This window comes from Sturnira hondurensis, unplaced genomic scaffold, assembly GCF_014824575.4.
Source record: "Sturnira hondurensis isolate 20B ecotype Veracruz unplaced genomic scaffold, ASM1482457v3 Scaffold0008640, whole genome shotgun sequence".
NCBI classification, from domain to species: Eukaryota; Metazoa; Chordata; class Mammalia; order Chiroptera; family Phyllostomidae; genus Sturnira; species Sturnira hondurensis.
Genome location: NW_028081271.1, coordinates 22,220,228 through 22,468,735, shown reverse-complemented (window position 1 = coordinate 22,468,735; position 248,508 = coordinate 22,220,228). Strand labels below are relative to the sequence as shown.

The 248,508-nt window shown below is 40.6% G+C and overlaps 3 protein-coding genes across 7 annotated transcripts; 2 read left to right on the top strand and 1 right to left on the bottom strand.

Moving 5' to 3' along the window:
* Nucleotides 1-34,598: 34,598 nt before the first annotated feature.
* PLAT (plasminogen activator, tissue type) lies at nucleotides 34,599-58,168 on the top strand. 4 transcript variants are annotated; one of them, XM_037055459.1, is made up of 15 exons: nucleotides 34,599-34,766; nucleotides 45,289-45,384; nucleotides 46,299-46,353; nucleotides 47,466-47,519; nucleotides 47,823-47,960; nucleotides 48,333-48,443; nucleotides 48,793-48,967; nucleotides 49,574-49,665; nucleotides 50,834-51,008; nucleotides 51,530-51,615; nucleotides 52,434-52,629; nucleotides 52,735-52,871; nucleotides 53,046-53,186; nucleotides 55,853-56,019; nucleotides 57,268-58,168. In XM_037055459.1, exons 2-15 carry the CDS (start codon nucleotides 45,310-45,312, stop codon nucleotides 57,424-57,426), a joined length of 1,761 nt encoding a protein of 586 aa, XP_036911354.1. In that variant the 5' UTR covers nucleotides 34,599-34,766; nucleotides 45,289-45,309; the 3' UTR covers nucleotides 57,427-58,168. The 4 variants fall into 4 exon arrangements, with proteins under 4 accessions (XP_036911354.1, XP_036911355.1, XP_036911356.1 ...); XM_037055460.1 differs by having other exon boundaries at nucleotides 34,601-34,766; nucleotides 46,311-46,353; XM_037055461.1 differs by lacking the exon at nucleotides 47,466-47,519 and having other exon boundaries at nucleotides 34,601-34,766.
* A 2,919-nt stretch (nucleotides 58,169-61,087) lies between these two features.
* AP3M2 (adaptor related protein complex 3 subunit mu 2) lies at nucleotides 61,088-84,394 on the bottom strand. Its single transcript, XM_037055457.1, has 9 exons — nucleotides 84,335-84,394; nucleotides 82,333-82,676; nucleotides 78,471-78,642; nucleotides 74,574-74,711; nucleotides 68,296-68,381; nucleotides 67,460-67,593; nucleotides 65,735-65,942; nucleotides 65,323-65,467; nucleotides 61,088-63,327 (listed from the first exon to the last, which is right to left on the bottom strand). Exons 2-9 carry the CDS (start codon nucleotides 82,603-82,605, stop codon nucleotides 63,227-63,229), a joined length of 1,257 nt encoding a protein of 418 aa, XP_036911352.1. The 5' UTR covers nucleotides 82,606-82,676; nucleotides 84,335-84,394; the 3' UTR covers nucleotides 61,088-63,226.
* A 39,999-nt stretch (nucleotides 84,395-124,393) lies between these two features.
* KAT6A (lysine acetyltransferase 6A) lies at nucleotides 124,394-247,161 on the top strand. Of its 2 annotated transcripts, none has more exons than XM_037055456.1 (17): nucleotides 124,394-124,488; nucleotides 127,279-128,193; nucleotides 193,637-193,745; nucleotides 197,659-197,774; nucleotides 198,377-198,458; nucleotides 201,357-201,471; nucleotides 203,074-203,390; nucleotides 206,658-206,776; nucleotides 218,958-219,073; nucleotides 223,425-223,566; nucleotides 225,175-225,336; nucleotides 226,441-226,534; nucleotides 228,297-228,528; nucleotides 229,653-229,860; nucleotides 230,999-231,601; nucleotides 234,561-234,879; nucleotides 243,029-247,161. In XM_037055456.1, exons 2-17 carry the CDS (start codon nucleotides 127,594-127,596, stop codon nucleotides 245,719-245,721), a joined length of 6,027 nt encoding a protein of 2,008 aa, XP_036911351.1. In that variant the 5' UTR covers nucleotides 124,394-124,488; nucleotides 127,279-127,593; the 3' UTR covers nucleotides 245,722-247,161. The 2 variants fall into 2 exon arrangements, with proteins under 2 accessions (XP_036911351.1, XP_036911350.1); XM_037055455.1 differs by having other exon boundaries at nucleotides 201,357-201,492.
* Nucleotides 247,162-248,508: the final 1,347 nt, after the last annotated feature.

Genomic DNA, 248,508 nt, shown 5'->3' with positions numbered 1-248,508 from the left:
GATAAGCTATATATTACTAAGTTCTTTTTTAAAACTTAGTGATGGCCCAGGAAGCTGTCTCGGGGTTTTATCATGTCCCAAGACATTTATCTGCTTACTCCCTGTTTTCCCTCCAGATAAGACATGTCCGCTGTCTACAGCTGGTCTCTATCCTGCTCTAGAGATGTGAGCAGACTGTTTACCAAAAATATATTTTCAAATGGAGCAGAGAAATAGGTCTCTTCCCTGTTCTGAGGCTGAGTGTGCTAGTCAGCAGCGACTACAGGATACGGGAGAAATACTGAGCACCCGGAGTGCCTCCCACGCCCTGGGCCCTGCTCACCCAGGGGATCTAGCAATGCAACTCTTCTCCAGGGACCCGTAGAATCTTCCTGGGGACATAAGACTCACAGAGAGCCGCCAAAGAATGCAAGAAAAGGATGAGGCAATTAAAAAGAACGGCGCTAATTAGTTCTGCAATTGAGGCAGTGAGGTATTTGTGATAAGGATAAAGTTTTGAAGTATTCATTTCAAAGTGAAATCTTCTTCCCAGGGTAAATCAAAAATATCTATCCGCTTACTTGGTCTTTTTTGCGTCATTATTTGAAAAAACCCTGCTCCCTCACCTAACAACATCCAGGCAAATCAACACCGAGCTCCTATGAGTGAGGAAAGGATTGTTTTCTGAAGAATCTGCAAGGTGAGTCATAGTGAGAGAAGCCAGCTTAAAAGATAGAAAGGCAATAAAACAGACCACTCAGATCAGGGAGGATGTCTCCCCAGCCCCCAGAGGCAGCTCTGATTCAGTCATTTCAGCAACTCGTTCATTATCCTTCCAAGTTTTTTCTTAATCCCAGCCCTGCAGAGAAGACTTTGCAAGTCAGATTGCTCCTTCAAAGAAAAACAAAATTTCTTTTGCCAGAAAAGTTAGTAAGCTCGTTTAGTTGGAAGACACACAAAAAAACCCACCTTTCCTCTAGGGAGCCTGGTGGGAGATGGGAGTGGACTGATGGAGGCTGATGGTGGGAATCAACTTTGGTCCAGACCCTTCACGACTCAGCGTATCATTGACTGAAGAAGAGGAAGGGAAGAAAATGTGGCTAGTTTTTGTCTCTGTGAATGAGACCTGGGCCAATGGTGAAACTTTACAGGAACCAGGAAACTTTAGAGGACCGGCCAGGTCATCATGCCTCAAACCTTGAGTGAAACACTGAAAGCTGAGGATTTGGGGTGCTTTAGTAACCCTCCCTGGAGAAATAATAGATTGGGGGGAAAATGATAGCTTACATTCTCCCCTCTATTTATGTACACACACTTTTATTCCAGTAAATTCAAATTAAAAAGGAAGAAGTTACTAAAGGGCAGCCGCCCATCCTTTGTGGAGGTGGGAGGGAGCCCGCGCATGTGCCCTGGGTAATCTAGTGCATATCAGGTATTAGGTGCGTATTAGGTATCACCAATTTCTTTGAAAGTTCAGCTTTTTACTGAACATGTTCCAAAGAGATTTAGCCAGAAAAACCCAAAGCCCACATCATCATCAAACCCCTCAGATTCGTCTTTCTGTGCTTCCACTCTTTTCTCCCTCTCCTCCTGCCCCCTCCCCACTAGGGACCACTGTGCTGGTGCTAGAGAGGGCAGGATCTCTTGCTGGGCAGGGCCACCAGCCCTTAACTTGTAGATGAGGCTCCTCCCAATGTTGACATAGACCAGGGCATCTACAAAGGTTCCACATTCACACCAGCTGCTGTAAAGAGGGCGTTGAGCTTATCTTTTGTGACTGTCACCTCGTTGTCTGCAGTCTGAGGACCAGAAGATACAGGCTGCTCCCTCTGGAGACAGATGCCCAGGTGCAGGCAAATGCTGGGCCGGTGGTTCTCAGGCCTGGCACTGGTTGCTGAATAAAGAGGGTCTCTCCCCAAAGCAGCCATAACTTCCTCGGAAGGACCCAACACATTAATGGCAGCTGTGGAAAGGGGGCCATTGTGGATTTTAATACAATATTAGTTTATTGTTTATTGGTTGCCTCTCCCACTACCATTAGGTTCCCATCTGCCTATTCTGTCTCCCTCTGTCCTTCCATCACTTACTCGGCTGCAGGCCACAACATCACCATCACCATCATCACCATCATCACCATCATCATCACCATCATCACCATCATCACCATCATCATCACCATCATCATCATCATCATCATCGCCATCATCATCACCATCATCATCATCATCATCGCAACAAACATTTATGGCCACACAGTAGGAGCTTTATAATTATTTGAGAAATTTGGTTAGTTGATGGGTTATTTTGCCATCCTGGGCTTGTGGATCTGGTTCTTTGCCCCGCATGGAAGTCACCCCTTTCCCTCAAATTCATCCAAAAGATCATTCACAGAAGGACTTGGTATTTCACAGAATTCACCAAAGATTTGCAGAGATGGAGGGATTCACATCACAGTGCTGTAGGCAATTTAAAGTTAAACATCAGAGAACTGCTCTTCAGAAGTTTCCATTTCTACCACCTGGGTCCAAAATCCCACCCGGTCCTCCCCCCGCCCCGCCCCCCGCTGCACAGTTCTTGGGGCTTCTGCTCTTAGCAAAGAACTAAATGCCTCCCGATTCCTCATGCAGAAAAGCCAGCTCTCCTTGGCCACAAGCCCCAACTTCTGGTCCCAAAGGACCCGTGCAGCCAGGGGCTTTGAGGTAGCATCGCAGCCTCTCTCCCACTCTGATTCCTGAAGCCTTCAGCTGAGTCCCAACGCCTGTCCTTTTGCCTTCTGATGGCCCACCCACCGTTCACAAGCTATGGCTTCTCAGGCTGACAAGACCTCCTCCAGACCATGTGACCCTTGAGGGTCAACCCTGTGGGTAAGCAAGCTCTGAGTTGAACGGACCATCTACACCATGTCTAATTTCTTTCTCTGTCCCTGTCCAGCCACCACCCTCTGTAAGAAAAAGGGACCTGTAGTGACTTCACACAAAGCATGCTTCCCTTTAGAAGGTAGAAAAATGGACAGACCATATATGTTCCTAAAAACATTATTGTTCCTCTCTGCTGCTTCTGTTACTACTACTAACTGTCAATACGAGTCCGTTTACACTGGTCGAGTGGATAGTCTGCAAAGTGGGCAAAAGTGGCAAAAGGGGGGATTTCTTGCAGGGGATAAAACTGTAGACCCCTACTCATTTAATTACCAGAGGGTGTCAGGTGATTTACATACATAGATAATGTCTCTACTCCATTTTGGTCATTTAAAAAAATCAGGTTTATATAGGTACAACTTCAATAAATTTTAACAGAATAAAATTTGCCAATTCTAAATGTACAATTTAATGAGTTATTTTACAATTGCATATAGGTTCTATCCCTCCAACCAGTTCCCTGGTGTCCTCTTGCCATCAGCTCCCTCCCCCAGCTACTGACACCCCACCCCCAAGTTCCTAGCAACCACTGATCCACACTCACTTTTGTCCTGTAGTTTTGCTATTTTAATTTGACTTCTTAGCCGTCATTTCTAGAAAACTGCTAAGGTGTGGCCAGACGGCTGGGCTGGCCTGGATTTTTCATGCTGAAGAGTCAGAGGTCGGAAATGACCAACTGACTGCCAAACTGGGACTGCGGGGCGGGGGGGGGGGGGAGCTGCNGGGGGGGGGGGGGGGGGGGGGGGGGGGGGGGGGGCGTCAGCAGCTCTAGAATAACTCGGGCTGAGCTAGCCAAGGCGGGAAGGACTGCTAATCATGAGATTTCAGAGGCGTTGCCAAGAATGAGGAACAGAGAGAAAGAGGAAAAACCAGTGCACAGTCGAGAGAGAGGAGGGGTGGAAGAGGCCCCGTAGCCAGTGGAGTTGGCAACTTGATGCAAAAGCCTTGACCTCTGCTGCAATTCAAGGTCAGACCCAACCTATCCTGAGCCCAGGCTGCTTGCTGTCAGCGCTCTCCCTTGTCAGGGGCGTTTGTCCCACCTACCTGCCAGTTCCAACTTCACCTTTCCGCAAGAGGCTGTGGATGACTCTCGGAGCTGCCAGATCACCAAAATTGGGTCCTGGTGTCTGGACCACGCTCTTCTCTCCTCAGGGGGTGGGGGGGGTGGGGGGTGGGGGGGCATCACACTCAGCTCCTCTCTCCCTTGGGCCTCAGTCTCCATATTCATGCCTCTTTCTATGGGACCCCTTGCAGGGGCATTTGACTTTTATTAGGAATAAGAGAAAGGAGAAACTAAATCAACATATATTGAACATCTTCTACCAGAGGGGAGGGAAAAAGTCACAAAGTTAAGAATGACAAGATGAAAAGTAACATCTCCTTCTGTCTTGATTCCTAGTCTGTCCCCGGAGAACCAATATTGTCAAACACTTCCTGTATGCCCTTTGAAGGGGCAAAGAAGGAATAATGGTTTAAAGCAACACAATTGACACGTGGCTTTGCACCCTCTCTTTATCACGGCATAATCCATTTTGGAGCCCTTTCCATGCCAGCACACATATTAATTATGATAAAACTTCAAACCTACAGAAAACTTGCAAGAACAATAAAAGGAGCTCTTGTACAACCATGACCCAAGTTCACTGATTATTTACATTTCGCCCCTTTTGCTTTATTATTTTCTCTGTTTCTGTGTATCTATCTGTGTATTGTTTCTTCTGAACCATTTTAGAGTGCGTTAGAGACATTGTACTCCTCACCCCTAATTACCACAGTGTTCATTTGCTAAGAATAATACTTTCTTTTACATAGTATGAAAATCAGGAGATGTAACACTGATACAAAACTATCACCTGATTTATAGTCCATGCTTAAATCTCGTCAGTCATTCCAGTAATATCCTTTGTAGCCATTTTCTCCCAGTCCAGCGTCCAATCCAGGATCACCTAAAGCATTGCTTTTATTTTCTTACCTCTTTAGTCTCCTTTAATCTGGAAAAAATGTCTCAGCCTTTCTTTGTCTTCCTTGACATTAACATTTTTAAAGGGCACACACCAGCTATCAGACGGGATGTTGTATCCTTCCCAGCACATCATCTCAGGAAGCACATATTTATTCTCTCTCACCCATTACCGGTGCCATAAACTTTGATCACCCAGTTAGGGTGAGGCCTGCCAGATTTCTCCACTTGTGTAATTACTATATTTCCTTTGTAATCATGGTGAATCACGTGAACATCCAATTCCTCATCGGATTTTTATCTATTTTTTTCTGCATCCATTGACGATGTTCTAACTCTATCATTTCTCATAGTTGGTATTCTACTCTAAAGAAGTTGATGCTTTTTAAGCTAGTATTCTGCTGTGAAGGATGGCTTTCCCTTCTCTGCTATTTATTTATATGTTTGTTTGTTATAGTAGTATAAACTCTTAGATTCTTATTTTATTCAATGAGTTGTAATCCAATGCTGGTTTTTTACATATATTTTCTCATGCTCAATTTAATTCAGAGGGCCAAGGAAAGTCACCTCAAGCTGGCACCTGTGTCCCTTTGACATGTCCTCATGGTTCTTTGAGTGCTACCTTACATTCTGGTACGAGATGTTCCATGATCATTTTACACATTCTATGTTATAGCCCTGGAATCAGCCTTTCCTTGAAGGAGTCCTGGTTCTTTTTAATGGAGAATGGTATTTGGAAACCAAGCACACACATTTTCACCGGACTGATTTATCCACTGAGTACTATTCTATGATATGTATGTAACATGATCTATATAACCACCAGTTAGTGGACGTTTAGAATGTTATCAGATTTTTGCTCTTATGAAATCTCGCTGCTGTAAATAGTCCTGCACATATATCCTAGCTCACACTGGAATGATGTCCGTAGAGCAAATTTCTAGCAGGGAAACAAATGCTGGATCAGGTTTGTGCATTTAAAAATGCGATAAATGTTGCCAATTATCCTTTGGAAAGATTAGGAGATTGTCCTGATTCACGTATATTCCCGTTAGGGGTGTACAAGAGTATCTTTAAACCCAAATCTTGCTAACTCTAAATATTACCAGAACTTTAAATTTTTGTCAACTTAATTATGTTTTTAAATGCATTTCTTGTGTTACAAGTGATGTTGAATCTCTTTCATTGGTTTATGACCATTTGTATTTCACACTGCCTGGTCAAATCTTTTTGTCATAAATATACATTCTCTTTATCCTTATCAATATATACCTCCCTCGTTAATTAAGAACATTAGCCTTTATGACAAAAAGCTTCCCAATTTATTTCCTGACACTGCTTAGTGTGGATTTTTTTTCTTTTGCCATGAAAAAGTTTTAAACATTTGTTTGATATTTTGTGGCTTCCAGGCTTTATATTCTGATTAGACAAGGCTTTGCTAGTATAACATTATATAAATTTCACTCACATTTTCTCTTTGTAGTTATATATATATATATATATATATATATATATATATATATATATATAAGGTTTAATGATCCATTTAGCATTGGTCTTGTATGAGTAATGAGATAGGAACTCAGCACTGTCCCCCCCACACCCACCTAGGGGCTACCTCCTTGTTAAAACCATTTATTTAAAAATTCATCTGATTTCTCACTGCATAGATATGCCACCTTTATCAGAAAATTAATTCTTATTTGTTTTGAATCTATGCCATCATTCTATTTTGTTTAATTCAGCTTTCTTCTTTCTCCATGAAAAAATTATTTTAACTATTGTAGTTTCATAATATATTTTTTTAAGATCTGGAAGGTGATACATGATCTCATTTGAACCTCAAATATAACTCAGGGAGAAAAATATTTCTCCATCACTGCTAACAAGGAAATGGAAAAGAAGTGAAGCAACTCACAGCAGGCTGCAGAGAAGTTGGTACAATGCCGAGACCAGTACCAACCTCTCCATCACTCTAGGGCCCCACAGCAGGGCTTAGGAATTTCCCACATCTTATCAGGACTTGGAAGATTCGTATGTTTCTCCTGCAACAACTGAAGGTCTTGCTGTTTATTAGCCTTGTTAATCTTAGATAGTCCCAGTTAATAGAAATATTATCTTCTCTATGTGATAAATGTTTCTGAGAAGTTGAGCATATTTGGCCTTATTGTCAATTTTTCAATTTTTATGAAGTGAATCCTTTCTCAAATGAACCGGAGGGCCTCTGCTGAAGGGAACTCCAGAGATCTAGTAAAGCAGAATCCTTTTGCAATTGTAAAATATGGTCCTTCGCTTACCTGTCTTGTGACTCATATTTGGAGAGGAGATCTGAGTTCCTTAAAAAGAGGCCTACCCACCCTACTAGAGTCTCATCACATTATGGCAGATGGGCACGAAGACCCCGAGGTATCTGAGAAAGGGGCAGTAAGGCGGGACTCTGTGTAAGATCAGTGCTTCCCGGAGAACATCCTTCATCTTCCTTCACCAGCATCTGATATTCACTGATCAGCTGTCTGGCAAAGATGACCAGCAACACTAATGATGGTATCAGCAGTTCATCTTCCTTAAACAGGAAACTTGAAATTACTATGTAGGGACAGTCAGAGAGCGGAAAAGCTGCTGAAGAAACTTTTCCACTGGCCCTCCTCACTGAGGCCCTGTGGTTTTCTGCAAGAAGCTCAAGAAGTTATCTTGTGGCTCCTAGATGTTTACTGATACTGCAGAGCTTACATTTAGTGAGCATCACACCATGGCTGATCTGTGCTAGGGGTTATGTAAATCTCATTGGCTCCTCATACATACTTTTTATTATGTGTACATTTCCTATTTAAATACATTTTAAATGCAAAACAAAGTGTCTCAGAAGAAAAAAACAGAGCAATACAGAAATTGATAATATAGAAAGTGAAATCTTCCACAAGGCCACTCACAGAGCTAAACTCTTCTGAAATTTTTCCACTTAATACTGTGTCTTGAAACTATATCGGTGTCAGTTCTTATTCTTTTTCATAGCAGTTTCAAATCCCGTTGGATGGATGTATCATTTCTTAATCATTTCTCCATTGATGATTGTTCCCAAGTTTGGCTATTCCAGCAGTGGTTCAATAAACATCCCTGTATGTGTCTCTCGCACACATGTCTAGAATTTCATAGAAATTTCTAGAAGTGGAATTGCGAGTTCAAAAAGCATGCAGATGTAAATATTGTAATAGTTGTTGCAAAATAGCTCTCCAGAATGTATATGTTTTATAGGCATTTTCCAGATAAAGGCTCTTGTATCTGAGAACTAAGGGCCACCTTCCTCTGAGTCTGAGCGTCCTTGACTTTATGATTACAGTAAGATGCAACTATGGGTTCCTAGAGACAGGGTCTCACTCTTTCTTGATTTTGCTGTCAAATGCATGCCAAGTGGTATCCAGATAAAGCCCACACTACTCTCTGCCTGCCTGTGTGATTCTCAGTCAGCCCAAGGCTTCTGCCCCGCAGGGTGGTTCCCTGGACACTGCTGACAGATGGCCAGTGACCTGTCACTGAGCCTTTGTGAACATAATCAGTCAGCGGTACTGTGGTGTCTTAACCTCCCATGTGGCTTTCTGCAGATCAGAAGGTGTAGACCCAATGTGTCATCCAATCACAATGCTCCCACTTCTTTGTGGGTACGGAAGGGAAATTGGACAGGTAATCCTAACATGTAGAGGATCATAGAAAGTGTGATTTCTAAACAAAGGGCCTAAAAACCCCTTTCGGCCAGGGCTTTCCAGATGCCCGGTAATTGGATACCACTACCTTCCAATTCCTGGTCCAATGACAGAAGCGCCCCGGTATGACTGGATAATTAATTCACTGATAGCTGACCATGTAACATACAAAATTAATTACAAATTATTTTTTGAGCACTGTTAATCCAACACAGGAATACAGCAGAGAAGATGGGGAGTAAGAGGAACGTTAACGTTAACACACCACACTTAAGTCAAGCTTGTCTGCTCAAAACACAATTGGTGGCATTGCGTGTGTTATAGGCACTACCTGTCTCGTCTCAAGTGCAACTGCAAGGACACAGCCCCCTTATTTTCTAAATGGGAAACAGAATAGACCCTGTTTTACTATGTTCTTCTCCTAATCAGCATAACTGACTAGCCTGTCTTGAGTAGAGTCAGATTGGAAGACTCTGAAGCTTTAAGCAACTAATCCATTCAAATAAAATTACCCCACTGATGCGACAAATGCGTAGGCCTGGACTCCCGCATTTTGGCTGGGTGACCTCAAAGCATGAAAAACTCCCAAATAAAACAATGAAGACATTTTATGGCGAATGTCCATGTACCATCAAGGCAATCTAAATCTGATTACAAGAAATAGCCCCCAAATAGCAGGAAATTTGTTTGGGAATTTATATGGACAAAAGGGTATAAGGCTGTTTATTCTTGTTTTTCAATTCTTATTTACTAATTTTTAGAGGGTAGGGAGAGAGAGAGAGAGACGTTGATTTGTTGTTCTGCTTATTTGTGCATTCATTCACTGATTCTTGTACATGCCCTGATTAGGGATCAAACCCACAACCCAGAATATATCAGATTAATGCTCTAACCAGCTGAGCTACCTGGCCGGGGATATGTATTCTTGTTTTAATGTTCTGAATGCCGGTGCACACCATAATCACTTGGGGTTACAAACTTCAGGTTCCTGTCTGAACTGCCTGTCTCACTTAAACTCAATCCTATGATCTGACTCCACTTCCAGCCCAAGTAGCCTCGTGCAGCGCTACGAGCAGTAGCCCGCGTTCATATGAAATTACGCTGGTGGCCATTCTGCTGTTCATACATTAATTAGTAGTTATTATGATTTCTCACCACAGTTCAGAGGAATAGCGGGATGTATAAACCTCAGAGACATTTCGGGACTCAGAACAGAGGAGATCTGTGCCTGCGTTCTGAGTGACTTGCTTGTTGTCAGCAAGCTCACAGTAGTCATGAGGACGTGGCGACCAGGGTGTCCAGTCTGCAATACGCCTAGCCCTCCTGGAGAACCTCAAAAGTGACTGGTGGAGGCTCTGAGAACCAGGAGGAACCTCTCAGCAATGATGAAGGGACACCATCAGCAAAAGCAGCACTGGCATCATAAGCCAGAGGCCATGAAAGGCTGAGCAGCAGCAGCAAATGCTGCAGGGAGTGAGGCTAGTGACCAATGGCTGGGCAGGATGGGTTGACGTCTTTGTGGAAGGTGGCAGAAAACAGCACGGATCAGAGTGCCCCCCTACCCCCTGCAGAACTTAGCCATAATTAACTTACCAACCACCGAGATACAGAGTGGTCATTATACCTTTATTATTTCTTAAAGGGGCCCTACTTCTTTTCTATACCTACTTGACAATATCTACCTTAGTATCATAACTTTTCTATTATTTTTGGTACACAATGCTGCTATAAGATGAGGCTTGCTAGTAATAGCATCTAACACCTGCAAAACCTGCCTCCTCAAAAACTTAATCACTGTCAATGCTGGAATCTTGATCCCAACCCCAGGGATGGTGCTCTGCGCTGTCTTTACTTTAAACTGGTGCTCTCTGTTTTGTCATTAATGCCTCTCTACCCCGATACAAGCAAATCAGTTATCTAATTTAAGCTCAAGCTCCACCATTCTCTTTCTCCTCTCCATGGCTTTTATCACAACTCCTTGTAAGCAGAGGAGCTGAGATTTCCATATTAACTCATTTTACTACTAATGGTTGAGACTTTCTGTTTTGTGTGTATGTGTTTCAAGGGTGTCCCTAATCATTCACTGAAGCATTTTTGTGTTGGCTGCTTTAAAATCTCTGCCAGTTAATTCTAACAGCCCTGTCATCTCAGTCTTGGTGTCTGTCCATTGTCTTTTTTCACTCAATCTGGGATCTTCCTGGTTCTTGGTATGATAAGGGATTTTTTAATTAAAATCCAGATTTTTTTAAGCCTTGTGTGATTTTTTTAGAGAGGGGAAAGGGGGGAGAAAGACAGGGGGAGAAACGCCAATGTGTGGTTGCCTCTCATGCACCCCCCTCCAAGGACCTGGCCCAAAACCCAGGCATGTGCCCTGACTGGGAACCGAACCAGTGATCCTTCGGTTTGCAGTCCGGTGCTCTATCCACTGAGCCACACCAGCCAGGCAAGCCTTGTGTTTTAACTTACCCCCTCTGACATCACTCCTGGAGGGGAAGGTGGAAGAAGGGTTACTTCATCACAGCCAAGAAGAGTAGAAATCTAGATTCCCTTCTCAGTCAGCCATTTTTATGTGTGTGTGTGTATGTAAAACAAAAGTGTTTTACAGTAATTTTCAAACGTACACGAAAATGGAGTAAGCAATACAGTGTATGCACATGTAAGTGCACATATCACCTATCAACTTCAGCTCTATCAACTGCTGGTCATTTTTCTTTTATCTACTCTCTACCCCTCTCTGTTTTTATTTTTAAACTGGGTTATTTTAAAGCCAATCCAAAATTTGGCTATAGTACAATTTCATATAATTTCACCCACAAATACATCAGAATGTGTCTCCGAAGATAAAGCTTTAAAAGACATAATTGCAACACCATTATAACACAGATAATGAAATTAACAATAATCTCTTAATATTTCCTGAAACCCAGTCTGTGTTCAATATTGCTCATTTGTCCCTGAAATTATTTTCCACAGTTAATTTGTTTGAAACAAGATCCAAATAAGTTTCACATATTGAATCTGGGTAATAGGTCTCTTACGTCTTTTTAAAATTTATAATATTTTCCTATTTCCATGTTTTACCCCAGGCCGTGTGTTTATTGAATAAAACCTGTCATCTGAATATAGATTTTCTTATTTTATGGACTTGATTGATTGACTCTTTGGGTCATTTAGCATGTTTCTCTATCTCCTGCATTCTTGTAAATTGTGATGGAATTGGCATATAATACCGTTAGTTTAAGGCCTATGACATAATTATTTGATATATGTATATATTAAGAAATAATCACTACACTAAGTTTACTTAACATTTCATTCAAGTCCAGGGGCATATGGTGGGGGAGTGGCCTAGGCTGTCCCCTGGGCCTTTGCTGGTATGGGTAGGTGTGGGGCCACAGTTTTTCTGTGAAGTTTGTCCAGAAGTTTTCTCTCTTGCTAGGCTACCACTTCCCTGGTCCTTTGCCTAGAAACAGCAGGCTTTTCTTCAAGGTTTTTTATTTTGTTCTTTTTTGTCTCCATCCATTAGCATTTCCAGGTGGCTCACATCTTCAGCTGCAAGTCTGGAATACATGAGGCCAAAAGAAAACCCAGAGAACTCACCACCATGCAGTTCCCTGGGTCTTGGGGTCCACAGCCAGTCTATCTTGTTAGATTTGTTTTATATATAATGTCCGGGATTTCTAGCTGTAGTTAGTGCAGGAGGAATAGGGAGAAGCAAATCTGCTCCATCTTCCCAGAAGCGAAGAATTTATCTACTTTTACTACTGTGTATAAAGGATATTTTATAACAAGACAAAAAAGAAAACATTGCAAATGGCTTCTTTAGCAGCAATAGTTGCAACAGCGCTAATGCAGCATGGGAAGATTTTTAGGGACAAAAGCTATTCTAATCTCTCATATTTCATTTCTGTATTATTTAGTAATTCAAATCAGAAGGCAATTCATGGTAGTACTACCCATTTGTGTGAGGGGTTATGAACATCACCACTAGCTAACTTAACAAAATTAGCTTTTTTCCTCTTGTTAGTCTAATTGGAACCAACTTATAACTAATGCTTCTTTTCTTTAATCAAGCATTAATGTTTTACTGATAGGTCCAAATTTAGTAATTACATATCTCTCTAATTATACAGTCATTATAATAAAATGCAGCATATATATATATATATATATGCCAGTTTAATTACATTAAGCCATCTTTTATATATAAACATATTCATGTAAATTTACATGTAATCTCTCTTCTACTCCTTAGCCTAACCTTAAAATTATCCTTGTTTTTAAGTACTGTAAATATAATTTAAATTAAATTTAAATGAAATTGGACTATGATCTTATTAAGAGAAGCTCATCACTTCATATTTACTAAGCATGATTTTAGCCCTGGTTGGTGTAGCTCAGTGGATTCAGCTCAGGCTGCAAACCAAAGGGTCACTAGTTTGTTTCCCAGTCAGGGCACATGCCTGGGTTGTGGGCCAGGTCCCCAGTGGGGGACCATGTGAGAGGCAGCCACACACTGATGTTTCTCACTCTCTTTTTCTCCCTCCTTTCCACTCTCTAAATAAATAAAATTTTTTTAAAAAGAATGATTTTAAGAATTTCTAATTCCTATTGCTTCGTGTAACTTTTTTTTAAGATTTTTTATAATGGTATTGATCTTGTTTTTAGAAGCCAAAAACTTGGTGATGTTCCAAATTAAAGAATATTAATATATTGAATACTCTGATAGCAATAAGTCTGATCACTTCTCCTACATTATCCACACATTCACATAAATCACACATCAATATTGAAATGATCTTAAAATAGCTATCTCATATGCCTGTATAACCAGGTTTGTCTACACCCTTGAATTTACTAATGCCGATCCGATGACTAGCATTTCAAACCTGCAAAAAGCAATAATCAATATAATAATAACAATAATAATTAATATTTAGGCTAACAAAAAAGGTTAAATTTGATTTTTTTTGAAAGACTGATTATTTTTTAGTAATCTTTATTTCTATTGCCCTTTCCATAACATGGTCAGTTTTGAAACCTTCAAAAATGAGGACATATTTACTCACATATTAATCAATTACTTTAAAAATTTACCCTCATTTATGATCACTGTATCAAATCACTCCTAACAATATTTTCGAGCTTGTTATGGGCTAATAAAACAGAAGTCATGTCACGATACAATCAAACAGATGTGACACCATGTCCCCTCCCAGCAGCTCTCTAGCTACGAATGGGTTGGAAAAGTCAGCTTTGAGCCAGGTTTTGAAAAACTTAGAACTGACTCGACTTTTAAGCTTTTAGCTAATTTTTATAATCAACCCTACCTGGCTACTGATTTGGGGATCACTAGGCCCGGGTTGACCTCCGGTCACGGCTGCCTTCTACCGTAGTCATCTGCCACCATTAGCAGCCTTCCCCTGTTCCAGGACGAGAGGAAGAACACGGTTGGTTTCTGTTGATCTGAATCTGACATCTCCCAGAGAAAATAAAGCAAAACAAATCACCGAAAGCCTAAAACCTGTTAACGAGCCCAGACAACACTATTTATGGCAATCTAAAGAATAAACAATTACATTTTAAAAATAGTTGCTCTTTCAACTTTCGACCTACTAGGATTAATAGTAATATTAATTGGAATTCATCAAACCTGGTTAAAAAGAAGATGTAAATAAGCACATAAAAAGATGCTCCACGTCATGTCATTAAGGAATTGCAAACTGAAACAACGAGATGCCACTATACATCTCTTAGAATGGCTCCGATCCAAAACACTGACAACACCAGTGGCGGCAAAGATGTGGAGCAACAGGAAATCTCATTCGTTGCTGGTGGGAATACAAAATGGCACAGCCACTTTAGAAGGCAGTTTGGCAGTTTCTTACACAATGAAGCATATTCTTACCATATGACTCAGCAATTGTGCTCCTTGGTACTTACCCAAATGAGCTGAAATCTTATGTACACAAGAAAACCTGCGTCTGGGTGTTTATAGCAGTTTTATTCACAATTTCACAAACCTGGAGGCAACCAAGATGTCCTTCAGTAGGCAAATGTATAAACTGCGATAAACCCAAACAATGGAAATCTATTCAGCGCTTAAAAGAAATGTGCTATTAGGGCGTGAAAAGACACGGAGGAACATTAAAGGCATATTACCAAGTGAAAGAAGTTAATCTGAAAGTACTACATACTGGAGGGTTCAACTGTATGATATTCTAGAAAAGGTAAAACTATAGAGACAGTGAAAGGATCATTGGTTGCCAGGGGTTGGGGGTAGGGAGTGATAAACAGGAACACAGAATATTTTTAGGGGAATGAAACTATTCTGAATGATAACACATATCCACCACTAATTTAAAAATAGATGTGAATACACTTCCATATTTGCTTCATTAGCATTTTAAGTATACTTTATTGATTATGCTATTACAGTTGTCCCATTTTTTTCTCCCCTTTATCCCCCTCCACTCTGCACCCCACTCCCTCTAGAATCTTCCCTCCCTTAGTTCATGTCTTTGGGTCGTACATGTAAGTGTTTTGGCTTCTCCATTTCCTATGCTATTCTTAACCTCCCCCTGTCTATTTTGTACCACCCAATTATGCTTCTTATTCTCTATACCTTTTCCGCCATTCTCCCCACTCCTACTCCCCAACTGACAACACTCCACGTGATTGGTCTCCATTTCTGTGATTCTTTTCCTGTTCTAATTGTTTGCTTGGTGTTAGTTTTTGGTTTTTTACGTTCATAGGTATTGATAGTTGTAAGTTTGTTGTTATTTTACTGTTCATAGTTTTTTAAAAAAAATTTTTATTTTAATTGTTCAAGTGCAGTTTTTCATCTTTTACCCCCATCCCAGCCCACCCCCTCAGCCCTCCCCACCTCCCTCCTGTTTCTACCCCCACCTTGTTTTTGTCCAGGTGTCCTTTATACTTGTTCCTGCAAACCCTTCCCCTTTTCCCCTTAGATTCCCTCCCCTCTCCTTTCGGGTCATAGTTTTCATCATCATCTTTATTTTAGATATATTCCTTGAGTATTTCATATAACAAGGGCTTGGTAATGATGAACTCCTTTAACTCGACCTTATCTGGAAAGCACTTTATCTGCCCTTCCATTCTAAATGAAAACTTTGCTAGATAGAGTAATCTTGGATGTGGGTTCTTGCCTTTCATGACTTTGAATACTTCTTTCCAGACCCTTCTTGCCTGCAAGGTTTCTTTTGAGAAGTCAGCTGATAGCCTTATGGGAACTCCTATGCAGGTAACTCTTTTCTCTTCTCTTGCTGCTTTTAAGATTCTCTTCTTTTTAATCTTGGGTAATCTTTTTCATCTTGGGTAATAATTAATGATGTGTCTTGGTGTGTTCCTCCTTGGGTTTAATTTCTTTGGGACTCTCTCAGCTTCCTGGACTTGCAAGTTTATTTCCCTTGCTAGAATGGGGAATTTTCCCTTCATTATTTTTTCAAATAAGTTTTCAATTTCTTGCTCTTCTTCTTCTCCTTCTGACACCTCTATGATTCAGATGTTGGAATGTTTAAAGTTTTCCCAGAGGTTCCTAAGCCTCTCCTCATTTTTCTGAATTCTTGTTTCTTTACTCTGTTCTGGTTGAATGTTTATTTCTTCCTTCTGTTCCAACTCATTGATTTGAGTCCCGGTTTCCTTCCCTTCACTGTTGGTTCCCTGTATATTTTTCTTTATTTCACTTTGCATAACCTTCACTTTTCCCCATATTTGGTGACCATACTGAACCATTTCTGTTAGCATCTCGATTACCAGTGTTTTGAACTCTGCATCTGATAGGCTGTCTATCTCTTCAGTGCTTAGTTCTTTTCCTGGAATTTTGATCTGTTCTTTCATTTGGGCCATAGTTTTCTGTCTCAGCACACTGTTATGTTGTTGTAAGGGCAGAGCCTTACGTACTCACCAGGGTGGAGCAATCCACATTGCTGCATTGTGATGCTATATGTGGGGGAGGGGTCAGAGAGGGAACAATGCTGCTTGCTTGGCTCTTGCCCCACTTTCAATCACTTCCCCCACTACCCACAAGCAAATTGGACTCTTCTGGTGCTGATTCTTGGGTGGGTGGGTTTGTGTATGTTCTAGGACCCCATGGGTCTCTCCAACGAACTCTCCTGTGAGACTTGGAGTTCCTCCCACTGCTGGAACACCCATGCGTTTTTACAGTCAGAGGTTTGGAGGCTTTAGTTTCCCACATTGAAACCCTGGGTCGTGCGTTCTATCTCTTTCCCCTCTTGTTCCTCTGCTTTATCAGCACTCAAATGTAGGACTGCCTGGTCTGCTGGCTGCTGCCCCACCTGCCCAGTCCACAGCTTGCTGCCCGTCTTCTCCACCCTGGCTGCCCGTCTCTGCCCCTTCTTCCTGTCTGGACGGACGTTTCTTCTTTAACTTCTTGATTGTCAAACTTCCATACTGTTTGATTTTTCTGGAAGTTTTGGTTGATTTTTGTTTTTAAATTTGTTGTTGTCCTTCTTTTGGTTGTGCGAGGAAGCAAAGCATATCTACCTACGCATCCATCTTGGCCAGAAAGCCTCATTAGCATTTTTAAAGACAAGGTATGTTACATTTTTGATGGGACAAAAACTGCACTATTTGTAAGCCTTATCGCCGTGCATACAATCTCTACATTTTTTCTTGATCAGGTTTTTCTTGTGAAAAACCAGCGGCGTTGCTTGTAAATATCCTTCATTCTGGCCCTGACCCATTGTCCAAAGCAGTTTCTAAGTTGAACTACAGACATTTGATATACAGTTATTACTTCAAAATTATGTAACCTGAAATTACTCTTTATTACTCTTAAAGCATCATGACAATGTGTACATGACTAACTGACCCATGGTCATACATAACTGTGGTTAGTAGGATATCTTTTGTTTTATCTTTTAAAAGATTTTATTTATTTATGTTTAGAGATAGGGAAAGGAGGGAAAAAGAGAGAGAGAGGAACATTAATGTGTGGTCACCTCTCATGCACCCCCTTCTTGGGACCAGGTTCGCAACTCAGGCACGTGCCCTGACTAGGAATCGAACCAGTGACCTTTTGGTTCACAGGCCGGCACTCAATCCAATGAGCCACAGCAGCCAGGGCTGTTTTATTTATTAATTGTTTAATGTCACCTTAGTGCACACACAGACAAGCACACAAATTATAAGGGTGAAGTTTGACAGCACTCAGATCACATGGAATCTCAGTAAATGAGGGAGATGCTGTAATCCAGACATGGCGATAAAAGACTGAAGGCAGTCTCAGAGCTTACGGCATGTAACCTAGCAATGTTATTTACTTAATGTCTGTGAGATATAAAATAAAATACATTTCTATTTTATCAAAAATAATGTGTAATAAATAAATACACATGGGCACAAATGCACATGCATTAGTTAAGTGTTAACTACAAATAAATACGAAGTTAAACTAGCTTACCTCGGACCTTCCTGACTTTCTGAATAGCCTAGCTCTATTACTTTAAATATCTTATTAAACCTCTAAAGTAAGATTAGTATGTACAATAGCAATAGCTATCATCGTGTATTAAAAGACAAAATTTTGGGTATAAATAATGTTAAAATGACCGATATCCCTGTAGAATTTTTACCTTGGCTTTACACTCATGTGAAGGACTTACTGTCATGCTTCAGTACAGACACAGCACACGGATGTTTCCCTGGTTAATGTAAAGCATTAACATTCCGTCTTAAAACCGGACAGTGGAAATGCCCAGATGAGCTTTTATAAGCCCATAAACATAAAGGTAGGCCTGGCCTTATTGTCAGTTGTCAGCAGAGTTACGTATGCAAGCATCAGCATGCCGGTGAGAAGGGCCCCTGGCTCACTGAAAACGGAAAGCCTCTAGCACCAATACCATAAGGCAGCTCGCCATATCTCGTTTGACCATGTCCCAATGGAATCATCAGCAATTTCTCAAAACTCAAGCAATGAATGAAAGTTTGACTAAGCTAGCCTTAGAAGGTAAATTTCATTAGTAATTGAGTTCATGTAATAGACCATAAGCAATACTTTCCAGTGTAAAGCATATCTAAGATTTCAACGTGAAGATAAAATTTAACTAAATTGTGGATACCTTTGGTTGAAATTACAATGGAGATACTTTATTTTTGTCTTTTTTGGAGGGGTGTATTTCAAACAAACAAAAAGCTGAAAGAATGGTACAAAGAAAATCTGTATACCTTCCACCCAGATTAAACGATTGCTAACGTGCTGCCATAGGTATACATTCTCAATTTCTCTCTCTCTCTGAGTAGGAAGTTAGATGATAGATAGATGACAGATAGATAGATAGATAGATAGATAGAGAAATATAAATAGATAGATGTACAATTACATAATTTATTATGTTTTTGATATGTCATTTGAAAGTAAGTTGTAAGCATAATGACAGAATGACAGGCCATCCCTAAATATTCTAGCAGGACAATCTATGAATATGGACAATGCATGAATATGGACAATCTCCTACAGAACAGCAGTGCTATTACCACACCTAAAAACTAACAGTCGTTCTGTAATAGCATCTGTATGCAATCCATATTCAAATTTCCTAAATTGTCTCAAGAACGTTTTTATAGCCCTGTAATCTCTTGTTATGTTCTTCAGCCTCTGTCTACAAGTATTTCTACCTATTTTTTCTCCTCATCGATCTTGACTTTTGCTGAGTCCAGAATAACTGTCTTGTGGAATGTTCCATAATCTAAATTTGTCTAATCGGTCTCCTGTTGCCATTTAAGCCTTCTCCCTCTGCAGTGCTTCCTGAGAACTGGAAGTTAAGTAGACAGGCTTGATTAAACACAGATTAAACATTTTGAACGAGAAATACTTCCTGGGTGATATTGTATGTTTTTGCATCATGTCAGAAGACACATGTGGTCAGATGTGGCACTATTTGTGGGGCTAATTTGATCACTCGAAGTGCTAGCCACCAGATCACTCCATCATAAACGTACATTTTCTCTTTGCAATTCATAATTACTCTGTGGATGGTACTTCGTTGCCATGAAAACAGTCTTCACTAACAATCTTCCACCTATTCAATGGATTTTAGCATCCACCGATGGTCCTTGATTGACTAAATTATTACATTTACAAAGTCTATTTACAGTTGCAAATTGGTGATTTTTAAGAAATTACTTTAACATTAGAGAATACATAAGTCAAGCTCCTGGCAAGAATTAAGTACTTTATTATGCTTTATCCTAAAACTAACACAGACAAAGCACATAAGCATGTTTTTATTTGTTCATTTGTTTTGCCAGAGAATTGCTAGTAATAGCTTAAAATGCAAGTAATGTGTGGTTCTTGTATCTCTCTGAGAGTCTGTTTTATAATTAATAATCTCCCATAAGCCTCAGCTTACTTATATGAATGAAACCTTAGTTGAGTAGAAGTACAGACACAAATACAGTCATAAAATCATGAAGAAAAGGTGCAGCATTTGTGCTAACAATAAATGATCTATATTTTCTAGTTTAGAGTACAGTATTTATGAAAGTCTCCATGTTTAAATAGTCCAAAGGAATACTTAATAATTAATAAAAACTATTCATAAGGCATTCACACACCACCTCTCTCTATCCTCAATGAAAAATCTGTAACTCATGATACGATGGATTTTTTTGGAGACGCACAGAGATGAGTCAGAACGGAGTAAGCAGACTGAAAGGTACAGTGGTTGACTCCAGTCATAACTCCAGCCAAGAACTCAATTTACTCGGGAAGGTTTGGGGAACACCTAGTTACTGTGAACTCACCCTAGTCCTTTTCTAAATTTGGTTAAACTGTGCTTAACATTTCCTAAAGCATTTGTGTTCACTCACAGAAGTGAAGAACACTGGGGATGTTTAAAAAGTATTTTAAAAAATGACAATCAACGTAATTGTAAAAGTTAGTAAATTATAAAAGTTACGTCTTTGGCATAGAAAATTAACCAGAACTATACACCCCAAAAACTTATCAGTTTAAAATCCCGTAACTAAATGAAGAATTCATGAACAATGAACAGAGTGAAGTCATCTACGTTGCAAAATAGTGAGGGAATTTATTAGAACAGGGGAGAGGCCACCTCTGCCTGGAGACAGTTGTCTAAAATGAAATTAAGGTTTAACATTAAACATATGTTTTAGCAACAATAACCACAAGGTCATTTTAACAGAAAAAAAAGGTACAGGTCTTTTGAAATAGAAAATGCTCTTTGTTAAAAAACAAAAATGTCAAAACTAATAGGAAAGGCATCAATTAAGTAGCTTAATTCTAATAATCAACCAGTATGCTTAACAAACTATTGGATGTATTGGTAGAAGAATGATGCTTATATAACTTAGAAATAAGAAAATCCGATTTTTTAGCACACCTTCACTTAAAGGAGAAGTAAGATAGAGGGGTGGGAAGGTGGGGACCAGACAGGGCAGGGGAGGAGGCACATTTCCCCCACACGTAGCAGGGAGCCACTGGGTGTTCTTGAGCCCAGCGACAATGTGAAGAAGAAGGCGTTGTTGGGAGATGACTGGGGACAAGCCTCTGACAAAACAGTGATGCTAATCTGGTGACAGTCAGTATGTGCCAGGCTCAGTGTAGGCTCAGCGGATAGTTTTTCTCTAAGCCTCGGAGCCACCCTGGGAAGTGGACATTGTCCCTGGTTTACAAATGAGGAACAGGCTCCGAGAACATGCCTTTCACCCAAGACCACGCTGCTGGCACATTATGGAACTAAGATTCAGAACAAGCGGGTTGACTCTGCGGCTGGTGTTCTTTTCTCCACTCCAGGCAGTGGCCGTGAAGAAAACACCTGCCGTAGTGAGCAATTGAAGAAGCCCTGCCTTCTGTGCAGAGGAGAGCGCTGGCAGAGCCCGGACCGGGGACCAGAGGGCTCCTGACTGTCCAGGGACAGTGGCGCAACTAGGGGATCCTCCACCCCTTGCCCCATCCCTTACCACTGTACTAGCTGTGTCACCTGAGAAAAGTCACCTTACCTTCACTCTAAACCTCTAAAAGTCTTGGCAAAAGAATAAAGAAATAGGACACAGGATATGAGTAGCCTATGTAAGATGGGACTTTCACGGTGACATATTTGGCTCTGATCCTCAAATGCGTCATTTAAAACTTTCTCTACTCTCATTTCCTTCTTGCCTGGCCAATTACCATCATCGCCATTGGAAGCCTATCAGACAACGACCATTGTCACTAGAAGCAGGGATGGGGCAGATACACAAAAGGGAAAGAATTGGGAAGGGGCACAGATTGGTGGGGGGAGGGTCAATAATGTCTTCTGGATTCAGAATATATAAAGAATATCATTTTAGAGGTTATTTCGGGCATGGAATTAGGGTTAGTGACCATTTGGGGGTTCAGTTGCAAAATCATGTCTCTGGCATTTCTCAAACTCAACTTGCACATACGAATCACCTGGAGATCTTATTTTTAAAAGATTCTGATCTTGTAGGTCTGAGGAAGGGCCTGAGATACTCCTAGCTGGGGCCGATGCTGCTGGTGCAAGTACGTACTTGGAGTAGCAACAAGTCAGACTTCTGTGAAAGACATATCTCTGTAAACGGCTTCAGGAAGTATTGGTGTGGAGCTAAAGAACGAAATAAAAGGCATTTGGATAAATGATATACTTCAATATATTTTTAAAAGATTGTATTAATTTATTTTGGGGGTGGGAAGAAGCCCCCTTCTGGAGACCTGGCCTGCAACTCAAGCATGTGCCCTGATTGGGAATCGAACTAGTAACCCTTTGGTTTGCAGGCCAGCACTCAGTCCACTGAGCCACACTAATCAGGGCTACTTCAATATTAATTAATTAAATTAATTAACTTATTCAACACCTACCAAACACCTGACATACAAGAGAGAGGAAAAAGAAACTTGTCCTGAGAATCAGCCTAAATTTCAGAGGGTAGAATAAAAAAACCCAAAATGTTCAGCTACCAAGCAACAAAGTAAACTAGGCACAGGGAGGAGGAGAGCCAGGAGTGAGTCCTCCTCTGGAATCTCTGGAATTCCTTTCACTTCATGACCTCAGGCATGAAGAACAGTGGAGCTGCTGCCCCTGCCAGGGATCCACATGGACCTCAGCCAGGATGACGGGAACAGAGCAGGCAAACCCTCTGCCACAGAGGCACTCCCTTGTCCCCTCAGTGAACCAGCCCCTCCCTGGCTCCCAGCCAGCCACATGGGCACACTCCAGTACCCAGAGGGGCCTGCTACTTTCCCTGCCTGACTAATGGGGTGATTAGCCAATAACCCTTCACCTTGAGATTCCCCTCCCCACCCACCCAGGATTTAACCTTCTTCCCCATAACCACTGAAGTCTCCATCCAACTCTGAGAAACCATGGCAGTCTCAAAACTTTCCTGCTGGCAGCGGGAGGCCACTGGTGGTGGGACAAAGGAGGAAGGAAAGATTCCTCCAAGCTCAGCACTGCAAGGGGTAGCAGTGTGGACAGAGCCAAGGGTGGGACACTGAACACACATGGGTTTGACCCCTGACAAATGTTCCCATTACAAAATGAGACTAATAACACCCACCATCCCGCTGTGTTTTGTGAGAATAAAAATGAGATTATGAAAACTATCTGGAATTGGCCGTGTTTGCTCTTTTGCTCCGCTGCCCTGACAAAGACAAAAGTCTTCATCACGGCCCAAGTGGCCTCTCTGAGCTGCCTGCCTTTTTCTCCACATCTGTGGCACCCCACTTGCCCCTAGTCTCATCACACTAACTGTCTGTAGTCACCTAAACCCTGTGCAAGGCTCGCATCACCGGGCCTCTGCTCCACGATGTACCTCCCCGTCCAGCAAAACTGCCCCTGGCCTCAGCCTATGTGGCAAATTCATATGTCTCTTGTTCGGTTCAGCACAGCAATGCCTTTTTCACGAAGCCTGTTCCATCCTAATGTGTCCTTAGAAAAGTGCCAACTCCCTCCTTCCCGTCTGGCTGTACCAGGTTCTCACGTCTGTCCTGTACACCCACACTCTTGGGCAGGAGTCAGCAAACTGCAGCCCCCGCGGCCACATCTAAGTGGCCACCTGATTTTGTAAATAAAGTTTTCTCAGATCTCAGCCAGACACATTTGCTATTATACTGTCTTGGCTGTTTTCACGCTACAGTGACAGAGCTGTATAGTTATGACAGAGATCGTGTGGCTCATAAAGCCCAGAATACTTACCGTCTGGCCCTTTACCAAAAAAAAAATTGCCAGCTGCCTTCTCTAGTACATACTTGTCTCTCCTCAATAGACTATTACCTGCCTCTATATTCCTAGCAGGTAGCACACCACCTGGAACAAAGCAGAAATCCAGTAAAAGTTTGAGGAGTGAAAGACCTGACATGTAAATAAGTGAAGGCGTGTCTCTTCTGCCCTCCTCATCTGTAAGAGGAGTGAGGACCCTCTGTGAGGCCTGATTTTAGAGGCCCAGGGTTTGTTTTGATTGAGATGAGGTTTCCTGGATCCCAATGAATGTATCAGAATCAAATGGTGAAATAAAATAGCTTATCTGGATCATGAAAAGCTCAGCTGCATACCAGAGATTCCCTATCTCTACACGGTGCTTCTGAGGGTGACTCCTAGAACACCCCAGAACTGTGATACCTACGCCATGGGCAGGAGAACTAGGAAACCGAGCAGAAGTTGTGCGCATCTGCTTCTGTCTAAGGAAGAGCTCTGTAGTCCGATTTTGTAAGGAAGGAAAACAAGAGCCCAGATTAGTCTCTCGTGAAGTGAGAAAGGCTTCATTCCTTAAATTGGCTGGGGCTTTTGAATATCTGTTTTTGTGGAGGGTCATGACTGAGCCTTTCTTCTAGTAGAGAGCATCTCTTACCCTCTAGCCACCTAACTTCGTCAGACTTCATTTTTCTGGAGCAGTGAGGTTTGTTCCATGGTGCTCTAGAGAGCGCCCTGGGCTGGGCCGAGGACCCCGGGGTTCCCAGTTCTACCACTAACTGACGAGTACCCATGGGTCCAGAGAAGTGGAAATGTGGGCTAAACCAAGTGAAATCTAAGCCTTCTGCTAGTTCAGATTTCTGCCAGTCTGATTCGTTCTACTTCTGTCTTTGCAAGTGGAAGATTTCCTTCTCATGTATGGAACGAAGGTTCCAGGATCCCAGTGCAGAGACTAGTATGCCGTGTCTGCTGTTTGTGTCTTCCTTGCACCCCATCCTGCTCCTGGTAACAGACCCCAATACCCAAGCCCTACAGATAGATACATGACCCAGGCCGGGCAGGCCAGCGGGATCTCTCTGTGGGTACAGGCTGTAAGAACTTGAGCCTGAAGCTATAATGGCCATGTGCCCCAAAGGCACGGAGCACCAGTCTGAGAGGGACTGTCAGGCCGACAGAAGGAGAGAGATGGCAAGCAAAGACCCAAGGTCTGCTGCCCTCAGGCCAGCTTAGTGGTTGCCTCAGCCAATGAACCCCCCTCTCTGCTCAGGACAGCACACGGGGTGACTTCAGCAGCACCTGGAAGAGACCGACTTTTTCACACCACTTCAAGCATTTGTCCGCTGCTTGGGTCTACAATGGCACCCTCCCCATAGCCACCCTGTTTGTTCCCTCTGGGAGAATCTTGTCTGGGAGCTCACGTCTTTACCAGGCCGTGTTGCACTGTGGTTACTCAGGCCAACCCTGAATCAGATGGGAGTGAATCCTGTTTCTGTCATTTACTAGTTATACAACACTGAGCAAGGGACTCCAGCTCTCAGTGCCTCTATTTTCTCATCTGCAAAATGGGTACAATCACAGCACCTACCTCACAGGATTGAACATACATGAAGTCCTGACCTATGGAATGTGCTATGTAAGTTGTGGTTGTTAAAAAAACTATAAAAATTGTTTTTTTAAATTATAAGAGCCAGAGGTGGTTTGACATGTTTGAAACCTTGACATCGGGAATGTCAGTCAGTCACTCTGTTGGTTGTACCCAGAGACAGCCATTCCGCACCATGTCATCACGTGAGGTCGCAAACGACCTGGACGGAATCACAGAACTGTGAGTCTGCAGGTGGCACAGCCACTCTGGGGCCTAGGACTGCTGGGAAGTAGAAATATACGTTCCTAGGTTCCTGAAATATTCGCTGTGGTGGGTAAGCTGATGCGTGCTGAGGGGGTGTCATGGCCTTTGACCCCCTGCCCCAGTGGAGAAAGTTTAGGCCACTGACTGAAACACGGCCTCCTTCCGTGACAGGTGGGTGGGAGTGCATTCATAGTAAACAGCTGTGTTTAACGTTTTTGTCCCAGCTCCCAGCCGGATAGAACCACTTCACATATATTTTTGTTTATTGCTTTACCTTGAGTCATTTATAGGAATGTATCACACAGGCACCATTTCCTGTTCAGACCGGGCGGATGTGCTTAAGGGAAGTGGTGCAGGTTAGCCTTTCTAGCCCCTGCTGCCCTCCCTGTCGACCCCCCAGGTGGTCACCCAGGCCTGGGTGATCCCAACGTGGTCTGAATGCATCCCATGAAGCTGTGTGACCAGGTGGAGTGGGCAGGGGCAGCTGCCGCGCTTCCTTCCCCACCCTCCCTGCCCCCACCTTCCTTTCTGGTCTGTGCTTCTATGATGGTACCTCACAGAGAATAATTTAACTATGTTTGCACAGAAATGTCTCACCGATTATCGCTGATCCTCCCAACCTGCTCTGAAAGTAAGCAGTGTCAGATTTCATTTACATTTTACAGAGGAGAAAACTGGCTCTGAGGAGTTAGGAGGCATGCCCTCTGGCCCGCATCTGTGCTAACACAGGCTGTCAGAGTCCTTGGGCAGATGTGTTCCAGATGTGGGCCTGATGATCCCCCCTGCCTCCTCCGGGCACCTCTCCCAGCTGGAAATTGGCTTCCCCAGCCTGGCTCCGGGTGGGTCCCAGCATCCTCCGGCCCCCACATCCCAGCTGCTCACTGAGCACAGGCCAGAAGGACCTGCCTGCCACCACCACACGGCTTGTGGCACAGTGGGAGGTCACATCTACGGGGACAACTTTAGTGACTCTGGCAAGGGCACGCCTTTGGCATCTCTGGGGATGGAAAAAGAGTGATCTGTCTCAAGCCCGACGGGGTGGAGGGAAGTAGGGCTGGCAAACCTCCGCTGCAGCTGCAGCGTCCTGGTGGTGATGACCTCCCCCTGACCAGAGAGCTGTGGCCATTTCAAACCAACAGTTTCTGGGGGGTCCCCACTGGGATGTGGGAGCTGAGAAGCCCAGGAGGAGATGTGGGGGCAGTCATAAGACTCCAGAAAGGGTCTTCTAGTTCCATTAGAGGGAAGACAAGCGAGAGGAAATAAGATACACAGTCTCAGGAACATTCTGTGGAGACGAGAGCCCAGCTTGACAGCTCTGCCTTGAGGACACGAAGAACACAAGGGTGGTGTGTGCTACAGGAAGCCACTTGGCATGTGAACCTGCCACAACAGAACCCTCCTGGCCACCACGCTGTGAGAGTCTGTCTCAGATGTGCTGTGGGTGCTGCTGGCAGCAGATTGGACAAAAACATCAACAAACTTAATCCTCACTTGAGTTGCCCCTATGACAGCTGATGTTAGGTTGTCTAATGCCCCCCGACAGGTGGTCAAAAGGAGGAGAGCATCTCTAGTGGGTAGTGTCCTAGAGCCCAGATTTTATTTCTGTTGACCTTTTTGTCCTCATGTATCGATACTAGTAAGCAGTTCTGTGGCCACAGGCAAGTCCTCTCTGGGCCTCAGTTTCCTGCTCTGTAAACTGGGTACCACGCCTTCTCCATCCCTCTCACAGGATATCACATTTGTGGAGAACAAATGTGATCGTGTATGAGAAAAAGCTTTGGACAAGGGCAAACACTACATAAAATTAGTTATTAGCCACAACCACATGGTATCTGCAAGGCAGGCTCACACTGGAAGCCTTCGGCCGCCTCTGGTTTGAAGTCTCCCTCCTCTGTCTTCTGTCCAAATAGTCACTGTCCTCTAGGCACCCGCAGTGGTGAGGTCACACCATCAGCATCATCCTCAGGAATACTTTCCACCTTCCTCGGTCACTCAGACCCCTTTCACCTCCCCAGTGAGCCGCCTTCCTTCCCAGCTTCATGCTGCCCCCTTAGTCTTCCCAACCGCCCTCCTCCTGACCCTCATGTCTCCTGTGCTCTTCAGCGAGGTCCCTCCCTATCCCCGACCCCTTTGCCCCCCATCAGACTGGACTCAACAACCTGTTACCACAGTGCCTACTAACAGGCTATAACCTCCCTTATTCCAAAGCCAAGGTTCAAACCTGGCTTTCTCAGCACTCGCTGCTGGGGGGTTCACCTACTCCCTTGGTTCCAAATATTATTTCAGAGCAACTGTTTTTCAAATCTTCAGCTACAACCTACGTTCTGCTGTTAACGTTTGGGGAGTATGTGTGTTTTTTAAAAGTTGGCTCCATAGTGTTTCATAACCGGATGCATTTCTTCACATCCCAAAGTCATTTCCATTTTAGCCCAAACGCATAGCATAGAAATCTGAGAATGAGTGTGTCTGTGCCCTTGATGTGCTACAGGTGTGATGGTCACTGACTGGCAGGTAAGTCAGGGCTCACCAAGGTCCTTCTGTTTAATCGGAGGACAGGTCAACAAGGGCTCAGATCACCAAGGGCTCGTTCGGTGCCCTGCGTTGCAGCAGCTGTGCCAGTTTCTAAAAAAGCTGTGGACTGAGCCACCCTGAACCAACACAGTGAGACAGAACAAGTAACATTTAGAATGTGATTCAAGTCATCAATCTAAAATCAAACAGGAAACCCTGTGCCCCACAGATAAAGGAAGGCCAAGGGGGGAAAAAATCATCTCAGGTTCGTTTGGATTGGAGCAAACCCCACACAGGGGAAAACGTGTGTAATTCAGTGAGGATGGGGTAAAAGAGCATCTCCTAAAATATGCATCACTTCCCTGAGGTGGAGGAGAGGGGCCTGGGGAAAGCCACCTCCAAACTGTGTTCACTGGACAAGAATGCTGGACTCAGGAAGAAGGCCTCCGCGCAGGGTGTCCTGTGACCCTGACGCGGGAAGGTGGGTCCAACGTAAACAGTATGTTCCTGCCGCCCGAACGCGCAGTTCCCCGGCTGACGACCAGAACTGATGCGAGGCCTCGTTGTCGTAAGCCACCACGCACCCGGAGTCCCCCTCCCATATCAGGGTGATCTCAGCTAAGCCACCATACTCTCAGAGTCTGCCTGCTCTATCAGGATGATCTCACTGCTGAGATGACAAGCACTTTGGTGGCTCTGTTCTGGACATGGTGAGGACCTGACGCTTTGGGGTCAGCGTGAGGACAGAACTCACTGGGTAGTTTGTGTCCACTTGGTTTTGGTTATTGCCGCTGTCATTATTTTGAAAAAAAAAGGAAAGACCAAAAAGGCTGAAAATCAATCAATCAAGCATTTCACCTGAAGCTACCAGGTGTGGATGCCCTGGGTACGACAGGACAAGGGCTGAGAGAAGCAGAGGACACCAGAGTGGTGTCCTAGCAGGACCTACACTGTGACTTGGAGCAGTCACTTCTCAGTGTCCTCAAGTTCAAAGTCAAGGGACTAGAAGAGCTCAGTTTTCCTAAACTTAACTGACCACCGACACCCTTAAAATCACAAGATGCTGAGAGAGTACCTGCAGATATTGATTAGAATGGATGCACCGAATATTGGCAGATAACAGCGGATGGTTTCACAGACCAACTAATCGCTGCAAAAAAACTCCATACAGGTTAGATTTCAATGTGTACTATGTATGCACAAATATGTTATAATTTTATATCAGAAATGGCTATATTTTGCATTTTCAAGTAAATACTGTTTAATTGATAGACATTACTTTTTCGAGAAGTTTTAGGTTTACAGAAAATTGAGCCACAAACACAGCTTCCCAGATACTTACCCTGCCCTCCCCTGTCAGTTTCCCCCATAACTATTTTGCATTTAATGTGGTAATGTTTTTAAAAGAAAAAGTATTATTAGCATTGATATTTTTTCCCAAATGTGTGACACTAATGCTTCTTGGAAGACAGTTTGAGAAAAATCTGGGGTAGATGCGCTTCAAGGTTCCTTTTGGCAGCTCTCAAAAAAGAGTTGAGAGCTTTTCCACGGCCAAGGGCTTTCCCTTTGAGAATAGATATAGAAAAGGAAGAAAGCTAAAAAAAAAAGCAAACCCCAAAACAAACCTTATGAAACAGCTCATTAAATGACCAATAACATGTCATTTGTTTCAGAGCGCTTTCTTTCCCTTTTAAGCCAAATAATAATCCTCTGAAACACAAGGAAGCCAAAGCACAAGGCAACCTGGCCCATACTGTAGTCCTGCAACTAATTTCGGAGAAACAAGTGCAGACTTCCTGATTTACAGCCGCAGGCTCTCTCCACCAGCCGCACAGCTTGCCAGGGAGTGAGCGCAGGTGGATTGAGTTTATTCTCTGCTAGAAGATTGAAACCAGGCGTCTGGCCTCAAAGCTCGAAGGGGTAACCTTAGGACCAAGAGAGGGAAGTTCTGCTTAAGAGAACTAGGAGGCCACCCTGATAAATTCAGTTCCCTCCATGAAGGAACTGATTGAAAATGAGATGTATTCCAGAAGAGCTTGAATAAATTCAGGAAAATTTACGAAAGGTGACGGAAAATCCCCAACCTTCTGATACGCTGTCATGGACAAGCTTGCCTTTTCAGAGCCTGTGTCAAAGAGAAACTGCTGGAGATGCTTAGAGTAGCCTGGAGTACGTAAGTCTCTTTTTATTAAAGCAATTTAAAGGTGTTAAGAAAGGGCCCTGGCTGGTGTGGCTCAGTTGATTGAGTGTCAGCCTGCAAACCAGAGAGTCACTGGTTCAATTCCCAGTCAGGGCACATGTCTGGGTTGCACACCAAGTCCCTGGTAGGAGACGTGTGAGAGGCAACCACACATTGATGTTTCTCTCCCTCTCTTTCTCCCTCCCATCTGCCGGGGTCCAGTCTCAGGGTCCCCAGAGGATGGACGGCGCAGGTGATGAATGAAGAGTCAGACACCGGATTGGATGCTGGAGAGCAGCCAGCCTCTGTGGGCCTGGCCGAACTGTCAGAGTTTGATTTAAGCTTTATTTTTATAGAGATTGCATCATAGTAGGTATATGGCATGATCAGTTAAGCAGAAAAAAATCAATACAGAGGTAACTAGGAAAAGTACAAGAAATTCCATAGATTCATTTAAGTTAAACAAACATTATTTTGACCAGAAGAGTCATTAATCAGACAATTAGAACTAGCTCTATGTATAGAGCTTTAAATGTCTTATTATTTATTAAAGTTCTTAGAATTTGGCATGGGTCAAAAGGATGCACTAGACTGAACAGTGGTTATAGGAAATTTATTATAAGGCCTTTGTGATGTCTAACTTAACTATCTATCTTTCTGTCTAAAATGTTTCTTTATGTACTTAGGACTCCTTAGCAATTGTTCCTACGTGCTCAGTTTATAATAGTTAACTAGCTTCTCCTGTTTCTTTGCCTGTCTAATTCTAATTAATATATATTCCTGTCCAAGGTAGAGGAGGGGCTGTTACTCCACCAACTTTTAGATATACAGGGGCTACTTCATTAGGGGGAAACTTTGTTCTCTGGCCAAGAAATTATTTTGTACAACTTCATTGGAATTATGCGGATCACTGGGCTTGAAATACAGGTGTCTAAAAAATCCCACCACCTGTTAATCGTAAAAACAAACATGCAAGGAGAGATAGACAGGAAATCCAGCCACGCTGCCTCTGCTGTGCAGAGGCATCTCAAGGGATAACTGTGTCAAGGGACGGGTGTTGGTAGGCTCCCAACACCCTTCCCCTCTCTAAAAATAAATAAATAAAATCTAAAAAAAAGAAGTATCAATAAAGGAATTGAAAAAAATGCACCCAAAATTATAGCACTCCAACACTTGATTTTCTCTTTCAATTATATATATAAACTTTATATAGTTTATAGTTTATAAACTATGTATTGTTTATATACAGTGAATATACGAATTTTTTTCTTTGGGTAAGGGAATTTATGATCGATTGTGATTCTATAATTTATTATCAATCATCAGAACCATACAATATTGCATTATGTACTACTATACCTCTATTTTGGGATACATGTCATTTTCAGTTTTTAGGTAGTCAAAATAATGTTTTAGATATATTTTTTCCTTGTGTGAGAATTTAAATTTTTATGTCATTGGGCTAAATATTCAGAAGTAGGATTACTACTCCATGAGAACAACCCAGTTTTTACCTTTTATTTTGAAGTCATTTCAAATTTACAGAAGAGCTGCAAGAATAGTACAAAGAGCTCCCATATAACCTGGTGAATGACTCTTAACAAGAACAACCGTATTTTAGGGCACTTCCCAGGCATTTGACCTAAAACCCCCAAGAAATGAAGTTCCTTGGTGTTTGTGCAGAATTTGGGTCACTGGTGCAGCTGACCCACCGGACAGTCTCCAGTCCAGATGAAGGCCTAGCGAGTGCATGTTGCAATAACACCATTCCAAATCCACTGTGCTCTTTACCCCAGCCTCTGAAAAACCGGATGGCTACCAAAATTAAACCTTCCTCTATCACACACAGAACATCTGTCTTCCTCTCCCAAATTGCTTTGTCATAGCCTTTCATCTGTCTCTCTTTGCTTGGATTTCCACAGACATCACATCATTTCTTACTCAGCTGACGGGGTCTCAGTGTGGTCCTCCTTCTCCTGACCCATCCCCATGCCCACTCTGGTTATAAGGTGCCCCCGCTGGTGACTCACACATTCTGCCCACCCTGTCGGGAAGAGGCCCCTGCCTCAGCAACAGTGGCAGCCTGGGAAAGCTCTGCAAGAATGCTTTCATCCAGTGTCCCTCTGCCCACTTTGTCTCTGTGTTATCTGGGCCTGGGTTTTATTTCTCTTCCTTGAAGGCAAAGGACTTTGATACAATTTTCTCAGGATGTGATTTCACCAAGATTTATTTTCATTCCCCTCCATCCCCCCCACCCACAGCAATCCCTTGACTAAAATCAAAACTCCCATTGTGTCCTATTAACCTCCCTACACCTACCTCCTCCTTCTCAGGCTTCCCCAGAATCCCCAGAGTCCATGAAAGGAAAACAATTTCATATTTAGTAGGAACACAGAGGCTCCAGTGCGTAGAACCAGGGTGTTATCTGGGGTGAGTCATCTGGGAGTATTTCAGCAGAGCTCAGGGGCACCTGTTGGTGACCTGCAAACTCTTCTCAATCTCCTGCTCTAGGTCCATCCCTCTTTTTTTTTTTCAAGATCCCAGGCCTTCCCCGACCCAATACAAACCGTGGGGGAGGGGGCAACAGACAGCCCCTCTCCACTGGAGACTACTTTGAAGGTTAACTGATCAAATTTGCATTTTAACTGGAGGCTTGAGATCTAAGGGAATGAGTTGCTGAAGGTGGAATTGTAGGCAACCAAGCAAGTTACCTCCTCATCCCTCTCCCCTTAATCATGTCTGTTTCTGTCTCCACCCCCCGCCCCCCCGCCCCACCACCACTGCCACCAGGCTTTAGAGTCAATACCCAGACTGTACTCTCTGTGTGATCTGAGGATTTAAATGTGACCATTCAGAAGCAAATCATCCTCTCCAGGAGTTCAAGTTGAAATCTCATTACCACCACCCCTTCACTCCTGCTGAACCAAAATGCCAGAAAAATTCCCTGCCCTTTATCACGGCAGACCATGTCACGGGAAAATAGACATGTTTCCATGAGACAGGGCCACCCTCTGCTGTGCCTTATCTGACGTCTTATCTCCAATGCTCTGTAGCTAACTGATCCTTTATTTCCTTCTCCCTAATAATGACCATTGGCAGAATTACATCTTCATAAAAATATGGAAAAACAGCTTGACTTTGGCTACAGCTGCCTTATGTTCCAACCTCAAAATCAGCTCTTGCTATTTAACAAACACAAACATATTTAGGATCAGAATGTATGAAATACGTCCTCCCTAGACCAGCGGGTCATCCCAGTTTCCTCTGCCATCCACCTGTGCCTTCTCCTGGCATTCTCTCTCTTACTTCTCTCTGCTTTTCAAAATGCCTGGTCTCAGCTAGACGTCAACCAATAGTAACACACACCACTTGGTGAGCCCTGTGATGAGCCAAAGATCTCATCCACATTCTTTCCAATTTGCACATATCTTGCAAATTCGGAGGCTCAGCGTAACTGAAAAACTTGACTGAGGTCACCTCCCTCCTTACTGGTAGTGCTGATTCAAGCCTAAGCCTTTCCCCTACATGGTGCTGTTTTCATCAGTCATCTGTAAGGTGTTAACAAGTCAAACAGGTTGTCCATTTCCAGGAGCATGTACGTGTAAGAGCAAACTCTGGCACACTGAAAAGCTCCCATTGACTTAAGGGAGGGATGGTAGTGATATAGTTTCGAGCTCAGCCGGCTCACTCCCTTTATTCCACAGTGCCACTCAGGGAGTGCAGAAGCTGAGCAGACTCCAGTGAGCCCTGCTTCACTTTACAGAGAGATGGAATGATTTGCTCTGTGATCGCAGAGCTGGGGAGTGGCAGGGTGCTTGCCCGACGAAGCGGATTCCCAGCGGGGATACCTTCCACTGCAGGTGCGCATGTGAGCCCCGCCTGGCCCTGAATGCCCCACCCTTCCCCCAAATGCTCCAGCCCTGGCCTTTTCTCCACCTGGAGGGCAGCTGGTCCATCTGTCCAGTCCTTCCAATCTGGGTCCAGAGGGACAGAGCTGCTGCTGGAGATTCCACAAGAACCCCTCCATCTCCTCAGTGTGTGCTTGTTTAGGATTGTAAAGACCTCTTTTCCTAGTAGAGGCTTACAGCCATCTGATCCTGAGGGTCCCTTGTACGTCACTGAGATTAGGATTCTAAAGAAAGATGACTCTTAATGTCCTGAATTCTTGTGATTCTATGACATCAGGACTGGGAATGATCGGGATGGCCCAAAGCCAAGATGGGCTGTGCAGCTTCCATGGTGAACTTCCTCCCCCTCTTTACAAAAACAGGCCCGCCCCGGGTTGGCTCCCTCAGAGCTCCGTCCACCGGGCATCCTTTTGCTGCAGAGAAACCCGCCCACTTGGGGCCACCGACCCCACCCCCTGCTTTGAAATATAAAGGAGGCTGGAGCTGTGAAGAGAGATTGGCGCTGAAATCCCGCAGGAGCTGAGCTGACGGGAAATCCTCTCCAGGAGGGAAGGAAGGCGAGGAGTGGCGGTAGGTTGAATTGTGTGCCTCTCTGTCCAGCCGGCTCCTTTTCTCTGTCTTAAAGGTCTTTCTGGCTAGTGAAGGAATGGCCAAATGAGGGACAGCCTTTGTACTCCAGGCAAAAAGAGGATCAGCTAGAGTCGCACCCAAAGGGAGAGTTCTTTTTGAATCTGCATTTCATTGGAAGAGGCTGCAGTGTTTTGGACAGGCGAGTTGGGCAGGGAAAGAAAGAGAAGAGAGGGGTTACTTCTTGGATAAGAAATCTCTGCTTGCAGAGTAGAGGGGAAAGTGAAAAAAAATTATACAGAAATGCTCTGAATAGACAATATGAACACTTCATGACTAACGGGCAAGAAATGCAAACTCAGCTGCCAGGAGGACTCTTGTGAGGGGGTGCTGGTGTCGGACTAGGCGGCCTTCCTCAGTGAGCCCACGGAGAAACTGAGGCTGGGGATGGGCTGCGGTTTGGGGGGAGAGTCAGTTATTTCCAGAGCATGATTAGGTAGGAAGCGCTGGGAAAGAGAAGGAGGGGACTTTCAGAGAAAAGCCTCTGATCCTTCTTTCCTCCCACCATCTCCCCTTTGTCTTCTGGCTTTTTGCCCAGTGTGCAAATGTGAGGTCCTCCTTAAGGAGTTTTCAATTACAGAGAAAAAAATAATATCAATGTCTTTTGTTCCTAAAGCACTCTGCAGGAAGCATATTGAGTCTCTCTAGATTTTCACTATTAATTATTATCTTTATTTTCTTAAGCTCATAGGGAGGGAGGGAGGGAGGGAGGAAGGGAGGGAGGGAGGGAAGAAAGAAAATGGGCTGAGCTCCCAGGTAACTAGTGACAATCTCAAGGGCAATAAAGTGTGGTAATGATGATTTATTTGGTGACCAAGTTAGAATAACAACGGTGGTCTCTTACGGCTGCTTGATGACAGAACAAAATTACATGTGTGTGTACATTTGCAATCCCATGAAGAAGTTCTACAAATATAGCTGTTAAGTGGAGTTCCCTTGAGAGGACTTCCTAGCCATTTTTCCCTGTAAGCAGGAAGACCGATGCTTGGATCTGGACACGGACTTGTCCAGAATCAATACATGACGATCGGGGTGAGCTGCTGGGTGCAAGCTTCCTGTTAGAGCAGAGTCAGACTTGGGGCACCAGCAGGGATGCAGTAAATACTGAAATAGAAAGAGCTCCATCCTATCCATCAATCTCTTCTACCTAAAATGTTCTGAGATACCAGCCTCAAATCTCTAGATCTTGTCGAGGGTAAATGATAGCTACCCACTGTCCGAATGCCTCCATCTCTGTCCAGACTCTCTAAGGCCATTTCGTTGATTCTGTAAAGCCTTGTATCAGATTCTCCCAGAGTCTTCTAGTCTCAGTTGCTTCATCATAGGCCAGGACAGTCCGTGCAGCCAGGGAGTAGCTGAAGGACCAGCAATGCCGCTGTTACTCTTTTGTGCTCATTGAGGCAGACCTCTAGGATGGTGTTTCCTCGGGGCCTTGAACACCCCAGTGAGCGGAGCTGACGGTCAGTGCATTTCAAACCATTGTAACAGTGGTTGGTGGCAGCTTTGGTGGTGTGACCTGAAGCGACCATAACTATAAGGCTTTTTGTAAATGAGTGGTAGGGGCCACAGAAAAATTGGAGGAACTTAACTATCCAGGTGAGGCCCATTACTAATCTATAGCAGGAGTTTCTCCGATCATGGGATTTTATAGCAATTTAAGGGGCCCTTTGGCTAGGCACATCGTTTGGAAGGAGCAGTGCTAGCTTCAGGACTTCCAAAGCTTCCAGGGTGTGTGCAGATTATTTTTGACCAGGCAGCTGCGGTGGCAATGATGGTGGACTTAGCTCCAGTCGGAATTCTAAATCCACGTACTGCTCTGAGATACGGAGTGTGTAGTTGCAAGGAAAAATTTGGGTATTGAGTTGAAATGTTTCACTTGATTATTTGGCATCATGCATCTGTAATCTCAGAATAAAATTTCTATTTTCTGTGATTTTCAGCTCTGTCTGATAAGATGACTAGTATGAATAATGAGTGAGCAAAGAATACTCTGCGTATTCCTTCTTTGGACCATTTGCTTCCCATGGAGAAAAATTCCATTTATAGATTCAGGTTGTAAGTCTCAGCCTAGCCAACCAGCTCATGAAACCATGTTCAATCAAATCGGAGTAAAAAACCAAAAAAGTGAGGATGATTCAGACTCAGAGAAAGTTACAGCTTGAAAGAATCTTAGAGATCACCCACCCTGGTCCACCCCCGAGTCCCACCACACAGTCTTCTAACTTTGGCTTGGTCATCTACTTACACACAAGAACAGCATATTACCTTAGTGATATTTTATACATTTTATGTTCTACTCTCCTGCCTGAGAAATAGACTTCTGTAGGAGAGGGTAGCAAAACAGATAAACTTCTTGATCAACTGAAAGTTAAGCCCTATGGTAGCAGGCAAAATAAACCAGGTGTTGGGCATACAGCCGGCATTTCGTAAATATTTTTTGAAGGGATAACTTGGGTAAGTTCTGGTACTGATCATGATTCCCCAGGAAATGCTAACCAGCTGTCCTTCCTATAGAACGAACACAGTCAGTTCTCCCAGCAGCTGACCAGCACCATCCATGCCAATGGCCTTGGTCCAGAAAGTAACTCTTGGCTAACAGGCCCTGCTGAGGTGCACAGGATGGTTATGTGATGCTGTTGACCTATACACCAGTGGCTCAGAGAGGTCTGTTTGGGATCGTTCAAGGTCAGGTTGAACCCAGATACTAGAAGACCTTTGCATTAAGAGCCTTTTCTGTTTATATAATAAACAGAACTATTAAATAAACACATTAAATAAACACAGAACTATATAATAAACACAACTATTCTATCAGCTTATAACTAGGCATTAGGGAATACAAATTGAGCTTTTTTCCCCCAAAGCCCCAACATCCTTAGTTCTCTTAGGCCTTCCAAACCACCCTTCTTTCTAGAGACACCCTGGAAGGGAGACCCAGGGTTGTGTGAATTATACTCCTTTGCCCAAAAAAGGTGTTTGTACTGAAGAGTAAGGGGCTCTGGGTGCTATTACCCTGGGCCCCAAGCTGTGGGCCCATCTTGAAGATATGCTCTCCAAGGAACGCCTTCACTATTGCCTGGCTTACTCCTATTTTTGTTCAATAAACAGCTTATATAGCCTCCTTTCCAGAAAACCTACCTTGACCAGCCCTGCCCTCTGCCTCAACAAAAGTGAGATAGATCCCTCTCCTCTACATCCAGTTGGATCTCTTCTTCTTTACTCTCACCTTCTAGCCTCACCCCTGCCCTGCATATCACAGTGCTGACCTCAGTCTACTATGATTGCCTAGTTACTTGTCTGTCCCTTTCTAAACAATGAGTTTTTGAGGACAGGGCATGTGTGTCTTTATACCACAAGGCTGTGCCTAGTGCTTGGCTGGTGCTCAATCAATATTTGATAGTGAATACAAAGAGTGAGTAAGTCATCACCTATGAATTTTAAAAAAGGAGAAAATTAGACTCAGTTTGCTCAAGGTGGATGGGATAGGGATTTGACAGACACTGGGAGGATGGCCCCCAAAATGTTCACAAGCCCCTTTGTTAGAGATCTGTGCCTATCAGCCGGGTTCCTTGAATGTAGTGGACAGGGTGCTAGTTAGGGGAGCTAACCAGTAACCTACTGTGGATAATCCAAAAGAGAAAAGCCTACCAGTCAACTCCTTGATGGCTATTCACGTTCTGTCATGTTCACAAGAAAAGAGAAACTTGGTTTATTTTGCCTCCTAGTAGCAAGAGCCAGTGTCTGCCACCTGGGCTACAGAGAGAAAGGGAAGGCTTTTTTGTGTAGTTGTTTTTCTGGGAAGCTCTGGTTTCCTTATTTTCTTCACCTATTGTCTCTGGTGTCAAACATTCGTGTGTTCTGTATCAGATGGGTCTTATCAGCAGCGTGAGCCCAGTGTCTCAGCTGTTTTAGCCACTGATTCCGGCTTGTCTGAGTCCCTGGCAGTTCAGAGAAGTGTGGTGTAAATAGGCCTGGGAAAGACAAACAAAAACATAGATTAAAGACAGGATAAAGGACTCCACCCCGTATTCAGGAAATAAAGGCTCCCGCTAGTTCTGATACAGATCACAGAGAGGAAAGGCTTGCGCCTCTTCATTGTGAAGGATCTGGTTACAGGTCCTCACCAGGTGTCCAAATGATCTAGGGAAAGGTATTGGTATTGGCACTTGAACATGATGAGGACCCCATAGAGCTTGGTGTCCCTTCTGCCTTGGCAGCTTCTGGTTTCTGCTCCAGGGGGAAGCTATAAACTGTGGTGCTCCCATTTCTGAAGGACACCCATGACAATAAGTATAGTTAACCCTACTGTGCACCAGCCATTGAGTAGGGGCTTTGCCTGCTCCTTCTCTGTCACTGTAACAGCTCAGCAAGGTGGAAATGAGCAGCCCTTTGGAAAAACCAGGCAGCCACACACAGCCTCCAAGTGGTAAGCAGAGTGTGAAGCGAAGACTCCAGAGGCCGTGCTCCTCACATAGGGACATGCTGCTCCTCTCAGATGTCAACTCTGACCACATTGAAAACATTACAATCCAGCGTCAGGACACAGTAAGGAGTAGTGGAAAGGGTGTCAGGTTTTGGATATTAGAACCGGGTAGCCAGTATGGTATTTGAGTCTCGATGCCACCTCTAACAAGGCGGGTCATCTTAGGGCCAAGTCCCGCCTACTGTTGAACTTCAATTCTCTCCTCCATAGAAACAAGACGATATGGCCTTAAATGACTCAGTGGATGTAAAAGGGTTTGGTAAACTCTGTGTGTCGCCAGCATTATTTACTCAAAGATGTGGAGTGAGTAGCATTAATTCACTCATTTCTCAAAAATATACTCTAATGTTACTTTCATGTGAGTCCGGTAAAATGCTGACAAGTTTCTGTGATGATGCAGTGAAAAAGCTCCTCACTATTTTGCTTGATTCCATGTGTTGAAATGTGGACATTACCTGAAGAATGATCAGATTATTCGTATTTAATTACCATGCAGTGATGTTTGCTGTGGGACCCGCAAGGAACCAGCAGAACTCCCGTCCTTGCTGAACAAGAAGCTTTCTCAGATTAACATTAGATTGGAGAGTTTATTTAGATGCTGACTTTGGGGTTCACGTTTTATTGCACTGACTAATTGAGTTACCTTTTGCCAGCTGACTCTTGTTTTTTCTTTACAAGGACCTAAGTTTATTAGAAAAGAGTTTCTTTTTCTTTTTACCTGTGAAGAGGCAGAATGGACTTCTATTTTCCTAGACCCACTAACAATACTCCCTTGGTTCCCCCAAATAACTAGGGTTACCTGGCACAGGGTGGAATGTTAAGGAGGTGACAATGCTCAGTGCCCAGCACAGATTTTTCTGAGTGGCCAGGGAAGTGTCATCTAATCTAGACACAGGTCACATGTCTATATTTTGAAAATGCTTTAGAGGGAATGCTGCCCCGATGGAGTGGTGATGGAGTGGAGATGGGCAGGGAGCAGGAGGGGATTCTGTTCTACTCACGTCACTGGAATTGACCAAAATGAACTAATAAACAGACTCTTCCTCCTCTGTCCCCTAGTCATAAAGAGTTCTGTTCAAGAAGAGAGAAAATTACCTGTTTTCAAGGTTAAGAAATGCTTATGTGATGGCTGTTTTTGAAATTGACTTTATTCTGAGATCACAGCCTCTATAAAAAGCATGGTCTGTGTAATTGGGGCCAGAGCTACCAGGCCGGTTGTCCCCGTCCCAGCCTCTGACTCTGGTTCAGACAAAAGTGAGCTTTCCTGCGAGCTCACTGCCTTCTCTGAGGCCTGGATCCTCCCGTTGCACCTTGTCTCTTGTCCTTACTCTAGAGGCGTGCCTTTGCCTTTCCAAGGAGTTCTGACCATTTCTTTTCTAATTTCTTGGCATCCATTCTGGGCCATCGTGGTTGGAGGGTGGAGGGATGCTGTTGCTGGTTTTAAAGGCATGAGTCATTTTAGGGTATTTGGTAGTCTTACAGACTGACCTTCTCATACTCAGATTTCCAGAGAGAAACACAGTAATAACCCAAGAGTCTCCTTCACCAAAGATTCAGTTTGCAAACATTGCACACGGTGTTAAATTTGATCATAGTATCAGTTTACTTTTGTCCTTCCCTTGCAATTTCCCTCCTCTACCTTGCCCACGTGTCTACCTCTTTCTTAAAGGCAAAAATGGAAACTAAAATCTTCCAGTTCTATAACATCTGAGGCAATTGCATTTTTTTACCTAGCATCATATTATTTGACTGATTGAGTGACTGCATTTGTACGGTTCCGTTATTGCAAATCACCTCATAGCAGGTGGCTATTTAAGTAAAAGTACTTGTACCCATTTATAAATGTTTTACAGTGTACACAGTCGTGTGTACACTCATTATAGCATTTCTCCTCACAGTGGAAACCGCAGAATGTTAGCCCTGGAGGAAAACCTGGGAGTCCTGCTCACGTGGTTTTACATCCCTGGGAATAGATTTTTATGTGTCAAAATACAGATGCTCTGGAAGGGCATCCTATTAACTTTTATTCAGTACCTTTAACCTTAGGGGAAGGGGTGTATCAGTTCTTTTTTCTGAAAGCAGATTTCTCTGGGGGCAAACGGAGAAGGTAGGACGACAACGAAGGGAAAAGGTAAAGCAAAGGGAATGTAAAAAGGACTGAGGACAAGTGCTGCCCCCCAGCCCCATCCTCTAGCTGCCCTGCTTCCATCTCAGTGACTTCACCCAGCCCACCAATCCTCGTGCCCCCGTTGTTACCCCTGCAGGAGTGAACACTGAGTTTCTGTTTGGCGTGATCATTGTTTTCTCAGCCAGAACGGCACATATCCTGGGCTTGAAGACAGTAACCCCCTTGTTACCAGACCACTGTCCCCATTGTTCCCCAGAGTAGTCACCATTCGCACTTGTTTAGAGGGACCAGAGAACAGAGTCGCTCAGTTGCTGCAGTCAGCAGGACCCAACAGGGCTTCCAGGCCAGAAGGTCAGAGATGCTGTGGAGGAAGACGACGCGAGTTCGCTGGGTGGAGCCGTGCAGGTCGTGGCCTGTGCAAGGGTGCCTGCCCTTGCGTCCTTGGAATCCAGGCCTCACTTAATTTGCCAAGTCATGTGCCCTATTTTTTCTAATTTGCATGGAGTTTTTGCCAACTTGCCAAGCCCTGTGTCTGCTGAACTCCATCCACCAGAGAGGGTGCTTCTTGTAGATGTGCAAAAATCAACTTTGTGTGGTAGGATGGGGCTGCCGGGGCTGGAGCCTTGGGACCTTGGGGGTGGCCGGCTTTACGGCCCTCCCGTAGCTCACGTCACACAGCGATTCTTCCCGTGATTCCGAGGATTCTTCCCGTGATTCCGAGGATTCTTCCCGTGATTCCAAGTCCAGTCTAACAAGAGTGAGACTCCTCAGGGGTTTTCTTTTTTCTCTTCTCTTTCTTTCCTTTCTCCTTTCTTCCTTCCTTCCTCCCCCTGCTTCCTTGCCTTTTTAGTTCTTTGTGTCTGGGAAACCATCAAACATAGCAAAAGGAAGAGAACTCGTATTTTTAAAATTATAAGTCTTTTTATTTATAAAGTGAGCCTCAGAAGGACTTCTTACACTTCTTCCTCAAATCTCGCCTCCCACCTTGGCCTCACCGCCACTCCTGGCCCCTCTTCCTTTTGTGGGAGCCTGTGCCCTCTGCGTGGAAGTCTGCCCCGAGTCTCAGTCCATGTTTCTGGCATTTACTTCCTTCGTCCCCGCACTGCCCACACCTCTACACCCACCCCTGTAACAAAGGCAAAACGGGGACACATCCTCCCTTTTCTTTCTCCCATGTCTTCACACTGCACTGCTTGTCTGCTGGCGGGGTGACTAATTCCTTCGTCATCCTCTTACCCCTTCAGCCTGTCCAGCTGCTCTCATTGCCTCTGTGCAGTGAGGATGGAGATACCACATTGTTTTTCTGTGCGAGACACATTTGTGTTGGATCAGCTCAAAACCCAGCAAGTCCAGAGAGACAGACAAAGAGAAGGACCGATGGGGGAGAGACAGTCTCCAACTCTCCCAGGAGCAGAAGACAAAAATGTACTCCCTTCCCTGTTGTGCAGAGTCTTTAGCTGCAAACGGATTTCACATTTCACGTGACGCAGTGGTTGGAGACCGTACATGCAGCCCTAAGTCAGGCCCCTGCTTAGGGGGCCTCGTCTCTCTGTTTGTCCAGGGAATGCAAATATGTAATACTTCGCTTTGCAATTTCCAACATCTAGAATTGTGTTCCACTTAAGAAGACGGCGAGTTCTTGAAACAAAACAGTAACTTGGCAGGCATCCAGAGAAAAGATTATGCTGATCCCTGGACTTGGGTGAATGAGAATATTAAAAAGACAGGTTGCTTTGGCAAGCAGGTTAACTTCCTTGTTTGGCTGGTGGTGCATTTACTCATTCATTCGCTTCTTCATTTGGAATTTCTTCATAAAGTCCTAGAGTTCAGAGGTCTCCCTCTCCTCCAGGCTTCACATCTATAAACATGTGAAAATGATTAAAATCAGAAAGAAAGGGGAAGTGCATTTAGGAACATCGGTTTTTAAAAGTTGTAAGTAATGAGATAAAATTAAGAAAGGGAATTTAAGAGGAATTTTGGGAAATTCGGAGAAAGGGGAAGTTTAAGGACAGCTGAGAAAGAAAATCCAGAGCAATCAATCCCCTGTGTTCAGAAGACTTTGTCTCGGGCTCCTATTTCAAATGGTTACTTCTTTCTTCTGAAACTGGCTGAAATCAGTCAATATTAGCTAGCTTCCTGCTCTAAGCAAAGGTCCCCTAAGAGTGCACCCCACCCTGCCGGGAGAAGGGGGCCTTGGCCATGCCAAATCTGAGCAGAAGCCCAGACCCCAAGCTTCTTTCTGTTTCCTTCACAATGGACAAGGGGAGGTGCGGGGGAAGGGTGAGCGGGTTGGCAAGACTCCCTCTGAGCCTGCAGCCTTGGCTTCCTTCAGTTGGATTTATCATTGACCAGGCCCTGCTGCACTCTCCCCTTTCCCCCAGCTCTGGTTTCCCTCCTCTGCCTGTCACTGCACCCAGAAGGAGTCACTGGAGCTTACACAGTCTCCCATCACCCCTCCCACCCTTTATTTTTTATCTGTGTTCTCGAGAAAGCCTGGGGCCATGTGAGGGAGGGGAATGGCACTTCCAACAGCAGGCAGTTCTTTGCAAATAAAGAGGAAACCGGGAGTCAGAGCTGGGCCACAACAATGAAAGTCCTAGAAGCCTCTAAAAGGACTGGATGCTTTGGATCCTTGGGATAAGGGGGAGGGACAGGACCAAAAGTTGTTGTTGTGACTGCAGGGAAATGAGTCAAGGGAAGAAATGCCCTGATTTAATTCTTAGGGACAGAGGAATGGGGGTGATGCCAGACCACAGAAGAACAAACACCCCGACCAACTAACCTACTTTAAGCTGCTGAGAGCAAGAACGCTGGGGAAAGGCACAGGAAAGCTGGGAATTTGGGGTCCGGGAGTATCTGAGTTGAATGACTGATAATACCAGACACCTCTGCTTCTTTCTGCACATCTGCACTTTATCAGGTCTGTTTAGACAGAGACAGACAGGCCCACGGCGCTGTGGGGGAGGGGAGGGTGGCCTGCAGGAGTGCTGTTGCTGTTGGACCAAGAGGCATGGAGGTCGTGAGGCAGTCCAGGGCGGGCTGGCTCTGTGACATGCCAGCAATAGAATCCCTCTGGTTTCCTCTAAAAAGTCAGTGAGGGGACGTTTCTGTGGCTCTGTCTAGTCAACCCCAGGAATTCCCTTCAAGGGAAACCAAGCCAGCTTACCACGGTTCCTGGGCTGCCAAGAAGTGCCAGAGATGGCCTCAGCCTTCAGCCCATAGGAATCTCTGAACAAAATCACCTTCCAGCAGCCTATAGCTTCCCGTGGGTGAATGGATACACAGAATGCGCTCCACTCAGACAAATACCATTCAGCATAAAAACGAAGGTTTGGCTGACATGCTGCCCCGTGGATGAACCCTGAGGAGGTTATGCTAAGTGAAATAAGCCAGACATGAGAGGACAAATAAATTGTATGATTCCAGTTATATAAGATGCCCAGAGTAGTCAAAGTTGTAGAAACAGAATGTGGAATGCTGGCTGCCAGGAGAGCGGGCATTAGCGTTTATTGGGCCTGGAGTTTCAGTGCGGGAAGGTGACAGTTTGGAAGCAGCAGTGACGGCTGCACAGCAACGTGAGTGTGCGTAACGCCACCGAACTGTTCTCTCAAAAATTGTTGAAGTGCTAAATTTTATGTTACATGTATTTAGCACAATAAAAAATACAGGTACTATTATTTACACACACACACACACACACACACACACACATACCCATCTCCCAGACGCTTGCGGTTGCATTTCCTGCTGCGGGAACTGATTCTGCAGGGCCCGGCCATGGTAACAGTACAGGGTCTTGAACTTTGTTGTACCTTTCCTACCACACGATTAAGCTTCTTCCCCTATGCTTCCAGAATTCAAGGGACACCGCGGAGATGATGAACACAATGAAGACAAGGCTGCTGGGTGTACTGCTGCTTTGTGGAGCAGTCTTCACGTTGCCCAGGCAGGTGGGTGTGCAGCTCCCATCTGTGTGCCTTGCCCCTCCAGGCTGCAGTCCTTTCAGGAGCTTGTCAGTGTACCCAGGACCCCTAAGGCAGGGATGGTGTCAGAGTGGAGAGACACAGGGACAGAGCGTCAGCAGAGCTGCCAAACACACATACACAATCCCCTCTGTGTGGGATGCTTGGGATTCAGCTCCCGGGAGCAGACCTAGGCCCATATTGTGACTTGAAGGAACAGTTCCTAATTCCACTCTGCTGCCCCTGAACACCTTCTTCGGAGCTATTTTTTTAAAGAACACATTAGAATTAATTCATAAAGTATCTATAAAAGACTGTAAGCTCTGACAGCCATCAAAGCAGGCAAGCTATCCTCAAGCCGCTTACTATCTAATAGGACAGAAGCTGTACAGTATACATGCTCTCTGAAAATGCCCAGCAGCAGAGGGCATTCTGGGAGGCCAAATGAGCAATACCTGAGCAGCAGGACTGTAGAGGGGTGGTGGGGATGGCTACATGGAGGAGAAGGGGACCACAGCTTCACTGCTCAATGTAGTAGCCACTAACTATTTATGGCTATGTAAATTTAGAATTAATTAAAATTAAATAAAACATAAGATTCAGTTCACTCACATGAGCCATATTTTAAGTGCTCAGTTGCCATGTAGACTAGTAGCTACGTATTGGACAGCACAGCTATTAAATGTGTCCATCGTTCAGAAAGATCTTTTAGACAGCACCGGTCTGAAAGTGGAGGAAGAATTAGACAAGAGGGCGGAAATGCACATTCCCCATGGGGCCAGTTAACATGAGGGGACTCTCTGGGCAGGTGGCATCTGATTGGCAGCTGATGGGTGGTCTTCTGGATTGGCTACCTTTCTTCTTAAGATGCGCAGCATGTGCTGATCATTTCTCCACCCCAGGTTTCTTTGCAGGAAACCTACAGGCGATTGACAAGGGGAGCCAGACCATACAGAGGTAAGATGAAGCTGAGGTGGAGAAGGGTTGATGGAGGGTAGGAGGAAGGTTAGGGCTCAGGGACTCAGGATGCTTTAGGCTCTGTCAGGGGATTTATCTTCTGCCCACCACCTAAAAACTTAAGCTATGTGGAGGTGAAATTGTACAGGGAAATTCTGCAAAGATGCCTGTGTCCCCCAGTCACTCACTCACCATGCACTCAGGTAGCCGAAGTGAGTGAGCCAGGATCTGAGAAGACAGGGACAGATGTGCCCTCAAAGAGTTAGGCTGTCAGAGAGCCACAAAGCTGGTGGGAACCTGCAAGCTCAGTGGCCCTAAGTCCTGTTACATAGATGAGAAAATGCCCCGGAGATTCAGTGACTGGCCCCAGCTTACGCTGCTGCCAGGTGGTGCTGTCCTGGTCCTCCAGGCTCTTATCAGGGCTGAGATCCCCATCCCGCCGGAGTCCACTCGGCAGCCTTGTTGACTAACATCTCTGTGCATCCAGTTCTTTCAGTAGAGGGTGACCCCTCTAGCCTGGGTCACCTCACAGAGGTGGTGAGGAAAGACTTCTGTCCTTAAGACCAAGTCTAGATCCAATTCTAGAAACCTGGGGAACATTCCTGTTAGGAGTCTACTCATAAAAAATGCTAACAGCCAGACTGATTGTCTTGACTCTAATTTTGAAGAACTCTTAGGCCCAGGTTCAAGTCCAAAACTGCCAACCTGGGGCCCTCATCTCTTCTCCTTCACGAGCTAGCTCCTTTGACGCTGGAAGACTTTGCAATGCCCCTTTTAAAGTGGAAGTTTCCCCAGAGTGAGTCACCCCGTAACTCCCATTGCCATCGCTGTTGGAGAGCCCGGCATTTCTGACGAGGGTATCCTGGCCCTGATGGACCCTCAGAAAGACCCAACAGCTTAGCACTATTGACCATGAACATATGTTACTTTCTAATTAATTAAAAGTTAAAGATTTTTTAAGTTGGCATTCTGGTTTGCACACAGAGAGAGGGAAAGAATATTAGTGGGAATACTTCAACTATTTTCATTACACTTTCATCATATTTTCAAAAATACGAATGGAAACAGCACATTTTTCTGCACAGACCAAAATGCCAGTTTTCTTTGTTTAGGGCCAGAAATGCATCATGGCAGTGTGGTATTACACATGTGGCTCAAAAACTCTGGTAGGTAATCACATATGTGTGTATGGCTTTGATGAGTTAAAATGAAAAAATGGAGTACTACTTCATAAATGTACTTTGATAGATAAATTCCCTTGAAATGAGGGCCCATCACAGAAAAAACAACAAAAGGGGTCTTTAGAGGCAAAATATTAGGTATTTTGCCATCTTCCAGTAGACAGCAAGAAAGGAGTAAAGGAGGGAACATATAGAAAGTGAGACGGGCGTTTTCTCAGCCAGACTGGGGGCGGGGCATCCGTTCTTGGTGAGTTGAGCCCTAAGAGACCAGCCTGTCTTTCGCTCTAGTGACCTGCAGAGACGAGAAAACCCAGATGATACACCGGCAGCACGAGTCGTGGCTGCGCCCCATGCTCAGGAGCAACCGGGTGGAACACTGCTGGTGCAACAGTGGCCGGGCCCAGTGCCACTCCGTGCCCATCAGAAGTACGTGAGAACTTCAGGCCGAGGCAGCACGCCTCAGGGTCCAGTCTCTTGGTCCTCTCGTGTTCAGGTCTCCAAACAGAGATTCCAGGCATGACCTGCCTTAGACAGATGTGAAGGTGCTGAGCAGAAAAGGAGCAAAGTTGTGTGACCTGCGGGAAATGCCTTCACTTGGCGAGCCTCAGTTTCCCTTTCTGTAAAATGGGGAGAACAATAGTGCATATGGTTCATGGTTTGCTGTGAGAATTAAATGAATTAATCTTGTAAGCAGCTTAGAATAGTGCCTGACATGTAGAGAGCACTGTTAATATTTTAACTTACATTCTTAAAGCCACTTTGAAAGTAATGAGGGGTTTCCTTATTTCTATTTAACAGGTTGCAATGAACCGAGGTGCTTCAATGGGGGGACATGCTGGCAGGCTCTGTATTTCTCAGATTTTGTCTGTCAGTGCCCTGAAGGATATACTGGGAAACTCTGTGAAGTAGGTGAGTGGTAGGAGGTGGGTATGAGAGAGGAACTGAAATCCCAATTGCCGAATCTACCCAGAAAAGAAATCTACTCTGGTGACAGGGGCATGGGTGGGGGTTGGGGACAGGAAGGGTCACCCAAGGGTTGGTTAGAACACCGGAGTGCTGGGCCCAGTGGGAGTCATTCTGCCACCAGTCAGCTGGGTGACCCTAGCCACCCACTTACCTCCTGTGTACCAGTAGCTTCAGCAGCCAGCCTGCCCCATTGGTTTGGGGTGATGGCAGCAGCAGATGGGAGACCCCTCTGAGAAACTAAAGGGAACGGGGCATTCACATGTGAGATGTTGTGTTTCCTGCTTTCAATCAGATGCCAGTGCCACCTGCTACAAGGACCAGGGTGTCACCTACAGGGGCACGTGGAGCACAGCGGAAAGTGGGGCTGACTGTGTCAACTGGAACAGCAGCATTCTGGCCTGGAAGCCCTACAATGGGCGGAGGCCAGACGCCATCAAGCTGGGCCTCGGGAATCACAATTACTGCAGGTGAGAGGGCTGCCTTCCCTACCGAGTAGTTTTTCCTCTGGTGAGAAGCTTTATGTATATACAAAGTGACTTATTCTAAGGAATGGGCTCATGCAATTGTGGGGCTGGCAAGTCTGAAATCTGTAGGCTGGCCAGCAAGCTGAAAACTCAGACCAGAGTTGATAGTCTCAAAACAGAATTTTTCAGCTTTTGCTCCTAAGGCCTACAACCGATTGGATGAGGCCCACGCACGTTATCGAAGATAATCTTTACTTAAAGTCAACTGTTTGTAGGTGTTAACCACATCTACAAACTCCCTTCACAACAACACCTAGATTGGTACTTGATTAAAGAACGATGCATAATAGCCTAGCCAAGTAAACACACAAAACTAATCCTCACAGTCCACCCTTTGTCAACTTGGCACACATACGCATCTCCTTAAACCACACTTAATCTCCAGTGAGGACAACATCCAAGTCAGCCTTCTACCTAACATGATACAACCATCCTGTGTACAACCAAAAACACACTAACCCTTTCCCCAGAAGCGCATGCAAAGTCCTTGGGTTGGAGCCGGAAGTTCCACTTTTAATGACCCTTGGCTTTCCCTGGCTGATTTTTCAGAAACCCAGATGGAGACTCGAAACCTTGGTGCTATGTCTTCAAGGCAGGGAAGTACAGCTCAGAGTTCTGTAGCACGCCTGTCTGCTCCAAGGGTGAGTGCGGCCTCCCCACCTTCCCCTGTGGTGTCGCAGGGAGAAAAGTTAGAAGGACAAGCTGAGGATCCTGCTACAACTGGGGGGACAAACGAGTGGGATGCTAGTTAATCATTTGGGTTGCAGGGGGGAGAAAGTCATGAGACTCAGTTCCCTGCCCAGGCTTGGCCTCTAAGCCGTTTGTTTGACCTTGAGGTGATCTCTTCACTCCTCTGACCCTCAGTTTCCTCAACTTCGGAGGGGAAGGTGGGGCTGTATCTGTGGTTTCCAGCCCTTTTGAGAATGAATGGGGCATCTCCCCTTTTTGATGGTTGGGCCTATTTCTTTCTTTCTCTCTCTTTCAACTTCTAATGTGAGAAAATTTCTCTGATTGAAAAATACTATCCTAGGAAAGGTGCTATGAATTCAGCAGTGCTTTCACAAATAATTATGTTACTTATTACAGTAGTATGAAAAACATGCTTTCAATTCTATATATACATATATAAAATAGCATGCATTCAGTCTACAAGCAATGCTGATATGCCTGTGAATTTGCGGACTCTTTACAGCACTGCGAAAGCATCCTCCCCATCTCCCAGGATCTGATCTAAGTTAGGACTCACTGGTCTACATGATCTTAAAGATCCCTTCTAATATACTATTTATTGTACTGGTATATTTTGTCCCAAAGAGGGACAAATATGTGAAAAGAGAGCACTCCTTCCAAGCCCAACAAGTCCCTCAGAGCAGGCAAAATCTGAGAAGTAACGGTCTGTGCACATGTCCCTGCATGAAGTACCTTGGTTCCTTGTCCACTATAAACAAGGAAACCCATAACTACTTTTTGAGCAGCTCCAGGAGTAATCATCACTAACTGAACACAACAACCTTCCCTGCTGAACCTGAATATACCCGCAGAATCTCTTTCAACACAGTAACCTAGGAAGCCATAGCCAGTTGAGGGAGCTGACATGCCCAAACAAAGCCATTTGCCATTGCTAGGTGAAAGGGCTTGAAGCAGAAGAAAAAGGAGAGATGGGATGGTGTCATACTCTTCTCACTGGGAGGCTGCCAGCCTTCAGCTCCCCAGGCCAGCAGCCCCACAGCACGTCCTGTCGCATACTCCAGCTTGCCTGTTTTGGCATGTTATTGGTTTTGTTTCAGTGTGAGATTTCTTCTGTTCCAGAAAAAAATGAGGACTGCTACTTTGGAAAAGGGTTAACGTACCGTGGTACCCACAGCCTCACCACGTCTGGTGCCTCCTGCCTCCCATGGAATTCCATGGCCTTGATAGGCAAGATTTACACGGCACGGAAGACCAACGCCCAGGCACTGGGCCTGGGCAAACACAACTATTGCCGGTATGCAGCACAGGGTTCAGGGGGCTCAGTCTGCACAAAGGGCAAGATTGGGGCGTGGGATGGGAGAAGAGTTAATGCCCGAAGTTACATGGAAGACCCAGAAAGTGGAAAGAAACCATGGCTATTACATAGTCCAACCTGCTCATTTGCTATAATAACACCTATTATGAAAAGCAAAGTCCACAGTTTTCCAACCCAAATCCCAAGTTAGAGGTCCTGTCCCATAGCCATTTTTCCTCATCTGTTCTGCTCTCACATGGAACTGTTATTCCAAATAATTGCAAGGGTTTCCTCACAGCACAGCTCACAGCCCCTCCCAACCACCCTGTGAGATGAGAAGGCTACATTGCTAAAGTCAAAGCTGTTTTTCTGTGGTGGGGTCTGTGACAGAGCCAGAACTCAGGACCCTCACTCCCAGCTCAGGGTTTTTCCATTGGTTCTCTGAGTCCCCTTCCTCTCTTCCATGGCTTGAGATGTGTTTGAAAATGTGATTTAAAGCCTAAACTCTCTTTACCGTCTAGGAATCCAGATGGGGATGCCAGGCCTTGGTGTCACGTGCAGAAGGACCGCGAGTTGAAGTGGGAATACTGCGACGTTCCCCAGTGCTGTAAGGACCAGCCCTGGGCCACCTCCCTGTGCCCAGCCTCACTGCCCTGCTCCTCCTGACCATTTCCTTTGCCATGCCATTCATTTCCTGGGTCTTCTCAGCTTTCTGGTTCCAACTGTGTAGCTGCCAGATTTTCAGGAAGGTCAGGCCTTGTTGGGGAGGCGCTTCCATGACTGAAGCAAGGGTCGGGTGACAACATTCTTAGGCAGACTTTCTCTTCCCGTGCCTGGGAAATGACCTGAGAAGGGATCATTATTACGCAGTTCCTGTGAACACACAGATTAGCCAGAATGTTCCTTAAGAAACGTAGCATCTAACTGGGCAGGTAAGACACAAACTATCAGTTAACCCACCACCAAGGTGTGTGTAGCAAGCAGGTGGAAAAGAAACGGGGTAGACATTCCCAGGAGAAAATTGAAATGTTTCATTATTTCTTAAACCAGGAAGTAGAGGCAGAGAAAAACTAGAGGTCATGAAGTATAGCAGAAAGATGCCTAGTTTCGGATTTTGACAGATCTGGGTTCTAATGCTGATTCCATTGTGACCTTGGGCAAAAATGTCTCGGCGTCTCTGAAGTTTAGCGTTGTGAGGGTTAAAGGTAGCGTATATACAGTGATTGGCCTGTACTATGTACTCAACAATGAAAGTTGTGGTTTTTGTCACTATGGAGACTGTTACACCACTCTGCACCAACCTGTAGAGATGCAGTAAACCTGTAGACTCTTGGGGTTCCAAGAGAAGAAATCAACGTGGGTGCCCAAGGACTTCACCTCAAGGCCACAGATCTGATCCCCCTTCTCTGCCCTCTCCTCACCCAGCTACCTGTGGCCTGAGACAGTACAAGCGGCCTCAGTTTCGCATCAAAGGAGGACTCTTTGCAGACATCACCTCTCATCCATGGCAGGCTGCCATCTTTGTCCAGAACAGGAGGTCGCCAGGAGAAAGGTTCTTTTGTGGGGGAATGTTGATCAGTTCCTGCTGGGTCCTGTCTGCTGCCCACTGCTTCCAGGAGAGGTAAGGACTTAGAAAACCCAGTAGGTCTTCTACTCTCTCCGGCCTTGAAAGCAGGCTGGTCAGAGGACACCTCCCAGCAAAAACGTGCTACTGTTTCTCCATTAGGTATCCTCCCCACCAGCTTAGGGTGGTTTTGGGCAGAACATACCGGCTGGAACCTGGAAAGGAAGAGCAGAAATTTGAAGTAGAAAAATACATCGTCCATAAGGAATTTGATGCTGACACTTACGACAATGACATTGGTGAGATGTCATCATTCTCCCTATCCAGTTCAAACTCCGGATTGCTCAACACACATCCACATGTGCACTCACACCCCTCTTTCCAAACCCTCGCCCTGTCCTTCATCTTCCTCCCCTAAAATGAGAAGCAGCTCTTCACACAGGGCTTTTTCTCTGTCTCGCTCTCCCTCCCAGCCCTGTTGCAGCTGAAGTCGGACTCACTGCAGTGTGCCCGAGAGAGCGACAGTGTCCGCACCATCTGTCTCCCGGAAGCCAACCTGCAGCTGCCCGAGTGGACAGAATGTGAGCTGTCTGGCTACGGCAAGCACGAGGCGTGTAAGTGGAGGGAAGTCATGGCCCATCCTGTCTGTCTGCAGGACGGCAGGGGATGCAGTTGTTGACCAGACAGAGGAAAAGTGGCCCTGAGAGTGGTTCTAGCTCCGGGTCAGGCACTGACACTGTGTCTTTGTGGGCAGGTTCCCTTTTTGGTGAGAACCCATCGTCCCCTTCCTTACCTCATGGGCTCACTGTGCAGGAGCTGAAAGGACTGAATAGCGCCAGTGCTTTGAAGAGTTTAAGATTTTCAAGAAGGTTCTGATCAGAGTGAAGATGGTGATTAGGGGTGGGATACTTGGGCTACAATCCTGTGGACCTGAGTTCGAATCTTTTTGCTCTGCTTCTTGCTAGCAGTGTGACCTTGGCTTGAATCCTTATTTATTTATTTTTTTAATATATTTTATTGATTATACCATTACAGTTGTTCTATTCCACCCCCTTCATCCCCCTCCATCCACACACTCCTTCCCCCACCATTCTCCACCCCCCCCTTAGTTTATAACCACGTGTCTCAAGTTCTTTAGATTCTATATTTTCCCCACTATTCTTGCCCTCCCCCTTATCTATTTTCTACCTACCTTCTATGCTACTTTCTGTACCTTCTCCCCCCTTCTCCTCCTCCCACTCCCCAGTTGCTAACCCTCCATGTGATCTTCATTTCTATGGTTCCACTCCTGATCTAGCTGTCCTCTAGGTTTGCTTTTGTTTTAGGTGTGGTTGTTAATAACTGTGAGATTGCTGTCCTTTCACTGTTCATATTTTTCATCTTCTTTTTTCTTATATAAGTCCCTTTAGCATTTCATATAATAAGGGCTTGGTGATGATGAACTCCTTGAACTTGACCTTATCTGAGAAGCACTTTATCTGTCCTTCCATTCTAAATGAAAGTTTTGCTGGATAAAGCAATCTTGGCTGTAGGTCTTTGGATTTCATGACTTGGAATACTTCTTTCCAGCCCCTTCTTGCCTGTAAGATCTCTTTTGAGACATCCGCTGACAGTCTGATGGGTACTCCTTTGTAGGTGACTGTCCCCTTATCCCTTGATGCTTCTAGGATTCTCACCTTCATTTTAGTCTTGGCTAATGTAATAATGATGTGCCTTGGCGTGTTCCTTCTTGGGTCCAACTTCTTTGGCACTCTCTGAGCTTCCTGGAGTTCCTGGAAGTCTATTTCCTTTGCCAGACCTGGGAAGTTCTCCTTTATTATTTGTTCAAATAAGTGTTCCACTCGTGGCTGTTTCTTCCCCCTTCTGGTACCCCTATAATCTGGATGTTGGAACGTTTAAAGATGTCCTGGAGGTTCCTAAGCCTCTCCTCATTTCTTTGAATTCTCATTTCTTCATTCCTTTCTGGTGGGATGTTTTGTTCTTCCTTCTGGTCCATTCCATTGATTTGAGTCCCAGTTTCCTTTCCATCGCTATTGGTTTCCTGTGCATCTCCCTTCATTTCAATTAGTTTAGCCTTCATATGTTCCTCTAATTTGTGACTATAATCAACCAGTTCTGTGAGCATCTTGAGCACCAGTTTTTGAACTGTGCATCTGAGAGGTTCGCTATTTCCTGGTCGCTTAGAGTGATTGGTTCTGGGACTTTGAGTTCTTCTTGCGCCATCTTTTGGGCTGTTTGTGCCTGTTACGTAGCAGGATCGGATCCCTAGGTGTTCACCAGAGCAGGGTAACTAAGTTGCTGGGTTGTGACGCTGAATGTGGGGGCAAGGTCAACGAGGAGCAATGGTGTCTCGTCTGCCGTCTCCTGCCAAGGCCCCCACAGGTGTGGCAGCTGCCACCGTCACCGGGCCCACCCACGCGAGTGTGCCACCACCATCAGCCCTTGCCCCCTGGGGCCTGCGTGGTCCGTCTCACTGTGCGCGAATGTGCGACCGTGGTCAGTCTGCCCCACACCCTGACTGGGTCCGGGCCACTTGCGGGCCTAGGTCTGGGGACTTTTCCTGCCCGACCCTGCTCCGCTGCTGGCTCCACCCCTCTTACCGTCCCGTGGAACGATTAGTCGTAGTCGGACTTCTGTATAATTCAATTTTCTGTTTTTTGGCTATGTCTTTGTTCTCCAAACCCTTGTTGTATTCAAACTTGGTTGTGGGAGAAGGCACAGTGTTTCCACCTATGCCTCCATCTTGGCGGAAGTCGGATTTTTATTTTACACTGCTCCAAGCCTCAGTTTCCCCAGTGGCGAGATGGGGACGGAACTAGCTACCTCCTTAGGTCATGAGGATTAAATGAGATATTAGGTTAAACCAGCGGTTCTCACCTGAGGGTGGTTTTATGCCCCAGGAGACCTTTGGCAAAGTCTGGTGGCAACGTTGAGCGTTACAACTCAGATGGAGGTTTATCCTGGCCCTTGGTGAGGAGAAGCCAGGGATGCTGCCTCACATCTAGCATGCACAGGGCAGCCCCTTCCAAAAATTATCTGGTTAAAAAAAAAACTGGTCTAAAATGTCACTCGTGCTGTTATGGAGAAAACCTGGTTCCGGTCTATAAAATTGTTGTCTTTATAGGGCAAAGTAATAAAATATTGGCAATTTCATAGGTTTCAATTAATATGTGTAACATCTTGATACTTGTTAGCTATTATTAGAAAATTTGGCCTTCTCCTTCCAAAGGGTTGAAAACTTTCCCTAAAACCACAAGGTGCTTTCTCTCCTGTCTTCTAGCTTCTCCTTTCTATTCTGAGCGCCTGAAGGAAGCACATGTCAGGCTGTACCCCTCCAGCCGCTGCACGTCCCAGTCCGTGTTCAACAAGACCATCACGGACAACATGCTGTGTGCCGGGGACACACGCAGTGGAGGGAACCAACCGAACCTGCACGATGCCTGCCAGGTAAATATGGGCTTTCTCCAAGGGTAAAAATGCCCCTTGGCCAGCAGGTTCTTAACCAAGGGGAAAATCTCTAGCCAGAATGGAGTGACTGCATCTCGATGAGGCACGGGGATGTTTATATGCAGGCCTCAGAGAGTGAAGCAACTGGAGAATGATCAAAGGTACCCAGACTTAAGAAATCTGAACTGGGGGAAATTTCCCCAGTGTCTGCACAGGAAACCCCACCTGGTACAGGATTTCCTGTAAGCCCAAGCAATTAACTGACTACTGAAGTGGTGGATAAGGCAACACGAAGGAAGACATTCTTGACTTCTGTAGGCGCTGGAGAATTGCCGTCTGCCTTGTAGCAGGGAAAAGAGGGATGGAAACTTGCTGGGAAGTAGGGTAGAGGTGATTTGTGAGGAATGAGGTTGAAAAACTTACACTCAGCCCTAATAACCTGGGAAAGCAAATCATCTCAGGTTCTCCATGTTAGCATCCTTCCTGAAGTTGGTATTGCACTTCTATTTCATGATAACAGGACACTGGTCTGTGGGACACAGAACAGCCATGAGGTAGGGCCTGGATGTAGCCAAGGATGCCTTGTTGACGAGGATGTTCGTGCCTACAGTGTGCAGGCTGTTCCCTGAGGGGCTGGGGTGGGGGGTAAGGGCACAAAAAGAAGGGGGCCAGCCAGGCTCCTGCGCTGAAGACTTTGTGGACTTTGTTCTTAGAAAGTGATCATAGCAACCCCCAGCCCTTGGTTCCTGGACCGCCTGTGGTCTCTTTGAAGAATTTCTTCAGAAACTTCCATTGTCAAGAGTCCTGTAAAGGTTGCATGCAAAGTAAAACCGTGATTATTTGCAAGCTTCAAGTTAGAAAGAAAAATCAGTTCGAGTCAGCAAGACAATAACAGCTAACAAGTACCAAGAGTTTACTAAATGTCTTGCATACATTAATCTCAGAGGTTTTTAAGCTTTTTCCAAATTCCCATAAGAACCTCATCGAGTAGGTAATATCTCTCTTTTCAGATAAGCACAGTTAGCCCCAGGTCACCCAGCCTCCACTGCCTGAGCAATTACCTCATTTCTACTTTACAACAGAGAGACAGCCCAAATCTCTTGGGGATCAAGATCATTGAGATAAAATTTCCCTCTGTGAACCAAGTACCACAAACAGTACAATAGTAACGCTACAAACATTAACCCTGATTTCTACCTAGAGAGTCTGCAATTTTTACAAACAACTAACCTGTTCTCTCTTTTGCAGGGTGACTCAGGAGGCCCCTTGGTGTGTATGACGGGCAACCGCATGACTTTGGTTGGCATCATCAGTTGGGGTGTTGGCTGTGGGCAGAAAGACGTTCCAGGTGTATACACCAAGGTCACCAATTACCTACACTGGATTCAAGACAATACGCGCCCGTGACCAAGAACCCGCAGGTCCCTGAAATCATGGCAGACCTTGCCTCCTTCCACGTCAGAAGACACACCAAGGCAGAATGCTTCTTGACAGATTTCTCCACGAGCCTGCACACAGTACTAGTCGGGGGAGAACCGATAGGCGAGGGGAGAGGGTATATTTTCACAGGTACTTCCCACTTCGAAGGTTTTCAGGGGTTAAGGTCTGATTTAGAATGTATTTCTGTCAGACAAAAAGGCAGATAGATGCCAACCCCTCCCAGAACTCCACCATCTAGGGCAGACGAGGTTGAACAAAAGCCTGACCCCCTAATCTGTCAACATGCGTAGCTTTGGAAATGGGACCACAAAGATGAAAGCTTGTTTCTAGTAAAAAATAGCTAGGTCCTTCCGGAAAGAAGTATTGCATTAGAACTAGAATGTCCACGTATAATCACAAGGAAGCCCAACAGGGACCAGGGCCTCCTGAAAAGGAATGGGCTGGCTGGCCAGGTCGCGTTCCGCAGGCCATCCTTTAAGTTAAGTATTTGACTATCCCCTTTCTCTGGGCTATCGCTCTTAGAAGGAATTCCTTTTATGTACAGTGTAAATCTTTTTTTCTTTGTAAACTTTATAATAGAAGAATTGTGTCATTTTGATAACTGGTAAACGAGGCTTTAGCATTTCGATCAATCCATTGCAGTGTTTACTTTGTGTTGCCACTGTTCTGTATACTGGAAAAATAAATTCAGGTATATTTTTCACATGTTTTCTCGGAGTGGAGTAGTTGTTCCATATACAGTATCCCACAGCTGATTTAGTCACATTCACATTTTAACATCATTTGCAATACTTCCTTTCAACAAACCCAGAACATGTGCTGCATACAAGGCAACGTGCTAGGTGCTTTGGGCAGTAAAAAGGGAACAATAAAGTACTGAGAGAAATGATGAGGTAGAACAGAGATGGACCACAAAATGGCAGAGAGAAACTTTTCCTGAAATTCAGTTGCAAGAGGGATTAGGGATTCATGGAACAAATAGGTAGGTAGGGCTTTCAAAAATTGGGCAGGGTCTGCACTGGTGGAGAGGTGTGGGAAAGGCATTTTTGAGGCAGGGAGTACCACTGCATGAAACTCTATGGCAGGGGCGGGGGTATGGGGAGGCATTGAGTAACACAGTTTGAAGTGAAGTTCCTGAACAATGTAGGTGGGAATTGATTTCTTTATTATTCAAAACATATGTTTTTTGATTTTAGATTGACAGGGAGTGAAAGAAACATCAGTTGGTTACTGCCCAACTGGGGACTGACCCCTTAACCTATGTATGTGCCCTGACTGGGAATTGAACCCACAACCTTTTGGTGTGCAAGATGACTCTCCAACCAACTGAGCCACCCAGCTAGGGCTGTAGGTTGGAATTTAGATTACGAGGACTTTAAATGCCAAAGTGAGTCTGGATTTAACTTTGTAGGCAATGGAGAGGCACTGAGGTTTTTGCTCCAGGTGAGGGATGAATTGAGCATGCCTTAGGGAGGCATATGAAGCAAGTGCTCCCTGGGGAGAGAGCAGCCCAGGGAGCTGCGAAGGCTCCCAGAGCAGCCACCACAGTGCTATAAAGGAGAAATGAAGGGAGGAGAAGAACGCACCTGCGCACGACCTGCTAACACAGCAACCTGCCAACTGCTGGTTCAGACTAGAAACCAGTTTTTGAGCCATTTTCCCCTATTTTGCTTTCCTGTTCATCAGAAAGAATAAACACCCAGACCAGTCCACACAAATTATGTTATCTAAGGAATGCTGCTTTCTGCTTCTCTTAGACGACTTTCCCAACCGATGTGGAGATACAACCCATACACCTGGCTGCTGCCCAACAGTCATTGCTAGCAGCCCAGATCTGAGAATAAATCTGCTGATGCAATGCTTGCTGTTGCATCCGCTGACAGTTTCTTGGAGACGAAAAATGTGGTTGTAGGTCTCTCTCAGCTGTTGTAAGTCTGCTCCCTTAAAGAGGTTTTTAGAAGAAAAGGAGGTTCAACACTTGAAAGGAAGACACTCTAAGGCCCCAGAGCTGGATTCAGTGGCAGGGTGTGGGTGGGGGGACCCACTTCCCTTGAATGCTGAAGTCCCAGGAGTAGTTAAATAAATGTAGTTCATAGAAACCAAGTCACAGATTTCTTAACTTCTGACAGCTTACACGTTTCCCTGCGCAAGCAACAGATTTTATTTTAGATAGATGTGTCTTTCATTCAGCCATTTCAGAAAATCAGGGCTAGGGGACACCAGTAAATAGGACTCCCAGCTCCTGAATCACCAGGCAGGAATCCAGCTGGTTTCATCCCCTCCCCCTTGTGTGAGGAGCTTTTCTGCAGAGTCGGGTTAATGAAATGAACCGAGGCAGTCAAGCCTCCTGGGATAGAAATGCAAAGTTAACATTCCTCTGAGTGAAGTCCTGGAAACGAACCGTACACTGGATAAAGACAATTGCTCAGAAGAGGCCACCAACTGAGCTACAGGGTGAACTTCCCGCCTTGCAAGACAGACTCATTTAAATTCTACTGAAATACACTCAAAGAACAGCACATCATTAACCAGGGTGGGTTAGGAAATTCAGGATAAAATGTCTGGAACTTGCCCGGAGAAGGAAATGGACACAAGGCAAAATCAAATAGGATTGTCGTGTAATATTCCCCTTACTATCCCCAGGCAGTTAACAAAAGAAATAGACACTAACAGACTGGAAGAACAAGACAGACTCTCAGGTAACTGAGTAATGAGTCTAAATGGGTCAAAACTCAGAACTGCTGTCCTCCTAGGGCCCCACCCTTAAGTCTAGTTATCAAAAAGTGTCAGAAATGCTTGGTTCTATGTTTACCTAGAAAGCCAGACACTCACACAATCTCCAGTACTTGGGATCCTGTAAGAAAAGTCCTTGGGAGATTTTTAGTTTCATATTCAATTACCCTTTTAAAATTCTAACAAGAAATTAATCTCATTGTTGACACAGAGTCACCACCTGCTGGTCAAAAAGCAAAGTACAAGTATAAAATATACCTGGTCACACCCCAAAGCTAGGAAAAGAGCCAGGCCAAGGGAAGAGATACTAATGACTAAGATAGCTAGAATGGAAATTAAACACTGTGCTAAGTGCACAGGAAGAAGTATTAAAATCTCTGTATGACCACGAGGGACTTACCAAAGGAAATGAGCACAGCTATGGGATAACCACCAGTGTCTACACTTCATCAAAATTCTCAATGTCTTTCTTACCTTCCAAGGAATCTCTACGGCAAGTTAAGATGTTTAGAGCTTGAAGCCCTGTTTCATGTCAGAATTAATCAATAAAGATCAAGAGAAAGCATTAGAACAGACATCAGCAGTTTTAATGGTTTTGTCTTTTACACACTGGGGAAAAATAATTTAATCTGGACCTTTGTTCTCACAAGCTTAAAAATGTTGTATATATGGTCCTTTCTGGGTAGCTCGGTTGGTTGAAGCGTCGTCCCATGCACCAAAAGTTTGCAGGTTCAATCCCTGGTCAGGGCATATATGGGAAGCAAACTATGTGTATGGCTTTCGGTCTGTTGGCTGAAAAGCTCCTGCTCCTGAATTATTTCCTACTGCTTCTATGGAGGCATTCCTGGCCCAGCACCATCGTTAGTCCTAATAACAAAACACTTAGTACACGGAGGACTGGTAAAACTCAACTTTATTAAGACTTAAACAGAGAAGATGGTTCTGCACACGTTAAACACATGCAACTCCACAGCTTGATCGAGACGCCCTGCACTGTCACACTAACACGTGGTGGTGGTAGGGATGAGGCTGCGCTGCTCTGCACAGGTGTGCTACGCAGGCACTGCGATCGTTACTTCTGTGCTAAGGTCTGCAGGTCCCAGAGCCCTAGATACATTTTTTTTCTCCTTAACCTTGCTTGAGATTAGGATGACCTGCCCCGAAGGAACTAAAACTGCTGGGCTCAAAACACTAAAAATATTCAGGGACCAACTTGGTTGTTTTCTGTGCAAGTTTAAAATCCTCCAGGGCCCTCGGGAGAAGTAATGCTAAGTGTTCTACAACCTGCAGACAGAGATGTTTCCCTACCACAGTAGGTGTGTATGTGGGGCATAGTAATCTCGACAAGTTCTGGAGTGATGAAATCTGAAACAGTGTATCCCAGAGGAAAACCATGAAGCAACATGACCCTGCAACAAAAAAAAGTCCAGCAAGTAGGAAGTTCAAACCAGAAAAACAAATCACTTAACTATTTTGGAAATAAGTCTTTGGAGAAAAATCATAGGGTTTGCAGACTACAGGTCTTCATTTTCCTCCATGCACGAAGTAGAGCACACTATCACTACTTAAGCTACAATTTTTAGAAAACTGCCTTTTATATAAATGTGTAAATGGGCAGCAGAGCCACCAAACTAGAATAAAAATCCCCCACTGGGAAGCCCGAGGTAACCCTCCCGTTGCCATGTTTCTGAAGTTGGGTTACGCATTACTGACACTGCTCCTCTTCCTACAACGTTAGTTTTATTCAAAGATTTGAGGGACTTGCTGGGGGCTGGCCTTAGAAGAAAAATGGAGTGCTAGATATCTATTGTTAATAAATATATTACAGAGAACAAAAGACTGAGGAAATAACTTTACTGAGCAGCTTCAAGGATGAACCAACCACACCCTCAATGGTAGGCATTCTGTTTAATTCTGGTTACAGATGGAAAAGTCTCAGACCAGCTGGCTCGGGACCCTGGAGCAGCCCAGCACTGACTGAGGAAAATAAGGAATCACTGGGTTACAGTTGGGCTACACCTTTGTGAGGAATGAGCTGACCGCCTACGCTCCGATACTATGAAATACAAAATACAGCTGCCTTGGCCTGGCTTTTCTGAAATTCCTCAGGGTAACAGGAAAAGGCTGGTGCATTCTGTAAAGTGAGTAGAACTGTTCTGGGTTAGGAAAAGAGGTGTTCCTGGCAGTCACCACCGGGAAAACGGCAAGTCACCTCCCTGAAGATGACAGACCAAGTCCTAAAGGCAAGCGGCGGCTAGTATCTGAAACCGGTCAGAAAGCCACGGTCTTCAAGGGAAGATCGGATTCTACTGGGGCTTTCCATATCAACAGTGGACTTGAGTTGAGAAGTTTCTAGTTCATTTCTAGAAGCACAAAAATTTTTTTTTGATATATGAAAGTAGAGGGATCAGAAATAAACGAACTCAGCTGTATTCTTTTCAACCTTCCTCAATGTGGAGATTTGCTTTTCTCGCCACTTTCACTTTGGGTCCTCATACTTCTTTCACACTATCTCTACTTCCTTCCCTCACAGATCAGACCTATACCTGGCCTTTGCTATACTAACATTCATTCTCTTCCAAACTTTCTTTCCCTCCTTCTTCCTTTTTTCCTTCCTTCCTCCCTCCCTTTCTTCCCTCTTCCTTCCTTCCTACCTACCTACCCACCTTAAAAATGATAACAAAGAAGTCTTTCATTGGCTTTAGATAATAAAGCCAAACAAGTAACAGATGCTAGCGTTTTCCTAGGGTGACCATGGTAAAAATAGTTATATATGATATCAGGTATCTCTGGCCTCCATCGCACAGCTCCTCTTTGAGAACTGAGTTGGTGCTGACTGCGTTTCAGTCCTGTCCCATCCTCCCTGGCGACCCTTTTCTCCCTTGATTAGTTCCAGGCACTGAAGGCTAAGAAAAAAGGGAGTGGGTGGGTCCAGAAGGGAACTGACCTAGGAGACAGGCTGATATTTTTTTACTTTTAGACAAGTAAGAAAGGAAAAAGTGTACGTGACTGTTCCCTTCACAAAACTCTCCCTTCAGGTTCGAACTTGGAACTTTCCAGCTTTGGTCATGTATTTTATTCCCTTAAAGGGTTTGTACTTCTCTCCATACATGTCCAGACGGTTCACTTTGAGTCCTGGAAGGAAGGGAGAAAGAATATGACATAAGCATAATTCACGGAAGCAGGTAGCATAACTGTTCAAATTCATTTCCATGCAAAGAGATCAGTGGGATAAAGACAGTAGTAGCAGTGAACCAGAAAAAGTTTCAATTTATTACATCACTTACATGAAATTGATAGATTCTTCATTATTAGTATACACACTGATAATAAAAAATTTCTGCAACCAAAAGCTATCCTATTAGAAGACCTGTTTCTAAGTGGAAAGGGTAGAAACTTGTTGGGAACTACCCTGCCTATTTTCAGAAACTGTAACCCCCCCTTGGCTAAGGCTGAGTGAGAGACCTGGAGACCCTAAGCCACTAAGGAGACAAAGCTTATCCCCCTGGCAGGAGCACGGCCTCTGCCCACTTTACTTCATCCTGCCTGGCCCCCAGTGTATGACTGGTTAGCCAATAATGGGTAAGATTCCTCAAGGGAGGGACAACCTAAGACAGGCATGGTCATGAGGGGGCCCTCGGGGAAGGACTTGGGGGGCTATGGAAAAAGGGGTGGTGAACCCTTACTACTGGGCTTTGACATAGCCTGAGTCCTCATTCTGGCTGCAAGAAGTCTCCTGATCTCTTGGCTACCTTAATTCCCCTACCCAACTTAAGCCTGAAACAATGCTGGAGGTGGGTGCAGCCTTGTGCTAGAAAAGGCAGGTTCCCCTGGGCAATCAGGCCTAAGAAAGAATACATAAAATCCTGTGAAACCTGCTTTGCTAATACCCTCAATTTAAATAAGGGTCCAAGCCTGAAATGAGTTTGTATCCCCAAAGTTCTACGGCCCTTTAGCTATTTGACCCTGACTCAAAATAGGCCCTCAGAGTTCTTTGAATGTTATCTGTTTGAGCATTACTGCCTGACAATGATTGATGAGCTTTCCATATATGCCCTGTATTCCTATGCAAATTAAAGCCAATAGAAGCCTGTCAAGGCAAGGGTCGGGGTGGGGCACTCTCCCCTTGACAGAGTGGTTGTGCTACCCCTTTTCCTCCATAGGACTTTGGTGGTTCATGTGAATTTGTCTCATCTCATTCATAATGGTGCAGACACTGGGGGCCGGTGCCTGCATCAGAAAGTTATACACAGACTGAAATGTGGGTAAAGAAAAAGACCACTGTATGTTTTTCTCTAGTCATTATACTGAGTACATGAATTAATAATGATACCAAATCAAGAAATTAATAATGAAATAAATTATAGTCAAATGAATGAATAAGGGAAAATAATAAATTAATAAATGAATGCTTTCTAACTATTCTCACTATACTAAGCTAAATATTTTATATCACATAAAATTTTAAGCTTATTAAATATTTTCAGATGAAAGTTTATAACTTAAGTGAATTCTAATCACGTAATTTAGACAAGGCCTGTTGGTAAAGACAAACAGGAACTTCACATAATGTCCTTTCTATCTTACAGAATTGTTCAAATGGTTCGATAAGATATGAAATGAGCTTAAAACAGTGCCCAGTACCCAGTAAATGCCCCATAAGTGGTAACCATTATTATTACTACCATCCTATGGTATATGTAGACTGCAGCAACCAACTGGGGTAGGCCCCAGGGTTCTTTCTACAAGATAATAAAAGCAAATGTGAAAGTGTCCTGAAGTTGGGGGAAAAGAGGGGAAATTATCCTTTTTAGTCACCAGATGAAAGAGCAGAAACATTTCCACACTGAAGACCTACGAAACCTCAATGCGACAAGCCTCGGAGACTCAACAACTGCCCGGGAACACCTCTGCCTACCGATAGTGTTTCTTTCTCATCTGTGTCTTAGACAACTTTTATTCAGGCCACTGAAGCCAACTTTAAAGCAAGGATTGTAAACTTTCCCCAGAAATGGATTTCACGGCTAGAAAGGATTTCACTGAGGATTACAGGTCAGGCCATGAAACTAAATTAGATAAGCAGGAAGTCTTTCTGTTCTCTTCAGAGCCACCTCTGCTGTGGGCACTTACCAGAAATGGCCAGCTGCTGGATCTTAAACTGCAGGTTAATTGTGGGGTTCTCATCTGGCTTGGAAGCTCCAGCCTGAAGACTCATGGTCCCCTTCAAACTTGGTAGCTTTTGGGGATTTATTTTTCCGACATCCCAAGACAGCATCTTCAAAGAAAGAAGAGTTACAGTGGAACCTTTCATGTGAGGGTGCTGAGCTCTAACCTCAGGCCATCGGTTGGCATATTACAACTTGCCTCTAGGGTGTTTCTCAACGGAGAATCCTATTTGTTACCCTAAATTGTCTCAAGGGAAAAACAATGTCCCTTTGACTGATTACCTCTTTCAACAAGGTATAAAGTCTATGTGGAGAGCTCCGGCAGGGTTACTTCTATTTGAGATCAGCAATTCAAAACCTCCTGCTTATTCTCCTACCTTGGTAACTGGGTCAAACGTATGTGTTCCCTGAGATGGAGTAAGGCTCATATTCAGGACCCCTCTGGGCATCTGGCTGGTGACGATCACTCCCTCGATGGTCTTCCCCATAGTCTGCTTAGGTCCCACTGTTATTTCAAAGCGTCCAAGTGAACTACTGTCCCGGAAATTGATGCTATGTTTGACATACACTGGAATTGCCACCAGGCTGGAAAAGAGATAGACAAAAGCCCATTTCATTAATGTGTTGCCAAAATGGCACCCTTTCCTCCTTGTCTGCCCTGCTGGCAACTCTTCCTCCCCTGTCTACTTCCTTACTCATCTTAAAAATGAAGCACAGGTAAAAGCCCCTAGTAATCTTTTATTTGTTTCTTTATGTAAAGCTAAGATGCTGTCCAGTAAGTAAACTAACTCTTCCAATGACTCTTTGAATAATACTCACAAAATTAAAGCGTATACTAAGCCTACTATGAGAAAGGCATTATAAACAAAAATTAGGAGTCACCATATTTCTGTTTTATTTTGTGACATGCAGCTGATAATTATCTGTACTTGGGAGAGTAATATTCATACATTATACACATTAACTAATTTCTTTTTTTAAAGATTTTATTTATTTTTAGAGAAAGGGGAAGGAGAAAGAGAGGGATAGAAACATCAATGTGTGGTTGCCTCTCACATGCGCCACCCCCCCCCGGAACTGGCCTGCAACCCAGGCATGTACCCTGACTGGGAATCAAACCAGCGACCCTTCTATTTGCAGGCCCGCGCTCAATCCACTGAGCTACACCAGCCAGGGCGTATCATTTCTTGAGAGAGACCTTTCACCTGACCTTGTCTGATCCTTAATAAAAGCCCTGTGAAGTAGGGTAAACTGTCCTGACTTGACAGAAGAGGAAACAGAGAAGTCAGAGAACAGTAACAGTTCCTAATACACATTAAGCACTTCCTGAGTGCCACTATGCCACATGCTTTATCTATTACCTCATTTAACCTTCCAATCGGTATGAAGTAGGTACTGAGTGGATACTGTCCTGATATCACACATGAATACTGATACATTTAACCTCATTAAGTAACTTGCCCAAGGTCATATATCATAAATACTGAGGATGTGAATTAAGTCTAGGCAGTCTGATTCCAGAGCCTCTGCTCTCAAGCACTCAAGACAGTTTTATAAACTATTTATTCCAAATCACAAAGAGCAGTACTGGCGGCTCTGAGGTCTTGTAGCTCTCCTCAGTCCACACACCTTCTACCATATGCCTGATGCTTATAAAAACCCTTAGACTCATATTGCAGAGAATGTCCAAGACCAAAAATCGCTGCATTTAGTGGTTTTCATTGCATAATTTAATGCTTCTTTTGGGTTGGGGGGTTGAATACAGGTGTACTCAGATTCCAATTTGAGGAAAAAACAATGTTCTTTAGACATATAGTAATGACAACAAAAATAACAGCATCAAACTTAATGAGCACCAACTTTCTGATAAGAACTATTTAGATTCTCTTATTTAACATTTATAACAAGGCACTTTTATTATTTCAACTTACAGATAAGAAAACAGACCCAGAAAGGGTAAGCAACTCAGTTGAGGTCACCCAATTAATAAGTGTAGAAGCTGGAATTTGAACCTGGGTAACTCCAGAGCCAGAGTCCTATCACTATGGATACGAATCACATACGTGTGCACACATACATACTTAATCGTAAGGGCTGCTTACTTCTGGGCACTGACATGGTAAGAGAGCAGGCGAAAGTTTCCATCAGGAGGGATGAAGGAGAGAATACGCTCAGATTCCCAGCGCTTGAAACGAACACAAGGATGGAAGCTGACATCATCCAGCAACCTGGGGTTCTATAGTTACCAGTCAAGGAAAAGCAAAAAGTAGGAATTAAACACCCGTCTTTCTTTCAGGAGTAATTTAGATGTTGTTTTTACTAAAACACATACACACACACAAATTCTGTAGTTACTTATAGAAAAGTCAAGCCTGACAGAGCTGTGAGGATGTCCTTAATCATTTTTTTAAAGATTTTCTTTATTTTTATTTTTTTTTAAAGATTACTTATTTGTTTTCAGAGACAAAAGGGAAGGAGAAAGGGACAGAAACATCAAAGGGTTGCCTGGCCCACAAACCAAGCATGTGCCCTGACTGGGAATCAAACAGGAGATCTTTTGGTTCACAGGCTAGAACTCAACCCACTGAGCCGTACCAGTCAGGGCATGATTTTATTTATTGATTTTTAAAGAGAAAGAAAGGGAGGGAGAAAAACAGGGAGAGAAACATCTCCCTGTTTTTCTCATTTAGATGAGAAACATCTAAATGAGAAACATGGACCAAATAGCCTCTAGCACACCTCTCACTGGGGACCTGGCCCACAACCCAGGGACGGAAATCGAACTGGTGTACCTTCACAGGTTGGTGCTCAACCCAATGAACCATACCAGCCAAGGCCTTAATTATACCTTTTGTTCCATTTCATTCTCACAACTCTGTCTTTCCAAAAGCATTTAATTTCCCCTCCAGAGGGCTATAACTGTGGTCCAGACTTTTACCATGAAGGACAGTGTAAGGTCCGGCATTCCAGTCAGCTTGACACAGGCATCAATCACCCCCTGGATCTCAGCGGTAACGGTGGAACCTGAGACGGCAGCAAGACAAGAGGAAGGCAGGAGGTTACTGAACTCTCCTCTGTTCTTCCCAACTCATTTCCCTCTTCCTGCCCTCCTTCCATTTCTTCCTTCCTCTAGCCCTCCCTCATTCTCTTCCTTCTTTCCATCCGTCCAATTCATCTACCCAACACTGTCCATCCTTCCAAACATTTATCAACTATGTATCAAGTATGAGATACTTAGATGAAGTAATGGGAATAAAGAAAATTAATGAGATACTTAGCCTAAAGGAGTAGTCAATCTAGTACCAGAATCACATAGAATATCATAATCTTAACCAATGGTTCAGAAAATTCCATATCAGAATTGCTTTCCCTGAGGCCACCGGCGAGCTGTGCAGCTATACTGAATGGACATGCTGGGCCTTTATCTCCCAGGATCCCTCTGTAGCATTCGTCATTGTTGACCCCCTTCTTCCTTTTCCGAATCCTCCCCTCTCCCAGTTTCCTACTTGTCTCCCTCAGTGCCTTCTGCAGACTGATTTCTTGTCACATCCTCTAAATGTCTCTGACTTTTCAGTTCCAAATTTCTCCTCTTTCACTCAGCACTCCCCCCTTGGGGTATTTCATCTACTGTTCCAGGCTTCAATTTCTACTGATGGCTAATTATTTCCTAATCTTTGTTTCCAGTTCAGCCAGATGGACAGCTCCATTTAGATGTCCTGGAGGCACTTCACACTCTACACCTGACAGTGAACTCACTGTCTTCATTCCTGGACCTGCTCTTTCTATTTTCTGTATCTTCATGATGATACCACCTATTCTGTTGCTAAACCAGAATATCCTTGACCACTTCTAATTGTCCATTGCCCATAATCAATCAATGATCATTTCTTCTATGTGACCCCTATCTTAGAACTCATCTGTTTGTTCCTCTCCACCCTCACTACTGTTGAGGATACCTGTATTTTGTGACTTTGGTAATAGCGTTCTGCCTCCCCTACCTTCGGTCTTACCCCATTCCAAGCCCTTCACACTGCAGCTGGACTGATAGTTTCAAACTACAAATCTGTTCAAGTTACACCCCAGCTTAGAATTTTTTAATTGCTCCAAATAACCCTCCTTAAAAAAGCATACAAGCCTCTTCATGATCTAGCCATCTAATTGTTGTTTTGTTTTTTTTAATTGAGGCAAAACTTACAGTAAAATGCCAAAATCTTAAATGTACAGCTGAATGAATTTTTAAATATGTATATGCCTATGCAAATATCACCCACATCAAGATGTGAAACCTTTTTAGCATTCTACTATGTTCCTCTTGCCCAACCTAATTAGTCCAAGTCCTTAAAATTCTGACTTCTATTACCTTAGATTAAGTTGCACCTGTTTTCAAACTTCATATAAATGTACATAACCTACGCATCCAAGTTTCTTGCTCAACACTGTGAGACTCATTCATGTTGTTGGCTGTATAAATAGTTATTCTTTTTCATCGTTGTATAGTATTCCATTGTTGGGCCATATCAAAATCTATTTATCCTTTCTATTACTAATGAATATGTGCAGTTTTTTTCAGTTATGAACTAATATGAAAAGCTGCTATGCCTAGTTTTAAAGCCTCAATACTTACTTTCCTTTTTTATTCTTCTCAATCCAGTCATACTAAACAACTTTATTTCTCAACAATATTTTACTTGTCTTTAAGTGTTTGCACATACTTAACTCCAAAATAGATGAATGTCTTAAAAAATTCTATTCATTCCACCAATAAAGCATAAACATTCACTGACACAGGCACCAGTAAGCACTGTCCATGGTGTTATGGCTGAGACAAGACAAATTCACACAGACTACCGAGTCCTCTGGAGGAAAATGGATGGTACAGCCACTCTCTCAAGGAGAGAGGGCCCCACCCCGACCCCTGCCTTGACAGGCTTCTATTGGCTTTAATTTGCATAGGAATACAGGGCATATATGGAAAGCTCATCAATCATTGTCAGGCAGTAATGCTCAAACAGATAACATTCAAAGAACTCTGAGGGCCTATTTTGAGTCAGGGTCAAATAGCTAAAGGGCCATAGAACTTTGGGGATACAAACTCATTTCAGGCTTGGACCCTTATTTAAATTGAGGGTATTAGCAAAGCAGGTTTCACAGGATTTTATGTATTCTTTCTTAGGCCTGATTGCCCAGGGGAACCTGCCTTTTCTAGCACAGGGCTGCACCCACCTCCAGAATTGTTTCAGGCTTAAGTTGGGTAGGGGAATTAAGGCAGCCAAGAGATTATGGGACTTCTTGCAGCCAGAATGAGGACTCAGGTTATGTCAAAGCCGAGGGGCAGGGGTTCATCACCCCCTTTTTCCATAGCCCCCCAAGTCCTTCCCTGAGGGCCCCCTCATGACCATGCCTGTCTTAGGTTGTCCCTCCCTTGAGGAATCTTACCCATTATTGGCTAACCAGTCATGCACTGGGGGCCAGGTAGGGTGAAGTAAAGTGGACAGAGGTGTTGCTCCTGCCAGGGTGATAAGCTTTGTCTCCTTAGTGGCTTAGGGTCTCCAGGTCTCTCACTCAGCCTTAGCCAAGGGGGGGTTACAGTTTCTGAAAATAGGCAGGGTGGTTCCCAATAATTCACCTCTTTAGATTTTGTTCTGTATGAGTGGGATACCTCTCTTATCCTCTACCCTTTTAACTTTCCCTCCCCTACTAGACTTTAAGCAAGCTTATGTAGCCATAGCCTGTCTTTCTTTCTCTTTCTCTTTGTAACCCCTCTTGATTCCTATATTTGTATAACCTCACTGTCAACAATAAAATAACATTATAATCATTATCAACAACAGCAGCAGCTACAGCAAAGGTATTTCATAAAAAGGTCCAGAAGTTTGTATATGGAACACAATTCAGGACACAATTAGGGCTTCAAAAATATTTAGTGGCATAACTCAGAAATTATTAGTAAAAAAATGCTGAATATACCATCACTGAACCAAAAGCCAGCTGCCACTCACCCACATTTACTGACAAGAATCTCTGAAGGCTCGTCATGGGGAAGATGAGATTCCCACCACTATGCTGAGTGACAGCACATAATGACTAATTGTCCCTCTGAATGACATTCCTCTCTTAATTATTTGCAAAAAATTGTTGTTTTCCTATATTATTCAGAATGGGAATATTATAGGTATTCAATGACTTAGTTACTGGGCTTACTTTTCTCTTTGAGAGCTTGTTTATCTCATCTTTTTAAAAATTTTTATTAAATTTACTGAGATGGCATTGGTTAACTGTGCAGGCAACAAGGAACTGGCAAGAAATATTCAAAGTCATGAAAAGCAGGGACCTACAGCCAAGACTGCTCTACTCAGCAAAGCTATCATTCAGAATCAAAGGGCAGATAAAGTACTTCCCAGATATACAAAAATTAAAAGAGTTCATCCTCACCAAAGCATTATTACATGAGATGTTAAAGGCACTTAATAAAAAGATCAAAACTATGAATAAAATGGCAAAAATTCAAATCTATGACTAATTGACTCTAAAAAACAAGCTAAGCAAACAAGAGGAACTGAGACAGAATCATGAATACAGAGACCATTTTGATGGTTGCCAGATAGAAGGGGGTTGTGGGGAAATGCGTGAAAAAATAAAGGGATTAAGAGGTATTAATAGGTAGTTACAGAGTAGCCATGAGGATGTAATGTACAGTGTAGGAAATGGAGTAGCCTAAGGACTGGTATGCATGACCCATGGACATGAACAAAGGTGGGGGGATTGCCTGAGGGAGTGAGGGATGCTGGGTGGAGGTGGGGCAAAGGGGAGAAAATCAGGACAACTTTAATAACATAATCAATAAAATGTAATTTGAAAAATAAAGTACTTAGGAAAAAAGTAAATAAGAAATAAAATAAATAAAAGTGTGACACAAGCATTGGTCTGCATTGTCAGGTTTTTATTGCCTTTTTCAGCTCTACTGAGGTGTACTTAACTAATAAAAATTGTATATAAGCTGCACAACTTTATATTTTGATATACATGAACATTGTAAAATGATCACCAAAATCAAGCAGATTAACATATCCATCATCCCAGTTATTTGTATTTGTGTGTGTGTGTGTGTGGTGAGAGCACTAGCAATCTCCCCTCTCTGCAGATTTCAAATATATAAAACATATGTGAAGTGAGGATGTGTTGATTGAACTAGATGGGGTGAGGGGACTCCTTTAACAATGCCACTGTAGTCACTGCTGTCCATTAAATCTCCAGAACCCACTCACCTCACATAACTGAAACTCTGTACGCTTTGGCCGACATCTCCTCACTTGCCCCTCCTCCTAACCCCCGATAACCACTCTTCTGGTCTCTCTGCTCTCGTAAGTGAGGCCATGGGGTACTTGTCTTTCTGTATCTGGTTTATCTCAGTTAAGTGTAATGCCCTCCAGGTTCACCCATGTTGTTGAAAATGGCAAGATTTCCTTCCTTTTTTATGGCTGAATAATCTTCCACTGTATGTATAGATCTAGCTCACATTTTCTTTACCCATTTGTCTGTCAACAGACATTTAGGTTGTTTCCAGGTCTAGGCTACTGTGAATAATGCCACAATGAACATGGAAGTGCAGATACCTCCTCGAGATACTTATTTCGTTGCCTTTGGATATAACCAGAAGTGGGATTTCTGGATCATACGGTAGTTCTATTTTTAAGATTTTGAGTAACCTCCACACTGTTTTCCATGATGGTTGTGCCAATTTACATTCCCACCAACAGTGCACAAGGGTTCCCTTTCCTCCACATCCTTTCAACATTTATCTTTTGTCTTCTTATAATGGCCATTCTAACTGGTATGATGCAATATCTCATACCTTTTATTTGCGTTTCCCTGATGATTAGGAATTGTTGAGCACATTTTCAAATACCCTCTGGCCATTTTTATGTCTTCTTTTAAAAAATGTCTAGTCGTGTCCTGTGCTGATTTTTTAATCAGGTTATTTGGTTTTTTGTGCTGTTTTGCTCGAGTTGCATGAATTCCTTATGTTTTAGATATTAATCCCTCTTCAGACGCATGGTTTACAAGTGTTTTCTCCATTTACAGGTTGCCTTTTCATTCTGTGGATTGTTTCTTTGTTGTGAAGCAGCTTTTTAGCTTGATGCAATCCCTTTTGTCTATTTTTGCATTTGTTGCCTTTGCTTTTGGTGTCATATCTGAAGAAAATCATTGCCTAGACATATCAAAAAGTTTTCTCCCTATCTTTTCTTCTAGTGGTTTTATGATGTCATGTCCTATGTTTACATCTTTAATCCATTTTGCACTGATTTCTGTATATGGTGAGGTAAGGGTTCAATTTGATTGGTCTGTAAGTGGATATTCAGTTTCCCCAACACATTTAATGAGGAGACTATCCTTTCCCCATTGTATATGCGTGACACTCTTGTTGAAGATCAGTTGATTATAAATGTGTGGTTTTATTTGTTAGCTCTGTATTTTGCTTCATGTGTCTCTATATCTGTCTTTATTTCAATTCCATACTGTCTTATTTAATGTAGTTTTGTCATATATTTTGAAATCAGGAAATGTGAAGTTCCCAGCTTGATTCTTTCTGCTAAAGGCTGCTTTGGCTGCTTGGGGTCTTTATTGGTTCAATATGAATTTTTTTTCCCTATTTCTACCAAGAATGCCACTGGGATTTTGATGGGGACAGCACTGAATCTGTAGAACACTTTGGGTATTATCAACATTATAATAATATTAATTCTTCCAATCCATGAATACAGGTGTCTCTCCATTTATCTGCTGTTTAATTTTCTTCATCAATATTTTATAGTTTTCAATGCATGAATCTTTCATCTCTTTGGTTAAGTTTATTTCTTATTTTTGTTGCTATCATAAATGGCACTGTTTTCTTCATTCCCTTTTAGGATAGTTTGTTGTTTGCATATAGAAATGCCACTGATTCTTGTATGTTGGTTGTTTATACTAGAACTTTATTGAATGTATTAGTTCTAAGAGTTTTTTGTTGAATCTTTAGGGATTTCTACATATATGATTATGTCAACTGCATCATTATATTGAAGTCCACTTCTAGTACCTAGCACAGTGCTTGACACAAAATAGGCACCAGATTAAAATAAATGATTTTGAATTGGGGGATAAGTCTAATAGCAAGCACTGCATGAAAGGGGCTTCTTTGTATTTTCATAGTTCAGAGAACAGGCTAAAGGCACCTACCTGATTTATCAATGATGGCATCAATCTCTTCAATCACATCGAAATAGGCCTCGTTATTGGTATATTTCACCCCAGTCCGTCGCCATGGCACCACTGACAGCTGCCCAGTGGGAAGCTGGTCACCCACATTGGTGCTTCCTGAGATAATGAATATTACTGTAATTTACTTTCAATTTTATAACTGGATATAATCAATTATCTCATAACCATATAATACTTCCCTAGATGTTTCTATGCTCCCACTATTCATTTAGTCAATTAAAGATTTTTTTGAAAAAACAGACAAGAGTTTTCCCAAGTTCTATATGGGCAACCTAGTTTACTTTAAAAATTTGTCGCCATCTGGTCTGCCTTCTCAAGCAGAATAAAGGTTAAAATAGTTACCTGAGAAACAGATATCATATTTTGGTTTTGAAAGTAACTTGAACTTGGTCTCTCAAATTTCACAATAGCTTGCAGCTTAAATAATGTATTGGCTTTCAGTAGAGATGGTAATCTACATATTGATATAAAATTTTCATGGGTAAAAACAGTATTCTAGTTTGAGATAGATTCTTAGTACATTTATGCTAGGTATTAAAATGTACACATCAACATAATCTTTCTCATACCACTACTGAAACTTAGAAAAAGAATACAAATTACATCTTCCTCTATCTCTAAGAGTTATACATCAATTCCTCAATTTGTTTTTCCCTCACAAGCATCAAAAATATTTTTAATTCAAAGGTTCTATACTAAAATTATGAAATATTATAAATAATTCAAAATTTTGTTCTCCTGGATCTTTTTAACCTAAAGAAAAAAAACATTAAACACACACATATTCATCATGTTTACAAAACATTTAAGCTTTTCAAAATGGTTCTCAGATACCTTTTTCTAGATTTAAGTGAGATTCTGGAAAATGTTTTAACAATATTCATAAATGATCAGGTGCTAACTAGGCTTTTTAAGGTTTAAAATGAGCCCCCAAATTTTGAAAAACCCAACAAATGTTTTCTTAAAAAGTGTGCTATATATTAAAGTATGTCATCAAGCTTTAATAATTAAGTGAGTACGATAGTAAGGCAGAAAAGCCCCCCCAAAAAAGATCAAGAATCCACAGTGATTTAAGTACAAGATAAGAATATCACTTGAAAGCAGAGGAGAAAAGATAAATTATTCAAGGAATAGTGCTAGGAAAAGTGACTGAAAATTTGGAGAAATAAACATAGAGCTTTACTTTATATTGATTACCAAAATAATTTCCAAATAGACTAAGTAATTCAATCCAAAAATAAAACTGTAAAAGAATTAGAAGAAAACACACTTTTTATTTTTCTTAAGATTTTATTTATTTATCTTTAGAGGGGAACAGAAGGAGAGAGGGAGAAATATCAATGTATAGTTGCCTCTCGTGCACCCCCTGCCAGGAACTGCATCCCCTGCTGGGAACTGGCCTGCAACCCAGGCATGTGCCCTGACTGGGAATCGAACCGAAATCGTTTGGTTCGCAGGCCCGTGCTCAATCCACTGAGCTACACCAGTCAGGGCGAAAATACATTTTTTAAAAAAGACTTTCCCTTGTCCAAGATCCAAAAGACATTCTCTTAGTATTGGTGAAGGGAAGTGCAAAAAAAAAAAGAAGAAGACATTCTTATGTTTTCTTCTAACTGTTACAGAGTTTGTTTGTGTTTATATCTAGCTGGACCTTATTTCATATATAGAATATGTAGGAAGACTTAATTTCTTTTCTGTATCAAAGCTGATTCCCCTAGTACAATACATTTAACAACTGGCCCCAGGCCCACTGATTTGATATATGACCACATCTATTTATACCAAATTTCTATAAATACAAGCATCTGTTTTTGGACTTTCTATTTTATCCCAATCATACTTGCCTACTACTGGGCCAATACTATATTTTTTAAATTACCAAAACTTCATTATATATCTTGTACCTAATAGGACACACTCTCTTGTTCTTCTTTTAATGTTTATTTTCAAAACTGTCTTGGTTTTTATAACTTGGTTTTTATAACCTATTCTATGAATTTTTGTCTCATGTACCATATGAACTTAGTATATCTTGATACTATGTGACAGGGTAATCCTTCCAACCCCTTTCTAATTCTTTTTCAAAATCATCCTGGCTACTGTGCATATTTATTCCTTTTAAAATGTATTTTTCAATTGGTCTGTCAAATTCCTTGTAAGCCCTATTTATATACTTAGCAATTTACATCCAAAATGCAAAACCTTAATGAAGAATGATTATCTTCATTAAATCAAAAAATTTTAAATGTGGCTACACAAACAATGCCATGTAAAATGTCAAATGACAAGACAGATTGTGAGAAAATACCTGTAACAGAGTATTCAAAATATATAAAGAGCTCCCACAAACCAACATGTGCATTCCCAGTACACAGGGTCCAGTAGAAGGAAGGCCTGCTCGAGTGTGGTTAGTAGGTGCATGAATGTCTCACACGAGATGGACAGCAATTTGAACATTTCTCCTAAAGTGTCATATGGTGTGCTTGAGTGTGATGTTGTTATATTACAGAATTACATGCTTACGATTTTGTAATAAAAAAGGGGTGTTATTTGTGCTGGACCCTATATATCATAGTCCAATACCCTTAAATGAAAAAATTATTTTAAATTGCAGTAAAAAGGAAAAGCATTTCAACATAAAAAAATGGGCAAAGGACACAGAAGAGTAGTTCACTATAGAGGAAAAACAGTCAATAAACTCTCGAACAGCTTTTACATTCTTAGTAATATAAAAATGAGTGTAAATTACAAGATATCACTAAGCTATCTAATATCCACAGTTTTTAAAATTAATACTAATAATAATGATAATAGGGTTGGCTAGGGTTCATAGACACTGCTAAGGAAAGTGTAAATTGGTATAACTTTTCTGGAGGGCAGGTTGGCATAATGCATTCAAGTCTGTAAAATGCGCACACCGTTTGGCCCAGCCCTTCTATTTCTAGTACTGAAATGAAATCATCCTAGATGTGCACAAAGATTTAAGTATAAGAATGCTGATTTCTTGTAATTTAAAAGAACAAAAAATCAGAAACATTAACATAGATTGAGTAAATAATTTAGGGTCTATTCTATATGGCAGGAAATTGTAAAGTCACTAAAAATTATGTAGAAGGATAGTTATTATAATGAAATATGATATCATATTCATTATGATAGTTATCGTAATGAAATATTTGGTGAATAGTATTCACAAAATATTGATAAAAGGTTAAGTTTTAGTCTATGTACAAGAGTAGTTAAAAAATTCTATCTATTCATCTACAATCTATCTGTCTAGAAAAGATAAAAAATATATATACAAGTATGTTAAAAGTGCAGTGGGCCCTGGCTGGTGTAGCTCAGTGGATTGAATGCGGGCCTGTGAACCAGAGAATCACGGTTCGATTCCCAGCCAGGGCACATGCCTGGGTTGCAGGCCAGTTCTCAGCAGGGGAACTGGTTGTTCCAATGAGAGGCAACCATACATTGATGTTTCTTTCCCTCTCTCCTTCTCTTCCCCTCTAAAGATAAATTTTTTTAAATCTTTTTTAAAAAGTGTGTGGGATTAAGAATTAATTTCATGTTCTTTGTACTCTTCTCTATTTCCAACATTTCTACAATAATCATATGTTTCTTTTGAAATCAGAAAAAAATTGTTTTTCAATTGTTTTACTTCATTCTGTCTTTGAAATCAGCGTATTTTCTACATAATTAAACTCTCTTTCAGGTCACACTTCAAAACTATAAAGAACAAAATTAAAGTGCCTGGACACTTGAGATCCCCACAGACAGGCATTCACAGCAATGCGAGGACCAGACTAAGCCACACCCTCGCTGGCCACAGCTTTCTGTGGGTTTGCCCTTTGTCCATACCTGTTATGGTGTTGACAACCGTTCGAAGAATGGTGGGAGGCTTTATCAGTTCTTTGAGGATGTTTGACTCAGTAGCTAATGGAAACCCATTATCAAGCATCTCTTCCAAAACCTCATAAACCACAACCACGTTGTCTTTGATCACGGGCTCTGAACAGACTCCAAAATAATCCTGATGAAAAGACAGTGTATACATTTAGCACTCAGAGACTGTCATGAAGTGAGAGAATGTTCCCAGAGAATAAGGATCTGGTTCTGCCCATATGTATTTACTCAATGTCTAGGATATTCTTCTACAACAAGGGAATGAGGCATAATCAGAGTTCTCTTAAAAAGAACACTTGTAGTACCAGTGTCATTACTAACTTCTTTTATAAACTGGAGTAAGTCATTTAGCCTCCTTGGGTTGGTTTCTTCACCTAGATAAAATACACAGAATACAAAACTAAATCTAAACGATTACATGTGCTTATGAACAAGAATTTGAAAGAACTATAATACTTGATATGACATTCTTTGGAAGTGAAAATCTTCATCCGTTACTGTGTGCTACTGCTTGACATTCACGCAGCAAATAAGAATTTAGAGGGAAATAAAATAAAATGAGGGGTATGAGCAAGCACACTAGAAAATCACTTTGTATCATCCCTACTCTAAGATGTTATGATTCTAAGAATGCTTTGTCTTTTTATTAACAAAGGCTAAATTTAGATACTAAATTATCTGGGTTGTGGAAAAAGCACTGGATTCCAAGTCAAGACCTGGGTTACAATTGTCACTTACTAGATTACTAGATTAAGTCTTGCTAATTTGGGTCTTGATTTCTTTAACAGTATAATCAGGATAATACCACTGGACACACAGGGCTGTTGTAAGAACTCGGCCTGATTGATTAAAAGATAACATGTGAAAGTGCTTTGTAAAGTAAAAAGCACTATGTAAATGCAATGCATGATGCTAAAATGATTTAGAAAAAAAATATCTGTGGTCATTTGGCATACCCTTCTAGCAATGCCAATCATGTCTTATCCTAGACCTCTGAGATGGTTACATGACCTTCTTAAATTCATCCACTGGACGGAAACTGACTCCTTTTTGAGACAGCCCATTCTATTCATGGACAGCTGATTACTAGAAAGTTATTTTGCTAAACTAAAATTTGTTTCCTAGATCTCCCTTACAGAACAAGTTTATAAACTAGTCCCACAGCTATCTGAAGACAACTACAGGATTTCATTTCAGTATTTTTTTCTTAAAATTTTTTATCATTGCCTGAGGTCATTTTTTCATTGCTTTTAGAGAGAGAGGAAGGGACAGCAGGAGAAAGAGAAAAGCATCAATGCGAGAGAAAAAATATCAATCGGTTGCCCCTGGTATGTGCCCGGATCAAGGACTGAACCCACAATCTAGGCATGTGCCCTGACCAGGATCAGACCCACAACCTTTCAGTTTATGAGATGAGGCTCCAGCCACTGAGCCACAGCAGCCAGGGCTTCACGATTTGTACTTAGGCCCAAACTCCCTGTTTGATCTTTCCACTGTTTGTGCCATGGTATGATTTCTAGATCACTTTACCCTCTTGCCATTTCTTTGAACACGCTCCAGTTTTCCCATATTCTCCTCAAATTGTGATATTCAAAATTGATGACAGACTCCAGATGTGATTTAATTACATCAGATAATGTCAATTACTGAAGTCATTCCAATATCCAAGAGCACTTAGAAATATGTTTCTAAAACAAAAAGATTTCTTCTTTAAAATCAAGAAGTTAAGGCCCAAAATGTTACACATTCCTTCCCAAGAGTGACTTTATTTTGAAAGATAAATAAAACATATCACTAGATTTTATAAATCAGGCAGAATGTGAACCTGGCAGTTGGAAAGGGGACTTGTAGGTATGACGCATTGCTACAGCAAACATGCCTGCAATCCTATAGCTGAAACTCTTCCGTTATAGTCTAGTCCTAGAAATATAATACAGCCAGAAAGAACACGTATCTCAAAGACACCCGAATCAGGATATCTCCATCGACTTTTAACAAATGCATCAAAAACAATGCATCCAACTTCAGACAAGTTCTGAAGTTCCAAACTTTTAAACCAGCAACTTTATTGTTTTCTCGAAATCTTCTGTGGTTTCAACTAAACAACTTTTCTCACTTCCTATCTTATAATTAGCTACATCGTATCAGCATGGCAATATGAAGCTGATGTCAGGTTTCACCAATGGGACTGTTCATTTTAGGACGGGGTAAAGATTCCTATGTGGAAATCCTAACAGGGCCCAGTCAGAGCAGTTTAAGTTCCTGACTACTGGTTTCTATCACTTACAGTTCCTCCACACACTGGGCTTCATAACTCTCAGGTTTTCACTGTGTGAAGGAACCACATGCCACGTGAAAACTGGAATCCTGGAATAACACTGCCACAAAGTATCTGTGGGAAAATTCTAAAATATAATTCCTTTGGAATGAAAGCTGTTCCAGGCATGTGATCTAGATTTAAGTGCAAATGAAAGGACTCTTTGACTTATTTTTCATTATTTACCATAACATTGGGGTCCTCCTTCTCTTCTCATTCAGTTCCACAATTTCTATATTCATGTGACTAATTCCAGACTTCACATGACATCAAAGTTGAACCAAAGTGCCCCTGCTTCCCATTTATCATCTGAGCTATACAAATACCACAAGAGTAAGTAGTTCAGCAAAGTCTTTTAGGAGAGGATTTCACTGTCTAAAACCAGAGTCTGAGCAAAGCTCAAAATCTGTGCTATAAATAGTGCTGACATCCCACTCCCCAAGATCTTCAAATCTATTCCTGAAGGGAAAACTCACAATGAAAACTGTCTTGTAAAATGTGTGCTTAAATTCTTTTGGGTACAGAAGAATTTTCAATATTAAGCCTGCAACAAGGAGCTTCTATGCTGCAGATAAGCACCCTAAACCCATGATGAAGTACAGGTTCACAAATTACCCTTGCCAGGGAGGATGAAAACTAGCCTTACTTAGCTTTTTCTCTTTTAAAAAAATATTTTATTTACTTATCTTTAGAGGGGGAGGGAAGGAGAGAAATATCAATGTATGGTTGCCTCTCGTGAGTCCCCCACTGGGAACTGGCCTGCAACCCAGGCATGTGCCCTGACTGGGAATCAAACCGCGACCGTATGGTTCGCAGGCCCGCGCTTAATCCACTGAGGCACACCAGCCAGGGCTTAGCTTTTCTACTTAAAAAATATACATATATCTTTATACACTCATCACTTTTTGATGCAACTCAAAGCATGTAATTAACAATGGTTAGCATCAAGTCCACTATTTTAAAAAACCTCCCAAAACTAAAGTCCTCTGATTTGTGAACAAGGTGTCAGACAATTCCAATCTCCAGAACTAAAATGACCATACACAATCATACCAAGTGGGGTGGCTTTCTCATGTAACAGGTGCAAAAGAACTCAATTTGTCATTCTAGATGCTGCCAATTCAGTAAGCAGAATCAAGAGTCTTATCAGATGAAGCCCTGGCTGGTGTAGCTCAGTGAATTGAGCATGAGCCTGCGAACCACATAATCACAGTTCGATTCCCAGTCAGGGCACATGCCTGGGTTGCGGGCTAGTTCCCAACAGGGGACTCTTGAAAGGCAACCATACACTGATGGTTCTCTCCTTCTCTCCTTCCCTTCCTCTCTAAAGAAAAATAAATAAAATCTTAAAAAAAAGAATCTTATAAGATGGGGAGGAAGTGAGCAGTGTTCGAGTTTCAATTTTTTAAAAAGGTTCCATAATTGGACTGAATACAATGGAGCCAGAATAAGAAAGATAGTTTATCGTTTACATGTATGAACCTTGTCACATTCACGCACCTGAAATGTGTCCACTACTCGGTGAAGGAACTCAATGACAAATAGAGGTGGGACCTCCGTCTGGATCACAGCCACGAAGAAGATCTTGTGCCGGTATACACTTAAGAGATAGTGGTGAGGGGTAGGGATGACTGGTGGTACGTTTTCTGCCTCAGTAGCTCTCTCTTGTGCCTCAAAAAAGTAATCACAAACAGAACGGCTGACCACGCTTTTCCAATGTTTCTCCAGGAAAATATCTCCTGAAGAGTTGATCAAGAAAAGGCTGTGAATCATGGTGGAGATTGCCAATAGGAGAGAAAGTATTTTTCAGTCTGAACTCCTCAGGACTCGACAAATTTTCAACCCTAAAAAAAAGACAAAAGAAGTTACGATCCGGTTTCACTGAACCAAAACACCTTCTCCATCTTTCCAGCGGCCCAAGTGTTATTCACCCTTCATGAACAGACTTAAGCCTTCCTCTATGGTGTGAAATTGAACTACCCCTCCTTTGAATTCCTAAGGATAATTACCAGCTATCTTATTTGTCAATCAATCATATACTGCCCAGTTATCCATACTAGTGCCTGAATCATGTTTATTTAAAATTCAACTTAATTTGTGGATGTGCATTTTTCTCAACTGGACTTTAAGCTTGAGAAAAATAACATGCTTCATGTTTTTTGTTGCCTCACTCCACAGTGCTCTCTGACATAAAGCGGGCTTCAAAGAATATTAATGAGATTCATGTATTTGGTCACAACTCACACACATATATATTTATACTTGTGCAGTCTCAAATGGTAGCCATTAGCCAAATATGGCCAGTGAGCACTTAAAATGCAGCTGGTCTAAACTGAGATGTTCTGTAAGTGCGAGATACACGCCAGATTGTGAAGGACTTGTATGAAAATGAGATTTTAAGATCTCTTACCAATAATTTAATACTGATAAATTAATTTTGATACTTAATATTGATATTTTAGATACACTGGGTTAAATACATTAAATTTATTTAACCTTAAAAAATTTTAATGTAGTTAGTTGAAAATGTAAAATTAGTCAATAGTATGTGGCTTGAATTATATTTCTATTGGACAGTGCTGGTCCATGGAATGGAAAGCTGTCATTGTGACCTTTATTCATTCAGTCAATTTCCATTCTGTAAATATGTGATGTACAAGGTTCTGCGTTGGATGCCTTAAAAAAAAAAAATCCCTCTGGCCGTGAACAGAAGTTCAATCCCCAGTGAGGTCACATGCCTGGGTTGCGGGTTTGGTCCCCGCTAACCCAAGTCGGTTAGCATACAAGAGGCAAATGGATCGATGTTTCTCTCCCTCTCTTTCTCCCGCCATTCCCCCCTCTCTAGAATCAATAAAAAGAAAAAAATCCCTCTGGGAATAACTCTGGTCCCTCAGGCGACAGCATCTCTAGGGTACCAGTTCCCAGGATGAGGCAGACGCACTGTACCCGAACTGTGTCCATTCTGCGAACTGGCCCAGGAGGTTTTACACATACCGCAAAGGCCTGTTGTACCAAGTGCCCCAGTGCGAGCTTAATCCCTCTGCGGGTGGACAAGACAGCCAGAGGGAGGGGAAGCTGAGACTAGCTAGGATGCGGATGAGGGAGAGACGGCTGCCGAAGTGGGGTATTTTTGCGCTGGTCCCAGCCCAGCCCTGCCGCTTGTGAGCCATAAGTGATCGACATCGTTTGAGGGCAAGGGGGCGGTTTAAAGTGCGTGCACACTTAGGAGGTGAAGAGTCACCAGTTTGCACTCGTGCGTTGCCATAGCAACAGTATCCCCTCCTCCCTCAGTCATCCGCCCGAAAGGGGCCACCTCCGCAGCCCGGTGCTCGATCCCTATCATCTCCCCGCCGCTTTCCACAGCGCGGAGGTTAAGTCTGCTGACATCTCGTAACCTCACCCGCGCGCGCCCCCGTTCAACCCGCGCGCCCCACCCCCGACCCCGGTCGGCAGCGAGAGCGCGCCACCGCCTTCCCGGACCCAGGTCCCCAGACCTCCTCACCCGGCCTTGCTCTTCGCAGCGCCCACCTTTTTCGCCGTGCGGACAGGCCCCGCCTCCCCACCCCACCCCACCCCATGCCCTCCCTTCAGCCTGTCGCCGCTCGCCCGCTGATTGGCCGGCCTGCGGGCTTTGCGCCAGAGACCGAGGTCTGAAAGCTTCGGATTGGGCGTCAGTGATCTGCTCCTCCCCTCTGATTGATCGCAGTTCGCGGCGCAGCACGTTCTCCGACTCAGTTCTCCAGCTGGCCCTTGTTCGGGTTTCGTAAATATTCCATTGGTGCAGGTCTGTGGCTCCGAGCCCTGATTGGCTGTCGCGAACAGTCACTGGCCGCCAGTCACGACTAGGCCTGGCGGTATGTGTTGTCACCTGCGTAACCGTGGAATATGCCTGGAAGGGATGCTAAAGAGTGTAATTTCCAGAGCATGATTGATCGGATACCGTATCATGGATAATAAATCATGAACAGTAATAACTACTCTCTGTTTAAAAAAGAGGCAAGACGCCCTGTCATTTATGTGCGTTGGGTAAAGAAAAGGTGATAAGCAGTATTGTCTCTCCAGAGCTCTGGACCTGATTCAGGCGGCTTCTCCCAGCCCCAACTAAACCACCACCTGCTTGACTTGGGCAAGGTACTTAACCTTTCAGAATCTCAGTACCCAGACCTGAAAACGGGGGTGGGGTGGGGTGTTAGGTAGGTATCTCTCCAAATTGCATTGGTGCGCTAATGACTTTGATACTGCTATTTTAAGTGATTTGAGTCATTGTGATCCAGATAAGTGTGAAGTCAGAACACAAGTTTCAACTTCAGTTAAACGAAAAATTAATGAATGGGATGAGGTGTAGAAAGTGTTTGCCTCGGTTCCTGGAACATTGTAGGTGTTCAATAAAATGGTAAACTGTGGTGACAGTGGTAATGATGTCTACCTAGGCCACGAGGGTATCACCCTGACTATGCTTTACCTTGTTGGTAAAATGGAGCATGGGTGGCGACTGCTCATTTACCAGGACCGTGGTAAATGTCTGTCGAAGATGGAGTGGATTGTTCTCTGCCATACTATCTAAGGGCAATAGTTGGCTAATTTTGAACTAAGCGAAAGAGAAAACCCGAGATCAAAATGGCTGAATGATGTGCATCTTGTAAGAAAGCTTAGGGCATCCAGCGCCAGACTGCCTAAGTTTTAAGTGCACCAACACTTACTTCCTGAAAGTGTCTTAACTTCTCTAAACTTGAAGTCCCTCACTTCTCAAATAAGGACATTAGTAGTACTAACTGTGGAGAGTTGTTGAGTTAGAACAATATTAGCAATTAACAACTTCAGCTTTTTGTTGTCTGGAAAGCTCTGTAGTCATCCTTCTATTCTAAACAATAGCTTTTCTGGGTAATCTTGGCTGTAGGTCCTTGCTTTTCATCACTTTGAATATTTCTTGCTAATCCTTTCTTGCCTGCAGAGTTTCTATTGAGAAATCAACCGACAATCTTTTAGGAGCTCCCTTGTGGGTAACTGCTTTTAAAATTCTCTCTTTGTCTTTAATTATGACGTGTCCTGGTATGAGGCTCTTTGGGTTCATCTTGTTTGGGATTCTCTGTGCTTCCTGGACTTGTACGTCTGTTCCTTCACCACACCAATATTATATGAAATGTTAAAGGGTCTTCTTCAAGGAGAAGAAGAGGATAAAAAATATTAAGAACAAAATGGCAATAAATACATATCTATCAACAATTAAATCTAAAAAACAACACGAACAGAAACAGACTCACCGATACAGAGAACATTTTGACAGTTGCCAGATGGGAAGGGTGTTGGGGAGATGGGTGAAGAAGGTGAAGAGATTAAAAAGTACAAGTTGGTTGTTACAGGATAGTTAGGGGATGCAAAGTACAGCATAGGGAATGCAGTCAATATTCTAATAAGTATGTATGGTATCAGATGGGTGCAAGATTTATCAAGATAATCACTTATTAAGTTATATAATGTCTAATATATAGTGTCTGGGGTGTACACCTGAAACTAATTTAGTAATGTATATCATCTGTAATTGAAAATTGTTTTAATTATTTTTAAAAAAGAAAGAAAAGTGTTAGTGTTGTTACTGCCTAAGAAGCAACACAAGATATCATTAAACATGGTCACTAAGCCATGTGTATAAGGTGCAGAAATGCAGTCACTGCTGTGGATGTTTCTCATTCATTGCATTGACATTTACTGAGATCCTCCTGTGTATCAAGTCCTGTGCTGGGGATGCTGCAATGACTAATAACACAGACATAGTCTCTGTTTTCGCAGAGCCTAGCTGAGAAGGCAAATGATAAGCAAGTGATTACAAAACAGTGTGATGAGCAAGGAGCACGTGTTGGAGATGCTGGTGGAGGCGGCTGACCTAGAGTCAAGGAAGTCCTTCTAAACTGAAACCAAAAAGATGAATACAGATTCCATTAGCATGCAAGGACAGAGTGAAGAGTACATGTAGAAAGTTCGGGAGATGAGAGGGTGAACTATAGCTGAATTAGAATGGAAGAAAGAGTACAGACTTTCTTTTCTTTTCCTAAAATGAGATTAGGAAGACTGGTAGGAGCCAGGTGGTTGTGAGCTCTATTAATAGTTATAAAACACTATATGCCATGTACTGTCCATTCATTCCTTAAATATTTAGTGAGTCCTACTGTGTACCAGGCATTGTTCTGGAGTTTGGATACCTAATACCAGTGAACATAAGACAGAAATCCTTGCCCTAATGAGCTTATACTCCAGTGAGGGAAGACAGAAAATAATCAATAAACCTAATAAGAAAACTATAGACTGTGTTAGAAGGTGGTAAGAGTAATATCAAAAAAAACCAGAAGGGATGTCTAGAGCATCATAAGACTGGAAGGCAAGTTATAGTTTTTTAAAGGGTAATGAGAGTGAGTTTCATTGAGAAGAAATATTTGAGCAAAGACTTGGAGGACACGGAGTTAGCTGTAGGAATATCTGAAGGAAGGGCATTCCTGTAAAGGGAATAGGCAGAGCAAAAGCCTTAAGACCATAGTGTGCTTGGGGAGTCCCAGGAGCAGTAAGGTTGATATTGTAGCTGGAATAGAATGAACAGGGGGGTAAAGTAGAAGATGAGGTTACAGGGTTCAGGGTGGGGACTGTATTACACAGGGTCTTGACATCTATTTTAAAGATTTTGGCTTGTAGAGCTTTTGAAATGCAGATCCAGTGGAAGTTTTGAACAAAGGAAGGACAAGATCTGATTTATCAATCTGCTAGGTTGAGAAGAGACTGTAGATAAGCCAGGGTAGAAAGAGACCAGTTAGGAGTATACTGTAGCAATCTAGGTGAGAGTCCTGGGGCTTGGATCAGGGTGTGGCCAGGGAGGTGGTGAGGAGTCAGATTCTAAATATAACCTGAACAGGAGCTAGCTGGATTTCCTACTGGAATGGAATATGGGGAGCTAGAATAAAAGAAAAGTAAGGGACCACTGAGCCTGACTGTTGGGAACTGCCCTGCCTGGTTTCAGAAGCTGTAACCCCCCACGGCTAAGGCTGAGTGAGAGACCTTGGGACCATAGCAACTAAGGAGACAAAGCTAATCTTCCTGGTAGGGGTGCCACCTCTGCCCCTTTTACTGCACCCTGCTTGGCCCTGGGAGGATGACTGGTTAGTCAATGATGGGTGAGATTCCTCAGGGAGGGACAACCTAGGATAGGCATGCTCTTGAAGGGGCCCTCAGGGAAGGACTTAGGGGACTATAGAAAAAAGGTGTGATGGACCCTTGGCCCTCGGCTTTGACATAACCTGAATCCTCACTCCATCTATGAGAAGTTCCCCAATCTCTTGGATGCCTTACTTCCCCTGCCTGACTTAAGCCTGAAACAATGCTGGAGGTGGGTGCAGCCCTGTGCTGGAAAGTGTGGGTTCCCTGGGGTGACCAGGCCTAAGAAAGAGTGCATAAAACCCTGTGAAACCTGCTTTGCTAATACCCTCAATTTAAATGATAAGGATCCAAGCATGAAATGAGTTTGTTTACTCAGAGTTTTATGGCCCTTTAGCTATTTGACCCTGACTCAGAATAAGCCCTCATAGTTCTTTGAATATTATCTATTGTTCGATCCTTACTGCCTGACAATGATTGACAAGCTTTGCTCATATTCCTGTGCAAATTGAACTCAATAAAAGCCCATTGAGGAAAAGGCTCCTGGCCCTTCTCCTTTGAGAGATTGGCCACCTTTTCTCCCCAAGCAGATCATGTCTTGGTAGACTTATTATCTCACTCATGGCAGCTGGGGGTGGGGAGATTCTGCGAGTGGAGCCCCCCAACATCTGACCTTCTGGTTCCATCAACTAAGATGAAAAGGACCATGGATGGGGCAGGGTTGAAGAAAAAAATCAGGAGTTCAGTTTTGGATGTATTAAGTTTCATATATTCATAGCTCTCTTAGCCATCCAAGTGGAAATGTTGAGAAGGCACCTGGATATATGTGAGTCTAGGGATCAGAAGAGAGGTCTAAGCTGGAGATGTAGATTTGGGACTTATCAGTATATGGCTATTTAAAGCCACAAGACCAGTTGAAATGACTAAAGGAGTGAGCATGGAGAGAGGAGAGCATAGGGCACTTCAAATTTAAGAGTCCATAGAAGAGCCCTGACCTGTGTGGCTCAGCTCGTTGGAAGTCATCCCTCACAGTGAAGAGGCAGTGGTTTGATTTCCAGTCAGGGCACATGCCTGGGCTGAGGGTTTGTTCAGTCCCCAGTTGGGGTGAATCAATGGATGTTTCTCTCTTACATCCATATTTCTCCCCAGCTCCCCTTCTCTCTAAAAATAAATGGATAAAATCTTTTTAAAAAGAGTTCATAGAAGAGAGGAAGATTCAGATTCATTTAATGCACCCAACTACCCTAAAATGGATTACTTATGTTCCCTTTTTGTAGGTGAGAAAGCTGCCATGGGTGCATAAGTAACCAGCTAAAAGTCGAGTAAGTAGCCTGAAGGAAGCCTGAAGCAGTCTGGCTCACAGTGCACTCCTCCTACCTCTCTCACAAGCCCAGGAGCCCACTGAAGACACGTTAGGTGGGAGAGTAAAATGCTTTTGGATTTACATAGGAGAAAGACATATGGGTGTGAGCTAGATTGGAGAAGGCCAAGCTCGGCAGCAGGGAGGTCATTGGGACTGCTGCATAGTCCACATGAGAGATGCCAGCGACAGCGACTAGGATGGGGGATTGGAAAGAAGGAGACAAATTCCAGGGGCATTTTTGGAGATAGAATGATAGGGATTGGGGATTCACTGAATGTGAGTGGCGCGGGAGAATGAGGGACCAGAGATTATTCATGGGTTTCTGACTTGGGCAACTGTGTGGTTGAAAGTGTCATTCATTGAGATGGGAATCACTGGAAGAGAGGCACAGTGAGAGCAGGGACAGATGGCCTGGAGTTTGTCACAGCATTACCCAGGGTCACATACAAGTCGGCACTCAAATACGTGGTAAGTTGGATCCAACAACATAGAATTGGGGAGCCTGCCTAGTACATTCTCATGGTTTTAAGAGAGGCCCCTGAAAATCATCGACAAATGGTACGTCTCTTTCATGCATAAAACTCTCTAGGAAAAGATTTTCTAAAGCTGCCACTAGTAAACCATCCTAATGTTTAACAGCTCTCATTGCCGAGCACTTTTTTCTCCCATGAAAAACCAGTCCCAGCTATCAGAGTTCCCTGGGAATGATTATTTAATTAATTTGGCGGGGAGAGGGCCAGATCCGAAACAGGAGAGCCCTTGCTCACTGAGAGAGACATTTTACAGGGCCCAGCCCTCCTCTCTGGCTTTGACACGTCGTGCTCTGTCCATGCATGCCACCTCTCTGCTGGTCACACACTGAAGAAAAGGAATGCCTCCCCTTTGTGTCTGTGTTCTCACTGACTCCTCTGCTTGGCATGCATTCGTCTCTTACTCATCCTATTTGTGGAATTCTCTTCAGCCCTCAAGGTCTAGCCATATGTTTTCTCCCCCACAAAGTCTGTCCCAAACTTGATACCCCCACACTGGAATTAATTTCTCCCTCCTGTGCGATTACATGGCCTTTCACAGCTCCTTCATGTAACCTACGGTGCCTTTGACACCTGCCACGCATTTGTGTATGCAGCTTGATCGCCACAGCTGGATTGTAAACTCTTTGGAAACCATAGACAAACATTTATGGAGGGCCTACCACCCTGTGAGCACTGACCGAGGGGCCAAAAACAGTTAAAGCATGTCTTCAAGAAGCTTATAGTGAAAAGTGGAAACACATATAAAGAAAGACCAGTTCCCTTTAAATGATCAAAAACAGCTACTTTAAGGCTAGCCATGGAAGAAGCCTGCCATTCTGAAGGGGAGAGCCTGAACTTGACACTCCTACTCTCAAAAGAGACCCATCTTCCCCGTTGGGACCTCCCACCACTGGCTGCCTTCTCCACGATGCTGGACTTAGGAGGCTCAGTTTCCCTTTAACTCTTCAATGCCATGGTAGATATATTAGTTTTTCTTTAATTTTCCATAACAGAGCAAGAACCGGGGTGGACACATACAAAAGACTTGGAGATAATAAAAGGGAAATGGACAGAAAGAGTAACATGTAAGTAATAATGTACATTATTACGCTCACAAGACGTGATGCTAATCAGGGTATCTTGGGATGCACCCCGCTCCCAGGTGGCGGAGGTTCTCTGTAGCTCCTCTTAACTTCAGAAGCTCCAGCGAAACCATCTCAAGTTCCTGAAATGCAAACCCTGGCTGACAAGAAGAGAGCAGCATCCCTCCCCCGGCATCCGCAGGTTGGCTTACTGATTCCAGGCTCCTGAGAAAAGCAGTCGTCACACCAAGCCCTTTCCTAGGCAATGAACCCCGGGACCATCCAACGGTGAGACCCCCCCGCTCACACCTCAGGGGCATGGCGTTATTTTGTGTCTTCTTACTAGACACTCCTTCATTGTGTATCCCCCACTCTGCCGAGATGACCTTATGAGCGTACCTTCTCTTTCAGTGACAATGACTCAACCTATTCACAGACCTCCAGACCAACGTATCCAACTGCCCACTCAGTATGTCCATTTAGGTGCCTCACAGACATCTCAATAGAGCCGGAAGGACCTTGAGCTTCTTTTCCAAATCTGTTCCTTCCTCCAAACTTACCCCACCTTGCTTTCCCCATCTTAGTAAGTTCCACAACTCAGACCAATAGTCACACGTCATCCTGGAGTCCTCCATTACGCTCATCCCTTCATCTAATCAGAAGCACACCCTGCGGATTCTGTCTCTGAAGTAGAGCAGGAAAACATCCTCTCCGACTCCACTGTCACCGCCCTAGTCAGGCCACCATCACCTCTTATCTCAAAAACTGCAAACCCTCCCAGTTCCACTCTCACCCCTGTCAATCCATTTTCTATACAGCAGCGAAAGTGAGCTCTCGTTTCAATTTTATTTTTTTTAAATCGGTCTTACTAAGCTATAACATGTATGCCATAACATTCACTTTTTTAAAAATGGTTTTAGTATACTCACAGAGTTGTGCAACCATTGCCACAGTCTAATTTTAATACATTCTTGTCACCCCCAAAAGAAACTTTCTACCCATTAGCCGTCACTTTCCATTTCCTCCCAACCTCCCAGCCCCAGGCGGCCACAACTTTCTGTCGCTATAGATTTGCCTGTTTTGGACAGTTCGTATAAATGGAATGTGTGAACCTTTATGATTGTCTCCCTTTTTCTCTTGAGAAGGTATTATTATTATTATATTTAGGCAAAAATATTTGTTGAACACCTACACTATGCAAACAATGACAATAAACATTTTATGCCTGTGATTATTTCCCTTTGAAGACTTCATTGTAAACAGCACATGAAGAAAGATAAATTCTGAGCAATTATTTTGAAATTAGGGTACATATTTAAAGAAAAAAAGTGTGTTTATCATCTTGGGATTTATTTATTTATTTATTTAGATGCTCCCCCCTCCCCGCTCCTTCACCCGTTTCTTCACCCCTATGCCCCACACTGACAACCACCCATCTATTTTCTGTATCTGTGAGCTTGGTTTTTTTTTCCCTTTTTGATTCCGCATACAAGAGCGATCACACAGGACTTGTTTCTGACTTATTTCATTAGCATAATACCCTCAAGGTCCATCAGCATTGTCACAAACAGCATGATTTTATTATTTTTATAGATGAATAATATTCTATTGTATATACACAGTCCACAATTTATCCATTCATCCCTTGGTGGACGCTTAGGTTGTTTCCATATCTTGGCTATGGTAAAGAGTGTTGCAATATCCCTGGCTGGTGTGGCTGGCTCAGTGGATTGAGGGCCAGCTTGTAAACCAAAGGGTTGCTGGTTCATTCCTGGTCCAGGCACATCCCTGGGTTGCAGGCCAGGTCCCCAGCAGGGAGTGTGTGAGAGGCAACCACACATTGATGTTTCTTTCCCTCCCTTTATGCCTCCCTTCCCCTCTTTCCAAAAATAAATAAAATCTTTAAAAAAATAGAATGTTGCAATGAACATTGGGTACATGTAACTTTTTGAGTTAGTGTTTTCATTTTCTTCTGATAAATACTTGGAAGTGGAATTGTTGGATCATATGGGAGGTCTATTTTAAAATTTTTGAGCCCTGGCTGGTGTAGCTCAGTGGATTGATCACAGGCCTGCGAGCCAGAGGATCAGAGTTCGATTCCCAGTCAGGGCACATGCCTGGGTTGCAGGCCGGTTCTCTGCAGGCCAAATCCCAAATCCCAGCAGGGGACGCACAAAAGGCAACCATACATTGATGTTTCTCTCCCTCTCCCCTTCCCCTCTAAAAGTAAATAAATAAATAAAATCTTAAAAAAAATAAAATAAAATAAAGTTTTTGAGTAAACTCCATACTGTTTTTCACACTGGCTGCACCAGGTTACATTCCTACCAATAGTGCACAAGGTTTCCCTTTTCCCTGTCCTGTCACTAACACTTTTTATTTTCTGTCTTTTTGAAAATAGCCATTCAAACAGGTATAAGGTAATAATAGCTCATTGTGGTTTTGATTTGCATATCCCTGGTGATTAATGATGTTGAGTATCTTTTCATGTATGTGTTTCCATCTGTATGTTTCTGGGAAAATGTCTATTTAGATATTTTGTCCATTTTTTAGTCAAATTGTTTGAGGGTTTTTTTTGGCTATTGAGTTGTAGAGTTGTATGGGTTTTTATATGTTTGGGGTATTAACCCTTTATTATATATATGATTTACAAGTTTTTCTTCCATTCAGTAGGTTTCCTTTTTTTTAGTCTTTTTAATTTAATTTAATTTTTTATTGATTTAGAAGGGAAGGGATGGAGAGAGGGAGAGAAATATCAATGTATGGTTGCTTCTCATGCATCCCCTGCTGGGAATTGGCCCCTGCTAGGAACTGGCCTGCAACCCAGGCATGTGCCCTGACTGGGAATTGAACCACAATCGTGTGGTTGCCTTTTAACTTTGTTGATGGTTTCCTTTGCTGTGTAGTCCCACTTGTTTAATTTTGCTTTTGTTGCTTTTACTTTTGGTGCCACATTGAAAAAATTATTGCCAAGACCTATGTCAAGGAAAAAAGCATTTGACAAAATTTTACAGCCATTTATAACAATAAAACAAAACCTCTCAACAAAGCAGGTATAGAGGGAATGCCCCTCAACATAGTAAAGGCCATGTATGTCACGCCCACAGCTAGCATCATTCTAAATAGCTAAAATTGGAAAGGCTTTTTTAAAAATCTAAGATCAGGAAGAAGACAAGGATCCCCATTCTTGCCACTTTTATTCAACATATCATTGGAATTCCTAGCCATAGCAATTAGCCAAGTAAAAGAAATAAAAGGCATTCAAATTGGAAAGGAAGAAGTAAAACTCTCACTCTTGGCAGATGATGTGGTATTACACGCAGAAAACCCGAAAGACTCCAGGAAAAGGTCTTAGAGCTAATAAATGAATTCAGTAATGTTGTAGGATGCAACATCAATACACAAAAATCTGTTGCATTTCTAAACACTGATAACAAACTTTCAGAAAGAGAAATTACAAAAAACAATCCTGTTTATAATGACATCAAAAGAATAAAATATCTAGGAATAAATTTAGCCAAGGAGGTGAAAGACCTGTACACTGAAAACTGCAAGACATTAAGGAAAGAAATTGAAGAAGACACATAAAAATGGAAAGATATTTCACGGTCATGGGTTGGAAGAATTGATATTGTTAAAATGTCCATACTACCCAATCAATTTACAGATTCTCCCCTCTCACCTGCTTTCATCCATTTTCTATAGGGTGGCAAAAGTGAGCTTATAGAACCGAAAACACTTATCTGCAGGTTAGAGCTTTTCAATACTTCCCCACGGTGTTAAATCCAAATGCCACCTTGCAAAAGACTGCTTGAATTCCCTTAAAATGTGTGTGTTAAGTTCCAATGTCCAGTGGGGTGCTGTTTGGAGGTGGGGCCCTTGGAAGATGATGGGGTCATGAGAGTGAGCCCTCATCAATGGGATTAGCCCTCATGAATGCACCTCTGATAAAAGAGACCCCAAGGAGCAACCTTGTGTGTCCCATTACGTGAGGACACAAGAAGACAGCTGTCTGCGAACCAGGAAGCAGGTCCTCACCAGACACTGAATCCACCGGGACCTTGATCTTGGACCTCCCAGCCTCCAAAATTGTGAGAAATAAATATTTGTTGTTTAAGGGCCCCCAGTCTATAGTATTTTTGTTATAGCAGCCCAAATGGACTAAGGCACACCTCTCTTATCTATTCCCTCCCATCTCTCTTGTGGAATCTCATGCTGCTCAGCTCCTCCCCTCCACTTCTAGGCCCTAGAATATGTTGTTTCCTCTGCTTGAAAGGCTCTTTCCTGGTTTTAACATAGCTAGCTCCTTTTCTTCCTTTAAGTCTTACTTATGTCACCTTCCCAGTCTTGCATTACCACCTTATCTAAATTCACCCCCTCCATTTTCTTCTTCCTCTGCCACCCTAGGCTATTCTCTATGCTTAATAATATGTCACAGCTTGTAATTGTTGTATTTATTTCTCTGTTGTCTTTTTTCTTTATCAGTCTCCCCCACTAGAGTGTGTGCATCCTGAGTGCAGGCCATTACCTTACACAGTATCTAGTGTCCAAGAGGCCTCAATGAATGTTTGTTAAAGTGAATGGACTGTTCTGATCACTTCCTTATCACCCCACTGATAAAGGAAGAAACACTGCTTTATTTATTTATTTTTAATAAAGATTTTATTTATTTATCTTTAGAGAGGAAGGGAAGGAGAGAAGGAGAGAAATATCAATGTATGGTTGCCTCTCATGAGTCCCCTGCTGGGAACTGGCCTGCAACCCAGGCATGTGCCCTGACTGGGAATTGAACCGCGATCGTGTGGTTCGCAGGCCCGCACTCAATCCACTGAGCTACACCATCCAGGATGAAACACTGCTTTAAATAGTATGAAATGGCCAAAAGCATGGCACCCAACACTGGACGGTGACATATACTCACAGGCCAGGGAGGAGGACATTGCACACCATACGGGGCCTCCTGGAGGTTGTACACTGGAGTGGAGTGAACCATCAGGGCCTGTGAGAGATGAACTTTGTAGTGACAAGGGGGTGACATGATCCTTGGTTCCTGCAAGGCTATGTAATTAGCTTGTTTGAATAATTTTGAGAGCTGACAGGTGAAATCCATTAGTTCCAAGCAATGCATAGAGTACAACTGGCCCATCTAATACAGGAACCAGCCAGGCAAGGAGACTTTTCTGCTGTTGGGAGTTAGGCCTTTGGGCCCTGGGATACTCAAAGACATCAAGGCAGCACTTGCAATTTTAGATCTTGCAACACATGTCCCCAGCATCAGGACAAGAGACATACACAATGTTGACACATAGCCAGGGGTAAGGAGTGGGGGAGGAGATTGTTTCATTACATGACTAAGTGAATGATGTGTTTATTATTATAGCCTTGTGATGGTGTATGTAAATATTATATGAGCAGCTAGTATTCAAAAATACTAGTGTTCAAAAACAGATCATTCAGTAAAGCTGAAGTCCTAATCTACTTTGTTCCTGTCCTAAATGGGAGGCAGTGGGAATTGCATTGCATTGCATGAAAGTAAATAAATAATTGAAGTAATATTGCCTTGAACAAGGTATTTTTCTCTCACCATATGAGAAGTCAAGAATGAGAAAATCCAGGGATGGAATAGCAGCTTCAAATCAAGGACTTAGGTTTCTCTTAACTTGCCATGCCACCATTCCTAGGGTGGCATTTTGACCCTCATGCTCACAATATTGTTGCTGTGGCTCCAGTCATCACGCTATATTCTAGGCAGTAAGAAGGAGGAAAGAGAAAGAGCAAATGGGCATGAGCCAGTGAATCAGTTTCCTTTAATGAGCTTTTCCTGAAGTCCCACTAGTGCTCTATTGTTTAAGTATGTTCTCAGCTGGGCACATTACTACTCCCACCCCCAAACTAGAGCTCAGTTAAAAAGGAAGACAGGAGAATGGTTATTGAAAAGATAATTAATAGCTGTCTACAGACAGTGGGGTTAAATAGAGCAGCTACAGTCAATGAATAGATTGGATATTTTAAATAAATTAAGTTTGGAATTCAAGGACTTAGAGAAGACAGACTGGAAAACAGAAAAGCTCCATAGATCACTTTTATGTAATTCCCACAAGATAGATTAAAATAAGACCAGACAAAAACATGTTCATGGTTTTGTAAAAAGAAGATCCAGCAAGTGATGGCTCAGGAGGGAGAACTGTGGTCAGCCGCGGTCTGAACGCCTGGAAAGACAGCATGTGGTCACAGGGCTGGTCTTGCTGATGGTGTGAAAAAGTCCTGGGATCTCAATGGCCTTATCAGTGGAATGAAAAGATTGGACTAAATTATCTCCCAGATCTTTTCCAGCTCTAAGTTTCTATTGCAACAATGGCCTTAACTTTGTCTAGCTGTGAAATGTTTTAGAGGAATGAAAATTCACGGATAGAACAGATAAAGCAGAGCTGATGTGAACGACAGACAGAGAGTTCTGTCTCCTCTCCCTCAATCCTAATCCTGAGCTCCAGGGAGCACATTTCTACGTGGTTCCATGTTTAACTTGAATAAAATAAGATGATGTATCTATTGGTAAAAGTCAGGCTACAGACATGAGTATTACTGTCAGAAAAGTAAAATTGCTTTTATTTGTTAACCATCTTAAACACTTTGAAAATCATTCATTTAAATAACTAGAGTTTCCCATTGTGATTCTCTGTTGTGACTCTCACTTGAAATAACTATTTCAAGAGAACTATTCATCAAATATCACAGAAAAATGGTAAAGTTCCCCCCACAACGTATTCAGTGATGTTGGACTGGAGTAAGGAGCTTGGATTGTGAGTATGTTTTGAGAATGACATGCTTATTATTTTCTAGATAGGTATTTAGATAAAGATTATTCTCAAATGGAAAAAAAACCCACCCTTCATTTTGCAAATACTTGTTTCCTGTGTGCCAGACTTGGCTGCGTCCTGTTTATCAAAAGTAATTGTTAGTAACTGGAAGCGAAGACCAGAAAAAATGTACCTCTTGTCAGTCACCTGCTGAACTTCCTTTCCTTTTTACTTGTCATTCTTTTAGCATTCCCAATGTTTTTTTTTAAAAGCTTTTTTAAAGGTAGACTCAATGAGGTCCAAAACAGTTACTCTCAAACTCCTACCTCTAGCATCTACCTTTTTTAGTATTAGGTAACACTTTATACTTATTATTTTCCTCACTCACACAGAATCCTGAAGCGTGTTTTTATCTCCATTATACTCAATACACCCAGTTTTGCTCCCTCTTTCTTTCTCTCCCAACCGGGGATTACAAGGTTCTGCATTTTTCTCTCCACAGCATCCCTCCCCCTTCTCGATTCTCTCACCACTGTAACTTTTTTTTTATTTCCAGATAGGTCTGGAAAACACCATCTGTTCCGATCTTGGGATCCCTAGTACAGATTACAGGCTCAGGGGCAAAATTCTTTGAACCTCAAATCCCAGACACACTGTCAGCCAAAGATGTCTTCTCAGTATTCAATTTAATTTTCATAAAGTCCCTCCACAGACAAAATAAAGTGAATCATATTTAGGTATTCATTCGAATTAATAGAAAACTTGAATAAATATTTTTATGATGCATTTAAATGTGAAGTCTCAGAAAAATACAGGTTATATTGTTCATATAATCGTGTCGCCTTTTCTTCAGCCAGAAGAGGTCCCGTTGTTTGAGTGGGAGATTCCTAAGACAGTCAAGCATTTAGTCCTTATTCTAAACAGCAGACCCAACTTTTAAACTAGCGTGGCAGGGCTTCTGCGCGAACGACGGGGATAGACTCAGCAATGAGCTCTCGGCTACAGAAGGTGGTGCTATTGGGTCTGAGGGGAGAAGAGGCTTGGACTAGAACTCCGAGAACAGAGATGGAAAAAAAAGAACCCGGGATTTCTAAAGTGAATTCCCCTAGTGTGGACCACTACACTCGAGGGAGAGACTTCCAGTGACTCAGAGAGTTGGAGGTAAAGGCAGAAATGCTCTGGGAAGAGCGATCCGAGAGGAAATTGATACCTAAGCTGCGGGTGGGTAGGCGGGGCTGGGCTCCAGCATCCAAGGGGCACCTTCGGGGGACAGGGTGCAGCGCGCGGAGAAAAAAGTTGGGCGGAGAGAAAGGGTGGCGATGCAAACCAAATGTCTTTCATCCCTCGGAGACAAAGAGGTGCCTTCTTTTGACAACAGCTGCCAGTGCCACACACACCATACGGCGGGTCGGAGGGGGAGGGGAGCCCTGGGGGAGAGTGTCTGAGGCGGGACCGGCTCCGACTTTAAATAATAGGGTGGTTGTCATGGTGACGAGCCATACTTCTAATGGGGGTGGCTGAAAGGACCCATTGTTCTGGAGTCGGGCTGCCCGGGTTGTGCCTGTTCCTGAGAGACACCTTTAAACACCTCCCTTGGTGGTAGGGAGACAAGTGGCCCAGAGCCTGGGAGAGCGTCTTCGGGAACTTCAGGCCAGGGCCACATACCACAGATCGCGACGCCACCTTGGCTCTTCGCATTGCAAAAGGAACAAGCTGCCACTTGCACTCAGAATTGCTCCCTCCCACGCACGCCTGTCCCAGAAATCAGCGTAGAGACACGTGCGCTCACTGCCGCTCAGACACACAAACGCTGACACAGGGTTAATGACACACCCGGCTCCCACCAGGCCGCCAGTAGGCACACAGACGAACAGGAGACTTGCAACGGCAATGCTGGAAGGAGAGCCATTGATTCCACAAACACTCACTAAGATCTGCGGCCAGGGGACTCGCGAAAGCCCCACAGAATTACTTCAGCCTGGTGGGAAGAGAAAGGAGAAAACCACAGTGTAAAGATTTAAAAGGCACCATTGCAATTTTGCCTGTAAGAACAAACTATTGGAAACACCCAATAAATCTGTCCCTGTCCCCGGGGGCTTGTTAAATAATGTGGGCACATCCTTCTGATTACACACACACACACACACACACACACATGTACCAGTGTGTGTGTGTGTTTGCATCTCTGGAAGGGGTTGTTTATTAGGAGGGCAACTGGAATAGAGGCTCTAATGGGGACATGAAGAAAAGTTCCTTTTCATCATGTAATTTTTTGTACCTTTTCAATTTTGTCCTATAGACCATGTATTAGCTGTAAACAACAAGTAACTTTTAAAGAGATCTTTAAAATTGCATTTGCTTGAACACTATTAAATGAGATTTGGAATTAACCACAAGGTGCCTGAACTTTTATTTTAAAATGCTTTAATAAATATTCTTAAAAGTATACATGTATTCTTTTAAGTATACATTCTTAAAAGCCCTGACCAGTGTGGCTCAGTGGGTTGGGTGTCAGTCATCCTACAAAGCAAAAGATTGCCAGTTGGATTCCTGGTCAGGACACATGCCTGGGTTGCGGGCCTATCCCCGGTTTTGATAGATGCTTCTCTCACACGTCGAAGTTTCTCTCCCTCTGTCTAAAAATAAATAAATAAAATCTTTAAAAAGGATACATGTTACACACAGATACTATGTGGTCACAGATGTGTGAAGGTAGCCACAGTGGCAAGTCAAACAGGAAAATACACCCCTCTGGGAGCCAACTGTATAATTCATCCATTATTATGACAAATTAATCACAGGGTTTCCAAATTAAACAAATAATGACATTACATGAGGATGATTTTCCTAATTACAAAATGGTATATAATCAGTGAAATGGACTATGAAACACCAGTGTCACAGATGATCTTTCCATACAGATAAAAGTAAAAATCATTACTTAGCAATGACTTACTGGACAATGCCAAGTTAACAGCCACTGAGCGTTTACTGTGTGCCTTAACAAAAACTGTGTGAAGAGTTTGATAGGGAGGTGGGAGGGACTAATGGGGATAAAAGGGGGAAGGGTTTTCAGAAACAAGTACAAAGGAAACATGGACAAAACCAAAGAGGGTAGGATCAAGGGTGGAGGGTAGGGATGGCTGGGGTGGAGGGGAATGAAGACAACTATACTTGAACAATAATAAAAAACAAAATAAAATAAAGAGTGTGATAGGCATTATTTCTTTTAATCTTCCAAACAAACCATTAGCCTATTTTTACAAATGAAGAAATGTAGAAAAGTTCTTTGATTTTCCTTGTATCACACAGCTAAGAAAGCTGCAGAGCCTGGATTAGAATTCATATCTAATTCCAAAACCTGTGTTCTTAACCTCTTCATGTTACTTTTTAAATTATGGTGAAAATAAAGGCTCAACATGACTCTCTAATCCTGTGGCTTCACAAATTGAATAAAAGGTATCTATTAAGATTTAGACCATATTTAAGGAAACATCAGTTGTATACAGGGTAGAGGGCCTGTAATTTTTTTTTAATATACTTTTTAGGATTTTATTTATTTATCTTTAGCCAGGAAGGGAAGGAGAGAAGGAGAGAAATATCAATGTATGGTTGCCTCTTGTGAGTCCCCTGCTGGGAACTGGCCTGCAACCCAGGCATGTGCCCTGACTGGGAATTGAACCGCGATCATGTGGTTCGCAGGCCCGAGCTCAATCCACTGAGCTACACCAGCCAGGGCAGGGCCTGTAATTTTTTAACTCATGCTGCAGCTTGGTTGTGCAGAGTAAATAGGTGTTCGTTTTGTGAATAACTGTTACAGTCTTTATTTAGGTGTCCATCAGTAAAACTGGAATATAGCCATGCTCATTCATTTATGTGTTGTCTGGGGCTGTTTTTGGACTACCACGGCAGAGTTGAGTACTTGTAAGATAGACTGTATGGCCCACAAAGACTACAGTATTTAGTGTTCGGCCCTCTACAGAAAAATGTTTAGGTCTAGAATTAAGGTCATACACTCAGAAAGACAAAAGTGGAAAGGACTTTTACAATTAAAAAATACGATGCCCATTCTAAAAGTGTTATTTTTATACCCATTCCAGTATTCCACTTCTTTTCTTTCTTTTTAAATTTAATCTTTATTATATTTTTCCCATTACCATTTAGTCCCCTAATACCCCTACCCTTAGCGAGCACCGCACTGCCATCCATGTCCAGGATCCACTCCTTCTCAAAACTGTGCGTTCAGGGCTGCTGCAAAGGGCTTTAGCACTGAGAAAGTTAATCTGTTCTTAGAGGATAAGAATGAAAAGACATAGGTTTCATTGAGCCACAGTGCTTTTTTTTTTTCTTGAGAGAAGAAGCTAGCTAACTGATGAGAACACATTTCCTTTGTTTTGGAGTCTGTTCTTAACTGAAGACCTTCCAGGAAAAGAAAGCAGTCAGAGATATACTCATATGATGTTTTGCCAAAATGAAGCAACTATTAAGAGTTGAAATATACAGCTTGTGATAGCGCATTTGGTAGAGATGATTGCCACTGATTTCCATAGATTTCAAGGAACTATAGTCCCTTTCCCCCTTAAAGGGGTATGAAACCCAGAGGGGAGGCTGTGTGGATTTGTAGAAGAGAGCACGTGGGGGCAGAGCACTGCACTGTCTGTGGGGACAGTTGCCACTAATCTTAGACTAGAACTCCCAGGAAAATCAGTGTGAGGGGGTGTGAATCCCAGTTTACGCCCTCCTCTCTACCACTGTCCCTGCCACCTCTGAGCCCAAAGCAGTGGCGATTGCTTTCTTATTGCACAACCAGGAAACCCTAGGTTATACCCATGGACAGCACCTGCTTCTCAGAGCCAGAAGCTGTAGGTGTCTTTTTAGGCAACAAGCCAGATGACTTTGAAATTCTGTTTTGTTAAGCTGGGAAGAACTCTCTAGAAGCTCCTCCACCCAGCTAACAGCTGACCTGTGGTGGCTTGTTTAAAGCACTCACGAAATTGGCTGCAGTACAGAACTCTTACGAAGCACTGGACTTTCCAGTAGGAACAGGATACTTCCTGTGTAATTAGGGTACTGCTATCACTCTATCCAACATCACTCAGAGGGTTAGGCAAATACTAATTGTAGCTAATAGAAATTAAGTTCTGACTGTGGAATCTAGGGGGTGGGCATATGGCTGTTCACTGTACATTTCTTTCAAATTTCCTATGTGCTTAAAAGTTTTCCCTAATCCGATGCTGCGAAAAAGTCCGATTATTTGAAAGGTCCATTTTTTTCAAGTCCCTGAGGAGCAAAACAAGACTGGTATTTGAGGAAATATCAGAACTCTTTTGCAGGAGTAGTGGGCCCTGTACCTAACTCAAGGTGAAAGACTGCAGATAGTTCATTGATCACTCGCATAATAGCTCTGGAAGGTCTCTTTGTTGCCAGTGGCTACCCAGGCCACTGAACCCTCTTCGTGCTGTGAGGGCACTTGCAGTAGCAGGTCTGGCGCCTCCGATCACAACATCGAGCTTCAACCATTTGGGAAATGGAAGGAGACTATGGACCTTTACAATGAAAGCAAGTGTCATTGGTTCTCAAAAACTTAAGATTTTTCTAACGTAACACTATTTTTTTTAAGCTTATCAATATAATTAGATCTGGGGGAAGGTTGTTTGAGGACAATCATGAGTTCAGCTCTCTGTTGAGTTTATGGATCTGTTGAGTTAAATATCACCTCAGTGATATTTAACTGGCAATTTCTCATAGTTGGACGTACAGATTGAGCATCCAAGAGTGAGGCTAGAAATACCAGTTTGGGAGTCATTAATACATAAACAACAATTAGATCCACAGGAGTGGATGAGATCAACGCAACAGTGTGTAGATTGAGAAGAGGGTGAGGTCAGACACTGAGGTGCGAGGTTCCAACATTCAGGAGGGGCCACGGCCGGGCAAATCACGGAGAAGACAGAGACAGAGAAGGAAGGATCAGAAAGAAGGCAGAAATATATTCCAAAAGCCAAAGAAAGTGAGAAATTGGTTACCTTGTCAAATGTTATTAAGAAGTCAAGCAAGATGAATATTGAAGTTCCCAGTAGATCTAGCCACAAGGAGGTTTCTGGGAGCAATTTGATTTGAGGATTGAAACTAGGGCCAAACTGGGGTGAGCTGAGGAACACTCAACTGTGAGAGGCCGTGTAGGGAAGCCCTACATCAAACTGGCTGTATCAGATTCGCTCAGGGAGCTTGAGACATGCAGATCCCTGTCTCTTCAAGAGATTCTGATTTGGTAGATCTGGCAGATTTGGTAGATGGCAGTCTAAGGACCTGTTTTTCTGTTGGTTGGTTTGGTTTGGCTTGTTTTAGGTCTCTGGATGACTCTGATGCCCTGTCAGGTTTGAGAACTACTAATAGAACACCAGGATTTGCATTCAAATCGACCTGGATTCCAAACCTAGTTATGTCACATTTTAGCTGTTTGAGTTAGAACAAGGTAACTTAATTTTCTTCGAGCCTCAGTTGTCTGCTTCATAACAAAGGGGAGCAATAGCCCTACTTCGTGGTATGGATTTGAAGATTGGAGATAATGTATGTAAATCACCTGGCACATAGTAAATGTTTAGTAAGTAGCAGCCAGTGATATTTAGCAGTGGCTACAATGAATGTAGGATATGCTCTTAGTAAATAGCTTGGTTGTGAGGGCAGCAGAAAAGAGTCAACAGCTACATGTGTACTAAGGGTCAAAGAAGGACAATATTTTGTTTTGTCTTGATATTTATAGGTGGCTGAGATTTGAGCACATGCTATTTAAGCTGAGAGGCAAGAGGGGAGGGCAGGGTATGATGAGCCCAGATCTCTGGGTTGATAGAGAAATTCTCTCCAAATCACAGGTAGAAGGATTAGCTCCTGAAGGAAGAAGAAACTCCCTGGAAAGAAGGGAGTTGGTATAGGGCAAGGCATTTAGGGGTTTCACTCTTAATAATCCCAGTATTCTCTGTGAAGTAAGAGGCCATATCATATCCTGAGAGGGTAGGGTTCTTGAGAAGAGGCATAGGTTTTAAAAGAGTGTGTTGAAAAATTTACCTTCGAGTTTACTTCATGCTTCAGAATGGCTCCTGGAGTTCCAATCGACCCCCTCTGAAATGTCTGCATTTCAGAGAGCAAGTAAAAAGGGTGCATGTCAGTGTCTGCCCTTTTTTTGAAGCACTTTCCTGCAAGTTCTACTCAGTAACTTCTTGCAGCTCATTGATGGCATCTCTAGATTCAGGAAAAACTGGAATAGTCATCTTAAGGGCACATTTCGCTATTCAGAACACAATTGAATTCTATTACTAAGGAAGGAGAATGGATATTGAGAAGGCCACTACCAGTGCTTGTATGATTGCCACATAACCTTGAACATGAAAAGGAAAGTTACATTCTAATTTCATTAGTATGCAAACTAGGTAGTTCTTTTGCCAAGCTCTCCAAATTCATTAAGAAGTGGGCATGTTCTTTCAGCAGTGGTTTTATAGTAGAGTATTTCAGTAATGTCTCAATGTTAAGGCTTAATCATTATACATGGTAGGGAACTTTGGGTTCCTAGTAATGGAAAAGTGGGGGCAAATTGGCTTGACTAACAGAGATCTTGATTAGGTTAGCTGCTGATGTCCAGAAGCAGAAAGGTTCCCGGTAAATGCTGAGACCAAATGTTTCTTTGTCACATCCACAGGGAGAGGATGAGTCTGGCTTTCTAGTGCTCTCTCTTAGCATGAGGAAGAACTTTCCCAGAAACTTTCAGTCCAACTTCTCCTAGTGTGTGTCTGGCAAAAATGGGACAAAATGCCCCTTCTTGAGCAAAGCATGGAGCCAAATAAGAACACTGTTAAGCTAACTGAGTTGCACTCTGTAGGCTGGGTTCAGTTCCCCCAACCACACCACTTCTGGGGAGCCACGAAGTGAGTAGATGCCGAAGCTCCAAGCATAGTGTTGTCTAGAGTTTTCTTTTTTGTTTTTCTGGAAGTACACTAGTTTTTATTTTTAAATATATTTTATTGATTATGCCATTACAGTTGTCCTATTTCCCCCTTCATTCCCCTCCACTCAGCGCACCCCCTCCCCACAACTCCCCCCCTTTAGTTTATGTCCATGTGTCTCAAATTCTTTAGATTCTGTATTTCCCATACTATTCTTGCCCTCCCCTATCTCTTTTCTACCTACGGTCTATGCTGCTTATTCTCTGTACCTTCCCCCCCCTTCTCCTCTTCCCACTCCCCTGTTGCTAACCCTCCATGTGATCTTCATTTCTATGGTTCCGCACCTAATCTACCTGTCTTCTTAGTTTGCTTTTGTTTTAAGTGTGGTTGTTAATAACTGTGAGATTGCTGTCCTTTCACTGTTCATATTTTTATCTTCTTTTTCTTAAATAAGTCCCTTTAACATTTCATATAATAAGGGCTTGGTGATGATGAACTCCTTGAACTTGACCTTATCTGAGAAGCTCTTTATCTGCCCTTCCATTCTTTTTTTTTAAATTTATTTATTTATTTTTATTTATCTTTAGAGGGGAAGGAGAGAGGGAGAGAAACATCAATGTATGGTTGCCTTTTGCGCGTCCCCTGCTGGTAGTTAGCCTGCAGGGAACTGGCCTGCAACCCAGGAATGTGCCCTGACTGGGAATCGAACCGCGATCGTCTGGTTCACAGGCTTGCGCTCAATCCACTGAGCTACGCCAGCCAGGACTGCCCTTCCATTCTAAATGAAAGCTTTGCTGGATAGAGCAGTCTTGGATGTAGGTCTTTGGATTTCATACTTGGAATACTTCTTTCCAGCCCCTTCTTGCCTGTAAGGTCTCTTTTGAGAAATCCGCTGACAGTCTGATGGGAACTCCTTTGTAGGTGACTGTCCCCTTATCTCTTGCTGCTTCTAGGATTCTCTCCTTATTTTTAATCTTGGCTAATGTAATTATGATGTGCCTTGTTGTGTTCCCTCTTGGGTCCAACTTGTTTGGGACTCTCTGAGCTTCCTGGATTTCCTGAAAGTCTATTTCCTTTGCCAGACTGGGGAAGTTCTCCTTTACTATTTGTTCAAATAACTTTTCCACTTGTTGCCCACCCTCTTCCCCTTCTGGTACCCCTATATTTCAGATGCTGGAACGTTTAAAGATGTCCTGGAGGTTCCCAAGCCTCTCCTCATGTTTTTGAATTCTGTTTCTTCATTCTTTTCTGTTTGGTCATTTTTTTCTTCCTTCTGGTCCACTCCCTTGATTTGAGTCCCAGTTTCCTTTCCATCACTATTGGTTTCCTGTGCATTTCCCTTCATTTCAATTAGTTTCAGCCTTCATTTGTTCCTCTAATTTGTGACTAAAATCAACCAGTTCTGTGAGCATTCTGATCACTAGTGTTTTGAACTGTACATCTGATAGGTTGGCTATTTCTTGGTCGCTTAAAGTTATTGGCTCTGGGGCTTTGAGAGTTCTTCTTGAGTTCTTCTTGAGCCATAATGTTTTGGTGTGTTTGTGCCTGTTACGTGTAAGGGGCGGAGCCCTAGGTGTTCACCAGGGCGGGGCAACCCAGGTCGCTGGGTTGTGACGCTGTATGTAAGGGCGGGGTCAGCGAGCAGCAATGGCGGTCCCCTTTGGTGCTTCCCGCCGCTGGGGCCTGTGCGGTCTGTCTCACTGCTCACTCATTCACTTGGTTTATCTGCGCACAACTGTGTGACCACGGTCAGCCTACTGCCTTGTGCCCTCATTGGGTCTGCCTGTTGCAACCCCATGCCTGGGATCTGCCAACCGCCACCTGCACCTGGGCCAGTCCAGTGGAGTTTTCCTGCACTACTCCGCTCTGCCAGCCGCTGGCTCAGCCCCTCTTACCAGTCTGGTTGAATGGTTCGTTGTTGTTGGACTTCTGTATAGTTCAATTTTCTGTGTTTTGGTTGCATTTTTGTTACTAAAACTTTGTTGTCTTTAAACTTGGTTGTGCGAAGAGGCACAGTGTTTCCACCTATGCCTCCATCTTGTCTGGAAGTCTAGAGTTTTATTTTCTGAAACACATCATACGACATTTTTGCATTTCAGTGTTATCATGAAATACAATGTATTACAATGCTTTTGACTAATGATTGAAAATATTATTTCGTTTTTAAGTGCAACTATCTTGGAATTGTAAAAATTGAATTTAGTAAATAAGAATGGGAAAAAAGAAATTGAAGAAGGGATTAGAACTATATAAATTCAGAATCTTACTATTCTATTTGGCAAGGGTTTCATTTTTTCCTGTGTGAGAATACTGCTATTTTTCTAAGATTTTCTGTAAAGCTTTAAAAATGTTTTTGAAATTGACTTCTTATTGAATTTTGTGAGGTAACTCATAGACAGAAAGAACCATATCTAGAACCTAAGAGCAATAAAAGTAGTTGGGTTTCTGCAGCTTCCAGTTTCCACCATATAAGGCCTCTGAGACAGTAGCAATGCCCCTCCCCCCATCCCCTCGCTAATTCTTCCCTGTGGGAGTGGGAGTCATTTATCTGAATGGCGAGTTGGGGCGAGGCAGCTGGGCAGCTATATCCAGTCTGAAAATCTATGATTACTAACTGCACTATTCTATTTACTTACATTTATTATCACTAATATATTTGGATATATTCCCTTATCTGAAAAAAGAATAAATCACAGTTTTACAAAAATGTTTCCAATTTGCTCTTTATTGGTTTTAATTATATAAATTAAATTTTTTTCTTATAATAGTTGTGCTTTGAATTTTAACTTGACTACCTGCCTTTAAACAATTCAAAGTATAATTAATATCTTTAATTCTAGATAAGCTTTAACTTCAATAACTCCCTTCCAGGCTTATATTGTTACTGGGGGGGCAGCCACTTTGTTCTATCTCAGTATTTTTTTAACACCACAAATCAAACATGATTATTACCGCTTTACAAAAACCAATGCTTTTGTACATCTCAGGTTTACATCTCATTCGCATCTCCGATTTTCTTCCTAGGATCACTTTCACTCTTTGTGAAGCATATTCCTTCAGTGTGAAGTGAATTTCTTTTAGTTTATCCTTTTTAGAATGTATTTGGAACTCCTGAATCTGCAGGGTTTTTTCATTAGTTACAAAAAATTCTCAGCCTGTTTACATTGAACATTGCCTCTCCTTCTGTCTCTTATCTCTTTTTAGAACTCAACCAGGCCAGATGGCAATTTCTCACTTGGCTAACATATGACCTACCTAGCCTTTTGTAATCTCTCTCTCTCTTTTGTTCCTGGGCTGCCTTATTTGAAATTTCTCCAGATTTATCTCCCCAATTCAGTGTTTAAACTTTGTCTGTTATGCTGCTTAACTATGCTGTTTTTTTCTCAATACTTTATTATGATGGTTTTAAAATACAGATAAGTTGAAATACTTTTACACGAAAGTCCCATATACCCACCACCTATGTTCCACAACTGACATTTTACTACATGTGCTTTATTGCATATTTGGCTGTCTGCCCATCCCTCAATGCATCCATCAATCCAACTTTTGTTGTACCTGTCAAAGTAAGTGTCAACATCAGTACGCTTAACCCCACTTCTCCCATTTAGTTTTTCTTTTTGACTTATATTTTCCATTTCTAGAAGGTTCATTTGCTCCTTTTTCATATCTATCTGGTCATTTCTAATGTTTTCTTGCTCATTACTCATCTTTCCAATTTCTTACATATTTGACACACAGTCAAACCTCAGTTGTTGAATGTCTCCCACCTTGAACAATTTGGTTCTCAACCAAATTGTTCATGAAAAAAGCATCTTGGTTGTCAAACGAAACTTTGGTTCTGGACTAGACAACCCTTTTGTGTTGATACCTGTAAATTACTGTGGAAAAAATGATTCGGTTCTCAAACAAATTGTTTCTCGAACAAACTTCTGGAACAAATTAAGTTTGAAAACCAAGGTTCCACTGTATTTATCTCTATATCTAAAGTTATTAGATTTAACAAATAAAAATGCAGAATGCAAGGTATATTCGAATTTCATTTAAAACCACATTTTTAGTGTGTGTCCCACATATTGCATGAAATATATTTTTACTTGAAATTTATTCATTACTTATCTGGAATGAAAATTTAACTAAGTGCTCTGTATTTTATCTGGCTATTATCTAATAATTCCCATGCTGAAGTTTTTCTAGGACTGGTTCATTTGTTTGGCTGCATCTTCCTCATGGTAGCTTGTGTATTTCCTTGTGTATTACATGATTGGGGTTGTTGGCTTATCTCTGTTTAAATTTCTCTGTGAAATTTCTCCCAGGTCTAGGCTGAGGGTACATTCCTCCGGGGAATGTTGGATATGCTTCTGCCAGGTGTCTGGAGCACTACAGATCTGGTTTGCATTATTTATTTTAAACATGTTATTTATTTTATTTTTTAGGCAGGGGGAGGGAGAAAAACACCAGTGTGCAGTTGCCTCTCACGCACCCCGCACTGGGGATCTGGCCCACAACCCAGGCATGTGCCCCAGACTTGGGAATCACAGTTTGATTCCCAGGCGGCGCTCAGCCACTGAGCCACACCAGCCGGGACTGCTGTTTCTTTTGTTGTTGTTTAAGATTGTATCTACCTATTTCTAGAGAAAAGGAAAGAGAGGGAGAAAGAGAGAAAGAGAAATACCAATGTGAGAGAGAAACATTGATTGGCTGCCTTCCATATGTGCCCTGATTGGAGACCAACTCTGCGACCATGTGCCCTGATGGGAACTAAACTGGCGACCTTTTGCTTTGTGAGAGGATGCCCAACCACCTGAGCCCCACCGGTCAGGGTGATCTACTCTGCTCTAAAGTAAAATCCTCAGGTGATGGTTTTCTGGACATGCAAAAAGTCAAAACTGGACCAGAAGCCCTAAAAAAATGAAAGAAGAAAAAAAAGCTAGTAGCCACAAAATGTCAAAGGAGGCCTTTTCTTTCCTTAAGAAAAAAGTTCTGCACAAAGATAACGTGGAAACTATTACTGTTACTGTCTGCCTCACTTAGGTGTGTATTGTCCTAGATCAAAGGCTTACCTTTGCTGAGTTCTGGGGCTGGAGACTCTCCACCCGGCACAGACCCCACAAACCCGATGCTAGTCCCTGGTGCCCCAGGGCAGAGCCTGTGAGTCTTTCTGTAATAGCTTCAGTGTTTACTTCCTTCCTTCCTGGGACTTCTATGCTGGTTTGTTCCTGGCATCAAAAGAGTTCCACCTCAATTCTTCAAATGCATCCATTTATTTAAATGATTAAGTTTAATATTTTGGCAGGCTTTTTAAGATACTTTGTAGACCCTCCAGTTAGTCTTATTGCTGGAAACCTGTGGTCTTTATTCATTAAACAATCTTTCAATTGGATGCCCATTTTCATTACTGCAGAGCCCACTCCCTGCCTGGGGCTCTCAGGTACAGGCTGTTAACTTCATATTCCAACACTGCTGTAGGTCCTTAGCTTAAACTCACCCACAAGGCCTGGATGGCTGGGTCAGGCGGAGTGTCCAGCCTTCCCCACAGGACAATGCTCCTGAGCATATTGCCACCCTGATGATCTAGACTGAGTTCGGGTTCTGATTCCCCTTTCCTCAGAATAAGCAACTGCCTGGGGCCACTTCAGATCTTTTTCTGATGAAGGATTTCAGATAGACCTGTGTTGATACAGCTGAAATATTCTAACACTATACCTCATAAAGGGGGGAATGAAAGCCTAAGGGGTCTCAATATCCTGGAGGAATCAGGGTCTCTATGGACAATTTCCTTCTCCCTTGGCATCGAAGTAAGGAGTATTGGGAGGGGTAGCCTTTATCAAGTCATTAAGAAATGGTCATGCTATATCCTTATCCTAGCGCAATAGTTTAATTTAAAAGGTTTACTTAAATGATTAGTTCTGGAAAAAATCTCCTCCAACATGAGGTAGGTGTCATATGAGCTATAATAGATATCTCACGTGAGCAATACTAGATTTCATAGCAGATGGAAACTTTTACTTGATAATCTGTGCCTTGAAAAAATGTACAACTGTTCACCCCACTAGAAAACCTCTACAGAAAGTTTAGAGTATCTCCCCATAGATGGATTTTTAGTTGCAAAGAGAAAAATACTAATTCTACATTTCTTTCTCTCCCTCCCTTCCTCTCCCTCTTAAAATCAATAAGCATGTTCTGTGATGAGGATAAAACAATGAAAAGACTACTTGAAATCTTCTAAAAAAGATCTTAAATGTTCTTATTACACACTAAAAAGGATAACTATGTGACATGATGAATGTGTTAATTAACTTTATTGTGGCGGTCATTTCACAATATATAACATAAGAAATCATCACATTGTACACCTTAAACTTATGCAACATTGTAAGTCACTTATATCTTCAGCTGGAGAAAAAGAAATGAGAAGACATGCAATGGGAGAAAATATTTGCAAATCATTTATCTGATAATGGACTTGTATCCAGAATACATAAAAAATACTTTTAAGAAAAATTTTTGTTTATTGATTTTACAGAGAGAGAGAGAGAAGGGGAGAGGGAGAGAAACATCAGCCTGTCACTCCATTTACCTATGCATTCTTTGGGTGATTCCTGTATGTGCCCTGACCAGGATCCAACCTTCAGTCTGGTTTATTGGGACAAGGCTATACCAACTGAGGTACCTTGTCATGGATGCATAAAAAATTCTTATAACTCAAAGATAACCCCCCCAAAAAAACCTAATTTAAAAATGTGCAAATGATGTGAATAGACATTTCTCCAAAAAAGATAGGTGAATCACCCTTAAGCACATGAAAAGATACTCAACATCATTACTCATTAGGGAAACCAAATCCACAATACTATTCTGCTTTCCAGCCAAAAAGATGGCTATAATAGGAAAGATGGACAATAGCCCTGGCTGGTGTTGCTCAGCAGACTGAGCGTGTGCCTGCCAACCAAAGGGTCACAAGTTCGATTCCCAGTTAGAGCACATGCCTGAGTTGTGGGCCAGGACCCCAGTTAGGGGTGCAGGAGAAGCAGCCACACATTGATGTTTCCCTCCCTCTTTCGCCTTTCCTCCCCTTCTGTCTAGGAAAATAAAAAAATAAGATCTTTAAAAAAAAGATGGACAATAACTAGTTTTGGTGAAGATATGGAGAAACTGAAAAACTTATAGATTGCTGGTGGTAATATAAAATAGTATAGACACTTTGAAAACAATTTGGCAGGTCCTCAAAAATTTAAACATAGAGTTATAATATGACTCCATAATTTCACTCATAGGTATACACCCATGAGAAAAGAAAATATATGTGCATAAAAACTTGTATACAGATGTTAATAGAAGCATTATTTATAATAGCCAAAAAGTAGAAACTACCCTAATGTAATGTCCATCAGCTGATGAAATGGATACGTAAAATGTGATCTAGCCATACAATAGAGTATTATTCAGCCATAAAAAATATTAAAGCACTGATACAAATGAAACCTGGAAATATTATGCAGTGTGAAAGCAGCATGTCACAAAAGACCACATGATTCCATTTACATGAAATATCAAGAACAGGCAAATCTATAGAGACAGAAAGTAGATTAGTTGTTTAGGGCTGCTGGTAAGGTGGGGGTAGGCCCAGAAAAGAGATGGGAAATCACAGCTAATAGCTATCTTTTGGGGGGAAGAGGAATGAAAATGCTCTAAACTTAGATTATAGTGATAGTTTTACAACTCTGTTGCTATAGTATAAACTATTAAATTGCACAGTTTAAATAGGTGGATTTTATAGTACTTGAAGTGAGTACCGTATTTTGCTATTTACAATGCGCAACCATGTTTTTCGCCCAAACTTTCAGGGAAAAAAATCTTTCATTTTAACCTTTTAATTATATCATTTATTTATTTATTTTAGAAACAAAAATGATTATTGTACTCCAAGGTATTATTTTTCATGTAGATATTGTTATTAATTTCTAGAGTTATGCTGTTAATGCATAGGCATAAATAGAAGAATTAGTAATATTTACATAATTATGGAACAACTATGTGTAATGCACATGCTTATTCTCCCTCAAAAAATTTGGGCAAAAAAGTGTGCATTATACATGACAAAATATGGTATCTTCAAAAATGTCAGTGTTATGGAGAACTAACACAGGCTGAGGGAATTTACTGTGTTAGAAACTAAGGGGACATGCAATATGTGATCCTGGACCTGATCCAGGACTAGAGGAAAAAAAGTGTCTTAAAGAACATTATTTGGGACAATTTCTTACCCTGGGCGATAGAACCTAAGTATTTATTATATATTATTGTTGTTGTTGAAAAGAAACATTATCTTTTCATACACTTAAAAAGATAATTTAAAGGAATAAATCTAAAGTCCTACATTACAACAAAAAACAAAACAAAACAAACAAAAAACCAAGCCAGAATAATCAACCAGATATTTTCTATGGCTTGCTTCTTTTTTATCAATATTAGGTTTTTGATGGACTTTTCCTATTATAGACCTCTTGTTAAAGTCTCTCTATTGAGAGACTCTGGATAATGAATAGTAGATATTTGCTAAATCCTCTAAAGTTCTGGGTTTTTCTCTATTGCATTAAAATAAATTAAAAAGTGCAGGCCTTATTCTTCCTAATAACACATTTTTCCACATGCACGCGTGAGGGTGATTTATCAAAGAATGCCAGGCTGACCGTCATGTTTTGGGGGAGTTTACACCTGACCACTTTTGTGACCTTGAACCACATCATGGGTCAGTTACTGGCTTTGTGATCATTGGCCATCTACTTAAACATTCTTTTTTCTTTTCTTAAATTTTCCCTCTTTAAAGTAGGAAATGGAATTTACCCAATCATTTTGTTAGGATACAAGGTTCTTTCAGGGAAATTACTGATATTAGAAATTACTATGAATAGAATGCTGTACATCCTAGACTTAAAGAGCCTACAATTTAAAGATGTGAGAAAAGAACTTTCCAGTCCGAATGAAACTGTGTGCGGCTGCATGTAGACCAGAGGAAGCTCAGCACATCCGAGGTGTGGAGGCAACTCAGGAAAGCAGAGAATGGTGAAGGCAAGACAATGGGGTTAGCAGGCAAACTGTGTAGCTTTCTTCCGTGGGTGATAAGGAGCCAAGGAAGGTTGCCATAGGAGAGTGACAGAAGACAGCCCAAATTTCAGTACTATTTACATTTTGGACAGAAGCTCTCATAACCTTCCCCACCCCCCTGACCTTCCTCTTCTGGAGGACCATACATTGCATGGGTGCTTGGTGTTTTCAGTGTGTGTATGTCCACAAATTTTTCTTTCTTTTTTTTAAATAGCTACCATTTCTTGAGCGACTATTATGAGCCAGGTACTTGCATTATCTTTTTAAAAGATTTTATTTATTTATTTTTAGAGGGGAAGGGAAGGAGAAAGGGAGAGAAATATCAATGTATGGTTGCCTCTTGTGCATCCACTACTGGGAATTGGCCTGCCACCCAGGCATGTGCCCTGACTGGGAATCGAACCGCAATCGTGTGGTTTGCAGGCCCGCACTCAACCCACTGAGCTACGCCAGCCAGGTTCACAAATTTTTAATACTCTTCCCTCCAGGAGATGGAGCTTCCCCTTCCCCATAAGAGTAGGCTGGAATGGGTGACTGGCTCCTAACAATGAAGTACAAAATGAAATGATAGCAATTTTACAGCAAAGAAACCCCCTTACCTAAGCCAGCAAGGTCAGCAGGTGCAGAAATACATCATGTTAATGTCATGTAGCCCCTGACGTGACACAATGGGAAGGGCACCTCATCTCTGTGGGACTCTCCCCTTAAGCTGGGTGAAGGGCCTATAGAAACTCTCTGTACCACTTTTGCAACTCTTCTGTAAACAGAAAATTATTTCAAAGTAATGCAGAGACAGTTTCAGAGTAAGAAGTAAAAAATTAAAAAGGGGTAATACATTTACTTCCAAAAGATTCTCACTAAAGAGAAATTTAAAGACTATATTTCAAGCAGAGTGAGATGATCCTACAGGAAAGTGTGAGATTCGAGAAGGAATCAAAGAAACTAAATATTTGAGTAATTCTAATCAAACATCAACTATATAAACAATAATGTTTTGAGGGCTTAAAATGAGAGACAATATACACAAAAACAAATATATCAAGAGGGGGAATATCAATTTATAGGTTTTAGGATTATTGTGCCACTCAAGAAGATGATAAAAATATTTAGTAACTTTAGATTCCGACAAGCACACATGTTAAAACTTCTGGCATTGCCATGAAAAGAAGGATATTTATCATACAAATCAGTAAAGATTTTTTAAAAAGATTTTATTTATTTATCTTCAGAGGGGAAAGGAAGGAGAGAGGGAGAGAAACATCAATGTATGGTTGCCTTTTGTGCGTCCCCTGCTGGGAGTTGGCCTGCAGGGAACTGACCTGCAACCCAGGCATGTGCCCTGACTGGGAATCGAACCACAATCGTCTGAATTGCAGGCCCAAAGATTTTTTAAAACCTAAAAAAAAAAATAAGGTAAGAAAGTAGCTGTAAACAAATATGGAAAAGACAGAATATAAACCACAAAATAAAATAGTAGAAATAAGTATGAATAAAAATAAACTGAATAAATGCTCTACCTAATGAACAAATATTAAACCACACTTACAGAAATTAAGGTACAAGGAGCTTACAAGAGACATTTCTAAGACATAAGGACACAGAAAGCTGCAAGTAAACGAGTAGGAAAAGATAGAGCAGGCAGATACTGACCAAAAGAAAGCTAGCAGCAGACTAGAAGTGTACTTTATATATCAACAAAATAACAATTTTATTTTTATAAGTATAACAATAAAAAATTTAAGTTTCCTAGAATGATATCACAATACTAAATGTGTAGGTACCTAATAGCATCACCTCAAAACACATTTGTATTTTTAAACTCAGAAAGAATTTCAGGAAAAATAGATACATCCATCATCATAGGAGAAGATTTTACATTACTTTTGATAATGGGTAAATTAAGCAGGAGAAAATCATCAGAAGGAAGTGGAGGATTTGAAGAACACAATTAAGAACCTTACGCCCATAGCCATACATACAGTACTGGTTTCCTGTACCACTTTTTTTCAAGCACAGTGAAACATTTCTGAAATTAATCATACACACTAAGCCATAAAATAATTGTCAACAAATTTTTAAGGATCAATATAATGCAAATTATGTTCTTTAACTATAGATCAATTAAGTTAGGAATGAATGATAAAAAGATAACCCAAGTTCTGATATTTGGAAATTAACAAATACAATTCTAAATAAATCAACAAATATATAGAATTTGAAAATGATGAAATGCCACAGACCAAAACTTGGGTTAAATTTTTAAAACATATTTTATTGATTATGCTATTACAGTTGTCCCATTTCCCCCACTTTATTCCCCTCTGCCCTGCACACCCCCTCCTACCCACAATCCCCACTTTCATGTCCATGGGTCGCACATATAAGTTCTTTGGCTTCTACATTTCTTATACCTTTCTTAACCTTCCCCTGTCTATTTTCTACCTTCCATTTATGCTACTTATTCTCCATACCTTTCCCCCTCTCTCCTCCTCCCACTCCCCCACTGATAACCCTCCGTGTGATCTTCATTTCTGTGATTCTGTTCCTGTTCTAGCTGTTTGCTTAATTTGTTTTTATTTTTTTTAGGTTCAGTTGTTGATAGTTGTGAGTTTGTTGTCATTTGACTGTTCATAGTTTTGGTCTTCTTTTCCTTAGATAAGTTCCTTGAACATTTTATATAATAAGGGCTTCGTGATGATGAACTCCGTTAACTTGACCTTATCTGGGAAGCACTTTATCTGCCCTCCCATTCTAAATGATAGCTTTGCTGGATAGAGTAATGTTGGATATAGGTCCTTGTCTTTCATGATTTTGAATACTTCTTTCCAGTCCCTTCTGGCCTCTATGGTTTCTTTGGAGAAATCACCTGACAGTCCTTATGGGAACTCCTTTGTAGATAACTGTCTCCTTTTCTCTTGCTGCTTTTAAGATTCTCTCCTTCTCTTTAATCTTGGGTGATGTAATTATGATGTGCTCTGCTTGTGTGCTTCCTTGGGTCCAACTTCTTTGGGACTCTCTGAGCTTCCTGGACTTTCCGGAAGTCTATTTCTTTTGTCAGATTGGGGAAGTTCTCCTTCCTTATGTTTTCAAATAAGTTTCAATTTGTTGCTTTTCCTCTTCTTCTGGTAGCCCTATGATTTGGATGTCGGAATGTTTAAAGTTGTCCTGGAGGTTCCTCTAAGCCTCTCCTCATTTTTTTGAATTCTTATTTCTTCATTCTGTTCTGGTTGAATGCTTATCTCTTCTTTCTTGTCCACACTGTTGATTTGAGTCCCAGTTTTCTTCCTGTCATTGTTGGTTCCCTGTATGTTTTCCTTTATTTCATTTCTCATAGCCTTTATTTTTTTTCTCTCATTTGTGAACCAGTTTCAACCAGTGTTTACCCAATTCTGTGAGCATCCTGATTACTAGCCTGTTGAACTGTGCATCTGATAGGTTGGCTATTTCTTCATTGCTTAGTTGTATTTTCTCTGGAGCTTTGATTTGTTCATTCATTTGGGCCATTTTTTTTCTCAGCACACCTGTTACGTATAAGAGGTGGAACCCTAGGTGTTCACCAGGGTGGGGGCAACCCCCATTGCTGTGTTATGGTGCTGTATGTGGGGGAGGAGGCGGAGAGGGAACAGTGGTGATTGCTCTACTCTCTGACGGTTTTCAATCACTTCCCCCACTACCCACAAGCAAACTGGACCCTTCTGGTGTTGATTCCTGGGTAGGTGGGTTTGTGTGCATTCTAGGACCCTATGGGTCTCTCCAACACTCTCTCCTTCGAGGCTGGAAGTTTCGCCAACTGCCTCAACCCCCACAGGTGTTTTCAAATGGTGGTTTGAGGCTTTATTTCCTCACACTGGGATACTGGGTTGCTCGGTCTGTCTCACTCTCCAGTCGTTCCTCCTGGGTTATCTGTACATGAATGTGGGACCACCTGCTCCACCAGCCACCTCCTTGCTGATCTTCTCTGCCTGGCTGCTCATCTCCACCCCTACTGTTGGTCCGGGTGAGCATTTCTTCTTTAACTCCTTGGTTGTTGGACTTCCATACAATTCAATCTTCTGGCAGTTCTGGTTGTTTTCTGTTTTCAAATTTATTGTTGCGTGAGGAGGCAGTGTGTCTTCCTACGCCCCCATGTTGATCAGAAGTCCAGATTCTTAGAAGTAAATGTGCTAAGTATCACCTCAAGAAGTTATATACAAAAAATATGAACAGTGAAAGGACAGCAAACACACAGGTATTAACAACCACACCTAAAACAAAAGCAAACCAAGAGGACAGCTAGATCAGGAGTGGAACCATAGAAATGAAGAACACATGGAGGGTTAGAAACAGGGGGGTGGGAGGAGGAGAAGGGGGGAGAAGGCACAGAAAATAGCATAGATGGTAGGTAGAAAATAGATAGGGGGAGGGCGAGAATAGTGGGGGAAATATAGAATTTAAAGAAGTTGAGACACGTGGTTATAAACTAAGGGGGGAGAAGGGTGGGGGAGGGAGTGTGCGGGTGAAGGGGAATGAAGGGGGGAATAGAACAGCTGTAATGGTATAATCAATAAAATATATTTTAAAAAAAGAAGTTATATACAGATTAAAAGAATAAATCTAAATAAAACAGAAGAAATACTAATGATAAAGATGAAAATTAAGAAAATAAAAAATAGGGATGAACAAAGCCAGAAGCTGTTTCTTTGAAAAGAGTTATAGCACTGATAACCTTCTGCCAATAATGTTCAAGGAAAAAGAGGTGAAGGCCCTGGCTGGGTAGCTCAGTTGGTTAAAGCATTGTCTCCCATATGCCAAGGTTGCAGGTATGATCCCTGGTCAGGGCATGTACAAGACACAACCAATGGGATGTGAGGGCAATCTGGCTGTAACATCTGTCACCCCACTGATCGATTACCAGGGTTGATCTGGCTGGCTAGGCGGGTGTCCCCTTCCTTCCTCATCAATTAATCTGTGTCCCTCCTGAAGCTGCACACTTGTTCAAGGGGGTGACCTTCCTAACTAGAGGAGAGGACCGGTCTTCGGTCAAGGGTGTACGAGTAGTTGTGCTTCCCTGCTAGAACCTCCAAACGAGCTCTCAAGAAACAACCAGTGAAAGCGTAAATAAGTGAAACAACACCTCTATGTTTCTCTCTCGCTCTCGCTCATTCTGTCTCTCTTCAATAAAAAAAAGTGAGAAGGCAAAAAATAAACAATATTAAGAATAGTAAAAAAACCAAAATTAAAGATACAACAAAAATTACAAGGATTACAAAAGAATATTACTAACAACTTCCTGACAATGAAATGACCCTTTGAGAAAAATAAGTTATGAAAATGAATTAAAGACGATAGAAAACCAAAATAATTTACAAATATTAGGAAATTGAATCAGTGTGCATTTTCCCACAAAGAAAACACTAGGTCTGGCCCTTGTTTGGTGTGCTGTTCCAGTACGCCAAGGTTGCAAGTTTGATGCCTGGTCAGGGCACACACAAGTTTCAACCAGTGATTTATGAATGGGTAGAGCAACGAACCTATGTTTCTCTCTCTCTCTGTCTCTCACATCAATAAATAAAATAAATACTAGGTCTGGATTTCTTTTCACGAATTTTCCACATGTTTGAATAGCAAATAATTCTCATAAAACTATCTAGAGACTTAAAAAAGAAGAAACTGCCCTTTCTCATTTTACAAGGTCTGCATAACTTTGATACCGAAAGAAGCAAAAATAATTCTAGACAGGAAAATTATAGATCAGATTCACTCACAGACATAATCACACAAATCCAAAACAAATGATTGATGCATGTAATCCTGCTATTTATAAAAAAGCTAATACAGCACACCAAGTTGGGTTTGCCCCAGGAATGCAAATTTGATTTAACATTAAAAAAACAATCATTGCCACTCATTACCTTCAGAAATTAAAGGCGATAATCAACAATCATGTCATTAGCCACAGGAAAAACATTTGACAAAATTTAACAGCTGGTAATGTAAAAATCTCTTAGTAATCTCTCTTAAAACATTTGACAAAATTTAACAGCTGGTAATGTAAAAATCTCTTAGTAAAAATCTCTTAGGAAATAGAAGGGAGAGCCTTCATCCTCATAAAAAGCATTATCAAAAACTACAACAAATATCCTCAAATTGAAAGCATTATTTTTCTAAAATTAGAAGACAAGGGTACCAACTATCACCCCACAAATGAAGAAAGGATTGATGTATTTATATAAATTAATAATAGGAGTTTCTGTTCACCAAAAGACACCATTAAGAAAAGTGAAATGACAAGGTAAAAATTGGGAAAATAATATGCAACATTTATAACTGGAATATATAAAGAACTAAGAAAGATACAAGCAATGCGATAAAAAATAGGCAAAACACTAGAATACTTCACAGAAAACTCAAATAGCCAACAAACATACAAAACAAGGTTAATCTCACCAGTAATCAGGAAAATACAAATTAAAATACTACAATGATAATACTAATAAGAGATAACATACGGTGTACTTACCATATAACAGACTATTGGAGTGCTATAATGATAGTTACTTTAAAAGATATCTCAACAATTCTGTGTGATAGAATGGTAGGCATTAGTACTATTAACTGATAAGCCCTGCATGAGGAGACTCAGAAAGCCTTAAAGTCAGGCATCATAACTCCTTACATTTTGTTCTTTTCAAATTGTTGTGACATTTCTGCATCTTTGGTATCTTTGTAAGAATTTTAGAATCTGTAAGTTTTTAGAAATGAATTCTGCCAGGGCTATGATTGCAGTTGAATTGAATCTATAAATCAATTTGAGAATAATTGACTTCACAAAAGAATAAGGGATATAAAAATTGGACAAAAGGAAGTAAACAGTAAGATGCAGGCATAAATCCAAATATAGCAGTACTTACATTAAATGTAAATGGACTAAAAATTTTTCCTGTGGAAACAAGGAAAGAGCAACCTTCCAATTTCAGTGTTAGCTCGACTCTGCATAAAATGTAGTTACTAACTCCAACAGAACAGGCAGGGATTCCTATACAAAATGTGGAAGAGGAAGTAGCTTTTAGCTGCCAGCCCTGCGAGGCTGAATTCTGAGAGAAGTTTGAAGCAATAAAAGCTGTTCTTTCAGTGCTGTGGGTTGTTTTTTAACATGCAAAAGATGGACTTTAATCTGTCTTTGTTACAGACCTTTTATTTTGACGAGTCCTCCAGAGTGTGTCCTTAAGCCATGCAAATGTAAAGCAAAGACTCTATGGAAGCTGTTTGAAAAGCTAAACTGTGCTTTGTTGTTGTAAATTGTTTTAAATTCTTGCTACTGTTCCTTAAACTCCAGTTTGGTCTTTTCACAGGCATGGTTGTGGCTAGTTTTCTTTTAAATTAACTAAAGGCAAACAGCTCATCTCAATACACACAGGGGTTTACAACTGTAATACAAATAAATAATAAAATCATTAATAAATGCTAATACAAGAATAAACTATTTCACATACTCACAACTGTAAACCTACTTTTGCCCATTCCTGTATTTTTTTCCTGGAGACCACACACCAGTCTCACATGAAAAACTTATTTTCTCTACATTAATATGACTTTATCTGTCCTCTTTCAAAAATAGAAACCCTGCCTTTTTCTTCTAAAAGAGAACCCCCCAGAACGTTTTTTTCTCCCCTGTATTTTCATTACAAATAGCTCCCATTTTATCTGAGAATGTATCTGTCTGATTTACCTAATATGGAAAATACCCTTTCTAATGGATTATCTTATATCTTTAAATTTCTCTCCTAACTTGGGGATGGAGCAGGAAGTGGGTGGTGGAGGGTGATTGGGTAAATCTCATTACACCTCACACAGCATCAGTGTCAATGGTAGGATATTGAGTTGGTTCGACCATACTCTGACTATACACATTTTTGTTATTATAGAATGGTCCAGGGGTGTCCAACCTTTTGGCATCTCTGGGCCACATGGGAAGAAGAGGAATTATCTTTGACCACACATTAAATACACAAACACTAACGAAAGCTGATGAGCAAAAAAAAGATTTTAAGTAAATTTGTGAGTTTATGTTGGGCCACATTCATATCCATCCTGGGCCAAGGCTGCAGGTTGGACATCCCACAGTCTAAGGACTAGAGTGGAGAAAATCTAGAGAGATAGAAAAGTATTGGTTGTGGTGTAAAAAAGGCAGGGCTTGCACTGGGGGTAGAAATTTCATTTTAGTGGCTTAAAATTGTTCATTTATTAGCAATGGTATTTTTTTTGAATCTGTACTGTTGTACACTGCCAGAGATGCAAAAGGACATTCTAGAAGAGCATATATATAAAACCATATTAATAAATTGTATACAAGTGCCACTCACCAAGAGGGAAAATAATACAACAAAACTTTGAAGTTAAGGCAGTGAAAGGGTGGTCTTTAAATGGTAAAACTGGGATAAAACGAGGTGTTAGGGGAGATAAGTCTATGCAGGAGGCAGGAAGCAGATAAAGGTCTATTAGCAGGGGAACACGTGCAAAATTATTACACATTTAATTTGTCTTTTTATTTGTCATTTATGACCTTTCCAGCGAATGCAGTAAAAATGCAGTGAAAAAAAAGTATGACTCAATCTCCGCCTCAAGGAGTTTAAACTAGATGAGAGACGAGACAAAGAAACATATCTGCAGCCAGTAGAGGACAGACAGGCCATGAAAAAGTGCCAGTTCGGGTGGTTCAGCCATAATTTCGGGCAAGAGCAGTTCCGCATAGGGCATATGTAGAAAACAGGCTTTGGAATAAGACAGAGCTGGGCTGCAAAGTCAGATGTGTGCCACAAAATACCTGTATGACCTTGTGCAAGTCTTTCCACCCTAATCTATACTGTTTGCTATAAAAATGACTCTAATAAGGTCCAAGTCTCTTAGTTGTGGGGGAAACGAAATCGTGCTGATCTGACAAAAGGGCTTGTCAGATCCTGAGCATCTAAGTTCTACCCTCTCCCCTCTCATCACACTGCCTCTTCTTTCTACAGTAGGAGTGAATGATTCAAGTAGAAAGGGAAGGATGAAGGGAGGCAACTCCCTCCTCACCCTTGCCCCCTCCCCTTCACCCCACCTCCCAACCTCAAGTTCCGGGAGAATCACTGTGGAAGTGGGGTGAGGGCACAGAAGTGGGGTGGAAGCATCTGCTCACTGTAAACACAGACGCCATCAAGAGTTTCTAGCCACCGGATTTCCGTGCCACACTGATGTCACCCCACCCTGGCGCCTGCCCTCAGTTTCCCCAGCTGTGTAATGGGGATATAACATCTCCTCTCCCGAGAATCCGCCGGACCTAACCGCGTGAAGGCGAGAAAGAACACTGAGTTGTTCCATAGCCCCCCAGGTCCCCCTCCCACTTCAGCTTTGGCCTTTTGTACCGGCCCCACGTGACCCGGTCGGCTCTTCTCTCTTAACTGCCCCCCCACCCTCCCTCGGCCTTTCCCAGCTCCGGGCCCAGCTATTCCCGCTCTTCTGAGGCCCCCCTCCCGGGCTCCTGCTCCCTCCTCCTCCCCTCTCGCTTCCCTCGCAGGCTGTTCCCTCTCCCTCCCCCAGGCAGCCGTTCCCTCGCGACGCTTCCCCTCCCCCTGTGGCTGTTCCGCCGCCTCGCCTCCCCTCCCCCCGCCAGAGCTCACTGTCTCCAAGATGGCGGCCGTGTCAGTTTGGGGCATCTCCGCGGTCGGGGCCGGGGCCCCGGGATCCCGGCCCTCTTCCTCCCCAGTAAGTAGCTGAGAGGCCACCCCTGACTGCCTCTGGCTGTCGAGCCCAAGGCTCTGCAGCTCTGGGGCCCACTCAGCCACCTTGCGGGGTTGGCGGGCCGCTGCAGGCCCTATCGCGGCCTTCACCGCCTCCCGCTGCTCTGCGCCAGGCCTCGGGCTGGGGCGCCGCGGCCGCCCCCTCGCGCCGGGCCGGCGCCGGGCTCCCCACGGCCTGCAGCCTGCGCGCTGCAATCCCAGCGCTCCTGCCGCCCTTCCGCTGGCCGGGCGCAGCCTGGGGTGCCTGCGGGTGGGCGGGTGGGCGGATGGCGAGCGGAGGCCCAGGCCGCGGAGCCTCGGGCTGGGTTGTGCCGGTGAGCCCGCTCTCCCTCGGGGGCGCGCCCACCGCCCCGGCCCCACCTGCGCCCGGCTGGCTCGCCCCAGCTGGCCGCGGCCGCTCCTGCCCGCGCTCCACGGCGCTCGCTCTCCTGCTCGGGCTGGGTATGTGAAGGTCCCAGTGGAGCTGTGGCGGCAAGTGGGGGTGACAGGCTGGCGGGTGTTGTGGTGCGGAGGAGGCTGCACGTGTGGTGTTGTGTCTGTCGGGCTGTCAGCCGGGGCGCCTGCAGGGGAGGCGGCGGGCTGCCTGTCAACCGCCGGCCGGTTTGGACAGGAGCTGCCTGACCTGTCAGACTTCCCCGGCAGCCTGCGCGTCCCTAGCCCTCCTTGAAAGCAGCCTCTGTGGAGCTTAGTGTTTGAAGGAGCTGGGAGAGGGGGATACATTGCTCTCAACTCTTTTATGGGATTTCGTGGCTAACTTAGTCCCTGAGTTCAGTTTCCGCCTAATGGGAACAGCGTACCCATTGGCAAGCTTCAGAGTTGGTGCCGTTGAAGTTTTTAAAGTTTCTCACTCTTTTAAAAAGAGAGCGGGAAGATTGTTTGGGGGTGGGGAATGGAGCCTGGGGAAGGCCTGTCGGAAGCAGGTTGTGCTTTTTCTCGAGCGGCTGGTGTACTTGCAGAGTTAGACGTTCAAGTCTGCAGGCGCTTTACTTTCTGAAGACCTGGAGACTCTTGAAAAATCCCGGCTGCTGAGACGGTGAATAACTGTCATTCATTCTTCTACCTGTCAGCTACATCAGTTAGGACGTTCCTAGCAGCTCAAACTTAGGCTGTAGCTTCTCATTTAGTTTAGCGCCAGTGTCTACATAACGAACTTTCGTGGAGTAATAATACTGCGATTTTTATCCTCTTGAGACTTCCACTAAAATGAAGCATAGCTCTCTCAGGGGGCTTCTTTTTAGTCGGCTAATTTAAAAATAAATCTTGGCTCAGATTTGAGTGTTTACTTCAACCTTTTCTTTCCTATAAGAGTTAGTAGTATGATCCCTTTCCTAATATCTATTAGTTTTTCTTTGGATTTTAAGTTCACTGTTAAGAATAATTGCTGTGAGAGCCATCTTCTAGCATTGTTTATGTTGTAAATGCTCCTCAGAATAAGAGCAGAGGTCTAAAAAACACTTAAGTTAAATTTATTTTTGGAAGCAAAGGAGTTAGATTGAGAATTTATTACTTTGGTGATTTTTTTAAAAAAGATTTTTATCTGCCATGTTCTTTTGTCTGAAAGAATAATATTGACTTTGATCCTGGAGAGGCAGTATATTAGTATGTTTGTGTTTTACTTATTAATGTTCATTTCAGGACAGCAATCTTGAATCTGGATGAGATCTCTTTAGAAGCACAAACAGGGAATACATTTTTTCCATACTGTACATTTGATATGTACTGTGCACATTTGAACACAGTGGTTCTGGGCCTTTCTCATTCCTAGTTTATCTGTAGATTGGTTATGAACATTTTGACTGTTGTTACTCCTTCAAATATATTGAGTATTAGTGTTTTACTTTGGCTGTGAGACGCTATTGACATGTAATTCTCAAAGTTTGAATAACATTGGGTTATTTAAAAATTTCTTAGGTACTTTTCACACTTGACTGTTTTTAGCATTATTTTTGTTTCCATTTGGAATGCTTAAGGTAATTTGTACTTAAAATATGAACCTGGTCTGTGTAAATTGTATTTGTTTCTTTTTTTTTAAGATATTTTTTAAGATTTTATTTATTTATTTTTAGAGGGGATAGGAAGGAGAGAGAAAGATCAATGTATGGTTGCCTCTTGTGTGTCCCCTACTGGGAACTGGCCTGCAACCCAGGCATGTGCCCTGACTGGGAATCGAACCGCGATTGTGTGGTTTGCAGGCCCGCGCTCAATCCACTGAGCTACACCAGCCTGGGCTGTATTTGTTTCACATGAAATAGTTAAAAATTTTCTCAATGATTTTCTGTGTATCTTAGTGACTGCTTTTATGCAGTCTGAGTGTCTGGAATTTTAAAAGGTGAAAGATATACTCTTACTCTCATTATAGGATTTTTTCTACAAATCCAGATACTTTTTGAAGTGCTGAATAGTTTCTTGGGGAAAGATGTCAAGGAAGAGTTTCAGTTCATAGACTGGTGAGCAGAGATTGTGGAGTACAGAAAAACCAGCACCCTCTAGTTACTTGTAGCCTAAGGTCATAGGTAGTGTATCTCATTTTGTTTCCTCATTATATCCTAATAGTTTATGTTTTTCTTTTCTTTTTTATCCTAGTGGTTTACATACGTGATTGTTTTGGAGTGTTGATAGAAACGTGTTAAAACTCGTACAGGTGCTTAATAAACACTTGCTATTTGATTGCTTTTAAAGACTAGGATGTTTCAATTACAGCTTATTCACAAATTAGGCCTTGATAGAAAATTGACTTTGTTTTAATTTTTTTCAGGCATAAGGTGCACAATATTCTGCTGGAAATGAGATGTTCTTGAGTTTTTACAACTTTATGAAGAGACCCATGTGTGATGTTATTGAGAAATTTATTGGGAAGTTTGAAGACATTTCAAATGACAGGTTATTTTGGTTTCTAAAATAAAGCGGGGAGGCATTCTATTTTGTGAAAGGAGGAAGGACTTAGGCCAGAAGACTTGTATGCTATGGTTAACTGGTTCCCAGCCTCCGAGTGTATTGTTTTCCATGGTGTAAAACTTACTCAGCATCAGGATAAGGGATAACGACTCTATGGATATACGAATCCTTCACCATGGTAAAACTTGCTAACCCGCTGTATACGGAATGGATTTTGGAAGCCATCAAAAAAGTGAAGAAGCAAAAACAGCGTCCTTCAGAAGAAAGGATATGCAATGCAGTGTCTTCATCCCACGGCTTGGATCGTAAAACTGTTTTAGAACAATTGGAGTTGAGTGTTAAAGATGGAACAATTTTAAAAGTTTCAAATAAAGGTCTCAATTCCTATAAAGATCCTGATAATCCTGGGCGAATAGCACTTCCTAAACCTCGAAACCATGGAAAATTGGACAATAAACAAAATGTAGATTGGAATAAACTGATCAAGCGGGCAGTTGATGGCTTGGCAGAGGCTGATGGCTCAACTTTGAAAAGTATTGAACGATTTTTGAAAGGTCAGAAGGATGTGTCTGCATTATTTGGAGGCAGTGCTGCCTCTGGTTTTCACCAGCAGTTACGATTGGCTATTAAACGCGCTGTTGGCCATGGCAGACTCCTTAAAGACGGACCTCTTTATCGGCTCAACACTAAAGCCACCAATGTGGATGGGAAAGAGAGTTGTGAGTCTCTTTCCTCTTTACCTCCAGTGTCACTCCTTCCACATGAAAAGGATAAGGTGAGAATGGTACATGTGTCAGTGTTCACAGAGCTGATGATGTAGCACATTAAAAGATGCATTTCTAGGAAGTAATACAGAAGTTACACGAGTTTTGTTTTTGGAGATTTGTGAAATGGTCAGCTCCGGTTTTTTACTGATGAGTTCTAGGCATTACAATTCAGTAGATGCTAATTGTTCTGATACTTTGTTCTGATGCTAATTGTTCTGAGATTTTTTGATGCCTGAGTCAAAGTGTAGACTATTGATCTACCTAAAAAAGTGAGTTTACTTTAGAGTTAAAAAAAAAAAAACAGTATACAACTTTAAAACTTTGTGTAAAAGTTCTTTTAATACTGTATGGTGGAAATTAATGGGAAGCCAAATGAATGTTGGAGCATGAATTTGAAAGAAGAAGGTGACTCTTAAGAACCTGTATTCTTTCTTTTTTCCATTTTGCTGCAGATTATCATTAGAGGAATGAGACCCATTCTGCTGACCCATAGTAATAGCTAAGCAAATTTAGCAATTCTTATTTCTGTTCTTTGTATTTCAACTTTCTGTCATATATTCTTTGCATGTCATGAGTACCAAATATTATTATTTATGGCAGGTAAAACTGCATGGGTTAGAAATACAGTATTCTATGTTAGTAAAGGTCTGGGGAGTTGGAACTTTTGATGCACAGATGATATACCTTCTTCTGCTATGTTTTATGCTGTTATTTTGTGTGGTGGAAAGTATGTTTTCTTAACAGTAAATTTTGCCTCTTATTTGGGGATGAAGAGAATTTTGATGATAGCTGTTTTTTTTTACATTAATCTGGTATCCTAGCTGTATATTTATTTCAGTTGCTCTGATTTGTAGTTATTATACACTTTGTATACAACAGTAAAATAATCTTTATTTTGCTTAAGATCATGGAGTCCCCTAGGATGGGAAGATTGTAAAGTTAACACTGAATATAATTAAAAATATTTGAGACTTGATCTAAATTTACTGCAGTTAATAACCCACCTATAGATATTTGTTTAAGTAACAATTGAAAACAGTATTTTTGTTTCAAGTTTTTAGAGATCTATTTTAGAGTTAATTTTTTTCTTTATGAACTTTGAAATAGAAACATTATCTTACTGTTATTACCCTTAAAATGAATCTGATAGAGAATTATATACATAAAATGGCTTTGTATCATTTAAGCATTTATTGAGAGTGTTATTGAATATTCAAGGTGGACAAGTATAACTAAAATGCTTTATTTTGTTGTTCAGTGCTGTAAGAACTCTGACTGTAAGAACTTTCTTACATATGGCTGAAGTGAAATAAATACAACAATTGATTCCTACAACTGTTTTAAAATGATTTAGAGGTTAATGGCATGGAAATGGAATAATTTATAGTTTAGGATGAATATAGTGTCATATCTGTGGATTGAATATTATAAATTTTTGTTAGAACTTGTGGGTGCTTGGCTTGTATTATAATTTCCCTTGCTTGAGTTAGATATTTTAATTAATTAAAAAATATTAGTCATACATGAAATTTCAGTTGTGCCTATTTTTTAAAGGTAGGTAGTTTAGTGTAGCGCAGTAGGACAAATCTGAATTCTGTTACCCCAGGACTTTACTCTTGAAAGGGACTTGGAGAACCATCTAACCCAACAGTTCTTACTATGCAGGTGAGCTGAGTTTCATCTACAATAGTATAGACCTGCTGGTGTGCTTTGGATAGAAGGGTGTCTTTGGTTATGTGACTTTAGGAGTATACATTTGGGAAAATTGAGTTTTATTGAGTAGACTTCCATGTATGTGTACTGGTCTTATTGGAAAACTAATTTCAAGAGTTGGCGGGATCCGTTTATATTTTTAAATGTAGCCTTATTTGCAGTAGTGAATTTTCTGACTTACTTTCCCCAAAGACAGGGGTGTCAAATTCATTTTCACCGGGGGCCACATCAGCCTTGTGGTTGCCTACAAAGGGCCAAAATAACTTCATGATTGTATAAATGTAACTACTCCTTAACTCTTAAGGAGTCGAAATTATATTCGCCCCTTTGAAGGTAACCATGAGGCTGATGTGGCCCCTGTTGAAAATGAGTTTGACACCCCTGTCCAAAGATATGAAAAGTTCACGTTCAGTATCATAATACAGTGAACTGTAGGATGAGGCCTTATTCCTTCTCTAAACAGATTAGAGTGTATGTCTGCCTACTTTCATTGTATTTTAACTACTTTCCTTCCTCTTTTTTTAAACTACCCAGTGGATTTCAATGTGGAATTGATTGGCTTGCTGTTACGAGCCTAGATATTTAAAATATATATGCAGAATGTATTTTTGAAAGTGATGGAGAAAGGGAAGAGTAAGCCAGAAGTAGCTTCACTTAAACAGACATTTACTAATTCAGCAAACAGGTATTGGGTACCCACTATGGGCCAGTACTCTGCTTAAAACTGCAATGGCTTGGAACTAGAGTGTTATCTTCTCTGGAATGCAAATACAGGGTCCAGCAGAAGTAACACCTGCTTGAGTGGTTGGTAGGGTAATAATATGGGTGTAATAATTTATAGCTTTAATTTGAACATTTCACCTAAAATGTCATATGATGTGCTTGAGTGTGATACTGTTCTGATACAGAATTGCATGTTATGATTTTGTAATAAGAGATTTTGTAATAAAAAAGGGACATTATTTGTGCTGCACCCTGTGTGTCTATTGACCTGTTCAGCAGTGGGGTGAGAGATGAAATTCAGGGACTATATGGGGTGACTTGAGCAAGTACCTTTTTACATTTTTCTACATCGATTCTAACATTTCAGTCAACCCTTGGAAGGAACTGTGGACATGTATGTTAAGATTTTTAGCAGCTGAGTAATTTTTACCCTTTTCAGTGAGATCAGCTGTGTATAAATATTTTAAAGAATTGTTGCCCTGGCTGGTATAGCTCAGTGGATTGAGTGCAGGCCTGCGAACCACACGGTCGCAGTTCGATTCCCAGGCAGGGCACATGCCTGGGTTGCAGGCCAGTTCTCAGGAGGGGACTCATGAGAGGCAACCATACATTGATATTTCTCTTCCTCTCTCCTTCCCTTCCCCTCTAAAGATAAATAAATAAATAAATCTTAAAAAAATAGTTGTGAAGACACTTGAACTTAAATATGTTTGCACATTGATAGATAATGAGGAGAAACTGGGATACTATGATTTAAAAGTTTTATGTATGTTCTAAGATCAATAGCTGAGCTAGCTTTAGGTGTGGTAGTTTATAGTGAATTTATTCATTTTTTTAATCTTAATGATGTGCTTACTGTATACCAGGCATTACTTTAAAAGCTGACTTTATTAACTCCTGTAATTCTCATGCAGCTCAGTGAGGGTAGGACTGTTATTTTACAGATAAAGCAGCTGAGATATAAAAGAGATTCAGTACCTTGTCCAAGTCGGATATCAGGTGACAGAACTAGGATTTGAACTTGGGCAGTCTGATTTCAGATTCATTGCAAGATAATAGTTTATCTCCAGCCTCTTGGAGTTCTTGTGTATAATGCCTGTAACTGCCTGAAATACATAATTGTGAGTGTTCTTGGTGTTAACTTCATAGCACATTCTCTATTGTGGAAGGACACATTTCTCCCTCACCCCGTACACTCACTGTTTGTGTCCCTTTATTCTCTTTCTATCATTGAATGAATTCTAAAACTGACTTTAAACCAGCGATATGAATGTATCAGAAATAGATTATGAATAATATAGTTTTGTCTACCTGAGGTCCATAAAAAGTAATTTGTCTACATTATGTTTTTATTTTTTAAAAATAATTTCTAAGCTTATTAGTTTTTATTTCATTTGTCACTGAAGTTTTATCGTTTGCATTTTGGGGTCTGATGCATGGCTATAATAGCGTGCTTTCATTTGGGACAAAATGTTGCTTTCCTTTAAATTGTGGGATAAAGGTGATGGTAATAGTGTATAACTGGCTTAAACAACCTCGTCCTTGTAAATTTCTTTCTTTTTGAAATATAAGTATTACTCATTTACTTATAAGTATGTGCTCATTTACTTCATTTATTTATTATTCATTCAGCAAACATTTAGATGCCTACCACAAACAGTGCATTTAGGATTTAGGCCCTGTTGTAGATTAAGACAGCATACAGTCCAAATTATTTTGCTGTTGGAACTTGGCATTTTAGATTTATGGAATAAGCAGGATCTTAGATTTTTGGTATGGAGATCTGATTAGAATGGAAATATGTTTTCAAGTTATGAGAGTTAAAAATGATAAAGTTTTGATTTAGTTATTTGAAAATGGCCTATAATTTATAGTAAAATTGCTTCACATTTATTTTAGAATAGTGGTATAAAATTGTTTATATTTAGAAACTTTATATTCAGTATCCTGTTCCTATGATACTTTTTCATAATTGTTCATGCTGTTAAATTCAGGGATGTATTAACTACTTGACAGAATGATTGGTCATTTAAAAAATAAAACAAAAACAATTACAAAGCATTGAAAGCAAGAGATTCTATAAAAAGGTTGAGAAGAGATAAAACAGTGGTAAATAAGTAGAAAAAATCTCTATTCAAAGTATATATTTTTTGTATTAAGATTTTTTAGAGTAAGATTTTTTTTAGTGAGAGCATGCAAGCAAGTGTATCTTGTAGTAATTGGGAAACATTTCTTGGGGAAACTTTAAAAGGGATTTTCCTTATTTTAGAGAGAGAGGAAGGGAGGGAGGGACAGAAACATCAGTTGGATGCCTCTTGCACACCCCCAACTGGGGACCTGGCCTGCAACCAGGCATGAGCTCTGATAGGGAATTGAACCTGTGAGTGTTCAGTTTGCAGGCCAGCACTCAGTCCACTGAGCTACACCAGCCAGGGCAGGAAACTTTTTAAAAATTACAAGTTTTAATTCTTACATTATAGAGGAGGGAATGGAGGATAATGCTGACATACCAGTTTTTAAATAAATAAGGATTATTTTAGAGAGAATTAGCCTAACCATGTATAGTGAATTATGGTTTTTGCATCATGGCAAGGACATAGTGACATGGATAATGTGGATTTGAGTTTGAAACAGACTAATCTCAATAATCACAATTTTTATACATTTCTTACATCATTGTTTATACTATCATTGGTGACTCTGAAGGTTCTGCATCCTGAGGAGAAGCTGGCTAGAAGTAAAAATTTGTCACTAACAAGTCATTGAGGTAGATTAAGTATATGTGTTGTTAGAAATTGACTCTCAGCAGACTTGTTCATATTAAAAAAGACAAACACAAATTTAAACATAACTGTTAGAGATCATGTTTGTAATAAAATGTATGTTTAAATTCAACCAACCCCACAGATACTTTTTTGGTCTTCTAGTTAGTGTATGAGCTCTGTGTGTTTGGGTAATTTTCAGCCCATAACACACTGTGAAAGAAAACTTGAGCCACTGAACAACCTTTGGTATAGTCATTGTTAATCAAAAGTACTATACCCAAAACGTCTATGCATACACCTAGACATTTTTCTTATACTTCCAGTTATGAGCACTTTGTTCTTCTGTGGGTAACTTCTAATAAATTGATGAAATAAAGAGAAGAAATTAATGAAGACATCAGATACTACAAATTGCTTTAGGAATTAGAGACCTAGACGATCTAAACATCTTTACCTCTTTCTTTGTCCTGTATCAGTAAGTCAGGAGAATGTAAGCAGTTGCTTATAGAAACCTATTAATAGCTAACATTTGTTAAGGGCTTGCAGTGTGTTGGCCACTGTTCTGAGTGCTTTAACGTTTACTTTCTTATTGAAGTCTCAGAAGAACTTTACATGGTTAAGTTTTATAGCCATAATATATTTACATAATAGTTCTTTAATAACATGTAATAATACAAATATTGATTATTGCTTCTCATAAGATACCAAATGGAAAGTGAACTTATGCAAAATACATTATCTTTCTCCTTATCTTTGCTGCCTGTTTTTTATTTAGTTCATCCTGACACATAGGCCACCACTGTTTTACATTACATTTATTTTTAATACTATTAAGTGAACAGATAACAGGAACTGTTTTATGAATCTGGAAAAAAATTATATCATTCCAGGCCTCTTGAATTTGTAAGGATATCCTTGACCAGTTTTTTTCCTCTTTCTATTTAGAGTATTGGAGAAAGTGTATTTTTTACACTTGTTTACTAGCTGTGTGAGAGGACTGAATGAATCTGGGTGCCAAATTTGCTGGTTAAAGTTGAACTAAAATTTTTTTCTAGTGAACTGGGAAGTGTTTCTTAATGAATACTTTTCTACTCTGATTTAAAATTTTTTGAGAAACAAATTCCTCTATAGGAATTATTAAGAGCCTCCTCGTTCTGGTACAATTGTTTACCAATTGGTTACTCAGGGTGGAGTCCGTTCACAGAGGATCTGCAGCAAATGAATCAGACCAGCAGCAGCTCCAGCTCTTCTGCCTTCTCCTGCTGGAGCAGGATTAGGACTCCTTTGGCCGCAGCTGGTTCCCAGGAATATCTGAGTGGTTTCATTCTGGTTTTTCCTTTGACAGGAAAGTCATAGTTCCCAACAGATGGCTTTCATCAGCACTATACGTAACGCTGTAGATTCAGGTTCAAAGAATTGCTTTCAACTTCATTAGGGAACAGGTGAGAAAACAGTTTGTAGTGAGGGATGAAATTAAGCATAGAGGCTATAATAGTGTAGTATTTAGATTTGCAGAATGACATTCTGGGTCAAAATAGTTTTTAACTGCTGGCAATTAAAAAAAAGGCTTCCTAAGAAAAAATAAATCAGAGTGTAATGTTGATTAAGGTTTAGTTTACAGATGGATTGATTATATTATGTTTTCTAAGTATACATAATTTCTTAGAAGAATTGAGTCTTCTGGATTTTATAGAATTTTATAGCAATCTTGGGTAATAATGACTCTAATTTTATTTCACAAATACTAACTGAACACTAAGCAGATTTAAGTGTCTTTTTGCATGCCACACAGCAAGTTAATCAAATCTGGGAGAAGTGGTTAGACCCTTCTCTGTGCTGTGCTTTTTCCCCCTTAGACTGTAGTACTGTAGTACTGCTTTATAGTATTAGAGAGCAACGAGTATAAACTAATGTAGTTAGAACACTCTTCCTTCATAGAAACCATAGAATAAAACCCTGGTTTAGAGAATTTTGGTGCCCTTTATAAACCACACATTTGTAAATCTGGTTGTTTCAGTGTTTGAAGATAGCTATATACACTAAAAGTCAGAACAGTTTTTTTGAAGATTTTATTTATTTATCTTAGAGGGGAAGGGAAGGAGAGAGAGAGAGAGAGAGAGAGAAATATCAATGTATGGTTGCCTCTCATACATCCCCTGCCAGGACCCGGGAACTGGCCTGCAACCCAGGCATGTGCCCTGACTGGGAATCGAACCACGATCGTGTGGTTCGCAGGCCCGCGCTTAATCCACTGAGCTACACCAGCCAGGGCCAATTTTTTTGAAGGGGGAGGGGAGAGACTGCTTTCTTATTGCCCAAATCAGAGGAATAGAAAGTCTCCTTATATGTTTAGCTAAATATTAGGAGGAGAACATGTTGCACTACCTTAATGCGGGGAGAAAAAGTACTCCTTGAGTTTTGGAAAAAAATGTCCACTTACAGTTAAGTCTGATTTTCAGAAAGTGAACAAGACAGATGACCTGTGAGTGACTTGGATAATTTGTTAGAATGTAAAAATTTTAATACTGAGACAGGAAGGTACAAGCCTTTCTATTTATCAATGAAGTAATTCGTATAAAAAGCATGACTAAGTATGGGCGGATTAAGAGTATCAGTCTATCACTCATTATTATGCATACTTAGTATCTTGATTCTGGCTGATTTGTAACCCCAGTACACAAACTTTACAGGGAAGGTGGTATACAACTGATCATGTTTGCCATTTTGGGTCTTTATGGTAACAGTTCATCTCCTCAATACTTTGTCATAGAACTTAGCAAATGGAATAGTGGGAAATAAAGGTTAAGATCGAGGACAGTTATTTGGGTGGTTTTAAGAGTATTGGCAAAACTCGTTGAGAAAATAACTCATAGTAGAAAGAAAATCTGGTATCTAAAAAACTTTGTATATGTGAAAGACAGCTGATTCCTTTGCTGTTTACCTTTTGTGCAGAAGAGATGGTTTCCATGTATGTGGGGTGTTATGCTTATCCTATAGCCTGCTTTTTCCTCCAGTGAACTCTGAACAGTTCTTGACCTAGGGGAGCTGCTAAGTGTTAGTTACAAGTTCTTTCTGCTTAGTAGAGTACAGGTGTTTTTTTCTTAGTCATTGGCCTACAGTGAAGCATTTAACTCCTGAATTTTCTACAACCTATAACAGAACTCTTGCAAACATCACATTTTTTGTGTGTATTGAGTGTGATGCTGTGCTTTAATGGTTTCCCAACTTTTCTTTTTGGGACATCTTTAAATATCTGACTTACTAAACAGTTTAGATCCTCTTTCACCATTTTCTTGTTTTAGTTATTTCTTCTCATGCCAGTCAGTTTTTCTTTAATTTTGTGACATAAATCTAAAGCCCTATTCTTTCTAAAGCAGAGGTCTTGACACTGAATCCACTTTAGAATTGCCAGAGGGGCCTTAAAATGTGGTAAACCCAAACCAATTAAATTAGACCCTAACTGGGGCCTGCATTTCAGTTTTGCTTTAAGTCTCTGTGTGCATGTAATGTACAGCAGGATTAGGAACCACTGCTCTAATGCTTAGAACCAACATCTGTGTAACGGAAAGTGGCTGAGGGAGTCAGGGCAGAAGGAGTAGCCACTTTTTACTTAATAATTGAAATTCAGACAAATACAGGAAACATCATCATACCTACTCTCACGAGAACCCTTTGAACCCAGGACAGTGTACTTCTGGAAACCAAAACTTTGTTTTATCCTGCTCCCTGACCATAACTGCCTGGATTCCACCTTTCTCTCTGCTAACTCCAACTATACCTGCTCTTTTATCTCATCAAGGTCTCAGACAGTACATATATAGTTTGGAGAAGGTTCCCTGTGAATCTGATGGATGCTCCCCTCCCACCACTCAAATACCTTTTCTTTTATCTACGTGGTGTTATGGTTAGTCACCTTAGTTACTTTACTCTTGCATCTAATTGATAAACCCAAACCTTGAAATTAAGCCAACCATTTTCTCTCTCTGCTTCAGTATGGGGCTATTTATCATTTTGAGGGAAATTGCACAAACCATGCAGGGGGTACCACTTAGAAATTTGAGGCCTCTAATCTCAGCTCTACCCTCTGCTTGGGGCCCGGGGGGGATATGTGCCTGGGTCTGTAGTCTTCTCTTGCAGCAGTTGAGCATTTCCTCTGACCCTTTTACCTTTTTCATTTTTAACAGACTGTCATGTCCTACTTCTTAGAATAGACTCTATCCAGCTATATGAGCTCATGCAACTTCTACCTCTCCCACATTACCCTGAAAACATCTGTACTTACGCCCTTTGCTGCCTTTTCAGAGGATGTGAAAGAAGTGTCTTGATGGGAGCTGATTTCTCCATTTATGTGCAGATCCTGGTCTTTCTTGTCTCAGGGAGCTTGTTTCATCTGCATAATATTCTCAGTCTTTTCACTTTTTGCCCCTTAGCTTTGGAAAGTCTGTCCCATCAATTTAGAATAAAACAAACAAAAACACCATTTAAGATCCTTCTTTTCATCTACACCCTATCTGTTTCCTTTCCTTCATTTTGAAGCTTCTTGGGAAAAAACAAACTCTACATTCATTCCATGTCTGTTGCAATCTGGCCTTTGGCCCTAGGGCACCAGTTAGAGTTCTTATGGACAGTTTTCCATCTTTATCTTACTTGACCTCTCAGCACATTTGGCACTTGTTGACTGTATTCTCTTCTCACTCGGCCTGTGGGATAATCCTTTTTTCCTAGGTGTCTTCCCTGCTCCTTCCATCTGAATGGTAATTCATTTTGAGTTTACTGGCTTTTTATCTTTTGCTTTTTAAGAAATCTTACTTGTAGGATTCCCTAAGGTTTTGTTCTTTGCGTACTTACTGTTTCAACCTCCTTGAGTTCCCTCTCAGCTATCTCCCCTACACTAAATTCATCTAAATCCAAACCTTTCTTGTTCACTCTGGACTTAATGTCACTATGTAGTGTTTTAACTCACTTCAAAGGCTTGATGACCCAGGTGGAATTTATCACCCTCTTCCAACTTGATCTTCTGACTTCTTACTGAGGTGGGAGGCATTGCCATTGGCTTTGATTACTAAAACAAACTTTGGTGTTAACTCCTGCACCTCATTTGCACCTGTTTTGTATTCGGTTCTTTCATTCACAGACCTACTTCTTTAACATATCTTTTTTAAGTGTATTTTATTATGTTATTATAGTTGTCTCATTATTTTTCTCCCATTTCCCCCCCTCTGCCCAGAACTCCTCCCACCTCCAAAATTCTTCTCTGCCTCCGTAGTTCATGTCCATGGGTTGTATGTATGTATAAGTTCCTATACTGTTCTTAACCTTCTCTGGTCTATTTTGTACTGATCATTTATGCTACTTGTTCCCTGTACCTTTTCTCCCATTATCCCCCCTCCCCGCTGATAACCCTCCATGTGATCTTCATTTCTGTGATTCTGTTCCTGTTCTAGTTGTTTGCTTAGTTTGTTTTGTTTTTGTTTTTGTTTTGGGCGTTCATAGTTGTTGGTAGTTCTGAGTTTGTTGTCATTTTATTGTTCATAGTTTTGATCATCTTCTTTATCTTAGATGTGTCCCTTTAACATTTCATATAATAAGGGCTTGGTGATGATGAACTCCTTTAACGGGAGCTTATCTGGGAAGCACTTTATCTACCTTTCCATTCTAAATGACAGCTTTGCTGGATAGAGTAATCTTGGATGTAGGTCCTGGTGTTTCATTTTGAGTACTTCTTTCCAGCCCCTTCTGGCCTGCAAAGTTTCTTTTGAGAAATCATTTGATAGTCTTATGGGAACTCCTTTCTGGATAACTGTCTCCTTTTCTCTTGCTGCTTTTAAGATTCTCTCCTCTTTAATCTTGGGTAATGTAATTATGATGTGCCTTGGTGTGTTCCTCCTTGGGTCCAATTTCTTTGGGACTCTCTAAACTTTCTGGACTTGTAAGTCTATTTCCTTTGCCAGAATGGGGAATTTTCTCTTCATTATGTTTTCAAATAAGTTTTCAGTTTCTTGCTCTTCCTCTTCTCCTTCTGACACCCCTATCGTTCAAATGTTGGAATGTTAAAGTTGTCCTGGAGGTTCCTAAGCCTTTACTCATTTTTTTTTGAATTCTTGTTTCTTCATTCTGTTCTGGTTGAATGTTTATTTCTTCCTTCTGTTCCAAATCGTTGATTTGAGTTCCAGTTTCCTTCTCTTCATTGTTGGTTCCCTTTATTTCACTTCTCATAGCCTTCACCTTTTCCTCTATTTTGCGGCTATACTCAACCATTTCTTGAGCATCTCGATTACCAGTGTTTTGAACTCTGCATCTGATAGTTTGGCTGTCTCTTCATTGCTTAGTTTTTTTTTTTTACTGGAGTTTTGATCTGTTCTTTCATTGGGCCATATTTCTTTGTCTTGGTGCACCTGTTATGTTGTAAGGGGCAGAGCCTTACTTATTTGCCAGAGTGGGGCAACTTTGTTGCCTTTTGGTACTTCTGTGAGGGAGGGGTCTGAGAGGGAGCAGTATTGCTTGCTTGGCTCTCTGCCGGCTTTCAGTCACTTCCCTCGATACCCATAACCAAATTGGGTCCTCTGGTGCTGATTCTCAGGTTGGTGGTTTTGTGTACATTTTAGGACCCTGTGGGTCTTTCCAACAGACTCTCCTGTGAGACTGGGAGTTTATTCTGCTGCTGCAACCCCCACAGAATTTTACAGCCAGAGGTTTTGAGGCTTTATTTCCCCATGGTGGAATCCTGGGTTGTGTGATCTGTTTCACTCTCCAGTTGTTCCTCAGTGTTTATCTGCATGCAAATGTGGGACCATCAGCTGCCACCTCCCCTGCCTGGTCCTCTAGCTGTTCCTTGCTGTGCATTTTTTTCATCACCACTGCCTGTCTGCCCCCCTCCTACCAGTCTGGATGAATATTTCTTCTTTAGCTCCTTGGTTGTTGGACTTCCATAGAGTTCAATTTTCTGGCAGTTCTGGTTGTTTTTTGTTTTTAAATTTGTTGTTGTCCTTCTTTTGGTTGTGCAAGGAAGCACTGTATCTGTCTATGCCTCCATCTTGGCTGGAAGTTAACATCTCTTTTAGTTCACCTTGGTGCCGTATGCTACTCTTTTAATGCAGGTTCTTTTCATTTTTCTCCTGATTTACCTTAGAAGCTTCCTCATTGGTTTTTCTTCCGCCAGCATCCTCTTCTTCCAGTCTCTATTATTGCCAAGAATGATCTTATTATAAAGCAATTAAGAACACAAGCTTAAGAACCAGACCATCTGGATTTGCATTTCATATTGGCAGTACTTGTTTTATGACCTTGGGTAATTGATTTAATCTTTCTTTGCCATGCTGCTTTCTATAAAATGGGGATAATGCAGTACCTATCTCATAATGAAGTTAAGATTTAATGAGTCAATACATATTAGTGTTGTCTAATAGAGCTTTGTTTGGTGGTTGAATGTCCTATATCTGTACTTAATACAGTGGCCAGCTCTTGAAATGAGGCTGGTTGACTAAAGAACTAAATTTTAAATTTAATTGTAACTTAATTGAAATAGCCACATATGCCTAGTAGTTACTAAACAGTACAGAATATATGAAGTCCAGTGCTCTATAAATGTTAGCTATTATTATTATCTTTCTAAAATTAAATTTACTCTTCTTTTTAAAATCCTTTAGTGCCAGTTTTTTTTTTTTATCTTCACATGTTTATTGATTTTAGAGAGAAGAGAAGGGAGGGGGAGAGAAAGGGAGAGAAATGTCAATGTGAAGGAGAAATATTGATTGCCCATTGCATGCATTCTGACTGGGGATGGAACCTGCAATGTAGGCCTGTGCCCCGACCTGGAATTGAACCTGTGACCTTTCAGTTTACAGGTGATGCTTCAACCAACTGAGCCACACTGGTCAGGTCTATATGTGATTTTTAACTTGCTTTTTCACCTTTTGCATTGCTCCATACTTGTCTACTGGTAGCTCTTAATATGTTCTCTGTGTTCCATTATACCAGTGGTTCTCAAAGTGTGGTCCTGGGACTAGAAGTAGTAGTAGTGCCACCTGAAAATTTGTTTGAAATGCAATTATTGGGTCATATTCCTGGCCTACAGAATCACAAACTTGGGGTGGGGTCCAGCAGCTTGTATGTTAGTAAACCCTCCATGGGAATCAGATGCTTGCTATGGTTTGAGAACTGCTGAGTATTCCAAACTACTTGCATATCCTTAGATCCGCCTATTTTCTCTTGCTCCTATATTTATCACTTGTTAACATGATCATCCTCTCTGTCTTCCTCATCAATTAGCTCTAATTGAACTTTGTGGACTTCCTTTAGGCATGTACTCTTTCAGTTTCTTCCTTCCCTTTTTTAAAATTATTTTATTTATCTTTAGAGGGGAAGGAAAGGAGAGAGAAAGAAAAACATCAATGTATGGTTGCTTCTCCTGCATCCCCTGCTGGGAACTGGCCTGCAACCCAGGCATGTGCCCTGACTGGGAATCGAACTGCAATCGCCTGGTTCGCAGGCCCGCGCTCAATCCACTGAGCTACGCCAGCCAGGGTTCTTCCTTCCCTTTCTTTCACCTATTCTGCTTGCTCCTGATAGCGTACATACCTCCCTCATAGCCTGTTTTACATTGTGTTGTTTTAGCCTCTTTCTTCTACTAGACAGTGAATTTACGATCTTGCTTTTCATCTTTGTATACCTTTTTATCTAACACAATGTTTAGTATGCTTTACAAGTATTTGTGGAACATCTTCCAGGTGCCAGCACAGGTCATGAGTAGAGGAGATACAGGCCCAGTAATTAACACCCACCGTGATAAGTGCTCTGATGGGATAAAACAGTTCAGTGGAAGCACAGGGTTGTGGGGGCGGGGGGCCGGTTAGGGAAGTCTTCTCAGAGGAAGTCACATGTGAGAGATTAGTGAGATGGGGAAGCTCCTGGGTGGGGTGGGAAAGAGAGTGGTTCCTGCAAAGGGAACAGCATGTACAAAGGCCTAGAAGCAAAACACTATAGACTCATAATAACTGTTTCATTGAAGATGAATAAACACCAAATCACATGTCTAACTTGTAGGTCTTGGTTTTGGAGCCACTGCTCTCCTCAGCAAACATTTGTTAGCATTTTGTATGTTTAAGGTTTGTGATGGGGTAACCTCCAAACCAGCAGGATACATTTTTTTCCTTTTAATGGTAGAAGAAAGAATATGTTTTATCTGAAGAATTATTCTACAGGGCAAGTGACATCAGTGGAGGCAGAGGTAAAAACACATTCCTCTCATTGCATAATAACAGACTGAGACCTTAAACTAACAACTTCAAACTTGGAGCATTAACAAAAAGCATATCATTAAGAAGGCTGCAAGGTGGCCAGCATGACAACCACGACTGTTGTCACTTCTGTAGCCCCACTGTATTGGCCCTTTTTGCTCTCACTGTTGTCATTTTAGGCTGCCTGTTGCTCACATTAACCCTCGTTTGTAAAAGCATCAAGGCCTTGGTAGACATGTGCTGTGTCAGCTCCAACTTTTGGTTGTTGAATACCTGCTTTCGTCTGTTTGGGATTTTATATATGTAACTTTCAGTAAAAACTTATCTTTTACTCTCTTTGAATACTTTACAAGTGGGTTGGCTCCATCATCTATCTTTGAAAGAATGATAAAAATAATTTTATTTCTGATAACTTCAGCTCACCTAGAGAAGGAAAAGGGGAAATGAAAAATAAAGTCTTCCTCCAAAACTTCGTATGGGTGGTAATGACATGTTTCTGAAGTGTCTCACAGATTATACAAAATTTTGCTTTCATATAACATTTTTATATTAAGGAAGGCAATCCAGGTGCTATGATAGCCAGGTTTTATTTATGCAGAATTATATGGTTAGTTAAAAGAATGAATGGAACTGGTGCCCAGGTCTCTTCCAAGTCCAGTACTCCTTCAGCCAGGTCATGCTGCCTCATGTTCATGAAAGTGACAAATATTAAAGTAGATGCTCCTTTAGCATTTATTACATACATCTCTTAAAGTATTTATCAAATCGTATGTGTTATTAATCTATGTATCCACGTCTTGGCACTTTGTAAGATACTCAGAAAATGTTTTTTAATTGAAACTGTCAAGGTTTAAACTGGAGCAGGGAGTGATAGAATTAGGGTGATTTTTAAAAAGTATTAACTCTCTTAATAAACTTAGAAGCCAAACCATTTATCCTCTCAAAATTTATAGCCTCTGTAGATTAAAAGGAGAAAGTTTCAGATGTTTTCTGCAAATGTTTGATAACTCAGGTGAAAAGTACCACTTGCTACTTCCTTCAGGGTAATATTTGTTGTCTGTTAACCATATAGCATTTTAAATAGTTTAAGAAATTGTTTCCCCAGTGTAGATTACACATTCATTAGTACATAAAAATTAAAAAGTACAAAAGAGTATTACATGGAAAGTATTATTCTAAATCTTATTCCTTCACTAACCACTTCCAGTCCTGGGAGGCAGCCAGTAAGTTTAGTTTCTTTCTTTTTTTTTTTTTAAAGAACTTGTATGTTTATTTTTATTTTTTTAAAGATTTTATTTATCTTTAGAGGGGAAGGAGAAGGAGAGAAACATCAATGTATGGTTGCCTTTTGTGGGCCCCCTGCTGGGAGTTGGCCTGCAGGGAACCGGCCTGCAACCCAGGCATGTACCCTGACTGGGAATCGAACCGCGATCCTCTGGTTCTAAGGCCCGTGCTCAATCCACTGAGCTACACCAGCCAGGGCAAGTTTAGTTTCTTTTCCACCTTCTAAAGAGATTGTGTGCATAAAAATAATTACCTTATGTATTCATTTTCTCCCTTTGTCTTTCTCCTCACAGTTAACGTACCTTAGTACATTGTCCTGCACCTTACTTGGTGGAATACTTGGAAGCTTGCATTTTTAACAAGCTCCCAAGTATTCCATAGCTGTACCCATGTTGAATAGTAACTTTCTGTAGTACTGAATCTCTCCTTTACTCTTGACTGACTGTCTTAAATTGTATTTATATTTTCAGACATTCATTCAGAATTCCAATTAATGTCTATGTCCCAGGCACTATGCTAGGTATTGGGATTATAACAGGAGTTCCAAATAGATACCCTCCTCTCAGTCAAGTTGGGGAACCAAGGAAATTATAACAAAGTATATGTATGAAGTGATAAGGGGTAAGTGTGGAGAGCTTTGAGAATCTAAGTACAAAAACTGCTTCTGAAAAAGGTTTGTGAACATAGTGAAACTAATTTAGCTGATGTATTGACATCTATGTTCCTAATTAGGTGTACAGTGGAGCTTTGATCAAATTGAATGTTACTCTAAAACAGATGTTGGCAAACTTTTTCTACAAAGAGCCAGATAGTAAATACTTGAGGCTTTGTGGGCTGTATAGTCTCTGAACTAACTACGTAACTCTGTAAGAGAGCTACAGGCAATGCGTAAACAAACAGTATGGATTCTAATAATACTTTATTTACAAAACAGCTGGTGGGCTGGACGTGGTCTGAAGGTCACAGTTTGCCCAGTCCTGCTCTAGAGCAGCATGGGCATCCTTGAGCATTCAGATCAGTTACCATGATTTTGGGTAGCAAATGGGATTTGGGCTCTGGAGTATTCTTTCTTGTTTCACCACTTAGCTGGTTGTGTAGTCTTGGGCAAAGTATTTAGCCTCTTTGTCACTTAGTTTCTTCATGGGGTCATGATCCTTAACACAGTTTTGGAGATGATAAGTAAGGAATATGGTGTTTGATAGCACCCAGGAGAGAGCACTGGTAAATGGTAAGCTCTCAGTAGGTGTTACTTCCCGTCCCTTCTGACCTGCCTGCAAAGTAGTTCATTGTGTACTAAGGAAAATTAAGGAAAAAATGTTCTTACACATAAGAATCTTAAAATTTTCCTGGAGATAAAAAGATGAGCTCTTTCAAAATAATGTGCAAACAAATACAAGGCCTCAATAAAGAGGCTGTCTCAGATAGGTGAGAAATACCTTTTACTTGCAGAACCCTGCAGGTAAAAGTTTTAGGGATTCTTTCAATTCAGGTCTTTATTTTTATACATGAAAAGAGATTAAATTACTTCCCCTAAATGTCTGTTTGTTGTCTTTATAGATTTGCAGAGAAGGCTCTTTTAACATTTGTTGATTAACTAGATGTTAACTGGTTCTTGGCCAAAAATTTATTTCTGAGCTAAATTTGTCTTGTTTCAGTTTAAGCACCTAATAGCTTGTTCTGGATATTTTGAACACTTGGTAAATGTTGATTACAATAATTTTCTGACCTCAGCAGATAGGAAGAACAACTATAGTCCTGACTGTAAATTGTGATTTATAATGGTGATTTCTCTAATATTGTCACTAGGAACAATTTTCTATGACATTTTTGTAGCTCTTTAGTAAACTAGCTTGGATTATTTGCAGAGCTTAGAATTTACTGTACTGTTAATCTCTTTGAGCTGCATTAGTAGAAGGGAAAGGTGGCATTGAATAGTGACAAATTAAAAAAAAATGCTGTTTAATAGCGTTAGTCATGCCTCCCATATCTGTCTCCCATTGCTTTAGTTCGGCTTCTTGTGTTTCTTGGGTTACTGCACTTGTCTTCCCTTCATTCATTCAGTAAATATTTAATGAAATTTCACATGTGGTAGGTACTGGTCTAAGTGCTTGGGATTGAGTGGTGAACCAACTGGATAAAAATACCTGCCCTCATGAGGTTTATGCTATGTAGCAGACTCCAGTCTAGACTTTTGGAGCTCACCTCTATACTTTTGTCTGATTACTCTCTTTAGAATATCATGCCCTCTCCTGGTTTGTATCCTCAAGTCTAGTGGATTTCTGTTCCTTCTGGATAGAATTTAGACTTCTCAGCCTTTATGCAACTTCATTTGTTGCCACACTTTTTAACCCTCTGTCTTTCGACTTGTTGCAGTTCCTTGTACTTAACCGTACTCTGTTGCCTTTCAGTTATTATATGTATCTCTGTTTGGAATGTTACTCTTTTAGACCCTTTCAGTTTTTATATGTATCTTTGTTTAGAGTATTATTCTTTTAGATGCTACTTCATGCAAAAACAGAAGTAGCTAATACTCATCTTTTAAGTCTCCTTGACCTATCCACTACCATTACTCGGTGAGGTGACTTTCTGTATGAACATAACATATTCTCATCGTACATCTAGCATACTGATGCTATGGTGTTTTTCTCCTTGTATAATAATAGTCTATTCATCTGCCTCCTACTAGATTTGAAGGCAAAGACTGCTTTTTATTTCTTTATTTCTCTGTGTAAAGGCGCCTGGCTCATAGTTTGAAATATTCATTGAACAAATGAATGAAGTGCCTGAACTTTTATCTTAGCACTATCAAGCTTACTGCAGAGTGTTAGGGTTTCATTCACTATATCTTTGAACTGAAGGAGTGCTTACTGTGTGCCAGATAGTAGAAGTGAATAGAAAACCTGCTGTTAGCTGAGTCAACAGTACAGGGGACAACTTCCTTATTTTCACAACAGACTTTCCTCTCTCTCTCTCTCTCTCTCTCTCTAAATAGCCTCTATCAAGTATACAAACAGTGCTGATAGTATCTTTTTAATGAAGTAGTGTTTTAAACAATTAAAGAAAGACTGATAAAAATCTGGGACAAATCATTTTAGGATTATATGAGTCCTGGTTTATCCACAGAAATGTTCTGTGGACACCTTCTAGTTAAGATCAAGAAAGTATCAGCATCCAAACTTGCAGAATGGGGTCAATAGTTTGGAAGAAAATTCTGGAGACCAGAGTGAAATAATCTTTAAGAATTATTGTATCACTGACACTCTGGGTGGTTCAAAGAATGATACTCTAAAAACAAAACAGAAACAGAAAAAAAAGAGTACTGACTACTCTGAGTAGAAAAGTGATTCAGAGAGGAATTCTGAATTCAAAAGGATTTAAGGATACTTAATGTTGGTTACATTTTTCTATTGCTACATGACAAAAATATCTCTAAGAGCCTTTTTAAAAAGTTTACATGAAAATTTTAACTAATAAAAGTTTGACAAAAATAATTGGGGGGAAATAAGTGGGGGGAAAGGACAGAAAACTGTACTTGAACAACAATAAAAAATAAACTAAAAAAATAAATGGGAGAAAATGGAGTATATGCAGTTCTAATATTTTTTGCACACCCAGAGATCCAAAAATCATTTGGATAATTTAGTAACATACAAAATATATTTTAAGCAACTGTATTTGCTTATTAAATAGTTGTATCTACAGTCTTTTAAAATGCGAAAGCTTGGAAATGTTTTCTTCCTCCCCCTAGTTAAGAATAAAGTCTTGACCTTCAAATGTTACTTTTGGAGAAAATTTTTTTCTGTTCCCTCTGTCCCCCATCTTTATAGTAGAGCTGTCTACTTGTATTTTACGAACACCCCTCTGTTTTAAAGTATATTAGTCATTTTCATACTGCAGTTCTCTTTGACTCGTCTTTTATGGGCATTGTACCTACTTTTGTATTTGTAACTGTTAATCTCACAGTTTGTTGTTTTATGTTTATGGAGATGTTAAAAGTGTTTTGTTTACTCATGCTGGTTTTTACTTCAAGGATTTGCATATGTAAGTCTGTTTTGAAAAGAATTGTTAAATATACAGGGTGGGGCAGAATTGGGTTTACAGTTGTATGTGAAACAGTTTATTCTTATATTGTTAGCTATTAACTATTATATTATTTTCCATATGAACAACTGTAAACCTACTTTTGCCCCTCTATGTACAGTGTGTGTGTGTATTTGTATTACGTTTTAGTTGATCTTTGAGTAATTAGCCTTGATGTTAATTTTTATTCCTCACATTTAATACTAATTTAAAACCATTAAGTAGGAGAGTTGTGTTTCCCAAATTGCTTCCCGGGAACACCAGTTCCTGAATATGTATTTAGAGAACAGAGAGTCACAGTGAGTTGAGGAAACAGTGCATATTTACAGGTCACATAAACATACTGAGGGAATTGTGGAGTACCCAGCTCTACGCCTCTTTCACTTTGCTAACAACTTATTTGTGTGAGGGGAGGACAACCCCTACTCCCATCTCTTACCACCCTTAAGACCTGTTTAGGAAGTAGTGCTAGTATGCTTTTTCTGGGATCTAGTGTTCCTTCAGAATTTAGTCCTTTGCTTGTTAATGGCAATTAAAGTCTGTGATTTTCTGCATTTGCAGTAAAATATATGTGGCAGTTATTTAAAAGAGGAAAGAAATTGCTAGTCTGTTTCAATCGGAAAACCCTATCTCTAGGGTTTGTGTATATCTATGAGCAAACTTTTTGCGGTCTTGGATTCCTATGAAAATATCAGACTTTGGCTGTTTGGATTATTGAAGTAGGAATAGGTAAATTGATGTTAGACTCAGTTGTTCATGGCACTGGGAGGGACAAAAATGTTTTTTAAAAAATTAAAGTGCTTTTTTTAAAGAAAACTTTTAAATGAAGTACTCTTGAACAAATACATTTAGCTCACCACTTTCTATTACTCATTTCTCTACTAAGAGGAGAGGACAATCCAGGAGTTGAAATGTATTTATAAAACTTACAGGAAGTTGCAGATTGGCATGGAGGGCTTTTTAGATATACTAATTTTTAAGTGCCTTGAAGATAATTGCTCCTGGGCAAATATTGTTTATGGATGACAGCAATTTGTGTTTGAATTTAAGGCAAGAGAGGGTTTTTTTTTCCCCAGTTATAAAGTGCCTCCCAGGTGTCTGACATTGTGAATCACCTAGGATTAGCCATTAAATACAATTGTGGTATCTGGAAACTTGTTCTCCTCCTGATTTCTCTTCCCTCTTTACTTCCCAGCACTGCTTTCTTTTCCCTGAGCTCCCAGGGCCTGATGGGACCTGACTATGGACTGCAGTCCTGCTTACCATAGCACGGGGCTGCTAGCTTAAGAGTTAGGATTCTCTTTAGTACAGAAGGGACACAAAGCCAAGGCCCTGACCTCTTTGGACAAATCTTTGTGGGTTTTGTTATGTCAGTGATAATATCAATAGGTCTTGTTATGTCTTTGTGGATGACATTAGTGGAGCACCTCTAACTTTAATTTGATGTTTTCTAGTCTATATATTATTCCCCTCATTGTTCTAATCTCTCCCCTCACACACTGGTTAAACCATTTGAAATAGTCTCTTGAGGCTTAAAGATGAAGAGTAGTTGAAGAATTACGAACAATGATTTCTCAGCTAGTTAAAGAGACCTGAACCTGTGATCTAGCCTAATTTAACCTAACCTAATCCTGAACCCGTAACTAAAGCTAATCACTGCATGTACCAAAGTATGTTACTGGATCACACACTGTTCCATCTTCTGCTTCAGCGTCTGTCTCACTTGTATATGAAGTTGCTCATCCTAATTGAGTGACATCTCTGGTTTTTTTTTTTAATGTAGATTTGTCCCACTTTATTCTTTATTTTTTTCTTACTTTATTTCTCTTTCACCCTCTCACCTGTTGTCTTACTGCTGTGATTTTTACCCCTCACCCCCACAAATACCCTAGAAGAAAAATGATTGTGCTTTGAATTGCAGGTATATTTATTGATTTGATTATATATATATATATATATATATTTAATATATATATATGTATATATTAAAAGGGCCCTCACAGGTGTGGCTTAGTTGGTTGGAGTATCATCTAGTAATCCAAAAGTTTGTGGGATTTGATTCCTGGTCAGGGCGTATACCTAGGTTGCAGGTTCAGAACCCCGTCAGGGCACATTCGAGAGGCAACCTATTGATGTTTCTCTCTCATATCAATGTTTCTTTCCCTCCCTTCCCCTCTCTCTAGAATTGAAAAGCATGTCCTTGGGTGAGGATAACAAACAAACAAACAAACAAAATGGTAACTTGACACTTTTCTCTGTGTGTTGTAAGAAAGATCATAGCTCCTAAATATTAAGTCAAAAATACGGTTCTATTTACTGGTGTGTTGCCTTCAGTTGATTTAGCCTTGGATAGCTGTAGCATGGGTGTAGGAGATTATGAATGGTCTGTAATAGTCCATTATAGAATTATGTCCAAAATTTGTTTTGCTTTGTATTATATACAGGACAGTCTGGTAGGAAAACAGCTATAGCAAAGAGATTATTAGCATATCTGGTGTCTGTTTTCTCCACATCACCTTTAGTCCAACAGTGAATACTTTCAGCTCTGCCCTTAGAGCAGGAATCAACGATTTACAGTCCCCAGCCAAATCTGTCCCCCACCTCTTTTTGTGCAGCCTGTGAGATAAGAATGTTTTCTACATATTTAAATGGTTGAAAAGAAATCAAGAGAATAGTACTGCATACATGTGAAAATTATATGTATTTCAAATTTCAGTGTCCATATAAAGTATTGAAGCACAGCTACCCTTGACTTGTGGCTTCTTTCGTGCTTTAAAGGAGACACAAATAGTTGCAACAGAGACCTTATGGCAGGGGTGTCAAACTCATTTTCACCAGGGGCCACATCAGCCTCGCAGTTGCCTTCAAAGGGCCGAATGTAATTTTCCTTAACTAGGGGCAAGGAGCTTGGCGCTGCTGCTGGGTAGAAACAAGGTGCTAGGCCAGATCAAACAAGTTGCCGGGCCAGATTTGGCCCGCAGGCCTTGTGTTTGCCACCTGTGCCTTATGGCCTCAAAGCCTGAAATATTTACTATCTGACCTTTTATAGGAAAAGTTTGCCAAACCGTGTTCTAGAGTAAATGCAGAATTCATCCATTTCTCACTTCCTGTACTGCCACTGTCTGGTTCAAACTTCTTGACTAGACCATTACTATTACCTCCTAATTATCTCCTTGGTTTTGTCCTTTTCTTCTCACATACACACACTTCCTGGTTTTACTTCCTGTTCTCCCCCTTTGAATTGTTCACCAGCACGTTGACTTTCATGTTGTTCTTAGGTGTAGACTTGTCTCATGGCATTTTGCTTTACTGTTCCCTTTATTGGAACATTTTCCCCCTAGGTAGTATCTGTTGAGTATCTATGTACCAGAAACTGTCCTCAACTCCTCCACACTACCTTGTAGCTTAGATTCCTTTGTGTGGGTGTGTAGATGGTAAAAAAAAAAAATGAGCAAACCTAAAAAATAAAAGATATGATAGAAGATGTGTACTGGAAAAAATAGAGCATGCCAGGAGAGGCGTCATGGGTAAAATGACCTGTGCACAAAGAGGGGGGTGGAGGTTGTGGTGGTGTCTCCACAGCGTTTGCACGGCTTGTGTACCTCACTTTCTTCCCTGTATGGAGCTGCGGTCTCTCCACCACACCTGGAGCTTTTTATTGACATTTCTTGTGATGCTTTGGAATATAGCATTCATTGCCATCTGATGTGTTCTGTATTTTATTTATTTTTGTTTGTCTCTTCCTACTAGAATTTAAGCTCCAAGAGGGCTTTCTTTTGATCCTGCTTTTTTCCTTAGTTTCTGACACATAGCAGGCATTATGTATGTAATAAATGAATCAATCTAGGTTAATTAATAATCCCTAGACTTATTCTTTACTAGTATTATTTACAGCACGCTCATCATTACATGTATTTACTGCTTCTTAATGAGAAGTAGGTTATTGGGTATTTGAAAGTAAGGGAAGAAGTTCAGCACCATTAAGTATTCTTCAAGATGATTTTGTTTCTCTTCAAACCAAATGGGTACTTGCCTATATAGGTAGGAGGGAAACCATTAAGAAAAAGTGATGTAAGGAAGTGATTGAATGGGAGAGAAAAAAACACAGGCTGTACTCAGTGATACATTTAGACAGGGACACACATATCCAGCTTCTCAGTAAGAATGCCCAGAAGGGCATCTCCCCAAATGTTCATTATTTTCTTTTCCAATTCAAAATTTATTCAAAACAATTGATTTATAGCAGGGATCAGCAAACTAAACCCAGCCTGTGGGCAAGGTCCTCAGACCTATTTTTACTTGGGCCTTCAGCCAGTTTTATCTTAAGAGTTATAACAAAGCAAAAAAGATAGTATGTTCTAGATGATACAGACCTTTTATCAGGGGTGTCAGACTCATTTTCACTGGGAGCCACATCAGCCTCATGGTTGCCTTCAAAAGGCCGCATGTAATTTTAGGACTGTATAAATGTAACTACTCCTTAACTGTTAAGGAGTTGAAATTACATTCGGCCCTTCGAAGGCAACCAGCCACGAGGCTGATGTGGCCCCTGGTGAAAATGACTTAGACACCTGCTCCTTATGCGGTCTGCAACATGTAAAACATTTCCTTTCTGACCTGCTGCAGAAAGAGTTCTCCAGCCTCTGACTTATAGGCATCTTCTTCATTACACTTCTGGAGGTTTGGGGACCTAGAAAGCTATATTGATTTAATGAAGGGGGGGTCACACGCTTTTATAGCTATAGATCCTGAGTCTCTAGCCCATTAGTAATATTTTTAATCCTCACCCGGGGATATGTTTATCGATTTTAGAGAGCAAGTGGGTGGGAAGGGAGGTGGAGAAACATCCATTGGTTGCCTGGGGTACAAACCCTGACCTGGGATCAGACCCACAGCCTTTTGGTGTACAGGACGATGCTCCAAACCAGCCGAGCCACCTGGCCAGGGCCAGCCCATTATTTTTCATGTACCTTTTTTTCCTATATCAGTGAGAATGGTATTTCCTGTTCTGTGATATCTTAGGCAAATTGTTTTCTCTAAGACTTAATTTTTATCATCTGTAAGACTGAGAAACTTAGTGGTATAGGGTTTTTGTAATGATGAAATGAAGTACTACACACAAGATACTAGTATGCAGTTTAAAATTCTTAACAAATCATAATTATTATATTTTGTCATGGTATGGTTAATAGATTTCTTGGGAATCACTCCCCCTCTCCCTACTCACAGGTTTTAGGCAATAAGGTCATGGAAGTAATGTGTTTAATTCAGATCTCTTTTGTGTCTTGAAAAGTAGTTGGGGATCTAACTATTTTAGTAACATTGTGCTTACCTGATTTGGGGGGGATTAACCAACTTTTAGAACATTGTTAAATGATACATTTTGTTCCAAGATGTAAACAACTTATTTACAAACAGACTTTTGAACAAAATTGTATTGCAGATTTAATTACTTTTCTAAAATGATAAGGCAGAAGAGATTTTTTTTTTGGTCGTTTTGTTCTATATAGTATTGGTGACCAAGATGTGGGGGAGCTGAAGGGGAAGTAGAGAAGGAAATGGAGAACCTGTGGGAATTCAGTATAGTAGTACAGGCCAGTCTTTGTAGTACATGTTGACAGAAATGCTGGGAGGTTGTAAAACTTGCTCCGAATATCGTTTATGCATGGATTAGTGCTGCTTCAAAGTTTACCTCATCTCTGAGGGGAAAGTATGTTATGAGATTGGGAAGGCCATCACACAGTTCAACTGTCTCCCCTCCCACCCTCTGTCTACATGAAATAGAGTTAATAAATGAATATGAAGGGCAGCTTTGAATGAAAATCACAAAGGGACTAGCAACTTTGGTTAAGATAGCAATAAGGAATCACCCATCCAGTGTTTGAATGTTTGTTGAATAAAGGAGTGATTGTACATGTGTTCATGTAAGCATTCAAAAAACAGTGTCAGAGCTACTTTGTAATACTGCATTTATTTATAAATTTATATGCAACAGTAGGTTCTTTTTGGTGTATAGTTTTGTGAGTTTTGACAAGTGCAAAGGGCTGTGTAATCACCACCACAATCAAGATAACAGAAAAATTCCAGTATCCCACTCTGACTGCTGTGGCTCAGTACACTGGGCCCATTCCTCAAAGTGAAAGGTTGCTGGTTCTATTTCCAGGCAGGGCACATTCCTGGGTTGCGGGTTTGGTCCCCAGTTAATGTTTCTTTCCCTCTCTCTCTCCCATCCTTCTCCTCTCTAAAAATAAACAAGTAAAATCTTTGAAAATTTCAGTATATCCTCAAGTAAACTTCCCTCATGCTACTCGTTTATAGTCAAACCCAACTTCTTCCTAAACCGGCAAACTAATGAGCTGTCATTCTCTCTATACTCTTGCATTTTCCAGACTATCATATAAATGAGATCATATATAGCCTTTTGGGTTTGGTTTCTTTCATTTAACGGAGTGCATTTGAGATTCATTCATGTTGTTGTATCACTATTTTGTTCCCTTTAATTGCTGAGTAGCATTCCATTGTATGGATACACCACGTAGTTTATTTATTTCTTTTTTTTAATTTTTAAAAAGATTTTATTTATTTTTAGAGGCGGGAAAGGAGGGAGAAAGAGAGGGAGAGAAACATCAGTGTGTGGTTGCCTCTTGCATGCCCCCAGCTGGAGACCTGGCCTGCAACCCAGGCATCTGCCCTGACCAAGAATCGAACTGGCAACTCCTTGGTTTGCAGGCCTGCACTCAATCCACTTGAGCCACACCAGCCAGAGCTGTTTTTTTCTCTGTTGAAGGATATTTTGGTTGGTTTGGGTTTGGCAATTATGACTAAGACTGCTATGTACCTTCATATACAGATTTTTGTGTGAACATAGATATTTGTTTTCTATGTAACAAATTGCCAAATTGGGTACCTTAAAACAACAGAAATTCATTTTTTTACACGTCTGGAGGTTCGAGGTCTGAAATCAGTATCACAGGGCCAAAATCAAGGTGTTGGCAGAGGCATACTCCCTCCACAGATTCTTTCAGCTTCTGGTGGCTGCTGGCATTTCTTGGCTTGTTGCTGTATCACTCCAATATCTGCCTCTGTATTTACAGTATGCTTTCTCCTGTGTGTGTTTTAAATTTCTGTCTCTCTTACAAGCATATGTGTGATGATGGTATTTAGGGCCCATTTTGTAATCCAGCATAATCTCCAATCTCAGAATCCTTAATCACATCTGCAAAGACCCTTTTCCAAATAAGTTAACATTTACAGGTTCCCAGGATTAGGAATTGATATTTTGGGGGACATTATTGAGCCTAGTGCATTGGGTTTTCATTTCACTTGGGTAAACACCTAGGAGGGGGTTTGCTGGGTTGTATGGTAAGGGTATGTTTAACTTTTTATGAGAAAGTGCCAAACTGTTTCCATAGTGGCTGTATTGTTTTGTATTCTTACCAGCAGTATATGAGAGTTTCATTTGCTCTGCATCCTTACTAGCATTTGGAATTGTCATTTTTTAAAAGTTATTCTAATAGATATGTAGTGGTATTTTATTGTGAATTAATTGACATTTCCCTAATGATTAGTCATGCCAGGCATTTTTTTGTGTGTGCTTATTTGGTGAAGGGGTCTGCTCATTTATTTTCCCATTTTCTAAATTGCCTTATTTTCTCTTTTCAGTTTGTTCATTTTAAAAACACTTCTGTTCTCCCCAGAGTTAGACCAGGACCCAAGGCGATTAGGACGATGTTGGCGCTTTTGTAATCCTTGAAGTTTCTTATATTTCCTCGCTACAGACTTGTTTCCTTCTCTGAATTTCTAAACTAAACAAATTAGACTTGAATTCTTTTCTGGCTCCTAATAGATTTACTCAGCATAGGAAGTAAAATCCAAATCAGCATTTAGTGGGTGTGTTTGTCAGGTCTGGGGTTGTAAGTGACTGAAACTCTTGAGCAAAAAGAGTGATTTATTAGTGCATTTGATCAAAGGGTAGGGATGAAGCTGACTCTAGGAACAACTGACCCAAGTATTATATTACTGCCTGGCTTTTCTGTTTTCATCCCTGCTGCTTTTTTTTTCTCTTAAGATTTTAATTATTTATTTTTTAGAGAGAGGGAAAGGGAGGGTGAGAGGGAAACATGGAAGTACAAGAGATACATCTGATCGGTTGTCTCTCGCATGCCCCAAAACTAGAGACCCAGCCTGCAACCCAGGCATGTGCCCTGATTGGGAATCAAACCTGTAGCCTCTCAGTTCCCAGGCCTCTGCACCAGTCCACTGTGTCACACCAGCCAGGGCTCATATCTGCTGCTTTCAATGGGTAACATTGTCTCTCATCTCAGACAGATCTCTTTAAATACCTGGGAACATTATTGCATGTGTTTTTAGGACTCAGATCCTTCCACTTGAGACCCTGGAAGAAAAAAGGGATCTTATTTTCTTTATTGAATATTTTCTTTGATTTTAGAGAGAGAGGGGAAGGGAGGGAGAAAGAGAGGGAGAGAAACATCAGTGTGTGAAATATAGGTCTATCAATTGCATCCCGAATGCCCCTAGCTGAGAACCTGGCTCACAACCCAGGCATGTGTCCTGACTGGGAATTGAACTGGTGACTTTTCCCTTTGTGTCACAGCACTAAATTGGCTGAGCTAAGCTGGTCATGGTGGGATCTTATTTTCAAACTTGGTTCAGAAAACCCTTGGAGTTTTCCGTCTGACCTGCTTGAACATCTTAACTTAATAATGTGAACAAAACAAACTCTTGATTCTTCTTCCCTCTTTTCCCCCCAGTTTTTTCATGTCAGTAAATCCACCCCTTATCAAAGCCAGAAAACCAGGAGTCCTTAATTCCTCCCTTGATTGATATCCAGACCTTGCTTACTATTTTGTAATCGCACTGCTCTTAATTTCTTAATACACCAAGCTTTTTCGTTTCTCGTGACCTCTGTTAGATGTCACTGCCTCAGAGAGGTTCTCTTTCTCTAGAGCCTGCAGCTCCTTCTTCATTCCCTTCTCTTCCCAAGCTCCCTATTTGCTTCGCAGTACTACTTGTTACAACCGAGAGTAATTTTATCCATCTCTTTATTTGGGTTTTGTCTTTATTTTAACACTAGACTCTAAATTGCTTGAAGTTAGGAACATTATCTTGTCTACCATTATATTTCCAGTTCTAGTACAGTATGGGGTATATTATGTTAGACATGTAGAGGTTTTTGAAAGAATAAGAATGCATTTTTACCATAGGCCTAACCCGGGTATAGTGAGTGCCCTTGTGGGATAGCATTTGGTTGATAGAATCATAATGGCCGCTGTAGTAGGCTTCACGGAACCTACATTAAGATGCCATATTTAGTGCTTTTTCTAGTATTTTGAAAATAATAGCAATCAATTCTAGTGTTAATCATTATATTTATTAAATTTTTTATTTGAATAGAAATAATCTCTAAAAGTTATCTGTAGGCATAGGTCTAAACTAAATTTAGAGTCTTTATTTGAAGCAGCAGTCACTAGAATCTGGTTAGCCCTATTTTCTCTAGCTACTTCGTGTGGAGGACTGAGAGACAAGGGCTAACCAGGTGTTTTAAAGCAGAAGCAGTAACATTCGTTTTCACATCACTCTGTTATGCTTATGCTCAAGGGCTTCTTTTTAGTTTCTTGTATTATCCCTTTCTAACACTTTCCTTTTGACTGTCCATGTATTTGCTGCTCTCTTACCAGCTATGGGAAATTCAAGGCAAAGAGGGTCTAGAGTCAAGAATGTTTGGACATGTAGTAGGACACAAAGTTTATAAACCTGGCTGAAAATGACTGCTGAGTTAGTGAAGGTTATAGTGAGTGTATAATTTGTCATTCAAACCAGCACATTTTTGAGATGAAAAGGAGTGCCAGGAAAACAGTTTGTAGACCTGGACTGTCTCATGAATCCCAGTATTGGGGTGGTAGGTGTTAGTCAGTTGTTATAGAATGTGGTACTTTGAGCCTGAAGGCTTTGAATTGGGAAGAGACTTGCTTAAGAAGCCAGACAGAGACAGGGTGTGTTTTTGTGGAGAAAACATAAACAGTAAGCCAAGGGATTTGTAGATCTGTCCTAATTAGTAAATGTAATTGCCCAACAGATAAGGTTGAAATCCTAGAATTGGAACCTAATTCTCTTTGACTTCCCTATAGGAAACAACTAATGTGCTTTTCTCTAATGTTCACTCAAAGAATACATCAGTTGTGTGATGTGCAAGCTTCTGGCCTTCTGTCAGTAGAAGGTTATTGAGTATATTATGCTCTGGTGTTGAAGGATTTCCCGGATAAGTTCACACTTTCTTGCCAATTTGTCCTATATATAGCTGTACACATTTGTGAGTAGATTGGAAAGATGGGCTTTAAGATAGGCTTTTCAAAGACATGAGGCTGGGGCAGGGGCAGGAGTACACAGCAGGGAGTAGAGAAGGCAGTTTAGAGGTGGATGCTAGTAATAATAGCAGTTACTGTAATGATCATTTATAAATAACATATATAAATACCTTTTTTAAAAACATACCCAGGGCAGCCATCTGTGACCTGGGGAAGGGCTACTTTTTAAAACTTTATTTATTAGACTTCCAGGAAGTCCAAGAAGTTCAGAGAATCCCAAAGAAGTTGGACCCAAGAAGGAACACACTAAGGCACATCATAATAACATTACCCAAGACTAAAGATAAGGAGAGAATCTTAAAAGCACCAAGAGGAAACGAGACAGTTACTACGAGGAGTTCCCTTTGGACTGTCAGCTGATTTCTCAAAAGAAACCTTACAGGCGAGAAGGGGCTGGAAAGAAGTATTCAAAGTCATGAAAGGCAAGGACCTATATCCAAGATTACTCTATCCAGCAAAGCTATCATTTAGAATGGGAGGGCAGATAAAGTGCTTCCCAGATAAGGTCAAGTTAAAGGAGTTCACCATCACCAAGCCCTTATTATATGAAATGTTAAAGGAACTTAACATATTTAAGAAAAAGAAGAACATCAAAACTATGAATAGTTAAATGACAACAAAGTCACAACTAGCAACAACTGAAGCCCCAAAACAAAAACAAAAACAAACTAAGCAAACAACTAGAACAGGAACAGAATCACAGAAACAGAGATCACATGGGCGTTTACCAGTGGGAGAAGGGGAGGGAGAGAAAGGGGGAATAGGTACAAGGAGTAAGTAGCATAAATGGTAGGTACAAAATAAACAGGGAAAGGTTAAGAATAGTATAGGGAATGGAGAAGCCAAAGAACTTGTATGTACGACCCATAGACACGAACTAAAGGGGGTTGGTAATGCGGGTAGGAGGTGTGTGCAGGGTGGAAGAGAATAAAGGAGGGGGAATGGAACGACTGTAATAGCATAATCAATAAAATATATTTTAAAATTTCATTCATTCATTCATTTATTGAGAGAGGGTAAGGGAGGGAGAAAGAGAGGGAGAGAAACATGGATGTGCAAGAGAAACATTGAATGAGAGAATCAGCAATCACTTGCCTTCTGGCTAGTGCTCCGAACAGGAGCCAGACCAGGAACCAAACCGGGGACCTTTCAGTTTTCAGAACCACGCTCAACCTGCTGAGACACACCAATCAGGACTATAAATACCTTTGAAAAGACTGGGTTTTAAGTCTTATGTAAAACAAAGTTGAATTCAAATTCGGGAGAGGGCACAGTTTTATACCGGGTACATACCATGGAATTTCATCCTCACTTTTTAAAATTCCACCTTGGAAAGTGTTCATAGGAGTGTTGTGATTGAGATTAATAGGTATGACAATAAGCAGCAAGACTAATTCTATAAAGATAAACTTAACAACTCCAGAATTGGGTTTTTAATTTTTGTTAGGTAAATGTGTACTTTTTAAAAAATGAGACTTTTGTGCTTTTGACGTGTTAATTAATATTGAATATTTTGTGAAAAGATGAAAAGCATTAAAAGTTTTGTAAAGAATGTAAAATACACTTTTGTTGTATTTGAGCTGCTGCCTCATGTTATCTTTTCCATGAAGACTTTTGTTACGCCTTTTTTATAAAATATTTTTTACTCCCTTGCTAAGTTACGTGCACCTAGAATATATAAAATTGTTCAATGAGAATCACAGTTACTATGTTTTCTGAGCTAATAACATTAACTATAATATTCTAAAATTTTATTCCTATATAAGGTAATAGCAGCACCATTTTATGTTTTAATTTATAGTACTTTATGGTTTCCATTGTATTTCATTTAATCACATCAGACAGATCTAGTTATTGTTATCTCCATTCTTTGGAGGAAGAAACAGAACCAGTAAATAGCTGTATTTTCAGCAACCCATTAAATTCAACACCCAGAGAATTAAATGACAAACGAAGGACATGAGGCCCTTGGTAGAAAAGCTGGCTTCACATAGGGTGCTGTGCATACAGTCATGCCCTGTGGAGTTTGTATTAAAAATAGTTTTTCAACTGCCATGTAGACATTGCTGTATTCACTTTCTATATTGCTTTATTCATCAAGTTTAAAACTATTCATCAGTTGTAAAATGTCTTCCCTCTATATAGACTTTCTAGACCTGTACCAATACAGTTGCCATTAGCCACATGTAGCTGTTTTAAATTTGAAACAATGGGTTTCTTTCTCTAGCAAGAACCCAGTAGCCTCAGGTGGCTTGTGGTTACTGTATTAGACAGCACAGATGCAGAAAATTTTCATCATCACAGAAAGTTCTATTAGCATTGTTTTTGAAGAACACTAGTGGAGAAAATACCACTTGAGGACAGGTTTTGTTTTTGCTTAATTAGGCTTTAGGAATTTTGTTAAAAATGTAAACTTTATATTATCCTAATGAGAGGAGCTTTGTGGTTTACTGTCAATCAAGCTTGTCATATTCACACTTAGTCTAATCTTCTATTAAGTTTCTCTGACTCTATAAATCAACAATACTAGGCTGAGGAATATTTTGGTTCAGTAAAAAATTTGCTTTATGTGTGCTTTATGTCATTAATGTTTAATATTTTTTAGACCTTCCTTAATGCTTAATATGTGTTTTCTTATCCATAGAATGAGGATAATGACTACATGGAATTTGAATTGATGGAGATTATGAAGTTAAGAATTCAAATCCTAGTGAACCTCCTAGTCCTAGCAGAAGTCTTTGTTCAATTTTGAAGTTATTTCAACTTCAGCTCTTTTAGTTTCTGAGTCCTTAAGGTTTAGTGTCTCATTAAACGTAGCCTACACACTTGTTAAGTAACTACTCTGGACCAGTCACTACATTATTTGCTAATTTACTTATGATTACCCATTATGATTACCCTTAACTAGATTGACTCCTTGAAAGTGCGAAATCCTGTTTTGTAATTAAAATACCTGCAATTTTAGAAATTAAGACCTGAGACTTTAGAGATACTCATGTCAAATATTTTCATTTTACAAATGAAAAACCACGAAAAGTTAGGTTATTTGCCCATAGTTAGAGAATGAGGCCTACAGAACTTGGGTAGCTTACCTTTCATCAGACTCTCTGTCCTTCACCAGTTGGTTGTTAAATTTAATCTGAAGGAAGTCCTAAGCACTACTTTCAGTTGAAGCTGCTACTATATTTTGTATGTGTAAACTATGTCAGTGTGGAACAAAGTTATTTATAACTCCTGATATTTCCTGTTTGTTTCTTACAGTGCATTCTTAGGGACAGATTATATGCTGTTTTTGGAGATACAGCATTTTTATCTTGAAAAAGCATCTTTGGTTTTGGACTTGAATAGATTGGTTTCTCAGGTTAAATAAATGTTCAGATATTTTTGTTTTACCTTTGGTAATAGTGGTAACTTATATAATCTGTTATGAAGGTGGTATAGTAGTGTTCATTTATAGAACCTAATAGTCCTGTTTTTATGAGCTATGATTTCTGATCTCTACGTATACATTCTAGTTAGTTTTTGTTTCAGTATTACTGTTGGTCACACACCCCCACAGGAGTGCTAAGAATAGCAAATATTACTATGTACAAATGAGAGTTTACATTGCTAGGGTACCTGAACTGTTTCTTAAAATTCATTTTTTATTCCCTATAGTCCTTGGCAAAGTGTACATTAGATATTTATAAGGTGATTGTTATTTGATAGAATACTTTTGCTTCTCAGAAATATTGCTAGTTTATTTCTCTGTTAGCAGATACTTTTAGTTGGCATAGACCAGGCCAGCTCAGGATGTTTTGTAGAATGTTAGTTATTGTTCTGAGATTAGAATTCATACTCCTCTCGTCACCCCTGCACCCCAAGAATTGAATTCATTTCAGAAGGGAATCTTTCCTTGTGAATCAAGGTATTAATTATAGGCTTTCTTCTAAAGGCAGTTCCCTTTCTGCAGTTGTTCTTGGGTGTGTGCGTGTGTGTGTGGTTGCATGCAGCATTTGGATCCATGTAGCACATTGGCTTTCTAGACATCCTTTGTATAGTAACAGCATGTGCGGAGGGGCTGGGCAGCCTGTAAAACAGTTTTTCTCCTCTTCCCCCTCTTCTCAACCTCCCTCCCTCTCTCGATCTGGTGACATTACATAGATAAATGTGGTGGCTAGGAAAACATCAGGAGGAATTGAATGTCTGCCAAAAATTTGCAGCATGAAAACCAAGCTGGCTGCTTCAACCTAGCTTTCCTGATACCTCATTGTGTATGTGCAGTCTGCAATTGTCAGGGCTTTCCTTCTTGAGCATTACATCACTATGTCCTCCACCCTTATCACACGCTCTTTTATTTTGAAAAGCTAGTGTCCTCAGGCTTTAAACTTGTCAAACACTTAAAGGCTTTATATATGTGGTAATGGAGGTAATATTGAAGATGAAATATATTTAAGTCTGAAAGAAATTTTAATTTGATGTAATATCAATTTAAGGTCTATGTGTACACTTGTGTTTTTGTGCAATATTAGGGTAGTAAAGGGAAGATAAGGTACTGGTACCTACCTGAAATTATTACATTGCTTTAAAAAAATCTTTCTATTCTTCAGGAAGCGACATTTTCTTAGAGAACTTTGAAGACTAGAGAAGTACTGATTTTTAACTGTTGATCAGCATTGCAAATAGACATTTCTAGAACAGAAGTTATTTCATTTATTTACTGTCGAAGATAATGAGACCTTGAAATTTAGGGTTCTTATTTTCAAGACTGCTAGTAAAGTTAAGTATCTAGACTATAAAATGTGTCAGTAAATTTTAGAGAAAAAATAGCTTTTTATCCTTGCCCAGTTTGGTGAAATTGCTTAAATCCATGTATAAAGAAGTAGTTTTGGCTATTAATTAAAACTTTATATAAAAATGAGATTTTACTTTTTAAAAAATCCCTCTAGGCTTTTTATAGTTTAGGAAAGTATTATGTTGAATAGATTCATTTGAGTACCTTTAACTAGAGTATTTTCATTGCATTTGTTTCTTAACATATGCTACCATGTAATGTATTTTTAATGCATGTGTATTGTTTTTAAGATTCAGCAACAGAGAACTAGTTTTGTAACATCATGTTTCTCTAGCATGATACTCAATGCTTTTATATATGATAGGTAGTATGGATACTAGTATGTGGAGAAAACAATGAAGATGAGAATAGAATGAAGTGATTCCAGCAGATGACTGTCTTAGCTAGATCTCCCATAACAGAATACTGTAGACCGGGTAGATTTAAAGAGATGTCTTTCTCAGTTCTGGAGGCTGGAATGCCAGGATCAAGGTGACAGTGAGGTTTATTTTTCCTAAGATTACTACTTTCTGGCTGTGCCTCAAATGCCCTTTCCTTTGGATACCCACATCCCTGATGTGTCTCTCCTTCTCTTGTAACACACCAATCCTGTATCATTACGACACCATCCTTGTGACTTCACTTAACCTTAGTTACTCCTTAAAAGCCCTGTCTCCAAATACAGCCACATCAAGGATTAGGGCTTCAACATATGAATCAGAGGGGTGGGTCACAGTTCAGTCGATAAACAGTGACATGAGGATAGGCAGATATGCCAACTAATTAAGCTGCTGGGTTGGCCAAAAAATTCACTTAGGTTTTTTGATATGATGGCTCCAGTAGTGTTTAGTTGTCTTTAACTTCATTAGAAACAATTTTGTTACATTGTTTTGTGACAGCTTTCATATAAGCTTTATTTAAAAAAAAAACTATCAAAATTGGTAAAATTTTGTGCAGCCATTTTAATACTGAAAATGGAAGAAAAGTGTAGCATTTTCAGCATATTATGCTTTACTATTTCAAGGAAGGTAAAAATTCAACTGAAATGCCAAAAAAGATTTGTGCAGTCTGTGGAGAAGGTGCTGTGACTGATTGAAATTGTCAAAAGTGGTTTGCAAAGTTTTTTTGTACACTGATATTTTGGCCAAATAATTCTTAGCTGTGGGGCTGTCTTATGCATTGGAAGATGTTTAGCAGCATCCTTGGCCTCCACCCACTAGAAGTCAATAGTGGGAGATAGCTGACATACTCAGCATTTTCAAATCAATAAAATTATTGGTGAAAATGAAAAATGTGTCTCGTCTTTTACAGAAAAACTAAAGAAACTCTCCATCTGCCCTGACCAGGAATCAAACTGATAACCTTTCGGTTTGCAGGCTGGTGCTCAATCCACTGAGCCACACCAGCCAGGTGACTCCTATGAATTTTAGATGTTGAGAACATTCCCTTGTACCAAGTACATAGACTTGGTGTTATATGGTTCATTAGAATCTGTTGTGGCTGGCCTTTGACATTTTTTGTTAACTAGTAGAATTAAAAAATCATGTTAGATCAGAGTAGGGTGATTTATCTTGGTGACTTAGGATGTTGGTTCCATTCCATTGTAAGTATAATTGTGAAAGCTAAGAATCCAAGAAAGAACTGCCAGAGAGGGAATTAAATATAAGATTTTATATGAAAGTACCTACCTTGATCCTGAAAGAAAACAAACCAACAGTAACAGCAGCAATTGAGCAGAGTCTTGAGCATAGAAACCCAAATACAACTCACTGAAGTCAGTGTAAACAAAGTTGAGATCAACCATGTAAAACTTTGTATGTACCATAAGGAAGCTTTCAGCCAAGTAAATACAATATGTAAGTTGTAAAAAAGTTTCTATTTATAGTTTGTTTCATTGAGTGTCTGAGTTGAAGCTGTTTAGAGTATTGGACTTGTAGTCAGAAGTCTACCTGAAATTAAATAGCTTCATTCACTTTACTAGTTATGTATAGCCTTTGACAATGACTTTTGTCTTTTGTAAAATAAATATATAATGGTTTATAAAGGTTACTTCCAGTTCCAAACATCATGATTATAATAGTAACAGAAAAATACACTTCCTATCAGGTATGCATTAGTTATTATTTTTGGTAGGTCTTGAGGAAAATGATGGTATTTGCCAGTTTGTTCAAGTATTACTTTGACCTTGGCCAGAATAATCCTACAATTACAGTCTCTTAAAAATGCAAACATTAAAGTCTTGTTGAAGGTCTTGCTCTTTCTAAACCATCACTTTCGTATACAGGGTGGGGCAAAAGTAGGCTTACGGTTGTATGTGAAAGACAATTTGTTCTTGTATTATTTAATTGTTGTATTTTCCATACAAACAACTGTAAACCTACTTTTGCTCCACCATATATTTTAGCATAGAAAATATTCTTTGCTAATGTTTTTGTACTCAAGTACCACTAAAGAATTTTTCCTTAAAGTGGGTAATGTGCCCTGACTGGTGTGGCCAAGTGGGTTGGGCGTCACCCCACAAGGCAAAGGGTCACCAGTTCTATTCCCAGTTGGGGTGTGTGCCTGGGTTACAGGCCACCAGTTTGGGGCAGACAACTAGTCTGTTTCTCACACACTGAGTTTTCTCTCCCTCTCTTTCTTCCTCCCTTCCCCTCTCTAAAAATAAATAAAATCTTTAAAAAGTAATAAAACAGGTAGCATGCAGTGTGGTAAATGTGTGTACAAAAAGACTTTAAAAATCTTAATGCAGTCATGCATTTTTCTGTATATAGAAAATCTATTAGTCCACAGAAAATTTTAATCTTTACTTTTTTCTTTTGATGTTAAAACAACACAAAACAAAACCTTTTCCTGATTTGAAAAGTGGCAGTTGATTACTTAACAAAGATAAGTTTTGAAGGATAGTTTTGAATAGGGAATATAGGAAACCAGTATTTATAGGTGCTTCTTTTGAGTTATGGTTCCGTAACTTTATCTCATTTAATCTTCATGAGAACTTAGAAGGTATGTATGTTGTACTATTTCACATCAAAGAGGTTCAGTAATTTGGCCAAAGTGATGCCATAAGTGGCAGAACCTAGTCTGTTTCTAAGCTCTTCTGAGGCGATTCTTAGAGATAAGGATACAAAGACTCTGAGGGAGGGTAGAACCTAGAGAAAGAGCAAGCAGTATGAACTCTGAAGACAAGTGAGTAAACTGGGAGTAGAGGAAGGTGGTGTGAGAAAAGTGGTTTAGCGTATGTGGAGGGAATTGAATAATGGCCTGTGGGAGTGCCAACATATGGCAGTTGGCATGTTGTGTAAGTTTTGAGCCAGACAAGTAGTTGCTTTAAAAAATAGTATTTTAGGAGTATTACTCTGATAGCAGTGTGTAGAGAAAACCAGAGACTAGAGGTCCATATAGAGGATTGCATATGGTGAGAGCCATAGGTATACAGAAGAAACTAAAAGAGAAAAGAAAGGACCACAAAGGAAAGGACAGACAGTAATAACTTAGCAGTATCATATTTGGATGAAGAAAATGATATAGCATTGACAAAGTATGTGGAGCTTTCAAATAACTGGTGAATATGTGAAAGAAAGTTCACCAGTTTCTTAGCATAGTATTTAAATTAAAAAAATATGTATACTATAATTTTTGATGTCACCTCTGCTAAGGAAATAGAAAATTGTTATAGTGGCTTGACAGATGATTGCTTTCTCATCTACCATATTTTGCCATGTATTATAATGCTCTCTCTTCTATAATGTGCACCTGTGTTTTTGGCACAAACTTTCAGGAAAAAAAGCTTTTAATTTCTTAATGCAGTTTTTGATTTATATTTAGAAACATAACAGAGTATCGTATTCCAGGGTATTATTTTGCATACGAACATAGTTATTGCTCATTAGAGTTACACTTTTAATGCATAAGCATAAGTGAATCAAAAACATTCATATAGATATGGAATTAGTACTACCCATGTATAATGTGCATACTTATTTTTCCATCAGAAATTTGGTCCAAAAAGTGCATATTGTACACAATAAAATGAGTAAATATATAATAATGTATATGCATAGTAAAAATGTAAATTGAAATTCAGCATTACTGATATAATTATACCATTATCTTTCACCAATAATCTTGTTATTGTATCTAACTGTAGAAGTAATTGAATGAACTCATCATAGTAAAATTGAATTCAATTTAGTACCCTTATCGAGGCTTTGTAATGCCTAATGGGTTGTGTTGGAACAGATTGAAATTATACAAGGTTACCTTATTGTGGACTATAAATGGAAATTGGACTCTTTTCCAACAGTTCATGTCATGTATCTTGTAACTATATATTTTTGAGGAAAACATTATCCCACAAATATGTTTAATAAAGAGCTATAGATTGCTTGATAGTATACAGGGTGCTAAAGAATTTAAAGAAAATAAATCCTACCCAAGTTCACCTCCCCTGAAATTGTTGAATCTTGGAGGAGAGGCTTTGAGCCACTTACTGATAAACTTATTTGAGACTAAGCATGATTTTGTTGTATATTAATTTTTTTATAAAAGGTTTTATTTTTAGGGAAAGGGGAAGAGAGGAAGAGAAACATCAAAGTGTGGTTGTCTGTCGCACACACCCTACTGGGGACCTGGCCCACAACTCAGGCATGTGTTCTGACTGGAAATTGAACCGGTGACCCTTTGGTTCGCAGACCAGCACTCAGTCCACTGAGCCACACCAGCCAGGGCTTGTATATTAATTTCAATGTGTGCTTATTAATTTAGTACATACTATGTGTAAGAAACGTAAGAGGTGAATTAAGATGTATGGGGTGATTTCTGCTTATCTAGTGCTGTCTTTCTGGGAAAGATGAAGAAAAATTAGATTCTAAACTGCTGGAAAGGGTTTGAGAGGAGCATGAGTTCACCCAAGGCTGTTAACAGTGAATGAAGAAAGAACTGGGTAAAACTGAGAGGAGGGCTTGCTTGACTCTAGAACAATGTATTTTTTCAGTTTTCTCAACAAAGTATTAGTTTCCTAAAGTGTTGTGTCAGTTTCTTTCGCTTATGATATTGAAAATAACCTAGTTTTGCAAATACTCTCTCAAAAGGCTTACTTTCGAGTTGTTTTGTGTGTAAGTGGATAATGGAAATACTGTTTGTTTTTTATTTTCTCAAATTTGGTATAGTGCCAGACTTCTTAGGATTTGGAAGTATTTTGAAGGAATTGGTTTTTTAAAACAATTTTTCTCCTGAATTTTAAAAATGATTTTACTTGTTTATACTTTTAGAGAGAAGGGAAGGGAGAGGAAGAGAAACATCAACATGTGAGAGAAACATTGATCTATTGCTTCTCACGTGCCCTCAACTGGAGACCTGGCCTGCAACCCAGACATATGTCCTGACTGGGAATCTAATGGGCAGCCCTTTGGTTTGCAGGCCAGTGCTTAATACACTGGCCACACCAGCCAAGGCCCAAAGTCTGTACTCTTTAAACAGTAACTCTCCATTTTCCCCTTCCTTCCAGCTTCTGATAACCTCTATTCTACTTTTTATCTATATGAATTTACTACTTAATGTAAGTGGAATTGTCACAGGTGGGCACAGGTAACCAGGTTCTTGGTGATCAGGACAAAGAAATGAACCAAACACCCAGAGTTTATAGCAGAGAACATGGGAGCAGGCCAACTCCAAGCAGTGTTTGACCTCATGGGCTGGAGGGACTCTGTTCTTACAGGGAGGATCCCTCTTGGCTAGTTTTGGCAGGCTTCTACTGTGATAAGTAGTTGGAAAGCTACTGCACATGTGGTCTCCCATGGTTTTCCTGGATTGGCCGCCAGGGAAGGGGCTCCCACAATGTTACCTAGTTGACCCCCCTTCTCCTGGGGTCCCCCTGTACTAGGTTCGCCTTTCCCTTCACCAGAGAATTATAGCTGTCCATGTTAGAGATTGGTGAAAAGGAAAGGAATTATTTATTCAAGTTATATAGACTTAAGAGTAATTAATGACTTAATGTCTTCATCAAAATCCCAAAGTCCCTTAAAACAGCCACAAACACACACAATCCTTCTTTCCCCTTTGCCCAGTCCAAGGTACCGTATCTCAGGAAAAGAATTTAAAAGCCGCCTGGTGGTTCTCTGCTAAAGCTCATGGCTCCAGGGGGAGTGGGGGGAGGTGGTCCCCCGACTCGGGCCAAAGCCGGGTGGTTCTTCAATGGCTGCTGCATCTGCATTTAATCCCCCTGCCAATCTTCCTCTGCAGTCCCATTTCCGACTCCTCCCACAATTGGCTACACCCACCAGGACTCCCATATCCTCCCAGCTTTACTGGACTGCCACAGTGAGTCTGGGCAGGCGTGGCCCCATGGTGTGGAACCAATCATCTCCAAGCTCTCACGAAGGCCCCGTAAGGGGGGTGGGGCTGGGGAGTGGCCTTCCAGTTACATCTTGGGTGGAAGTCACCCCCTTCTCCCTGGCTCACAGCATGGCCACAGCTAGTTAACATATCTGTAAAACCAGTTAAAGGTTATAGATATGTTAAATGACCATTCTAGAGGTTATCTATGAAACAGTGGCTATGCAAAACAACTCAATGGCCCTGCTCCATGTATCCCATGCCCCAGCTCAGACTTGTGGGGGTGGGGACATTCCATGTTTTTAATATTTCCTGGACACCCTGAGTTCTGGACCCCATTACAAATCCTTCTTTTGGAGGCCCCCTGGCTGTATCCTCCTACAAATCCCCCCTTTAAGCTATATGACCCCTTTATAACCATATAAAGGGGCAATGGGTGAAGGTCTCATCTTCTAGTAGCTACTTCTCCCTGGACATGGATGTCGTCCTATCTACCCTTGGGCCTGGGGTTCCCTGGAAGAGTCAGGGGGAAGGCGTAGTGGGCATCCTTCCTGTGAGGGGAAGGACCTTACAGAATCCAGCTCGTTCGGCTGTCACCAGGAACTTGCAGGCTCGATGGCCAAAGGCTGGCATTACTGGACAGTTGTCATCCTCATCGTATTCTGGAGGTGACAGATGTGGCAAGACAGTTGGAAGGCACAATTAAATCATGACCACTAAATGACAAAGGCAGGGACTTAGGCAAAGAATGGCTTATCTGGAGGAAGGTGTGTACAAGGCATGCCACACCCATCCAAAGCCCTTTGTGGCCCACTATACTTAACTCAGACCGAGGGGAGTATTTTAGGATTTCCCCCTTTCAGATTTCTGGGCCCTTTTTGTCCAAGCCATCAGGACAGAAAAGGGAAAATCAGTTCAAGGTGAAGCCTACAGACTCCCCAACCTTTCATCAAACCAACCACTTAGTTCAGCCAAACCATTAAGTCTCGAGGGACAACGATGAAGATGGGCTCTTTAAATGAGGTCTATATTGCAAGCAATCACTCAGGTAATGAGGTCATAGGTATAAGCCCTATGAAAACAGAAGGAAGAACATGCATGTCAATTCACACAACAGTTCCCAAGCCAGTCTCTGTGTCTGTGAGACCATCTTTGGGGAAGACATTCAGTTGCAAGGCGTTTGCTTCAATGACATCTAATAGTGGCAATTAGACAGGTCCTTCATGTCTGTAAATTGAACAACTTTGGTGCTATTACAAACCCAGTTTCAACTTCCAAATGAAAACAAACTTTCAAGTCAGTTAGTTGCGCCATTCTGACATCCAGTACTGAGCATCGTGCTTTTCCTTGAACCACAGTTTTTCTCCCTGAGATCATTCGTATTGTCATTGAAGGGACTACATTGAGTCCAGCTTTTAATTTTGCCTGTTCATTTGCATCAGCACACCAAGAGCAGCCTGGATCATCTATGATCTTTAAGTTTGCTTTGCTGGAATTCATACAGGGAACCTTTAGATTGACTTTTCAGTTCTCCCCGTGGGGCACAGAAGCAGAGCCACATGTTGCCGTCCGGCTTCGCATGTACCAGTTGTTTCACTGAAATCCGTGAGGCTTCTTTTGTGCCTACAGGGTTTTTTTAAGCCATCTTTCAGGAAAGCAACCTTCGTTCCTTCCATGGAAAGACTGCCACAAACCGCACAACCAAGCAAAGTACTAGGCTTTTCTTGTGGGCTTTCGCTAGCTTCTCAAGTCAATCCCAGTTCCTCAGGGTTTTCTGGGAACAACCAGAACCTAGACATGCCTCCTTCAGGCATGACATTCCAGTCAAAGTCTTGGTTAACAAAACTACTATTAACAACTGGTCTTGTTGGATTTATGCAAAGAAACCTTACGTCATCATTCATTATTTCAGAATGCCAAATTCTGGAGGGATCAGGTAGGGCAAAAAACACAAAGCTTGAAGGAAAACCTTTTTCCTTCTAATACCCACCAAGATGCATCTCCATGCTTTATACCTTCCATTACTAACACCACATAATTTCTTTCCAAAACTTTCACATCTCCATTTATCTTTATAGCTTCCCACAGACCTTCTGCAACACTCACAAACCTTCTATAGCCTTTTTACCCATCCAGATTTATACATAATTCACTTTTAATCCCTATTCCTTTCCCACACTGGGAAGGACTATACTTAAACTCAGGATCTGGCAGCTGAAAGTCCCTAGCATTATAGGCATCTTCCACTAAAAGTCCCTGGGTTTGCAGGGACATCCTGCAGCTTTCTGAGGCTTAGACCTTGTAAACACCCTATAAATCAGATGGTCACCTTTGGACCCCAGTTCATGACCTTCAGAATCAGAGCCATTCTATCAGAACCAGTTGTACAGAGAACCTGACTGGTGCAGTGCCCACACAGGAGTAACACATAGCTCATAATCTGAAGAGAACACTTAGCCCAGCCCCTTGCCCAGTTCCAAGATGGTGGAACTCAGGTGACTCTTCATCCAAGATGGCAATGTGCATGCATGACCCCATCTTCCATGGCGGCATACTCGCATGGCTTCGTGTCCAATCCCCAACATACATGTGGGTTTGGCCCTACAGAGACTAGGGGTTCTGGCTATGCAGCTGATCCCCATGTTAATGGCCTCTTCCCAGATCTGCTGTTCCTCATCTGGGGAACAGCAGGTGGTCAGAATACTAAAAACACTAAATAGTCTGGAAATTACTAGTGAAACAGGAAGGGTCCTCCGAAAAACTCCCTAGCCCATCTTTACACTGTTGTAAATCAGTTATAGAGAAGGGCACTCGCACCCTTTTAGCACCTTCGGTGCCTGCTACCTCCCCTCAAGGGTAGGAGTGTAGGAATGGTAGGGAGATAAGAACCGCCACTCCTATTATATCCTGTGGGGCTGAGCTTTTTTCCTCAGCTTGTACCTTTAGGTTGTCCATCGCATAGGGTGGTGGAGAGGTCACTCCCTCTAAGTTAGGGGCAGAGACTCCAGAACTCTGGGGTTCTCTTAATCTCCCTTGGGAGACAGGTGGGGAACTAAGGAGGGTATCTTCTAATTGATCAAGACTTGGGCCTGTAGGTTTTGTCAGGATGGGGCTGGAGGAAACCGAGGGATCTTGGTACAGAGCCATAAATGCCTGCACGTAAGGAATTTCAGACCATTTGCCTTGTCTCCGGCAGAATAGATCCAACTGTAGGATAGCATTATAATTCCTACTCTCATTCTCAGGCCATATCTCTCCATCCCCTAATTTATATTGGGGCCAGAGTTGCAAAAGAAAAGTAGTCTCTTTCGTTTTAAATTTTTTGGGTCAAATTTATCCCAGTTGCTAAGAATGCAACCCAAGGGTGATTTGGAAAGGATGGAAGGTTTGGTTCCCATCTTGACTGCGGTGATCCTAAAGAGAAGAAAAAAAAAACCAAAAAACAGATATGCCTTTGCAATCTAGAGGCATCCCTCTTTGCTTGCCTCAGGAGGTTTCCTAGTGGGCCACAGGGCGTCCCCTGGGATCCCACCGACCTATCAGATGTTTCTGGTGAAAGAAATCCTAGTGAGTGTTGGCTGACAGAAATCTAAAAGATTTGAGAGGATCGCCACAGTGTACATCTGTTTCTTTCTGTTTCATTCAGAGGTTTTGAGTTCCCTGGACACCATTTGCAGGATTCATGGTCCTATACTGAGTGTCCAAGCTACAAAGAACTGTTGGGAAGGAACCAGTCCAGCATTCTTGAGCAATTGTTTACAATCCTGACAACCCTGAACTCCCTGCTCTACCCTTGTGGCCAGAGTACATTTCCATTTCCGTATTTTCCGTCTATGGAGACCCTCATTTTCCTGTAAGCTTTCAGGTCTGGGGCAAGGGAAGTGTATTACTAGAAAAATAGTGTCTGGCCCTGTAAACCATCAAGAGGGACACCAAGATGATCTTATTGTAAAATGACTCTTTTCCAAATCACAAAAAAGACCCTCAAGTATTCGATCTAATATTCCAGAGCTTTACGAAATTGTACCTGAGCCTGAAAGTTCCCCAGAAAAAAACTTCAAGAGGTGTGTAAAGGCCCTTCGTTCATGCTGGAGGTGGATCTCATAGAGGGATGAAAGACCGAGAAGGAAAATTAAAATACCTTTATAGGGGCAAGTAAACCACCTTAGAATTCCAAATTCAGTTAAGTAGATAAGAGTGGCTCCACATGGCCATTCTAGAAACAGATGACCAGCAGGCGCCTGTTAAGCGATTCTGGGCAATGTTGCTGCTTACAGTGATAGTATATACATCCTGAAGATGTGAGTGGCTTATCCCTACAATATACTTAGCAACGAGACCATTAGTGACCCGAGGTAGATATTCTTTGTAAAAAGACAGTAAGAACCCTTCGTACACAAAAGGCAAGTGGGGTACAAGTGCAGGTATAAAGGCCAAAAGTCAGTCAGGGAGGACAAACACAAAAGACTATCTGTGAGCCTAATGAGGAGACTGCAAAAGGAAGTCATAGCACTGGAGAGTTTTGACTGATATCTGGTATGGAAGGTCCAGCTATGCCTAGCAGCTGACCTTCCATCAGGAAACATCAGACTCACTGAAACAGAATAGGGGACAACAGAAAGGGGCATCTTAGGTGTCAGTGCAGCAAAGGGGGCTTACCACTCCGGCGTCTTCTCCTGGCTGGCTTGCCAAAAACTGTCACAGGTGGGCACAGGTAACCAGGTTCTTGGTGATCAGGACAAAGAAATGAACCAAACACCCAGAGTTTATAGCAGAGAACATGGGAGCAGGCCAACTCCAAGCAGAGATTGACCTCATGGGCTGGAGGGACTCTGTTCTTACAGGGAGGATCCCTCCTGGCTAGTTTTGGCAGGCTTCTACTGTGATAAGTAGTTGGAAAGCTACTGCACATGTGGTCTCCCATGGTTTTCCTGGATTGGCCGCCAGGGAAGGGGCTCCCACAATGTTACCTAGTTGACCCCCCTTCTCCTGGGGTCCCCCTGTACTAGGTTCGCCTTTCCCTTCACCAGAGAATTATAGCTGTCCATGTTAGAGATTGGTGAAAAGGAAAGGAATTATTTATTCAAGTTATATAGACTTAAGAGTAATTAATGACTTAATGTCTTCATCAAAATCCCAAAGTCCCTTAAAACAGCCACAAACACACACAATCCTTCTTTCCCCTTTGCCTAGTCCAAGGTATTGTATCTCAGAAAAAGAAATAGAAAGTTGTATGGTAGTTCTTTGCTAAAGTCACATGGTGGTTCTCTGCTAAAGCTGCATGATGGTTCTTCTCATGGCTGCAGGGGGTGCAGGGAGGTGGTCCCCCCACTCTGCCCAAAGCCGAGTGGTTCTCTCGGCTAAAGCTACATGGTGATTCTCTCATATGGCTGTGGGAGTCCCCATTTCGGCCAAGTGTGTGGTTCTTTCTTCAATGGCTGCCGCATCTGCATTTAATCCCCCTGCCAATCTTCCTCTGCAGTCCCATTTCCGACTCCTCCCACAATTGGCTACACCCACCAGGACTCCCATATCCTCCCAGCTTTACTGGACTGCCACAGTGAGTCTGGGCAGGTGTGGCCCCATGGTGTGGAACCAATCATCTCCAAGCTCTCACGCAGGCCCCGTAAGGGGGGTGGGGCTGGGGAGTGGCCTTCCAGTTACATCTTGAGTGGAAGTCACCCCCTTCTCCCTGGCTCACAGCATGGCCACAGCTAGTTAACATATCTGTGAAACCAGTTAAAGGTTATAGATATGTTAAATGACCATTCTAGAGGTTATCTGTGAAACAATGGCTATGCAAAACAACTCAATGGCCCTGCTCCATGTATCCCATGCCCCAGCTCAGACTTGTGGGGGTGGGGACATTCCATGTTTTTAATATTTCCTGGACACCCTGAGTTCTGGACCCCATTACAAATCCTTCTTTTGGAGGCCCCTGGCTGCACTCTCCTACAGAATCATACAATATTTGTCCTTTTATGATATACCACTTAATTAAAAAGAAATAATTACAGTAATTATAGTTGAGCCTAAATTTTTAAATAGTATTTGTATCATGTTTGTACTCTATAGATATTTTGTAATTAATTCTAAGGAAGAAAGATCTGACCAATTTTTCTTGCTGAGTGCATGTTTGAGTATGATAGGGAGTCTTATGTAAATTACGTGTTTCTTTCATATTCCTAATATTGGCTATGCTGACTTGTTTCAGTTATTTCCAGTGGCAATAAAACTCAAGAAAATTTGTAGGTTTAAAAAAAATTGTGTATCTTTGTTGCCCGATAGCCTATGGAATGATCTAGAGGTTTCTGAAGCTGTAAGTCTTAATTATTCAAGCGCAGTTTTTTCCTGTTGAAAATATTGTTGGTCACAAGCTCTAGACTTTATTATTCAATTCAGTCTTGGAATGACTGGAAATAATTACATAAGCAAAACAGATTCTTGACTATCCTTTATGTCAGTGTTGAAGAACAGAGACAACATAAAGGTAGGTTTGAATTCTGACAAGTGTGTAATGGGAGAAAATTAAAGGCATGTCTTGGGTGAAAAAAATGAAAATTTAGAGTACCTCAGATGATGTATTTGGATAACTAGAAAGTGTCATAATATTTAAGATATTCTAAATGTGTCTAAAAAGTATTTTCTTTCATGGTGTAAACCTCACACAATAGAGATCTCTGGATAAAATTTCTACTATTCTTATTTTAAAAGTTATTTCCAAAAGCTCAACTCAGAATTGCTACTGAATAGTCTGCTTGTTTTAAGAGCACCTATTATGTCTTTTCCTGAATGCTGCCATCTGGTGATTGTAATGCAGATTTCAACATGGTGCCTAAGGCAAACTGAAGCAACAGATGACACAAGGCACAGTCTCAGTACCTCCTGCCACAAATTTTCTCCTACTTTTGAGAAATTGAATATGAAAGGTTTTCTTAGGCTCCGCCAAAGCAGAAAATGCCCATCAGCCATAAAGTTAGGCAGTACAGAGCTTTATTGGGGTCTGAGCGCCCCGGCGAGGTTCCCTGGTCCAAAGAGTGGGGCCGGGGAAGTCGTGCCCAAGCAGGGAATATGGCGGTGGGGGGGGGGGCGGGTTATTTGGTTGGCTCTCTGTGGAAGCTGGGGATTGGTCCCCATTGAATGAAGTGGCAATATATCATTGGTGGCTCAGGTTGCTATGCGGATATCCGCTTTAGCAAAACCCACCCTTTCTGCTTTCTGGTTTGACGTCAGCCATCTCTTCCGGATTGTAGTCCGGGCACCGTTCAGATTGTAGTCTGGCTGCCGTTTTATCCTACCTTGCCCATCCTGACATTCTGACCTCTTTGATAGGATAAGGGGCACTGCGTTAGATCCAGCTACTTCCTACTGTCGGGGGCGTAGAGGGGAGGGGCTAGAGGTCTGCCGTTTCTGTCCTGGGAGGCGGGTGATGATAGGCTGTGATTTTTTAAGTGTGTGTGTGGGAGATAAGAAATTGGGGTAAGGATGAGAAAACGTTGGGCCGTTTTAGGCAGATGACGACCGGGGGGGTGATGAGAAGCCATGGTTGGGATAGAAGTGTCCCATACTTGTGGGTTGTTGAGGGAAGGGGAAATGGATTTTCTAACAGTGGGAGGACAAGGGAGGAGGAAGGGGTCGGGTTTTGCAGGATCTGAAGAGTGGCGCCTAGTAATTGGAGAACATACTGTCCTAGAAGGGGAATAGGGCAGGAGGTTATGACAAGGAACGAATGGGAAAAGGGAAAGCCATCCAGACTGCAGTTAAGCAAGGGGGTTTATCACAGGTGAGACAGGGTCCCATCAACCCCCATAACGAGATCTGGGAAGGAGTAAGAGGTCCTGAAAAAGATGGTAAAACAAGAGTAGGTAGCCCCTGTGTCCACTAGGAAAGAGGTGGATTTATCCGCTACCTGCAGTGTTACCCTGGGCTCGGCGAGGGTGATGAGGGTCTCCGAGTCCGGGCCGATTCAATCGTCTGGGAGTCCGAGAAGTTCCAGCACGGCCAGGGAAGAGTCCACACTTTGATCAGCTGATCCCCCGCGTGGAGGTGCTGGGGTCAAGCCCCTAAGGGGACAGCCATCCCTCCAGTGGCCAAGCTGTCGGCAATCTGGGTAAGGCTTCATTGTTGGCCAAGGTTGAGGACACAGGCGGGGCCAGTGCCCTTCTTTGCCACACTTGAAACAGGCCCCCAATGAGGTGTTCTTTGGCCCAGACTTAGGCTTCTCCCCTGTGCTAGTGTTTGTCGCCGACCGCAGGGCCGCTAACATGGCTTGGGTTTGCAGGGCTACCTTTTGCTGTAGGCGAGCCTGGTGGGTAGCCTCAGCTTCTACTTCCCGGTTATTGAAAACCTTAAATGCCATATTTACCACATCTCAGATGGGGGTTTGGGGACAATCCTCAGCCTGTTTCAGTTTCCTTCTAATATCTGGGGCCGACTGGGAGATAAAGTGAGTAGGTAGGACAGTGGCCCCAGCGTTAGAAGCCAGGTCGAGGTAGGCATGGAGCACCATTGCCTCGGTTAGTCTGTTGAGAAACAGTGCCGGATTTTTTCTGGGGCCTTGGTTGACCTCTCTGAGCTTATCGTAATTGACTGCTTTCTGGGTGGATTGGTGCATACCTGCTCTCAGGCACTAGACCATTTGGTCGCGGAGTCTCAGAACCGCCTGCCCTAACTGGTAGCCCCAGCCTGGTTCTGCCTCTGGCATGGCTTCAACCCCTACTGGCATTAGAGGATTGGTGGGGTGGGTTTGGTCTGCATGAGCCTTAGCTGCAGTCTGGATGCAGTTGCGCTTATCCAGGGTTATGGTGGAAGTTAAAATGATGTGCAGGTCATAAGCCTGGAGTAGGTACTGGAATTCCATGATAAAATTGGTAGGGTTAATGGAGAATGAGCCTAGGTGTTTTTTCCATTGAAGAGAGATCAGTTAGTGAAAAATGGACATGGACCCCAACAAAACCTTCTGCTCCTGCCACTTCCCGGAGAGAGCAAATGCGGGAGTCTAGGGGCTCTAGGTTCAAGCGGGAGCAGGTGTGTGAGCTGACTGGGAAAGAAAGGTCTTCAGAGGGAGGGGAAGAATCCAGCTGAGAGGGAAGGGCTGGGGCTGGAGTATCTGTTGGGGGGAGCTGATAAGGAAGAGGAGGAGGAGGAGAAGTAAGATCTTCAGGGGAATCAGAAAAGGAGGTGGGAGGTTTTGGGGCAGTAGGCTTCGGAGGCCAGATGGGTTCAGGGTTTCCTTGGGCGAGGAGAACTTGGAGGGGGAGCCAGGCAAGAGCACAAGGCCCAAAAGCTCTGAATGTAGGGGACCTCAGACCATTTGCCAGTCCATCTGCAAAAATTATCTAGGTCAGGGAGGGTAACGAAATCAAAAGTACCTTCAGGAGGCCAGGTTTTACGATTATCGAACTGATATGATGGCCAGGCCATAGTGGATAGAAAAATCAGGCGTTTTCCCTTGAGGCCAGGGCCAGTTATTGGCAAATTTTTCAGGAGGCACCCTACAGGTGACTTAGGGTCGGGTTTGGACTCCTGCCACCCCCATTCTTGGTCCCATGAGGAGCAGCAGATGGGAACTGGCGTCCCTCAACCCAGTCTGCTGATCTGGTCTGGTAAAAATGGGGGCCTGGGTCCAGGGACGTCTCCTCTGGTGCCCAGAACCTCTCAGCGGAGAAGCGTCTCTCGGAAGGGTCACCCCAATGCAGTGCTGTGATTTGGTGGAGAGCAGTCTCTCCCAGCAGACGGGGGCACAGAATCAGCGTTCAGGGACCAGAAACTTAAGGGCAACAGCACTTACCCTGGTTCTTTGTCCAGACTGATGGGGTGGCTGCAAGGCCTCCTTTGGGAGTAGGGAGAGGAGCGGTCTTCAGCAAACAACAATTCCTCCTGGGTTTTGGCACCAAATGAAAGGTTTTCTGAGGCTCCGCTGAGGAAGAAAGTTAGGCAGTATAGAGCTTTATTGGGGTCTGAGCTCCGGGTGAGGTTCCCTGGTCCACAGAGTGGGGCCGGGGAAGTCGTGCCCAAGCAGGGAATATGGCGGGGTTTTATTTGGTTGGCTCTCTGTGGAAGCTGGGGATTGGTCCCCATTGAATGAAGTGGCAATATATCATTGGTGGCTCAGGTTGCTATGCGGATATCCGCTTTAGCAAAACCCACCCTTTCTGCTCTCTGGTTTGACGTCAGCCATCTCTTCCGGATTGTAGTCTGGGCGCCATTTTGATTGTAGTCTGGCTACTGCTGTTTTATTCTGCCCCGCCCATTCTGACAGAATGGAAGCCGGTTTCTGTGGCAGAAGTCCTAGTTATTGAGGCCATTAAATTGTGAAATTACTTGGTAAACAGAACATTTTTAAGCATTTTTAATTTAATTATTGTTCAAGTACAGTTTTCTGTCTTTTACTCCCATCCCAGCTCACCCCCCCCCCCCAGTGCTCCCACCTCCCTCCCATTTCCACCTCCCTTAGTTTTTGTCCATGTGTCCTTTATACTTGTTCCTGTGAATCCTTCCCCTTTTCCCCTGAAATTCTTCCCCTCTCCCCTCTGGTCACTGTCAGCCTGTTCTCTATTTCAGTGTCTTTGGTTATATTTTGCTTGCTTGTTTGTTTTGTTGTTTAGCTTCCTGTTAAAAGTGAGATCATATGGTATTTGTCTTTCACCACCTGGCTTATTTCACTCAGCATAATGATTTCCAGTTCCATCCATGCTGTTGCAAAGGGTAGGAGCTCCTTCTTTCTGCTGCATAGAATTCCATTGTGTAAATGTACCACAGTTTTTGGATCAATTCATTTACTGATGAGCCCCTAGGTTGCTTCCAACTCTTGGCTATTGCAAATTGTGCTGCTATGAACATTGGGGTGCATAGGTTCTTTTGGATTGGTGTTTCAGGGTTCTTAGGATATACTAACAGTGGAATTGCTGGGTCAAAAGGCATATTCATTTTTAGTTTTCTGAGAAAAATTCTATACTGTTTTCCATAGTGGTTGTACCAGTCTGCAATCCCACCAACAGTGAACTAGGGTTCCCTTTTCCCCACGACCTTTCCAACATTTGTTGTTTGTTGCTTTGTTTATGATGGTCATTCTGACCAGTGTAAAGTGCTATCTCACTGCGGTTTTAATTTGCATCTCTCTGATAATTAGTGATATTGAGCATAGAACATTTTTATATTATTAAGATATTCATAGTTTTATCAAAACAGTTGGCTCATACCAACTCACTGTTCTTTATAAGATACTGTTTTTCTTATTAGTTCTAGTTCTGCAAGGTAATTTAATGTATTGAACAACACTCAGGGCATACTGTATACTAGGCACTGTTATTCGTACTAGGATTGCAGTCCTGAACCAACAGATAGGAAGAACCTTCATTAAGTTTACATTTAGTTGGGGGATAAATAGTTAGATATACCTGTACACAATATGTTAATTATGTGAAAATAATTAGAGGAAAAGATAAAGCAAGGAAGGGGGATATGAATTATTGTAGTTGCTGAGTTGTTTTGAGATGTTAGATAGTGTGGTCAAAGAAATCCTTACTGAGATGACTTTGAGTAGAGATCTAAAGGATGTAGGGAAATGAATTCCAGATAGAAGGAAAGCAAGTGCTGCGGAGGCTCTGTGACTGGAACATCTGACTTGAAAAGAAAAAGTAAGCAAGGAAGCTGGAGTAGAATGTGAGAAGGAAAGAGCAATAGAGATGAGGTCAGAGAGTTATTGTGTATATATGCATGGTGGGTGGGAGGATGCAGATCTCATAGAGCCTTGTTGGCCATTTGGCATTGAATCTGAGATGGAAGTCTCTGGACTGAGTGGAGGGGTTAGGGCAGCTGAGTGACATGCTCTGACTTACCTTTTAAGAGGTTAACCATGGCTGTGGTGTTTAACGGTGTGGGAAGTCACTTGTTACAAACTTCTTGTTTTATAAGCTATGGGAACAGATTATGTAGCTATGAGAACAGTAAGATAAAAGCTAGGCTTGGGCAGGTATAGAAACAGTAATTATGTTGCATATTGCTTCTCTTTACATGGATTTTTAAAAATTGTATTAACAGTTGTTCTTATTTTCTTTGTGATAAAAGATAATTGAAACCATCTTGTAGAGTTATATTTGCACAATGTTATGAATATCTCTTCACTGTCCTGAAATCACCCCAGTACATTTCAGGTTCAAATTTCTGATTTTCAAGCTCATTAATATTTTAAGAATGAGAAAGATCTGGAGTTGTAATTTTTTTAGGCTCTTAACAGTATAGTCAGCTATATTCTAAAATCACACAATTACTGATTAGCAGTGCTACTTCATCAACAAAGAAAACCTCACAGACCTCACAGATTATGTTGTAATCTAGACAATTTATTTGAACCACTTTTTCTGCTTGCAGTTCAGCTCAAATGACTAATCCTCAAAAGTACTATTACTCTTTCCCAAATTACACTTAACCCCCCCCCAAAATAGTCAGTTTTTAAGAATTGTGATCATTTGTCAGGAATAGTAATTCTCTGTGAATTCTATTTCATTTTGAGACCTGGAAAGTTTATCATTTTTTATGCTTGGTCCTGTGATGTCAAAGAATAAACATCATCAATGAGAAGTGTTTAGGTTAAGAAAATATGGCTGCGCTGCGATGTGTTACTGAAAACTATGTTTCTATATAATTTCATTTTTTTTGGACCAGTGTCTGTATTTGACTTTACAGACTGCCTTTCAGCCTATTTTATTATCACATTGTAAATATCAATAGAGTGTAAACTTAAAGTTGTCATTTCTAGGAATAATCCATAAATTGTTTTGTGTAGTGAATAGGCAGGGTCTAAGACTATAGTCGTTTGATAAGTGCCAGAACAATGGAATTAAAGTGACTGGCTACACAGTTCCCAAGTAGTCAGGCAGCCAGTTTGTCTAAATCACTTACCCCTACCCTGCTCTTTAATGAATAGATTTGAATGGCTCTCAGTTATTTTTTATTGGAATAGATAGTACATATAGTAAAATGAAGTCTTCATTATATTAAAAAACATTAATAGCGGTAATATTGCAGGGAACCTAATATAGGGACAGTTTTGTTGGAGATTTCTTATGTATGATTTGAAATAGGATTTTATGTCATTAGGAACTTTATTGCCTAGTTCTAGATGATAAAGACACATGTTTGGGGGACTTCTGGCCAAGATGGAGGCGTAGGTGGAAACACTGTGCCTCCTCGCACAACCAAGTTTAAAGACAACAAAGTTTTAGTAACAAAAATGTAACCAAAACACAGAAAATTGAACTGTGTGGAAGTCCAACAACAACTAACCATTCAGCCAGACCGGTAAGAGGGGCAGAGTCAGCGGCTAGTGGAGAGAGGGTTCAGTAGGAAAAAGTGGCCAGACCGATCCAGGCATGCAGGCGGTGGTTGGCAGATCCCAGGCGTGGGGTGGCAATGGGCAGACCCAGTGGGGGCGCAGGGTGGCTGCTAACCTCGGTCGCACATTCACACGCAGATAAACCAGGCGAAGGAGCGAGCAGTGAGACAGACCATGCAGGCTAGGGCCCCAGTGACGGGAATTAAAGCCTAAAAGCACCAATTGGAAAAACTTTGGGGGTTGAGGTGCTGGGAGAAGCTCCCAGGCTCACAGAGAGTTTGTTGGAGAGACCCACAGGGTCCTGGAGGGTACACAGGGCAACACACCTGGGAGCCAGCACCAGGGGGGCCCAGTTTGCTTATGGGAAGCAGCAGAGGGGACTGAAATTCGAGAGAAAGCAGAAAAATATGCCATTTCCCCTCTCTGACCCGCCCCTACATACAGCATCAGAACCCCGCGACCTGGGTTGCCTTGCCCTGGTTAACACCTAAGGCTCTCCCCCTCATACATAACAGGTGTCAACAGACCAAAACATTATGGCTCAAGAAGAAGAACAGCTCAAATCCCCAGAGCCAATACTTCTAAGCAACTAAGAGATAGCCAACCTATCAGATGCACGGTTCAAAATACTGGTGATCAGGATGCTCACAGAACTGGTTGATTTTAGTCACAAAGAGGAACAAATGAAGGCTAAACTAATTGAAATGAAGGGAAATGCACAGGAAACCGATAGTGATGGAAAGGAAACTGGGACTCAAATCAAGGAAGTGGACTAGAAGGAAGAAAAAAATGACCAAACAGAAAAGAATGAAGAAACAAGGATTCAAAAACATGAGGAGAGGCTTAGGAACCTCCAGGACATCTTTAAACGTTCCAACATCCAAATTATAGGGGTACCAGAAGGGGAAAAGAATCAGCCATGAGTGAAAAACTTATTTGAGCAAATAATAAAGGAGATTTTCCCCAATCTGGCAAAGGAAATAGACTTCCAGAAAATCCAGGAAGCTCAGAGAGTCCCAAAGAAGTTGGACCCAAGAAAGAACACACCAAGGCACATCATAATTACATTAGCCAAGATTAAAATGAAGGAGAGAATCCTAGAAGCAGCAAGAGATAAGGGGACAGTCACCTACAAAGGAGTACCCATCAGACTGTCAGAGGATTTCTCAAAAGAGACCTTACAGGCAAGAAGGTGTTGGAAAGAAGTATTCCAAGTCATGAAAGACAAGGACCTACATCCAAGATTGCTCTATCCAGCAAAGCTTTCATTTAGAATGGAAGGGCAGATGAAGTACTTCTCAGATAAGGTCACATTCAAGGAGTTCATCATCACCAAGCCCTTATTCTATGAAATGTTAAAGGGACTCATCTAAGAAAAAGAAAATAAAAATATAAACAGCGAAAGGATAGCAAACTCACAGTTATTAACATCCACACCTAAAACAAAAGCAAACTAAGAGGACAGCTAGATCAGGAGCAGAACCATAGAAATGGAGATCACAAGGAGTAGGTTTAGCAACAGGAGTGGGAGGAGGAGATGGGGGTGGGGGGGAGAAGGTACAGAGAATAAGTACCATAGATGGTAGGTAGAAAATAGACAGGGGGAAGCCCTGGCTGGTGTAGCTCAGTGGATTGAGCGCAGGCCTGAGAACTAGATGATCTTGGTTCGATTCCCAGTCAGGGCACATGCCTGGGTTGCAGGCCAGTTCCTGGCAGGGGCCAGTTCCCATCAGGGGACGCATGAGAAGCAACCATACATTGATGTTTCTCTTCCTGTCTCCTCCCCTTCCCCTCTAAAAGATTAATAAATAAAATATTTAAAAAAAGAAACTAGACAGGGGGCAGGCCATATAGAATCTAAAGAACTTGTGACACATGGACATAAACTAAAAGGGGGGGTGGTGGGGGAGTGGGTGTGCAGGGTGGAGGGGAATGAAGGGGGGAAATGGGACAATTGTAATGACATAATCAATAAAACATATTAAGAAAAAAATAAACCATCTGAGATGGCAAAAAAAGACACGTTTGAAGAAAAACAACTACAGTTTTAATTTTTAAAAATATTTATTTATTTATCTTTAGAGGGGAAGGGAAGGAGAGAGGAAGAGAAACATCAATATATGGTTGCTTCTCATGCATCCCTTGCTGGGAACTGGCCCCTCCTGGGAACTGGTCCCTGCTGGGAACTGGCCTGCAACCCAGGCATGTGCTGACTGGGAATCAAACCGCAATCGTCTGGTTCGCAGGCCTGCGCTCAATCCACTGAGCTACACTAGCGAGGGCTACAGTTTTAATTTAAGACATTTCCTATGCTGAAAGATAACAATTTCTTCTTTTAGACTTTCTCTTTTCTTCATCCTCCTACGTTTGCGTCCTTAAATGTGATCTAATCTGTCTCTCAGAAGTAGTTGCAGATTTCTTCGCTGTAGCTAATATGTGTTAATTATGGTAAGTTAGTTTGAATTATGACACTGTTCCTCCTCTGCCCTATAGCTTTTTATTACAATGTAGACTTCTCCATCTTTTCTGTGATTGCCAGTTACATAGGATTCTTTTTGTTTGAACCCAACTTTGTTCTTTTTTAACCAGACTGCTTATGTACTGAACTTCATCTGTGAAATAGTACCATTAGTCTACCACTGGTAGGTCATTTCGTTGAATTGCGTCCATATCCTCTGATATAGAGCTACTTTTCTGTATTCCTACCACTCTTTTTAAAAGGAGCTGAGAAATACTCAAGAAGAGTTGATACATTATTTGACCTTCACAGCTTCTAAGATGATTGTTATTCCTTTATTAAATAAATTGTTCTGATAAGTTCTTCCCATTTACTAATACCATGATCTCTGCTTTTGGGGGGAAGGGTGAGGGGGCTGTCATTTACCAATACTCTTCTCTTTAAAACTTTAGAAAAATTTTGCAAATCTTTCCAATCTCATTTTGGGAACAGTCATTATTGTTGTTGACTTGACACATTTATAAGATTCCTTTACAATCATGTTTTCCCAGCTTTTTGACTTCCTACCTTTGTTGTCTTCAACTTTACTCTCATCTGCACTTAACTAGAATGTAAATTATGAAAGTGGGTCTGCCTTTTCACCACTGTACCCTCAAGTGTCTAGAATAGTGCTTACTGAATATTAGAGTTCATGCACATTTGCCATTAGGGTCTTTTAATTAGCTGAAACTTTATGCTTAGGAAGTTATAAACTCTGAAGTTCCTTTGCTGCCCACAATCCCTGTTTCTCCTACTTTTCCAATTTTTCTACTTCCTGCTGGGCCTTTATTTACAATTCATCAGTATTTCCATGGTACCAAAGCTCCGTATACTTTCAGTTTGTCAGCCCCTTCTGCTTGGGATGCCCTTAACTTTGTGGCCAACTATTTTAGAAATATTTGCATTCTCATGGACCTTACCCTTTCATTTACCTTTGCAGTCTGTAGTTCTCTGATTTTGTCAGTCCAAGATTTCAGAGGTGTCAGAAACCTTGTATAACCATTTTTATTGGAAGTAATACAAATTGATTCTTTCATATCTTAACTTTGTGGTTAGGGTTGATTGACAATTTTATTTTCCAGCACTAATTTATTTCCTATCACCTTACACTTAGAGGCTTCTAGACTTTTTCTGCTCTCTGTAGATGCCCAAAGCTATCTATTTTTTTTTTTTTAAGCAAGTGACATTGCCTTCTGTTTTAGTGAAAACATAGAGGCCATTCTGCAGGGACTCCAACTTTTCTCTTGTGTTTTGAATTTATTCACTATGTTAATACATACGTTTCTGATTCTTTCATTAGGAAAGTGTATCTGTTTTCCATTTTGATAAGAGGGTGGTTTTTGTTAACTACATTCTTGGACCCAGCTAATCTCACCTCTCAGTTTTCTCAGTCCGTTATCCATTTTTCTTGGTCTATCTAACCAATCCCTTGCCCCACTTTTAGCAGGTGATTTTACTTCCTAGTTTCCAGAAATAATGAAGATATCAGGAATTAGCACCCTCAACTTTCCCCTGTTTCTGCTATTCCATCTACAAAGAGTATGCATCTATATCACTGCACTCTTAAGGCTAGTCCCTGTACCCATGCTTTAAATACTACACTGCTGAGGCTGGTCCCTTTACCCTTGCATCACACTTTATCCTCTTTTGAGAAGGGAGGTGGTAGAGGTAGTAAATGGTCAAGGGAGTCAAATATACAGTGATGGAAGATGATTTGACTTTGGGTGGTAGTCACACAATGCAATATTGAAGGCCATGTATCATAGAAATGTACATTTGACCATACGATTGCAGTTCGATTCCCAGTCAGGGCACATGCCTGGGTTGCAGGCCAGTTCCCAGCAGGGGACTCACGGGAGGCAACCATACATTGATATTTCTCTCCTTCCCTTCCCCTCTAAAAATAAATAAATAAAATCTTTAAAAAAAAGAAATGTACATTTGAAATCTGTATAATCTTATTAACCAGTGTTACCCCAATACATTTAATTGAAAAAATCATCCTCTTTAAACCAGTGTTATCCAATAGACCTTTCTGTAATGATGGAATTGTTTAATATTATAGCCACTAGCCACATGTGACTATTGAGCATTTAAAATGTAGCTAGTGTGACAGGAATTAATTTAACTTAATTTTATTTTAAATTTAACTAGTTATGTCTTGTAGTGCCTACTGAATTGAACAGTGCCTTTCTAAACCTTACTACATATGTTCCTGTTATTTTTTTCTTGTTTCTTGAATCTCTGACCATGTGTCTTATCTTCCATATTTTAAATAGGTTTAGGCTTTCTCTCTCTCTCTCTCTCTCTCTCTCTCTTTTTTTTCTATCTCCTGTTTGGTCTCTGTTCCTTCATGGCATTTTGTTGGTTTCTATGAGTTTATTTTTCTTTTTTCTTAAGATTGTATTTATTTATCTTTAGAGGGAAAGGGAAGGAGAGAGGGAGAGAAACATCAATGTATGGTTGCCTCTCATGTGTCCCCTGCTGGGAACTGGCCTGCAACCCAGGCACGTGCCCTGACTGGGAATCGAACCGCGGTGGTTTGGTTTGCAGGCTATTGCTCAATCCACTGAGCTACACCAGCCAGTCTCTATGAGTTTAGTTTTTATGTTGTCACTGAAAAGGGTGTACTCTTAGTAAGGTTTCCAACTATTTCTCAATTATAGAAGCCACTAGACAGTTTGTCTTCCCAACATTATTGATTCCATTGCTTCTTGAAATTCTTGTGTCATCACTTCTCTTGGTTCTGTTTTCTTTCAGACTGGTCCTTTCTGGTCTCCTTACTCACCCCGCCCCCTGCCCCTTGTTTCTAAATGTTGATATTCCTCTATCTCAGACTTCATCTTCCCTCTCCATTCCCCTCTGCCTATTCTCATTCCACCTTCTCACTGGGTGCTAGCAGTTACCACCTGCACCTTGGTGTCTTTTAAATCTGTCTCTAGACTATTCTCTATTCTAAGTCCCCAACTCCCATGTCCAAATCATCATTGGTATTTCTGGTAGAATATATTCCAAAGGTCCCACACTATAGGTGTTTACTAATTTAAATTTAACTCTCTAACTAAAATATATATAAAGAAAGGTATACAGGCCCTGGCTGGTGTAGCTCAGTGGATTGAACGCAGGCCTGTGAACCAGACGATCGAGGTTCGATTCCCAGTCAGGGCATGTGCCTGGGTTGCAGGCCAGTTCCCAGCAGGGGATGCATGGGAGGCGGCCATACATTGATATTTCTCCCTCTCTCCTTCCCTTCCCCTCCCTTCTAAAGATAAATAAATAAAATATTTTTTAAAAAATTAAAAAGAAAGGTATACAGATTGTAAGTCTATACCTTATTATTAATTATTACCTAATTAACATATTGAAACCACCATCCAGGTCAAGAAAAAGAATGTTACCAGAACCTCATAAGTCTTTTTCTAATTCACTACCTCTTCCTTTCTCCCTAAAGTAACCACTATCCTGACTTATAACAACATAGAACTATTTTTGAACTTAATGTAAGTGAAATGATACAGTGTACAGAGGTGGGCAGTTTGTATGGAAGATAATATAATAATTAATAAATACCAAGAATAAACTGTTCCACATACAACTGTAAACCCAGCCTGTATATTCTTTTGTGTCTGTTCTTTTGTTCATTATTTTTAAAATATATTTTATTGATTACGCTATTATAGTCATCCCATTTTTTTCCTTCCCTTCATCCCCCTCCATCCTGCACCCTCCCTCCAGCAGTCCCCCTTAGTTCATGTCCATGGGTTGTATATATAAATCCTTTGGTTTCTCCGTTTCCTATACTATTCTTAACTTGCCCTGTCTATTTTGTACCTACCATTTATGCTTCTTATTTCCTGTACCTTTTCTCCTATTATCTGTCCTCTCTCTCCCCACTGTTAACCCTCCATGTGATCTCCATTTCTGTGATTCTGTTTCTGTTCTATTGTTTGCTTAGTTTGTTTTTGTTTTAGGTTCAGTTGTTAATAACTGTGAGTTTGTTGTCATTTTGCTGTTCATAGTTTTGATCTTTTTTTTAGATAAGTCCCTTTAACATTTCATACAATAAGGGCTTGGTGATGATGAACTCCTTGAACTTGACCTTATCTGGGAAGCACTTTATCTGCCCTTCCATTCTAAATGAAAGCTTTGCAGGATAGAGCAATTTTGGCTTTAGGTCTTTCGAGTTCATGAGTTGGAATACTTCTTTCCAGCCCCTTCTTGCCTGCAAGCTCTCTTTTGAGAAATCAGCCGACAGTCTGATGGGCACTCCTTTGTAGGTAACTCCTCTCTTGCTACTTGTAAGATTCTCTCTCCTCATCTTTAATCTTGAGTAATGTTATTATGATGTGTCTTAGTGTGTTCCTACTTGAGTTCAACTTCTCTGGGACCCTCTGAGCTTCCTGAACTTGCATGTCTATTTCCTTTGCCAGATTAGTGAAGTTCTCCATTATTTTTTCAAATAAGTTTTCAATTTCTTGCTCTTCTTCTTCTTCTGGCACCCCTATGATTCAGATGTTGGAACATTAAAAGTTGTTCTATAGGTTCCTAAGCCTCTCCTCATTTTTTTGAATTTCTTCCTCCTTTTCCAAATCTTTGATTAAGTCCTGGTTTCCTTCCCATGACTATTGGTTCCCTGTATATCTTTCTTTATTTCACTTTGTATAGCCTTCATGTCTTCCTTTGTTTTGTGTCCATACTTAATCATTTCTGTGAGTATCCTGATTACCAGTATTTTGAACTGTGCATCTGATAGCTTGACTGTCTCCTTTTCACTTAGTTGTTTTTCTGGAGTTTTAATCTGTTCTTTCTTCTGGGCCATATTTCTTTGTCTCGGTGCACCTGTTAGGTTGTAAGAAAGCCTTAGGTATTTGCCAGGGTGGAGTAACCCACTTTGCTGCTCACAGTCACTTCTTCTACTACCCACAAGTAAATTGGGCCCTTTTGGTGTTTATACCCGGGTGAATGGGCTTGTGTATGTTTTAGGACTCTTTGGGCCCCTCCAGTGGACTCTCCTGTGAGACTGGCAGTTTCTCCTGCTGCTGCAACCCCTACAAGTTTTTACAGCCAGAGGTTTTGAAGCTTTGTTTTCCTGGCTCTGGAATCACGGGTTGTGTGGTCTCTCTCGCTCCCCAGTTGTTCTTCCTTGCTTATCTGCATGCAAATGTGGTATCACCTTGTCTGCCAGCTGCCAATTTGCCATGCATCACCCCCAGCTCCCCTACCCCGCTGCTGGTCTCTGTCCCACCTACTAGCCTGGAAGAATGTTTCTTCTTTAACTCCTTTGTTTTTGGATTTCCATATAATTGAATTTTATGGCAGTTCTGTTTTTTTGTTTGTTTATTTTTAAGTCAGTGATTATCCTTTTGATTGTGAGAGGAAACGAAGCATATCTAACTATGCCTCCATCTTAGAGGGGGACTCTGTTCACTATTGTTTGTGATATATATCCATGTTATTGACTGTAATTTATTTTCATTACTGTTTAGTATTCTATTGTATGGCTATAGCACAATTTATTTATGTGCGCAGCCATTGCTAATTATTTGGACAAATTTTGTTTGAGTAAATTTTGTTATGAGTAATGTTGCTCTGATTGTTTTTATGTATGATTAATGTTTATGTATGTAGGTACTTCATTTGGGTATATAGCTAGGAGTGAAAGTGCTGGATCATATGGTGTGCCTATGTTTAATTTTAGTAGATAATGTTATATAGTTTTCAGGGTGTTTTTTTTCAATATATATTCCAGTTAGCAGAGTGTAAGAGAGTTCCTGTTGTTTCACCTTCTTATCAACATTGTTGTCAGTCTTCACAATTTTAGCCATTCTAAAAGATTGCTTGATGGCTAATGAAATTGAGCATCTTTTCTTATGTTTATTGGCAGTTTATGTATTATTCATGTATTTGCTGTTGTGAATTACTGGTGAAAGTTATTTGCCTACTTTTCTATTGAGTTGTCTTTTTCCTTAATGATATATAAGAATTTAAGTGTTCTGGACATGAGTCATTTGTTAAATATGTTTTAATATCTTTTCATTCTGTGACTTGCCTTTTCACGTGTTTGATGATGTCTTTTTAAGTTTTCCATCTTCCTTACTGTGCTCCCCACCCGACATGGCCATCAGATTCTGCCAGTTATGTCTTTTAAATATCTCTTATATCTCTTCTCCATTCCTTTCATCGGTGCCTTAATACAAGCCCTCATTACTCATGGCCTGGATCATAGATCATATTTCTTCTAATCCACTTTCAATTGCTCTATAGAGTGACTTTTCTAAAATTTAAATCTTGCTCATACCATTTTCTGCTTAAAATCTTCTCATGGTATATAGCATAAAGGCCAAACCTCAAGAGCTTGCTTCTGCCTTTTCTCTAGGTCTTGTTTAGAGTTTACTTCATGTTTCTACCCCAGGATGAAGCCTTTCCTGACTTCACTCCGTGGTTCTTTCCCATATTCTTTTTAAAAGAAAGAAATGTGATGATCTTCACCACAGCCACAATTATTAAGACGACTTCTAGCAGTTTATTTCTAAATCTCTTGGCTGAGTAGTACTTTCAGTTTGCTTTTGTTGTACCACCCAACTTTGTCACAGATCTGTTTCTTTCTCAGGCTCTTCCCTCTGCCAGTCACTTACGTATTGGTGTTCTGACCTCAGCTCTCTTATCTCCATCTATTCTCCATGGGTGAACTCATCAACTCTGATGGCCTTAATGCCATTTTGTTTGTATATGACTTCTAGATTTTTATTTCCAGAGTTTCCCTTGAACTCCAGATATCTGTTATAATGTCCATGGGTATTGCTCCATGGATGTTCCATAGGCATTAAAAGCTCAATAAGCTTAAAATGCCCAAACCAAGCTCTTTTTCCCAATCCCCCAAACCTGATTCTCTATTTTCTTTGAACATCCCCCTCAGGTGGGCCTGCCTAACAGGCACTTCCAAAACAACCTAAGTCTGGGAAGCCTTCCCCCTACTTGATCACTTTCTTCTTTGTTTTCCATTTTAATACTCCTACCAAGCATTTTATCTGCCTCCCCCCAACACCCAGAAGACTAAAAGCACCTTGAAGGCTTTATATTGCTGTCCTGCACAATGCCTAGCATAAACAGTTGCCTGAGAGTGCTTCCAAACAAAACATACCTTAAATCAAATTTATCTTTTTGCTTCTCTCCTAATTTTCTTAAGATGACTTAGCTTTCACAGTTGATGATAGTACCATCTTTTTAGTTAAGTTAGTCATGTTTAATTCATTTCTTTTTCTGTCACTTCTGCTAGTAGTTGGTTTCTAAGTCCATGGCTGTTCTTCCTATTTCATTTACTTAGTTTTGATCAGGTTCCTATCTTCTCTTCACCAGACTATTGTAACCACTATTTAATGTTTTACCTGTCTTGAGGTTTTGTCCCATATGTCTTTGATATTGCTACTGGAATCATTTTTCTCAAGTACAGGTGATCATCTCTTGGTTTAGTAACCTTCTGTTGTTCTTTTCCTGCAGGGTAAAGTCCAATTTATTTTCATAAATTCAGTGGCAGTCTCCACAAAGTGATCTAGCATGTCCCCAAGCTTATCACAGAAACATATCCTTAAGCACTGGCCTTAGCAGACTGCACACCGGAGTTAATCTCATGTGTACTACCTGTATTGCCTTTTTCTCCATCTTGGGGCTGGGGGTAGAGAAGACAGTGCTGTAGACAGAGGAATGTGGAAACCTAGGTTTAAACCTGCTTTTAACAATTATTATCTAATGTCCTTGGAAAAACTTCTTTACGATTCAGTAGCATAGTATATGCCATTGGTACACATTGTCTCCTTCCTCTTCCAGCCCTTCTCCAAATCACAATTAGAATTTATCATTCTCATTTGTACAGAGCACAACTGTTTTTCTCTTATAGCACTTAATGTCTTCTACCTTATATAATGTTTATTTGTATATATCTTATCATTCTTCTCTACACATGCTTTTTAAGGACTGATAACTGTGATTTATTACACTTAACTGAGTTGAATTTTCCAACCTTAGGTGAAGGATTTGCTTTGTTTAATCTATACTATGTCATTTAGTTTCTAAGTGACTGGGATATGATTTGGAATATGATTTTTTGGACCAAGAACTACAAAGACCAGTTTATAAAAACTCACCTACTTAGTTGGAAAATTAGGAGAGTGATGCATTTGTCCTGAAGTTACATATAACTCTTTTAGGAATTTAAAACTATAATTTTAATGTCTTTAGATTAATACTAAGAAAAAATACTATTGCCTGAGTGATTGTTTTTCTTTACAGCCGGTTGCTGAACCAATTCCCATCTGTAGTTTCTGCCTTGGCACAAAAGAACAAAACCGAGAAAAGAAGCCCGAGGAACTCATCTCCTGTGCTGACTGTGGCAACAGTGGTATGTGGCCCCTCTGTTTTTTCTAACACATGCTGTCAGGCAAGAGGGAAGTATATTTTACTAAGTTTGTATTCTTGATCATATTTTAATTTGATCCTGGTTTTAGGTAGCTTAGATGAGCTTCTAGACAAGGGAGGGGTTTAAATGTGTAGTTGAAATATTTTATTCAGTTAATTTAATTCAGATCTCAGTTGTGTTTTTTTTCAAATAAAACACTTTCCATAAACTTTCCCCCCATTGATCTTTATATTTCACTGTCAAACATCTGTTCAAATTATAGCAATCAGTTGGAAGTTATTGCTTTTTTTTTTAACATGATCACTACTTATCTTTCTTGATTTATGCCTCAGGCTGAATAGAACCAGGATGATAACAGATTTGTTTTTCTTGATAGAAACCTACATATGTCACATTGGGAAGTGGAATGTTGACATTGCATTTTAGTGAGCTGTGTGAAATTCTGGGCTTTAAAACAAATTCTGCAAAGAGTCTTCTAGTTTGTCAATTCCAGAGACACTCTTGGTCTACATTTTAAGAACTTAAAAGGCTTTGCAGGAAGGCAAAAATCAGCATTATTTTTGATCACTCGCTTAATTTTCAGTGTTTTATATTTGTTTCAGAAATCAGAAAACACACTAGATACATCAAGAGGAAAGGAATTTTACAGTACAATCAGGTATTTGTGAAATTGTTGGAAGGGCTGAAAGAGGAAAGCTATAGGCTGGGCTTTAAGGACTGATTCTTGGGACACTGCAGAATTGCCCTACCAAGGGAGTCAGTATATCTGCCTCCTTTGAAAGAAGTGGAAGTGGGAGGCTACTGCAGAACCATTGAGTTTTGTAGTTGAATATGGAAATGCTGAATTTGGCTATCATCACAACTGCCTCTGTGTAGCCTTGAAGGCGAGGAGTAGATCAGCGTTTTCATGACTTCACTTATTGTTAAAAAACAGTCAGTATGAAAAGGAAGACGGTCTTTGTTTCATTTCTGCCTTTCAAAAATCATTAAAACACATTCAGTTAGTAGAATTTTGCTCATATCTAAAGCCTAGCCACAAAAGAGTCAAGGGAATTTAGTTTTTAGCTTTTCAGTGTTTATGGATAAGAAGGCATTAGAAGAAGGTGAAAAGGTATCTTACATAGTAGATGACCATATACATACAGCATAGTATCATAAACAGAAATGCATTCTGGATGAATTTCACAGTTAAATATAAACCATAACAGATAAGGTTAAAGTAGAGTAACATGCCATACAAAGCAGTGATTGCCAAACTATATTTTAGTAATGGAACCCTTCAGAAATCTATGGGCACCAAATATATGAAACAGATGAACATGTATTGGGTAGGTGAGGTGGGAATGAAGTGGGGCTGGGTGAGGGGTAGTGTGTGATAGCCCTGCCTATTAAGAAGCGTTATATTTGAGGTGGTCTCTGAGTTTGTGTAAGATAGAGAAGAATGCAGTTTGAAAACTTACTGTAGAGGGAACTTCTAAAGAACTAGTAGAATAAATGTTAGTTATCTATTGCTGTAGAAAAACAATTACTCCAAACTTAGAAGCTAAACGTAATGATAATTTTTTTAAATTTCAAGTTTTTTTGTGTGTAAGCCTACCCAGGGCAGGCTTACCTGGGTAGTTTTGACTTGAGACTTTCCATGAGTGTGGTAATCAAGATTTCAGCTGGGCTTCAGTCATCTGAAGGCTTCCTTGATGAATCACTTAACTGGCTCTCAAGTTAATGCTTCCAGTTAACAGGAGGTCTTAGTTCTTTGTCACATGGACCTTTTCACAGGCCACATACGTGTCCATAACATGGCAGCAGGAGTCTCCCAAACAAGCATCTAAGAGAGAGAGAGCAAGGTGGAATCTGCAATATCTTTTCTAACTTTGTCTTAGAACTCACACTGTCATTTCTGCAGCATCCTATTGGTTACACAGATCAGCCATGTTCATTGTGCTAGAAAAGAATATGAATGGACATTCTTACCAGGAGGCAAGAATGATTGGAGGTCAGTTTGGGCCTGGCTGTCCCACTAACCAAAGAAGAAAAGTATGAACATAGTCAAATACATGGAATTTGATATTTTTTGAAATTGAGAACTAAAGTGTCCAAATTTGTTTTAGAAAAGCAAGAATTGTTTGGAGAAAATAATTGCATTAAATATGGCAAAGACTCAAAACCTATAAAGTATATATTTCTAAGCATAAAGTCCAAGGGACAGAGCCTATAACAGTTTATAGAGAGGGAAAGTTAATAGTTGAGCATATAAAAACGTTTTATCAAATAATAATAGGAATGCACACCAAAGCAGCAGTGAAATGTCAATTCATAGCTGTTATAATAATAAAACTTGCATTATAAGAAAACCCACGCCTAGAGCTGCTGAAGTTGTGGTAAAACCTTTGTGTTTTGCAGTCGGCACTGGATCTGTCACAGGGCTTGTAGCTCGGCCGGGCGGTGCATTTTTACTTTTCAAGCAAAAAAAATATTTCGTTTTGCTTACCATCTCCACTTTCAGGCGTTTGTCATAAGGTATTCATTTAAAAGAAGGAAAGACTGTAAACACGAAATAATTTGTTTAAGCATTCTAACTTTTATGGGTAGTAATTCAAGTATTTAACAATAAGGAAATTGGTCAGGTAGGTTATAGTGTGCGAACACAGTGGAATATAATCCATTTAAGGAATACAAATAGAAAGCTTATTTGAATACAATAATGAAGAAAAGCAAAACAAAACTATATATAGCCTATAATTAAAACCATGAAAGTGCTTTTAGCTAGTTTAAACAGGAAAAGTAGAATGTGAAAATGGCTGTTCTAGGATGATGGGATTTTTTACATCTCTTCTTCCATTTTCTTTTAGTGTTAGTGATATGTTGATGATACACTTCTTACCACCTCATAGCAGAAGCTGTTATTTGGGCATAGAAAAGAGAGAAGAGAAAATAATTTAACTAGTTTTTGTCTCACCAGTAATACTAACAACAACAGCAACCACCACCACCACCAAATTTTAGAGGAGAGAAACACATTTTTCCAGAGTTGAGGGCAAATTGGCCACTCTGAATTTTTAAAAAATATTTTTATATTTTAGAGAGAGGGCTGGGGGTGGGAGGAGAGAGAGAAACATCGATTGTCTGCCTTCTGCATAGGCCCCAACTGGGGATCAAACCCGCAACTTAGGTATGTGCCTTGAGCAGGAGTTGAACTGAAGACCTTTCTGAGTACAGGACTGTGCCCCAACCAACTGAGCCACACTGGCCAAGGCTCTACTCTCAATTTTTGAGAATCATATTGATACTAACTTGTGGAAGAGGAAACACGGTTTTTCTGTGATTGTTCTGTTCACAATAGAAATACTGCTTATATTTTAGTTTTAGCCTGAGTGCCTTAAACCATGAACAACATATTCACTTTAAATTATGGGATTTTTATTATATATATTTTTAGTTATAAAAGTAACATGTTACTGTTAAAAAAACTGAGAGCTTAGAAGGGTGTACAATGAAATATAAAGTCCTTCAAAGTGTTTGTAGCTCCATATCCTACCATGTTATAATTCTATAGTTTTTGTGTATTCTTTTAGAAATGGCCTGGGCATGTTATGTATTCATAAACATACAAGCATGTGTATACACATAATGCTTTAATGTAGGCTTAATAAGAATTTGGAATTTGTCAAGTTTTTAATAATCAACTTTGTGGAGTGTGCACTAAATCCTATTTCGTGTTAATAAAACCGAATTGGAATATAGTAAGTCTTGATGAGACATGTATGGCAAGCTTCCAAGAACATCCTTTTTTCTTAGATATGTATTTTAATTTAAGGTATTGACCTTTTCTACATTATTCCTTTAATACAGTTACAAAATGATTAATCATTTCTGTTTTGAATTTTTCTCTTTTTAGGTCACCCATCCTGTTTAAAGTTTTCCGCTGAACTAACGGTTAGAGTGAAGGCCTTACGGTGGCAGTGCATCGAGTGTAAGACCTGCAGCTCCTGTCGAGATCAGGGCAAAAATGCAGTGAGTGTCCCCACCTTCCGAAGCGAATATCTCGTTTAGACCTAGAATGTACAACTGGTGTGACCCTCTTAGTATGTTTGACTATTTTTTAGTCGCTCAATCCAGCGAAATTTAGAACAGTATCCTCTTTAAATCATATATTGTTAGTTTAGTATACTTGCTAATTGAGACCTGGATTATTTCTAGGTAGTTTCTAAAGCCCCTTAATCACACATGTGCAGAGAGACCGAGCTATTTCAAAACATTACTCCGAAATTGTTAGAGTGGTATGGAGGCATTCATTTAGTACTAGTTCGTATATTAATTACAATTGTCCTTTTTTATTATTAAAACAGGCTAAAGTTAGCTGTATCAGATTATTGGATAAACTCGAAAGTAATGACACTAGTTCTTATTAAAGATCAGATGAAGCAAACAAAACTCAAAACTGTTTGCTAACTTAGACTACCCATTTACATAATACAAGTTAAGGAAACTTTTACTATTATAATAGCTCATTTCCTTTCTGATACCGTTGAAGCTTCCTGCATTTTATGAAGTCATGATCCTGATATGTTTCTCTTTCATAAGCGTAAGCAGAGCTGTCCTTTCTCTTTTTTTAGGATAACATGCTCTTTTGTGATTCCTGTGACCGAGGTTTTCACATGGAGTGTTGTGATCCACCACTCACCCGGATGCCAAAAGGTGACAAATACTTTCTGAAATCAAAGTGGCAATATTAGTGAAAGCACCTTTTATCTATGTTAAAATGAAGAGTAATTTGCATCTTTTTACTTGGCATTGTGTAAGTAGGGAGAAAGCTTTCACCTTAAAGGTAGGAACAGTCTTTCTTTTAGGCATCCTGACATTCTTTCTTTTTTAGATAGATAGATAGATAGATAGATAGATAGATAGATAGATAGATAGATTCTTAGAGAGAGGGGAAGGGAAGGAGAAAGAGAGGGAGAGAAACATCAATGTGTGGTTGCTTCTTGTGTGCCCCCTACTGGGGACCTGGCCTGCAAACCAGGCATGTGCCCTGACCGGGAATCAAACTGGTGACCCTTTGGTTGTAGGTTGGTGCTCAGTCCACTGAGCCACACCAGCCAGGGTAGCTCCTGACATTCTTATGTGATATGGATTTATTATTACTCTCCTTTCTTTTCAATATCTAAGCACCCATGGAGGATGAAGTGGTTCGTTTATAAATATTTGCCAGTCCTATAGTTAGAGGAGAAAATGCTTGCCATATGTAATATTTTGAAATATCTTTTTCTTTAAAAGAAGAAATGAAATTGTATTAGGTCATGTTGATTATATCATGGCTCATCACTTTTGAGGGATCTAGAGCTATTAGAGTCTCTGGTTTATTGAAAACTTACTATTATTATGATATTCTTTTTTAGAAAATACTTTGCAAACAAACAAGTGCCCAAATCATAGTATACAGTGTAATGTTACTCAGCTCTCTGAGTCCTGTTAGGACGGTTGCCTGTCTTTGGACTTCCATCCTATCATATGCTTATAATTTCTTAAAAAAATACAGAGTCCTATGCTTTGTTTTATCACAGATTTCATTTTCATCTCTGATTTTATGATCTATAGGTTTCTTAAGTAAGATGTTTATAGGATTTTTAAAAAATATTTTTTATTTATTTATCTTTAGAGGGGAAGGGAAGGAGAGAAGGAGAGAAACATCAATGTATGGTTGCCTCTTGTGAGTCCCCTGCTGGGAACTGGCCTGCAACCCAGGCATGTGCCCTGACTGGGAATCGTGTTTATAGGATTTTTGATGTCTGTTTGGAAAAAAATGTTCTGTTGTTGGAAAAGGACTTAGGTTATAACCAAGTTATTCTACTTTAGGATCTTACTTGAGTCCCTTTTATGCCACTCTATTGATTGTTACCTTTTGAAAAGTCTTAAATTTGTACGTATTGGCAGATAAATGCCCCCTTTCCTTCCTTCCCCATTTGCTTGAAATCTGGTCAAAAGGCTCCCTGAGAATCCTTCAAGATAAGAAAGATTTTCTTAGGATTTTATTCCTATGTATTTAATGCCTACAAAAGAAATTTTATAGCAGTGTAAAGCAGGAAACATGTTAAAACAACTTCAGACTTACAGAAAAGTGGTAAAAGTAGTGTAGAGAGTTCTCATTGACCCTTTAGCCAGCTTCCCCTATTGACATTCTACAAAACCATAGTACATTTATTGAAACCAGGAAACTAATATTGGTTTGATATGATTAACTAATCTGCAGGCCTTATTTGAATTTTCTGATCTGGAATCTAATCCAGAATCTCACATTACATTTAGTTGTTATATTTCTTTAGTCTCTTCCAGACTGTGTTAATTCCTCAGACTTTGTCTTTCCTGACCTTGACACTTTTGAAGAGTGCTTGCTGGTTAATTATTTTGTAGAAAGTCCCTCCATTTGGGTTTGTCTCTCGCTTTATCATGATTAGATTGAGGTTTTGAGGTTCAACAAGAGCCCCACAAAAGTAACGCTCTGTCCTTGTCAGTGCATTATAATGGTGTTACACCTGTATGTGTCCCTGCGAATAGTATTAACGTCAATCACTTGGTTGCACTGAAGAAACCTTAAGTTATCCCTCTTCTTCACCCACAAACTTTAGCGTGTAGCAATTGCTAAATTTATGCATTGCACCAATTTTTACTGTGATGTTTGATAATGGTGATTTTTCTATTTTTATCATTCCTTCTATATTTATTAATTGGAATTTTGTGGGGAAAAGCTATTTCTTTCTCCCATTTATTTGTTTAATTAATTTATATCATCATGGACTCATCACATTTATTTTATTCTGTGGGTTTTAACTCACTGCTGTGATTATTTTCTGTTTTGCTCACTTTGACCCAGATTTGACTATTGGGAGCTCCTTCAAATTGGTTCCTGTGTCCTTTTGGTATGCCTTCATCATCTTCTGAGCACTTCTTGATTTTCTAGCATCACAGGATGTTCTAGGTTATCTTGTATTTTCCCTGCGCTAGTCATTACTCTAGGGCAGGGGTGTCAAACTCATTTTCACCAGAAAATGAGTGAAAACACAGCAACAGAAGGGGTGTCAAATACAGCCACATCTACCTCGCAGTTGCCTTCAAAGGGCCAAATGTAATTTTAGGGCTGTATAAATAAATGTAACTACTTCTTATCTAGGGGCAAGGAGGTTGGTGCTGCCGCCAGGTAGAAACAAGGTTCTGGGGTGGCTCAAACAAGATGGAGGGCTGGATTCAGCTTAGGGACCTTGTGTTTGCCACCTGTGCTCTATGAAATCCTGGTGTCTTTTCTTGTATAATGGTAATTAGAAACTAGTATCTGGGTGCTAGGTATAGAGCAGAGATTTTTAACTGAGGATCAGTGGATTCCAGCCATGTGTGGGCCTCAGATATTTGTGAATCTCTTTTAGTTTTCGTTGAATTTTGTGTGTATATGTTTTCATGCTTATTTTTCTGGGTGGCTTTCATCAGATTTTCAAATGAGAATCCTTGATCTGAAAGAGGTTAAGAACTCTTGACAGGGTATCCGAACTCTTTCAGTGTGTTTACATCGATTGTGCTTTTATGTGGAATGCTCTCTCTTTATAGGCATGTGGATATGTCAAATATGTCGACCTAGGAAAAAAGGACGAAAACTTCTACAGAAGAAGGCGGCACAGATAAAACGGCGCTATGCTAATCCAATAGGACGTCCAAAAAACAGGTTAAAGAAACAAAACACGGTGTAAGTTGTACTTGTGGCAAGGTGAGGGGAGAAAAGGATAGGGCCTTCTCTGTAGTGTAGGATTCCCTTGTTTGCTTTATGGAAAAAATTTCAGTGGTTATAACTGGCACTTTTATATAATAATAATGACTAACATTTATTAATCTCTTAACAGAGTGCTAAGGCGCTTTCTAACTGCTTTACGTGCTGTGTTAAATCATGTAGCTCTCCCAGCAACCCAGTGAAGCGCAGGGGCTATGTTCACTCTTACTTTTTAAAGGTGGAAACTACAGCGTGGAGAGATTAACTCGTACAAGTTTGTAGTAAAATATTGAGCTGGAGGATTAAAGCCCATGTAGTCTGGCACCGATGCCTGCCTCTTAACTATCGCCTTATATAAAAATAAGAAAGAAAGAATCGTGTTACTATAGCACTTCACAGATCTCCTGATATTAGTCTGATTAATTTATTTCTATTAGATATACAAATGACTAGATAGTTTCTATTGTTGAAGTCATAGCTAAGTGTCATTTTTATGTCCTATGGTAAAATAATGCAAGGTTTTGATCTATTAGCAGAAATCAGGATATAATTATCCCTTAGGGACTAGGAAACTGGTCTGTGTCTGGAGGAGGTGGGGCAAGATTCCATAGCTAATTCTACCTGTTTTTTTTTTAAGTGTCTTTAAGGTAATTTACTTTAGATGATATGTAAAATATCTTTAGGCCTGTAAATCTCTCTTTATTCTAAAAAAACTTTACTTACCTGTTCTATATTTAAGACTATCTTAAAGGTGATATATCTGAAATGAATGGGGAACAGCATATTGAAATATACAGAACCCAGCATTGTTGTAGTTTATATTTTAAATCTTAAGTCAGCTTTAATTTTTCTGTGAAATGATCTTTTGATTCCTCACTTTCAGAGAGTAACCCATCCTTGTGTTTAAAGGTAAAAGTATCAGTCTGAGTTGGTACAGAGATCACAGGACTTTGTACCTGGAAGGATCTTACTTGCTCTCTGGTCCAGCTCTCATTTTACAGATGAAGACTGATACTTAGAGAGAATGTGACTTGTTCAAGATGTACAGCTAGTAAGTGACAGAATTATGACTCAAATGTGCCTTCTGACTCCTGGCCCAGGAGTCATTTCACTGTAAATTAACTAGGCTTCTTGGAAAGAATTTTTAATTTATGAATAACTTTATTATTCTGTGCTAATTTACTTCTTTTTAAAAAATTTGTTTTGTGAGAGAAAGAGAAAATGAAAGAAACATCATTTTTGTTGTTCGACTCATCTATGCATTCGTTGGTTGATTCTTGTGTGTGCTCTGATGGGTTGTAAAACCCACAACCTTGGCGTATCAGGATGATGCTCTAACCAACCGAGATACCTGGCCAGGGCCAAATTACTTGTAAATTAATAATTTTAAGTAATATTACTTCTAGTTCATATAATATTTATAGTTTATGAAATATTCTTAATGATACAGATTTTTAAATAAAGCTCTAGGTTATTTACTAATTATATGTTACATATTAAACAGAAACCTTATACAGATTTCTTTTTAATAGTTACCCTTTTTCCTGTTTGATTCTTTAGATCAAAAGGTCCCTTCAGCAAAGTTCGGACTGGCCCTGGAAGGGGTCGGAAACGTAAAATCACACTCTCCAGCCAATCAGCCTCATCATCAGAAGAAGGATATTTAGAGCGAATAGATGGCTTGGACTTCTGCAGCGATAGCAGCGCTTCCTTGAAATTCAACAAGAAAACCAAAGGGCTCATTGATGGCCTTACCAAATTCTTCACCCCTTCCCCTGACGGGCGGAAACCACGAGGGGAAGTGGTGGACTACTCTGAGCAATACAGAATCCGGAAAAAGGGCAACAGGAAAACGAGCACTTCAGACTGGCCCGCAGGTAAAAGGGTGTTCGCCTAGAAGCAGAAGGTGTTCCTAAAGTGTGTTATTGGGAATAACACTGGTTATCTGGAATAGATTCGTAGTTGGGAATTGGTTCTGGAATATAAGGATGTACCAACCATACATATTTAATCATAATAAGGTGATAACTACAGCAAGAATTTAGAAGCTAGACATGAAGTTTCAGATTGGACACGTAGGGGCTTTTAGACAGAAGAAGGTGCTTGTTTGGCAGAACAGCCAATAGTCTGCCTACAGAAATTTGGGCTATAATCTTGAATCAAGGGTAACTTGACATTTGATAAATTTTGAAATCATGTGATGAGCATCATTATGCTTATTTCCTGCCAGAAGGAAATAGGAAAGAGTAAGGGAGGACAAAATGCTCTTGATTTAAACATGAGAGGAGTATATGCAAATAAAAGATCATTGATTTTTCTACTTCAAATCTTGGCAAATAGAGTTGTGATTATTTTTAAATGGCTTATACTGCGCAGGGGTTGGGGGGAGAAGAGAGAGAACCATAGCTTCAGACCATTTACTTATGTAGTAGGCTGAATTCTGTACTTTTCAGAGAAGAGCACATCTATTGAGAAGACTTAATAGTATACCAGGTGACTCCAGTCAGAGGAGAGAATTTTGATTAGCTGCTCAGATAGTTAAAGCTTAAACTAGCCTTATTGCTCAAGTGCTTTGAGTTTAGAGAAAAACCCTGTGAAGAAAGTAGAAATGGTTCTGAGGAAAGTAGAAGAATGAGAATGGACATTTTGGATCCCAAGCCTCTTTTGTCTCGTATGCAGTAAGGGATTTTAAATCCCTTCTGTTTTCCTCCCCTGATCGTCCTGTTGGTGATGGTGTTCACTGCTTCCATGCTCTTGCTTACATAAGTGGGTGATTTGTCCAGTGCAGAAGAGAAAGTTCTCATCATTGTCAGGTCTCCCTTGATCGATCAGCTTTTCACCAGAGTGGCAATCAACTAATTACTCCTTTAGCATTTAAGTACTTTTCATGCCTTTATCGGTATGCAGACTATAGATAAGCTCCAGTTTGATCATGTTTATCGGAGAAGATAAGCCCATTTAGGTTGAGCTTAGATGGAAAGAAACTCAGAAAGCAGATCTTAATGAAAGGCATTCTTGAATTAACCATTCCATTGTGGATGGATTATTAGAACAATCTACTGGAAAGCTTCAGAAATAGAAATTATTAGAGCAAATGTATAAAGTATACAGAGAACCAATATTGAGCTTTAGGCATTAGTGTGAACTTCTGCTTTAATTTTCTCTGTCATTTTATGAGTTTTAGAGTTTAAGGAGCAGTCTTCACACCATCTGATGACAAACTACCACTGAGTGCTGTACTATATCTGTGCCTGCATCTACCTGTGTTGTACACTAGGGGGCGTTAAAGTCTCATAGTATCTTTAGATTACATTTTTTTTTTTTTCACTTTGGGAATATTGTGAACAGTGAGGCCTTGTCCCTTTTCTTATACTAAATGAATAACAGACAGCCTATATGTGCAGTTGATGTGAAAAGAACTGTCTCACTAATTGGTCTTTTCAGCCACCCTCATACAGAGAAGAAATGCTGATGACACTATCAGCAGCGTCATCTTCAAATGCAAAGTATAATGATCTACGTGGTCCCCCAGTACTCTTTTTACTAATTTCTTTGTCCATTTGAGGAAGATGCATCATTCAGTGGGTTGGTTATTAAAACTTTTCATACTTAATCAGAGGATTATCGTCTGTGATCCTCAGTTTTGTGGAGCTGGTACTTTAAAAGGCACCCTGAATGTGAAGGGGGTTGGTGCTGCTTGACATCAGTTAAGGGTCGCTATTTCAAAGGTTATCTTTATGCTGAGATAAGAATGTACTGGCCTTATAATAATTGCAGGATCACTGGGAAGTTTAAAATGAGCCAATTTTCCTTGGTTTCCTCTTAGGTGATGAAAATTGTGTCTTAACAAACTTTTCCCATACTACCAAGGAATGAAAAAACAGTATTTGGATGTTATGTAAAACTTACACTCAAAGTATTATATTCATACTATTTTAAAATAAATTTTATACTTCTTAGACCCTTTCCTGTTCTGCTTTTGTATGTATTGGGTTGGCCAAAAAGTTCGTGTGGTATTTTCCTTGAAATAAAAGACACATTTATCATTTTTCACCAATAACTTTATTGAGTTGGATATTTTGGTATGTCGGCTCTCTCCCACATGGTATAAAGTTGGTTGTTCTCAGTTAATGTCTCAGTTTGATCACTGTCAATTTCAACTGACCTACCTGACTGCGGAGCATCTTCCAGCAAGAAAACTCCAACACAGAACTTCACAAACAACTTTTGACATATTTGATCAGTCACAGTACCTTCTCCATACACTGCATAAATATATTTTTTGCATTGAAGTTGTATTTTTACCTTTCTTTTTAAAAATTCTTTTAATGCCCTGGCTGCTGTGCCTCAGTGGATTGAGTGCCAGCCTGCAAACCAGACGGTTACTGGGTTTTTTAAAAGACTTTGTTTATTTATCTTTAGAGGGGAAGGGAAGGAGAGAGAGAGAGAGAAATATCAATGTATGGTTGCCTCTCGTGTGTTCCCAGCTGGGCACTGACCTGCAACCCAGGCATGTGCCCTGACTGGGAATCGAACTGCAGTCCTTTGGTTCGCAGGCCCATACTCAATCCACTGAGCTACACCAGCCAGGGCTATTTTGACCTTTCTTGAAATAATAAAGCATAATATGCCTAAAATGTTACATGTTTTCTTTCATCTTCTATATTAAAATGACTGCAAAATAATTCACCCATTTTGATAATTTTTGTTTCAAATGCACGCTGATATGACAGCTGTCACAGTGCAAACCTAACAATTGATTCAAGTGAAGTCAAAGACAACTAAGTGGCACTAGAGCTATCTTACGGAAAAACCAAATGTACTTTTTGGCCAACACAATATTATAGTATGTTAAAATGTAATTTCTTTTTAATGAAGTTTAAATTTAGTTATGTAGTATTTTTAAGAAGACAGTTCAGGGTTTTTATTACAAGGTTGATATAACATGTATACCTTGTATGTTTTTTATTGACTAGTATCTTTCTAGGAGTTAGTTTAATGCTATCCTCTTCTCTGTCATATAAAATGATAACATATAAGATGGGGGTCTCCTAACCAAAGCAGAGGCTTCTGAAATTTTTTCTAGATAATATACTAAACTAAGGAGAGTATTAATAATGTGTGAACCCTTTCTTTATGTGCAGACAATCAGGATGGCTGGGATGGCAAACAAGAAAATGAGGAGCGGCTTTTTGGGAGCCAAGAAATCATGACTGAGAAAGACATGGAATTATTTCGTGACATCCAGGAACAAGCACTGCAGGTAAAGTTGGCTGTTTGGATAGGACAGTCAGATCATTTGTTTATGGGTGAGAGAGAGAGGATTAATTGTGTTGTAGATAGAGCAGTAACAGCAATTGATCCATCTGATCTGGGAATATTCTGCTATGTTTCTTCTCTGCAAAATTATTTTTCTTCTGTAAGTCAGGACTTGGGTGTTTATTATAATTGTAGTGGAAATAGCAGGATCAGATTTGCATTAGAAATTGTTTTTCCTTGGCCACCATATTAAGAATGGATTAGATTTAGGTAAGAGTAGAAGCAGGGAAACTAATTTTGAATGGTCTAGCTGAAAGAAACTGACAACTAGAGAGGTGGCAGTGGAAAGGGGAGTGAGGTAGATGGATTTAGAATATATTTTAGAGATGAACTTAGTGGTACTTGGTGGTAGGTTCTGTGTAATTTGAAAGAGTAAGAGGTCACCAAGGATGGCTCCTTGGTTCTCTGACTTATATGTAATTATATGGGTTGTAGCCAACAGGAAAACTGCTGTTGATTAGATTAGAAGATGTTTTGAATAATGAAAGCATTCATAAAGATAATGAGCTAAGTCATTTTCATAGCCTCCGCATGGCGAGTAGAAACTGCTTCAACCTTTGTTTCAAAACTTTTGAATAAAGATTTTATTAGCGTCTTAGACAGTCTTACAGTTTACCATTAAGGGATAAATGATAACAGAATTAATATTTGGAACCCATCTAACCAACAACCCATCATCTATTGAGTGCCTCTTTTGTTATAAAAACTATGCCCAGTATAGGGGCTATATGAGTAAAATACAGAGTTTGTAATTTGGTAGGAATTCAAAACAGCAAACCCAGTACTTGTGCATAGTGATTATCTTGTGTAATTAAATTTCTTGTGATATATTTCTAATTCAAGAGTTATTTAAATGCTTAGCAAGATTTTTATCAAAAAGGGTCATTCATATTGGCTTTGACTTTTTGTTTTTATTTCAGGAGAAATAAGGATATAGTTTGCCTGGTACTATGTTCTGTTGTTTCCTATATAAGGTACACTTTATAAAAAAGAAACCCTGGAAAGAAAAATAGAAGCATAAAAACTACTAGCATAGGCTTCTGTTCTGGAATTTTATTTTAACAATGACCTTAGGAGTCCGGAGCAAATATTTTTTCTTTCTTTCTTTCTTTCTTTTTTTTTATTGATTATACCATTACAGTTGTTCTATTCCCCCCCTTCATTCCCCTCCACCCGCAAACTTCCTCCCCCACGATTCTCCCCCCCCTTAGTTTATGACCACGTGTCTCAAGTTCTTTAGATTCTATATTTCCCCTACTATTCTTGCCCTCCCCCCATCTATTTTCTACCGACTGTCTATGCTATTTTCTGTACCTTCTCCTCGCTTCTCCTCCTCCTACTCCCCTGTTGCTAACCCTCCATGTGTTCTTCATTTCTATGGTTCCACTCCTGATCTAGCTGTCCTCTTGGTTTGCTTTTGTTTTAGGTGTGGTTGTTAATAACTGTGAGTTTGCTGTCCTTTCACTGTTCATATTTTTCATCTTCTTTTTCTTAGATAAGTCTCTTTAGCATTTCATATAATAAGGGCTTGGTGATGATGAACTCCTTGAACTTGACCTTATCTGAGAAGCACTTTATCTGTCCTTCCATTCTAAATGAAAGTTTTGCTGGATAAAGCAATCTTGGCTGTAGGTCTTTGGATTTCATGAGTTGGAATACTTCTTTCCAACACCTTCTTGCCTATAAGGTCTCTTGAGAAATCCGCTGGCAGTCTGATGGATAGTCCTTTGTAGGTGACTGTCCCCTTATCTCTTGCTGCTTCTAGGATTCTCTCCTTCATTTTAGTCTTGGCTAATGTAATTATGATGTGCCTTGGTGTGTTCTTTCTTGGGTCCAACTTCTTTGGGACTCTCTGAGCTTCCTGGATTTCCTGGAAGTCTATTTCCTTTGCCAGACTGGGGAAGTTCTCCTTTATTATTTGTTCAAATAGGTTTTCCACTCATGGCTCTTTCTTTTCCCCTTCTGGTACCCCTATAATCCGGACGTTGGAACGTTTAAAGATGTCCTGGAGGTTCCTAAGCCTCTCTTCATTTTTTTGAATTCTTATTTCTTCATTCCTTTCTGGTTGGATGTTTCGTTCTTCCTTATGGTCCACTCCATTGATTTGAGTCCCAGTTTCCTTTCCATCACTATTGGTTTCCTGTGCATCTCCCTTCATTTCAATTAGTTTAGCCTTCATATGTTCCTCTAATTTGTGACTATAATCAACCAGTTCTGTGAGCATCCTGATAAACAGTGTCTTGAACTGTGTGTCTGAGAGGCTGGCAATCTCTCGGTCACTTAGAGTTATTGGCTCTGGGACTTTGAGTTCTTCTTGCGCCATCTTTTGGGCTGTTCGTGCCTGTTCCGTAGCAGGATCGGAGCCTTAGGTGTTCACCAGAGCAGGGCAACTCAGTCACTGGGTTGTGAGGCTGTATGTGGGGGCGGGGTCAAAGAGGAGCAATGGTGTCCCGTCTGCTGCCTCCCACCGCAGCTGCCACTGTCACTGGGACCCGCTCGTTTCGTCCCACTGCACGCGAGTGCGCCACCACCGTCAGCCCTCCACCACTGGGTTCGCCCCCTGGGGCCTGCATGGTCCGTCTCACTGTGCACAAATGTGCGACCTCGGTCAGTCTGCCCCACACCCTGACTGGGTCCGGTCTACCTGCGTGCCTAGGTCGGGGGATCTTTCCTGCCCGACCCTGCCCCGCTGCTGGCTCCGCCCCTCTTACTGTCCCTGTTGAACAGTTCGTTGTTGTTGGACTTCCGTATAATTCCGTTTTCTGTTTTTTGGCTGTGTCTTTGTTCTCCAAACCTTTGTTGTATTCAAACTTGGTTGTGGGAGAAGGCACAGTGTTTCCACCTATGCCTCCATCTTGGCGGAAGTCCTTTTTTCTTAAAAGATCCATCACCAGAAAGAAGCATTTGTATTCAGCTCATTCCATTGGAGCACAACGGCCTTCTTGAAATATATAGAATGGTTTTTTCATAGGATATTACCAAAAATCACATTATATTTCCGTAATTTTAATGATTTTTAGTTTTGAAGGATTTGATTGTTACAGCAGTTTTTAAATCTGGGGTACTAAAATATACATATTTTGCCTAAAGAATTTAATAGTTATTAGAAATACAGTAAGGTAGGTTTGATAACTCTTACTTCTCTGAGGTAAAGATTATTATCCCCATTTTACATATGAGGAAACTGACTTTTAGTTGAGTGACTTTTTTGGTGGAGTTAGAACGCAGGCCTGTGTGACTTCAACATTCTGCATTACCCTGTCAAAAAATGTTACAGAGGCACCAAAATCATAAGGCATGTACTGAGTGCAAGTAGGGAAGTGATATAGGAAGATGAAACAGAGAACAGTGGCGTATAGTACACCAGTGTATGTAGTCTGTCGCTGTATTAAATGATACACGCTGTTCCATGTTTTCACAGCATACTAAGAATAAGTAAGAATTGGTGTGATCCGGACATTCACAGAAGAAGGAGGCTTAAAGGATGGTTAGACTTTAGGTAAATGGAGAGAAAGAGGGCTTACGAGGTGCAGTAAAAATTAACTTCAGCTCTGAGAAATAACGACTATAAATACAAGAGACATTGTGATGGTCAGTCTGTCAGATCCACAGATATTTGAGGGCCTCCCTGGTGCAAGTCACACTGAGGGGCGTAGAAAGCAAAATGGCTGCCCATAAACGTGTGGTGACACAGGCAGTCCTTACTGTGTATGCACTGCATTAATGGAAATGCACACATCAGAATCATGTCCATGCTTTATATGTTTCTGTGGCAGCTGAGATTTGATCCCAGTTCTGGTACGTGTAAATTTCGGTTAACATGGCACCATGCAAAGGGAGGACTGTTGGTAGTTTAGTTTGAGAGATAAAATGGAGTGGGACATTTGTTAGGAATGGTAAGAAATAGGTTGACTTACTAGCACGTAACTGGATATTGGTGAGTTTTGAGTGCTAGTCAGAGGACATTATTAGTCTTCCAATGCCAGGAATATAAGGTATCCCCATAACTGCTTTTTTTATTGGAGTGATTTCTCCTTGGTACTGATGAAATTAGGGATGGGGAGTGAGGGGCTCTTAATGTCTTAGGAGTTTACCCATAATCATAAGAGATATAAAGCTGTTTAGGTTTTGAGTATGTTTATTTAAAAACTTAGCACAATTTTAGTGAGTATTTTAATAAGAGTGGTGAAAGGCCTGGGTAGTAGAAACAGACTGTTCAAATCCTATCTCTGCTGAGTAACCTTGGTTGGACAAGGTACTTACTAGGTTTGTTGAAATGATTAAATGAGTTGCTACTTGCAAGATGCTTTAGTGTGTCATTTGTGTAGTGAGTGCTAAATGTGAGCAGCTGTTAGCAATCTTAGGGACAGGTGCTGGGAATACACGCATAAATAGAAAATACGAAAAAAAGAAGAAAGGAAATATGTCTCTGCCCTCTAGTGGTAGAGACATTTAGAAACAAGTAATAAAAGTATGTAATTAGTAATAGGTACTCTTTTACTGTGTTCCAGGTGCTATATATTGCAACATCAGTTTGAGCTTTAAATATAACTTTGTTATTATTTGGGCTTTTAAATATAACCTTGTTATTATTTGCTCTCATTTGGCAAATGAAGAAATAGAAGTCTTAGAAGGAGTATCTTACCTAGAGTTATATAATTAAATTTTAGAATCAGTATTTAAACCCAGGCAGTCTGACCCAGATCCTTAACCCTTAACTGCCAGTCTATGGTATAATGTTACCAAAGAGATTTGCATAAGATGCAGTGAGAATAAACAGGAAAATATCTATCCAGGAATGTTAGGAGAGTCACTGTAGCAGGGTGTTGAAGGAATTAGTAACAATTTACTATTGAGTGGGAAGAGGAGGGCATTTCAAATAGAACAGTTTGGGTGTAAAAAAGTTTAATGAACCCTTGAAGCTGCATGTAGTTAATTTGGCTGGCGTTCAAGTAAGAGATGAGGTTGAAAAGTGAATATAGACCAGATCACAAATCCTGTGGTACATTTTAGTTACTGTATCTTTTCTTTTCCTTTTTTTTTTTAAGAGAGAGGAAGGGAGGGAGAAAGAGAGGGAGGAAAACACTGGTAAGAGAGAAACATCAACTGGTTGCCTCTCTTACTGCAACCTAGACACGTGGCCTGATGGGAACCAAACCCCTGACCCTTTGCTTTATGGGATGACGCCCAAACTAGCGAGTAATAACAGTGAGGGCATTACAGTAACTTTTTAAACTAATCAAATAGCTCTTGAATGGCTACTGAAGAAATTCTAAAAAGAGAATGACATGATTGTATTTGCATTTAAAAACTCATCTCAGGTGATTCCGTGCATAGTGGTTTAAAGAATAACTGAACAAGGACATCTGTCAGTCTGGTGATTACAGTGGTCAGAATGAGAAGTGACTAGAGTCTAAGTGAAAGCACAGGAGGTACAGTAGGCAGAGGTTTTGAGAAAGATTTAGGATAGAATGGAAAAGATGTAGTGTTGGGTTAGAAATTAGAGTTGAAGGAGAAGGTGGAACCAAATAGGTCTCCCAGTTTTCTATTTTGAGTACATGATGATATTAAATGTGGTAAGAGGAGCTTTTTTGGATGGAGGAAGAGACCATACTTAAATAAATTGGGGATTTGTATAAAGCCTAAAATGGAGAACTTTTGTAGACTTGTATTTGGGGGTCAGCAGGGCTTGGGTAGGAGCTTTGCCAAGTTACCAGCACACCAGCAATAGGTGAAACTACATAGGTAATAGCTAAAGTCTTCATAGATAATATTCATTTAACAATAAATACTACTGAGTACTGGTTACTGTGTGCCAGATACTGGATATATAAGAGTGAACAAAACAGGTTTTAAAAAAATTTTCTCACTCTTTGGACCTTACAGTTTAACTGGGAAAGTAATGGTAAGTGGTGTGCTATGTGGTGGTGGCATGGAGCAGAGTAAGGAGAGGGAGAGAGGGAAGGTGGTTTTGTACAATTTTAAATTGTTGTGTTAGGGACTGTCTGACATTTAGTAGAAACCTAAAGGAGATGAGGCAGTGAACCATGTGAATATCAGGGGAGCATAAATGCAGAGACCCTGAATCGGGATTTGTGCTTAGCATGGTCAAGGAAATACAGGAGAAGGCTAGTGTGGTTAGAGCAGAGAATGGAAATTAGGTAATCAAGCCCTGGCTGGTGTGGCTCAGTGGACTGAGCACCAGCCTGTGAACTAAAGGGTTGTGGGTCTGGTCCCCAGTAGGGGGCACATGAGAGGCAACTGCACATTGATGTTTCTCTTTCTCTCTTTCTTCCCTTCTCTAAAAATAAATAAATAAAATCTTTTAAAAAATAAAAATTAGGTGATCAAGACAGAAAGGTAATGGGAGGCCAGATTTTGTAGGGTCTTCTAGACTATTATAAGGACTGATTTTTATTCTGAGTGTGATAGGAACCCTTGGAGGATTTTGAGCAGAAGAATGACCCAGTCTGACACAGGTTATAATGGAGTTGCTCTGGCTCCTGTGTAGATTGAAGGGAGGAAATACAAAAATCCTAACTGAGAAGTTAGGAGGCTGTTAGCATTATCCAAGTAAGAGATACAGGTCATTGTGCTAGTGGTAGAATTGGAATTCTTGGCTGTGTTGTGAATGTAAATCCACTAGGACATGCTGTTGGATTGGATGGTTTTGAAAACAAGGAGTGAAGGATTAAACTAGAGCACAGTTGAAGGAGGGAGTGGCCATTTACTTAGATGGAGGAGAATACAGGAGGGAGAGTTTGGGGGAAAAGAATATCTGGAGTTTGATTTTTGGACTGTTGAATTTGAGATTCCTATAACACGTTCAAGAGAAAAGAGCTATCAAGTAGACAGTGGGATGTATGTGTCTGGAATTCAAAGGACAGGTCTAGGCTCAAAATTTAAACTTAGGACTTGTCAGCAGGTTGGTGGTATTTAAGGGAGTGAGACTAGGTGAGATCACCAAAAGAGAAGAAAAGAGCTTGAAGAGACCTAGGGTATTTCACCGTTTAGAGATGGGTGAAACTGAGAAGGAGTGGCCAATTAAACCGTAACTCCTCGTTCCTTCCTCTCTTGGCCCCTGACAGCCGCTGTTCTGCTTCTGTCTTTGTGAATTTAAACTACCATGGGCAGACCTCACACAAGTGGAGTCATGTATTTGTCTTTTTGTGTCTGGCTTATTTAACTTCATGCATTTTCAGGGTTCATCCAGGCTGTAACATATGTCAGAATTTCTTTCCTTTTTAAGGCTAAGTAATATTTTATTGTATGTTTTTACCACATCTTGTTTATCCATTCATCTGTCAACAAATACTTGGGTTGCTTCCACTTTCTGGGTATTGTGAATAACGCTGCTGAGAAAAGGGTGGACAAATATCTGTTCACGTTTTTACTTTCAGTTATTTCATATATCCAAAAGTGAAAAGGTAATGGTAATTCTAGGGTTTTTTTAGATGTTCTGAGGAACTGGCGTACTGTTTTCCTCAGTGGCTGCGCCATTGGACATTTCCATCAGTGATGCACTAGGGTTCCAGCTTCTTCACATCCTTGTCGACACTTGTTATTTTCTGGGTTGGTTTTTTTTTTTTGTTTTCTTTTTTCCTAATGGGTGCGACATTGAATTTCATTGTGATCTGCATCTGCATTTCCCTGATGATTAGTAATGTTGAGTATCTTTTCATGTGCTGTATTAGCTATCTCTGGGGGGTTTTTTGAGAATGAAAAAAATTTATAACTCATTTTACAGTAAGATCTCACTTAACTTCATTATTGGCAAAACATGATTTGAAATGACATGGTACTATATATATATATATATATACATATTTTAAGATTTTATTTATTTTTAGAGAGAGGGGAAGGGAAGGAGAAAGAGAGGGAGAGAAACATCAGTGTGTGGTTGCCTTTTACACGCCCCCAACTGGGGATGTGCCTTGACTGGGAATTGAACTGGCAACTCTTCGGTTCACAGGCTGGCACTGAACCCACTGATCCACACCAGCCAGTGCTATATATATTTTTTACTTGCCCCATTTAATGTGAATATTCATGTGTTTTGCTAAAGAAATATCAGTGATATCTGGTTATGAAGTGTTCCCCAAATTCTGCAGGGTTTATTGATTTAAGGAACATATATGCACTGTAATACTTTCTTAACATCAGAAAAATTCAGGATTCCAAAGCACATTCTCTTCCAAGAGTTTTAGGTAAGAGTCTGTGGCCTTATAGCTTCTTTTTTTTTTAAGCAGGGATGCTTTCTTAAAAATATTTTATTTACTTATTTTTAGAGAGAGGGGATGGGAAGGAGAAAGAGTGGGAGAGAAACATCAATGTGTGGTTGCCTCTCATGTGTCCCCTACTGGGGACCTGGCCTGCAACCCAGGTGTGTGCCCTGACTGGCAATCGAACTGGCAACCCTTTGCTTCACAGGCCTGCGATCGATCCACTGAGCTACACCAGCCAGGGCTATAGCTTCATTTTTTTTTAAATGTTCAAAAAAAACTTAGACTTTTAGAATTCAGAACATTAATTAGTTGACAGCCATCCATATTTCCTATCTCACCTCTATTCATTTTGTTCTTTTTTATTTTTATGATTCACTTCTGATGTTTTTGTCCTGGAGTTTTTTGCCTCTTAATCTTCCCGAGCCTTGTGTTTTCTCCTTCATCTTTAAAGTGAGCATATTGTTTCCTACTCTGAGGATGGGTTGTGGGGATTCAATGAGATAACAATACAAGGCGCAGAGTCTGGTACAGTAGGTGCTGCACAAATGCTGATTTTCTTCATTTCTTAAGTTTATGCTCTTTCCATTTGGGACTATGTGAACTCATTCTTACATATCTCTTTCATCAGGTAACTTGTACTCCCTAATGAATGGAATTATTTTTATTATAGTGTTTCTATGGGAAAATGTTCAAATAAAAAAGACATCTCCTCACATTTCACATTTTCATACTGATAGTAAGGGTGCAATACTACTCTGCACTCTCATCTCAAAATGCCATTTCCCAGGGGAAATGGAAAGGAGGGTCTGGGGGGGTTGTCTAGTGCAGGCCAAGGGAAGGGGGCCAGGCTGTAGCTTCACGAATTGTAGTTTCCATGTTCGTCCCAGGCCTGGACTTGAGGGGCTGCAAGAGTGGCCTCTGTATATTGGAAATGGGAATTAGATAGGTCATTTAATAGAAGTGGAGTTTCTGTAGAAGAATAATAATTTTTTCTTATAAAATACTGGTAAAAGTTACAAGATAAAAGTTCCATTATCTAGGACATGTATATATATATTTTTTTATTTAAAGATTTTATTTATTTATTTATCTTTAGAGGGGAAGGAGAGAGGGAGAGAAATATCAATGTATGGTTGCCTTTTGTGAGTCCCCTGCTGGGAGTTGGCCTGCAGAGAACTGGACTACAACCCAGGCATGTGCCCTGACTGGGAATCGAACCGTGATCCTCTGGTTCACAGGCCCTCGCTCAATCCACTGAGCTACACCAGCCAGGGCTAGGACATGTATATTTTTTTAAAATATATTTTATTGATTATGCTATTATAATTGTCCCATATTTTTCTCCCTTTTATTCCCCTCCACCCTGTACCCCTCTTCCAACAGCATTCCCCTTGCCCTTAGTTCACATTCATGTCCATAGGTTATACATACAAGTTTTTTGGCTTCTCCATTTCCTATACTATTCTTAACTTCCCTCCCTTTTTTAAAAGAAAGATTTCATTTATTTTTAGAGAGGCAAAGGGAAGGGAGAAACAGAGAGAGAGAGAACCATCAATATGTGGTTGCCTCTCATGCGCCCCCTACTGGCCCACAACACAGGCATCAAACTGGCAACCCTTTGGTTCACAGGCTGGTATTCATTCCACTAAGCCACGCCAGCCAGGGCCTGGACAGAATATTTAAAGTTATCTTTTGGTTTAGCCCAATTGCTAACACATTTAGTGCCCTCCCTAACTTTTTTAGAGTAAAAAGTACATTTTTAATGACCTGGAATATATGTCATCCTATAAAGATTCTGGCATAGTCAAATGAGAAGGAAGGTATAAAGTGGCAGGACTTGAATTAATAGTTTTTAAAAATATGTTGTGCTCCCAATTATATCAGCTTCCCACTGCTTTGAAAAGTTGCATGTTTTAAGGAGAGTATTTTGGCTGAAGTTTTAAAATAAAATAGCCTAGCAAAGGTGATCTTCTAATTCAGATTGACAATTTGACTTTGGCAAGGACTGGGTTAATGAGTGTTTTTGAAGCAGCTGTTGCTTCCTCAGGGCATAGAGCCTTTGTTAACTTCTAAACCTTAGTAAGTGGAAACCCAGGGCTCCCCGAGCTTTCACCAGGGAATTGGAGGTGGTGGAGTACAGCGGTGGATAGACGCATGTGCCAGAGCGTTTTACAGTGCACAAAGGTGAGGGTGTGGGGAAATCTGCTCTGAGTCTAGTTTTACATGCACACTCTTAGTTGTGGTGATGTGCAAACAATTATACTGGAACTGGTTATCCAGTTTCTCATCACGCATCCGCCTGGAAGAGTGCCGAGCTGCTGATGGGAAGGCTCTCCGACAACACAGGGTGCTACAGCAGGTGCATGTTCTCAGCTTCTGTGCTTCCTGTTTGATCTGTGGCTCTGGAAATTAGATATGGTTTCTGATATTTGGTTATTCTGATATTTTCTATACAACTGTTCTTGTTATTTTGAACTGTGAAGATAGGTTAAACGATACTACTTTGTGAATTAGAATACTTGGTCCTGGAGTGTAGTTTAAAGAACAGTGTTTTTAAAACTATGAAGTACTATTTTGGTTTTGAGAAATGAAAAAAATTATTTCTTTAACCCTGTCTTTTCTGTTGCCTTATGATTTTCGTTTTTTGGAAGATACCCAGTACTCCTTGGGGAATCCATCCACCCTACAGGTGTTTGTCCTTTGTTTTAAGGTGTCTAAAGGAGAGGATGAGGTTTCACCTGGCTGCCTTCCAGTGTGAAACTTGAGACCAGTCCCTTGGCTTTTTGTAAAAGAAAACAGACCAGGGAGAGTGTTCAAATGAGATGTGGTAAAGAGGCTGCTTCCTTAAATGGATTTGTATTTGAAAAGTGAATTAAAAAATCTGTGATTTTTTTCCAGTTTTGTAGGTGTGCGTTGTGTGTGCCTGCCTGTCTGTCTTCTGTGTGTCTGTCTACAGGCTCCAGTAATGGGCTTTTAAAATCTCTCAGTGGTTTTAAAGCATTCAGTTAAAGGGTAATGTACTGTATACATAATATACACTCATGTGTGTATATATGAATATGTTGCTGTATTGGGTGCAGAGCAATTCAAATTGCCATTGAATTTACCGTTTTAAAACCTGATCTTTGTAGTCCTTAACATAACAATGGCTTATATTGGAATTACTGGTTTGGAAGCCATTAAGGCTTTACAAGTTACTCTTTTTAGAAAGTCCGAGAGCATAGAAATTGTTTTCATTATAAATAGAAGGTAGATAAAAGGGATAACAGTATGTGTGTAGCAGAGTATTTTTATTTTCTTTGGTCAAATATGTGAAGAGCTACTAATGAAGGGAGATTTAGGGGCAGTGAAAAATGAATTGAAGACTCTTTTGATACTTGTTTTGCCATATTCTTTTTCTAGTGTTCTTAAATATCTCCTTTTCCAAAGCTGAAAATAATTTTTTCCTATTCGTGCCCACACATTCAGTGGGTCGTTTCTGCTGTCAGTTGAGGCACTGTGTGTACGACTGTGGCAGGTGTGCAGCGCCCCTCCCCCCGCTCGTTACACAGGATTCTCTCTCTCATATTCCCAAACGCCAGCAGTTTCTCTTCAATAACCAAGTCATTAAGGGTGTGAGTTTAGTTGAGGAAGGTATTTCGAGTATTAAGTATCGTAATCCAGTGACACCAAACTGTACCAAGTTCTAAGACTTACCAGCATTTTTGTTGTTCTTTTGAGTGCTTTATTAAGAAATCATACAGCTTACTTCAAAATTTGTTAGCTTATTTTTGCTCTCCTGTGGAATTCTGAGATGACAACCTTTAGAGTCATACTGGGATTTTTTGTTTTGATTGTTTTGTTATCTATCTCATGTACTTTATTTAGCTAAATTTTGTAATGTATTTTTTGCCTGCGCAGAAAGTTGGGGTGACTGGTCCCCCTGATCCACAAGTCCGCTGCCCCTCTGTCATTGAGTTTGGGAAGTATGAAATTCACACCTGGTACTCTTCCCCGTATCCTCAAGAATACTCAAGGTATGTTTTGAGAGACGATTTACCTTCTGTGTATCAATTCACAGAACTCCAGTGCTAGGAGGAATCTTGGGGGGTGTTTCGTTCTTTTTCATCTTTTTACATTTGAGGAGACTGGTAGCTTGTAAATGTCCAAGCATCCTTGGGCAGCTACTTAATCCCAGTCAGCATTAGATTGTCTTCCTATAACCTGTCTAAAAGCTGATGCTTAACACTGGAACCTCGACACATGGTCAGAAAGAAAGGGGAACATATTTTCTCAAAGACAAATTTGCCTTCATACCTTATATGAAAAATTAAAAGAGGAAAGGAGATAAAGATTCTTATACTTAACCTATAAATGAAGTTTCACTGAGTAGCCTTTTATCTAAATTTTTATAACTTAACAAACTTAATGGTTTTGTTTTTCCAAGAATAATTTGGACAAATGGTATTAAATTATATATAAATAGCTCGGGTTTCTAGATGTACAAATTGATCAGTCACCAGCTTTTAAGGATGTAGCAGTGTGCTTAGTAAAACGAGATTTGTCTCATGACTCAACTTGGCCATGTATAAGCTACACAACTTAGTAGTTACCCAACACCTCTGGGCCTCAGTCTCCTCCTCTTTAAAGTGGGGGTGGGAATAGTACTGACCTCACAGGGTTTGTTGTGAACAGTGCATGGGTTAACACATGTAACTCACTTAGAAAATGGTAAGTGCTCAATCATGTCAGTTGTTATTACCTTTTTTTTCCCTTCAGGGTTTAAATTAAAGGAGTTGAAAAATAAGATTTGGTCAAAAAAATCAAATTTCTCACTTGAAGTATAGCAGTCATATTATGCTCTCTTTAATCTGTAAATTTTGTATCCCACAGCTTCCTATTTAGCAAGGTATTGTAAGGAGTAATAAGTTATGGAGCTCTGTGGGTTAAACAGCCCTGGCTGGTGTGGCTCAGTGGATTGAGCCCTGGTCTGTGAACCAAAGGGTTATGGGTTCAATTCTCAGTCAGGGCACATGCCTGGTTTGTGGGCCAGGTCTCCAGTAGGGGGTACATGACAGGCAACCATACATTGCTGATTCTTTCCTTCACTTTCTCCCTCCCTTCCCCTCTCTCTAAAAATAAATAAATAAAATATTTTTTAAAAAGAGTTTTATTGGATTATTCCCTTTAGACTAGTAATGTCATCCCTGTGGGCTTGGTTATTATAAAGTAAGAGGCTTTATTATAAAGTAAAATGTTTTCAGCAAGAATGAATTGGAATGAAGTAGATCATGACGCTGCTTGCTTTTTTTTTTACTTTATTATTTCTTATGTAATGTTTGCTAAAAGCTTTTTTTACTCATCAATAAGATGCTTTACATCTTGCTAGTCCAGAGAAATAGCATGAACTCATAATTTAGCCAAGTAAGACTTGGCAGTAATTTCTCAGAGATTTTATTTCTTCTGATGTTGTCTTGAACAATTTGATACCTAAAAGAGCTTTAGAACAAATTATGCCTTCTCATAGACTTTAATAAATTGTATTTTATTTTCATGTCTCTGTACTGAGACCTAAAAGTTTAATTAGATGCTTTTAAAGTTGGCATTTATCTTTACCATAATCTGGAGAGTTTAGTGGCCTGTCACTGGTTCTTTCTTTCTTCCTTTCCTTTCTTTATCATTTGCATAGTAGGGGGGACATGAATTATACTTGCATAGGGATAGGGACACCTCATTCTTTTTTTTAATATAAAGATTTTATTTATTTATTTAATAGAGATAGGGGAAAGGAGGGAGAAAAAGAGGGAGAGAAACATCGATAGATTGCAGCAACTAGGGACCGGGCCCACAACCCAGGCATGTGCTGCCCTGACTGGGAATTGAACCAGCAAGCTTTGGCTTTGCACAGTGACACTCAGCCGAGTGAGCCATGCAGGTGAGGGTGAGACCCTCATTCTTCTACTTTCCTTTTAAGAAGAAATTATTCAAAATCCAGATATTCGGGAAGACAGGTAGGTGTAGGCTACCGCAAAGACTCAGTTCATACATCTAGTGTCCACATTAGATGATGGTGTTTACAGTTGGGGCCATTTCATTTTGAGATTTTCTTAGTTCTGATGGTAAAGAAGGAAAAAAAAGCTACTTATTTATTCTTCTGCCATTCCTTTCTGAGTGGTGGAATGGAAAGGAAATAAGCAAAATAGCCTAGGGGACCTTTCTTTTTCCATGTTCTTGGCTATTGCTTCTTGATTTTAGTTTATGATGTCAGTCTTTTGTTTTTGCTCAGTACTTTTTTTTGGAATAAGTTTTATACTAATGTATAATTTTAGGTTGTTTTGGTTTGGCTAATACTAGAGATTTTGGAAAACAGTATTTACATATTAAATTTAGAAATATACCACAACAGTTCCTTGGAAGCTTTTTAGTGTCCTGAATGGCAGTTTAAAAATAAGATGTGAGATTACATAGAATCAATGTGAATCCCCAAGGCAGAGGGAAAAAAATCACATGCCCTTTCCCACCCTTATTTTAGCATGAGACACTCAGTGCGTACAGGACTAACATTCCATAAACACACTTTTGGAAAGGGTTTAGTTGAATGTTAACCATGTCCAGAGAAACAATTGTGCTTCAAAACTGCTTCTAAAGTAAAACTTGAAAAAAATAGTTATAGTCTTCACACTTTTAACATGTCAAACATTAATCTACTTTTTCTTTAATTCCAGGGAAAGCTTTTTGTTTTATTTTGTTTTACTCCTCACTGGAGGATATGTTTATTGATTTGGGGAGGCGGGTAGAGAGACACAGATATCAATCTGTTGCCTCCTGTATGCGCCCTAACTGGGTATCGAACCTGAAACTTTTTGGTATACAGTACAGGATGATTCTCCAACCAGCTGAGTCACCCAGCCAGAGTCAGGGTTACCTTTTTAAAGCAGAGCTATCCAAACGGATAACAACTAAATGAATGAGTTTTTGTAAGTTTCCTTTAGCCTCAATACCTATTTATAGTAATTTGTTTGAATTATATTTTTTGTCATCAGTATCATTCAGTATTTTGCATATGTAATTTTAATGATAGTATCAGATCTCAGATTACTAGGGCCCGACCAATTCTAGACACAGTTTAGGATGGAGGAGTCATACAAGGTGTGTATTTTCTAATAGAAGAGCCATGTGGTCTTCTGGATTCAGACTAAAATAGGTATAAATGCCACTGGTTTTTAATTTAGTTCATGTTTCTTCCATTACTTTAAGAACTGATTTAATCCCTTAACTTTATTACCTCCCTTCTCATAGAAAGGGTAAGGAAGAAGTCTTGTTGAACAGAATCATAGGTGTGGGGTCATTTGGACGGTGATCAGCTGGGAGGGGGAATGGAGAGAGAGGGAAATGGTGCAATGATCAGTAAGCATTTGGCAGGAACAAAATGGACGGAGAGGTTAAGAATAGTATAGGGAAGGGAGAAGCCAAAAACTTACACACACGACTCATGGACATGAACTAAGGGAAAGGGGTACCGGTCAAAGGGGGGAAAGGGGAAATAAAATTGGGACAACTGTAACAGCGTAATCAATAAAATATAGTTTAAAAAAAGAAGTCCTGTTAAACTGCTGAAACAGCAAGACTGTTGAATAAGTAGGAAGTAATAACAGAACATTTAAAAGAATAAATTGAACTTTTATTTCAGTTGTTGAAAAATAGACTTTTGAGTTACAGAATTTAATGTGATATTTAACCAGAGGGAAAGCCAGAGTTTCAAGGGTGGAAGGAAGGAGGTACTATAGTATGTCCTAACCTGAAAAAACATACTATTAAAATTGTGTATTTAAAAAGGCAAAAAAATTGCTTTTATAATATTCACTCTCTGTCCATTTCACTCAGCACTCTACACCTAGTGTACCTAGCACAATTGCTGGTACACAGTAAATATTCAACAAATGTTTGTTTTCTTTTATTAATGAATCAGTGTTTAAATAAAGGGAGGAAGAATCTGTATAGCTCAACACAGTCTTCTCTATTCATTGGTGTGTTCTGAAGGTAGACTTTATTTTCTACTTACCAGAAATTATCAGTGAGAGAATGTGAGGTATTTTTGTATGTTTCAAAGAGGTAACTTTTTAAAAGACTGCAAAGTATTAGTCAAATAGGAAGAACATGGAATTAGGTGTCTTGATTTCTCACCCTTGCTCTCCTGCTGTTAATTACTTGGATACTGTTATCCAAATTAGTTTTATCTTTAGTCTTTTTCTTTCATCTGATTAATGGGGTTAATAATACGTTCTCTACCTTTTTACCTGTGTGGTCATGAGAGTCAAAAAAGAATTGTGAAAGTGTAAAGTCTTATAAAATATAGAGCCCTGTCTTTTTTTAAATTATATTTTACAGGCTGCCTAAGTTGTATCTTTGTGAATTCTGCCTAAAATATATGAAAAGTAGAACTATTCTACAGCAGCACATGAAGAAATGTGGTTGGTTCCACCCTCCTGCCAATGAGATTTACAGAAAGAATAACATATCTGTTTTTGAGGTAAAGTAGATACTTAGTAGTTATCCATTTCAAATATAGTGCCACCTGTGCTATATCTAATTGTGCAACTTGATGTTTTTGGAATCTTATTTTACTGTTGTTGATTCACTATTAAGTCAGATAATTCTGCTATATGAGAAACAGAATTAGGACAATACAAATGGTACCAAGTTTACAACCTTGATCCAGAATAAATTATTTTTTATTTCATTAAATTAGTAATTATAATACATCTTAATACTTTATGTACCATTAAGAAGGAAAAAGTACTGTTAATGATTTGTAAGACTCCATTTTATTATAAAATATCAACCAATTTTACATGTTTAGAGGTGATTAAAGTTTTTTTTAGGATCTACGAACTATGCCATTTAAATGAAAAGATTTCTGTAGCTCTATTTAAAGGGATATTTTGTAGAGATATATTTAAAAGTGGCACTAAATCTTACTGTGTTTTCCTAACTTGATCATGATGATATGAGTTATGCTATTTGTTTTTCTTCTGTGTTGTTAGTGGTGTTTAATTTGACCCTCGGTTCTGTGCTTTGATTGCTGAGTGTTGAGAACCTGCCCTGTGCTCAATATGACTAGTTCTGTTAATGACCAGAATTTACATGGCTAGAATGATGAGTGAATTTCAGGTTTTCAGGATCTACTCAGTCTCTCATCTTCTTGATCTTCCCTAAGCCATTATTTTAGTTGAGGAATTGAGAAGTGCTTCACCTTTGGGGACAGGGGAAGGGAAAGGATGCAGTATACAGTACTGTTTCAGAGTACCCAGGAGTAAATTGTTTCTCAGCTCAAGCATATATTGGTGGGTGTTCTTAAAGATGTAATATTTAATTACTAAAATTGGTGAAGAGGTTTCAGTTTTGAAATGCTAATATCTTAGGGGTCTAATATGGGCATCCCTTGGCATTTCCATAACAGAGCAAGCTTCAGCAACCCCCAGGAACACAAGGTGTCAGGAACAACGTGGCCTAGTGCTACTGACCTTGGCCAGCCTAAGTCCAAAAAATATCTCGTTTGCCAAGGTGCCAGGTAACCTGCTTGGTGCTTCTGACAATAGTTAAATCTTCCTCAGTAGCTTTATTTGATGACAAATCTAATCATGGCAGTCAGACTACATTGCTTCTGGTTGCTGATGCAGATTAGATTATAATTATACCTTGTTTTATTTACATGTGTATTTTAGAAGGGGTTGCATTTATATCCTCTGTTACATTAAATAATTTTAAAGAAGGAATCAGATCAGCTTGCCATCTGAAAGATCCCTGCAATTAATAAATGTTGCCATAAAGCCCAAAAGTGCTATTTCTGAAATGGCCATTGACTCTTTGCCTGTCTGTTCATGCTTTGTTGAATAGAGTAGTTTATATGCATACTAGTTGTCTTAAAACAGCAAGCACTGTAATTCTGCCACATCTAGGCGTAGCTTCCAGGTTCCAGCGTGTTCACTGATCGCTTCTCTTAGGCTGGACTGTGGATACTCAGAGGTGCTTGTAACTGATGTGTGTTCTGGAACTAAAGGGACACTCTGCTGTATTTCATTGTATTTTTCATTTCATTGTATTTTTTGACCATTTCATTGTATTTTTTTTCTCCTAGGTTGATGGGAATGTGAGTACCATTTATTGTCAGAACCTGTGTCTCTTGGCAAAGTTGTTCCTTGACCACAAAACACTCTATTATGACGTGGAGCCATTTCTTTTTTATGTACTAACACAGAATGATGTCAAGGGCTGCCACCTTGTAGGCTACTTTTCTAAAGTAAGTGTATCAGCTTATAATTTATTTGAATTTGTATGTAAATCTCAAACAGTCTTTACTGGTTCTCACTAGGAGATACTACAGGGTACAGGACCTTCTGGGTGCCATCTAGCTTTTTAGAAAGAAAAATAGAAGGGGCATTTCAGAAGCATACCAACTGCTAGAATGTGCCTGGTAACATTCAACAGACTATATACTCTCCTAGGAGCATGAACTACTGGTTATACTCAAGAGGAAAAGTTTTAAAATGACTTCTATTCCCATGGTGATAGTACATAGAACTTGTGAAATAAACAGAGTCATTACCTGTTTAAGTTCTTTCTCAGTTTAAATCTTCCTAATTTGAATTTGAGGCATAGAAATAAGAGTAGAAGTCATTTTTATTACAGGATATTTTCTTCTTCCTTTAACCTTTCATTCTGTTGGAGAGAAAAGGTTTTCTTTTGTATTCAGACAACAGAAAGATACTTTGTTACTTGAGCAAGCCCAAGGTAAAATATAAGTTCATAAAATAGTGAAGTAGAAGGGCAGCTAGTTTACAAGCAAGCATTCTGTTAGTATGCAATTTCAGTAGTTAAATATATGATTGATTTAAGACATATTGCCTGGTCTCTAAAAATATATTTGTACCCAACACTTTGGAACTGTATTTTGTAGAGTTAGGTACAATTTATAGAAAGGTGGGATTGCCCTGTGTAGGTCCAGAGGAGGAAATAAAAGAAGCTTTAAAATAGTTGATGGTGAATCTTCTCACTTCTAGAGTGCTACATTGATTTATAATTTGTATCTCTGCAAATTGATTGGGACTTAGATTCCTCTGCTCATCATAGGCGTTGACATACTGTTTTTGAGTTGCAGATGGTGTTGGATGGCATCTTTTTACCTTGTAGTTTTATTCTCCCAGGATAGTTGCTTTGTAGGTAATGACAATGACTTAACATTGTCCTAGCTCCTTTCAGTGGGGAATTTTTTCTTGGTGTGTATTATTCCCAAAGGGCCAGGGCTGTGGTTTTGACTGTTAGTCTTTGTTTCTAAGTAATTAGCCTTACTATTCAGTCCTCCCAGCCTGTAGTTTTAAAACTTGGCTGTATTTTTCTCCACCAGGAAAAGCACTGCCAACAGAAATACAATGTTTCCTGTATAATGATTCTTCCCCAATACCAGCGTAAGGGCTATGGCAGGTTTCTCATTGATTTCAGTAAGTATTGTAATAATTTCTCATTATCTCTTCCTATGGACCTCTGTGTATGTGTGTGTGTGAGAGAGAGAGAGAGACTTTAAAACTGAAAGTCATGATTTTTTTTCCTTTTGGTTGGACAGTAAATGTTTTTAAATAGCTAATACTAAGTACCAAGTTTTATGTGATAGTAAATAGCTTTAATTTGCAACTGTTAAATTACAACGTATTTAGTTTTACATAGTAATTCTAACTCACAACAATATGAAACACATTGTATAACTACTTAAATTAGTATCACTAAAAAAGTGCAGCACCTACCCTGTTTTTGTTCCCCAAACTGTGTGCATCATTTTCTAGTTATAGGCTCTCTACCTCATGGTTAAAAATGTGTGATGTACTTTTAAATATCCTAAAATTAAATGACAGTTAATAATTTAATCTGAGTTAAATAGTGAAAGCTAATGGTTCTAAAAAGGTCATGTGGAACTTGAATTTTGTTTTACACATTGATAATCTTGCATAGAAAGTAAATGTATGTTTGCAGCAAATTTTATATTTATTATAAAATAGTGATATTTGAGGGAGTACTTTCTCAGACACTACTAAAATATTTTAAAAATATATTTAGAAACATTGGTTTAAAAACTCTAAGGATTTTGTTAATAGGTACGATAATCCTTCTAAATACTAGATAATTATATTGCCAGTGTTAAGTTAATTCTTCTATAGACCAGTGAAGCTTTTTTCTACTTGACCTTAGAATATACACCTGATCATATTTTATTGGGAATAAAATTGGTTATTTTCTACATTGCCTGGCCTTTTTGGATTAGTAGCAGAGGCTGGAACTCAAATTATTCTTTTAATGTAAATATATTTTTGAAATAGAACTCATAACTAACTGAACATGTTGTGCCATTAAGTGACATAGTGAGGGGAAAATATTTTATTATGCTAATTAGTGTTTTTTTTAGATACACAAACATCAGTCTGTATGATTCCAGTGTGTCTTCAATTACTTTCTGCAGTGTAATATATTTTCCCAAATTACCATTCTTAGAGTGGTTTTAAGTTTTCCTTGATGACAAGAAAGCATTTCTTCTGCCATCTTCATTTTCTATACTTAATCCTTTAGATTTTATGCCATTTTTTCCTGTTCTTGAGAGTCATGCACTAGACAAGAGGAAAAAACAGCACCATCCCACACTGACAGTGACACCTCATGCGACGTACGGTTGGCCAGGAGTTGTGGTGATAGGACATTGTGAGGAGAGCCTTGGTCGAAGTGAGAAATTGTCCTCTGATTCTCGCACAGAAGAACCACAATCTTAATAGATTAAACGACATAAGCTCTGAGGCATTCTCTTGTGTTGTTCGGTTCAGATGTAGCTGTTGCCATCTAGTGGTCCAAGTAAAATGTGAAAGTGTGGTTTACTACCATAGTACCTTAAATAAAAACCTTTATTGCCTTACCCTTACTAGTGCAGCCTATCAGCATGAAGTCCTGATTTTTAACAGTTTGACTGTGTTAACAATATGATTTACATTAACTGTAGACAAAGTAGTAATACTGATCTAATATTCAGTGTATGTAAATTATATAATCTTCTTGCAAATAGGTTTTCAAGTAATTTTGCAATTTTATTTTTTTCTTGAAGGAATTTATCTTTATAATAATTGTTGTCTATAATACTTAGATTGGTTGTGGAAGAAGGCATTGTTATTTTGGTGAATTAGCCCATTTAAGGCTCTCTGACATGTTATTTGGGGGTTTCTTTAGGTTATCTGTTATCAAAACGTGAAGGCCAAGCAGGGTCTCCAGAGAAACCATTGTCCGATCTAGGTCGTCTTTCCTACATGGCTTATTGGAAGAGTGTAATATTGGAGTGCCTTTATCACCAGAATGACAAGCAAATCAGCATTAAGAAGTTAAGCAAGTTGACTGGAATCTGCCCTCAAGACATTACTTCCACACTCCACCACCTAAGAATGCTAGACTTTCGTAGTGACCAGTGAGTACTGTGTCTCTTTGTCTCCCATCCAAGGATAATTAGGTAAAGTTTTTGGATCGGGCAGCCAAATCATTGATGGACGAACAGGTACTAATACAAATACTACACTTGGTGATCCTCAGACAATCATTTTCTTTTCTGTGATATTTGGTACTATTGACCATATTTTTCTTTCTTTTTTAAAAAAGTATTTATTTATTTTTAGACAGAGGGGAAGGGAGGGAGAAAGAGAGGGAGAAAAACATCAGTGTGTGGTTGCCTCTCACACGGCCCCCACTGGGGACCTGGCCCACAACCCAGGCATGTGCCCTGTCTGGGTGTTGAACCAGCGACCCTTTGGTTCTCAGCCTGAGCTCAATCCACTGAGCTACACCAGCCAGGGCCATATTTTTCTAAACTATATTTTTTGCCTTCCTCCTAACCTTTGAATCTAAACTCCTTAATCTTATTTTCTAATATAGGGAGCTTCTTCAGCCCCAGAAACAATGTCAGGTGAATTATTTACTTCCATGATTTACTTTCGCATACATGCTACAAAATGAAATAAAGTCAAAGGAAAGAGCTCACACTTATCTAGAGTGGATGGGAAAAGGTCTCTGAAAAAGGAGGCATGTGAGCTAGAAATATGGAGAATAAGAGGTAGAGTTCGGGAAAGTATCAGAAATTCCAAAGGAGGGAAGTTTGGGACAATAAGTGATTAAAATAACTTCATTCAGCCCAGACAGGTATGACTCAGTTGGTTGGACAGCATCTCTCAAAGATATCACTGGTTCGATTCCTGCCTGGGTTATGGGTTCAGTCCCCAAATGGGGTGTGCATATGAGAGACAACCAGTGTTTCTCTCTCCCTCTCCCTCCTTCCCCTGTCTCTAAAAATAAATATAATAGTTAAAAAAAACAGAAAAACTTTGTCCATTTCTGTAGTTAAGTGTGAAGTATTTATCTAACTTCATATTTTTTAGCTATCTCATGTGATGGTGTATTTCTGTATTTCAGCTTCCCAGTCTTGCTATTTTAAACCATTCGTCATCATGTCTTAAGATTTCCTGGGGGCTGTGCCTCCGCATTCATGGTGTGGTACTCTTTGTTCATTGTTGATTGCTATAAACTTTTCCTTGGTTCCAGATTTGTGATTATCCGCCGGGAAAAACTTATTCAGGATCACATGGCAAAGCTTCAGCTGAATTTGCGACCCATAGATGTGGATCCTGAGTGTTTGCGCTGGACTCCTGTCATAGTCTCCAATTCTGTTGTCTCAGAGGAGGAAGAGGAGGAAGCTGAGGAGGAAGAAAACGGAGAGCCTCAGTGTCAGGAAAGAGAGTTAGAGACAAGTGTAAGGACATGAGTAGTCTCTGTTTTTGATGACCTAGGATGTGTTTTTGGTTTTCATGAGATACACAAACAACAGTCTATATTGGTTTAAGATTCACACACACAGGAAGTTCACATTAGACTTTCAGAGTTTATTTTAATGATAGACGTTTCAGGAAAACTGGGTTTATTTACTTATTTGTATGTTTTTAAGCCTTAGATTATCAGGAGATCCTTCAATTTGTTATATTAGTTATGATTAAATATTTCTTGCCAAAATGTCAATAATCAGCTAAATTTTAAGCTACATAGCAATTAAGGAATCTGAATTGAATTTAAATCTCACTGTTGTTAAAAATGAAATGAAGATACATTTTTCTTAAAAATAAAACATGGAATAATGGAGACATATGTGTATGTTTTTAAGAGAGCACTAAATAGTTCAGTAGATAAAAAGTAAGTCTTTAACTATTAATGTGTTACGGCCATTAAAGGGAGAGACTGTAATTTTCAGTATTTGCCTTCATGTGATGCATACCTTTTTTTTTAAAGCAGACCTTTCATCCTTTTAAAAAATCTATGTCTTTCTTTGATAACCATGACCAATTTTATGCCCCTGTTTAATATAAATTTTAAAATTAAATGTTCAGAATAAAAATAAAATAATTACAGAAAAATTTTCAAACACCCCCTTTTTCTTGCTCCAGCCCAAGAGCCCATCTCCTCTGTTTATAACTTTTTATCTCTGAGAAGTTTCATGAACTGAGATTTATAAGAACAGTAACATTCACTTTGTTTGTTGAAGATAGTATTGCGTAGTGTCTAAGAGCACTAGCTCTTTGGGTCAGACTGCTGTATTTAATCTACCCCTTCTTCGTTTGCTATGGTGTGAGCTGAGGCAGGTCACTTAAACTTTCTGTGCCTTAGTTACCTAATTTGCAAAATGGGCGTATAATTAATTATACTTTATACAGTCGTGAAGATATACCTATAAAACATTTAAAACAGCGTCTGACACATAAGAAGTATTTATGACAGCTATTAAATAATAATTTCCTTTTTCAAAACTCTGTTTTTGTAGTATTTAAAAGGTCAGAATAAGAGATATACTCAGGTAAGAGTGAAAAATTAACCACCATGGTTTTCTTTTCTAAAATCAGGCGGTAAAATCTACATCTCGGGAGAACAAAGAACAAGATTCTTATTCCTCAATAGAAAATGAAAAGAAACCAGAAGTTCTGGCACCAGCTAGCTCTACACGTTTGAACAAACAAGTCCTTCCCCGTGATAGTCTTCCTGCAAATAATCAGCCATCTCGGCGAGGCCGCTGGGGGAGGAAGAACAAAAAAACCCAGGAACGTTTTAGTGATAAAGATTCTAAACTGCTCTTGGAAGAGTCATCAACTCCTCAGGAACAATATGGAGAATGTGAGGAAAAATCAGAAACCTCCCGAGAACAATACACTGAAAGTGAGGAGCAGTTGGCAGCCTTTCAGGAGCAACCGAGCCAAGATGGAAAGCCAGACATTCCCAAAAGAAGACTCAGTGAGGGGGTCGACCTCTGGCGAGGACAGTTAAAGAAAAGCCCCGAGGCTCTGAAGTGTAGGTTAGCAGAAGGCAGTGACAGACTTCCCCGTCGCTATAGCGATGGGGACAGGGCTCTCCTTAGGGGCTTCAGTGAGAGCAGCGAGGAGGAAGAGGAGCCGGAAAGTCCTCGCTCCAGCTCACCGCCGATCCTTACAAAGCCCACGCTGAAGCGAAAGGTAAGGCGAGCCTTTGACATTTTTTCCCTCCACCTGCAGTTTACTGTATACAGTCGTTGTCCCAGAGTTCTGAAAAAGTAAATATAGAAATTCTTAGTGTGTAATTTTTTTAAACTTGAAGCCTCAGTATAGTGTTCCCAGTGAACATCTGAAATGTGGGTATGTTTTCTTTGGTTCATGGAATTAGCTTAGAAGTCACAAGCATATTTAAGGTATGATAGACTGTTTTTTGAATTACTAGTTTGAAATTTAAATCATGACTTCTGGGGATTTAAAAAATACTTTAAAAGACTTTATAGATTAGAAATGTTTCTGTTAGAAAAGAAGAGGCAAGTATCACGGTTCCGTGGACGTCTGTAGGGCTGCTCAGTGACTCCGTTCACCTCACCGCAGGCGGCACGGTTTCCCGTACTGTCACCTCCGTCCTCTCTCTCCCCTTCAACTCCTCCAATAGTTTGACTTAACTCTGTTTTAAAAATATTTTCTAAGCTACCAGTATGTATTTCATCCTCATGCAAAGTTTGAATGAGAGGCTCTTAATTTTAGAACAGTTTTAGATTTATTTAGATTTAGAATTATTGCAAAAAAGTACAGAGAGTTTCTGTATTCATTATACCCAGTTTCTTCTGTTATTAACTTCTTAGGTTGATATGGTACATTTGTCACATATAGTGAACTAACTAATTATAAGCTAGAGTACATACCATATTTTGCCATGCATAATGTGCACTTTTTGTCCAGATTTTTGAGGGAAAAATAAGGATATACATTACGCATGGGTATAATGATTACACACTGTGGGTACGGTGGGTCTGATAACCCCGTGTATAATGTGCAGAAACATGGGTGCACATTATACATGGCAAACTATGGTACTTTACTCAGATTTCCTCAGTTTTCCCTAGTGTCCTTTTTCTGTTCCAGGATCCCATCCAGTGTACCACATTACATTTATTGATAGTAGTTACGTCTCCTTAGTCCCTTCTTAGTTTTAGTAGTCTCTCAGACTCCTTGAAAGTTTGGGGAATGTTCCTCATGATGCTAGAATGGGGTAGTGTGTTTTTGAGAAGAAGACCACAGAGGTAAAGTGTCATTCTCATCACATCATGCAAAGGGTGTCTGCTGTTGGTAGGTATATATACCAAATGACTTTTCACAATCGTCAGCCTCTGTCACCTGGCTTGTGGTGGTGTTTGTGAGGTTTCTCCACCATCAAGTCACTCTTTTGTTCCCTGTCCCTACTGTGCTCTCCGGAAGAAAGTCACTGGCAGCCTACACTTAAGATATGGGGAGTAATACTTCACTCCTTAAGAGCAGAATACCTATTTACTTAGAATTCTGCCTGGGATATTTATGCACTTTCATTTACTTACTTGTTTGCTTAAGTATTCTCCTTTATCTGTTCATTTACTTATTAATGCTTTTATTTATATCAGTATGGACTCAGAGAATAACTATGCTTTAGGTTATAATCCAATACTGCTATTTTATTTAACTTGTTACTCAAATTATTCTAGCTTTGGTCATTAGGAGCTCTTTCAGTTTTGCTCCTGTGTCCCTTTAACGTACATGCCCTCATCATTCAGAGTTTTTTTGTTTGTTTTGTTTTGAGCACTTCCTTACTTTCTGGTGCTACAAGATGTTTCAGCTTCAACTTGAATATTTTATGCCCCAATCCTAGAATCAGTGATTTTTCCAAAGAGTAGGCCATGTTTAGCCTATTTTGAAAATTGTATTCTTAACTAGAAGAATTAGTAAATTTGAAGTGGAGAAAAAGTGAACTCTTGACTAACTCTACTATTCATTATGTGACCATAAGAATATATCTTTGCCATCCTATGCTTGTATTGCCTATTTATAAAAATAAAATTATGCTATTTGTGTAAAAAGGAATATCATGTACGAAGTACTTTTGAAGTTCTTGAAGAAATTCACTTGACTGGGAGTCAGAAACTGTATTTTATAGCCATTTCTATATTGACTAGATGCGTGACCTTCAGTCCTGTCAAGGACTGTATCCTAGATACAGTCCTTCTCGTATCTATAGAAGGAGGGAGTTTGGCTTAGCTCACTTCCAGTGCATCATCATTGTTTTGTGCTATTGTGTTATTTAAGGTATTAGATCAACCTTAGTACAAAATTGTGCCTAATGTGCCAAATTCCAATAACATTTATTTTACAATTTATATGCTTCACTAACACCAAGTAAATATATATCAGCTCCGTATTTCTGCATTCAAATATAACTGTATGGCTAGCCCATGAAAATAGCATACCTCTTCACTGGTAATTCTGCTGACCTTCATAGTAGAGCAATGAAACAAAAAGGAAGTGTTTTATTCCTTTTGTCTTTTCTCTTGAGGAAAAGAGAAGTTAAGGTACTAGCCCATGTATCATTTTCAGTCCTGAAATAGACAACTCCTTAGGGTGTTTAATTTAACTGAACTGTTAATAAGGTAATTACAATATCTGCTCTTTTGGGCATGCCTGTCTATTCTTTTACAAAGTTGTATCCAGTTATCCAATATCTATGTGTCTAAGATACATTATGTATAGTATTTTTTTAATCCTCACCTGAGGGGGGTATGTTTATTGATGAGAGAGAGGGGGGGATAGAGAGAGAGAGAGAGAAAGAAAAAGAAAGAGAAACAGACTTGTATCAGTTGCCTCCTGTACATGCCCCAACTGGGGATCAAACCTGCAACTAAGTATGTGTCCTGACCAGGAATCGAACCCAGAACCTTTTGGTGTGTGGGCCAGCGTTCCAACTGCGTCACCTGGCCAGGGCTATATAGTATCTTACTATAGTATTTTGAAATAATATTCAAAGTATCTTTTGCTAAACAGCATCCTCATTTTATATATGATAATTCTATTAGGTTTAAAAACTATTAATCATGTTATTAATAACAATGATAGTGTTTACTACTATTAATAAAATTTTTTCTCTTTTAAATAGAAACCAATTCTTCACCGTAGAAGGAGAGTCCGAAAGCGCAAACATCACAATAGCAGTGTGGTCACAGAAACTATTTCTGAGACTACAGAAGTCTTAGATGAACCTTTTGAAGACTCTGACTCTGAGAGGCCAATGCCAAGATTAGAACCCACATTTGAAATTGATGAAGAAGAGGAAGAAGAGGATGACAGTGAACTCTTCTCTAGAGGATACTTCCATCGGTTATCCTCACAGGACGTTCTCAGGTGTCGGTCCTCTTCTAAGAGGAAGTCTAAGGATGAAGATGATGATGACGATGAAGAGTCGGATGATGTTGATGGTATGTTTTACAGAACTTTTGCTTATTGTAGTTTTATTGTCTTTAAATATACAGCAGTGGTAGCTGTAAACCCTTCAATAAAAAGGCTGAAAAATGAACACAACCTTCTAAGCAACTAACCTCTAAAAACTTGTATCGAGTGTATTCACCTACTTTTAGTCCTCTCTCCTTTTGAAGTGATTTTTTCTAGTTTCCCCTTCAACTCAGGATCTATTTTTGTTTCTGCAGAAAATATCTTGTTAGGAAATTGTTCTTTTTCTGCCTAATCCTTCTTTGTTCATTATCTGAAACTTTAGTTAGTAGGTAGATTAGACAGTGTCAGGAAGATATTTAGGTAATAACTCTTTACTAGAATGTGTGCTCTGTAGACTTAATCTATGTTGCTAGTTGTCATATGCTGAGTGCCTAATATAGGTACTCAATAAAAATTGTTAAGTGAATAAATGCTAAGAAGGTTCTTAAATAAGATCAGATTCATTTAATTGGACCGTTGTTCAGATCTGTTCAGGAATCCTTCCTGAACCATGTCTCTAAGTGTCTTACTCAATTAGTAATAAATTTCTAATAAAAATAGTAACAGTGCCTCAAAATAGGTTAAATTTAATGGCATAGCTAAACAGTCAATGATTCACTTTTAAAATACACTTATTGTCCTTTCTTCTTTAGAAATGAAGAAACTCGGTCTCACATGTGAGCTGGGTCACACACTAGTCATTTGCATCCTAGCCTGAAGATTTTGCCAGTGTATCATGTTGTCTGTTCTGCAATGTTTGCCTAGCGTGGGGTCAAACTAAACTTTATTTTGCTGGGTGAATTTGAACAAATCTATAGTAGTTGTACATATGAATATATAGCTGTTATATATTTACTAGCTGAGTTTTTTAAAAGTAATTCTCTCAGTTTCAGATCTAGTGGGGATGACTTTCATTTTCTCCATTTTTCTATTTATATAATACTTTTAATAAATTGGCTGTAGCTGGTGTGGCTCAGTGGGTTGAGCATCAGCCTGCAAACCAAAAGTCCCCCTGTTTAATTCCTAGTCAGGGCACACATCTGGGATGAGGGCCAGGTCCCTGGTCGGGAGCATGTGAGAGATAGCTGATCAATGTTTCTCTCCCTCTCATTCTCTTTCCCTTCCCCTCTCACTAAAAAATAAATTCTTAAAAAAATAAAACTAAAGTGATAAGATGACTGAAGTCTTTCCTTTATTGGGAATGATTTTTCAGAGTTTCATTATATTTTGAGATACATAATAAGTAGGAAACTAAAAATTTACTTTTTAAATTTGGCATATTAGTAAAATTCTAACTTGTATCATAATAAACTAAAATAGTATACTCTAAGTTTATGTTGAGTTTGACACATTTTCTGTTTTTTCAAGTTATTATTACCAAATATACTTTTTTAGCTCTCCCCACAAAATCCTGTTCTTGCCTTTGTTTTCTTCCCTTTAAAAATTAATGGGAAGGGATCCAAGATGGTGGAGGAGTAAGTGGAATCCACACTAACCTCCTCCCAGGACCTATCTGGAATTACAACTAAATTGCAGAGGAATCATTCTGAATAACCAGCTCTGAAAACTAGCTGGAGTGAAGCCTTACAACCAAGGATAGACAGAAGAAGCTACTTCACCACGACAAGACTGGTAGGGAGTGCAGAGGAGGCACAAGAGTCCTGGCTGGGCTCCCATGGGCAGCAGTGGAAGTTCTGGAGAGAGATTTCAGCAACTGGTGGGTTCCCCCTGAGAAGTGTGGGATCTAAACCCCAAGATGGGTTCCCCAGCCTACAGCACTAAAGCCAGAAAGGAGCACAGATAACACCCATCTGTGAAAAGCATCAGGGTTTCTAACTGCCAGGGGGAGATGGCTAGAGACTCAGAGATGAGAGAGCCTCTTAAAGGGCCAATGCACAAAATTTTGTTTGCAGCCACTTACCCTGGCTCCCAGCAGAGAGAGAGCAGAAAAGACTAGCCATGCATGAGGAGAATCTGGGGTTCGTGGCTCTGGAGAGAGAACTGAAGGAACAGCTGCCAGGATCCCTGTGCTAAGTCATTCCCCATCCTGCAGAAGCCATCTTTCTTAGACAGAACACTCCTCTTCAGTTTGTATCAGCCTGAGGGGAAGCAATAGCCCCACACACAGGAATTACTCTGCCCCACACTGTGGAGGTAAAGCCTGGCTGCTGATTACAGCTTGCGACTGTATTAGTGATTAGTTTAATGACTAAGGCAGATCTCAGGAGCATTGTGAGACTTCAGCTGACCCTCCCCAGGGCCCAGGGCTAATAAAAGCCAGCCTTGGTGTGCAATCTGTTTCTGCACACAAACAGGCCCGGCAGAGGGAGCCACATACAGTGGATTGCTGACAGCTCCAAACAGGTTGACAAGGGCCACTCACAAGCAGTGTCTGACAAAGGCCTACACCAGAGTCTGTGCAGTCTACCTAATCCATAGAAACAAATATAAAGAAGGAGGCAAAATGGAAAGACAAAGAAACAGACCTCAGAAGAAAGAACAAGAGACTTCTCCAGAAGAAGAGCTAGATGAAATGGAGGCAAACAGTTTATCTGATAGAGAGTTTAGAATGATGATTATAAGGATACTCAGCAGCATAAAAAAAAACCCAGAAACTATAAAAAAAGACCAGTTAGAAAAACAAAATGTAATGTCTGAAATAAAACAGTGGAAGGAATAAACAATAGCTTAGATGAAACAGGATCAAATCAGTGATTTGGAAAATAAGGTAGAAAAAACACCCAGGCAGAACAGCAAAAAGAAAAAAGTTTTTTTTTTTTTAAAAAGGAGAGCTTAAGAAATATTTTGGATAGCATGAAGTGTAATGAGATCCGCATCATGGGAGAAGAAGAGAGCGAGCAAGGGATTGAGAGCTTGTTTAAAGAAATAATGGCTGAGAACTCTCCTAATCGGGTGAAGGAAAAGGACACACAAGTCCAGGAAGCTCAGAGAGTCTCAACTAGTTGGACCGAAAGAGGTCTACACACAGATATGTCATAATTAAAATGGCAAGGCTTAAAGACAAGGAGAGAATCCTAAAAGTCACAAGAGAAAAGCAGGTAGTTGCATATAAGGGTAGTTACATATAAGAAATTAGACTGTCATCTGATTTCTCAACAGAAACATTTCAGGCCAGAAGGGAGTGAGGTGATATATTAAAGGTGATGAAAAGTAAGTATCTACAATCAAGGCTACTTTACCCAGCAAGGATATCATTTTAAATTAAAGGAGAAATAAGTTTCTCAGACAAGGAAAAACTAAAGGAGCTTGTTAACACCAGCCAGCAGTGCAACAGATGTTAAAGGACTTTCTTTAAGAAGAAAAAGGGAAAAAAGGTGCAAAATAGTCCAACAGTAAAATGGCACTAAATACGTACCTATCGATAATCATTTTAAATGTAAATGGCCTAAATATTCCAACCAAAAAACATAGGGTAGCTGAATGGATAAGAAAACAAGACCTATCTATATGCTGCCTCCAACAGAGCCATGTCAGATCAGAAGACATATGCAGACTAAAAGTATAAAGGGATGGAAAAAATATGTCATGCAAATGGAAAGGTAAAAAAGCTGGGATAGCAGTACTTATATCCAACAAAATAGACTTTAAAACCAAGGCTATACTAAGGGACAAAGAAGGACACTACATAGTGATAAAAAGAGAACAATCCAAGAAGAGGATATAAACCTAGTAAACATTTACACATCCATCATAGGGCACCTAAATATGTGAGGCAAATCTTGGTGGACATAGAGGGAGATATTGTCAGAAATGCAGTCAAGGTTGGAGATTTTAACACCCCATTGACTTCAATGGATAGATCTTCTGGACAGAAAATTAACAAGCAGGCAGCAGCCTTAACACACACACACACACACACACACACACACACACACACGATCAAGTGGATTTAATTGATATCTTCAGAGCATTTCACCCCAAAGTAGCAGAATATACATAGTTTTGAAGTGCACATGGAACATTTTCTAGGAAAGACCTCATGTTAGGACACAAAATAAGTCTCAGTAAATTTAAGAAGATTGAAATTATATCAAGCATCTTCTCTGACTACAATGCAATGAAACTAGAAATCAGTCGCAAGAAGAACACTGAAAAATGCACAGAGACATGGAAGCTAAATAACACATTGTTAAACAGTAAATGTTTCAGCAATGAGATAAATGAAGAAATCAAAAGATACCTTGAAACGGGTAAATGAGGACATAACCATCCAAAATCTGTAGGACACAGGGAAATCAAGTCCTAAGAGGAAATAAATAGTGTTATAGGCCTATCTCAATGAAAAAAAAAAGAAAAGAAAAAGCTCAAACCATCTAAATTTACACTTAAAGGAACTTACAAAGGAACAAGCAGCAAAGCCCAAAGTGGGAAAGAAGGAAATAAAGATTAGAGCAGAAATAAACAAAATAAACTCTAAAAAAAATAACAAAGAAAGTCAGTGAATCCAAGAGCTGGTTCTTTGGAAAGACAAACAAGATCGACAAACCTTTAACCAGACTCATCAAGAAAAAAAGAGAGAGGACTCAAATAAATAAAATCAAAAATGAAAGAGGAGAAATAACAACTGACACCAAAGAAATTCAAAGAATTATAAGAAAATATTATGAACAACTATATGCCAACAAACTGGACAACCTGGATGAAATGGATAAATTCCTAGAAATGTACAATCTTCCAAAACTAAGTCAAGAAGAATCAGAGAATCTGAACAAGCAAATTATATCTAGTGAAACTGAAGCAGTAATTTTAAAAAAAAACAACCAACAAAAGCCCTGGACCAAATGACTACACAAGCGAATTTTACCAAACATTCCAGGAAGAATTAACATCTCTCCTTCTCAAACCATTTCATAAAACTTAAGAGGAGAGAAGGTTCCCAAACTCATTATACGGGGCCAGCATTATCCTAATTCCAAAACCAAATAGACACTACAAAGAAAGAAAATTATAGGCCAATGTCCCTGATGAACACAGACATTAAAGTCCTCAACAACATATTAGCAAACTGAATACAGCAATACATCAAAAAGATCATACACCATGATCAAATGGGACTTATTCCAGGAATGCAAAGTTGGTACAATATTTGTGAGTCAATAAATATGCTTCACCACATAAACATGAAGGATAAAAACCACATGATCATATCAGTGGATGCAGAAGAAAGCATCTGGTAAAATCCAGTGCCCATTTACAATAAAAACTCTCAGCAAAGAGAGATGAGAGGGAACATACCTAAACATAATAAAGACCATATATGGCAATCTCAACTGCCAGTGTCATACTCAACAGGCAAAAACTACAAGTGTTCCTTCCCCTTAAGATCGGGAATAACACAGGGGTGTCTGGTTTCACCTCTTTTATTTAACACAGTACTCAAAATCCTAGCCACAGCAATCAGACAATAATAAATAAAAGGTATGGAAATTGGGAAGGAAGTAGTGAAACTGTCTTTATTTGCAGATGACATGATACTATTCATAGAGAACACCAAAGATGCCACCAAGAAACTACTAGGACTGATAAATGAATTTAGTGACGTAGCGGGATTCAAAATTAGTATCCAGAAATCAGTTGCATATTTATATGCTGATAACAAACTAACAGGGAAATTAAGAAAATAATTCATTTTACATTTGCTTCAAAAAGAATTAAATACCTAGGAATAAACCTAATCAAGGTTATAAAAAAACTGTATTTTAAAATTATAAGACACTGAAGAAAGCAATTGAAGAGGATACAAATAAGTAGAAGCACATACAGTGTTCATGGGTAGGAAGAATTAACACCATTAAAGTGTCCATACTACACAAAGCAATCTATAGATTCAATACAATTCCTATCAAGATTTCAATGATGTATTTCATAGTACTAGAACAAATGTTTCAAAAATTTGTACGAAGCTACAAAAGGCCCTGCATAGCAACAGTAGTCCTGAGAAAGAAGAACAAAGTTGAAGGAATCACACTACCTAATATCACTATACTATATATACTATATATTATATGGCCCTCTGTACTATAAGACCATAGTAATCAAAACAGCCTGATACTGGCATAAAAACAGACACATAGATCAATAGAACAGAATAGAGAACCCAGAAATATGCTCACACTTTTATAGTCAATTAATATTCGACAGAGGAAGCAACACATACAATGGACTAAAGATAGTTTACTCAATAAATGATTTAGGTAAAATTGGACAGATACATGCAGAAAATTAAACTATACCACCTTGTTACACTACACACAAGAATAAATTCAAACTGGATCAAAGACTTAAATGTTAGGTTCACAACTGTAAAAATTGTAAAAAAAACCATAGGCAGAAAAATCTCGGACATTGCTCATAGCAGTATTTTATTGAGTATGTCTCTGCAGTCAAAGGAAACAAAAAATACATGAGACTATGTCAAACTAAAAAGTTTTTCACAGAAAAGGAAATCATCAACAAAATAAAAAGACAACGCACATAATGGGACAACATATTTGCCAGTACATTCAATAAGGGGTTAATATTAAAAATTTATAAAACTCAACACCAAAAAACCAAACAACCTGATTTAAAAGTGGGCAAAGAACCTGAATAGACACTTCTCCAAAGAGGACATACAGATGGCCAATAGACATATGAAAAGATGCTCAGTGTCAGCAGTCATCAGAGAAATGCGCATTAAAACCACAATGAGATACCATCTCACACCTGTCAGAATGGCTATCGTCAGTAGATTAATGAACAAGTACTGACGAGGATGTGGAGAAAGGGGAACCCTTGTGCACTGCTGGTGGGAATGCAGATTGGTGCAGTCACTGTGGAAAGCAATATAGAGATGCCTCAAAATATTAAAAATGGAACTGCCCTTTTACCCAGTGATCCCACTTCTGAGAGTATATCCAAAGGAACCAACAACACTAATTCTAAAGAACACAAGCATCCCTATGTTCATTGCAGCATTATTTACAATCACCAAGATACTGAAGCAGCCCAGGTGGCCATCAGTAGATGAGTGGATAAAGCAACTATGGGACGTGTACACAGTGTGATACCACTTGACCATAAAAAGAAGAAAATTTAACCCTTTCAATTGGACAGATGGACCTGGAGAACATTATACTAAGTAAGCCAGTCAGAGAAAGACAAACGCCATATGATTTCACTCATAACTGGAATCTAAGACAGACTCATAGATAGAGAGCAGGCTGACAGCTGTGGGGCATGGGTTTAGAGGGGGTGGAGGGATCGAGCCAAAAAGGGAAAAAGCACATGGACTGGTCCAACAGTGTGATTGCTGGGGGCATACAGGTGCAAAGGGATTGAAGGATAATGGAAAAGAATGCAATGAAGATTACATTTTAAAAATGAATGGGAAACGTGAATGTACTTAATGCCACGTCAAACACTGGAGGTGGTGAATTTTGTGCTCTTCATGTGGCACAAATTTTACTACAATTAAAAAAAAATATGGGGAGAAAATAATGCAAAAATCAAATTTATTTCAAATAAACCATTGCTATTGGTTACATACGCTTCTTCTTCAGGTCAGTGTTTGTCTAAGACCAATTACCTCACAGCTATTCCCATACAAACACAGCATTGACTGACATTTGTTTTGTAGGACTGCTCAATCATGGCCTGTGTAATGGGCTCATATTACCTGAAGTAATGATGTTTTTGGAGAATGAGAAACCAGAGAGATAATATAAATGGCACACAGAGAAAAAACGGAGAAAATAAAGACAACTTGCCTAAAGTAGATATAATAACTGCATAATATTTGCATCTTTATAAAGTTCATCTCCATTTCATAGGGTGATGGAAGTGAATCTTAGGGGAACTTTCTAAAGCCATGTCCTCAGCGATGATAAACTTGAACTGGCTTTAACTAATGGATGGTAGCAGAATGTTGAGCAGCATTCTTTCATCCCTCTGCCTGTTTATCTTGTGACTTTAGGAGATGTTACTAGTTAAGTTTCTTCTTTAGATTCTTAACTTGAAAATCAAGAGTTTATAATGATTAATGAAATTATTTATATTACATGCTGGTCTCAGAAAAAGGCACCAGAAAATACAAGATCTTGTAACCTATTTTTATTTTTTATTCCTCCTATACAGACACTCCTATTCTCAAGCCAGTGCCTGTCTTGAGAAAATGTGATGTGAAGGATTCTCCACTTGAACCAGATACATCCACACCTATGAAAAAGAAAAAGGGATGGCCTAAAGGCAAGAGCCGCAAACCAATCCACTGGAAGAAAAGACCTGGTCGGAAACCAGGATTTAAGTTGAATCGGGAAATCATACCCATTTCTACTCAAGAATGCATTGTTGAGCCCATTGTCCCCATTCCTAAACCTGGACGTAAACTCAAAATTCAAGAGAGTGAAGAAACTGTTGAATCAAAAGGAGACTTGCCTTTAACTGAAGAAAGGAAGGAAGAAGAAGAGATGCACATGGAAGCCGAAGAGGGTGAAGAGGGAGAAGAAGAAGATACAACCAGCAGTGAAGTTAGAGCAGCTTCTCCAGTGGATAGCAGCAACAGTCCTGAGATGGAAACAAAAGAAGCTGAGGTAGAGGAGGAAGAAGAGAAACCCCATGTCTCAGAAGAGCAGAGGCAGTCTGAGGAAGAGCAACAAGAACTGGAAGACCAGGAACAAGAGGAAGAGGATGAAGTGGCTGTAGAGACAAATCAGAATGAAGACCATGATGCAGACGATGAAGATGATGGTCATCTAGAATCTACAAAGAAAAAAGAGCTGGAGGAGCAGCCCATTAGAGAAGATGTCAAGGAGGAGTCTGCTGGTCAGGAGTCTTTTTTAGATACGAATATGCAGAACAGTAGGGAGAATGTAAAGGATAAAGATGAAACAGAGCCAGATTCCGAAGAGGAACAGACTTCCCATGAAACATCCGTGGTATCAGAGCATATGCCAGGGTCTGAGGATGATCATGAGGAAGATTCAAACTCTAAAGAAGAGTTAATTGAGTTAAAAGAGGAAGACGAGATTCCCCATAGTGAACTGGATCTGGAAACCGTGCAAGCAGTGCAGTCTTTGACCCAAGAAGAAAGCAATGAGCATGAGGGCGCCTACCAGGACTGTGAAGAGACACTCGCGGCTTGTCAGACCTTGCAGAGCTACACCCAAGCTGATGAAGACCCTCAGATGTCCATGGTTGAAGACTGTCATGCTTCAGAACATAATAGCCCAATATCTTCTGTTCAGTCTCATCCAAGCCAATCAGTCCGTTCAGTCAGCAGTCCCAGTGTGCCTGCCCTCGACAGTGGTTACACCCAGATCAGCCCAGAACAAGGATCCCTGTCCGCACCTTCTATGCAGAACATGGAGACCAGCCCCATGATGGATGTGCCTTCCGTATCAGACCACTCTCAGCAGGTGGTGGACAGTGGCTTCAGTGATCTGGGCAGCATTGAGAGCACCACAGAAAACTATGAGAACCCCAGCAGTTACGATTCCACAATGGGTGGCAGCATTTGTGGGAATAACTCTTCCCAGAGCAGCTGTTCCTATGGTGGGTTATCGTCCTCCAGCAGCCTCACCCAGAACAGTTGTGTTGTCACTCAGCAAATGGCAAACATGGGCAACAGCTGCAGTATGATGCAGCAGAACAGTGTCCAGCCTGCTGCCAACTGCAACATCAAGTCACCTCAGAGTTGTGTGGTGGAGCGGCCTCCCAGTAACCAGCAACAGCCGCCGCCACCACCGCAGCAGCAGCAGCAGCAGCAGCAGCCGCCGCCGCCGCCGCCACAACAGCAACAACCAGCACCTCAGCCTCCACCACCCCAGCAGCAGCAGCAACAGCAGCAGCAGCAGCAGCAGCCACCACCTCAACCCCAGCAGCCTCAACCCCCACCCCCACCTCAACAGCAGCCGCCCCTGTCACAGTGTAGTATGAATAACAGTTTCACTCCAGCACCTATGATCATGGAGATACCAGAATCTGGAAGCACTGGGAACATCAGTATCTACGAGAGGATTCCAGGGGATTTTGGTGCCGGCAGCTACTCTCAACCGTCAGCCACCTTCAGTTTAGCCAAGTTGCAGCAGCTGACTAACACCATTATGGACCCTCATGCCATGCCTTATAGCCATTCTCCTGCTGTGACTTCCTATGCAACCAGTGTTTCTTTGTCTAATACAGGACTGGCTCAGCTAGCTCCATCTCATCCATTAGCTGGGACCCCTCAAGCACAAGCCACCATGACGCCACCCCCAAACTTGGCATCCACCACCATGAACCTCACATCACCTCTGCTACAGTGCAACATGTCTGCTACCAACATTGGCATTCCTCATACTCAGAGGTTGCAAGGGCAAATGCCGGTCAAGGGGCACATTTCCATCCGCTCCAAATCTGCACCACTGCCCTCTGCGGCTGCTCACCAGCAGCAGCTGTATGGTCGCAGCCCACCGGCCGTTGCCATGCAGGCTGGCCCTCGTGCGTTGGCTGTTCAGCGTGGCATGAACATGGGGGTTAATTTAATGCCAACCCCTGCCTATAATGTCAATTCCATGAATATGAACACCTTGAATGCCATGAACAGCTATCGAATGACACAGCCCATGATGAACAGCAGTTACCATAGTAACCCTGCCTACATGAACCAGACAGCACAGTATCCTATGCAGATGCAGATGGGGATGATGGGGAGCCAGGCCTATACCCAGCAGCCTATGCAGCCAAACCCTCATGGAAACATGATGTACACTGGCCCCTCCCATCACAGCTACATGAATGCTGCTGGTGTGCCCAAGCAGTCACTCAATGGACCTTACATGAGAAGATGAGCAAGATGAACTTGCAATTAAAAACTTAAATATATATAAATAAAGGAACCTTTTATACTGACAAACCAGAGAAAAATGGACCTTTTTTCCAGTTAAAATATTGCTGTAGATTTAGAGGAATTTTTCTTTGGTTTATTTTATTTTTTAGAAAACCTGGTCTTCTCTTTTTGGGGGGTTCATTTTGTTCCGGGTTTTGGTTTTCTTCATAATCTTGAACATTTTACAATAGAACTCATCTAAAAATGGATTTGGGGATGGGGAAACGTGCACAAAAATCTTTTCATAATTAAAAAGAGCCTTACTTTCTTTACACACCACATGGACAGAATTTGTGTAAAAGTGAAATATCTTTATTTGAAAATGTATGTTTCCCCTTACTGTTTGCAGCTCCCAGTGTTGTTACTTTTAAACGTTATATATACATCTCGAGGGTTGGCCAAACCCTCTCCTCCAAACCCGACCTTTCATTTCCTACTTCATTCCAGCAGGAGGCACTTACGGGAGACTCGGATGGGGACCTGGAGAACAACCCAAGCTCCTTAAACTTATTATTATTGTTATTATTATTATTATTATTAATAAAGTGAGGCAGGAAAATGCTTCTCCTTTTAAAATCCCCTCCACTCCCTACACACACACACACACACACACACATACACACATACACACCTCTTGAAACCTTTCCCCAAGAATGTTTCTTTATAGACGGACTTCATTGAAATGTTTGTCTTTCTTAAATCAAGTGTAATATAATTTTTTTTACTATTCCTACTCAGCACTCAGAGACACAAAAATACTGTAAGTCTCAATTAACAGCAGAATCTCAGAGGAAAGCTGTTTGCAATCCTAATTTAGCCTTGGAGGAATAGAGATGGTCAATTAACAATCAAAAGAGGAAATTAACCTCTTGTGTTTTACCACCTGGCGAATCAGCCATGAAGCCCGTATTTCATGCAGTCTCTTGTTTTTAGTATGTACTTTGAGATGCTAAGGGTCTTGATTCTTGAGCCTTTGACTCTGATTAAATTCAGTCCCCAGGGTTTAGCCTCTTGCATTCTTACAGTGTTGGTGAATGACTGTACATTTCAGTGATTTGAAAATACCTGACACACCTTTGACACTGTTTATGTTGGAAGAGATGACACAGACTGTGTGTCGTAAGAGAGATCATGTGTGTTTTATAGCTACTTAAATGATACATACCTCTAGCCTTCATTTGTCTTTTGAGATCCTGAGTTCATCCCCTGTGAATCAGAGTGCACCAGCCACTCACCAGTGAGTGGCTAAAGAGAAGAGGGATAGATAAACCAACCACCAGCATAGTAGGGCAAATCTGGACAGCAGGGTTTTAGCAGGCTATATGTTGCTCCCAATTCCATTCTTTTTTCTCTTGTGCAGCCAGTTTGCCCATTCTCTTCCTATTGCTCCAGGGATAGGTAATATATATATATATATATATATATATATATATATATATATATATATATATATATACTCCATCATTAGAAGATGGAAACTATTATACCACTTGGTATGTGCAGTCAAATATCCAAAAGGGGGAAGAACTGCTTAAAGAAATACCTGTAAGCATTAAATTCTCTCCTTTATTTGTATATTTTATATAGATAAATTTTTTGAAGTACTAATTAGGCATTAAAGTTTTTCAAATGCACAAGTTTGTTGGTTTTTTTAATACACTTTAATTGACTTTCTCAATTAAATGTGTTAGGTAGAAAAAGGCAGAATTCCACATCTTACCGCTGTCAATTCTGAGCATGTGCAAGGCTGTGTAGGACCCGGTTTCTCTGTATATACTATTCCAGTTCTCAATCATCTGTGTAGAAAGTGCACTGTGCTGCCCTCTCCCTACATCTTCAGCTCTGTCATTGCTTCCTGGTGGGGGTGGGGGTGGGGTGGGTCGGGAGGGAAGTATATTGGGGGAGGGTGGGTCAAGGCAGAAGGAGAAGCTGTTGAAATGAGGGCCGTGAATTCAGTTTCTGTTGGTTTGCGGTTGTGTTTCTTTTTTTTTTCTTTAAAAAAATTTCAATCGGGCAGCTCCCTTTTTCCACAAGCCTTTTTGTGACTGTAGAACTATTGTAGAGAAAATGTTCTTTTCTATATTATAAAAGAAATTATCCAACACAGTAATATTGGTACCTGTCATTTTTTCACTTCTGTTTTAAAAAAAAATGTATTTTTAGCAAAATAACTTGGGTAATCTTCTAAAAAAGAAATTTAAAAACTCACTGTTAGTAACTTTGATGCCTTTTAAAATAAGAGCTTTTTCATTTCATTCCATCTTTAAAATTTTTTATCTTTGTTGTAGAATATTAAAAACTATTTTAAGAAAGATAAAAAAATTCTCTTTAAAGAGATCTCTAGAGTGTGTGAATAGAGCTCCAGATGCCTCTAAAAGCCGCATGTACAAATGAAGCTAACTAAGTCTATTCCTGTCTGTTTATATTTGCTTTTCCTGTTTTGTAACCTCTTTGTACTTTGTTCATGGTGACTTGTAAGCTAAGGGGAAGGGGTGCCTAGATGCCTTTGTATTTCTCCATGTCATGCGCTCCTGGGCCAGTTGGTCCCCCTTCCTCTCCTTGTATGTAATATCACTTTTCCCCCCTTTCTAGCAAGTACTTTCAAAAGAACTCTGTACATTTTAACATAAAAAAATAAATTATGTTGAGCCATTTTGGATGCCTGTCTTGCATGTGGAATTTTTCTCCCAAATATCTCAAACTCCAGTTTTTTTGTGTGTGCGCAGAGCAGTTTCATGTGCCTCTTTAT

Bases quoted from the DNA above. Each gene is read 5' to 3' on its own strand.
- PLAT (XM_037055459.1), top strand. From the start codon at position 45,310: ATGATGAACACAATGAAGACAAGGCTGCTGGGTGTACTGCTGCTTTGT. The intron at 47,520-47,822 runs GTAGGTAATCAC...CTTTCGCTCTAG, and splicing joins CATGTGGCTCAAAAACTCTG to TGACCTGCAGAGACGAGAAA. The intron at 51,616-52,433 runs GTAAGGACCAGC...CTCCTCACCCAG, and splicing joins CTGCGACGTTCCCCAGTGCT to CTACCTGTGGCCTGAGACAG.
- KAT6A (XM_037055455.1), top strand. From the start codon at position 127,594: ATGGTAAAACTTGCTAACCCGCTGTATACGGAATGGATTTTGGAAGCC. The intron at 228,529-229,652 runs GTGAGTACTGTG...CCTTGGTTCCAG, and splicing joins CTAGACTTTCGTAGTGACCA to ATTTGTGATTATCCGCCGGG. The intron at 229,861-230,998 runs GTAAGGACATGA...TTCTAAAATCAG, and splicing joins AAAGAGAGTTAGAGACAAGT to GCGGTAAAATCTACATCTCG.
- AP3M2 (XM_037055457.1), bottom strand. From the start codon at position 82,605: ATGATTCACAGCCTTTTCTTGATCAACTCTTCAGGAGATATTTTCCTG. The intron at 67,594-68,295 runs GTAAAAGTCTGG...TGGTAACTATAG, and splicing joins ACCTTACACTGTCCTTCATG to AACCCCAGGTTGCTGGATGA. The intron at 65,943-67,459 runs GTAAGCAGCCCT...TCTCTTTTCCAG, and splicing joins TACCATGTCAGTGCCCAGAA to CCTGGTGGCAATTCCAGTGT.